Raw genomic sequence first — 288358 nt, 5'->3', positions numbered from 1 at the left:
GAAAAAGTTTGGAAAAAAAATAGATTATATTTAGACTTAGAAAATTAAGGAAAATATACATAAATATGTATATACATATATATATATATATATTATAATTGAATTCTAATATTTGTAAGCATTTTCTCAAAATATGCTGTTCTTTAAATACTGTGCTACAAAGATTTTTTGGAAGAAGAATTGGGGTGGTTTTTATAAACAAATGCAAGATCACCAGAAGCATATTTTTTCAAAATGTTGCATCAAATCTCTACAAAAGAGCAATGAATTGGTTATAAGAATTTTTTTAATTAAAATTGTCAAATTGTCCGTGAATTCATACAAGCTTTAGCAGTTAATATGCAGAATTTTTTTTTTTTTTTTTTTTTTTTTTTTTTTTGTGGGAGACTTGCTTATTTGCCAGGCTATAACATAAGCAGAAATAGAAGAGTAAATTAAATTAAAAATACTCTCCTGCTTTGGGGCAATGCACTCTCTTGGTACTTTGGTTTACAGGAAGCATTTTTGTGAGGGGTGGGGGATCATTTCCAGGATTTTTTTTACTATATTGCTTTACAAACTATGGTGCTTCTTCAAGCTTTTGATGCTTAAGGATCATTTCACATGTTCTGCAAAAATGAAAATGTAAATATTACTCTCAAACATTTCTGAAGATAAATAGGAATGCTTATTTGGAGTTCTATCCCCTTTCTAAATTATTCCTTCCAACACCATATTGAGGTGGTTAAATTTTGTGTTGTGAGACATTTGGCTTCAATATCCTAGGTAAAATGCAATTAAGGTTAAGTATGAAAGTAAAAGTTTGCAGTTTTGATGCTTTAAGCAATTTTATAAAAATAAATTTAGAAGATGATTCATTTATTTCTTACCTCTTTCTTTTTCCTTTGGATCTCAGGGGAACCATCCACATGAGGACTCCACTGAAACTGATATAATTTTATGAAATGTTTATTTCTTATTGTACTAAAACTAAAGAGCATTAAAGATGATACATTTCAATCTGGCTTTGCTCTCTTCATCAAATTATCAGCCAGGTTTTCTGCACCAATTCTTGTACATTCCTACCATTTCAGGTGGTGAAAAACATATATTACTTGACATTTTCATCCAAGGTCTTTGACTGCTGAGCCTGCAGATGCCTGGGGCTCGTAACCTGTAAATGTGGCTCACAGCATAAAAACAGATGAAGAATTGCCTGAAAATTAGGTGATGATGCAATTTTTCTTTCATTTAGATTTCAATAAAAAGGTGCCAATTCTAATGGTTCTAAAAACAAATAGAAAAAGTAACACCAAAGGCAAACTAGAGTTACTATTTCAGAAAAAGAAGCAAATAATACCTCACTTTTTATCCTATGAAATGTCTTTTCTTCAGTAATTGAACAAGAGTTCAATTACTACATTAGTACTGTTAGTACTAATTAGTACTACATTAGTATTGTTATTTGTTCTTTCCATGCCTTTAAAAGTCTGGATCTAATTAGAATAACCAGTTGAAAATTAGCTAATATTTGTGTTGGTGATTCATCAAATTATATGGTTATGTTATCTGTACTTTACTTTTTAAACTATTTACTGCCCTGCAAAACTGCTTTTTAAGTGTCATTGAATTACTTAGGGATTTATTAACGAATGTTTCTAATTTTGCTGGTGGAAGGAAAGTAAATTTAAATTTTGTGCTTTGCAAACCATTTCTATTTTAACAGGCAAATCCCCAAGAAGGAAAATATATGATCCATCCAGTTCACAGACAAAATATTTTTATGACAGTTCATACCCGTCACAAACGTCCCTAACATTCAGTGATTCTGTATGCTACAACAGAAATTCCATCCCTCTGACACACCATTTCACACATCCAAAGATAAGCCTTCAGCTTGTGCTTCAAATGAGAAACAGGTTCAAATTAAACAAACTATAACCTCTGTCATGAATTAAAGAAAAAGGAAGGAAAAAACCACCTGATTCCATAGGTGTCTGAAGTACACCTAGAACTTCTTACAAACAATAGTTTTCTTGCTGAAAGTTAAATCCAGAAGCTTACCTATTTTACATAGAGTAATCACAGGAATCTATCCCAATCTCATTTATGGCACAGAAATAAGACAGCACCTTTAAAACCACATTTCTTAAAAGTCCTTCTGAAATCACACTAAAGATGTGAATAACATCAGGAACACATGAGAAAACAGAGGTCATTGATTTAGTCCTGCTTCCATCATCATCCACACTGCATATCTACCAGTTCCCTTCAAAAGCCATTTCTGAATTTAAGAAGGACAAGAAGGTAGTAGTCAGCATGGGTCAATAAAGTCCTTTTAAACAAAAAACAAAAAACAAAAAACAAAAAAAAACAAAACAAAAAAAAAAAACTCATTTCAGTGTGAGGATGGTTGAACACTGGGGTAACTTGCCCACTGATGATGTGAAGTCGTCATACATAGAGATACTCAGAATCCAGCTGAAAAAGCCATGTGGTTAGCTATGACTAGTTTTGACTTAAGGAACGATTCTGTAAATTAAATTGCAGACTACTGCTTTCTCAGGGACAAAAAACAAAGCCAAAACTCCTGCATGAAATGAATCTTTTTGTGAATCTGGAACTTGCTTTTTTATGTTTAAATTATCAAGTTCAAAACAAAACCCAGTCTCTGATTTCAAAGAAAATGTCAAACTGCACAGCTAGAGACTTCACTAATGCATTTGTTTCCCTTATTGCATTGTTCTGCGACATCTATTCATATGCTGTCATGAAAATCTTTGAATCATTCAGGAATTTTGATATTCTTACAATTATAGGCTGTGTACTGGCAGATATAATTAGATGTGTGTGCTTTGGAAGTGGGAGAGAAATAAATTACAAAAACATAAAACTTTACCACATATTTCAAAGCAACTGAAAACTATAATTTTGGGTTGTGTGACATGAACAAGCTGGTATACAACATAACAAAGGCATCTCAGGCTACTGATTAGAATGGCAAAAAACAGTATTAAGTGTAATTAAGGTTTATTTATTTATTATTTATTTTTCAAAATGCACTTGCATGACATAAACTTTGTTAGTACCTACTGTAGCAAAAGTTATAATATAGAAAGAAAAGTATAATTATCAGGAGCTATCATCAAAATTTTAGTCATGACTGCCATGTTTTCAGGATTAATGAAATGCAGGACATTTTAATTACTCTTTCTTAATACACTGAGTTTTCGTCCTTGCATTAAATTATATTCAAATTGTCTGAATTTTCTTTGAATTTGACCTAAGTGATTCTTCTGTCATTATAGGAGGGTTTTTCTTCATCTCTCCTTGTATGCACAAATCCAAGTGATATATATAAGCCATGGTTTGTTTGGGTTTTTCTACATTGCATATAAATAGGAATCCACAATGAGGGAAATTGCTAAAAAACTGTTCACATTATTGCAATAGAAAAAAGAAGCAAAAGTTATCATTCATAATAAAAGAAAAAATTTAATCAACAGGCTTCCAAAGATTGATTTTTCCGGCAAGATTCTGGTTTGTAACAATGTGCTTGTATCTTTCCTCTCTATATTGGCATATTTTATCAGAACTTAGTAGAAGTATAATTTTGCTCTGTGTAATTTAACTCATGTTCCTATGGAATTTTTAAAAGAATTGCAAAACAGCACCTCTTTTCCATGTTTTTTGATGGTGGTTTCTTCATGGTTTTTTACAAAACACCTTATTATCACAATGTCTCAGGTAGCAGCCAGGTCAAGTATCATGAGGTCAACCCTTTGCCACAGCATGGGACCAGGTGGTTGACAAACTAAATGGCAGGCAGATTCTTCCATATGACAGGAATGTTACTGAGGACTGGAGTTCTTCAAACTATTTTCCTTTTCTGTCAACATTTTCAGGCTTGCCTTGAGTTTAAACACATTCAAGTCCTTACCTCATTGAGGCAGTGAGGGGATTGAATAGCAGTGCTCCTTTAGCCAACAGACAAATAATACACTTACAACAAACAAGTTTCTGCAGCAGAAGTGTCACTGGAGGGGACTTAATTAGCTCAGGATTAAAACAAACCTCTCATTCACCACTTAACATGTGTTAGGCTTAACATAACGCTCGAGGTAAAAGAGCGATGGAGCAATATGAGAAGCTGATTCATGAGCAGATGGCTTAGGGCTGGACCTTCAATTCCAGCACTACCTTCAGACAAAGGAATTTTCTTCTGGCAGAGCAACAGGTCTCATCAGCACACAGACAGTGTAGGCAAGCACTGAGAGGAAACAGCTCTGAAACATATGACCTCTCAAAGCACTGGACCCATAGGGTCACAGGCAATGGATTTTTTGCTATTTTTTCACAGAGTTGTACCTTTAGAACTTCCCCACAGAACAGCCAGTATAGGAATTCTAAATCATGGTATTAAGCTTAATCCAAACAGTTTGTTCTAGCTAGACTTGAGAAGTGGCATATCATTTCATCATCCTTACTAACTTCCTTCAGAAATAAAAAAAACCCCGAATCTGAGTACAAGGTTTGGTACTTGCTAACTTGAATTATCACAATATAATAACTGACTGATAGAAAATAGAATTTTTCAAGGATTGTAGAAAATATCTGGTTTGGCCCTATTTTTCAAGTAAGTTTATGAACTATGTTTTTCTCAGACATGCAGTTGTTTCAGTTACAATTTAAATAGAATATAATAGAAGATCAACATCACTTTGGGAGCAAACTTGTGCCAAAATAGCTCAAGAGTGTGCACTCTGAACAGCAAAGAGAGAAATGTAAAATCTTAGAAATGGCTTCAGTAGAACATCCTAGCCATAAGCACAAGACAAGAACAGTTCCAGAGAGAGGCATGTGCACACGATAGGACAGTGTGGCTGAAGGGCTATCCCATTTCCATCAGCCTTTCAGTCACGTGGGGAGGTAGGCATGTGTTACCTCTGCTCACGTTAGCACAAAACAAGATCAAAGATCTCTTTGCTCTTCTTCCCATAAACCTACCCCTCAATACGTGTAGGTCTTTTGCAAGTAAATTATCCTGGGGGAATCACAGAGACCAAAAAGCAAAGAGATCTGTGTTGAGATAAAAGAACAGTGTTTTGTTTCTTACCTCTCTGGCATGGCAGACTGGCATGTCACCTAGATCTGCCTTCTCTTTTTCAGGGTCTGATGAAAAGTGTTTCCAAGTGTTTGACTTTGTAAGACAAAGCGGGGTGTGACTTTTTTCTATGACCTAGTATTTGCTTAAACCTAGGGTCCTCAAACCCTGGAAAAAAAAAAAAAAGTAGAAAGTGCACAGATTAAAACATTCTCTCATGATTTCAGTAACTGACACACTAAAGTAAAAATAAAAGTTAACAATGTAAGAAAAAGTCCATGACACCAACAAATAACTTGCTACCACACATAACCTCAGTGTCACATCTACGCAGGCACCTATGCACTGTCCTTAACCATGAGCACACAAGGAGGTTAGTGAAGGAAAAAACCTTCCTGCTCCACAAGGGAAAATGTGTGGCAGAAACATCACCTCCTGAAACTACCATTTCAGTATGTGCAAATATAGAAATGTTACTTCTGGCTACACTCCCAAGGATGGAGTTGGAATCTTTTTCTTCTGGAGCAAGTTACTGTGGAGTAACACTGAGTATATCCAGTTTTCACTTTGTATATGGACACCTTCATCCTGTGTTCAAGGCTTTAGAAATACTAGACTAATAAAAGGTATTGCCTTTCCTCTCTAAAGCAGAATTCAGATTGATTTATTTAGCAAAATTAAGATGTCTTGCCTCATTATTCAGGCTTTCTCAGTAGTCAGTGGAATGATTCACCTCCTCTCATCTCTCTGAAATAGTTTACCCCAGAGGAAGTGTGTGCTTCTGCATTCACGAATAGACAAAACAATTAGTTTAGAGTAGCCTTTTTAACAGTTGGAAAAATGAAGGGAAATCAGACAAATTGCCTGGAGTGTTTCCCTAAACACAGATAGCTGTAGTAATAGAGGATGCAAACAGACCTTTCTAATTTAATTTTTATCAGTCTAGTCTGCACTGTCATAAGTGATGAATAGTAAAGGTAACTGCCTATACCTTCTGGTTACTCCTGAGAAAAGATGAAAAGACTCACTAAGCCATAAACCTTCAAATGCAGCAGCCTGGATGTAACTTAATAGTAAACTTGAAACCTGTAGAAAAGTTTGTGGCAAAGACTCTCTTGCTTCCATTCATTGCTGATGAAAGACTTTCTTGATTGTGAAAACATTAGCTATGATAATAAATAGGTGTAGTGCTGGAAAAATCACAGCCTAATCTGATTCCCATTAAAAATTATCTTTTAAACAAAATCATCATCTTTTCTGTGTCCTGGTTGGATTAATGCTTAAACTGGTGAAGTTATATTCATTCATCACTGGTTTTATAAATATTCGATTAAAAAACATCAAAGTACACCTACAAAATAAATCGGAAGACACGTACCATTGAAGCCAAGCTCTGTTTTCCTTGCAAATATGTGCATATGCTAATAACCATAACTAGTCACATATGTCAGAGTATACCTAGATAATGCATATTTTCCACATTGAATAGTTTCATTGAAGGTCTTTTTACATTAAATATAGAGCACAAGGACTTGGACTAAGCTCAATCTTTACATGTCTGTGAGATCACCACTGGGGAGATCTCTGTGGAAAGGGGAATATTCCGATTTTCTAGTCATCTGGTATTTCCATTCTAGAGCTAGATCCTCGTTCTAGTTACATGGAAACAAGTGAGGAACACTCGCTTCAAAGTAAGAAAAATACCTTGGTTTTTGTCAGGTCAGGAAGGAATGTTTTCAGTCTGATTGCATAGTTTCATTCTGTATCACAGAACAACGAAAACCCTTGAAATGTACTGATTACACTTGTAGAGCACAACCCAAAACCAGGCAGTGATCAGGCCAGTCATCAGATATTTGGGAAGACTAATTCAAAGTTATAGTGTCTCTAAATAATTATTCTAATCCAAGGAATATTCATAATATAAATAATATAGAGTAACTCCAAAAGGAAAGTGCCTTCCTTTAAAGTATGCAGTTCATTATTTAAACCTGAGGAGGTATTTACCATGAGAATATTGACTTTACCAATAGTATGCTTTGTTTCTCCTTAATGTCTCTATATTCTTGCTGAGAAAGCTTTCCTCTTTCATAGAAACCCACCCATTGATAACTCACACCTTATAGTATAAATGAAATTAATCAGATAAGTTAATCAGAAGATTAACTTTGCTGTAGATGAATAAGAATAAGAATAAGAATAAGAATAAGAATAAGAATAAGAATAAGAATAAGAATGAACAAGATCATCATCATATCACTGTCCACCCAACAGGGGTGACATCCTTGCCCATTCATCAGCAGAGCTCAGGTTCAAGTAGGCAGGGAGGGGTTGCACCACTACAATTGACTCTGTGCCTAAAGTCAGCTTCTCTGGGTCCTTACTGGTGCCTTTCACATAGAGTGTGTGGATCTGACATGCAAGCAGCCAAAGTGAGGTTGTGTCCTTACTGAAATTTAGAAAATATTGCAAATATACAATGAAATATTGTTCCTGCCAGCATGCTCTGGAGCTGGGCGAGCATCCAAGGGGAGTATCAACAAGGACAGAAGGCATGGTCTCCAAGACCATGTTTCCCTCCTGAGGGTAGGACTAGACTGTTTCCTAGGATTTCCAGACACACTTAAGCAGTATTCAACCTCCCGAAGGAAGCAGAATAGGACCCCTTCTCACAATACATTTGGAGACAGTAAATCCATTCTCAAAGTGTTTTATGCTTAAGGGTATTTACGCTTAAGGGAATTTAAGGATAAAATGAGACAGGAAAGCATTTAACTCCATGTAGTTTATTCAAGCAGTAGAAAGTTTCTTTTTTCTCATAATTTTACCCCTCTATAAAGCACAGTCCAACTGTATCCTCAGAAATGTCTACAAGTGTGTGGCCAGGGATTTATGAAACTAGGAACTTTCCCAGGTGAGCCACTGAATTTGTGTCCTTAGATAACCCAACTGGACAGGTGTAAATGTTATCCTTGATATAAATTGCAATCAGCACTGCTTATGTGAGAGACCAACTTATGAGTGAGATTTTGCTTTCCTAGTAAAAACTGTCTTTCTGAAAACACAGTTAATGTAATATTTCAGATTTAGAAAACATGACATTGATCAAGCCAAGTCTGAGGGGTTTTTTGTCCCAAAAGACTCATAATCTGAAAAGCCTCCTCTTTTATTTTCTTTCCTGACAGCAGTTACACTGAAGACATAAAAACATTCATTTTCAAAGTAAGCTAAGACATGAATACATTTCCTTTAAACTGCTTTTGTCTAAGTATCAATATTGCAACTCTATTTTTCATTATCAAAATTTGGTCCCTCATTTCTAGAAGAGGGTGTTTGTGTGAGATTTTTTTCATTATTTAATACTTCATAAAATCTCAACTTGCAGATGGTGGTGAGAATAGGAAATCAGTAGGAGGGTGTGTGTCTCTTCACATTGGAATAAAGTTACGGTTTCTTTTTCCTAACATTTTTCTTTTGTATTGTCACTCAGACTAGGAGCTCACAGTTCCAAACTCATTTTATGACCTCTTGGAAAATACAGAGGGATAAAAAATATTATTATATTGTGAAACTTCCCTCTTTCTCCTCCAAGAAGAGCTACAAGAGATACGAAACAATCCTGAGTTTCCCGCAGAGATGACTTGACATGTGCTGACCATACGGTGACATGAAGGTGTGGCAGAAATGAAGCATCTAGCCCAGTCTAACAGGTACATACAAATGGACAAAAAAATCTCATCTTGCCAAACTGGAAATTACTGGCAGCTCAGCACACTCTGTGTTTCCAGATGTCTGCAGGGATATAAATGCTAATTTAGAGAGAGGGGCTGTGAGTAAAGTCATCTCTTCCCTGTGTCTCTTAAAGATGAACCAATCTACAGAACGACACAAGACACTCAGTAAACAGAGTGGAATAAGTAGTTCAATATCTAGTTTTGCAGTCTGTGCATAGGAATATAAGAAAAAAGTGGTCTTGAGGTTTCTCTGTAGTATGATATTTGAAAGTTGTCTAGGGAGCCCACTGCAGTCAGGCTGGACATGTCTTTTTTTCACTCTACTTATTCATATTCCACCTTTTTTTGGTCTTTGATGTAGTGAGAATGAAGACATGAATTAGAAATCTCTTATGCCCTTTCCTTGAAACTGACATCTATTTTGGAAAGCTCCCTATGCTACAGCATTAGATAAAGAAGAACGTAGAAGATTAGGTTAAATGAGCAGGTGAAGCTTTTTATTCAAATATTTATCAAATAGAGAAATATCCATCTGGAACATCCCACCATGTTCATCTCTTGGTATCTTTGCCTGGCTTACAGGTTTTGAAGCCTGGCTGGAAAAGTAGTGGATGCCCCATCCCTGGAAAAGTCAAAGTTTCAGTAGAGATTTGAGCAACCTGATCTTGTGAAAGCTGTCTCTGCCCAAGGTAGGGCTTGGACTAAGTAATCTTTAACATTTCCTTTCAAACTACAGAAATTTTTGAAGATTCTATATTTCTACAGTTTGTTATAGTCTACTTAGAGCTTAATTCAGCCTTGAGACAGAAATCTGAGCTAGTCTGAGAAGAAGCAATTCTCTCCATATTGTCCTTCTCAATTTCAGGACAAGAGCTACAGAGATTTATCTGGTTACTTGTGAAACTTTCTGTAACTGCCACTACACAGTTTGGCTGAAAGGTCAAATAATCTATGAATTTAAAATCTATCTATACCTGCTTTTCCCATTCTGAAACACACATAGAGATTTTTAGTCTATATTCATTCATGGGAATTGAGCCAAAACATATTTCAAGCAGTAGAAGCTCCTAAGGAATACAGGCAGAAAATATGAAAGAATGTATTAAGTTAGAGATCTAACCTTGTGTTTGGATCTAACCAGGGACTCTGATGGAAGTGAGTGAGAAAAATATTTTAATTTTCTTTTCACTACAAAATATAGAACAAAGACATTTCTTTTGTTGTAATATATTGTTCAATAACATTATATTTCCTTCATTTAGATGTTTTTTTTTCTTTTAATTTTTTGGTCTTCTCGTGTAATATGAGATACCTGGCTGGATTTACCACCCCAACAATACTATAGCTTTTTAACAGCCCTGTGAATACCTCTTAGCAAGCTTTCCTTGTTTGTCCTGTAATCTGCTGCTTTGTTAAATCCTTTTTCTAGTTTTAACAGACACTGAATTTCAGTGCTTATGCAATTACTAGGTTAGAATAATTAACTAAGAATTATCTCAATATTAATTTCACTTAACTTTAGTTATCTTAAAGTAAATATGTGGACTAGCTAATAATTTAGGATCACTCTGCAAGCAACTGAGATAAATTTTTCAGAATATGACTTGTGTCACTCTGAAGCAAGTGTGCATAAGACTTGTTTTTCTTTTCATATGTAAAGAAAAATATCCTGGATCTACGGTTTTGTTTTTTTTTTTCCTACTGACTAATGTAAGAGCATAAATATTTACCTTAGATTGGAATTTAACATTTAGAGTAGATTTTAGAATACACTGAATAAGGTTATCTCTACATTGACTAGAGACAGAAAAAATGTTTTTCCTTAATTGCACAGTAAAAATACTCAGCATCTGAAATACCTTGACTTGGCCACTCCCTGGAGCAATTTAGAAGTCTAGTTGAACAGTTAGCCTGGTCAACTTAACAAACTTTATGTACATACTATCAAGAAAATTTTGTAGTATGACTTTTCTGTAGTTTCCTGTAGAATTGAGTGACTGTTACGTGGCATATGTGGAAATATAAAGTCTTAAATGCATAAGGAATCCACAATAGATAAAAGCATCCACCGCTGGCTGGGCTGAAGCTTAGGTCCACTTACCCTTCAGTCATAGTAAGTGAGGAAATGAGACAGAGCCATCGACTCTGATAAAGTGCAGACGGTGTCTGCCTTACGTAGAGATTCACTGGACAGAGCATCCTTCCAGCTGTGGAAGGAAAATGTACACTTGAGTGTGTGGTTACCTCTGCAAGCACAGCACCTGCCTCCTTTCTAATAATTAAGGAAAGGCATTAAGTTATTCATATTTTGGAGGATTAAAAAATAAGAGAGTAATAGTTAATTTCCATGGATGAAATGGGTGAAACTTCACATTCATGGTGTCTCCCAGAAGGCAAACCATTTGGCACAACTAGACATGGAGCAAAATTATTACCCTGTAGTGTGGTCCTGACTTTATTTGTTCAAAAAGAACAGTCTCCTTTGAAACAGAATGATATTTACCCCTTCTGGAGAATATTTCAAGCTAACATATTAGAAAACAAATTGTCTGACAAGCCCTATTCAGAAAATAGAATAGGACCAGTCTGGGAAATACGCCTTGCCAAGAATAACAGAACCACTGTAGTTACATATTGACTGAAAATTATTAAATGAATAATAAAATGAAAATTGTCCTTGTTAGCTAGAACAAACCAGAAAGCTTTCTCCAAGTTATAGAAGTTTAAATGATCAGAGTGGCACAATTTCAGTATTTCATTCTTAAATTTAGACCTCAGTACCCCATCAAACTTCAGTTTGAAAAGAAAAATTTAAAACCAAATGCACATGAAAGAGATACTGCTAACAAGAAACTTTTACATAGAAAGCATAAGATATTCACACTAAGAAAGAAAAGCTAATCTGAACCTTGAAGGACCACACAGATTATATTTTAAGACCGATATTTTAAGATAATTTTAGATATCAGAGTATGACACTAAGACCTAAAAGGTGTAAAACCTATGAACCACAGTTTATTCTGATAAGCAGTTGGAGTTGTACTTCAATAGGCACAATTATGTGACCCACAGCCATAAGAAGAACATCAGAATTTTGTGCTCTGAGCTTTGTCTTTTCATTTTTGAGCATTCAGCTACAGTTCTTGACACCTCCCCACAGAGCTGTAAGCAATATCTCACCTACCCCACATAAGATGAAGTGACCAAGCCCTCACAACTGCTTTATTTCATCAAAGAAGCCTCTAGAGAAATTTTATCTATCAGTAAATAATTTAGGAAATTTTATGCATGAGTGTTTGAATTTTTAGTATTTTTTACTTCCTGGAAAAATTCCAGAACATCTTTCAATCAGGCTAATGTTTAAATTGTTACCTGCTTATTTTCTCCCAAACATTTGAAATGCTGCCAACTCTTTCACAGGGGACTTTCAAGATTCAATAAACGTACCTAATTTAGACATGGCTGGAGCTTATCATCTTTATTTTTTCAGGCTTAAAAAATTAACGATTCTGGGCTATTGCTATTTGTTTGAGTTGTACACAACAATAACAAACTTCAAGCCTCTTCCAGTTCCTCCAGCAGATTGCACAAAAGACTGTGTTGTCTGTAGGTTTCTGTGCTTCATAGATTGTAAGCTTATGGTGACACAGACCCTGCAGACTTTATCACATAACGTTTAAAAAATTTTCATTGTGATGGAGGGATTAGAAAGATCAGTTGATGGAAAACAGCTTGTACATCTACAGTAATTGTTACACTTAGGTCAACAAAATCTATTCTTATTTCTGCTTCTCTACAAGCACATTGAGTGCAGAGGAATTCCAAGAAAATCAATAACGCAATTGTGAAAATTTATAAAGCTGAAATTTCTTTCTCTTTTTGACAAGCAAAATACTTTCTTTTAAGCTTATATGTTTATAGTCTGTCCAAATTTACAGTAGAAGAGAAAAAGAAAAGGAAAAGGAAGAAGGAAAAAAAAAGGAAAAGGTTAAAAGGTAAAAAAAGATAAATACTTAAGTGGAAACAGATTTATTTCTATCAATAGGAAGATTATATCTACTTGTAGAGTTAAATTTAAAGTGGCACTTGCACCAATGATAAAAACAAAGGTCTAATATGTAGTAATGAACAGAAGAAAGGTTGTGCTACAAGGTAAGCAATCAGTAAATGTCACAGTGTGTCACAGCATGGCTATGAGCTAGCTAAAACAAGCTATTTGATTAGTATAAATTATTTGTTATATTCTTTTTGCCACTGCAGGCAATTTGCATTAATTTGGCACAGAACAGTAAAGAAGATTTTTTTTGCCATCTTCCAGAAAAACTCAAACTCGAACCAAAAACCCAGTAACAAAACTTTCATATTTCCTGTCGAGCCTAAAGGCTCAATTTAAGCATTTCTTTTTTGCCGTACCTAAAGTAATTAATGAGTGATTGTTAAGAAAACCGTTACTGTAATACTAAGGTTTAAATCCTATACCTTCACCACAGCAGCCATAATAAGGAAAGCAGAAGACAAGCTATGAGTACATATAGTGTATAAATATTTGTAAGAAGGCAAATGAAAAAAAATATTTCCTTGACACCCATGAGGGTCATGAAGTGTTTCTAGTTTACTCTTCAGCATATGAAAGTCCTCATTGCTTCATTATCATACAAAGTATTATAATGTGTACAAATATAAATATTTTTTTTATTTCATTCACAGCTACAACTATCAGTCAGTGAAAAGATTGCTACAGATTAGCCTCTCTCAAAAAGATGTGAAAAGTAAATTACAACCCAACCATGAGTCTGCAAACCTTCCCACTGTGCAGACTTCCCCTTCATATTCCTGTTATTTCTTTCTCCAGTCCACGTGGTCATTATTTTGTGCTCAAGCTCTTCTTAATGCCTCCATTAAATTATTAAATAATTTTTTAAGTATGCTGAAATATTTTTTATTTCATTTTCAAAAGTCTCATTAGAAATAAATTTTAGATGATTGATGAAGGCATGATTAGAACTGTCTTAGCTAGAAAATGCCAAACTTCTATTCCTTAGAGACTTTAATGCTCTGTATTTGAGTCTGCCCTGAATGACATCAGTATAATAATTTGAACTGAAAAACAGTATTCTAAGAAATTCCATGTTTCCAAATTTCCATCTGCATTCAAGTCAATTTAGATAGGAGACATACGTCTAATAGACACAGCTTGCTAGGAAACCTGGAATTTAACTAAACAGTAATCTTACTGCATGTCTGGGTGGGTGCCAAGTGGCTGTCATACATATAAAGTTGTAATTCACAACAATTTGAAAGAAAATTTAGAGAGCCTAGGTGGCTTGTAATGCTGGATGTAGAATCTCATCCCTTCATAGATAGAATGTCAGAATGTGACACAAAACAACAGCCTTTCAAATGCATTGCACCAGCATTCAGAAACAAAATTATGAAGAAACTGGAGATGGGATAATCTTATTACATCAGCCTTATATAAGGAGGCATACATAAATTATGCAGATCTCCAACATCACCATCCATTCCTTCCAGGTGTACACTTATGTACTGTGATTATAGAGATGCCACAGTACCCTGTAGAAAGGAACACACCACAGGTTCATGCATTAAATACAGTTCACAAGCTAAAAAAGGAAGACCATTTCCACTTGTGGAAGGCATTTTTCCCTATTTTATATGGAGATTTCCCAAAGGTGCTTAAATCTGTTGGGTCATATTTCTGTATTTCTCATGATAAGCTGAGGACAGTAGGGAGTCCAGCTCCAGGCTAATAAGTGTTTGGCAGCTCACAAAGATGTGTCCTACTCCTCTTGGCCAGAAGGACCACAAGGGCCGCAAGGATGCAGGGGAGAAAACAGAGAAGACAATTCCTTTGGGGTTCCAAAGAAGTCTTCTCTCCTCAAACATAAATTAATCAAATAAACATGTGGCTTTGGCATCTGTGTTATGCTTTCCTGAAGTCTAAATTGCAGGTCCAGCTGATGACTCGGTGTTGAAATGAGTCACCACTGTTCACTCCAACACCATCCAAAGCACTTGGAATATGACTAGAAGCAAGGACCAGTACTTTTGGATGGTGTTACTTATGACAAGAATTTGGGAACAGTCTGCATCCAGATAGAATTTGAATCAAACAGTACATTATTTATTTTTACTGCTCCCTGACACTGTCTGTTTCTCAAAAATCAACTTTATTAGAATCAGCCTCTGTCGGAAAAATTCTGCAGAACAAAACTACCTCATAGCATAAAAATGTTTGCATTAGCACGAATTTTCTTCTGCTGTTAATAAGACCTGCAAAATATCTTTAGATACAACAGGCAAAGGAGATAATACCTACTTATTCTTTCTTCACCACTACTAAAAATTTTTCATTCCAGACATTTTGACTGAAAGGTGATTTAGTCAGAGACATCAGTCACAACTGTTAACAGAAACAAAACTCAACAAAATTGATATGGAATTTTGTGTAGTTGTGACAAGGTAATCATATACTCAAGACATAGTCTGTAGGAGAGATTTGTAAAAGCTCTGTTTTCATTAACCCAATTCATGTGTTATGGTTTTCTAATTCATTAGTTCTTCATGTAAAGGCCACAGATGGCAGCTTACACTAGATAATAACTAGTAATAACATGCAATAAAATTCACAACTGACTCATATTGAGCCTGCTATCCACCAGCACCTCCAGATCCCTGTCCACCAGGCTGCTCTCCAGCTATTCGTCTTCCAACTTATACTTGTGCCTGGCATCTCTCCATCCCAGGTGCAGAATCCGGCATTTGTTCTTGTTAAATTTTGTCCCATTAATGATTTCCCAGTGCTTCCAACTATCTTGAACCCTCTGTAAAGTCTCTTGTCTCTCTAGAGAGTCAACAGCACCTCCCAGTTTCATATCATCAGCAAACTTGTTAATGATGAATTCAACTTCTGCATCCAGATTGTTGCTGAAAAGTATTGAAAAAAACTTACCCTAGAACTGACCCTTGAAAAAATGCTGCTGGTGACCCATTACCAGACAGGCTCATTCACTACAGCCCTCTGAGCTCTTCCTGTCCTTCATCCATTTCTTCAGCCAGCACACTTTGAACATACCATAACACTAGAGAGAGGCTTTTTCCAATGGCATGTAGTGATAGGACCAGGAGGGAATGTCTTTAACCTGACAGAGGGTAGATTTGGATTAGATATTAGAAGAAATTCTTTAGTGTGAGGGTGGTGAGACAGTGGAACAGGTTGCCCGGAGAATTTGTGGATGCCTCATCCCTGGAAGTGTTCAAGGTCAGGCTGGATGGGGTGCTGAGAAACCTGGTCTTGTATAAGATGTCCCTGCTCAAGGCAGTGAGGCAGCGTGTTTGAAACTAGATGATCTTTAATGTTCCTTCCAGCCCAAGCCATTCTATGATTCTGTATTGCACCTTTAGTGGCATGAATCTTAAAACAGTATATTTCATGGTAAATATACTACGTGGCTTGATAAATAGAATATTTGATCTGGAACATGGGGGAATTTATGTTAAAAAACCCTGTTATTTGATATAGATGCCTTTTCAGATAATTTCATTAATACCTTAAGTTTCTTGGTTGTACAGATATCAAAAATGTGCTCCAGCATTACCCCTGGGTCATTCTTTCATTTTATTTATCTTATATTTGAAAGACATTTTTGGCACCCCTTTTAGCTTATGCTTAGATTATTTTGTAAATAAAATTTTATATTTGAGGGCTGGCTCATTATAGTGCTTTGCCTGCACAATCAAGTAGCTTGGGATGACGGCAACGGGATAATTCATACCAGCTTTCACCTGGAAACATTATTAAATTCATTAATAGCTCCTTTCATTTTGCTAGGATTAGTTGCATTCTTAACATCAAGCACATTGCTGGATTAAGGTCAAACAGTTTAAGAAGTTTTTGCTGGGCATACTATATACCATATAATTCAACAAATGAAATGAAAACTTGTAGAACAGACACTGCTGCAACATAAAACAGGGAGACAGAAAACAAAAAAATCAGACTGCATTGAATTATCAATCTGTTCCTCATAAAGGGAAGGAAGGGTTTCTAAGAAAGTTAAGCAGTTCTGAGAGTCTGCAAATTAGAAAATGGTCAAAATACTAGAAACAAAGTCTTCAGTTTTTAATCCCTTTTCTTTTTATAACATCATGATGAATTTGCAGTATAATGGAGAGACAGCAAATATATATGTGTGGTAAAAGACTTCTGCATGTGGTGGGGGAATGAGGAGGGAAAGAGAGACTCTGTAGGGTCCTTTCTGGATTTCAACAAGAAAGGCCCAACAGTTTTCATAAGATGACAAAAAATAGCACTATAGATAGTGAAAAATCTTGCATCCCTCCAATGTTGGGAACTCCTCATTTGCGCAGCATCAGACAGACTCCAGGGAGGTTTTTCCAACTGCATGCTGCAGATTGCCTCCAATGAGAGGTCCCACTTCCCTCCCATGCTACAGTGCTCTTGTTGCATAACAAGCAGAATCAGCTATCTTCCCCTGCCAGATCAGGCTGCTTCCCCTGGCACAGCGCCCACGGGTCCTCAGTGCACGCCTGCAATTTCACATGCAGTGGCTGCCCTGGCTCTGAGCACAGCGCCCAAACCAGCAAGCAGAAAAAGCCTGTTCAAGATCACTAGCTCCTTGAATACAAAGTCATCTCTGAGGCTGCCAATGTAAACAATTGAATCAGAAGTGCTGGTATGAAACTTCAATAAATATTTATATTCACCGCAATACCAGGAACAACTTCCTTGAAAGGAGATCTGAGGTACTGAAATACTCCAAAAGAAAAGTGGCAAAGAGTCCATACTTCAGCATGCTTGTTTGGACATGAAAATTCTGCAGAACACACCTATATTGACATGAAGACATGCTAGAATAAAGAGTTAAAGGTCTTTCCTTCATGCTATCCGTAAGTTTTGCAAAGCCTGTAATTAGCACTGACTGTGATCTGCACATTTTTTAAATAAACAAGGAGCTATGATGCTGTCAGCCTACATAAGACTCTTGGGGAGGTGAAAAAGGATTGAAGGCCTTACTTAATCATGCTAAGAAGGGTTACTGTAGTTTTTCAAAATATGCTGGTCATTGTCACTGTAAGCTCACTGTGGTATATGCATACCCTGAAGCTACCTGGATCAAGGATTTTTATCTAAACTTTGGATAAATTGGTGCACAATTCTTCACAATTAAGAAATTTGATAGCACAGTGTTTTATACTTAAGACTGGGCATTCTAGTTCCTAAAATAACTGTAAACTTTCCAAAATTTGGGTTTACCTCTGGCTCACATGTAAACACCTTGTAATTAATCTTTTGAAGCACCTTGTGGTAAAGACACAAGCCAATCAATCTGACATGATATTATTTAGAAAGAGAGGAGGGGGCAGTTTCAAGGCAAAATACTTGGGACTGTAGAAGAGCAGAAGCCCTTTTCATTAGCTGTCCTTCATTTGAATCCAATGAATAGGTTTGGAATTAAAATCTTTGCATAGTTTCCCTTTTGGTCATATTGTCTTTGAGGGACTAGCAGTAAAAGGTTTACCTCTCTAGTAGGACTCAGGCAACTTTTAGAAAGATGGCCCCACAGGGTCTTACACAGTCAGGAGAGAAAAATTATATCCCTAACATGGCCTCGAGGCTGAAAATATCATAGGTGGTGAAAATGAAAGAGATCTGAGAAAACATTTTGTTCCTGTGTGAGACAGAAGAACTAATAAAAGCCCTTTACGAAGAGAAATTAATTTCTGTATTCCAAAGGAAAAGGAAAGCTGCTGCTGCTGGATTTAGGAGTGATGACACTTCAAAGCAGGCATCATCATGAGTGGCAGCACCCTAGAAAATTACATAGAATGTCTCCCAAAGCTTACCATGGGGAAAAAAACCCACAGTACAAAACAGCTTTCCAGTCTGCTTAATCTAAACAAAAGCAGGACACATAAAAGCAACTGGTGAAGTTAAAAATCTGTTAGTTTCTTTCATGGTCCCCACATATATTTGTGTTCCCATGCTGTGAATGAAAAAGTATCCAAAGTAAAAGTGGTCTTGCTGTCCCAAACTGTTCACTTGCAGTTAATTCTCCCTCTGGACACAGCGGGGTTTTTGTTGATTTTAAAATACACACAATTTGGAGGAAAGAAAAACAGGCAGGAAACAAAAAATCCTCATAATGACATGTGGTGGTAATGTTTTGAATTTATTTTATCTGTCATAAACATCTACAAGATGACCTGTATGCATCTATGGTTTTCTACATGAAGAAAGAAATGCAAAATTTGCTATAACTCTATCAGAATCTTAACTCCCCTTTCTTCATGCTGAAAATGCTTAAAAAATAACTTCTTCTACCTGTTCTCCTTGGTAAAAAAAATCATCCCACCAATTAAACACCAAAGCTCCTGTACTGCAGCTGTGAACTCAATTCTGTCCTGCAAGGGACACCAAAATTGAGATCCCAAGCTTTCATAAGGGTTGCCAGCTGAAAGCTGTGCTTTAATGAGTGTAAGCAGAAATCTATTCCCCATCTTTTGTGGTCTCACTTCACATCCTGCAGACCAGCCATGCCAAACTTGCCCAGACTCCAACGCCAGCAATGCTGCCATGGATAATACGCTGGCAAAGTGCAGGAGTCCAAATCTCCCTTCACGGGGAAGTGCATCATCACAGGTCATCTGCTTCATCAGCAATGCAGGTCCTCTCTCACCAGCCACATGTCTTAAACACCTGTCAAGAAATATTTGCAGCACCCTTCCATCTGTGTGCAGTATAGTGTGGTATAGATATGGACTCCTGGAAAATTATTTTAAAATGTCACATGTGATGTGAAATAGTAAAAATACCTTTATGGTTAATAATCATTACACAAATGTAAGATATTCTGGGGCAAAATAAATCATTTATGTGTTTTTATAATGTCCTTAAACATTACCCTGTTAAACCCGGACTTGGTGTTACTGTCTTTATTCCATCCTACTCTTTTCCCATTCTTATTTTCATATTAGACAGTCTAAGGAAAAAGTTACCTAATATTGGGCTATTTTATGAGTCACAATAAGTATTGAAACCAGGCAGAATATCTTTTCTTTTTTTGTTGAAATTAAAAAGGGAAAAAATTAGTATCTTGAACTATGACAAAACTTCTTTAATGCGTGTTTTCTTTTTTTACTTCCTTCCCTTTTGCTTACATACACTCAAAATTTAATTAAGGCAAGATTGCTTTTAAAAAATTATTATTATTATTGTGCCAAAACTTTAGTCCTTTAATAAGTAAACTGATTTTTTCATGTTTATGAAAGATTCTACTGTAGTTAGTGTCTTTAAAAAGAAAGTCTGATTAGAACTGAGAGAAAGAATTCACCTTTAGCACATGCCTCCTTCAGAAAAACACTGAGTAAAATTACAAAAATGAAGGGAATATTCTCTACATTTGTTTTGCAATGTATTACAATGTCTAAGTTAAAAATGAGAGTGAAAGTAGCTATAAACCTAGAATAATACACTTTAAAAGCACAAAACATTTTTCACACTTCCACAGCATGAGGAAAGCCATACAGAGCCATACAGCGTTCTGAAAACATGTTTGATGAAACCAATAGCATCACTAGAGATAGACTGAAAATATTCAAAGGTGATTAGTAATTATCTTTCTCAGAGCTCCTGCTGTGTTCACATTTTTGTTAAACATGCATGTAACAAAGTCTGTAAAATTATCATTTAATTAAAACTCTCACCAGTCCAAATCCACTGTGTGTGTCAAAGTGCCATTGAGTCTGTAAAGTAAACATTACACCAGTGAAGATGTTGCTGTTATTAATCAAATTCCATACATTTAGGATTAGTACAGGTCCTAGATCACACTGAGTGCAAAAGCTACTCACATTTATAAAAATGAGAGCATCTATTATTAGACAGCAGTTCAGGAGTCTTTCTGGGTCCAGATGAGGCAGCCTTTTCTAAGCAGAATTTCCAAGACAAACTTATGATAAGTTTAAGCTGTCTGATTGCAGTTCCCTACTGCCTTTCTGGATCTGACCCAAAGCCCATTTAATTCAGCTGGAGCCTGTCCACTGACTCCAGCAGGCTCAAGTTCAACTCCCCTATAGTCTACATAGCAATGAGATATTACTCAAATTTGATACAGCTGAAAATACTTTCAGCTTTCCCACCATTCTTAAAGACATCTATTAATATGGGGTAATAAAACATCCGTACTCCAGGAAATACTGAATTTCTGTTCTGCTAAGATCAGTAAAGGTGGAGGGGCAGAGAGCCCAACAAAAATCTTAGCAGACAAACATCTAGGAACTATCCAGAACCTTAATTCCCATTGGCTTTCCTGGGAAATAAACACATTTAACCTTAAATATTTTGCTATAAATAATATATATAAAATATAGTCTTTATTATTTTGCTCAGACAGACCTTAACACAACCTTTAACTCCTGTTGACTTCAGTGGGTAAGTGAGACTTCGACAGCAGACAGGATCAGGCTGTCAGTGTCACCTGTGTGTAGTCAAAGCTAAAAGCCGATAAATTCCCTCCAGTAGTGATATAGTTCCCCCATTTTTTCACATCACAAACAAATATGTCCACATTTAAAAATACTGTTGCACATCTGCTCTGGATACCATATTTATACTTCAGTGCTTTCAAAGAACAGTCTTTTAGAAATATTCTGAAGTGTTTGTAAGAATGAAAGCCAGGTTTAATGATTAAATTGACTCTATTCAAGCAATAGCTCCACTTTAGAGAAGGGGAAAATTACTTGTGGTATCTGCTACTAATCCCCTCACAAACCCTTTTGTTGCTCTTGCTTCTTAGTCTCCTTCCAGAATTTTTGCTTGCTATCTTAATTTCACAGATGTTCTCAACAAGTGGTGGGTTGCAATTTTGCTTAGGTGAGCATTTTCTGATTCTGTGGCAAAGATATCAGATACTGCCGCTATTGGAACCAATGGGAATATATCACTGTGTACCCATCATGGTGAAATGAACAGGCTTTTCCTTCCTTTTGGAGAGGTCTCAAAGGAAAGGAGTGCAGCTGTGTGTTTCTTACTCTACAACAACGAGAACTTTATAAAATATGTGGTTACTATCTGCTTCCAGGCGTAAGGAGTATTTCATGTTGTAGCTGCGCAGGCTGCACTATCATGCAGAATTTTCCCTGGAGCATGCATCCAGCACAAAATGGTTCCACACTGTAATAGGACAAAATGTCAGACATACTTGATACCATCCTCCTGACCATTATGCTGTGTCTGGGAGGGACCTGAATGAAGACACAAAGACAAAGCAAATTTAAGCACCTCAGAATGCCTGTGGACCTCAGAACTGAAAAAAAAAAAAAAAAAAAAAAAAGGAAATTTTACCCCAAAATGATAGGCTAGTTCTTACTGCTCTAACTCAAAGGCATTCTATGAGAAGCAGAAAATATACAGTTGATAATGAAACTGTTTATTTGTTCCCATGGACATCTTCCAGTCCTTCAGCAGCTGCAGCATGCAGCAAAGGTTCCCAGGCCCTATAGGGTGGACAGAACTACTGGATTTTTTTGTCTCCATAATGCTTTGCTGTCAGCAGCCAACTGTCTACCTTTTCCATGCCTACTGCAATCTGTAAGAAGAAAGGGTTTCATGTTCTGCATTTTTAATCCATTGTTCTCACTTAGGAAGACAGTGAAACAAAAAGGAAATCATTAGGTGTGGGAATTTTTTATTAGGTAAGGCTTTTTATTTTGGCAGAAAAACAGTTTTCTCTAAAAGCACATGCACTTCCCTGAAAAATATTTCATTTTTACTGAGAAATATTTGGTTTTAAGTTCTTTTGTTTTTTGAATTTAAACAACATTCAGGTTAATAATGCAAATTTTAGAGACTACTATCTCCCCTTAGTGGACAGATCTTTCCTTGTTTTGAGAAGCAACACAAACAGAGGGGCTTTGGTTTTCCCATGCGAGCATTGCATAATTGCAAAGAGGTTTGTTTTCCTGTTTGGCCCTTCTGGAAAGGAACTTCTATTATCAGCCATCCTACATGAACAATGATATAAGAAAATTCTGAGGAAGTTCTGGTTCAACTCATCGGGTCTCAATGGGAGAAGAAAAATGACATTGACACTTCTCAGCCAACACACATGAATACAGAAGGCAGTGTACTCCATTCTGTTCCAGAGTGTGAAAAAAAGACTTAAATATGGGCAGGCAAATGCAAAGAGTAAAAAAAAAAAAAAAAATAGGATTCATTCTAAAATCTTTGAAGTAGAGACACAAAACAAATCCATGTATATAAATTTCATATTTCTGTATTTTTGGCAGAGAGTGATTTTCAACTGTCAGGAATTAGTATTTTTATAGACTGCTTTGTTAAAACCCACCGCACCAAGTTTTTCTCATTTTAGAGAATTACGATCTACAAATTCATATACAAAACTTAACCCACTTCCTAACTTCTAGTCCTTGGGTTTTATTTGGATACCTCTAAAACACATAATCTCCAGTGTATCCTGGCGTCTTGGTGAAATTAGCAGACCTCACTCTTAACTGTTTGTTGAACTATCCTGGCTGCCCACATTGTACTCAGAGCACTGAGTCACACACTACCATGGGTCTTGGAGAAAAGAGCAACAAGACAACTTGAATCCATGGCCACAGGAGTCCATGCAGCACCTCAGGGAGGGGACGTTCTCCTTTATCCCAGCATTTTACCTCAGCAGGTCAGAGTTCACAGAGCAGATACCAGATTTGCAGCTTTTGCCACTGTTTTTCTACACAGTTTAACACTTTTTTTCCCCCTGATTCTGATTTTTACTGAACAGTTATATATGTGATATTTTCACAGAATCTGCAAAAATTTCACTACATCTTTAAAAACACTTTGTATGTATAAAATACGCAATTACTGAGTTACCCATCCAGCATTTGAATTTCAATCTTTGTTGAGCTAGAAGATCTCATGTTGGATGCATAAGCAATGGTTTCCATGTTCTTGTCTATCTTAGCATCCTCCCATAATCTCCTTGTGTCAATGACTGGTGCAGGACAGCTGCTGTGATTCACGTCTTGCCACTATCCACATACACAACAGCCCTGAGCCAGCAGGACTTAGGACACATCACAGACTGAAAATGTAGACTTGTTTGCTTCTCATCACCCCGAAACACATGGTAAAAACACTGGAAAAAAATTTAAAAAGGGGAATGTCAATCCAAAGAGAACAGCATCTCTCCTCTAAGTGACATTTCTGCTTACCCTCAGATGGGTGCTGGCAACATTCAGGAAGCTGCTTTGCATCCACAGCAGCTCATTGCCACTGACAGTTATAACTAGAGAGCCACTTCAGATGTTCTGGGTCAGTTTTGTAGATAATACTGCTTTAGCCCCAAGGCTAAAGAAGAAAACCTCTGCTCTTTGTTTTAGGAAATATTTACTCATTTTGTTTTCTCATGCCTCCTTTTCCCACTACCATTACTCATGTAGATCTAGTTGCAGGTTGGGGGTGAGGGGAAGTTGATAAATATAGCACAAAGAAATAAGGCACCTCACAGGGCTTTCAGCAATAATCCCTCTTCTAATGGATGCTGACACCTGCTACAATGATCTGACCTCTTCTAACCCTCAGTCACCTCAGCAAACCAAAGTAAGCCTCACCTCTTCACACCTCTTCACTTTGTACTCTGCTAACATCTATGTTAGGATGTGAAGCAGAATCAGGGTCACAAGTTTTATTTTAATAAGTGAACCTTAATGTTAGGGTGCCCTTATTTAGTGCCCTAGCTTAGCAAAATACAGTTTATTCTCAATATCAGGAGCAGCATTCATGGTGTAAGAACAACACATGAAACAGACCTGAATAAAATACAGACAGCTAAAATAGTATATAATGTAACCTCTACTCCCACTAGCAAAAGAGGCAGTTGACAGGGCAAGGGATGTTTCAGTATGAAGTTTTAGTTAGGATCCAGTTTCATATAAGCATTAAATCTCTAAGATGGAGACAGCACAAAGGACACTCAAATACAATGTAGCTACTGAACACCATCAGAACAAAAAAGTCAATGAGCACAGCTTGGACCCAAGTATCAGAAGTTTTATTCCCTGAATATTCTTATAAAGGATAAAAAATAGCTTATTTGCTCTCTTTGTCTATGTGTATAGAAACAATATCTCTTCAGAGCAATCCTCATTTTTTAGCATGGGATCTTGTACGGAAAATCAATTAAATTGTCGGTCTTGCTTTATGGTTTTCATGTATAAAGTATTGTGTACATTTATTTGAGTTCCCTGTCTTCATTGTTTAAAAATAAATAAATATGAATATTTAAGTTATCCAAAATAAGTGTCACTTATTGGAAACTAACCAGGAAACTAAATGGGTGAAAAGAGAAATCCAAATATTAACAGAAGACTCCTTCAAAGTCTGCAATTATTCCTCAGCGTTCTTTTAAAATGAGTTAATATAATTTCTACAACTCCACTTCACCCATGAAAATCAAGGCCTTCTGGAGCACTGAATATATCCAAAAGGTGGAACAAGCTACCAGGCCTGTCAAAAAAAAAAAAAAAAAAAAAAAGTGGTTTTCTAAAGAAAAGTATTAAACATAATTACTGAGTTCATATTTCCAGTGAGAATTCCTGAAGAAAAAACAAATCTGTGGAGTGGGTATTAAGACAAAATTAGGAAAGAGAAGTTGTTTTGGTTCTCAGTTTGAAAATGTTTTTTTCAAGTTTAAAACAAAATAATGGAAGAAATTACAGTGATTTTTTATAACAGGCAGCACGTTTCTCCAGTTTTCATCCACTTTTTGTTTGTTTTCATTCATTCTGAAATTTGTCCTCCTTGCACAGAGACAGCACAAGGACCAGGGACATTCAGTGCACTGATGACACAAATGCTGGGAGTCCAATTGTGTCCAATTTGACACAGAGCTTCAAGCAAGCACCTCTTGTGCTAGATAAGAACTCCAAGGTATATTACTTCACAGACAAGTGCTAAAAACTCCTAAACTTCATATGGGAAGGGAAACTCTCTAAGTCTTGTAATGGCTGCTTCTGTGCTGATAGACTATGACTCCAGATTGAACTCCTGATGTAGACAAATGCAAATTACAGCGTTATTTTTTTATATGAATATGGAAGCCAGAAGGCCTATTGAATAATGTCTGCTGGATATGATTTTTCACTACATTTTTTTTCTTCTCTTACTGTCCATGAGAAGCTGGAACATATGTAGATGTTTGGTCCTCTATGGCAGAGGATTCAGGATTCAACTTTTGTTAATGAAAATGGGCCAACTGGATTGTAGAAATCAAGTTAGCTAGTAACCAAAAGCACATGGTTCATCCACATGCCTGTGACTCAGACAACCCTCTACCCCACATGAATATTACTTATATTTGTCAAGCTGCTATGTTTGGAGCACAGGGAAGCCTGACAGAAGCCTACCTATGATGGCCAGAATATTTGGTCTCTTGAAGTTCTGTATTATTTTTAAAGTGTTGCCATGTACTCACCAGAAGTTTCTAACATGGCCAAGTTTAGTTTTAATATCTTTGGGCCCAGTCATGAGCTACTGAGAGCCATTTCCCATTTGTACTGATGAGCAGGATACCAATCCATCTTTTCTCACCTGCTGTTCCTCCAAGACCGCACTAACAAATTTAGATGCTTCCCCTTAGCACTTCAGCTAAAGGCAGAAGAAGTTTTATGGGAACAAAAAGAGAGAAAAAACATTAGGGTAATTTTCTGTAACTGCAATGGAAGCAGACTGCTGAACTTGACAAAATATTTTCAGCAGTGCAGTGTGCAAGGACTCAGCACCAGGCTCTCATTGTTTATATAACAAAACAAGTATGCCTAAAAAGTCACAGAGTCCATGGGAGTTTTCCCCTGGCTTTGAGTCAGACAGCTTGAGATCACAAGTTTTGCTGCTGATACAAAGTAGTCTGTTCTCTGTTTCTCACTTCACTTAAACCTGGTAATTAGTAGGTCTTAAACACTACCCACCAGTCACCAGGTCCACTAAGTCCCCAGGCTCCTCTTGGCTTCCTCTGAATTACTCCACAGTCAAGCTCATGCCTTTCAGAACTTTTTGATTTATTTTAGGGTTGCAAGGACCCCATCCCCCATTACAAATATTCTGATACCTGCTGTTGTTTATTTTACTCCACAGTTTCCTCACAAGCACAACCATAAAGCTGCACTTAGTTCAGCCTTCACAGCATTCATTTCCCACTTCACACCAATGTCAAAAGGTATGGAACTGAACTTGCCAGTGATTTATGAGCATGAAATTCAAGGTTTCTCTTTAGTTGCAACCCTGGTCTGGCTGAGCATTAGGATTGTATCTGTGTATATATCCAGTGCATCTAATTCATTAACTCCTTGGGTGGTCCAGGAACTCTCCAGCCAGTTGTCTGCCTAGAAGAGATAAGGGCCTGGTCTCAGGCAACCTAAAAATAGGTGACTGATTGAACTGTGCACCACCTTCAGAAATGTTTGACTGACTGATACAGGAGTTCTCCAGGTAGAAACGTTGGGCAAATTACCCAGTAGGTACTGCTGTGTTACTCCAAGTTTTATGCTTTAATGTAGTGATAAACAACTTGGTTGTAGTCTAAGAAAGATTCCCAGGCCACTCCTGCTACATAATTGATCAAACAGTGCATAGATAGTTAATTATAAACAGTCAATAGAAGCATGACTGCTTCTTATAAGTTGGATATTTAGATGTTTTTATGTGGTTTAGATAATCGACAGGAAGTAATTATGTATGACCTGGACTGGTAATGTAGGACCATGACCATCTGAGTTCTGACAAATGAACAGAAAAATTATTTGTGAAACTCACCTCATCAAGATGAAGACATCATTGCAAGGATGCCTGCAACTGAGACTTGTTTTGACACCAAACAATGACAAATAATTTTGTCCAAGAGATCTAATTCACTGTGCAAGCGTTATTTTTTGATAGGAACTTTTCTGTACCAGCATGAGAGTCTTCAGGTGTCTGCAAGTGCATGGAAACTGGTCTGGTTTTGTCACCTATGTTGGAAAATATTCTGATCCTATGCCTAATAAGTAAAATTTTCTGGTTTAGGATTAAAAAAAAAAAAAATTTTGGTGATTCATTTTCAGCATAGCAACCCATCAGAGGCCATTTGTATTATTAATCATATAAGAACATTGCTTTAAATGGCCAGAGACCAATTTTTTGTGGCAAAAATTTATTTGTCCAATCCTTTGAGTTCAGTTCCACTTGCCAATATGCCCTATCAGTTTCCATTTAAAATTTATGCTCCTTTCATCACTTCTTTTTTTTTTTTTTCCAGAAAGAATATTTAAAAGTGACATCAGCTGGTTTCCTAAAATCTACAATTAATCAAGTAATCCATTGCTGCCATCTCTTTGCTTAAGCAGTATTACACAGGTCAAAGACCAGAATGTGTCCATGTCTCCAACATGTCTTCCTGATACATTTAATGGCCCCTGTGGGAAATGTATAACCATGGCATTAATAATGCTCAATAAAAAGATTTTTTTCCCAAAAAATGCAGCATTTCAGCAGAATCATGAATTAAATTCACAGTGAAACAGAGCAACAGTCAGGAAGCAGAATCTGGGAAAAGATAAGAAATGGTCATATATCCTACTGAAAAATTTCAGAGCACAAAGGCATCTCCGGAAACTAGTGCACATTACAGGATATTGTTACACCTCCTTCAGTACTATGTAGAATAATGAAAATGTAAAATCCAGAAAATTGCATGCACTGTGTTCTGTTCTCTGGCCTGCCTACACAAATTTGTTCTCCATAGTTTGCACGATCTTACTTCCATGATCAATACATGGCTTATTATAACTTTAACATTTATAGCACAGTAGAACATATTCCTAGGAAATTTCTTTAAAAGTGTACTGAGAAGAATTATGTGAGCAGAACAAGCCAAGTAATGTACCTGACTTTTCTTAACATTTTGGAAAGTTGGCAGTGTTCAGCACCCCAATTCACTTCCAGTTACAGAAAAGGTCTCTATGGTATATTTTAGTCTAAAAAGAAGAGTTGTTGCTGAAGTGAAAGTTTTCTAGAAATTGCTATAAAATAAGAAAGACCTTATAATTAATCCAAAGAAAGAAATCTGCATCTCGTCTATCTGTTATTCCTACACACACCACAGAGCAAAGAATGCTTCACACAAACAAGAGCCCAGAGAGAAAAAACAATGCAAATTACTTTATAAGGAGGAAAGGTAATGGAAATAGACTTTAAGTGATGGAGACTATTTTGTTTCTGGAAGCAAAGGGAAGCTACAAACCTCCAGAACTGTGACATGGAAAACTGATGTCGGTAGTAACCTTTGGAGAACTTTGATTTTAACAAAGCATTTCCATTACTTGATGAGTTCACCACAAGATAGGTCTAATCCAATCCTGATGTAATTCAGTTGAAGTTCATGGAATAATTTATTTGTACCTATCTCTCTTCTGTTCCTTTCTCACTTTGTCTGCATTTCCCTTTGTTCACATCTCCCTCTCTTCACCAAGCCTCAATTACCTCTGTAGGTACAGCTCTACACAGCACATATAGTGCTGCAAGAGCCATGCTTTGTCACTCCCTCCCAAGTGTGATTCACCTTCCCCTTTCAGATCCAGTTCTGTCTCTTAGTGTGACTTATTTCTAGATCAGAATTTTCTAACATTATCTTGGGATGAATGTTAAACACTTACACATGCTAATGGGTCCAAGAAACATGAATGTTTTGGAAAGGCATTTCAAGGTTTGAGATAAACATGTCCAGCTTCAACTAGCAGCCAAGAAAGTGATTCTGCTACCAGCTGTGGTCATTTTCATGCATATGTTTAGCAGTGTTATCCTTAAGGCTGGAGCTGTACAAAAGGAGGCTGGTGTTCAAAGCAGCCTGTGACCGAATTGTTTGTGGTTATGTCTCTTCAAGTAGCTGGCAAAACACAAAATGAAGCTTTAAGGATAGACAGAAGAGAATGAACAAGATCTAAATATTCCTGTAACTAAATGAACCTGAGCTCCTACTAACTCTGACTAAAGTGCAATAGTTCTTTAGTGGTATAAGCTTATAAAAACTACAAATTTTGACCTATTGAAAATCTCTTATGCTCGTCCTCTTGTCTTCTGTGTGCTACAGCAGACACGTCAAATTCCTTTGGTGTTTCCTCATGTTATAATGACTATTGCCCTTTGATTGATGGACCTACTCTCACTACCCTTTCTTGCCATATTGCTGAATGTGGGCACAATGTGCCAAATTCATTTCCCTCAACTAATGATGCTCTACACTTGCTTCCAGCTGTGATTGGGGGGGGGAGGGGATGACAACTTGATGAGACTAAAAATCTTGTTGAGCATATGACATTAAGAATAAAGGCCCAGAAACTACCAAATAGGTTTGTGATTTCAATGGCAAAAGTTTAAAGGCCTCACTTGCTCACAGAGAATGAACTGATAATAATTTCAAACTTTTACTACTTAATTAAATAGCAAACATGTTACTGAGTTGCTAAATGAATAGAGAAATAAAGTAAAAGAGACATAATAGCATATGATAAATACAGTAACTTTTTTTTTCTGTAGTCAAGCTCTATAGACTGGAAACTAACAATATAAAAATAGGAAATTAAATATAATTAATGAAAATTAACAAGCAGTCTTCTGCAGATATCAATGACTTTGTGGGATAAATTACTTTTGTAAAGGAAAAAAGTTATTTTGTAGGAATCAAAAATAGTAAGTTGTAAGACTTAGCAAATATTTTGTACTTTAATAAAGGTCTTCCTAAAGACTGCAAATTGACACCTTTGAAAGTGGATGCAGATGATTTAGGAATTCAAACGCTAATAAATTAGACCATCACACAGAGTATGTTTGTGTGTTAAGTAAATTAAAAATTTACTTAACATTTAACAGACTCACATAAATCTCTCTACTTTAATTGAGATGCTTGGCAAATAATATCGAGCCAAACAAACAAATCAAAAAATCTTCCCCTGTTTAACCAGGTTTTTTTAATGCCAAATCTATTTCCCAACTTTTCAAGAGCATGCCTTACTATAAAATATGCCAGTAATCTCTAACAAGCTCTACAGTAATTTTTGCTGATCAAAGATATGTATAATTTATAGTCTGGAAGTGCTCTGAGTAAGATTTTTTACTATAACACAGATACTGTCTCCAAGACAGTGAATTTGAAACATCTTTGTAATTTCTGTGTGGTACATAGAAATTCATTCTCATTCAGATAATTTATGTCAGGGTAAGAAGGAAAGGGGAAATGGTGAAAGTTCTAACAGGATGGGTGGCTGGTGCCACAAAATATTGGTGCAATGTAATAACTTGGACTTGGTCAAAAAGATAAGGCAAGAAAAGGGATGCAATCAACAAAGGACACGAAAGGTAATAATACCCTATGAAGTAAAAGAGCTGAAAAGAGTCAGTCTGCTACTCAATAGGAATATGAGGTGATACTGAGACTGGTCGTGCTTTATGCCTTCACCTGTCAGTCCTGACCAAGTCATTGTGTAGGGACCTGTCAGGCAGTAACACCGTTAGCAGCAGTGGCACACAGGTAACTAAACCAGGGAGAAGAAATGTCAGGGCATATTTAAGAAAGTTAGGAGCTGGCTGGGCCCAATGTAGTTCATAAAAGTAGACTTTAAAAAATGAGTTAAATAAACCCCAAGTTGTTAGCATTTATCTTTGAACCCAAATAGGATAACAAATATTTTCTTTTAAAAGTGATAAAGAAATAAAGGACTAACAGCTGCTTTAACACCAAATTTCAGAAAAATGGCAAAAGAGAACAAGGAATTAATTAGCCACCAAGGTCAGCTTGTCAAGAATAACTTAATTTTTTCTTACAAAAGTTTAACAAAATTTGTGGGTAGGTAATATGCAAAAGGAGATGACTGTCTTAGCTGACATCCCCAAAAGTGGGTAAGGGAAGAATACGTCTGTTCCAAACTTTGGTAGTACTAATATTTTCATCAATGATGCTGAGGTATACACTGTACATTTTTGTATTATCATAGCATGGTTTGGGTTGGAAGGGACTTTAGAGATCACCCAGTTTCCAGCTCCCTGACATGGGCAGGGGCATTTTCACTAGACCAGGTTGCTCAGAGCCCCGTCCAACCTGGCCTTGAACACTGCCAAGGATGAGACATCCACAACTTCTTTGGGCAACCTATTCCAGTGCCTTGCTACCTGCAGAGTCTTCCTAACATCTAATCCAAAATCTAAAATCTTTCAATCTATACCCATTCTCCCTTGTCCTGCCACTACATGCCTTTTGTAAAAAGTCTCTCTCCATCTTTCCTGTAGACTCCCTTCAGGTTATGGAAAGCTGCAATTAAGTCACACCAAAGCTTTCATACACATTGGAATTACATCTTCACATATTCAAGCACACTGAGAGACAGAATTAAAAATTACCTTGTCAAGTAAAAATGTGTTGTGAAAATGCTAATATTTAACTCCAAACAACCAAAAGCAAAGTCCTGCAATGGATAGAATAACCAGTTGCACTGGTTATGGACATAGACAACTCCTCATGAGACTGTGAATGGCTAAATGCTTCACATGTTTAAAATATGAAATCTTTCTACATAAGTCAGTGGTGCTTAGGTCTTAAATGGAGTACATTTCCTTCCTTGGAGCACAAAATCTCTTAAAAGAACTGACACAAATCATCAGCAATCTAGAAAATATAGTCTTTGAGATAAGATCTGAAAAAGCAGTGAGGATAAATTCAATTTTAAAAAATCAGAAGGGAGAGAAAAATGAGGCTTAAAATAAATAAATAAATCTAAAAATACAAGAGATCAGAAAAAATTAAACAAAGGAATTTGGAATGAACAGAAGTAGAAGTGATCTAGCAGTTAGAGAATGAATGAATGAATGAATGAATGAATGAATGAATGAATGAACGAACAAGAGCAGATTATTCAAGTGTCTGGGCATTTCCCAGACATCTGTCAGAAATAACAGAAAGGCTAATCTGGCCCCCTGGATATGTGTGGCAAAGTGGGGAACAGGTGAGAGAACAATTTAAATCCCCTTCCAATGCTTACTTTCCACAAGTAACTGAATCTATTGCTCAAAACCTTAGAAACCAGTCTTCAAAGGGTGAGGTGTAGAATAGTCTGAATTTGGTCCTTTTTCCTTGAAGGGAACAACTTCAGCAGAATAATCCAAAATCTGGAGACTGGAAATATCTGTCTGGGAACCTCAGAGCACTTATCATCACTGTTTGACAACTCAACTACTCTGATGCTGCCTGCAAGGAGAAAAGGAGATGAAATGTGGGAACATTTCTAGGCACTGTAATTTTGCTGCTCCCCTTTTGTCTGTAGGCAGAAGCTATTAATGCAAGAGAGATAAGATATACCAACAACTGTTCACAGAATGTAAGAAATAAACACACTTTACACCAAATCAAGTAAGCCAAATTCACTAGCTGCTTTATATCATTCTGATCATTAAAAGTAGCATTGAGACTTCAATGCTGAATTTTATTACTCATTCACTATCCAGATCAATGAAGTCTGCCAACTTTAAACATTTTTATTTACAGAAGGGAGGTAGAGTAAATAACTGACCTGCAGTCCTTCAATGTGATGAGCACCTGTTGAATGTTTTTGATTCCAGCTTGTGGTTGGCAAAGTGACACTGTTCACATTTTTAAGTTCTGGAGACTTCAAAGGAGACAAGTTTGCTGTTGTTGGGCTTTATGACTCTTCTGCATGTCATAAAATTATCCTGCCATGTTTTCCATCACTTTTGATCAGCCGCAGACAAAGCACTGAGGGATTATGCATAGGAAAGCAACAAACAACATATGCTATCGGCTTCTCCACAGCTGACATCTGTTGTCCAATTCCCAAAGAGAATTAAAACCCAAAGAAGGAGAAGGAAAAAAATTGAAAAAAAGTAGAGTGTGAGGAAAGTAGTGGATGAAATTATGAGCCTGGTTGCCTGCGTTACAAACTCAATATTCTGGAATACCAGCTGCTATTTTTTTGTTTGGAGTATAAACAGTATATTTGTTAGTAAAAGCTGTCATTCTGGTTAAGACACTATATTGTTGACACAACTAATGGAGCTCAAGAGTGTGTTAAGAATTAATGTAATTAATATAATTTCAAGAAGAAATTAAAAAGTGAATATTTGCTTCTGTCCATTAATTTCCTTTATGCTTTGCAATAATTTGCATGAATAAAATTATTCCTATGTTTGTTCTTTTGCCAAGGAATTTTTGGAGTTTCTAAGCACAGATTAGAGTTTTTAAGCATAGGCAGATGATCATGGTTTCACTGAAGACCAAATAATCACTAAGTATGTCTTTTAAATGGCAATTGTGCATGAAACATTTCTTCCTCACATGCCTTTGAATTTCAGTTTTTTGTGAGACTAAGATTTCTATCTGGGTGGAGACTATTTGGCACACCCAAATGAAAGTAAATCAAGTGAAAACAAATAAGTAGATGACCAACTCTGACTTGATCAGGCATGAATGCTGGAAAATATCTTCTGTGTCTGGGCATGTGAAATCTATAAACATACCTCAAAGAAAACTGAGTGTTATGCTGGGGATAATTTAATCTCTCAATCACACTCTAAGTATTTGTAGAAGTCACCTGTTTTTTCTGAGCAACTTCAGAGATGGAATAAAAAATATATCGCCAAATCTAGGTTTTGGGAGGGCATCCCAACTCCTTCAAGCAACAGCCTTTTTCTGTCAGTCGTTTGTGTGTGGCTCTAGGAGAACTTAAGCAAATGAAGCTATAACAGCATTGACCCTCCACATTTCCAGCGGTATAATAGATAACAATTTTCCCATTAAAATTTTTGCTATATTAGTTGGTTTTCAGGCAGGGGGAAGAAGAGAAAGGAAAAAATTCTTTGAACTTGAAAAATTTCTGATTGCTTGCCAAATTTCACTATCTCCTTTTTCTCACATAGTAATCTATCCATTGATTTGAAGTTTTCACACTTGATCTTTAGTACTGGAAATTCAAGACTGGTTCTTCACTAGGAAGTGAAAATTCTAGATGCCCATGGTGTAACTACCTTCCACAGATGCTCCAGTTTGAAAAAAACCCTATATTTGTTTTCTTCCCTCTATGCAAGAGAGGAGACTGGAACAATATAGTGCAGAGAGATATTTTAAAGTTACATAGAAAGAAATTGCATGCAATTTTAAATTATGCAAAAGGGATGTATGTATTTGTGAGGATGATGAGCCACTTCAAAACAAAGCAGTCAGAACTGTGATTTGTGCTAATTGTGTGCACAATGATTTTTTTCCTATATTTTCAACGCAATTCTAAAAGATACATGCTACTTACAGACCTATGGTTATTGTGCAAACATAATTTATACTTTTTCACAAGGAATCCTTCTATAAAGAAACATCTGTCTTTGTAATAGTGTGTGGTTACAGGTATAAATGACCTAGCCCAAGGCTTGTACAGGATACTGGAACGAATCTGAGTGGCTTTGGAAAGTTCCTCAGTAAACTGACTTTAACAGTCACTACAATGCTCTCCCTTGATGAACATATTTTCTCTCACAAATTCTAAAGAAAATTACTTAATCTGTTTGGAGTAATGCCTGGGAAGAAAGATAAATCCGGAATCTGATGGGTCATGAATGAGTCTTCTTGGGAAAAAGCTTGATCATGCCAATTGATTGGTAAGGAATTTAGCGGAACTTTGTACTACTTAGGTTTAACAACAGCTTGTTGTTTTCAGTTTTAGATTTTGTGAATGTCATTGTCATTTTCCAGAATATTTGTATGTGAACATAAGTTTCAAAATGTGTGTCTACCTAACCTGGAACTTGGGCTATGAAAACAGTCCTGAGTGTGAAGTCTCAAAAGTATTTCTAATTCTTCCAAAGCTACAGGAATAAAATGCAAAATGCATCAGTCCAATATTTTATTTTGCCAAAATTAAACAGATGCTGAGTCTCAACAGTCCAATTTCCATTTAAATTTAGAAGTCATGTTTTTCACAACTTCTATGTTTGGCAATGAGGTTTTTTCCCTGATGTTTACTGTTTGAAAAAATTAAATTCCTCATCAACAGACCAGAGAGACTACTTTAATTGTGGACTCATCTCTCTTTTAAAATCAGAAAAAGTTTATTTAATCTGGCGATATTTTTTCCTGATGTTCTTTGAATTTGACTGGGATGTGCAAGAGATTCTGTAACCTCTAATGGAGGTCCTTGCTGCTTTGAACAGTAGACCAAGCTGTGCTTTCAGACCAGTCATTAGACTCTGTTCAGGCAGAATTAATTCAAATCATAACAGAAGGAGAGAAGAACTTTGGGATGATCACTCAGACCTTGTTTCTTTCCTGGTTTATGCAAGGAGATGAAATGAGCTGGGCCTGCTTTGCTTAGATAACTGAGAAAAGGTTCTTGCTGCAGACTCACTGGGGAGTAAACACCATAATGGACAGCCAGTGTTGGAGCTACTGGACGATGTTAAAACACCATCACACGGGGATGAACTGGCCATCTATTTTGGCTGGAGATTAGGAAATTGAAAGTTTCATTTAAATGCCACTTCTTTCATAGAAGAACTGAGTAAGAGGTTTCCTAATGAACAGGTTCAGCAACATAAGGGACAAGAAATCTAACTTGTTTCAATATAAAACTAAATACATGCATGAGGGGATATTTTTTCCTCTGTCTACAGTTACAGGAGTGACTAGATTTGATCATCTTTCTCAATCCTTTCCAGTCTGATTTTCTACTTTATTTCTACAGTAGTAAAAATAAAGCTGTCAAAGAAAACCTGCGGTGTAATCCAGCACACTTCTTTGGGAAAAATTAATGCCATTCAGCTCACTTTGATGTTACTTAGTCAAAATCTTGCATTACAGAGAAACAAAATTTTATTTGTTTAGCCCCTTCTTTTCATCCCTTTTTAAAAAATTTACGGGTGGCTTTTTGAAGTGATATGGAATTTAGCAGTTTTATTTGAACCAGTGATACTGGTCCACAATTTTCTGAACCAATATTCCATGATGGAAGTCACAAAGTGTTGCCTTTTCCTTGATGTTATAGTTTCTATTTCATTAGACTCCTTTCAGTTTTAAGGGTAGATAATAACTATTTGGACACATGGACATAACTATTGGCTATGACATTGTATATGTTTTCTGGTTTCAGCAAACAAGAGGTCAAAGCCAACGTGAATATTTTAATTAACTTTGGAGCGACAGAATTGTCTTATTTTTAATTGGAGAAATTTTGAAAAAAGTCTTCTTTCTTTAAATGCTGTCTCTGAACTACAGCATAAGTGAATGTAAATCAAAACTCACTGATTGATACAAGAGTTTAATAGAAAGTTGACACTATAAGTAATAGAATTAGGTCCATCTAAGTACAATTTAAAGTTTCCTGTGGAGTATATAAACTTTGTGTATTTCTTGTGGCCATGAAAAAAGGAAAGGGTGTAAAGTAAATGATGTACTGTTCATCTTTCCCTTAGCAAAGTCTTAATGTTTTCATCAAAAGGCATATTTTAAGACATAATAAAATCCCAGAGCCACAATATATGTGAAAAAATGACTAGAAGGAGACATTAATCTGTACTATCAATTTAATTTACCAAGCTCACATATCAGCATCATTTTATTGTACTTAAAAAAAAACAGTAAATCAAATAGGAGAAACAGTTGCTTTTATATGTCACCATGTTTATTTTCTATGCTACACAAAATACTGGAAATCTCTGTGGAATGATTTGCCAAATGGAGGATACCATTGCTTGTCAGTAGAAGACAGGAATTGCTTTTACAATTTTCAAGAAAAAGCTGTTTAGCTTTGGGCTAATGGAAAACTGATCTTTTATATATGCATGAAATGGTTGTTGTGGTGTTTTTTTTTTAACTGGAATAAAAGTGAAATTAACAAACCTCAGTTCCCTATTAAACACTTTGTAACACATGGACACTGTTCAAGAGACACAGAAAAACTACTGGTGTATTTTCCAAGCTCTGATTCATATAAATTTGGACACAGCCAAATTTATTTCTGGCAGGAATAAAATGCTTTACACAAGGGGAAAAAGAGAAAGACCAGCATTTGAAGAGGGAGGTTTAAGGAGATTATCTCTTATAAGCAAAACAACCACCAGTCTCTGTGGATGTGTATAAGTGTATGTTTCTGCTTAACTAAGCAAGATTCCACTTTCATTATGACTAGACTTATACAGAAATGTGCCTATACAACTTGAAAATAGAACAATCTTTCTTCTAATGTTAGGTCTTGAATGTGAAAAAAGACCAAGTACATACTTCCTCCCATTTATTTTTCACCTTTTCAGATGCAAAGTTTTTTATTCATCCTGTTTCTTTCTCAGAAAGTGAAGAAAAGGCATTCTTATGGAAAAAAGATAATAGCATGGTTTCATTTGCTGCATGACTGTACTGATTTTTAACCTGCGGCAAACAGTACTGCAGACAGATCACTTCCTGGATTGGGTTAGTTTTACAAAAGACAAATCCATAACACCAAAGGAAAATAATTTCTAGAGGGAGAAGAAGGAGGAGGAGGAGGAGGAGGAGGAGGAGGAGGAGGAGGAGAAGGAGAAGGAGAAAGAAGGAGAAGGAGAAGGAGAAGGAGAAGGAGAAGGAGAAGGAGAAGGAGAAGGAGAAGGAGAAGGAGAAGGAATGGAAGAGGAAGAGGAAGAGGAAGAGGAAGAGGAAGAGGAAAATATTTTTTAAAAAGCACTTGATGTTAGGGAAACATTGCCCATGCTGTCCCAGAACAATGAAGAACACAATGAAGAAACCATTTAAAAGATCAACAACTTCTCAACAGCATCCTTATGGTCCAATGTGGCAGCAAACATAGTAACTTGGCTACTCTTTTAGGGTTTGGAGCTAATTTCTTAGGACAAGCTCAGGGAATGTTGTATCATGTCCAATTGTTTTCAATCCTGTCCCTCACTGTCATCAAAGGCTCTCAAGCAGAGAATGAAATGACTGTCCGGTGATTTTCTCCTCTCCATGATAATGTTTTACTCATTTTCTCAAGAAGAACAGGATCATTCAACCACAAATCAGCAGGTTTATCTTGCTTTTTCTCCAAAGAGATCTTGCTAAGTGTAAGGACAGAAACAAACCACTTAGCTTAGGTGAATCAGTGTTTCAGACACGAGCCTTCCGTCTGCAACAGTCTGTCTTGTGACTTGCAGGGCCAGAGCCAAGGCATCTCTTTTCTCTTTGTCTTGAAATGATAACAATGCAAACCAAACCAGAATGAAATTCCTGAAGAGCACTTTAGGGAGAGTCTGGGCACATAAACTCAGGAGGCCGGTCCAAAAGTCCCTGCCCAACTGGCAGAAACATGAGATTCTTCTGGCCCTGGTGCCTGAAGTTACTTCATGTCCAGAAGCAAGGTCAGCTGGAGTGACCAAGGAAATTTATTTATTATTAAGTTTTCCAGTAGCCATTGACTTTTATATTAATCAAACATATAAGTTCACACATGCCATTTCTGTGTGCTTCTCAGAAGCTGGTGTTTGCTTTGTGGCTAACCAGCACTGAAATTTTCTCAGACCCCAGTTTTGCACAGTATATAAGGAACTATATAATTTGCTTTGGCTTTTTCTTCCCCATCAGACATGCTGACTTCTATATTCCATCTGTTGGCCAAGAATCGTCATAAATCTAGAAACTACAAGAATCGTAGAATCATAGAATATCCCCACTTGGACGGGACCCACAGGAATCCTTAAGTCCAGTTCCCTGGTACTCACAGGACTACCTAGAACTAAACCAGGCGACTAAGTGCATCATCCAGATACACCCTGAACTCTGACAGGATTGGTATCATGGCCACTTGCCTGGGGAGGCTGTTTCAGTGACTGACCCCCTTCTCAGTAAAGAACTTTTTTCCTTACATTTAATCTGAACTTCCCCCAACACAGTTTCATTCCATTTTCTTGTGTCCTCTTCCTGGTAACCAGAGAGAGATCAGCACCTCCCCACATGTTTTCTTATAGCTCTGAAAAGAAGATAGAACAGTAGATTGAGTGACTTTATACGTTTATTTATCACTGTGGTAATTAGCTGTGGAAAAATCTCTCCTCATCTTACAAAGGTGGCTGAATGAGAACCTGAATGATGGCTTCAAGCAACAACAAAATGTCCCCAAATATGACAGAGAAAGTGTGACTAGAGAGAGTACAAAATAGGTCTAAATTTTAAGGCTGAATCTGAGAGCAAAGACAGGATGTGTTCTTACTATGAAATTCGTAACTAGATTTGAGCAGTAGTATATAGAAAAGAAGCTTCCTCTTTTTAGGCCATTTCATTGCCTATTAATTTTGTGGGGTTTTTTAAATAAATAAAAGGATAATTCGAAATGTACTGGAAAACTCACATTGTCATCTGTGGGTTATTTTTTCCATTTAATCTGAGCCCTTCCCAAACTGAGATCAATGAAGCAGGGAGATGTGGTTTGTGGTCCATCTCATTTTACAAGCAGCACTGAGTAGAAAAAGAACAGCCTGAGTGAAGGACAAAATAGCTTATTTAGGTGGGAAGACAGTTAGTGATATATATTGTCTGAAGAGATAGCATTGAAAGCTATTGGATGTATCCAGATGATTCTTTTCCAATAGGGAATCTGCTGCAGCCTCAGAGAATCACACGCTGGCATCTAGGGTGTCTGTCAGAGGACATATATATGCCCAGGCAGGCAAGGAAGCATTCTGGGAACAGGGTCTGCAAAGGTCCAGCAAAACTGCTCAGCTTCTTGATGAGCATTGTTGATCTGATCTAGACAATTTTTTCTATATAATGTTCTCAAGATGGAGTTCCATTAAAAGCTTTCTGCTATGATAAATCCCTTAGGCATTGCATGCAGATGGAGGGCTGCTTTTGTTTATTTTGCTAGCAAAAGAAATTCAAATAAAATTATTTCTAAAATATGTTCAGAATTAAATATATCCTTCAGCTATTTAGCTTGCTGGAAGTAGAAATCCAAACATTCATCTTTCTCATCAAAGAAAAAGATCTTGAAATAATTTTTCAATTTTACCTCAGATGCTATTCATATGAAACCCTGCCTCTCAGATTTTCCTGAAACTAAAAATTTAGTCATGATCAAGGATTGCTACAATAAAGCAAAAGACACAACCATTAAAATTTGATATTAAGACACCCAAAGTTCACACAGACACTAGCCATTTTTGTGGCTTGTGCAAAACAAAAATCTCTTTTACTTTCTACAGAAGCTTTGCAATCAGGTCAGTATTGTTTTGTGGAGCTAAAGCAGGGAATAGAATAAGTACGTCCAAGTAAGAGTACTATATAAGGGATATGTTGCACTGGGAAAAAGTTGATGTCTATTACCTTGTCTGTTCTGGCATTACAGACAACGAGTGACAACCACATAAGAAAGGCAGGTCCAAAGGCAAATGCTTCCCCCTGTATATATAAGATGAAAAAAAAATCCCATTATGCAATTAAGCCCTAAAATATAGAGAAGGAGAGAAGAGTGGCAGCCAGGCCCACCATGTTAGAGGTACTTGGCACTTTGAGTTAACATGCGTCTCTTCACGGAAGCTATAAAAAGTCACCTTTGTAATTTTGCTGTCTTCAGTATATTTTTCCTGTGGTAAGCACGGGGTCCTGCTTAGAGAAAGACTTTAATCCTTCATAGGAGATGCAGGAATTCAATATTTCAAGTTCTGGTTATTTAACCTCCTGTTTGTGTCCTAAAGTATGGCTTGTTCAGCCTTTCAGATAAAGATATAGTTCCTAGAAAGATTCCTTCTTGTGTCACCTCTACTATTTAATCTCTTTTTATAGCTGTCATTGCCAACTGTGACTCTGTGTTTCATTTTTTTTTCAGTCATTTCACTTTCCTGTTTTCTTTCTTCTTGTAAAATTCATTAGTTTTTGATCTCTTACAAAATGCTGTACACTTAGTTTTATTCCACCTCTGAGGGACATCTTTCTCTTTATTATAAGAGACTTTCCTGAAGTACTTTCCTTCTAAATGACAGCATAATTACATTATATTCTTTCATGTGCTATTTAGTTTGAAACGCTCTTTTTTGCTTCGTACAACAGAACATGTGCTAAGAATCTGATACCTTTAGAAGGAGCGCTACATTGTCCCTAACTATTGCTTTTTTTCCTGTTCCTCATTTGTAATAGTACCTGCTTTTAGTAAGTTCTTTTGCTCAAGTCTTGTCATTACCTCTTAATTTCACTCTTCTTATTTATAGATTTATCCTGGTTATGAAACATATATTAATAGCCTCTTAGAGGGAGTCAGATCAGCGTGCTTTATCCCTACCGTAGTGTCTGCCCAGCCTCTTGGCCTGTTTCAAAAACAAATTAACAGGATTGGGCTAATCCTCTTCCATCAGCAGTTAAATTTCTCTGATCACATTTGCTTGAGACTGTGAGCACTCTCAGGTAGTTTTTGGTCCTTAAAAGGTGATGAGGACTTGGCAAACAGCAGTAACCACATCACACCGAATTTTTTTCCAAACAACAATTTGTAAGCTTTTAGTAAATAAGTGACCTCTCTACACGTGATCTGAATAGAGCTGAGACAAGTAGATGAATAATCATCATTGTCTGAAAATGTTTTTTCTTCTCATGACACATAAAGCTTATGACATAAAAAGCATTCATAAGATCATGAAGTTGTTTTACAGTCCTGCAATTTATGGCGAATTGCTCGATTTACCAGTAAAGGAATATTATCCCATGAATGCTGCATTTAATCAACTGCTTAACTGAATTATTCTGCCAGAAATGTGCTTGTTAATGATGCTATTTTCTACTGATTCTAAGGCTGCTGGATTCACTTTAACAGCATGTAGAATCTGTGTCCTGTTAAAATACTTTCCTGCAGTTAAAATGTTTGTGTGACACAGTTGTCTGTGTTTGTATTTTAACTTTCCACAATTATACGGTTTCCATGCACACAAATGAAATACTAGTGATCCTGTATTAACCGTAGATGAACTACCCACAATGCACTCTATGAATTAAACCCTTTCTTCCTAACAAAACAAAACAGTTTGCAACAAGACAATGGGCAGAGTTAAAAAAAAAGTCAGAAATGGAAGATAATAGCAAAGGCAAATTTATACCTTCAATAAATGTTTTTGCAGCACCTCTTAAAAATCTATATAAATATATGTGTATATATACCTACACAAAGATGATTATTAAAGCTGTCTGCTAATGATGGGCTAAAATTCTAAGCTTTGATGCTGAACTTACCTTTGCAGATAGGAAATTGCCCCTCCTGTCCGTAAGCCTAACACCAGAACCCTCTTATCCCTGAACTGAAACCAGTTCAGATCCCAGCTGGGCAGTCTTGACTTTCTGTGGAGATCATTGCCTAGTTTGCACATGAGTAGTTTGTCAGGATCCATTCCACCTGATCCATTGCAGTGGTAATCCTAACCTTAAACTCACAACTCTGCAATGTGAACCATGCAATGATGCAAGAGTAGAGAGCATAAAAACTTGAAAGTGTATATATGCCTTTTGTGGAATAAAGACCAACTGATTGTTCATCAGCTTCAAATTATACTGGGATAATTCAAGCTACCTGTCCCTATGGAGAAGTATTTCTGTAAAGCCTGATTATTTTCAACTCTGCCCAGTCTGAATTCCCATGGACATGTCAGTCACTCACGACACTGAAGTACACAAACCTCATTTAGTTTTCTACTTCTCTGCTTCCCACTGACCCTAACAAAATGTCTATAGTTTGTGGTAACAAATAATGAGTAAAATAAAATTCTGTTTTCATTTGTGATTTAACCCTAAGTTTTGCAAAACCATACCAAAAATATGGGGGTTTTAATACATTAACATGTCTTCAGATTGAATTCAGTTCAGACTTTGTGGTCTCAGAATCCTGGTTCATGGATGTATTTTATAAAATTTAGTGAAGGTTGTAACAGTGTTCCATGAGGGTGCTTTTCCATTCAATCAGAGATATGAAAAATAAGTACATGAGGATTCATCCCAGTTCTTTATAGAACTGAAAGCCTCATTAGAAACTGAGATAAGATACTTTACTGCAGACTTTTACTAAGAGATTGCAAAGCTCCTTCAGCCACCTTCTGGCTAGTGATGATATACATGGGCTGAAGTAGAGACACTTCTTTCTCATACCATTCCACATATAGTTTACACCTCTGCTAGTTGTCCAGATGGAAAGGATGAGGCTATAATTTCTCTCAGGAAGAAAATAAATATTTCATACTGAAAATAGAATAATGCAAAAAATTGACAATAAAGTGTAGACTGGATTTCAAAGAAATCCAATAGGTAGAAATCAAATAGGTTGTTAAAGCTTCATTCTCAGACAAAAAAAACCTAGATATTTTTACAGTTTGACACAACAGCAGCAATTTATTTTATTTCAAAAAATAACTTATCATTAACAAATCATCTGTCCTTGACAGAAAACTGGCAAATTATGTATTACACAATGTACTTAAAAAAATCTGTGTACAAGGTTCCAGAGAATAAAAGCAATATTGCCTATAAAACCAAGTATTAAAAAACAGCATCTCTGCTATTAATTGTAGATTTCAGTGCAGGATGATTAAAAACAAATGGGTTTGGAGGAGCAGTTCCTTAAATGGAGACATCAAGTCTGTGTTTGAATTCTGTAATGTTTACCCCAAATTTCAGAAATTCACTACATCTTTAAAATGAGGTTGTGATGTTACTGAGTTTAATTTGGATTGAATATTTATTCTAAAATGTTTATCTAACTATTAAATATGAAAAGTAATGCAAAAGGTACAATAACTTCACCTCATATCTCTTTTCAGTGTCCCAGGGTGGGATACACGGTGGGACCCAGGGTCATTATGGCACACTGTTTTACAGATTTCATATTGTATGTTATCTTTACATGAAAATATGTATATACCTGCATTTTACACATATTTGTGTGTCATTTTCCTCTGTGCAAATTAACAAATACATACCATGGGATACTTTGAGAGTTGCAGAGACCATGCTGGTTTCTAGGACATCTCAGAGGACAAAGCCTTCATGGAGGTGCAGTGGAAAACAACAGAACTGCTTCCACTTCCATAGGACAGGCTGATGAGCAGACTGTCCTGAGAGGCACAAGATGCTGAAGATGTTTGATCCCTTTCCAGCACCACATCTGGGCATGAAGGTGTTAAATAAGTGCACATCCCTAATGCTATGACTAAAACCCACTCTGTCAGAATATTCCTTCATATTTTCACATGAAAAATCTTGACTGCTTCTATAGCTACCTGGGTGTCTAGAAGGCATCTTGTGGCTTGAGTACTGGAGGCCAGTGTTGAGATTTTGGTAGAGGAGGGCCTGGAGGGCTGCCCTTGGGAAAGAGACCAGGGGATGCCTCATGCTGTACTTAGGCAGCTCAAAGAGACCCACCACAGGACAAAACAGAGCCCATCAGAGAAGTTTGTTGTGCCCCAGGAAAAACACATTTTAGAATGGGCAAAATATGAGAAAAAGAGGACGATGGAAGGCAAAGAGAAGAAGGAAACAGGGAGAGGAGAACAGAATCAGAGAGATAGAACAGAGGCAACAGGAAGATGAGATGGTCCATGACAGAGTGGATGTCCCTGAAGGACGGCAGCCCATAAGAGTCCCAGAGGAAATGAGATAGAAGGAAGGAGTGTTGAACATAAACCTCCATATGCAGACCACAACTTGCATCCTGCATCGCTTTTTGTCTGGCTGAAGGCACTACTGAATGCAATCTGTGGTGGTAGCAAGGCAGGGAGGAGTGGTGTCTGAAGGGAAGATGAGCCTGGGAAAGGAGGAGTGTTTTGCCTAAGTGTTCTAAAGTTTCTGTCTTTTTTATTTGTTTCCCATACCCAAATCAGCAACTAAATCTTTATATTAATTGGCAATAAATTAAGTTCATTTCCCCATGCTGAGTCTCTCTTGCCCCTGACAGTAATTGGTAATTTATTTTCCTGTCTTCATCTCAATAAACAAGCTTGACAGCTCCTGTCTTTCCAATCCTCTCTCCTATCCAAATGCAAGAGCAAACTACTGGTTGGGTGCTGGGCTGGCAGTTGGTTGCAAGCCACCACAACTATTTAAACAGCCAGAGGATAGCTAAAGGCCAAGTAGGACAACAAAAAATGCCAGCTCAGAGGACTGGAAGGGATTTATGGGATTGCTCTCAAGCACTGGCAGACCTACAGCCCTAAAGAGGGAGTCAATTGAGAGAGCAATTTGGTACGCATTCCCAGGATTTGAAGAGGTCACATGAGCTGGAAGTATTCAAGCTCATAGATTCACAGGTTTAAAGCTAAAGTGTGTGAATACACAGGAGAGATGGTAAAGCTCCATGAGAGTAAAAATTCCAACGTATGTGTGGGAAACAAACTACTAATCCTCCTTTCTGTAATCAGATAGCCATAAGACAGATAAAAAGAGCTTGAAACTTGTCCTAAGAGCTAAGCTAATAGCTAAGGGCTGGAACAAAATGAACCATTAGGTTCTTTTCATCCCCTAACAGAGCCAGGAAAGTCAGCCAGCTGTGCAAAACATCACACTGCCTAATAAGGTAAGATTGCAACTACTTTCTCTCCTTAAAGAATCACAAAATAAGCTGAGTTGGAAGGGGTCCACGAGGATCACTGAGTCCAACTCCTGGCCCTGCACAGAACCATCCCCAAGTCACACCATGTGCCTGAAAATGTTGTCCAAATGTTTCTTGAACTCTGTCAGGCTTGGTGTTGTGAAGTTAATCCTAAGGCAGTTATGTTTGCAAAGGTAGATAGTACCAGGCACAGACAATAGAGTTATCTTCAAATGATCTCTTCATACACAAAGACAGAATGAATGTGTAATTTGGGACTAGAAAAGTCAGGATTCTCTGCTTATTATTTTATCTAATTCAGCAGCCAAAAGTCCAAGTCAAAGAGTCAATGAATATCCTAAAACAGTGTCTACAACTCATAGGCTGTGATTTCCACACATGTAGGCATTTGGTCTACTTTCCATATTTCTAACGGTCTATGCTCATAACCTGTGAACTTGCAGTGGGGCCCCAGATTAATTTTGCATGCTGCAAATTCATTTTATTATGTGTATGCATGGTATGATGCCTTGAACTTATTCTTCCTTCTTTGCAGCTGATTTATCCTCACATTGCACGTCTATCTTGCTCAGGACAAGTCAGAACTAAATAAACTAGCACAAATCATCAGTGTGCAGTAGGAAACAGAGATCTAGATGTCTCAGCCACTTGGCATGTGCTGCATGGCATACACAGACATATTTTAACCAAAATAGGTCAGACAGGGAAACTTTAGATATCTGAGGAGTAGATCAAATTATCAACTCTTCTGTTTCTGGGATAAACACTGTTATTTCTGTCTAGGACTGCATTGTGCCCTGTAAGCACACAGATCACACAACATTGCATCATGTAATAAACACTGTGAGATAATGACTTTGTAAGTTTTAAAACACAGACACCTGTGTTTGAATTGTGGAATCTTTCTTTTTTATGCTGTATGTGCTTCAGGATTCCTACTTGCAGCAACATTTTATGTAGCACTCAGTGTATCATTCTTGGTCTTATTAGGAAAATAAGAGGTGTCTGCTTTTGGACAATAGAGGCCTGAGTAATAGATGAGCGCTGTGGGTATATTTGAGGCCTCCTTTCATCACTTGATTGCAGTAATACTTTTTCCTTTACTAATATTTTTTCATCCAAACATATTTGTAATACAAGAGCTTCAAGTACCACAAAAAATCTGAGGGCATTAGTCTCCAGAGGAAATATGATGTTAGAACTGTAAAGCCATCATATAAGCAGTACATTTGTATGGTAGCTACTGATGATCTGAAAGCTAAAATAGAAAAAACTGTTGTGCAGAAAAGGCTGTTCAACAACTGAATTTATTGTGAGCACAGAATAAAATCAAAATTATGAAAAGCTGCATTTGGTGATGGAGAAAGCCTGCTGCTTATTAATCTATCCTCATATATATAATTACCAAAAATGCTGGTCAGAAGCTAATCCACTGTACTTATAACTTAATAATGAAATAAGTTATTTTATCTTACAAATATTCATATTCTCTTTCTAATATGAGATGCAGCAACCAGTATCCTGTGCTTTAATAAGCAGGTACTGATTTCTTTGTAGAGCATAATTTAATTTTTGACATGGGTGAAATGTGTCTTTAGTACAGCTTGAGATTAGCAGCATTGCTGCTCATGGATGCTCCTCACCTGCCTCACCTCCTCACCTCATTTTATTTGAGCATATAGGGAATGCCAAAAAGCCATCAAATGTTAGAGGCGTGTTTTGTCTGAGATTACTTCCTGTGCTAAATCCAGGAGCACCCTCTGGCTGGCAGACCAGATAACTGAAATACATAGGTGCCTGTTAATTACATTTAAAAGATTAGACATTTCAGACTTACAGTTCTCTCTATTTTGCCAGAACATATGCCATCCTCTGTTAAGCTCTTCCTCAGAAAGGAAAATCTGGCCAGTTACAGTTAATATGAGCCAAGCAATCAGCATGCCAGGTCTGCAGCTGAAAATCTGGAATTATCTTATAACAGCAGCAGGAATATTTAGGGGCGAGCGATTGTAAGAACTGACTCCTGGGACTTGCAGTGTTCAGCAGGCCTTTGGCCAAGCTAAACACCAAGTAGAAAATGCTCTTCAGTCATTGCAGCATATTCCCAGACCCACTCCTGTCTACACATATCTAACAAACTTAGCTTCAGACCTAAGGAAATAAATGTCCAGACAAACAGATCTTCACATCCAATTCACAGGGATTTCTTTTCTTCCAGGTGGAGTGCAAAAAGAGCAACAAGGAGCAGCTTCATGAATGGCTCCAAGAAAAGAGACACTGATCATCAGTAACGTGTAAAAGGGACTGGAGACCTCTGTCTGTGGGTCGTTAAGTGGCCTTGCAAGTTAAGGCAGCGTTTCTAAAACAGCAGCTTTCAATCTGTGCAGACACTGGTTCTCAGATGAGCCTACAATTTAGGTCTGTCAGAATTGCTGTCTTAGTAGTCTGTGAGAAACCACCATGGCATGAATTGCAGAAATTGTAAGATCTGCTCATTAAAGAAAATTCACTTAATCTTTATGATGTGTGAAAATGTGGTAAAAACCCATACATATAATGCCATAGCTATATTTTCCTTTCCAAATTGCATTTGTGGGTATAGTACAACCTCAAAGATCTGTTTCCATGCTTGCCTCCTATAGTGACCAATCAGGTTTTCCTATCTTTATCAGCTACTTTTCTTAGCAAATTGCATTCACTTACTTTTCTGGATGGAGTTCTATGTTTACTCTTCCAGCTAAGTTTTATGTTTACTCTTCTCTCTTTCTAACATTCTTGTGTCTACAGAAGATGGCTAGATCAGATACTGTAGAGCAGCTGTTTTATCGGGGTTTTTTTTGTTTGTCAGCAGAGTTTAAATCTTTTTCCAGTGAAGCTGTAGATGGCATATTCATACAACATATTTTGTTTCTAAGTGATTTTTATTAAAAAGCTGAATGACTGTAGAAGTCTCAACCAGTTGTAGTTTGGGAATGATTATACTTGGAATTTGAAAAGAAATTAGTAGAAGAGGGTACATTCATTTCCAAAACATGGCTTCCTAGGAAACCAGGGCTCTCAAAGGTACTAACCATTTGTAAACATATTAGCATTTAGCTTGGATCACTGGTATCTACATAATAAACTATTATGCCCAGGGAGGTTTCTTTTTTGCTTTGGGTTGTTTGTTTTTTGGGTTTTTTTCAAGAAATACCTGCACATCACCACACAAATCTACACAGAAGCATGCTCTGAGGGACCAAACCCTACCATTAGGCAAAATCAGCCCAAGGAAGCCAGTAATGAAATGTCTCTGCATGTCTTTGGAGCATAAATATACTGAGGCCTGAGAACTCTCCAAACTGCCGCTCCTCTCTGTGAACAGTATTGGGAGTGTCATCCACAGAAATAGATCCTCAGTGTGTGCAGATATCTCATCTCTAGAACATAAACTGGCCTAATGGCACCCAGTCTGAACTTCACCCTTCACCCCCATAGGTTTAAATTCCACATGCATTTGGCTGATGTGAACTCACAGCAATTAAACGATTTGTGTGTCCCCAGCTTGGCCTCCTTTTGAAACTCCAGTGTGTCAGAAGCTGAGTGAACCCACCATGAGGCTGGGAGACATGAAAGCATCAAAGTCAGGAGCCATCTGTCTCTTCACTGGCTGTGCGCTATCAGCCAAAGGCAGCAAGCAAAGGAGAGAGGCCTGAAGTTGCCAATTGATTGCACAGAAAAGCACCAATACGAAGAAAGGTGTGCAGTCATCCTCTGCTCAAATAAATTAGCTGACAACGCCAGAAATGGTGCTCTGCTACACCTCACACAGGGTGACCATGTGGTGACTCACAAAGTCCATTGTGTAGGTCCACAGGAGGAGGGAAACATCCCACACACCATACATTCATCTTACATAATGAGACAACGTCACAATAATTAATATCCTGGATTACTCCTAGAGTGAAAAGCAACAGAAAGTAAAAAATTCAATTTGCTTGAAATTATTTACTCAGTATTTTCTTTGTAGGTTCCACTTATAAAATAATTTGATTTAAGGGTAGGCCTACTTTGATTTGAGTGATGGTAACTGCTTTCAAAATGTTATTGGAATCTTTTATATGAAATATTCATGGACTAGAAATGTAGGTCCATCTCTTATCTTAGCTTATAGGGTCATTTTGTTTCACCTCATTTTCTCCATCCCTCAGAAGGAGAGGTCCAGAAGATTTTTATTTAATCACCCAAAATGGCCTGCCTTAAGTGGAACTTCTTTTCCTTCTGCCACACAGCTGTTGGTCTCCAGCACCCTTAGGAGAATGAGTTTTGTTTGTCTGAAAGAAGGATTTAATCCACATGGGTTCCAGCTCCCTGGTGTCTTTCCTGACCAGCAAGCTGCAGGTTGTGAAGTAGGTTAAGAGCTGCCACCACTTGTTTGAAATTAGGGCTCATGTCTAACTCTTTGAGTGCGACACAGGTTGAAGGGCGAAACTCACTTCTGCAATTGGGGAAATTAGTAAAGGCTCTCTTGGAAGAACTTAATGTCTCTGATAGCTCTACTTTGGCCGTGGGCTCAAAAGTTGCTAGATAAGGGTAGGAAAAGAAAAGGAGAAAGAGGAGTCTCTGTAAGTCCTGTTTCACTAAGAAAACAGAAATTTTTATGCTATGTCACACATACATAGATAGACCAAGTCCAGATTTAGATGGAAATTCTTTTTCTGTCTTCAAAGACATTTTTGTTCCCAAAAGTTCCACTCCTAGAGAGTATCATATTAAGCAGAAAATCTAATGGACAACTGAAGAACCCTTCTGTTGACAGTCTCATCAAATCTGGTATATTCATACAACATATTTTGCTTCTAAGTGATTTTATTAAAAAGCTGAATGATTGCAGAAATTCCAACCAGTTGTAGTTTGGGAATGATTATACTTGATTTTGAAAATAAATTAGTAGAAGAGGGTAGAACTAGACCTGTTTCAGCAATCTATGCAGTTTTGTGCATATATATAAATATAAAAGTATTTTCTAATAGTCAGTTGTGCATATGCAGCTGGAATTGGTGCTGGCTAAATAAAAATAACACTCTACACAGACTGATAAATTTTATCACCTTACAGAGGGATTTTTTTTTAAATTCTTGGGGACCATTCTTTGCAAATGCAAACAGCAGTGTATATTTCTTTCAAAGGCCCACTGCATGTATTCTATTCCTCCAATAATCTCCCCCTCACTAGTATTCACTCATTTTCTTTCCGTAGCATGCATGTAACAGGCCTCCTTCAGGTGGGATATAATCTCACATTTGAAAGCAGTATTAAAGAATGTATCTGCTTCAAAACACATACAAAAACCAGACAACTCTCTTAATCTCACAATTCAGTTTGCTATTCAGCACTTTCAGGTTTTGCACATAATTTTCATGAGTAAAACCAGACTGATTAGAAAACCAAATTATTTTCCACCCACATGATGTGGGGGAAAAAGAGATAAAATGGCAAACGGTTTTAGGAGCAGTACTGACTCAAATATATTTTTTTAAAATTCTCTTGTTCTTTTTTTTTCTTTTTTTTTCTTCTACTTTTGGAACAGTGTAGCATTTATTTATGACAGATATAAATATTAAGAAGATATATTGGTGGATCATATCTTTTCCACCCCATGGCAAGAATCATATATTCATAATACATTTTTCATGACTTACTGTGATCCTCCCAAATAACAGATGGAAAATAACATGACTGCAGTGTATTATGAAAATCTTTTCTATCCAAGGAACTTCTCAAAGAGGACTCTGAAAAGATAGGACACATAAATTTTAAGTCTCCTAGGACAACATGCTAATCCAAGCAGATAACATTCAGTGTAAGATAATCTCCAATAATATATAGCAATTTCGAAAATTGTTTGTTTCAAGTGAAACTTTTGAAGATAAGTGTCAGAAAGCTTTTGAAAAATTCCTATTTCATAAATCATTTTGATAGGTGCTGTCTTGTTTTCCTTACTTGTCTGTAAATACTAATATTGAAATATCATGATTTCTCAAAGGTGAACAATTCCATGTTCCAATAATTTCTTGAAACTACATAAAATTACTAATGATGTCCCATTTCCTGCCCAAAACTGTGGCTTCCTGATCTCACCTCTCAGAAGTACCTGTGTCATCAAGTACATAGGGCTGGCCCCGATAATGTGCAGATATGCCTAGTCTGCTGAAAACTCAGTAAGGGAAATCAAACATTTTAAATTATATATTCATGACTAATTGATCTGATCTGTCGGCATGAAGAGAGCTGAACCACATGTAAACTAGCACAAGTACTTCTCTTTGTATAGCAAAGCAATGCACCCTTTAGAGCAATACTAGAAGTAACAACCGTATGTACACACTTTACGAAAAAAATCAGGTTTTGACTTTGTATCTAACACAGAAAATTAAAAAAAAAAAAAAAGATAAGAGCTAATGGTTTTGTGGGATATTAGGAGAATCGACCTTTAAACCCTGTGGAAGAAAGCTTGGTAAATCAAATATTTTTGTGGTGAGTTTTCTGCTTTGTGTCTTTGTATTTTTCACATATGACTTTAGTATAAATATGTAATAGCTAACTAAACTTATTATGGATATGTTTTAATTCTGCTAAACCATTTAATAAACTTAGACAACTTCAGAACTATGTGGTACTAAAATTAAAACCGGGTGGTGTTTTTTTGTAATTGTTTTGCTGTAGTTTTATTTTTCGCTTGGTATAATTCTTACTGAGTGTAGTAAGATCATGACTAAGATCTAAGATGGTGTTTGGAAAATAAAATAAAATAAAGCAGTTTATATACACACACACAAACATATGTAATAGGAATGTATATGCACTTATGTAAGTATATAAACCAGCAAATTTTCACAATTATTACAAATTTCTTAGTTACTGATGCACTATGTCCACATGAAATATTTACAAAATTATAATTCTGAACACAGTTTGCAATGTGTGTTGAGTGTATTGTAGCCATCCATACATAATATCCACCCAAGTATTTGCAGATGTTACCTAACTTTGCCAAGGAGTTTCAACACTCTGGGTGAGGTCTTGAACTCAGATTTGGCTGATGCAATATAATCTACAATATTTCTTCCCCAATGTAGGAAGGGAAACTAAATGACCTATGGTTGCTCTGCTCAGCTGATTCCCTCACATTCATTTCTTGCCTTTTGGAATTTCCCGTGACCAAAAATTATCCTCTGAGCACCAAAGAAGGGCTCAGGAGAAGTTTTTCAAAAGCCACTGTAAGTAAACAGAGCAAGATATCAACACAGAATACCAGCTTGTTCTCACCCAGGATAAATACATTGAAAGGGTCAAGGTAAAAAGGAAGATAACACAATCTTTTTATCTTATTCATGTTACTAAAATCTATTCCTTGGTAATGATCTAATTTCAGTGCCTTCCAAACACAAATTTCTAAAGTCATTAATCCTTATAGTAATAGCACTTATTTACTTTCAGTTTTTCTTGTTATGCTTTGCAAACCAATATAATAAAGGAAAATAAATAGCTAAGTAAAAACATAGTCAAGTCAAAGAACAGTAAACAAAAAAAGAGACCATTTCATAAGTGTTTCCCAGTGCTGATTTTTAGACCATTGAAAAGATAAAAGTCAGCATTAGTCTGCTGCTAGTAATAGACATTTTCATTCCCTAGAGTTTTCCCTCACCCCCACTATTCCCGTTTCAGGGAAAAAAAAATCTCCATAGTGTGGTACTAGCAATGTTTTCTCCCTTTACATAATTTGAAACAGAAAATTCTATATGGCAAAAAAATTCCTTTTGTGCCACTAAGCTGCCAGAGAATACAGTTTTACAGATCATCAATTTCCACTCACCTATTTTCACATTTACTTTGGTATAGAAGTCCTTGGGAGAGGATCTTGTGACTTCTCTGAAAAGTCCACATCGCTTATCACCTTTTACAAGTAATTCTTCCAACCTTTGACAAAATCAGGATTTGGGAAAAGTCAGATGGTTATAAAGATACAACTGTAAAATAAATGCAAGTCTTTTGAGTTACATTTGTGAATGTATACCATATATATATATATATATATATATACATGCTAAGGAATCCCACACAGAAGTGTGCACCACTGATGGGAGTTTAATTTTCTAATAAGATTTATTTTTGTCTTCTAATTCCTAATATATAATAACTTTAAGACATTAAGTACTCTGCCTTCAATGGCACTGTAGCCTTTGTGTCCCCCCCAAAAGTGAATTGGTTCCTAAGATTTTAATTTAATTAATTGGCACTTGTTCTCCAAATGCTGTGAGTTACTGTATTATTTCAAAGCAGAAAATGTCATTTGCCCTTCAAAATTATGTTTGAGGGAGAGCAAAATGTGACAATTCAATAGATAATTGAATGTTAGATGTTCTCAGAGATCAGTTATTTCAAGAGCAGCAGCAATATGTCTTTTCTGAGGAATTTCTGCATTACTTCCATTGACCAATTTTCCACTTCCATGTTAGACAGCTGCAATTGCTAAACCATCAAAGCAAATAGTAAAAAACTGAATGAAGCCAAAAAAGACACACTAGGGAGGAGAGTTTACTTTTACACAGATTCTACTGAATTGCCTTTTTGAACTTGCTATCCATTAAAAACATCAGGGATTTAAAAACTTTTGTAATAGCTGCAGTTAAAAATGCTAGTGATTACTGTAAATTACCGCTTCATTTCTTATGCTGATTGTTGAACATGAATCAGCAAAGGCAAACCCTATCCTGGGCTGCATTAGGCACAGCACTGCCAGTAGGTCGAGGGAGGAGATCCTGGCCCTCTTTTTGACACTGGTGAGGCCACACTGCTGTGTCCAGTGCTGGGATTCTTAGAACAAGAGATATGGACACAGTGGAAAGAGCCCAATGAAGGGCCATGAAGATGATGCAGAGACTGGAGCACCTCTCCAATGAGGAAACGCTTAGAGAGATAGGACAGGGCAGGCATCTGAAAAGAAGACTGAGTGGGGATCATGTACGTATATCAAAGTACATCAATGTACACGTCCTTTTTAGGAGTTAAATTCAATAATAGCTTCACGCTCCTTATGCATCTTAAAGGGCCCAGACTTTGTATGCTCCGCCTAATCTCAATTTTTTGGTACGAGAAAAAAACAACCTGCAGAAAAGTGATTCAACATGACACATCTTGAAGAATGGGAAGAGTTGGGAGGTGCACATGGAGGGAGGATCAGAGTGCTTCTGAAGAGGATGATCTAAACAAACCACACACTTAATGATCCTCTACTCTATGGTGAGAGCCCACCAATAATGTGTCCAGGTCAGGATTCCTCAGTACAGGAAAGCTGCTTACAGTGGCTTACTCCATCCACCCTGTCAGCAGCGCAGGTAACCACAGAGCATGTTGGACAGCAAACTCTCTCTGCTCCTTGAACAGCTCATCAGGTTTGGCTCTCCTCCACTTGCAGATGAAGAATCTCCTCCATTAAGCTACAAAGGACAGAGAAATAAGAGGAAGTCCAGGTACCCTTATGTGTCCCAACAGCATGAGCTCATCTGAACAAATGTCTCCAGAGTGTAAAAAGTACCCGGTGTGAATATTAACACTGCCTGTGCAGAAGATAACAGTCAGAAATAGTGTTGACCACATGTTTGAAAGACACCATAAACCCTCCTGTGCTGGTGTCTCCAGGTCAACAGCTACTATGTCAATACAGGACTCTGGGCTGCAGGTCTGCCATGTTTTATATCAGAGCAGCAGCCACTCTTCTGTTCCATTGATAATACCATTCTTTTGATAAAAATTGCCAATCCTTTTCCTCAGAAAAAAACCCAAATCATATCATATTAAAGCAGTCAAACAAAATCAAAATTTTAACCCAAACAATTTTCTTTTGTTTTATCATAAAAGGGGGATTTTTATATGATTTCTTTGTGTTATGGTAATGGGAGGGGGGGGAGAGGTGCCCCTGTCAGGGTGTCATATTTCCAATTAATCTGAAATTAATTTCAATTTCCCCTCCAATTTTTTTTTGGTTAAGACATCCTTTAGGGAACAAAAAAAGATTCCTGGTGCTTTCTAGAACCACAAATCAAATTCTCTTAAATAATTTTTGAGTACATCACAGGTGTAAAAGGTTGTTGTAGCTAAAGCAAATATAGTAAAAAAAATTGCATTTTTACTGAGAAATACATCTATTATTTGGGCTAAGGAGAACAGTCAAAGTGGCTTATCAGTAAACCCTGAACATGACTGTCTTGAACACAGAAGCTTACAGGTTACAGGAAAATATTTTTTTTTACTTTTTCAGACTCACATGGGTGAACACAAGAGCAGAAAGAGACTTTAGTTCTGTCAAGTCTCATTTCTCAGGTAACAAGCAGATTAAATCTGCTCTATTTTTGTGGACTTTCCCATCACACCAATGACCCCAATTTCCTGTCATTTGTACCATGACTACTTTGACTCACACTGGTTGTATGTTCTTGCAACACCCATCCCCCGAGACATCTTTTGTGTAATTTTTAATGTCAGCATATTGACTGTTTGTTTGTTGGAAGTCTGTGTTGTTTCCTTTGTATTCTTTAAGATAATCTGAGGGTTGTTTCTGTTCCTTCTGTAATTACATACACCTTTGTGTGTTTATGTTAAAGAAGTTCAGGTCCAAAAAGGACTTGGCCAGGTTCAAATGTTTTTTCTTCCTAAAGGAGTTCATCTCACAATCTCTGCTAGGGGGAATAAGAAGGACAGAATTTTTGCAAATACCTGTTACATTATAGCAACAGATACTCCTAGGAAATATTTTCTACAAAGAATGACTCTCAGTAGCAAATGCCATATATATTTTCCAAGATACAGTCAGGGAAAAGACTATGAAAGCATAAGCCTAAGTAGGATTTAAATAACCTGCATCTATGATTTGTTATAAACATGGCTGGGTGTTTTATGATCAGGAATGTTGTCTCCTCTGACATTTCTGACCAGTCTCTGGACAACAAAAAGCACAACATCATCTGAAATTTCCTGACTATCTTGTTGAATAAAGTAGGTAATTAAATAATGAGAATGTATCATTAAATCCTTCCAAGAGCAGATCATTTTTACATTCTAATTAGCTCCAGGAAGTTTCCTTCTCATTGTGCTGAGCAAGGCTCATGTTTCAGGAGAGTAGTTCTAACCCAGAAATCTGTTTTGCAGTCACTAAAGCTATAAAATAAATGGCTATGATGTTTAGTAGTTCTCAGCATTTGGGATTCATCTCTCAGCCCTCATTGGCAAAGTGGCGCACTTGAGCCTTTTCTCTGTCTTGACTTCTTTCCTTATAAGCTTTCCTTTGTAGGAACTGCTTCTCACTTTGGATATGGCAAACTACCCGATTCAGTCCTAATGGAAAACCACGTGGCTCACACTGTGGTTCATCAGATGTTTCTCTTGGCAGCTCTTCTGATGTAAACAGTTTTCCCTGCCCTTGCCCAGAGACATTCCTGCTTGCTTCCATGCCACCCCCTTCAGTTTTACTGTACAATTGCTTGCAGGACCATGAGATGAACCAAACCAAGGAACAGATTCAATGACTCCAGGGTAAAAACAGTCTTGGGGAGCAGAGTTTATGATAGCTTTTGCTCAGAATGAGTTGACCAATACATGTGTGATCACTTAGAAAATCATGTTTGCCATGTGAGACCATAAATATCTCTGGTGGCACAAATGAGGAGATGATATAGAGACAGGAACAAGCTTGGGGGAAGGGGAGGTAGATAGAGACAGCTTAGACCAGCTTTGCTGCCAGGAGAAGAATCCCCCAAAAAACACACAAATATAACATTTTTCAAATCTTGCTTTTTAACACCCTCCATTTTGTGACTGCAAGAGTAAGGGCCTCTGGTTACAACACTACTTGCAGAGCGAGTGTTTAATACATCAGCAACTTGGCAGAATTCTTTGTGGTTCTCTTTCTTTGAGGGACCATCTGGCTCCATCAACTGCTACCCAGTATAATGAAATACTAGACTCATCCAAATCATGTGAGCTTCAGATATGTGTCAAGAAAAGAGTCCAACACTTGGGGCTGTTTGGTTGGATTATTTTCTCTTTTTCCCTCTGTGCATATTTATTTCATTAGATTTATCTCTGTTCTATTTTCTTTCTCTTCATAGCTGCAGGGTTTTTTTAACTTCCAGATGAAGTGTCACCAGATAATATTTAGAAAAGAGCCTTTTGATTTCTTAGCATTTGTTCTATATATAACTTGCTGTATATGTGGAATTTAAGTAGACACTAGCAAGAGCTCTAGCAGGCAAACATGTATTGCCAAGGAAATAGATACAGCATGACTGAATCCTCAGACTTCTGAATCTCTCATTTGTATTACTTTTTCATTTGAGCTGACAATTGTTGGAAGAAGCCTCTGAAACAGACATATTTCACCTCATAGCTCAATTTGTGCACACTTATAGTAGGCTGATCAGTGCCAGCCATCTTAACATCAAGAAATGCTGTCCATAAAACACTGATCTATTGTTGGCAAATTACTTCTATTTTTTAAATAGCTGAAAGTCACTCACAGTCTTCTCTACACTGAACTTTGTGATTCAGATTTATTCCTAGACTAAAGATAATGCAATAACCATAGAGCATTGTTTGCTCTACATCTTACACACCAAACCAGGATTTTTAAAATTTCACTTCAGTTTTCTGAAACCCATGCTGCTTTTGTATTTGCAAGGCTTGAACATAACGCAGGTTTCTCAACTTTGTCATTTAAAATAAAGTTTTCTCTTCTAAAAACTGTGTTTTCATAGCCCATAATGTTAAAAAAACTAATGTAATCAAAGGTGAGCCAGATGAGTTAATACACTTCAAGAAAGAAAGGGCAGCTACCAATTGACTGCACATTCCAAAGCAGAGAATCTTGAGCAAGCACAGCAAAAGTCCAGAATGGTTGAATGGACAATTCCTGATGGAGCTCATACACAAAAGGAAAGACCACAGAAGCTGGTCATACCCAAGAGAAATGTAGAAGCATTTCCCAAGTGCGCAAGAAGGGGATTAGGAAAGTCAAAATTCAGCTGGAGTTAAAACTAGACAGGGAGGTCTAGGAGCGCAAGGAAGTTCTTCTGTAGTTACATCAGCAGTAGAAGGAAGGTTAGGGAAAGTCTGGTCATTTGGGCACAGGACCTAGTGAGAAAAGCCATTGAGAAAGTCTGTTTTCACTGGCTGACTTGCCCTCTGGCATCCAGTTCTCCAAGGCTGCTAGCAGAATCTGTTAGAGAGAAGTAGTACCCACAGGAGAGGAAGACACTCAAGGGTGCTGCAGCCAATGTCCAATAGCCAATGTCACTACAAAGAATCACTCATAATTTCTGAAAGGTCGTGGTGATCAGGGAGTTTTCACATTACTGGAAAAAGGAAAGTGTGACACTACTGGTGATGAAGGGGAAGAAAATCTGGGAAATTACAGGCTTCACTATCTCAGGGTCATGGAAAAATTATGTTGCAAATCCTCCTCAAAGTCATTTTCAGATACATGATTAAGAAGAAAGTGACTGGGAACAGGCAGCAAGTCATACTTGACCACCTGATTGCTTACTGTGATTCAATGGCTAGCTCCACAGACAATGGGGACAGCAGGGGATGCTGTATTTCCTGATTTTAGCATGGCATTCAATGAGGTCCATGGTAATTTTAAAGGCAAAAAAGGTGTGACATAAACTGAATAAGTGGATGATGAGGACAGCTGTCATAATATGCAATGAACTGGAAATTCATCAAGTAGATAAGAGATTATTTTTAAATTAGTAATATCAAAGTAATAAAAATAATCTATATACAGTAAGAATTAAAGTACAAAGAAATCTGTGTTTCCAAATGAATCTACAGATACTCCCAAAGAAGATTAAGCATTTTTTTATGTTTAGATAAATCCTCTATAAATTAGAAGAGGCAGACAAACTTCCAAATATAAAAAAATCCAAAGAAGAATTTGAATGAAAAACATCCCCAAGAGGAGAGGGGAGGATCAAAAGAAATGTAGACTGCCCATTTTGCAAGCAGAGAAATTTGTGTTCCGATTTATTTAGGTAAAACCGGTTTTCCATATTATGTCTTCACATCCTGGACCCTTTTTTCAGCCCTTATTCTCATGTTATCAATTAGTTCAGTATTATTAGCATCAGCAGAATGTTTGTAGGCGCAGAGCTAAGACCTTTGTACAGCTGCATGTCACTTGCCATAGAGTGCAGATTTCCCTGCATCCACTTCTCAAGGCAGTTAAGTTTCTGTAAGCAATTGTATTACACCACCACATGTCATGGAAGCCATGACAGTGCTTTAATTCATTTATTTCAGCCTCTCTAAAACTTCATGATTATGACTTCACTTCTCCAGTAGTGAACACTTCTGGGGTTAATACTTGCTTTTATTTAAGTCACTGTCAGTGACTAAAGAAACTACAAATGGATGTATCAACACGAAGTATTTTATATTACATTGAATTGACATTACACTCTATTATTGATGCTTTTCATTAAATAAGTCCAATACAAGTCAACAGCTCATTGACTCTGGTTTCAGTGAAAAAAAATTCAAATAACTATAAATCCAACTTTAAAAAAAAACCCAAAAATCACTATTTCAATTAGACTTCTTCTTGGATAACTCTCTTGCTTCTCACTTAATTTCTTTTAGGTTTTTTTTTTCTTTTACAATTGACTGAGAAGAAGAGTAGGTGAGCAAGTGAAAGAGATCTAAACTGGAGGAAGTGAGCAAGTTAAAGTGGTCTACATTAAAGAGGAACACCTCTTTGAACCACTGATCTGCTCTGGATTTGCTTTTTTCAGATCAGAAAGGCTACACTGAAAGGTGGCAGAATGCAGAACAGCATTCATTTCACAATATTAACAAATACTGCTGAAGTAAACAGCTCACATTTTTTATTTAAGGCACACAATAATTTTCTCTATATATATTAATAAACATTTGTCTTTTCCAGCTACCACAGAACTAAGGTCCAAAATAGAATAGTCCAAAATTTCCAGAAGGATCATGAGTCTAAATAGCTTAAAAACATCCAGCTTTAGTTTACAGTCTGATATATATGGCTACAGTTCTGCCTTTCAAAACAGGATACCAGGAGTAAACCCTGAAAATCTATTCCAATTCCTAGAAATTATACTTGAGGGGACAGTTTCTCTTTGGCAAAGTTAGGGGCTAGATGACTTAAAGGTGTGTTTCCATTTCTGTTTAAGACTTTTAAAAATACATATATGTTTTATAAATTCTTACAACTTCTGCAAATGTCCCAAAGTATACCAGCACAGAATTTACATTTAACCAAAATAATCAGCTGGGCCTCACCTTACATCAGAAGATGTTATTTATATAAACAGAGCCCTGAACTTGGTGAACTGTATTCATAACTCCTGAATAAGGTCCTGGGGAGACACTGTGACAGACCAGCTAGCATCTCCTGTTCCGTCTTATCCTCATGGGAGATGTGGAACAAGAAGAAGAGAATGAATCCTGCTGACACATGAGGACCCTGGTACACAATCAAGTCACAAAGGAAAGGATTCAGAAAATGAGGGACAATCCTTCTATCCAGTCCCAGATATCCTCCACTGATTTCCTCACCATGGAGGAGTGCTTCTGACACAGAGACTAACACTAACAGGTAGTACAATAACAGAAAGACATAAAACTTCCCCATGGTGACCTGATTAGAGAAAAAGACATTAGGGTTTGATTTGTTCTGTTTTAATTCAGCTTTTCTCGTGGTTTCTGAGTAGGTGGCTACCTTTCCACATTCAGATGAAACATTTTGGTAAAGGACATTTTGAGTGAAGCTTCATAGCAAGTTGGAACTGAACAAAAACCTACTTTTTCCCTCTGTTACAGAATGACTGATACCAGATTTTTTATATTTTCCCAGTAACAAGCACTCCAGACAATAATAAAACTTTCATTTGACAAATTCAATGAATTCTAATCTTGTTCTAGAGTCTGGACATTAGAGTCCGAGAAGACAATATTTTTTGACTAGTCACTTCACAGAACTGGGTGTTTCCCACACTGCTGACTCATACATCCTTTTATTTTATTTTTTCACTTGATCTGTTTTCTGTAGACTGTCATATTTGTCTTGTGACTAAATCCCAGTAGCTCCAGTAGCCCAATGAGAGATATGACAACAAATCCCAGTTGTGGTTACTTATGTCTTACCCTCTTCTAAGCTTAACTTTTAAATTGTTTATTCATTTGAGAAGGATTTGTGTATCTGCATTAGCATTATCTGTCAATACTAATTAGAGTACTAATATCACATCTTAGTATTGCCTCTTTTCAAAGAAAATTATCCTTGACCACATCTGGTTTTAGCAATGGGATGTTTAGTCAGATTCAAGCCTTTGGTATCTACTTTAGGGAGAACCATATCCTGCTCTCAGTCCCTTTTAATTCTCCACGGATGAAGATTTTGTCAAAGATGGTATCAATATCAGGGATGATATTTGCCTCTTATTACTTGACCAAGGGGATTCTTCCCATATAGGCTTCTGCAGCACACCCCCTCCTTTATTCCCTAGTGATTATCTCTGCCTAGTGAGGGCTGCAATTGTAAAGACTGATTGGCAGACAGTTTGCAGCTAAGGTAGTAAAACTCATAAAACCGTGGCATAGAAGGAATGTTGGGAATTACAAAGTTATGGCAACATCAGTGCTAAGTGAGGAGACAAACACGGGGTTAATCAGCATGGACACAAACCCAGGTTTGCAGTTTCTGTAAGCTGGGATTTCAGTCACATAGCTTAGCTCCCAGGATTCCCAGAGGTTTTCCAACTTCAGCGCAATGTCCTTTGAAACAACTTGTACTTTGTGACCTGAAAACCTAGGTGCGTTTCTAGAAATTGCAGCTGGCAACACTTGTGATTGAACTATTGCTGAAAAACACTTCAAATTTGTACAACAGGATGCCTAAACACTCCTGAAAGATTTGCCTGGAACATGTTTTCCCAACTCACGAAACTTCATAAGCTTCAATAAATGTTCCTAGAAAAACTAACAGTTTTTTAAGATTTTCACCAGCAGAAAAAAACCCCCAAGCAAACAGAAAAGAAAGCAAGAAAACTATCAAGAGTTTTAACTCAGGGTCTAGCAGTTGAGACCACTGTGTTGTTTGTGAGACATCTTTGTCCTGTTCCCAAGCCCCATGCAAATTTATTCCTATAAACCAGGGTAATTGTAAGAACTGAAACTTGGAGAGAGAATAAGCAGCATTGGCTGTGTTGTGGAAGAAAGAAGTTAAGTTGCTGGTATAAGTCCAAGAGAGATAAAATCCTAAACGATAAACTGAAAAAGAAACAATTATTTAGTAATTAAATAGCCATTTTTATAAAAATCATATTTGAGATAATGAAGGACTTGCATGTCTTCTTATTTCTGGAATCAATCCCACACAAATTTCACTATACAAAGTAGGCTTAGCTGGACTTTGCCCTCATTAGTGCTTGAATGGACAATGGCATGCTATTCCTCCCCTCCAAGAGACCAAACTGTAGCTAGGGATAATGGCAACACCAAATCTATAATGCTGTTAAATAACTGGTAAATTGGTTCCAATATTTCAAATATAAGCTTTGTAATTTTTCTCAAATCTTATAGCCCAAAGCACATCGTATGCATTTCATTTTACTCTTAACGCAGAAACTGGAAACAGAGTAAAGCTATGGATACCTGGAAACAAGCATAAACATTTGCTTCAGGCTTTTTCACTTATAATGGCATTTTTCACCCTTTCATGCTTTACAGGCTTGTACTTGCCTGTAGAGCTCTTTTTGGCAATTTCATTTGGGTTTTTTGAGTCATACGGAGTAACTTATTTATGGAAAAAGTAAGGAAGGTATATATCTTTATGTAGTTGCTTGAATATAAATACAATCATATTTTCATATCTTTGACAGATATCAGCCCCTAATTCATGTGAGTCATACTCAAGTCTTCATTCCTACACTTCAAAACATTTTGTCTAAAATTATTTCGAGGTACAGCATAGCTATATCACTGATGTACCTGCTTTTTAGGTGAGCAAGAATCATTACAAACATTTCCCAGATATAACAGAAATTTAATATCATACATTTGCTATCATCCCATAATATATCACAACATGTATCACCTATGGGACCTAGAAATTGAATGCCAGGGCAAGGGCAAGGATAGGACAAGACCTTAGAGGATAGGAACCTGTTTCTTATTTCTTATTTCCTTAACTCTTCACATAGCAAAAAAAAATATCAGAAGTCTTTGGTTTAATTTTAAAACCCAAGGAAATTGCTAAGTTCTGGTATAATTCCATTTCTCTAAAAATCTACATGTATTTGATTCATTAAATTAAAGCAATCTCAAGTTTTCCAGAAAACACTCAGATTTCTTGGGTGAAAAATCACCATGTAATCCTGCAAAGTCACCTGATTTTCAGTTTGACTGCGTAGAAAACCACTAGTTTCTTATTAAACCATATGATCCTAATACGATATTAGGGCATACTTAATATGAATCCATGTGGGAGAGAAGAAAACAACCTTCTTTTTGAATAAATTTGCAGTTTAAAGAAGTGAGGGAAAGATCTGCTTGTGAAGCAACTCTGAGATATCAAATTACAAGGGAGGTTTTGATCTGCAGTTCAGTGTTTTTGGACCATTTGTGTCAGTTTTACAGCGTGTAGATGAAGATTAGTGAGTGCATGGACAAAAAAAACATTAAAAAAAGGAAAGATCGAGCAGGCAGAAATACAAACGTCTACATAACTGCAAAGTAATAGCAGATTAAATAAAGCAGATTAAATAATAGCAGTTCTTTAAAAACAGGAGCCAATAATAATTACAGAAAAAATGTGAAGAGTGTAATTGAATTGTGAAAGATGCAAAATAAACAGGATTCTATATTCACAGAAAATATGGAATAAAACAAAAGAGCATGCTTAAATTAATGTGAACCTCTGATTTCATCCAAAGTTTAAGTATTCTCCAAGTTCAAATCAGGCTAGTAATAACATGAGGTTTTTGAAAGCTACATCACACAAGGAAAAACACTGAATGAAGCTATGGAAACTGTCAAGCCATTGTACTGCTAAACAATGTCCAGAATTAATGAAGCAAGAAAATTCCATCCTAGGGTTAAGGATGCAGGTACAGGAAGAGCTAAATACTGACACTGTTTCAGTAGAAATGTTCTTCCACAGACATCGCAAAGCTGTATATGGCCATAAAAGACTTTTTCCTTGTCCTCAGCGCTCTTGTTCACCCAAGTAATTTATAAACAGTCTCAAAAGGATTCCCTAGAGCGAGGGTGTAAAATGTGGATGTGTGGTGAAACCAGAATGGAACATTCAAAGCTGAATAAATCATCCGGCCAAACAAAAACTATCTGGGTGCAGTCAATCCAACATTCTTCCTCATCAGTATAATTTGTTTCTTTTCATTGTGTGCTTTTCTCTACAAATCTATCTTCTGTCATCCCCAAATTGCTTTCTGAACTCCCTCTTTACAAAAATATTTGTCAAGAACTTCAGCTCCCCTACTCTGCACCAAGAATCTCTTTCCTTTGTTCTTGATTCCCCAGGACCTTTCAAGATCCAGGACAGAACTTGCCTCCCTGGCTTTAATGTGACTTGTGGACTTAATGAATTTTATCATATGAACATAGCCTCTAGCACATATTTTGAACACTTATGGATTCAGCATATATTCTGAATCCTTGATCCTGTATTCATGGTACATGGAAGATCCAGGAGCAAGCACTAGAGCAATCAGTGTGGTCTGACATCTGAACTGTTCATTTGATGCTGAAAAAAAAGTACTCTTCTCAATATGCAGGTTCTACTGCTGTAGAAAGAAAAGACATGGAAGTATGCTTTTGATGTCACAAGGATTTTTCTTTGTTCTCTTCATGTTTCTGTTTTTCCTTAATTAGTGAACAATTTTCTCTCATGAATATTCTGCTGTCTTTGTTTTGCTGAGCATATGAAACCTCATGTAATGTGTTGGAGACTTTAGAAATAAGTCATGGGTTCTTTACAGCTTATTAATTAATCATAATAAAAACATTCCTAGTTTCCTCAGAGGAGTATGTATTTTGATTCAGCTCAGCAGAAGAGGCAAAAGCTTCTGCACATCTGTGCCACACAATATCACTGCTGCTTAGAACAATATTATTTGAAATAGGCAATTGCAATCTAGTCCAGATTAAGACCCTCATGATGTGTCCCATCTGCTCCACATGAGTTTCATTAAGATTTGTTCCAACAAGCTTTTCAGTTACCTATCTGTATGCCACTCCCAGTGCAGTCTGTAAGCTGCCTTTCAGCTCTTACAGCGATTGTTTATTGCCAAATTATCAAGAAGGCCACCAAAATAGATTGGTGAGTTTTAACCATGAAAATGTGTGGAGAATCAATATTGTAGTCTCAGGATTAATGAGAACTAATTCTCCAAAGACCAAAGAAGCAAACACACTCTAAAACTTTGTTTTCTTTTTTATAGATAGCCCAACTCAGATGTAGAAAGACATTTCAATTATAGCAATACAGTATTGCTTCATCAACTATACAACTTCACCTCTTGAAAATGGAATAAATTCACTTCACATCCCTAAAATTATAGGAACTAATATTCAAGAATGAGAGAGGTCATCTGGCAATTTGAGGCAAACTTCTGTCTCTCCTGTCTTTTCCATTGTCTAATGACAAAAGCATGCCTTTCTATCTAGAGAAACTCATTAAAAGATTTATACTTTTCTTACACTTAGAATTATTTTATAGTTCTTAAAGGGATGGCAGCAGGAATTGAAGTAGGGTAGGGCTGAAGTGGAGGGAAGCACACACCTTCCCCCAGTGTTACACAGAACATGCTCTGTACTGAGCAATGACCTGACAGGCACACACTACAGCCACATGACCCCTTCCTCTGCTATTTTCCTTCTCACAGTCATTTCCACTCTGTAAATTAGGAGGCAGGAATGGAAGACCTGTGGCTGAATCACTTCCTGCTTCCCAAAGACTACAGATGGCTGAAGACTACACAGCAGGCTGAAGACTAGTCTAGGCTCTGCGACCAACATGTAGATGACATTTGTTATGTGACTTGCCCACCCATAAGAAGAAAGATTTCTTTTTGTTTCCATTTTTCTTTAGTAGAAAAATTGTAGGGTGATGAAGACTTCTTTTATAAAGGAAAGAAAGGTACAACCATAGCCTAAAGCTGAATGCTGAGGCCACACTACTGGTAATTCAACACAGATTTGCAGTGATGACAGCAACCAATCGTCTCAACAGATTAGGAAATAAAATAATAGATCCTGCATCTCTTGTGTCTTCAAATCAAGACTAGATGTGCTTTTGAAAGATAAGCTTCAGCCAAACACACTAGGAGAGTAGAATAAAAATTAATGCAGTTTGACCTGTTTCACACAGAAAATGAAAATAGATGATCTAACATTTCCTTGTTTCATTGTATGTTTCATTAGTTAATTCATTTCTATTTGTCTTTGTCAGAGAATCCTAGATTAATATTTTTTCGAAGACAAAGAAGCTGTTGGCTAGTTTAACCAGTGATTCCAATTATTTGGGAGTTGAGGAGTTTATTTGATACGACAGTTCTCTGGACGATTTAATCAAAGTCAGATGGTGGATGGAACAATCATTTTTGATAAGTCTTTCAAGATATTGTTGACTTTTCTCTGTTAGTTGCTTTTGAAATAAAATTATAATTTCTTAAAGGACTAACTGAATACTAAAAGAAATTATATTATTAAATTTGTGCTTTATTTGGTCAGTAGAGGTTTTAACATCTAAGTTTTAAAGCATAGAAGGGTGGGTTAAAATAATTATCTTCTATTTGTGACAGATTCCTTACTAGAGAGAGGCTGCCTCTTGCCACAACATTTGGTAAGTGGAGAACTGGAGTTAAAGCTCCAAGGATTTTATAGGAGAAATTTAAGAAATTTAGGGAAGAAATCAGTCTCAGTGTTTATTATAGGGATCACTGGTGTTGGATGATTTGATAAGGTTAATCTTGCTTTGCTTCATCCACTCCATATTGCAATTACATTCCAGATGGTATATTAATAGGAAATAATATAGTGGAACAGGGATGGATATTTTCTCCCAGGTGAAAAATGGAGCTGCAGTTCATATACGTACCAGGATATTTGGGCCAAGCCTGGCCTTCAGGAAATGAAAAAGTTTCCATTTCATTACCATAATGTTTTGCTCCTGGCAGCATACATATTTATCATGTGTGCATACATCTGGGTGTTTGTTTAGTCTTTTTTTTTAATGTATGGATACACGTACATCACACTTATGCACACTTAGACACATTTTTTTTTAAAGCCAAACCTATAATGTCCCAGACACCCAAGCTAGCAAGTGACAGAAAGTCTATGGCCTGATGCCATTTTTGTAGATGGGAGTCTGTCTGTTTTGAACTTTAGAAGACTTTCAATGCATATACTTCTGAAATCAGACCTTGGGCATCTTCCAGATTCTTGAAATGGTCTTAACCAAGAATCCCTCAGGATTTGGCCTCAAATAAATCAGCTGTGAAAGCATTATTTCCAGAAGTGAATCTCTTTCTGTTCTCCATATGATCTAGTTCCAGGGCTTCTCATATGTTTCTCAAAACTCCAATTTTGCTTCCAGATGTGAATTATATGTAATAGGTGCACATTTTTGCTGTTACTTGTTCCTCTATTGAAGGTATTTTTCTGGTACTTTCCCTGGAGTTCCAGAACACTGAAGCGATTGTAGAATGCCATTTGAGGATGACAATTTCAGATAAAAATAAAAGCTATCAATGAGATACGGAATGAAGAAATCCTATTGAAGAGGGAGAAGGCTGTTAGAGATTATATATACACATATATGAGAATATACCACAATACATTTGAGTACAAAAATTTTTGGAGAGGTCTTTTCAGATTATATACTTTTATTACATGTAAATATCTGAGAAAATCACTTTTTCCCAGTACACATGCAAGTTAGATCCCTCTTCCTCCAATGGGTGGCCAAGAAGAGACGTTCTAGGGACTGTGGTGTTAGGACCTGCAGAGCTGTGATCACCACACTCCCCCTTGGAACAAATAGTTACCAACAGTGCAACCATTACCTAGAAAAATATAAAAATGGCAGGTGAAGATGAATGTTAATTTTCAATTTCTTTTATAAAGCAGCTTTTTTCCATGTAGCATGCATGAATCCTGGAGCAGTCATGAATCAGACTCTGCTCTGAAAGGAATTGGCCAGTCTTGCAGTAGAATTAGGCAAGGTCAGCCAAAATGTGCACAGATTTTAATAATCCAAACCCAAAAGTTTGGAATTTCATATTTATCCACCAAAAGAGTAGGACACTATCTATAAGTTATAACTGGAGAATCCAAGCAGAACTGTGTATAAATTAATAGCTTTGCATGCACACAAATTACTTCAAAACCCATCAGTGTGAAAATAAGCAGTAAAAGAGGATTGTGAACATAATGTGATATTGTTAGTCTTTTAAATACTTGCTGTTGTAGAACTGACATACAATTAACAAATTATCTAATACACAACTCTATGTTACTGTGCTTTTTCCTCCCAGAAATGTTCTTACAAACAGATGTTAATGACTCTTATTTAGTTTTGAGTGAAAAAAATTGTTTTGGTTAATTCTTTGTTGACATCCTCTACTTGTAATACAAATTAGAGATACAGATGACTGGGCTGGTAGATTTGACTCAATGTTCTGTTATCTGGCACAGTTTTCAGTACAAAAGCTGATATTGTTATTACAGTATTTGTGATCAATTGTGTCTTTGGAAACAGAAAACTACTAAATGCATTTTGAAATTTTGTCAAATAGGACTATTTAAAGAGATTAGACTAACAGAAACTGGAATTATCTGGAGATTAAATAAGTTGGTGACAGATAAAGACTACTTGAAGACAGGCGTGAATGCCACAGACAGGATGAAAATTATTCTGTGCAGCTTTTAAAGGGTGATTTAGTCTACCTACAAATTTAGACCAAAACTAGAAAGGCGACTTGTTTTCTGTTTTATGACCTATATTTCTATAGTTCAGTTTTGATTTTTGGCTTAAAATGAATATGAAAATCTTCACAGACAGTGAAGATCAAGTTCCTAGGTCTCTGCTGATGCTGAGACCTGTACTGCTGTGAATACACACCGACTGCTGTGGATTTCTTTGGGGTTTTTTTTTCAATATAATTGAGTGAGTAAATAGTTGCTGCACTATGTTTTCAGTTAAAAAAACTTTGTGTGTATGAGTCCTGCACATATTTTAGCCTCTCTGAATAAACAGCTCTTTTTATTCAAACATTTGTGCTTACAGAAATAAGGATTTGGTTTTACTGTAATTAGTCATTGGTCTCTCACCAATTAACAAAAATATTTTGAGGGAAAAAAAAGGGGTGGGGGGTAGAAACAGGATTACACACCTTTATTTATACATTAGCCAAGTTTAATTGGATGAGGCACAAATATTTACAGGAATGTCATGTCATGTCATTCTAGTAACAAATTGCAACCAGACCCCACTGGGGAATTAAGTCAATTGCATGGGACTCAAAGGTAAAACACTTGGAAAAAGTGTAGATAGATGCCTGGCTACAGTATTACTTCATGGACTAATTTAACTTTTATATTCACAGAAGTTATATTTGTCTCCACTGAATTTTTACTTTTTTTTTTTTTTTTCTTAAGCAAGGGAGGGCTAATGTTATTTGCAGTTGCTGGGATTGTGTTACCTTACTCAGCTTTATGCACCTTACTCCCAGAGGTGGACAAGTAAGATTTAAACCTACAAGGATCATAGCTGTTATTAGTTTTGAAACAAGTTCTCATTGAAAAATGTTTGTTCCATATAAAACAGAACTTTCTGCTGGTCTGGCAGTTTTACAGGTAGTTAAAAAATTTAAATTCATTATGATAAGAAGAGCAATGATATAACAGAATGCCTGAAACTTTCATTTACATATTTTTTCCATCACAGTTATATTTTTTTTACATGCTGAAATAAATTGAATTAGTAGATAAATTTCACAATATTTTTTTTCTAATAGTTGGGACACGTTTATCAGAATTTTATTTTGCAGGCGAAATCAAAATGAGAATTTTCATAGAACTCAAACCTACACTTTGAACCATGGAGTTCCCATTTTAACTTGCCCACTCATATGATAGATATCGCTGAGTTAGTACATTCTCAGAGTAGGAAAAAATTGGCTTCTTTTGCTCTGATGATGGAGTATGAAACACTTTCCTGGTATTCTCCTGCATGGAAAGGTGATAGTGCAGCATGGGATGTTAATCCATGCCCATGATGGATACAAAGATGGATGCTGAGCTGAATAAGAGTGGGGATGGGGAGATACAGACTGTGCAGCTGCCACCACACCTCAGATTCTTGTGCCTCATCAGCTCATGAGGATGGTGAGAAAAAAAATCATCCTGGCTCTCCTTCTTTCCCAGTAAGTTCACATGATGCCATGACCATTCCCAGGGTTTATTTGGATTGGTAGCTAGATATTATTTTCCCACTCAGGGATGAAAGTCAGGATGCACTAAGATAGCAGCGGGATCAGAGGACACAGCAGCACGGCAGCTTAAATGTCTTTATTGAGCTCAACTACTGTAAAGAATGATACAGTATTAGGTAATAATGCAAAGAGCTCCCCAAAGCAGCAAGTACAGTGAGATCATGGGGCCCTTGGGATGGTAAATCTGTTACACACCATTCTTGTTTTCCCTGTCCAGATGCTGTAACAAAGTCTGACAGGACTGCAAGAGACATTTCAAGAGAAATCCAGTGTCTCTGCATTTCTCATTTTTGCTTTTTTAATTGTATTCTACAGTTTCTTCTGGCTTGTCTTCAGGAAAGTTTGTTTCAGGAAAGTCTGATACAGGAAGGCAAATAGGTGAATCTGTCCTTCCAGACACGCTGTATGGCAGAAGTGTCTAGAGGAATATTTTTAGAGCTACTCGTGAGGTAAAAATATATGAAAACCAAAAAGGTAGAGCCATCTGAAACACATTTTTTAGGAAATTAGAAGCATTAAGCTAACCAAAGTGAATCAGAAGGATCATATAAATTTTACTATTACAAATCCCTCACCTATTGTTAAGTCATGCTTTACATATATATGTATGTAAGCATATATATATATATGCTTACATATATAATATATATGAATATATGTTGAGTATACTTTTGATTGGTCCGAGAAGAAAGAGCCTGTATGCTCCCTGAAAGCCTCAAATAAAATGTTTACCAGTTCCCAAACTATTTAACTTCTTTGGTTTCAATGAAAAATGTGACCATTTTTGCTAATATATATATAAGCCCTAATGAAATTAGAGGTGATGAGGCCTTAAAAGTGGAGATGTCTGTGAAACAGCTCCTGTCTGTGTACTGTGTTCCACTGTCTTTCTCTGGTCAAATGCGTGTTCATGTAATCCAACCTTTTGAAGGCAGATTTTGCGCATCTCCTGGTTATTGGAATAAGTGCTGAGAACAAACTCAAAGCCTCCATGTGAAAGTCCTGGTCCAGGATTCAGCAGCAGTGGAACCAGAACAAAGACTTTGATGGTTTCTTGATTTGTCTAGAGAAAAAGAGAGGCACAGGAGGAGAAAGCAAGAGCCAAATGAAATCACAGTTTTTCTTTACACTTGGCTCCTGACTGTCCAGCAGTGATTATTCCAATTGTCTTTGTGGTTTTCCTTGGTGTGCTTTATCAAGTGATATAACTGTATGGTATGATAAACTTATATTAAAAAAAAAAAAGCTCTGTTTAAGCAGAGCTAATTAAAGCTCTAATTCTTATTCCCCTAATGAGATTAATTTTATTTATGTCAGTTTAATAGTCCTGGATATAAAGACTGCTGTACAAAGCAAACAAAGGCACTCCAAATACTCCTTCTGTTTGTCATTACCAGAAAATTATCTCAAATGGCATCCGTTAACATTTTTAATGGAATTGTAATCTGCAAGGAAATTTTCAACAAAAAAATTAATTAGTCTGTTTGTACTGTAAGTTCCTCAGAACTCCTGACTGTTTGGATTTGATATGCTTAAAAGAAAGCATTTTGTAAAAAGATTAGATACACCCAGTGAAGCCACATCACCCTGGGACATGGCGCATTTTTCCTTTTAAAACCCAAGCGGAGGTTGCAGAGACAGGAACGTGTTGCGTGTGAGCAGAGAGCTTGCACGTGTTGCTCCAGACAGGGCAGTCTCCAGATAAGCCTGGAGGCTGTGCACCACTGTTAGACTGCCAGCACACCAAGCACACACAGACCTCAAGGCTCAAGGCATCAGTAAGTGCAGCTGGATAGTCCTCTGCAGCTGCCTCTCCCCCGTGGCATGCCAGAGGGATTACATCTGGACAGACAATGCTCAGAGATCTACCTGTAGGTCCCAACTTCACAGCAATCAACCTCCTGCAACATCTTCCCAGTTCATCCAATTTGAAAGCATCTTTCTTTAGCATGGATGGCTGCCATACTCACCACTAAAATGAGGGTCATACCTCTGCCGTGCCACTTACAGTTGTTTTTCCCTGTAGGAACACAAACATCAAATTTCCAAGGATCACCAGTTTGTGTCTCACAATGACATGGTTCAACTCATCCTCTCGTTTCAGAATTTCACACTTTTTACCCATGCATTCTGACATCCAGGACAAATTTTTCTTTGATCATTTAGGATATGCACTCCTGCTATACTTTAGTTCTGCTGTTTATATCCTTCTCTGTGGCTGATCATCACCCCATGAAGTTATAACACCTTTTTCACTATTTATTTTCATTCACATAAATATAAATTCCATACAGTTCTTGCACCTATTTCTTAAAGAGATTTCAAGTTTTTCATTCCCAGAATTCAATGTGACATCATTACACTGCACCTTTAGTTTATCAATATTTTTCCATGGAAATCACAAATATGAGTTATAAATGTGTATTTTCGTGTTCACTACTGTAAAGTTCTACTGTCTCCAAGTGATTTTGGTAAGAAAAGTTGTTTGTTTGTTTTTTTTAACATATCTTATTACTTATGTGTTCATAATCCGTAGCCTATATAACTGATTTACCCTCACTTGTACCTTAATCTCTGTATTAACCTTGCTAATCTATGCTGAGGAGTACATTCAGCGCAGGTATCTCGGTGTGGAGCTGCAGCGTGAGCTGCAAGCTGAGCTCAGGGCTGGGGAGCCCCAGAAAAGAGGCTGTGAAGTGCCGATCCTTTGCATAACAAAGCACCTGTGGCCAGGTGAGGGGGGCTCAGATAACACCGGCATCCCGCCCCTCTAACACGTCTTAGAAACTGTCCCAGCAGCGGCTGGCACCGCAGGTGAGCAAGCACAGCAAGATCTGCATGAGAGGCTGCTGGGTCAGCACACACAAGGGCACAGTGCTGGAGGAGGATAACACTGCAGAAATGCAGCTGCTTTGCCGAGTTTCACTGCGATCAGCCAACAGCTGTGTGTGTGGCTAGTCAAATCATGTTGTACCTGAATTCTTGAAGGTTTTAAAGACACTTTGAAAACCACATTTAGGGTGCCTCGGTTTCACAGGGGCACTTGCCAAGAATTCACTATTCACCCAGATATTTCTGCAATGTTCCTCATGTATCCATGAGCGGTGAGAGTATTTCTACAAGGTTCTGCATTTTGCTGTGTGGATCCATCACTTGACTTTCATGAAAAAATACTGTTTATGAAAATTAAATATTAGCATAAATATTTTCTTCAAATGTAAAAACAGGGAGATTTTGTTTCACTGTGAATGTTCTCCTTAGTTTCATACTCCAAGCAGTAATGTTAACTCAAAATACTTATGCTCTTCAAGGCAATTTGTAAAAGAACTTGCTGGAAGATGCAGGGAAATTTAAAATCTCTAGATAGTTCCATTAACTGTGCTGTTTCTCAGTGAAGAATAGCAAGCTAAGAAGCATTAGATATTAAAAATTAGTTTCTGGTTAGTATAACTGTTCAATTTTATTTCAAATACAATCATAGATCCAGTTTTTTTTTTCAATCTAGCAGCAGACAATTTACAAAACTTGCATCAGATATTGACTGCATACATTGATTTTAATGCTGAGAAGTTTTCCTTGATGAAAATGTTGCACGCTTTGATTATTAGAGCACTTCCAGTGTGCTTTCTACTACATCATCTGAAGTGAAACTTTGCCTATGGCAGTTTTTAAATGTCAGCTGTTTCAAGTGTTTTGGCAGATCTTTAATTCTTTCCCTGTCATTACTTCATCTCCCAGTCTGTTCAAAATGTTGAAACTAAGCTGAAGCTGTTTTGCCCAGCACCAGATCATGTGTAGTCAGCTGTGATTCCAGACATCAAGAGCAGGCTGCTCTTGCTGCATTTTGGAGGGAAAAAAAGAAAACAGCTGCCCAAGAACAGCTGAAAATACAAAATTTTAGAAATTGCAGCATCTTCAGAACTGACCTCAGGTTACAGGAAGTTATGAGAAAGCTGTTGGGGCAACTTAAAAAACCTGTTACACTGTGGGGAATAATGTTCTAGAGTTAGCAAACCCTGCTGTTGGTACTATCTGCCACCAATGAATCACCATGGGCTTGACATGAGGACCATTTGTTGTGTTTAGGAATAAACACATTTCTGTGCCAATGGGGATAAGGCTGCTTTGTTACATATGTATAACACTGAAAGTGCAACTGATTTAATTATTTTTATCTCTGAAATCTCTATCATTGAACAATTAGTTTGAAATAAATTGTAGTTTTATATGGCTAAAATTACTGACTGACACCTTCCCATGGGACTTACAGCCCTGGGAGCAGAACAACAGTTTTCAACCCACACTAGGAGGGAATCTGATTCCTCAGAAACCTGGCATTTCTATGCATTTATATAAATTACAAAACATAGTGGCATAAAGCTTATGTGTTAAAAAGAACCAGTAAAACTTACAATTCCATGTCCTCTGTTTTCCCCAATGCTTTTCTTTCTGACCTTGAAGAAATGAATGATACAGTTACTGTGGATTTACAAACAGCTATGCAGGACTGTAGAGAGTTTTTTACCTAAGACCTATTTCTTCAGTGGATTATACTGTTTTTTATAACAGCCAATAAAAATAGAAACAGGCTACAACTCCCACCAGTTTATGATACTATATTGTTGCTCCAGAAGTATGTCAGCTGAGGTGACAGAAATAAGGCTAACTTTTTTTCAAACACATAATTTTCAAGACAAAAAGATACAAATTCAGCAGCTTGAAAACTTTTTGTATATTTGCTTTGCTATTAAAATTAAAATTTTCTTAAATATATATTGTTTAACAATTTCAAAATAAAGCATTTCAAATTTTCCATTCAATATTTCTCTTATTTTTTAAAAATCTTTTCAGTTTTGTTTGTAACTAAATCTTAGAACTTATTTCCAAAAATAGAATAAGTGTGGGAAAATTTCTTTCTTTGGCTGACCAAGAGTTTAGGAAAAATATTGAAAAATTAACAGAAAATATGCTTTTGTTTATATGACTATGTTTTAAAAAATATTAGTTAGGTGAACTCCCTGTTCAGAAGACCACATTTTTTTAAACCATTTTTCTCATTATTAAAATTGCCTTTATGCCTTCCTGATCTTCCTGTACTTAGTGAGGGGGGTATAAAAAAAGAGGGAGAGTGACTTCTTATGCAGGCAGATAGTGATAGCACAAGGGAGAATGGTTTTAAACTAAAGGAGGAAAGATTAAGATTGAGTGCTAAGAAGCTTTTTTTCTCAGAGGGTAGTGAAGTAATGACACAGAAAAGTGGATGTCCCACCCCTGGAAGTGTTCAAGGCAGCTCAGAAGTGCAGCCCCACGGTCTTCTGCTTGTGTCTGGTGTGCTGCAGCACAAAAGTGCCTTTGACACAATCAGGGCTTTTGGGGCTGCAGTGCACGGGGACTTTCAAGAGCAGACCACCTGGATGTTACACAGTAGGAGTATCTTAAGGAGGCTGACCCACTACAGTAGGGAGGTATCCATCATTATGTCTATTATTATGTGGAAATTGAGAGATTTGGAGTCATAACGTTTTTAAAGTAAGGCCAAAAATAATACATCTAGTCTGAGACACTGAAAAAGCAACCTGATTTTGAAAATAGTCATGTACTTCTTACTGCCATAAAAACATCAGGTATTTATAGATACTTCTTTCAGCTTTACAACTGAAACTTTACACAACTAGTCCAGAAGTTACTTTAAATTCAATTAATAAGTCTATATTGTTAAAAACGGGAGCACACTCCCAGTACTAAAAGTGATTTCAGCATTTATTATAAAAAAGAAAGGCCTAAAGCAAGGGGGCTCGCAGGCCAAGCAGGAGCATTCCCGTCGAGGCCACTGCAGCGCCAGTACTGGGTCTTCTTTCTTGAGCAGCGATGTCTCTGATGTTCCAGGTGGAGCAGCACATATTCACTGGGTCAGATGTCCCTTTTTATCCTATTTTTTGTCCCTTTGGATTGGTTTCTGTTTGGATCCTTCATGAAGGTTTAAGGGGTTTGATTGGCCCGTTACAGTTCTGTCCAGGCTGGCTCGTTTTGCCTGGGGGGTGGCGCACTTTATTAGGTGGATTATGGTACGTTGAGTACTGTACTTCTTATAACTACCCTTTTAACCCCTTTTACAATAACCAAACTAACAGCATATGCTTAACAATTATCAACTATTTTACCATAGTTTCTAACCTGTTTTTGACATATATGTTAATAAAGATTTTTTTCAAATGGGCAAACTTGCTTTAAATTCATTTACCAAATAAATTCAAAAGCAGGTGAGCAAGGGGTTATGTAAAAATCAGAAGAGAAAAGAAATCCCTTTCTAAATTTCTAAAACCTTTGCAGACCAAGTGTGACACAATGTTTTGTCTGTCTTTGTTGTGCTCTCCTGCCATGACTCCAAGTCAACACAATAGCACCTTGTTCCTGACAGCAATGAGCCAATAAAGAGACTCTCCAGCAGTTAAATCAATGTGTTTGGAAGTGCCCTTTTTCTCAGATCTCTTGGTAATTTTTAGGGGAAAAAAAGCCCAACTCTTCAGTTAAAAGATCTTTTATTAGTTTCCAAATGCTAGATGAAATAATACCTGAGGAATGTTATAAGCTACACTTTAAGCCAAATTCTATCTGTATTCCTTTTGAAAAACAAACTTTTAACCTCATTGAAAAAAAATTATGAAATTTTTCAAATGAATTTTAGGTTCCATAATTATTTCATTAAAAAGATACCTGAGGTGAAAAATAACTTCTTCCAAGAATTGCAGCTGAAGTTGTATCACATGTAGACCCTTAAACTCATGGAGTAGAAAAAAATCCAACAATGTGTCATCTTTTTCCAGAGGCCAGGTTCTTCTGCCATTCTGGCAGTGTAAGCAGCAGATCTGGGGGTGAGTGCAGATAAACAGAACCTGCCCTCTGGCACTCCCTCTGGCAACAGAAAGCTCACTCAGATCTCACTGTCTAAGTACCATTCTTGTACTCAACACTGAAGTAGAGGTTGGCCTCCAATACGTGCCTTGTGAAGGCACTGCTGTTCCCAGCTGGGTCTACTGATCCCTACAATGCCATGAGCCACCACGTTCAGAGATGGCTGCCCTCAGAGCCCTGAGCTGGCCAGTGCAAACATATGGCAAAGAATTCAGCTGAACCCAGCTTCCAGGAGTTATCAGTTTTGTTTTGCTTCCATATCCCTTCAGTTATCACATTTTCTAGAAGCAGGCAAAGGCACAAACACCATATTATATTATGTGGTTAGCCAAGTTTCAAGGTCTACCAAGTATTTTTCACCAAGAAAAACTGAAATTTGAGTCAAGGGTCTTTGTTACAGAGTTATTTCTTTGCAATAGAATTAAAGCATAGTGAAGCCCCAGTCATTAGATCCTGCAGACATCTAAAATAAATATTACTTCACAGCTTCAAACATCTTTCACATGAAATTTTGAACACTAAAATCCCCCTATAAAACTTTTATAAGTGTCACTCATGTGTGGTTATTACTTGCCCCGTTTCTCACTTTGTCCCTTATGCTCTGCCTTAGAAACTAAGTCAGCAAACATTTCTCCATTCTTAAGTAGGTTACACAGGTGTTTTGCTGATACATAAAGCAGTTCCACAATGTTTTTACAGCTGGCTAAAACAACAACTGTCTCATAGTAGCAGCTGCTCCTGATGCGCATTTACCACTTTCAGGTAGCCTATACGTTACCTGACTCCATTTTAAAAAAAAGCTCTACTCCAACAGAGAAAAAAGAAAATAAATTGTGTGAAAAACTGGTGAAATGAGATCAAATAAAAGAATGTGTGGTATAAGAGCATGCACTTAGAAAAATTTGAAATTTCTATTAACCATTAAATACATGTAGAATTTTAATTAACAGCACATTAAGACAAAAGGTATAAGATTGATAAGGGACAGCCTACCTCACAGCAGGAAAGGTACTTTTATCCAACCACGACAAAGGTAGGATGAATTATCTGTTATTATCTGTGACGCTTTACTGTGAGGGTTAGCATGGCTCAGGAGGGGCATATTTGGACTGGAAGATAATATTGACCTAGGAAGAAATGGATATGAAAAGGACAGTGATAAATTCAGCTTGCAAAATAAAAATGCTTTGACTCATTCTAGCAGGTCATGAAACAGCCATTCATAATGAGTAGGCTTGGGGGAAAAAATGAAATGGTTTTTACATTGGAGTTTATAATTTAATTACATAAAGTGGTGGAGCATTTTGCAGTAATTAGAATATGGACTTCATGACTCAGAAAGTCTTTGCCAGCACTACAGTCTGGTGTGAATCTCAGATCATGCATTCTTAGCTATTCTCATCATATTTTTCCTTTTGAGTAACTTTGGATAAATGATAACTTTCTGTCACATGGTAGTGCCATTTAAACAATCTGAAGACTTTTTCTTTCCATGCCAAATTTATATTCACTGAGGACCTGAGTAATACCTTGTGTTCCTGAGCAAATCTGCTCACTGGGGCAGATTCTATTTCTTTTGTTCTGTTGGAAAATTTCACTCTTCCAGAATTTTTTCACAGATAATGCTCTCAACTACGTGGGTGGAAAAAAAAAAAAACCAAAAAAAAAAACCCAAAAACAAAACCACTTTGGCCTCCAGTTTTTCCTCACTGGCTTTTATGACTAATTAGGTTTTCATCCAAGTATCCAAAAGTACTAATCTCCTATTTCAAGCATTTAGACCACACCAGAATAAGACAAACCTAAGTTTACCCTCAGCAAAACTCATTCCTTCTTATAAGGTGTGAAATTGGATTTAATGTTCTCCTGTTGTAATGTCTCTTTATGGCCATATATCAAAAAGCTCAAGGGTCCAAAGTCTAGGACTTTGAGGCCAAATAGTCCAACTCTGAAAATCTATTCAAGAAATCTTTATGGATCATGGTCTGAGAGCCAGACACAAATACCGCCCAGATGCACTTTACATTTCCACTCTTTGCTCCTTCCAGCCCTTGGTGGTAAAACCAGTCAAAGGTCAATATCCCCTGGCTTTCACACGTCTGCATTTCCTTGTATTTATTATTTTATCCCAAACCTTTGGATAACCCATTTTGATGAAATATAATGTAGAATCAATTAATTGGAACTTCTGCTGTCACTTCAGCTACTCGATTTCTCATAGTTCATATACCAGCTTCAAATAAGACCCAAATAGACTAAAATCTCTTTGGAGTTCTGAATTTCATAGGGCACCTTCTGGTTTTTGTCAGTGTCAATGCTGCTCTCTCCATCATTTTGGATTTTGTGTCAGTGGGATTCTCCCTGGGATGGGCTTCCCAACTTGCTTATGCCTTTCATTGACACTGTTTCAAGAAAAGCTTCCCTTTCACACCAGATTAACGCCCTTTTTACAGAAACACTTATATGTAAAGCAATAATTTTTCATTCAATCCAGATTTTCATGCTCCTGTGTGTAAATGCAAAATTCTGATTTTATTTAAATAGTTCAGTTGTACTTTATTATCTACATTTTTCTAATAATACATTTAAACTGGTTTCTCTGTCTCTCCTTTTCTTATTCCTTTTGCTTTCCTTTCCTCTAGTTTTTATGTCATACAACCAGATACTAGAAGTGAAAACTGGTAATAACATATCTATCTAAGACAATTGGTAGTTTCTACAGGAAACCGCATCTGTCATACAGTAAATTAAACCTAGATACCTCAAATCTGCTTTGGTGACTTTACAAGTAACTTCTTTGGATATCTAAATATTAAAGCGATTCTGTATATCTTTCTAAGGATGGTTGCAGGAACTATTAATTTCTAAGGCTGAATAAGTTGCTTGTTTGTTTGTTTTTTAATATCTCCCTTTAAGCTTTCAGGCTTTTTTATTTATTATATTGCATTATATATAAAAACTGCTGGATCTAGACAATATAATTTTAGGCTTTATTTGGGATGCACACAAGTTTTATGTATTCTAAACAGACTTGGAATTTCTATTGATGTGAGTCATTCAACTAGAAATAGCGTTAAAAATATTTTAAGCTCCACAAGTATTAAAAATCTTGCTAAATCGATTTTACTTTCTCTTGGATTATGTCAACTCAAAAGAAAATTCAAATCAAGTGGAAAAATTACTTGTTTGATTTGAAAGCTTTCAGAAAAACCTTGGTTACTAGAATTCATGGCTTACCCATAAAGTACGTGAGAATTGTTTTTTCCACGTACAAACATACAAGATGTTCCAACTGTGAAACTCTGAGCTGCGATGGAAAGAGGTTGGGGGAGAAGAATATTATTAGAATTAAATTAATAACTGGATAACTAAAGGGTCCAAGCTGAACATAAATTAATATGTAGAGAGGAAAGTAACTTTAATGGGCATTAAAGCAGAAGAGTTTAGATCTCTTGGAATTTAGAACTGATGAAGAGAAGCTGTTTATAAGCTGGGAACCTTTACCCTGTGTTGAGAGTCTTTCAGAGTGTGCTTATACCCACCACAGTATGAAACACATCTGGGAACACAGCTCATATCAATCCTCTCTGACATCTTTCTGGCTTGCAAACCTAATTGTATAGGCATGATAGAGCAGTCTTCCAAGTACGAGCCTAAATACAAAACTTGGTGGAGATGCAGGTGGTCTTGAAGAGCCCCAGAGAAATCTGGTGTTAGCTTAAGCATATCAAGTGCAGGAGGTCCTGCCCCTGGAGGTTTCAAATATCATAACTTTGTTTCACTGCAAACACACAAACTAAACTAAAGTATTTGCTGTAAGTGCTGTGCTTGAAATGTCACCAGCAAGTTCAAACTGCCTCTGATTTCCTGAGTTACTGTCTCAGATCTCTTCACCAAAACTCAGACCACCCTAAGGTGTTCATAAAAATAATATAAGCAATCTGTAGTGTTGGCAAAGGAGCTACAGTCACAGGACCATCATGCAAACAAGACAAAACACAAAAAGTACCCCCGTCGTACAGCAACAAGCTATAGCTGCTTGTAACACAGTTCCACAAAGGAAAACAATCCTTCTGCAGCTTTTCCAAATTCATGATTTCTTGGTGATTTTTTACTTTATATCTCTCTTGGGGAAAGTGTGAACTTCACCCCAAAAAGGAATGTTAGTTACATATTGCAGCTTAGAAATGAAAGCCACCAGCATAACAGCAACACCTAGAAGTAGAACACACGTGTCTCTGGGCAGAGGAAGGAATCACAACACAAGCAAGGACACCTGAGGAAAAAGCTGCATGGGCTAGGGGAAGATGGTCACAAGTACAATTACCTAAGAGTGTGTCAGGAGGACACAAAAAAAGATGCAAAAGGACATAAAAGAATGGGTGAAGAGAATAAAATTCAAATCAATGGCATTTTTATCATACAGTGAAACAATGAATAATACAGTGTTGATTTACAGCTTAATCTAAAAATGGTGTGAGCTGTACTTGTCATCAGAGGCATTGTATTTGGAAAGAGTAAGTTTCTCCAAGAGACAATGTACCTGTCAAAATGCAGCGTGCCTAATGAAAATGGATGAAACTCCCAGCCTAGAGATGAGACAGTACCTCATAAATTCTTTCTAGAAATTCAGTGCAAATTGGCAAAGAAAACTGGATAATCTAGAGAGCTGTTAACACAAGGTAATCAAAAACATATAGAAAGTTTCCGTTCAACAGTCTTAGATTATTTTTCTTTCATTTCTGGTCTATGTAACTACAGGGCCAAAATAACTTCATGTTTTGTTTCTCTTTAATTCAGTTTATTTCTTGCTGTATCTGACCAATGGCTTTGTGCTACACATGAAGAGGTATCTAAAAATCATCTGAACACACAAAGCCAAGTATCAATCTGTGTTTTCCAGTGCCAGAAACAAATGAATTCTTTTCCTCTTTCACCTTCTTTCTACTTCTCATCCACAGCCTTAGAAAAAAAAATGTTTATTTCATTTTTTTCATTTGAAAGCTGAGCCACCTCACATGGCTCACTTATCTGCAGAGGTAAGAGCTTGTTGGAGAAGACTGGTGCTGCAAAGCTCATGCCAGGCTGTAAACACTGGAAGAGGCCATTTGATCTGAAAGGCTTTTCATTTGGGCCAGCCTCATATCCTTACATGGGCACTCACCAAATGAGCTTTGTTGATTTTCTGAAAACAACCCTTCTAAATTATTGTGGAATGAGATGATTTATTACTATATGACTTATAGGATAAATATTTCCAAAATAAAACTAATGTTTCATAAATAAGTGGAGGGGGGGGAAAGTGTTGAAATTGTGGTTGTTTATTGCTAGAAGGAAAAACACCAAATAATAATTTCTGTAGATTTTTATGCTGACTACTGGGATAAACAAAAAAAATGCTTATCCATAGGTGACTACGTAAAGCAATAGATGAGGGTGCTTATAAATAATTTGTAGTAATGAGGGAAAGCTGTGTATATTTTTCTTCTCCACATGGGATATGACAAAAGGAGAGTATGCCAAAAAGACTTATGTCAAGATTTTTTAAAACCACAAACAATTTTGGCTCCTATGTCTACAGATGTCCTATGAGAGCTGGATTTACAGGTAAACAATGTGTGAAGCTGGAAGAAAATTAATGGTTTACAAAAACTATTCAACATTAATTTCTGGAGAAGTAGACACTGCACATGGCCTGCAGTGTCTGTAAAAGGCCATGAAGGCAAAAACCAATGCCATGGAAGAAAATCAGCATTTAGTCTTTAATCAGAGGGGGACCAATATATCACCCCTTTGAATGAGCCTCTTGTAACAGCCCAGGAAAGAAAGAGGGGACTGGAATTGTGATGTGAGAAGGACATGCAAGATTTCACTTACTCTGCAGTATGTATTTTGTGACAGCAGCAATTCTTTGAACATACCAAGAAGGATTAAAGTCAATATATTTCCACAGGCCTCTGATGCTAATCTTGTTTTGTTTCATTTTAATAATGTGATGCTTTATACAAAGTACATATAATATAGGCAGTCTTCCAGGACTTGTTCAAAAAATATATTAAAATATTCAGCTGATATATTTTGACAAGTAATCTTGGTAACAGGGCTGCAAATGTTTCTGTTTTGTGGACAGTTTAGATGTCTATTACACACTAAGACATCCAACATGCCATCAGAAAGGAGTGGAAGGCAGTCTGTAAGCCTTGCACTGAAGAGAACTGTTTAATCTCCCAGATAGTGTTATGATGGGATGCAGCCGAACTGAAAAAGGGGAAGAAAATTAGTTGTCTACCCAAGGAGAAGGATCAGAAATTAACTCTTTTCTTGAACAGAACTAAACTGTGTACTAAAGGAGAGGAAAGAAGCTGACCTCAGCCTGCCAGGATGTTTGGAAAGGGAGCAAGAACAGCACAGGCTCTGAGATGTCAGATTCTGCATTTTCAGGATCTCTCTACCCAAGGAAAAATGGCATTTGTTTTGACCTGACAATTTGTGTTCTAAAGATGACTGGCTGGAAATGGCTGCTGACACGTTCTATAAACTGAAAACTGCCCTAGACAGCAGAAAATAAAGGTATTTGTCCAGGATAATAGGCCTGAAAAGATCCTTTGAATCCTCATAAATGCCAAGCAAGCAGGACATCTGATCAAAGAGGTACAGGGCACATTTGCCCTAGACACCATGCAGGGTTCCAAAATTGTCTCCAACACCATGTAAGAAGTTTAATGTTGATGTTAAATGCCTTAAGAAGGCAGGGGAGGGGAAAAGATGAGCAGACCTTTGCATGACACCCAGTATAACCATGAAACTTAGCAAGGCCAAGAAAGTGTCTGTGCGGCACTTAGTTGCCAGCTGCAGTTCAAACACTACAGGAAGGAGAGCAGGTTACATATTTCAACTTGAATGTATTTATTTCTTTATTATCAGTATTATCAGATTCTATAACACATTTGAGAGCATTTTTAAGCCTCGTGCAAAGCCTGTCTTTCGTGTGTGTTTATCACAAGTCAGAAGGTTCTACTGAATCCCCAGAGGACCCGTGTGGAGAAGTGGACACAGAGGAACCATGAAGATTTCTGTGTTGGTTCAGGGTGCTGCAAAGACTCACAAGCATAAGAAACACATAAAGTGTGTCCAGAAAATACATTGATGGAAGCAGGAAAGGAAAGGGCCTGCAGGAGGGATGCAAACAGAGAAATCTTGAGTGAATGTGGAACGGGTGGTAAATCTTGCAATTTTATTCCCAAGAAAAATTTATTAATATGAATTCTTCATGACATTTAACAATTTTCATTGCATTAAAAAAGGAAGAATTCTTTATTTCACAGAAATATCATTTGCTGGTTTTAAATGGTGTGTGAATTCCCTCTGTTATTCACTGTACTTAAATATTGCCTCAGGAAAGCTATGACCACATAAACAGTCCATAAACCTCCAATCTTGTTCTTAAATAAACAAGACTTGAGAGCTAATTGTGACATTCCTTCTCACTAAAGTGTACTCTTCCTTTCTTAGGTAGGATAGCAATCACTCCCTGCAGACCTCTATTAAATCTGGGCCTTTTGCTCCACAGATAAAATCATAGGAATTACAGCATGTTGTCCTAGAACTGATAGTGGTAAATACTGATGATAGTAAAATAAATATACAGAAAAAAGAGTAGCAGTTTCTTAACAAACTAAGTTTCCTTTACCTAAACTGGCAAATACAGAAAACAGCCTGGGTCTAACATGTTATGGTAACACTGTGTGAGATCTAACTTAAGCCTTGTATTACAATAGCACCAAAAATGTCCTAGATGTTGCTAAGATAAAGAATTAAAAACTCTTCTCTGGTGTCAGCAGACAGATTATCTGGTTTGCAGTCTAGGCATATCACAGAGGCAGAGACTTTGGTGATGTCTCAGCGCATAATATTTTGGGATGACATAACTTTTTAGGTCCAGCCTTATTAGACCCCATGCTGTGCAAATAGCTGCAGTCTTCCCAAGGTCACCACATCTCTGCTTTTTGCCACCACTTGTTGACTACAAAATGCCCAATGGCTACTTCTGCTCCTCTGTGGGAGTTTGCAGTCTCCTAGAATTGCCATGATCTAATCAAAAGAGAGAAAATGTAAGTGAAGCACAGGACAAAATATTTATGTGGGAAAGAATGTATTTACCTTGACATATGAGGAGAGTTTTCCCTGATTACATTTAAGGAATAAATGTTTTGTTCTTCCATTGGTGAGAGCAGTAGAAGAGAGCCAGGGTAAGAATCTGGAGGGCTGAGGACAAAAGTTACAGGCTGAGAGTGCAGCCAAGTTGAGGGGACTGAGGAGCAGGGAAACACCAGGGCAATTCCTGATTGAATCAAGCCTTAGAAACAGCATCATAACACTCTGAAAGGCTGCACTAGGAACACAGGGAGGGAAGGTAACATTGGCAGCAGCTTTGTGAAGCCCCTGAGGTGAAACCTCCTCACATGAGGCAAGGGCATATCTCCAATATGCTGAGTGACATTTTCCTCCAAGCTGCCACTGCTGGCAGCTCTGTGGAGATGTGCTCTGGGAGACACCCCTCAACTCCCCTACCCACCCCACAGATGCCTTGGCAGGGCTCACAGCCAGAAGGTGCTCCTGGGCTGGGGAGGAGTTCCAAGCTTGATGGTGTTGGCAAGCTGCTGCATGCACTGGCAAGAGCTGCTCAGAGCACCTGCAGTGACCTCCATCCCAGATTTCCTTACAAGACTGGAGGCTCTTCCAGTTAGTGACTGTGAATAAAACACAAAGAGAAATATATTAGATTTATATATAGATTTTTTTTTTATTAGAATTATATTTCCAGATGTGCAGCTCTTGACTAGCAACACAGAAATATCCACTCTCCAATATGCACAAGTCTTATTCCAATGCTGTGGTGGCACTGACCTGGGGTGAGGTGTGTGGGGTGGGTGAGACACTCTCCTACACAGGGCACAGCAAGGAGGGAACAGCATGGCTGTCCAAGTAAACTCTGTCTTCACCTTCTGTCCTCCATGGCTCATTTTTTGTGTATTTCCCCCTAGACCAATCTTTCTTTTCTCATGTCTTGTGCAAAGATTGTGAACTCTTCATGGAAGTGTATCTTCACCCTCAGGTTTATCCACTGATTTCCTCCAGTGCACTTCTGTCTGCACCAGGACCTACACAGGACTGCTAGTGTCTCCTCAAGATTTCTAAATCAAACCAAATCCCAAAATTAGGGATGTAAATTCACAAGTGTAGGGCAGGATGGAGAGAAAGACAGACAGCAATCTTGCTCTGGTCTTTCCATCTTCCTCTACAGGACTACAGTGCTCACACTGAACCAGTGTGAGCTCACACAGCCCTCCTCAGTCACAGATGTGACTTTTTTTTTTTTTTAATTACTTCTTTATTCCAAGGCTACAAGTCACAGAGGATCTGCTAAAGCCATTTTTGTCCTGTTGTCTGGAGCCCAGTGGCTTGGTCAGGTAACCCATCCTAACTAAATTCTTCTAAGAACAGCAAAGGTAAGTCACGAAACCCAGAGATTCTGTTTCATGACAGATGAACATGGGAATGACAGAATTCAGAGCACTTCAGTCTGGCATCTCTTCCACAGGGCTGCTCCATCACTGCACCTTGTCCCCTCGAGCTGCCTCTAAAACCCACAGATCCAATTACCTAGCAACCAAACTCAGGGCTCAAACACTTGTAACACATTCAGGCTGGAACTGCAAAAGGAAGCAGGCTATTGACTTGGGTCCAAATAATTATTTTGCTTAACGAAACTAATATAATCCTGGTTATTGGGATAATGGAGACTTTTAAAATGGCTATGGATAAATATTATTAAATAATAATAATAAAAATAACTATCATAAATATAGTCACCATGAATCACAATACTGTACTTTCATATACTTCTGATTCAGTGTTCTGGACATATCAAAACCCAACCGATTTTCTTTGTCATTTCAGGTCCCTAAGTTGAGAAATTCTCTTGGAGAGCAAAAAGACAATGAAAAACCTTGGGTTTGTTGGCTCAAAGTTCCAAGCAATCCAGTTTTTAAGTTTTATGTTCCTATTTCTGTTTGTATATTATTTGGGGGATGAACCTACAGACAGAGCAGGAAAAATAGGGTACAATTATTAAAATCAGGGAGCTGATGTTCTTTATCACTTCAGCTTAGAGAAAAACAGCACTTCCTCTATCACTCCAGTCAAGAGAGGTTCTTAAGAAAAAAAGATAATTTATGAAAATGGTGTAGATTATCAATATCTATAATGGGCTGAGAAGCAACCAAGTCACTCAACCTTTTCATGTGTTCTGAAAGTAGACCTAGAAAATGTAGAGGAAGAAGTGAGGGAAGAATTCAAGGTTAGATAAATGTTGCTTTTGCTTTTAAGGAAAAAATAAAGTCTTCTGCAATTTTGTTTCTTCCTTAAAGAGATATTCTAAATTTTCCATGGTTCAAAAAAAAATCTGTTACAATTATAGTAATTCCAAAACTGCAGAACCAGGCAGATCCTTTTTCCATGTCCTTTGAAAGTTCAGCATTTGGACATAATAACTTATTTTGCCTAAATTGATCACATCTATCAGTTTCTGGAATGGCAACAAACACCTGTATCTATATGAAATCCAAGGCAGGACAAAAAGTTTCTGTTTGAGCTAGCATGTCTAAAATCAGTGAAATATTCCAGAACTTAAAAGTGTTGCTACATTTCGACCCTTTGAGCTATCTTCAGCTAAATCATGTTATGCAAAGCATAATAAACCACACATAATTGAGAATCCTAGCTTCTCTTCCATATTTCTGACATTATTCTTATCACAGTTGTATAGTTTCTACCCATTGCAATCAATTTCTCTACATTTTTTAAATGCTATTGTAAAAATAAAGTATTATCTTTTTTTTTTCCTGTTTACAAAACACCTGACATTTTTCTGGGACACCTCTTCCTGCAAGCTATGTGACTCATCTAATACAGGACCTTGCAAGAAGCTCAGGGAATGTCCCTCTGCTAAGAATACCAATAGAGAGTACAGATGACAATGACTTGCTATAACTTGTTGTGGAATTGCAGCTTGCCTAGGGATCAGGTTGGACTAGGATGTGCTTACAGGTCTTCTTGAGTTGTCTGCCATTCAATGCTGCCTCATCTGTCAGAGGTCACCAGGCCCAAAAGCCACTCATCCCCAACTGCACTGTAGTGAAACTCTCCCTAAGGTGGAACTGATACGCAAGAGAAGCTTCTTTTGGGTCAATATTGTGCTGACCAGATCAAAGCAGATACAGCTGGGTCAAATCAGTGAACTTATTTTCCCAAGGGACATATTTATATATCTGATATGATGGTATCAAAAATTATTTAGATACATCTGCGTAAATTGGGGGCATTAGCATGGAAGAATGTTTGATTCCCTTTCCTCAGAACTGCAATTTACTCCACACAAAATAAATATCCAGTTGTGCAATATGTGAAAACAACATAGCGGACTGGAGTGACCTGGTGCTCACTAATGCAAACCAGACTCCACAAGCTGATTAACTGCTCCTCACAACTGCTTCTCCTTAGTCCTCTACTATGAAGTGGCAAATATTTAACATTAGAGTTTCCTTTTTGGTTTTTTTTTTTTTTATTCCTGGCTCTCAACCATGGCATTCATATTGCTACTCTTAACATTTGTGAACAGCCACTATTTTCATCATCTCTTCTCTCACATTTAATCTATCAAAAAAACCCTGCACTTTTAAGTTCATATTTTCCATGTTCTCAGAAATCAGTGCTTTGGGTCAGTAATTTTATACTCTTTTTTATTATTGTTGTTATTATTATTATTAAGCTAAAGAGAAGAAAGAAGCAAGAGGTATAGGGAGCTATGTGCACCCAAAATCACATTCTCTTGCATATAGAATGGAAAAAAGACCAGACACAGAAGGGCTGGAGAGGTTGCCAAGGATATATGATGTTGCCATTATTGAACATGTCCTGTTTCCATTAAGGCAGCTTCAAAGTTCAAACTCACTGTCATGATTTATCATGGGCTACTATTTCCATCATTGTGACAAGCCAGGCTCTCAGTAAATCAGACTTGAAGGCCACATCCTGAGACTTTGAGACCACAGTTTCAAGATGCAGAAATGAAGCTAACCAGCAGGTTTACCTCATTTTTAATCCCCAAGCTGAGCGGTGTCCACTGTGACACCTCAAGGCCTGCGCACTTTTGAACCCTGAACAGTATTTTCTGTAAGGAACTACAGTGAAATCAATGATCACAACAGCTCTCTTCAGTTACCATGAGTGAACAGCAGGACATTGTGTTACCACGTTCCTGCATGTAGTTTCATGTCCTAATGACAGCTTTGCTTTGAAACTGCTTATGCTTTTTACAAAATTTTAAGGGGTTCCAGAAGTAGAAGGCACAGAGTGCCAGAAGGCCCCATGCATTTCAGATGGCTTCTACAGAGGCCATTAACTCCAACTTCCTGAACCCTGATGGCCCAGGAAAACACAGTGCATGCCTGGAAGGAACTCAAACAGCAACATGAACACTAAATGAAATCCAGACAGATGAACTGCAGATCCAAGATCTTTCACCCCCAGTCAGCAGTGACAGGCAAAGAAACTCACAGTGTTCAGTGCAACACAGGAGGATAGAGGTGCAATAAAAGAGGGAAGCTTTGAGGAACTGATGAAAAACTTTAAAGATAATATCTAGACGGTTTACTGTCTTTTTTAAATAGCTGCTTGGGATAAAAGTAAAGGAGAAGGGATGAATAAGATAGAAGTTTTTCAGAGGTCTGCATCTACAAAGTAAATTCTGTGAATATGAGATATGAAAAGGCTCTTTAGATGACAGACTGTGTGAGTCAACATATACCAGGTAGCCAGGGCGACCACCAATCCACAGCTGAAATGCAGAGAGTGGATTTCTTTCATTACCTTGCTAACAACACTGGGTATCAGAGACACACAGGGGGACAGGCTCCCTTAGGCTAAGCTCATCCTAGCAAAAACAGGGAGCCTGTTGCCTGCCCCAGTATATCAAAAGCTTTTATGCACACACAGTTTATCACAAGTCTGTGCTTTTATTATCTCTCTCTCCTCCAGCAGAAGGCTCAAGCATGTCTGTGGGAGTGTATTATCCCTGCATAGGAATATTATTCAAAAAGGCAGAGGATGAACAACAGTAGGCATAATAAAAGTTGTCTCAAACTTATATTCTTAGCATTCCCAGCTGAAAGGTCAGTTTGAGTGAAACTACTTCCCCCTCACCAAATCGTCTGGTTTTAACCCTCTTCTCCCACTCAGATTAACCAGGCTTTTAGTAAAATTATCCTCGTACAATTACCAAGAAAGGTCATTCAGTACTAAAAAATGGCCAGTTAAAAGAACAATGCATAGTAGACTCAAAGCCACATGAGATAAAACCTCTAGGCTGTCAATTCTGTCTTTTGGTTGAAGGTGTCATGCACATAGTGACAAATTTTTTCAGACCACGAAATGTAGTGAGAAAACTCTAAAAACCCGACATAGCACTGCTGACTTTTTTCACTAGATCAATTAGGGAAGACATTTATAATGCACAGATGAGCAAATGCTTGACTAGAAGAAGCAGGACACACAACATAGGATGTCTGAAAATATGGTATTGCAAGAAAATGACCGGAAATCCAAACTTCCACATGAAATAACAGAAATAAGGTGCCTTTCATCACTGTATGCCAAGAAATAATGGGGAAATTGGGTGATTGGCATTGGCCAGTCAGAACTGTCCTGAGTTAAAAATTATCCAGTTGCTTATGCCTGGGGATCCCAGAAGAAAGCGGAATCCTAGGAAGAAATATTGAACACCAGGTCATGATACCTGAAAATTTAGCAGGCAGAAGCTGAAAGAGATTCACAAGCTTTTCCTGCTCAGTGAGTAAAACCAAACTGGTTTTGAGAAGTAGCAATTTTCCTAATGATGTTTTCTTACTGTAGGACAATTGCTGAAGCAGCAAAGATACAGGTGAAGACAGAGGCAGAGACAAACTGTGCTTGAGCAGCATGAGGGGTTGCTATAATTTGGTATAATTTCTCAGTTCAATCGAGTCATGCATCAGTCCTTTCAGAGGCAAGGTCATGCAGCTTTCTCCATGTTTCCAGTGACACACTGGTGTCAAAACAAAACAAAAACATGTGGAGCAACGTAACTATGTGCAGGCTACAGCCTCTGAACAGTAAGAAGTTCTTGCTACCTTATTTCAGCATATAATTTTATTTCTTCTGGATTGAGACCAGCGTTAGCTAACAGTACTGTTCTCCTTCATTTCCTAAGAGCTTTGTAAAAACTGGACTTGCTGTGCCACTGTCCTAAAGCTGTGGGAGCCTACCTCCACCACTGCAAGCAGAGATAGAGAATGCACCTCTATCAGACAGAGCATGCGTGTGTGCATGCATCCCAGTGTGATGCATCCCTAGGGATATTAGAAATCACATTCGGCACTGTTAAGCTTTCCTGGTGATGACAGGATAAGCAATGGGAAAAGGAGGTGATGGACAAAATGGTTGGTTTCTGGCAGGAGCTGAAGGAGAGACAGATGTGGAAAAAGAAGATGGAAAATCCTCAAGACAGCATGGAGGACTGGGTTGCATTTATGCTTGGGATGGGGCAAAGATGAAGAAGAAAACCAAAGATAATGCAGAGAAGCTCACTAAGTGCTAAGGGAGGGGAAACACTTTTTATCCCCTATATGATACATAATTAAGAAAAGATACTGTAAATCACAATATGCAGCCATCTTCATACCATGTATGAAGTCAAATGACCTCACATTTAGTGATTTGACTATGGCTAATATTTTTTTCTTAAAAGCATGAGGAAAATGAGCTCTGGCCACTCTCTGAACAAAAAAAAATAAGGTATCACACAGAAAACTGAAAAAATATTAGTAATAAATACCGCAGTATCCCCATAGTCTTTGCGTTATATCTTGTTTGAAAGTCAGTTCTTCTCTGGAAAAAAACGGAGAATGCAATAGATGTTTCTTCCCTTATAGCAATCACAATAATATGACCATGCAAACTTTAGCCAACAGAGCTCTTTAGGATCTGAATTTTGCACATGTGAAGTTCTCCAGGGTGTGATGAAAAGACAAACAAAGCATTTTCCAGGGACAGATCCAGGCACACACTATCAGTGCTTTGGGACAGCAGCTATCATTTAGTCACACCAGGGCTCACCTCAGGCAGGATTGAGGCGGTTCCTGCTCCCTCTGCACCACCTGCCCTGCCTGTTCACATGCAGAACTGAGCGCTCATCTTCCCTCCCTCCAGGACCTGCTCACCCACCCAATGCTGGGTCAGCCATGTTTGTACAGCTCCTAGCACGATGACTCATGGCTGCGAGACAGCTCCAAATCGTTCATCACAGACGGATCAGGGCTTGTGCTGGCACCCTCTTACAGCTTAGCTGCCAGCAGTGGTTGTGTTCTCAGATTATGATACTATTATGATACTAACAGACTTCAACTGTTCATAGCATTATATGTTTCCCTTTTGCTTTGCAAGACTCAGTATAAGCTTCTAGAGCTTTCCTTTCCATTTTCAGTAATGACTGTGATTATTAAAAAATTTTGCAGTATATCTATATGCCCTTTATTCTTGTTTTTTCAATGTTGTAGTTGTTAGTAGATTGGAGGTCTTTGGACCTATTTACTATTAGGCTTTGATTATGGGAATTTTCTGACTTTTTGCAGATTTACAGATTTCTTCTCTAAGGTGTTTCTTTCAGGTTCTAACTCTCCACAACCCCTGGATTATTCAGAAATAAAGACAGGGTGGAGGCTGTGGGAAATATGTTGTTTAACTAGTTTAGGTGACTTGAAAACTCAAGTGCAAGGAGAAAAGTTAAGAGTTGATGTTCTCAGGATAATCCAGAAGAGAAGATTCTGGAAGTGCGAAGGGAATAAGGAGCTCATTGAAAGAGCTTTAAACTGGATTTGACAGGACAAAAGGGTAAGATGAGCCTTGCTAGAAATAAGCCTGTGGGCAGCACACTAATATTTAAGGGATGGTGTGTAGCCAGGTCCTTCAGTCTGTGGAGGTAGGGGATGGAGATCCTTCTGGCAGCAAAGACACAAGGGCTTTCAATGTGATAGAAACCACAGAAGCACCTGAGAATGGTCACACAGGAATCTGGGTTTCCCTGTCCAAAACTGTGGTAGGGGCAATAACCAAACTGAAGTACACCTACACCAATGCATGTAGGATGGGCAACAAACAGGAGAAGCTGTGAGCCATTGTGCAGCAGGAAAAGTACGACACAGCTGCCATCGTGGGATGACTTGAACAACTGGAGTACTGCAATGGATGGCAATAAACTCTTCAGAAAGAATAGGCAAGGAAGGATGGGCGGTGTGGTAGTCTCGTAGTTTAGGGAATGTCTTGATTGTCTGGAGCTTAATGACTAGGACAAAAGGGTGTAATATTTATGGGTAAGATTCCAGGGAAGGCCAACTAGGCAAATATCCTGGTGGGTGTCTGTTATAGACCCCCCAAGCAGGATGAAGAGGCAGAAGAAATATTCTGTAAGCAGCTGAGAAAAGTCTCACAATCATTAGCCCTTCTTCTAGGGGGACTTCTGCTTACCAGTCTGCAGGAAAGACAACAGAGCAGAGGGGAAACAGAACAGGAGGTTCCTAGAGAGAGTGTAAAGACAGCTTCTTGACACAGCTGGTCAGTGAGCCAACCAGGGGAGGTGCCCCACAGGACACGTTTTTAGTGAACAGAGAAGAACTAGTTGGAGATGTGATGATTAGAGGCTGTCTTGGAAACAGTAATCATTAAATGACAGAATTTTAACTTCTTGGAGAAGCGTGGAGGGAGACTGGCAGAACTGACAACTAGGACTTCCACAGGTCAGATTTTGGCCTGTTTAGGAGTCTGGTTGACAGCATTCTGAAGGGCAAAAATATCCAGGAAGTCTGGCTATTCTTCAATAAGTAAATCGTAAAGATTCAAGAGCAGGTTGGACAGACCTCTCAGGAAGACTACAAAAATTTTGTGATGTTATGCAGGGAGAAAATTAGAAGGGCCAAAGCCCAACTAGAACTTAATCTGGCTACTGCAGTAAAAGACAACAAAAAAATCTTTCTATAAATACAACAAAAAACAACAAAAGTAGAATTAAGGATAATCTCCATCCTTTATTGATACAAGGAAAAACATAGTGACAAATGATGATAAAAAGACTGAGGCTATTTGTATGTCTTTAAGAGTGAGACCAGCTGTCCACCAGCCCCCTGAGCTAAAAGACAGGACATAGAGAAAAATGAAATCCCCAGAATCCAAGGGAAAATGCTTAGACACACACACAAGTCTGTGGGGATGGATGGGATCCACAAAAGAGTACTGAGGGAGCTGATGAAAGTGCTCACAGAGTTACTTTCAATTGTTTACCAGCAGCCCTGGCTAACTGGGCATGTCCCAGTCAACTAGAATTCAGCACATTTCCTCCTCAGCATCTTCACTTAAGGATACAAAACTGGCACCTCAGAGGGCTGTGGAACTCTTCAGAGGGATCTTGACAGGTTGGAGAGACAGGCAGAGAGGAACCTTCTGAAATGCAGCAAGGGTTAATGCAGGGTCCTATACCTGGGGAGGAATAACCTCAAGCACTGGTAGAGGTTGGGGGCTGACCTGCTGGAAAGTGGCTCTGGGGAGAAGGACCTGAGGGTCTGGGGCACACGTTCTAGGAGGAGTGTCTGAGGGAACTAGGATTGTTTAGCCCAGGGGAAAGGAAGCTCAGGGAAAATCCTTATCACTCTCTGCAACTTCATGAAAGGAGGGTGTAGTGAGGTGGGTTCAGTCTCTTCTCCCAAGTAACAAGTGATAGAATGAGAGGAAGTGGCCTCAAGTTGTGCTCGAGAGGTTTAGATTGGATACAGAAGAATTTCTCTACTGAAAGGGTGGTCACTTCTCTAGGCTGCCCAGAGAAGTGGTTGAGTTTAAAAAATATGTGGATGTGGTACCTGGGGAAATGGTTCAGTGTTAATGTGTAACAGTGCTGGGTTAATGACTGGAACTGACAATGGTCTTAGAGATCTTTTCCAACCTAAATGATGCTAAGATTTGATGACCTGTCTGAGATACCTACATCAACCAAAAGATCTCCCTCTTCTGTGCATTTCTTTAACCTGCTTTCAGTCCTAGCTTTTTGATGGTGCCTGTCTTGAATTTCCATTTTTTTACACATCTGTTTATATAACTATCTATCTATCTATCTATATATATATATATGTATTTTTCATACAAATTCATTGATATCTGTCACATACAGTCACCTCTTTTTTATTAGTTATTTTGCTATCCTTGTCACCAGTAGTGCAATGAGAAGTATTTCTCTCACAAAGAAGTGCTGGCATTTCCCTACCTTGTTCAATATCCAAAAGACAGCATAGCATAACTGCACTTTATCAAAGAGATTGATCATAAGTAATGCTCATGGAACGTTGACCCCACAACCTGTACCAGTGAGTTCCCACAAAAGCCCTGACTGATTTAATTAGCAGTAAGCAGCTATATTCTTCAGGCAAATGAGAGGATTACACGAATACCTGCAACCATTTACTTGTTTTGGCAAAAGGAAACATCTTATGAGAACTGGGGCCTTATACAATCACACACTCTGGCTTTGCAAAGCATTTTCCATAGACTGTATCTCATAAATATCCTTTAACAACTTAATGTTCTCTATTCTTCAGCAAACTGAACTTATTGCTGATGATTGAGTGGGTCTGGATGGTTTGATGTAGTGTCACTAATGGGTGTTTCCCATTGGAAGGTTTCCAAGACATCTTTTATTGGAGTTTACTTGTTTATCGTGATCTGATGGAAACAGTCCCATTTCAGCAAGACCCGTCAGGTATGTCATGCTTGCTTTTCCCTGGCAGGTTTCTGCACTCCTGTATGGGCAGTCCCTCAGCAGGCAGCAACTAGGTGTACCACTGTACATCAATAATTTTCCCTGAAGGATTTTGAAAATGGGAAATCCCATTATGGGATTTCTGGAATTCAAGCAAAAAAACATTTGAAAATTTGAAGGTACACTTCACCTCTCTCTGCTATACCTTTCTATATGCCATCTCTGGGAGTTAGAGACTGCTCAGATGGGGAAGCCAGCAGGAGGCAGAGATATACCTGCCCTATTAAATGAGAGGAGGCTGAGAAGCCAGCTCAGCCACCCAACACAGTCTGCCCACTCTGCTGTCATTTTGGCTTGCTCTACGGTTCAGTCTTGATGTGTTCCACCTAGCTGTCTCCCAGACAATGCCCTAGTATGGCTCTGGGGGTGCTTTACTAAAGTGATCCCTCTGAAAGCCAATGTAGACTGCATTACATCAAATTTTGTACCTATTTTGTACCTGTGCTTCAATGTTCTCAGATTTTGCATTCTGAAACACACCACACGATTGCCAGCTCCCCCTCCCCAGAACTTTCAACACACAATCTAATTTTCAGGTTATAAAAACACAATTTTTCAGGCTAAAACACAACCCCTCCCTGCACTGTTTTAGATCTCATGAATGGAAGCCCAGCACATGCTCTTTAAATCTTAGGCTCACCAGACAGGGCCTAGGGAAACCCAGGACAAAGCACTACATGTGTAGTGTGGCTGTCATGTTGCCACTATCTTTCCAGGAGTTATGGTCATGACGCGGGGAGATTTCAGATGTCAGAGACAAATTTCCACCCATATTCTTTTCTAATCTTTACCGGATGTACTTTGATGTTGCTGTCCTCAGAGACAGGACACTTGTTCACAGCCCATCCTTTTGCTTTGCTTGTGTCTGCATCTACCCCCACCAATGAACCAAGCTACTGAACTGTTACAATTGCAGTTCCAGCAGTCTGGTCACCCCTCCTCACAGTTCATGTGCAAACCTCCTCTCCAGCAGCGTTAGAGCATGCCAGACCTGAGGTGTCTCATTAGTTCTTGTTCCCAGCTTCCAGCAGCAGTTGGCACACCCTGCTGTAGTTTAAGCCTCAGATGTCAGATGTCATTGTGCAAAGCTTCCAGACACAACCCTTAGGTCTCCTCCAGTGGCTCTGCTCCTTGTCAAACCTATACTCCACAATTCTTCACTTAGCAAGGACTCTGAGATACTGATTCTATTTCTTTTTCCAGTGAAATCTCAGTTCAGTAATTGGCCTGACTTCTTAAGTAGATATTTCCAAAGTATTTTTAAAAATAAATATTAAAAAAACTCCAACCTCTGGATATCTCTCTGAAATATGTTTTCTCAGCTTGATTGATGGAAGGGTTTTTCTTCCACTTCACCAATCATTTCAGATGTCTGCTCATTGATACATTCTCTGACTGAACTGTCTGCTTGAGTTCACTGAGTTTTTCCAACTTTCACCTGGGAGATGACTTATAGTTCCCTTTCTTTTTTTAGTGAAGATTATAAGCATTCACTGTGATGATGACTATACATTTTACCTTGAGCAGTGGTTCTTTGGCCAGCTTTTATCCTCGCAGCCATTGACTGTGAGCCACTTTGTGCCTCAGCTGGTAGATAGGTATCAACACCTACTGTGTCATTCTTCTCCATTAGAGACAGTTCAAAAAAATAACTTTGCATATGGTGATCAAAAATGCTCCTGCTCATGCTTTGTATCTTTGTATCTTTGTAACAGATTTGTACCTTTATATATCTTCAGATATATCTGTATATCTGTTTTTTCAATATAATGAGAAAATAAATTAATGTGTTCTATCAGTATGCCTTGCAAGTTTTTAGACTCAAGAATTATTTATTAGTCAATGTGCTTCAGGCACAAGCTAACCTAAAGAAATTCCTTTTTGGTTACAACTGTCAGCTTCAGTTCCTCATTCAGCTTTTATTCATCATTCTGGGCTGAAGTGCAGTAGCAATGCCACCCAGGTTTAGTGTTGGACGTGAAAAAGTAGAATTGGCCCTTTAAAGTAATTAAAACTCACTTGTGCCAGGCACAGGAAGTGTTCAGGGCTGGGTTGGATGGAAGTCTGAGCAACCTGATCTAGTTGAAGATGTCCTTGTTCATCGTAGGGGGGTTACACTAGGTGGCTTTCAAAGGTCCCTTCAAACTACTCTATGATTCTATAAACCAAAAGCACAGCAAAGCTCCCCTTCAGTCATTAAACTTTCAGCATATACAGGATGAATTTTGCATAGAAATATAAGGAAGAAAATAATTACTGGTACACTGCCTCTTTGAGACAAGGAAGACATTGTTATTCTTTCCTTGTCCTCTCAGATTGAAGCTGGACAGAAATCAGAATAACTTGAAAAAGGGTTAGTTAATCCTTGAGGTCTATTTAAATGGTCAGCTGAGACTGAGTCGTAGGCAACCAGGATTAATCAATCTAAAGAATTTTAAAATTATTTCTCTATTCTTAATGTCAGTTTTCCTTTTAATCCCCCAATCCTTATTTCTTAGCTTGGCTTCTATGCATTGCTACTCACAGTGAAAAAAAATTAATGTGGCAATGACGAGATGGAAATATCAGTCCCTGCAACTGAACTCTGCCAGTTGAGCCCCTGACTTCAGCACAATGTAGCTGCAGAGCAAAATACTGCTGGACTGTTCAGAAACACTTCAATTTTTTTTTTTTTAATTCATGTAGGTCAATTATGAGTGAGTTTACTCCAGCCATTGTGAGTATGACCCTAGAAAAAAAACTTCATGCAGTATATAAGTGAAACAAAAATCTGTCTTTCACATGCAGCTTTAAAAATAAAATGTTAGGTCTGGACAGTGAAAAACAAGCGTGTTTTTATAAAAGCAAAATATTTTGCCTTGCATTGAGCCTCTCCTCCCTTTGCTCATGAGAAGACCATTTCCCAAAAATTTTTTACTTCTTTCATCAGATTTTTTTCTAACTGAGGTGATTACTAAAATTCTTTTTCCAAAACAATAAGATAGCAAAAAATAAATCATAAAAGCCTAGAAGAAGTCACTGCTGCAGTAAAGCAGATGAAAACTCAGTTAGCACATACCTCCCCATGAAGCTGACAAGTTGATACCCACTTCAACAACAACTGAATAGCAAATGTACTGCAAAATTGTCTTTCCTTCCTCAATTTTATCTTTATTTCACTTAGGCAGGTCACAACTGCCTTTCCACTGTTACAAATTTTTTGAATGCTTCACAGAGACCACTGTTGAATGCATGACTTAAAAATCTACCTTTAAATTGAGACACTTAAAGATATGACAAATGGAAAATTCCTGCCCTAGGGAAAAAAAAAAAAAAAGGGCAATATTCTGATTTCTATCTACTAAGTCCCATTGAAAAATTACTGAATAAAATTGATTCTTACATCAGGGAGAACAAGAGCCATCAGTGAAATCAATCGTTTCTAAGGTATATGATAAACCACATTGCTTAAAATCTTTCTGTTTATTACAAGACTTGAGTTGTTGAGAAGGAGGTCAATAAATATCTCAACAGTGAGACCTGGGGTTTTCTTCTTCTGATATCACACACACACACACACCCAGACACCCACACACACCAAAAAAAAATAGTACATTTGCAAAATTTTAAGCATTGTTACTATGAATGGGGAGAATATTAATAACTAGGATGCTGGGCGAAAAGTAATGATCAGTGACCATTGAGCTATGCCTCCTTACTGGATTGAATGAGGCGTATGCACATCAAGTAACAAAGGGCTGGATAAAAATCTCTTCTCCCAGGCAACAACTGACAGAATGAGAGGACACAGTCTTAAGCTGAGCCATAGGAAGTTTATGTTAGACATTAGAAAAAATTCTTCAGAGAGTGACTGGGCAATGGAATCATCAGCCCAGGCAGGTGGTGGAGTCACTGTCCCTGGACATGTTTAAAAAAGGACTGGATGTGGCACTCAGTGTCATGGTTTAGTTGATGAGAAGGTGTTAAGTTAGGTCGTTGGTTGGACTAGATGATCTTAAAGGTCTTTTCCAACCTCTTTCCTCCTGTGATTCTGTGACTCTGTGAACTGCTTTAATATAACTCTTTGAGCCCAACCCATCAGAGAATTCCTCTCTCAATGTCTCTCAAAGACATTTTTTCATGTAGTTTTGTCCTGTATGAGTGTAGTGAACTCCACTAAATTAACCAGATATGATGCCTGATATGACCAGAGTAAGCTCTCATAATGAAAGCTGGTAGCTCTAAGATTGCCATAGAATTTCTCTGTGGTGCAGTGGAGTAGTGAGTTTTTTTATCCTAGAGGATAAAAAAAACCCTGATGGATGGTTTAAATGGTCAATGACTATACTGCTAATGATTTGAGGATAAACTTTCATGTCCTCAGACTTTGGACATAATTTTTCATACTGACAGTTGCTTCTGAAATGTACAGTAAAGTCCTTAGTCAAAAGTCAGAGACAGAATTTATAAACGTTTTGAAATTATTTGCAATTATGAAAAATATCTCAAAAATAGAATAATTTAGTAACCTGCTGCTCCCAGAGTTGGTTCTTCTCTCTTAATCCTATTGCACATCCTTTGGCAGCAGGTGTTAACTGATGCAAATGAGTCACTCCTTCATGACCACCGTTAGCCAGGAAAGCTCTCCATTCACATCGAAATGGTGGAGAATACTTGATGGATAGCAAGGAACTACTACTTAACTACTTGTACCTGTTGATCTTAGTAACCACAAGAAGTATAAAGTATCTGTTTGAAAATCAAGCTCTGACTGACTTGCCTAATGTCAGAAACAAGGAAAAAAGTCCTCCCAGTGCACAGCTCTCTTTCCTTGGGCTAATACATCTTACATGTAGAGAAGGATGTAAAACACATTCCCTTTTGTATGTGGTAAAGGTAACAGAAATACCTTCAGCAATGGAAAGTACAGACTGGGACATTTTTCATGTTATGCAAAAATGTATATGTACACTAGGAAACCACTGCTTGTTCATACGAACAGGGGATGCCAGGGGCAAAGAAATAAAAATTCCACAACCTTTCAGTGCAGTCTGGGACAGCAGCACAAGGCCTGTAGCTCAGAAATATCTGACACTGCTTGAAATAGTACAGATCTCAGAGCAGGTTCCTCTCCTCTTCTCTCAAGTGGTTCTTTCATCCCATCTGGAGCTTTGTGTTTTCTTGGCTACTCAGCCAGCCACATTATAGACAGTGAATTAAAAGCAGCTCAATGGCTGTAACCACAATGGAAATCTACTCCACAGCTGTGACTTTTAAACCAAATTACAAAAACACAAACATACCACTTCATGGTTTTAAGACATACTAATGTAAAACCAGCATATTCAGTAAATTCATAACTTCATCTACATCAAATTCTGTAGCACCGCATGTCCAAGAAAGGCACACCCATTTGTCTCAGCCAGAAATCCAGCCCAAGAAACTTTCTGTCACTGAAAGTGCAAGTCTGGATCACTGAAATCCAGAGAGTTATTCCAAGTTCACATCAGCAGAACAAAGATCAGAATCTGAACCAAATATTAACTGATTTTTGGAGTCTCTGTGTCTAGCCATCAAGAAATGCCTGCTGGATGCAAATTCTGCAGTCTTCAGGCAGAACACGAGGAGACTAGTGAGGAAACAGACATGGATGGTATTTTCTAATGCAGAATTGTTGAGCAAAGTGTGCCAAGTGTTGTACATGTTAGGCACAGGAAAATGGAACATTGCAAAATTAAACCACTCACTGTACCAGATTCTACATCTCAACACAGGAATGGTTTGCAATAATTAGCTTGCTGTTGTATTTTAATCTAGATGTTCTTTTCCCCTTAATGGATCAGCCTGTGGTATTACCCAGGCAGGTAGCAGAGGGGAGTCACCACTGTTGCCTTGCTTCCCAACTCCACTAGGCAGCCCTATGGTGTCTTGTACTCCCTTTGGAGCATCTCTTGTCTCAGTAGGTGCCTTCATATCGCACAAGATAGCATGCTGATGCTGAAACTAGAACTAAAAGAGTAGAAACATCCATGAAACACTACTAGGACATAATGGAGGTAATCTCCCAGATCCCAGAGCAGCACAGCAGCACTGGCACACAAGCTAATGAGGGCTTTCACAAACACTTTTCATGCTAGCTGCAACACTGCACTGGCCCAGCAGACCTGCCACTAGACAGGGAGAAAGCCCCAGCAATGTGAACTTAAGCATCTCTGTGCCTTTCTCTACTGCATGGTGTAGAGCGCCTGAAATATCACAGGGGCTGAGCTTGTGTCTCACCATGAGGAATTCTATTACAGATGAATAATGGCAAGTGAAATACTGTTAGTGAACTCAAGAAAAGCTTTTTCCCATAAGAAGCCAACAAGGTAATGTAGTCCAGCTATTTGGGTTATTTCTTCTGCTGCAAAGTGGCTAAGAGCTAAATTTTGTCCAGTTATCCATAACATGTCTCAGCACTCCTAAATAATTATATTGATTATTTTTACATACAAATTGGGTAAAAAATACCTGAAATAAAATATACAACTTCTTTCAAAACTCATTTGGACTAACACTGACAGACAATCTGGGAAATTTTACAGAAAAAAAAAAAACTTTATTCTTTATTTTTTGTAAAGTTATAGGAATAAAAATGATTATGAAGCCTATCAGTGGATCTAGACTTTTTTGTCTGCTATTTTACTGGTCAGAGGGAAAAAGAGAGTCCTGAACTTGCTCCCTTCTTCCCTAACTCTAAAGTGCATTTCACAGGAAGCAATTAAAAGATAACATTTATGGGCTTAACCTCCTTCCTAGTTCAGTGCTCCAACCAAGATGCCAAAAATCTGTGCACCTCTGTTTGCTTCTGCTCACCAAGGAGAGCCCAGAGATTCTGGTTTCAGTACAGCTATGGAAGGTGGAAAACACAGGTTTGAAGGCCATGAAGATGAAATCAGGTGAGGCTGCACTTTGTGAGACACTGATCTGGTGATGCTCAAGCACTGGGAAGAGCACAGAGACGTGACAATGTGACATGGCCTTGCCAGGCCACGAGCCTGTCAGACACATGAGGCAATGGCAATAGCATAACATCTTGCTCAGACTATGTGCAGGCTATGTCTGACGGGTCAGGTTTGTCACTTGGTCTCAGCAGAGAAAGGCCCAAGGCAGGACTTGTCTTGGATTAGAAGCCAAGATGAAGTCCATCAGGCATGGACACTGATCCCAAAGCCACAGGGACCAGATAAACAGATCTCTGATGAACATCAAGTTTACTAGGAAGTTTAAACATTCTCAGTGTTGGCTGGTATTCAGCAGAGACATAGGACATGCATTATTTTGTCAAAGCTTTTTGTTAAGACCTTGCATAAGCCCTGTGGACTGTGAAGGAGACCACTAAGTTTATTCTCTGACAGTATTTATTCTTAGTACAGTGGTGAGCAAAAGAAGAGTATTGGAGACTTGGGCAATACTCTAAAAGCAAATTGATGGTTTCTTCCCAGGTTTCACCTTTACTCACAGTGACAATTTGCACGTCTTCAGCCCAATTACCTCTGTGTTATCACATCTGCCAGCAAAGCTGGCAACAGTTCCTGCTGGCCACATACACAGCTATGTGAGCTTTTTGACCATGCAGGACTCTTCATAGGTCTCCTATATACTTTATTTCCAAGCTGCTCTATCCAATGCCAGCCTATGTATTCAATCAGTAGACTCAATCAATTTATTTTGGAGGGAAAATACTCAATAATATTAAGAAATTTCAGACTTCCAAAGCCAAAAGATGAATAGTGAAAGAGTTAGTAGAAGGATTAAAAGTGAGCTTGTTTCCTCAAAGAATGAAAATCTCAATGTTTCTAAAGCTGTTGTAAAGAAAAAAACCCTACAAATAGTGAAAATAAGGATGTACAGTAAGATGGTAACACAGACACTGATTTCCTCCACCCAGTCATGTGGCTAGTGGTAGTGTTGGACCAGAGGACCACATGACTTCCCTACAGCATGAAAATGAATGTGACAAGAAAAGTTATGTGCTTTAGCCTTTGGTCCCAGGGTCTAGTAGTTCTTGGAAAAAGCACCACGTACTTTTTTTGATCTCTCTGGAATAGCAACGATCCATCCTCCAGAAATTAGTAAAACAAGGTCATGCTAAGAACATCTCATTCCCTTCTCTATACCTTAGAGAATGTGGTTAGAGATGTTTCTTCCAGCATTCATGGATTATCACTTATTCTTCATATTTTCTCCTCCAAACTGGACAGCATAAAAACGTCTGTGTCCAAGTTCCTCCTTGGTCTATACTCCTTCATGATGAAATTATGCCTTCAGCATCATCTCATTATAGTGAGAGGGACCCTTAGGTGTCAGGGATCCAAACTGAGGAAGGTCAGCAGGTGTGGCAGAAGGAAGCACTTACATCAATAAGAAACACATCCAACTTCCCCAGTTCAAGCAACAAAAAGAACTGATACATCTGGGAAAAAGAAGCCCTCACAGGAATAAGAGTAATCTCACCATCAGAACAAGTAATTAGCACTTCTTATTCCTATTATTGTATGAATGCTATACATCCCAGATTTTAACATCCCACTCCCATGTGAAAAAACTTTTGAAAGGTTGGTATTTGTTGCATACCTGTCATTAAACAGCTACAGTACAGGGCCGCACCTGAGGTATCCAAGATCTTTTTAAATTTAAGGTTTACAGTAATGGACAGTTTATGTTTTGTTGGGAAAGGCCTGACCTACTCCATACCACAACCATGAATCAGCCTGTCTGTGAGCCAAAAGATATTACTTATGCTTTGTCATGATTTATCACCTTGAACCCCTGTAGCCACAAAACCCCCTGAAAACAAGAAAATTAATACAGTTCAAGCCAGCAGGAGAAACAAAGCCATGAAAACACCAAGCAATACACTTGAGATTTTTTTTCCCCATATTTTCCTATTTTGTTTCTTGGTGAAGATGTGGGGGAATAAATTTACGTTCCCTGCACAACCTCTACAATATAACCATTGGGAAGTGGAAAAAGACTAATCCTGTAAATCAATAGAAATCCTTCCCAAATGAAAAAAAAAAAAAAAAACACAAAAACAAAAAAAAAAAAAAAAACTTGTTTGTCTTACATTGGCCCTGACACCACTTGAAAATAGAGAGCTATCAAAACCCAAAATAAGAAAGAATCCTTTTCATCCTCAGAAAGATCACCAAGAGGCAATCCCCATCAAATAATTTCAAATCAACAACTGTCATGAGAAATTGCCTCCCTCAATGAAGCAATTATTTTATATTACTATTATTATATATAATATAATTTTCTATTATAAATATTAAAATATTATTGTGTATTAGTAATAATAATGACAATAATGATAATGATAATAATATCCCTTTTCCCAGGGATCTCCACACATGTCAGGAAGAGAGATACCAGAACCCTAACCACACTCATGCTGTGTCTCCAGGGCATCCAGCAGTAGGTGATTTACAGGACAAGTGGGTTATATCTGACATGTGCAGGTGAGCTGCAGCATGCACACAGTGTAGCAGCAGACTTTTAGGAGTGCTGGTGGCATTGTCTTCCCTTCCACAGGAGGCAGCTTTGCAGACGGAAATTTGGGCGCATTCTTAAAGGCTGGAAACTGTAGTCAGGTTATCCTTCATGTCCTCCATGCACACAAACTCAGTGAACCTTTGTATGGATTTTTCTGTAGCTATGATTCAATAGAACCATACACTGAAGGTGTAGTTCCTCACCAGTGTTCCTGAACACTGTTTCACACTGGGACCCAGAAGCCTGCCTTGTCACAGCCATGACCTGGCTGGCAGCTAGTGAGGCCACGGCATCTTATCTTCACTCCTCATCCCAGAACAGAATCCAGGAACAGAAAGCATTCTGCTCTGACAGCTCTTTCCTGGCTGACCCCTGGCACTGTGAACTTTCCCTTCAGCATCCTGTGGTTGCACAACTTGACCTTGAAATATCTGCTGGGCTTAGTCAGGAGGATAACCCTGCCCCACGCACCTCCAGACTACTTTCCCACAGCATGCTGAGACATCATTTGCTTTCTACATTTCATAGCTGAAAACAAGACGGCATAAACACCACTCTCAGAAATCTCTACTTAAAATAGCCCAACCTCTTGTAAGATGTTATGGGGCAAAATGCAGAGCAGTCTATGAAAAAGTGGGTTCACATGACTCAAGATAGGTAAGAGGTATCTCACAATTGATCCTCTCCACTATTGCTGACATTGCTAAATATTAAAATAGATTCTGTCACAACTGCTGCCTTTACTCATTGTGCATGGCAAATGCATTCTGTTTACTTGTGGGTTTATGCAGACAACCATTAAACAAGGAGCAGTAAGCAGATCTCTATTGCTTAGTGCTCTCTCTCATAAAACTTTGGAACAGACAAAAAAAGCTGTTTCCACAGAACTAATTATAATTGGCCAAAAGAAAACATCCTCTGAGCAACTGAAATTTCTAAGGAAATCTTTGTTAATCTGCGGAAGTGGAGATTACTCATAGCACTACAAATCTGGAAGAACTATCAAAGGTATCACTCCTACTTGTCACCAATACTTAAAACTGACTTCCAGCTTCCAAAAAATATTAATAATTTACCTAACATCTCCTTGGAAGTACATTTCCAAAAATGAGAAACTTATTTCCAGCCTTTAGGGTATGGTAAATATTAAGAATTCATCACAATTTTTCATTAGTACTCATTTGCCCTACCAAAGAAATTGTATTATTGCTACAAGGACCTAATAAAGCACTTACACACACAGGCAGCTTTGATGGGAATAGTCATGTGCTTAAAACAAATGTGTCCCTAAGTACTATTTACAAAGAAGAGCACATATTTTCAGGCCCATTTCCCTAGCTTATTGAAATACAACATAACACAGCCATACAGAGCAGCAATATACCAGTTGCAGATACTTCACAAGAGAAAAAGCACCCCACCTATTAGATGGGATCCGATTTATAAAGAAAAGTATCCAGTAGCTGCCCACAGAGGAATAGTCCTGACAAAGAGGAAATCTGAGAAATAAAATAAGCAGAGTAAAACTGAGACTTTCAAAAGAGTTATACAACTAGCATAACACAAGATGAAATCTCATACTGTTGGGAAAATTCACCAAGTGTTTCCCTCCATAGGTGTACAAATGGGAGAGGGACACAGATGACCTCTGACTAAAAAACCAATAAAACTAATGAGGTGATAGAAAGCAGACAGGATACGAAAAGAGTGCTGGTCTGCAGCAGCCTCATTCATTGGATATGAATGTCTTTGAGGTTTTGAATCACAGCTGTGGAAACAAGCTGCTGAATTTCCTCCCCTAAGTCTCCCAGTAATTTTGTTATTTAAGTATAAATGCTCTGGAAGTCAGCATTAACATAAAACTGCTGGATGTCCTTTGTGAGCAGAGGATGCCAGTGGGAGAGAAACTGTGACTTATAGCCATGTTTTCATGCAGCTAAGGAGCCACAGAAACGAGCCAGGCAAACAGTGCTCAGACTGGATTTTTTTCCATATCAGGAGCGGGTCTACATTTTCTGAACTTTATAGCAAAAGTGAGTCCATTGATCAAAACTTTTTAATCTTGCTGATTATAATAGATTAAGGACTCTGTGTTGCAGCTCTCTATCTGAATCAAACCAAAATGTTTTCTATGAAAGGGAAGACAAAATTTGGATTCATCTTTATTCCTCAGACACAGGCCATTGTTTAAAAAACTTGTCATTATTATGATCCTAAGGGGTACTGTTCTTACACCAGGAAGTGCTGGTCCACTATTATTCTGGTAAGAAAGTCACTCAGACTCCATAAAGTATAATTTTAAATAAGTTTTTTATTAAAGTTAATAAAGAAAATAAGTATACTATATAGGTTTTCAATATTATCTACCTCTCTGCATCAATACATACTCAGCGTAAGCACTTATGACTGCTTTGCTATGTGCTAAAAAGTGAGCACAAGATGGTAACTCAAATTAGGCAGAATGTATCATACAATCTTTTCTCACCACCCACAAATTCACATTCTCTTGGACTGCTTTCAAAACTTTAGGAAGAAGACTTTTTCCTAGTCCATTTCTCCGCATCCATGTGTGAAAAACTTCCACCTTTCATCATTTCAGCATCACTTCTGGCTCTCCCACTGTCCTATGGGAGAGGAGGAACAGGGAGAAGTAGGGTGAAGTTGAGATGTAACTACATCATGAACTGTGAATGCAGAGAAGAGAGAGGAGCCTAGAGACACAAGAAGCTCAGCTGAACAGGTTTAGGTTGTGGCAGCTCAAGAAAATGCCCCCTTTTTCTGCCCACCTCAGCATCATGCCAAAAGCTTTAGCAGGTGCAGATGGCAATAATCCCTGAATTCTGTTTTTCATTCAAAAATCTGGTGTTTAGCTGAAATAATAAAGATTTATTGGCTTTGACATTCTTTCAAGTGCTACTGAAGGTTGTACAGAGCACTCCACAACATCAGAAAGTCATCCTGGGAATAAAATAGGACAATTTAAAAATATTTTTCACTAATTTCTTCCTGGTTTTATAGCCATCTATCCCAGATGTTAAGTACCTCTAATAAAGGGTCAGGAAAATGATTACAAAACCTGCAAGGCTTTCTTTGGAGTCTCTGTCTCCTTCCCCTTTTGATGATGAGCACATGACCCAAAGAAACAATTTTTTTCTCTCTCTGTTTTTGGTAACCCTTTATTTCCATCAGATGAGGGAAAGCTCTGAGGACTTTTTAGCCCCACTTTGTAGCCAACAGGATATAATCACAACTTTATTTCTGGGTAGAGCTATTTTAGAGCATTAATCTTCTGAACCCTTTAAGAGGTGTGTAACAGACAGTTTACACACATCAGGACACAATAGCACAAAGCAATCTATTCTAGCTTTCTAAGAAAGTGGCTTATTTCTCTATAATTTATCATAATCTGTTGCCTGAATGCTGACAAGCAACAAAGCAAGCTCTGACATATGAGAGTCTTTTATGTTGTAATATTTGAACATAATTAAAGAAATGAAAAGGAGAGCAAGAAGGAAACTCCTAAAGGATGGTGTGTTTGGTTCTCCTTTTGAAAACATCCTCTGGCAGCAACACAAGAAAAGGCTGTGCCTGGATCACCCCCTTCAGACCCTGACTCATTTATCATAGCTGAAAAAAGTCAAAAGGAGGTCAGGAGGAAGGAAGAGTCAAGCTTCATCAAAGTCAGTTCCAGAAAGACTTCACATACCCTATTGCTAGCAAATACTGAAACAGTCAAAAAAGCCTAAATTGGACTATGGAAAAAATCTGCTTCTGGTCACACAACGAGAAACACATTGTGTTTGCTGTTCTCTTGGTGTATCTGGGGAAACTGTACCTGTAAGGTGGCCCAGCTAAAGCCAGTTGAACTGCACTGCTGTGGCACTTGGATGTTGCTGTGTCATGGGGTCAGAGAGACAGTCAGAAGGCAGACCTGACTTTATCCAGACTCTGCCAGGCTCCCAGGCATTTGGAACTGGCCTATGGCTCTAGAGGTAAAACAAAACAAAAAAAATTCTCTCACTAAAATTGAATACTGAACACATCTCACTACCCAGTCTAGACACTTGCCATCTGTGCAAATCGCTACCTGACAACCAGGCAGCAAATTAGAGATGTTAATCTAAGGAAGACATAGAACCACAGAATCACAGAATGTGTCAGGTTGGAAGTGACCACACTGGGGCATTTGGTGCAACCTCCCTTCTCAAGCAGGGCCATCCTAGCATGGCACAGGATTGAATCCAGACAGTTCTTTAAAATCTCCAGTGAAGAAGATTCCCTCTCTGGATGATCTGTTCCAGTGCATGGTCACCCACACAGTAAAGAAGTTCTTCCTCATGTTCAGGTGAAATTTCCTGTGCATCAGTTTCTGCCTGTTGCCTCTTGCTCGTCACCACCAAGAAGAGCCTGGCTCCATCCTCTTGCCTTCCTCCCTTCAAATACTTATAGACATTGATGAGGTCCCCTCTCAATCTCTTCCAGTGCCAATGAAAGGTGGTTTATGGTGGACTAGTGTATGGGTACGTGACAAACAACCCAGCATGCTAAAAGGAAAGAGACTTGAGACAGAAAAATACACTGAGCTCAGAATTAGAGTTCTGAGAAAAAACAACAAAGTAAAAAAAAACCCTGCATGCTATGACAAATAGCAGAAACCAGATTCTGTGAAAACAGAAGGAATAATAACAACTGATTACACTGCTTGCAAGAAATGGACAATGTCATCATGATGAGAATATCACAGACAAAGATGATAGCAGAAACACAAGAAAAAAGTGGAAAATCTGTCTTTCTTAGTGCTAAAAAAAGTCACAGCTGATAGATATATGGATAGATATAGAGAGATATAGGTATAGATATAGATGATATAGATAGATATATAGATAGTGATATAGCATAGTACCAGTCTATACCATAGACAAGAGAAAAAGCAAGTACTAAAAGAAGAGTTAAATAAGATAATTTTTCCAGAAATCACAGCCAAGCAAATGACACCATAGGGTTTGTATTCATCCACAGCCACTACAGGAAATAAATGTATAAAATCTATCAGATAGTAAAGACTATATATATATATATATATATATATATATATAGACACATATATAAAGACTTTTCTTTCAAAGTGTTTTTCAATTGAAGCAATAAATGTTTTAATACTTGATTGTTCTTTCTTTATAGGAATTTTTTTCATGCCTGATGAATCAAAGAGGTGACAGGAGGTACCCATAAAAATGCAGTGATTTTTTTGTGCAGAATGCCCTTTAAGGTATACTCTTTCTTTAGACTGTATCTGAGCAGTCAAAAAGTTTCTCTGGAAAATATAATCAATATCCCAGAGTAGATAGGAAAGTATATGTAAACTATGAGAGGTATATAAAAGTATGACTATGAGTGTCTGTGCTGCTTTCAGAGGACACGTGCCACTCTGATCTCACGCCATGTTAAAGAAATAAAAATCTAGAGGAACAAATGTACCATGAGTAATGTTGGGCCCATTGCCCACATTCTGTGGGTTGGAAACCATTGCCTGAGAGCAGCATTGCTCAGATGAGGATCTGAAGTGGCGTGTAAGATATGAGAGTGATGTGACTGCTCTGTGAAATAAATGCATCAAAATAATACATATTTTCACCGTACAAAACTGTAAAGTAGAAACTCATACATCAAAAAAGTCATCACCAAAAATACATTCTATTTTTCATCTGATTGTGAATTAAAGACAGTATATTGTACAAGGCAGTCGGCAGAATTCTTTTAAGAAAAGTTAGGCTGTGTCTCATTAGAAAAAGTGTCAATTAACACATCTCTATAATATTTGAATGCAGTGAAGTAGGAAAAAAAAAAGGCTGTGTGAGGAACACTTAAGATTTAAAATAAAATTTGTGTAGTTTTGAGATTCTTACTCTGTCATTCCACCTGAGTGTTTGACTAAAAAGGGAACAACTTGAGAGGACTCTAAAACTTGTAAAGAAAACTAATTTGAATATAAAAGTTGTTGAAAGCTCACAATAAGGAGCCAAGACAGGGCATGCCCTGTGCCAGAGAGCCGCACACTTAATGATTTAGGAGGGGTTAAAATAGTTCTCCTCAGTGTTCTGTAATTCTAAAATTGTTATAAAATTGGAGGCTGAATTAACCACTACACATGGTGATATTTGCACTTTCCACCTTCTTTCAAGGAAAGGAAACAGCAAAGATAGAGCTATTACTTCCCCAGATGAGGAGGCCTATGCTAACTGGTCTTGGATCAGTAAATGATGGTATGATCAGTAAATGATAGGAAGTAATAACTTTTCATCCCAAATATTACTAAGGCAATATTAAAGCTAGGAGTCAGTCTAATGACACATTAATTGGGATAACAAGTTTTCTCTAGGTACTTCTTTCCCCTCTTCCCATTTCCCAGATTATTGCAGAGCATTTATTCAAGCCTGTCTTTGTCCATAAGAAACAAAGGATGGGACGTGCATGGGCCATTAACTATAAGACTTGGAAATTAAACATTTGGAAGTGCTAATAAGCTCTCAAGCTCTCTAGCTGTGCCCCTAACCCTAGAGCCAGTGCTCTAACAGGAGAGAAACAAATGCTTCTCTTCCTGTTCTCCCTCCAGCTCTCCATGTGGTGATAAGAAACTTGGATACATTCCCCCACCAAGAGCTGCAAGGTCATCCAAGAGATGAGTGTGGGCGTGAGCTATGCTCTGTTCGCCTCTGCTCCGTGTCCAGCAATGACGTGTGCTGTTTGTGCTCTAACTGGAAGGATGCTACAGAGAAGCTGCATCTAGCTCTAGGTCTGATTTAAGCCTAAGGAAGCTGCAGAGACCACACTTTAATTACAGGTCTGAATTCAGTGGACAGCAGGAATATTCTTCAAGATAAGATGATGTGAATATACATGACAGAGAAAGAAACTAAACCAAACAAACAAAAAAAACTTGAAGTGAAGACTGGATAGACTTTTCATTACCAAATGTTTTATAATCCGTGCATCCATCATGCCTTCATTTAATAAAATCTGCAATGTAAAAAGAAAAAGTCAATTAAAAGTAAAGTCAAGTCTCCTCAAAAATGACCAAAATTCACCTTTGGCTATATCTTCATCTATTTTCACCAAATTTCAGAGCAACTAATGAAAAATGACTGCCCATGGTAGAAGGTCTGAGCAATGAATGTATCTCATAGTCTGGCAGGTCCTCAGCTATCTGGAGACATGATGTACCTAGTTAATGCAATGTACTGTTCATTGGAAACAGTGAACACACTTCAAAAATTGGAACCAGCTGTCATAACCAAGAAGCAAGACAGATCCTGCACTGCTCTGAAAGTATGTAAACACCTACAAGCCCATATTGTGTCCACATCAGAACTTTCAGTGACAGCAGCATTTGCAGTATGAATGTCCATAATGCATCCATAATCATAGAGTCAAAAACAAGGGAGGATTATCTTTTAACTGATCTGCAGTAGAGCATGAAAAGAAACTTTGATTCCTTTGAAACCACTTTTTTTAAATACGAGTAGGATTAAATACAAACACCTTCCTTTTTTGCCTTCCTACACTGTAATTCATCCAGAGTGAAACAGAACTGAGCACCAAACCTCAAAGGACATGGAAATTATTTCCCTTAGAATACAATGTATCCCAGAGATAATTTCAAAACATTGCTCTTTGAACTTTTAAGAAAGGTTTCTTTAGCCAATTCTTGGAAACTGATAAACCAGAGAACCCCAGAGCCTACATCTGCTGTCTGTACAAATTAGGAATTACTCAATCACTGAAACTGAGATCATCAGAGCAGCAGAGGTGAAAGAGGGCTTGTGTTGTCCATTCTCCCTCTCTTCTTCCCCTAAATCAAACCTATATTGAACACAAGGGCATACATATAAAGCCAAACATAACTTTTACATAATGCCTCTTCCAAGGAAAAATTATGAGTTTCCAATGAAATACATTTTTACTTGTTTCTTTTTTTGCCCTATGTGCATGATTATTTTGCTCATTTTTTGGTATGGCTTATTCACAATTCTGTATTTGCCTAATAGTATGCAAGTTTGATAAACAGCATGCTAAAACACAGCCAGATGTTTTCAGAAGCAGCCCATTTTTAAATAATACCAGGGGATAAAGGTGATGGAACCGCACTTCTTCCTGTGGTAGGTAAAAGGAGATAGTAATAGTTTTGACAAGAGCCAAAATCTAAAAGAGGGAGGGACATTCCAGGAAACATCGGGGAAAGATGATAATTGTAAGACCCATCTATTATCAATTAATTTTGAAATACCAAGAAAAAGATGTGGGACTAGGGGAAATATAGGAGGTCTTTCCCTGGTATTTTCATGGCTGATCAGGTGATCTGTGCCAGGAGGACTCGCACAATCAGTTTCAATTTACCAGCTCTTCCAGAAATCCCTTCATATACACATAATCACATGGCACAAATCACAGTTGTGTGTGTGGCCAAACTTAGAGAGCTCCCCTTCCTGCTGTTGACCAGGTCAATCCACACATTATTTCACATTAGGCTTATCAAGTTATTATGGAGGCTATTTCAGTTTTTCTTTTCAGCTACTTTCCTTTTTCTCCAAGATTTTCAGTACTTACAATAACTCCTGCATTTCTGTTTTGATACATTAACTAATGTTCCATGGCTTCATGCCACTATCCACTGCCTTCAGCTCTACAGAATTTAGGCAAAGCTGTCCATACAAGGCAGCCAGAAGACTAAATCATAAACCACATTACATTTCATATAGTGGAGTTAAATTATTTCACTGCTACCAGGAGTATTATTATTATTTTAAACAAGAAAAGAAGCAAGGATGTACAAATAAAGCCATTTAGTTTCTCTTAAAAATTTTTATATTTACATAAAACATTATTAGGCAACTCACTCATTCACAACTTAAATTCAATTGTCTACAGATTCTTTCCTTTTTAAATGCCTTTGGCTGCGGCATCCTTGAGACCCATTCAAGCAATTTTTGTGACTTCTTGGTTTTTATATTGAGTTTGTCATATCACACTAAAAAATGGGGGTTTTGTGCAATGCACAGAAAGGATGTTCCTTGCCCTTTCTAAATCAACAGACTACTGCAGTCCTATATTCAGCTCGTAGCACAAGCCCATCCCTTTCCTAGCAACTCCTTCTTCTATCCACATGGTATGGCAGCTTGCTGAACAGCTGAGGTGCAATAGTGGCATTCAGCAGTGAAGATCATACTATGAAGGAAAAGAATTTGGGAGGATATTATGGCAGGATTCAATGCTCACTGGAAGAGATGAAATGTACAGAAAGAAAATTGCAGAGTTAGGGCTCCTGAGGCATGGAAAGAGAAGGCTGTTGGAGGATAGAAAAGAAATATCCCACTACATACAGGGACCTGTCTGTATTTTCACGGTATTGGAGCAAGTATTAACACTCCAATATAGTGTAATACTGAGAGAAGAAATAATAGATTATATACTTCATGAGGACAAAATTTAAGTATTAGAATGATTTGAAATTGTGTGGCTTCAATTATGGTTCCATACAAATTCATAATGGTTTCCATTAGTAAAGCATGAGGAAGAAATGCACCATATTGCCAATCTGCCCTTCAAACCCTGTCAGCAGAAAACCCATCCAACCTTTAGCTTAAACTCAGTGAACTAAATTCACACTCATTCAATTGCTACAGAAACCTTCTCAGTTTTGACAGTATGGGTGTGCCTTTTTTTTTTCTCATTTCACAGTGTTCCAACAGAATTGTATCCTTCAGTCAATTACACTTGTGCAGACAGAAAACAGGTAAAAAATTATTCAAAGGCACTGGAAGCAGAAAAACCTCCAGTTTGCTTTTAAGTTCAACATAAATTCTTCACATTGTTTTTGGGTTTATAGGTGGTGAATATCATGCATTAAATACATAGTTATTAAATACACATAAAATAAATAAGTGCCATGGATGAAGGTAACTTGCTTACTTTCTTCATGCACAGACATTTGCTCACACTTGCAACAAGAATAACTTGAAAACTTTTGCCAAACGTCCTCAAATGTGTTACTGCTTCTCCCCAACAGCATACAGTAGACTCCATCCCCAGCTGGTCTAAATCAGATGAGTTTCCCTGAAGTATATTAATTCCATAATAAATTAACAAGAGATGTTCAAAATAGCACATACAATTTTGGAAGCAGTTTCCCAGTTTTCCATAGTATTTAATCTGCTAGGAACTGTATCTGTCAATATAACCCACTACTTCCATCTACTGTGTTAGGCTTGTGAGCCCTTCTGTGACCTTACCTCAGGGACATTTTCACTTTCTGATACACCCTGCTGCAAACTAAATTAGTCTTAATATAACATTTTAACAAACTCTTGAAAAACTTATTAATGGATTTTCTTCCATTCTGAAAAGTCTGACAGACAAGACTAATCATGTCCAGAATCTGCTATTGTAAATGAAGAAACTTTCTGTTGAGTTCAGGAAACTTGAGTAGGCTCCTTTGTGTGTACCAGCCTCTTTGCCAGCCAACAAAGCTGAAGATCCTGTGAAGATGACTGCTATCAGGCAGAAGCAGAGTCATTTGAAAGGATTTCTGAGGAATTTGAAGAATGCAATCTTCCTCAAAGAATGAGAGAAATATTTTGTATGGAATAAAAAAAAAAAACAGAGAAAAGCCACTTCTCTGATGAAAAAGAGAAACCACTGTCTTGCTCAACTGTTCTGGTGAGTTTTCCTGGTTAACACACTTTTCTTGTGACATTTCTTGTGAGTTTTCTTAGTTAACACCCTCACATACACCACCATGGAGCCAAACAGGAGAGAGGCAAGACCAGTTAACATGGAATACCTGAGCCCATGAGCAATGCCCAGTAGTTACTGAAAAAGGAGTGTCAGCTTCTCAGCTACTTTCAAAAACTCTGGCAGGTTCAAGCCTGCTACAGCTTTGTCTACATTACAAATGTTAAAAACCCCTTTCTCTTAGCATAAAACTCAGAAAAAATGAAAAAAAGATCAAAGATCTTCCCAAATCAACAGAACATGCATTATTTAAAGGGACTTGTTGCAACTCCCTGTATTTATTTCTCTTCTTCCTGCAGCTGTAACAGAAATCCACAATGCACGCTTTTGAAGACTGTGTGTCATTTCTCACGTAACGTCAGAGCTTCTGAACTGCATGGCTGTAGAATGAGAATCTGGACCTTCGTGTGAAACTGGTCTCTTTCTGAGAGATAAGTTTAGAAAGAAGTCTCATGCAAACAAGTCTTCCATAAACATAAGAAGAAAAGCCACAAGCAGTGAAAGAGAAAATAAATATGTTTTACCGAGTTGTCTTTTACATGACATACCATTACGCCATGTGAGTCATTGCTTTGTGATGCATTCAAGCACTGGCCAGCAATAAAAGTAGAATTAGACATTCATACAGATAATAAGAACATCCAAAGCTCTTTTTGAAAAGGTTAAAGATATATATTATTCTTACCTTAGCTCACAAACTAATGAAACAGCCAGGAGGAGGAAGAACTTTCTGAAAGGCAGGTTAGCTATCTGTCTGACCTTGCATATATCTTTCTCAGATGTTGGCTGTGCTAGGAGCGGATAGTGAACTGAATGAGCAATTCTTTCCAGCTCAGAGATAAATACAGAGTTCTTGCTGTTATCTCTGGTGTTCTCAGGTATTTTCCAGAGGCCACTTGCACATGCATTACATACCGTTACTCATTGCACCACACCCGTCCCCGTGGCTCCTGAAGACCTTGTGCTTCCAAGGGTTTCTCCTGCTGTCAGCTGACCCTGGAGACTCCAGTGAAGGGTCCACAACACAAAGCTGCACCAGTTGCTATGAGTTCAGTCTGCAAGAGATCAGCCCATTTCTCCTCTAAGATCTCAGAGGGGAGCACTCAGCAGAGCAGTGTCTGCAGCTCTGCTCAGACAGAACTGAACTGTGCAGCCACCCAGAAGAGCTTCTCAAGATCCGATGGACAGCAAAGCACACCGCAGAGCAGCAGTATGCCAGAACTGCCAGAATAAGCAAAGGACCATGCCCATCTTGAGAAAATGGACCCAAACCCAAGCCCATTTGCAAACCACATGTACAGATGATCCATCCCTTTACCCTAGACTGAACACAAGACTCAGTTGTAAGCACGTCTAATAGTGGAAGTTGTTCAAATCGGGATCTGAATCAAAGATTATGGGCACAATTTATGTTTAATATTTGGTCATGTTTTGCTCACTGTAGCAGGGTGAAGGCCAATGCTACTCTTTTTTCTAATTGCTTGGCGTCACACTGTTGGATGGAAAACAATGCTCCTATATAGTCAAGATCTCTGGTTTCCAAAATATATATTTTCTTTTCTTTTTTAAATATCAGAACAACTGAGCTATAGGTAAGAGAATGCTTTCATTAAACAAAAAATCAAAATGTCAAATTCTTATATCCTAGTGGAATAAGAGGCTGGAAGCCTGAAAGATGCAGTCACTTGTAACTTAAGCTACTAACACTCCAGAGAGTACTGACAGTTTTCCAGCAAGTGAAGCACTAGGCCTCTCTGTACATGAATAGGCTGTATCCTCCAGAGGAGCTCAAGCTACAAATGCCAGCATGATTTTCCCAGAAACAAACAGTGCTTCATAGCAGCATTCATTCCAGACTGCAGGAGGGACAACACCAGAAGGCCAAAGGAGAGTCAGCATAAGGACCAAGTGATTTATAGCATTCATCAAAGGCAGTGTTATTACAAAATGAGGAAAATGTCTCCTCTTTCAGCACTTTAATCACTTGGGGCAATGTAGATGCCAAAGACTCACACCTTTGTATGTGGACCTATAATTACAAGACATAAAGCAGAGGAAAGAGACCAATGACTCAGCTGTGCTAAATGAGAATAGTGACACCATCAAGCAAAATCTCTCACTAGTCAATTTGAAGGACCAGTTAGGGAACAAATTAAACTCATTCTCAATTTATACAGGGCACTTCTGAAGCTCTTCACCCTGCTGTGGTGTTCAGCAACACAAATTTCTCTCTCCCACTGGCACAAACAAGTAGCAGTGCAATAGGATCGACAGGAGCAACGAGATCAGTAGAAATCATTTTGATTTCTACTTCACCATCTGCTTTTTCTCTGTTGAGCCTCTCCTGATAGTTGGAGAATCATTATCTATAAAGCTGTTAGTTTTCTGAAGTTTGATTTGTTTTCTTTTTACTTGCTTTCAGTGCCAATTCAGTAACTGCAAAGCTGCTTTATGAAATAGCTCCTAGAAAAATGCCCTCTAACCAAGGAACTGGGGTGGTTCCTCACGTGTTCCCTCTTGCCTTCCTGAATGGAAATGTAACTACTTTCTACACCAAGTTAATTATTTGGTGCTGAATGGACTCAATGTAGGTCTTTGCCTACCTGAGACTTAGGTGAATAAGAAAGCAATTTACTGCTACTGGTAGAAAATGAGTGATAAATAAATTAAGGTAGGGGATGGAGGACAAATAAAAAGTAACCAGTCCAGGATTTGCAAAGCTACAGAATCCACAGACTCACATCTGAAAAACTGGACAGATCATAAGAAAAAGGAAGATTATTGGTATATGAATTCATACTATTCACAAGAAAAAAAAAATAAAAACAAAACAAAAACCAACAAGAGCAACAAAACAAACAAACAAACAAAAACTACCACCACCAGCACCACCATACCCCCAAAACCGACTATATTGTCTAATAGCGTCTGAGTTTCAGCCACTCAGACTCCTGGCTGAAACTAAAAACAGAGATGAGGAATATCAGATCTCACCCTTGGAAATGCCACTTTGTGTTTCCAGGTCTTTTCTGCACTTGATGCTTAAAACATATAAAGCAAGCATTGCCATATCAGAGCAGACTTCTGATCCATCTATCCAGTAAAAATTTGTGGGATAACCTATCTGAAGAAGGAATGTCTTGCTTACTCCAGACAGTCACTGAACTATATTCTGAAGTCCAGGTACTTATCCAAAACTAATTCAATGTTCCCACTATATAAACATGTCTAATCTCTTGATGCCTGCCAAATTTTGTTCCAACAGCTCATACCACAATCACCTAAGGAACGTCACCATAAATTTGGATGTTTCAGATCCTGATGAGGTGTCCAGACTTATCTTCCGATGAAAATGCCTATGAATAGCTATAAAACATGATTTAGAATGCTAACATACAACAGCATTGTCAAGCCTGGTAAAGAGTCAAAAAATAAAGCCTTAATTCTCAAATTAATATCTCAATGAAATGGAGTGTCAATGGCATGCAGGAAGAACAAGCCATGATCTGCACTTTGTTTCCAACAGAAAAGGTGTTACTGCAGTTACAAATGTGTTTTAGAGATCTGGTGCCACTGGTGGAAAATTAGGTTATAAGAACTAGGGAGCTACTTAGCCTGGATTTCAAACCTCAATTCTGGTAATATTATTATATTAATATATATTAACTAATATATGTCCATATAAGACAGAATAGAGCCAACCCCCTCTGACTCATTAGTTCAACTCCTGTCCAAACAAATTAAGAGAGAAAGTTAGCAATTCATTATATAGAATAGAATGGAATATTTCAGCTGGGAGGGACATACAACAATCATCTTCTCAAACTGCCTGACCACAAGTCAGAGCGTGTTGTTAAGGGCATTGTCCAAATTCCTCTCAAACACTGACAAGCTTAGGGCATCGACCACCTCTCTAGGAAGCCTAATAACTGTTCCCCTAGTTCCTTAGGAAGCTCTCTCTGACAATGGGATTTAAGTGACGGGAAAGAAATAGGACCCCTCTCAAACTTACGTTGCTTTGCAAAAGAAATAATGTTCCAGGCTTTCCTAGAGACCTTTCCTATCTATAATACATGTTTTAAAGGACAAAAGATGTGAAAGGAAGTCTCAGAGATACAATATCAAAGTGCTGCCAAATATCTGTGGAGTTGAGATTCTTCGAGAAACACGGCATCAGCAAGTGCAGTACTCTGGCTAATTGACTCCAGCTGATCTGATTTGTGTTTACTAACAAAAACACAATTTGTTTTTTGGGTTTTTTTTGAGAGGTTTTTCATTTTGCCTTCCCCTAAAATATAGAGTATTTAAAGATGTCTTTCACTTTCAGTGTGCATCTCAGGAGCATTTTCTTAGAAGAAGTGATTTGGTGCCAAGAAAACAAAATATCTAGTTAGTGCTTCTGCTTGCAGACAAAGCAAAGAGATCAGCAGCCCCGTCAAACACTGCATCTCTCCTCTCTTCTGGCCGAGCAGCAGCACACAGAACAGAGCAGCTCTTGGGTGAAGGGGCACCCATCTTCCCTGGAGCTACCAGTCGTGAATCTGCTCAGGCATTCAAGTTTTCTCCACCCATTTTGCATTTTCAACTTCTCCTTAGCAATTTGTCCAAATGAAATACAGAACCCTGTAACTTAAGCCCACAGCACACGATGTACAGGTTTTCTCAGAAACTACTCACAAAACCCAAAGATCTGTGGAACAGAGGTGTAAAATACCACCATCCACTTAAAAATAAGTATATAATGGCTACACTTTCCTGTAAGGAAAGCTTAAAATCACATTACTGCATTTATCCAAGACTGGATAAGTCCCACACCTCTCAGAGGAGACATCCTTGACAGCCAAAGTGGGCAGGCTTTACTGGGAAAAGTCTCCCGGTCATGACAGACAAGTAAATAAATTAACTAATAAAAAAAGAAAAAATCTTTTATCAGACAGTTAAAAAAAGATCTTTTAACTGCCTTTTCCCAAAGCTCCCTTCAGGGCTGTATATTACAAAAAAGATTAATGGTGTGCTATTTAGCACCACCTTGTGCTGACTTGTTCTTTTCGAAGGAATGCAGTCAAGGGAGAGAAACACATTCAGTCTTGACAAGCCAGTGCATAAGGTACTGGGTAAAACACTTGGGTGATTGGGTTGGGTTTGTTAGATTGGGATTTTTTATCACAACAGCAATTTCAGAATGTAATTAGCAAAAGCAATAATTGCTATATTATACCATTTAAAAATTAAACTAAACAAACAAAACCCCCAAACCTGTATGGGCAAAAGAGCACTTGATCATAAATAAGGGCAATTTCTTACAGTTTTTACTTAATTGTTACATATTGACAAAGTAGGTAGATTATTATATTTACTATACTACAGATAGTCTTGCAAAGCTGCCTCTAGAATAAATCTTTACCCCACGTAACTAATGAAATTAGATATCAGTGTAAAAAATATAAGTTTACTTAAACCAACTACTTTTGGAAAAACGTGAGAAGGAAAAATCTGATTTTGAAGTGTGTTTGCCACAAATTTAGTACCTCGGGGCTGATCTCCCTGTGTCCAGGGATGGGGTTATGGACTTCTGGTCCCTCTACCTCAACCTTTCAGTGTTGACAGTGATGCTCACAGCCCTGCTCACAGACAGACCTGTGCATCTGTTCATCCTCAGAGCACCTCTTTGAAGTAGGAAAGTGATCTATTGTGAAGGGGGTCATTTGCTTTATCCCCTGCCCAAAGCTGTGTAGCACAGGATTTTCAGACCCAGAACTGGGGTTAGATTTCATTTGTGTGACCCCTTCTGCATGTGCTGCCAGTACCAAACCCTGTTATTGATGTTGTGTATAAACACTCCCAGCTCAAGGTAAAGAGCCCAGTCAGAAGTCTGACAAAACTCTAGTAGCATTTTCCAATTGCTTTTTATGGTTCATGGATTAGATGCTATGAGAACAGGTGAGGTTCCACAAAGAAAAAGAAATTCAGTTTGCCAAAAACCCTTGCCTCCCTGACACACACAAACACACAAAAAAAAAACAAAAAAAAAAAAAAAACAAAAAAAAAAAAAAAAAACAGAAACAAAGTATTTCAGTGATTGATTTCCAAGAGTCAATTGATACTTCAGAGCTTGGATTTTTAAATATTTTTAATGTGCAACCTTTTCAAAGTCTGTGAGTAGTTGTGAAACACAGGAAAAAAGCAGCCTTTTCCCTCATTTTGCTGCAGAAAGTCTGAACATGGCAAGCCACACCTCTGCAGGGAGCTCCCACCCTGCATCAGCCCTGACACTGAACTCCCTGCTTCCAGTCCCAGCTGGGAAGGTCGAAGGATTGCTTTCCTGGATAAGCTGTCCACAACAAGTGTGTAAATAATATGTAGGTTAAACAAATGCTAATTATGGGCTGACAGATGAGGCCCTTGGCAGCTTCTCTGCTTGCTGCCTGGACAAAGTAGTCAAGGATTTTGCATCACAGTCTGCCTCAGAGGGAAAATTCACTCTTGGAACTGGCAAAGGTTTATGGAAGAAGGTAAAGTGCAATTAAAAATTCCCCTGAGAGAAGCTACATTAGGCCAGGTTGGATGGAGCAGGGACACCTTCCACTGGCCAGATTGCTCAAAGCCCCATCCAACCTGGCCTTGAACTCTTCCAAGGATGGGGCATCCACTACTTCTTTGGGCCATCTGTGTCTCATCACTCCCATAGCAGATGACTTCTTTTTAATATCTAATCAAAGCATACCCTCAGTTCAAAGCCATTACCCCTTATTCTACCATTATGTATGAAACATATACATGTAAAGCTGCAAAAATATTTCTGGAGTATTGTTCAGGATACTTTTTAAAGGGAAAAGTGAATACTCAGCTTCATTATGTTGAACAGTCCGCAGTGGATTGGAAGGATGAGAGGTTCACTGTCAATTCATTCACAAATTGAGCTGTAATCACAAGTCAGTGATAAAGATAGTACCACAGATCTATCAGTCATTATCACACCTTTGATGTCTTCAGACAAATAGCTGGCATTATCTAGAGGATTTGAACTTGATAAATTTCAAAGGGACACAGTGCTACTGCAAGTGATCTTGCTGACAATAAACCTAATTAAGTTTAGATAACAGCAAAGGAAGAAGTTTTGCGACCAAAAATTATTAAATTAAATACTGCCTTTGGGTCCACTACCAACTAAATCTGGTCTTGCAAAATCTACCATGATCTGAAATGAGCCTATACAAAACGATAGCCAAATAAAATAAAAGGAAACAGAAGAAAAGAAAGATAGATTAGCCTAATGCTTCTGCATTAGGTATCAGATTGTAAAATGGGTTCAATGTGCCATTGCAAAGAGACAAGTGAAGCTGAAATATGAGGAGCGTCTCAGTTCAAATGAAAGAGGGGAAATTGGGCAAATTTATTCATTCTGGCCTGCACGTATCCCATTAAAGACAACTATTTGGAAATAATTTCTTTTAAAGCCCAATATTTATCTTATATGTAATTCACAATGCACATCTTCATTGTCCATCTTGTGCATCCAGCTTTCTTACATTCAGTGGTTGCCTCAGGGATATAAGTTAGACCTCCTAAAATGAGCCCCCAGTTATGCTGGAACATCAGGGAGAGAAGCAACAGTGTCTGAAAACCTCTGAAGGAGATCCTGTTTCTTTGTTCTATAGTCACAGAAACTGACATCTAGAACCATTTTGGATCAGCTACCTCTCTTTCCCCTGCAGGTCTAGGGACTTCCTGGCCACATCTCCTACCTTCCACAAAGTTGCAAGAGCACTTTCAATGAAGTGGCTTCCTTCAGTCAGAAGAGGTTCAAATCCACATCTTCCACAAGACAGCCCTGGGATTCAGGATAGCAGGTCACTCAGGAGAGGTATTTTATGCGCTGTGTGATCAGGCATGCAAGAATCACCAGACCAGATGGAGAGCAGCTACAGGGAATTGTGATTAGAGGCTAGCAATAAGAACATTCAGCTGGGACATAGTAAGTATGGAAAACCTGCCTGAAAGTCAGCAACCTCTGGATCAGGTTTCCCCCCTTTTCTTTTTCTTTCCAATCACAGGTTTCTCTCTGTAGATTGGTGAACAAATCTCATGGTAACATCCTTTTCTTGGAAGTCATCAACTATCATGTTGATACAGAGTTATAAAACTATTCCTATCAACAAGAGATGTTCTGCTTGAATGTTTGATTGAAGATGCATCTACTTTCAGAGAAGAGATTCACAGCAGATTTAACTTACAGTGGTTTTCCCACAGCACATCTAGACCTATTTACCAGTGCTGCTCACTGAAGAGTCACCAAGGACATCACTGACTACAATACTTAATGACAAAGATAAGATAAGACATGCATGATAATCCTGCAGTATTCCAGTAAACTCTGGAACTTTTCCCCTGGTTTCCTGAAAAATAGTTATGTCTATCAATATATTCTTCAACAGTCCTGTGATTGATATTTATATAACTGAATGAAGAGCCTGATACTCTGTCTGTAGGAGTCCCAGGATCTAAAAAAGATTTGTTGAATTGAAAAAAGTTTTCTCTTTTTCAGCTCAACTTCTGTTCACAAAGAAGTTGAACATAAACAGGAATTGGTGGGTTGGGAAGTGTGAGGAGGAATACTTTATTTTTATTTTGAAAAATGTCTTTCTGAATAGAAATGTTTTTATATATGTATGAATATGCTATTTTGCTAAGTGTACAAATAACTTTTTTCCTACTATATTTTTAGAGCTATAGTTTTCTTACCAAATTCAGCAATTAAATATGACAAATAATGAGTTCATTTCATGTCCACAAATCTAGTTCAAAGCTACCCACCTCTAGTAGTGGAAACTGCCAGATTATCAGCAGAGCTGTGAAAACTACCATACTTGAGAATTTTCCATTATTAATTTGTCCTGAAGCAGCTGGATGAGGGAGTCAGCATCCCTCCTGCTCAACCTGGGAACTTTTCAAGCTCCCAGTAGCCAAAAATCTAGTACTTTTTGTTAGATCATGTCTAGACATAGTCTAGACCATATCCAGTCCCCCCAGATAGGTACAAATCCCAGTTCTCGGGCCCAGATGTCCATATCCCAGCTTCTTATGCTAGTGGGTGTGTTCCCTGCCTACACACCTCATCCTCCCACATGCCCTGTTTTTTCTCGCAAAGGAAATCCACACGCCTACCCTGGACAGGCTCCATGCAGCCTCCACCATCTGTTGAAGATGCAGGACTGAGAGGCCAGGACTTTGAGGACAGATGATGTGGCCAGGATCCAGGTTAAAAAATCCCACTTCTGAGATGCAGGGAAAAAGCAAGAGAAGCTGATTCAGTTTTCTGGACACTGGTACCTAGAGTCATTTTGCAATTACTTACAGTGTTGAAGACACAGAGCTGGCAGGTGTGACAAGAAGCTGTGGATGATCCATGTGCCTAAAGAAAGGCAGCTGGAGCCCAGAGAGCCTACATTAAGACCTCCAACACATTTCCAGAAACCCCACCTAAGTCCCTCAGAGTTATATAAATGAAGGAAGTGAAATGCCATCTTAGTTTTTTTTAAAGGCTAGCTAAAGTATTTGCAAAACAGCAAGTGCAGAAGTAGTTTATCGCCTCTAGCTTGATTTTCTTCCAAAACTACTTCTTGGTTCCACCAACAACCATACCTCAAACTCTACAGTAATAATTTTTTTCTGCATTTTACCACAACTAAAGTGCATGTAATGTGTAATACATACACTTCTTTTTGCTTTCATTCAGTAAGTCCATAAACACCTATTAATATCTCTGTAAAAAAGCAAAGTTAAGGCCCACCAGTTCTTCATATTCAGCTCCACATGCAAAAAGAGCATAGCATCCCGCATCACATTTACTCATGTCCAAAGTGACTGAGTGTCATTGACCAGCTTAAACATGGTGAGACATGGATAAAGTACAGCATCTACAATGAGTAAATTTCCAATTTTGCAGCAACACAGACTTACCATTTTTCCGAGTTGTGTGCATTGATGGAGCTAACTTCAAAAATCAACCCCATAGTAATTTTGCTACTCTTCTGACAAAAAGAGACCAATAATTGTCTTAGCTGTCAATTACCTGCACTAGGTCACTTCCATCAAATGTTAATAATTAGGCCATTCTGGAATCTGACACAATGTGTGCAGTGAGGTTGCAGACAGTTTCTCCTGCCTGATCTAGGCATCTGATCTTCTTTTATACTGTCAGAGCATGGGGTCTTCAGTCAGTCCTTGCTGTTGATTATTTATGCCTAATACATACAGAGAATTAGACAGCAAAATTTCTCAGGTAAAACCAATGTTTCAAAAGTGTATCTCATTGACACTCATTGCAATAAAAATTTTATTGACTACTTAAAGATTTGAAAATGAAAGACAAGGAGTAAACAGTATCAGTGAATTTTGATCTAACTATCAATATAGAGCATAGGGTTAACCCCAAATCCAATACCTCATAGCAAGAATGTTTAGTACTGGACTCAAATCAAAATAGGTTCACCAGCATCAGTAGATTCATAATTAAGCATTTGAAGACCCAAATCCTCAACATTATTTCATTAACCCACCCAGTGGTGAAAAGATGTGATGTGAATGTCCACATCTCATATCTGCAGATCGGGTCACATATAGGAAATGGGTTCATATTTGCTTCCCCAAACCAAGTCTGACACTATGCCTATGAGCTTAGGTTGAACCTAGAGACAAGTAAACATTTTCCATCTGCTCCTCAGACTTATTCCACCTTTCTAGTATAGAAGGAGCAGGAGAGACACTATGATGGCACACAGGTATTAGGAAACTGTGAGTTGCCAACACAGCAATATGATAGCTGGAGAAAACTCAGAGACAAAAGACATATTACACCTGCAGTGGATTCACATCTGAATTTAGATTCATAAGAAACTATGCGACAAACGATACTGTTAAGGATCACAGGACTTCAGTTGAAAGATGGCAATGGAGAAATGGGAGAAACACTGCCACAGTATTCCTCAGCATGAACTCTTCCCATTACAAAGTAAAATGAGCTCCAGCTGGCAATTTACTATGACTCTTCTGGGATAGTTATTGTAAAATAGAATCACATGGTTCATGTATATTGGGCCAAGCACACTGAGTGCATACTGAATGTATGTAAGTATTTTTTTCCTAGCATTAATGCAAACAACTGTGCCTGGCTGCATTAATTCAGGTTAATGTCGCATGGCTAGAAATTATGATGGTAGGTAGAACTTGAGAATTCTTTGGCTAATTCAGGAGTTTCTGAAGGCTCTAGTTCTTCTTCCAAGAGATGTCAGGTGTTTTGTGGTAGAAGGAGTCAAATCTAAGGAAAGTTTATCCTCAGAAGAAGATGAACTTATGTGGTTTGCTGCTTTTTTTTTTTTTTTTCATATACCAGCAGTGGACTATTTACTTTTATCTTCAGAGTAGCATCATTTGACAACATATCAAGTCATCTTCCTTGACTGTCTGGCCAGATATTATTAAAACCACTATTTCTACAAAGAGGACTAGAAGACTAAAATGAGGGGTTTCTGTATCCCAATACAAAATCTTGAGATCTATACTCATGAAAAACATAGTAAGAATGTAAAGACAGCTTAGGAGTAACTATATATAAAAATTAAATGGCATAAGTAAATACCCTATTTGCATTTCCGTCTACAGTGAACTACCAAATTTCTCTGCATAGTTTTGCATGTAAGGAAAGGAAAAAAAGCTATTGGTTTGTTTCACTGATTGAACATGGTGCAATGTGACTAGTTTGAGCATAAACTGGGACATTTGTCCTGTTTTATGTTTATTCCCCTCTGTGATTATTACAGTACAATCTGAGCTACTTTAATTTGGAAAGAAAAGGGAACAGAAGACTATGCAATGCTGTGTATTTTCCCCACCAGTCCCCAGGAGCAGGAGACCAAAAGAGACAGAAATAGGACAACTTTGTTCTGTTGCAGTTCAGGTTTTATTAGGTTTGAGGTTTGGGTTTTCTGAAAGAGTTGTTTATTTCCACACTGTATTAAAATACAGAGTCACATATATTTTTTATTAGAAAAAGCCAGATTGAAAGAAAAAAAATATGCTGTCATTTGTAATGATCCTTAGTTCTCCAGTGACTTCTTTCCAAATCCTCCAACTTTGCCAGGAAAACTTCATTAGTATTGCATTGTGCAGAGATGAAAATCATCAACCAAGAGATTTAGGATGGCTTTTAGATACCGTTGGCCTGAGACATTGAGTATTTTGATGAGCTCTTGAACTGAACTAAAAGTACCATAGAAACCCATAGTTTGTTTGAAGGACAAGTTTGATGTTAGCACCTGTAAAACTGAGAAGACATGCAATAGCAAACTGAATTATTTCTAACCTCCTGAGAGTTAAAGGACTCATGTCCAGCTAAGTTATATTATCATAGTGAATGCAAATAATATGAAGGCATGATTAACTGTCTCAGCATAATTACTTTATGTAACAAGCATGCCTGATGCAGAGACATTTTTTTTCCCTGGCACATCTTCCAAACTGCTCACAGCCAATGATTTAGGGTGTCCCTGAACCAAAAGTCACATTCTGAGTATGAAGTTTACTTGTCATCTGGGGATCTATATTCCACAAAGAAGATGGAAGTATTTTTGCCTACTTCTGAGTTAGACGTCCGCTTCCACAAGTTTTTCATGATATAGCAAATCACTATGTAGAAGAGACTTCCTTTTGTTTATTTTATCTTCAGTTTATCAGCAACTATCTCTTTAAAAGAAAAAAAAAGAGCTCATGATTGAAATTAACTGTCCCAAGTTTTTAAGAATCATATTTTGTTCACCTTCTCTTTAACAGTCTATCAAATTACCCCAGTTAGATTTATTTCTCCTCAGCTTCAATCTGCTGAGTGTATCAACAGATTCTGCAGCCTCTTCCCACTGCCAACACTTTCGGTTTGGGTGCTCATGGCCAGTTCTGGGACAGAGTGGCTGAACCTTGGGTGAAGCTGCTGGGAAAGAGCTGTGTGAGAAAGATCCAGGAGATGCCTCGTTGGGAACCTCTTCCCAGCTTGGGATCTGCTTTTGGCCTGAATCCTGGCCCACAGTCCTTGTCTGAACAACACTCAGGGATGCCTGTGCTTGGCCTTGTGCTGTGCCCACCTGCTGCCTTGCATTCCCAGCGTGGCTTCAGACCAAGTCTGTCACCACAACCTGGTTTAAAAATGAGGGTCATTTACAACCCTGATAACCCCCTAGACCTGCTGTGCTCCTCTTGTTTGGGTGCCATGGGACAGGGCTCCTGTCCAAGGGTCTCTACCCTTTAACACAGGCTCTGTGTTCCTTGCAGAGCAACCCAGCAACCACTGCACCCTGACAGGCCTGAAAATGTCAAAAGACACTATGTTGGAGATACAAGCCTCTTTCACTACTCAGAAGATACAGTCCTCAAGGAATTGTTTCCGTAAGCTGACCTGAATATTACTTCTCCTTAAGGCAAATATCTCATTATCAGTACTGTTGAAAGCTTCTAAGTGACCTGACAGATAAGCATGGGTAACTACACATTGCTCATTGTTAGGAAAATTTATCTTAATTTTAATGACAATAAGATGGAATCAATTCTGTGAGCCAAATGGATGATGGGGTAAAATATAAGCAAATATTACATGGACATATAAATGATATTTAGAGAGATAATCTTTAAATCTACTGAAGAACAAATGATGTTGCAAAGGTTGTCAGATGGCTAGAACTTACATAAATTAGATATGTTTCCATAGTGTTTTTAAGACAATATCCAGTCTTGTCACTCTTTAATCTTTCAGTAGGGGAACCTTACTAATTGAAGAGCTTTTAAAAAGGTTTTTATACAAAGTTAATGGAAAATCACTTGCAAGAGTAGCTAAATCACCATGAATTCAAGAACCTTCCTTCTTATTTAAAACTTTGTCTAAGTGAATAGCTCTACTAAAGTGTAAAAATCTACTGTATGACCAGGAGAATTGTCTTATCTGGTAACCCATCTATAATACAAGTGTACTACAGCAGATGCAAAACACCTAAATATTCTAAGCCGCTCAAGAATAAGTCTAGAGGTAAACAGTGCATCAACTAATCTAGGTAAGGAAGAAATGACCACATTCAAATTGAAACACATCATTGCAAGGCCCAAAGCTCCATACTCCACATTATATCATGAAAAGGTAAGGGAGGGTATGGGGGAGTGTGTGTCTCTCCGCAGCTTTTCACCCCCACAGCCTCAGGCAGCAGGAACGCCCGGCTAGAGCTGCCCCTGCAGAGACCGTGGCTGCCACATGGACGGGCGCTCCAGGGCTATGGCGTTCGCCTCCCTGCTAGTGCTGAGCGCTCCGGCGTGAGTTCACAGCTTTGGTAGCTTCACTCTGAGAGGAAACGAAGGGACGAGAGAGGCGCACTTTGCCGGCAAGGCTGAGAACTTTCATTCCTCACGTGGTCGCAACGGTGGTCGGAGCAGCCGTTCCCAGCATAAATGCAGGGCAAAATGGTGACGGGACGACGAAAGCATTGAGTTATATAGGGGGCGGGCGGACAGGGGTGGAAAACCCCCTCACCCAATAGGGACAGACAACAGGGGAGTGACACAGAACATAACAACCTATGGGAACATAACAGAGGTGGGTACAGTGTTCTGGGACAAATGGGAATGCAAAGGTGGGGTGACTGACATAGAACTTTCTGTGAAGAAGCAGGGAGTGGCTACAAGATTGACGTGTAAGAGCTCCCGTGGTAGACAGCTTGGAGCAGACCATTGTGAGGGGGAAATAGGGGTACAGAGAATCAACCTAACTAACATTTATTAAGATCCCTAACTAAACCAACCCAAACTACAACATCTCTCTGCCTGTCTTTTTTGACAGAAAATTTCCATTATTATTCTTAGCAGCACTGAAGCAGAAAAAGAGCACAGTTGTGGGGAGAAAACCACCAGAGGGAAAAACACATGAAAGTGTTCCTATTCACATTAGCTTGGATGTCTAGACATAAAATGTGATAAGTTATCAGTAGCACATTAACTTAACACATGGCCTTTAAAGATTCATATGCAAGCAATGAACTTGTTTTATATTTGTCCCTGGCACAACTCATGATCATTCTGAGCCAATAGCTTGTCAAGTGTGCAAATATCTTTAGCATTTTTATTTGACTTTTATTGCTTGTTCGCTTTTTACCCTGCTTCTCCCTTTACAAATTCTTTATGCTTGTGGAAACTGAAATCTTTTTCCATAAATTCTTGCCTTAATTCTGAACCAGGTATAATTTAAGAAGCTGCAGGCTATATTTTTCCAGTTAGACTTAGTGAAGAATGCACAGCTCCTGGATATTTGAAATAAAATTTTTCTGTTGGAAAACTGGCCATTAACAGAATTTAACTTGTAACTCTTATAAATTCAGAGTAAATAAACTAGGAAAAAAGTGCCCAGAAGGAATTTTGCATGTAAGTGAGGTAGAGTATGCTGAGCTGGAAGTAGCTGTCCTAGGGATATAAGGTGAATACAGCAATACAGGCTCTTCATCACATGAACACCCATACACAGAATGCACATAGATATGCAAAAAAAATTGAGAAGTTTTTTTATAATAAAGCTAAAACTTTACATAGAATACGCAGAATATAGCAGAGATAAAAGAGACAAATTACTTGCTACAAATTCCCTTCAATTTATATGAAACTATCACTTTCTTCTCTGTTGAGAAAATAAACATAAATCCTTCAAACAGAAGCACATACTGGTAGAAAAAGCAGATCACAGCATATTTACATCCTTTGCTCACACAATGAAAGCAAACTGGAAAAGGAAGCACAGAAATCAAAGTTCATAGTGATGCCTATGCCTGAAGTGTGGGACAGGACATCAAATCTTCTGCTTCTGACTATTTTTGACCTCAAGGCCTTTAAACCCATTCACTGAGACTCACATACATGCCTTCATTTCCAAGGAAGGTGAAATGTGGCCACCCACTTAAAGACTCATTCAAATTCTAGCACAAAACAGGTTCTAGCTTCCCCTTATTTTATTTGCTCTACACAATAAAATATTGAAAAAAAACTTACCTAAATGAGTTAGTAAAGGATTTTAAAGGAATATGAAATTTTACTATTGCAAATTCTCTCTGGGTATTTTCTAAGGATTTCTAATAGACTATCTTAATGGCATTTTACATTTCTTAAGCAGTGGTAGTCCAGATGCCTTAGTAAAAGGTTAACTATTTTGGATTCACTGCCATTGTCTGGGTAGGCCCCAAAGTTCCTGTAATACCAAAGGAGAAAGACAATAACTTCACAATTAGGAATCAAACTTCTTAGTCAGAGCTTCATGTTTTACTGGAAAATGTGGGCTTCTGTTCATAGGAATTGGAATCTGGATTGATTCTGACATCTAACAAACAATGACCAATTCTCATGTTCACTCCCACCTTCCCCACAGGACCTTCTTCATTGCCTGAATTAGTCATTTAGTCAGATCTCACCACCACAAATAAACAGTTTTTTAGCTGTAAAAAAGGACAATTGAAATGAGAGGCATTGATTATGTTTCCTCATGCAAGGAAACAAATACATAGTAAGGATGACTCACATTAATTTGTAAATGCCTAGGAAGTCATCAAACCTCACTGTTCCCACAGATAAATATTTTGTAGCATACTTCACTTGTCTGCAATAATAAAATCAAAGTACTATCTCTGTGAGCCACAAGTATTTCTTCGTTACAACACATTTAACCTGGAGATACTCAGAGACTAATTACTTGCTACAAATGTCTGTTAAATTTATACAAAACTAATATTTTCTTCTCTGCTGAGAAAATAAACATAAACACTTCAAACAGAAGCACATACCAGCAGACTGTCAGAAAAAAGCAGATCACAGCATGTATGCAACCTTTGCTCACATGCTGAAAGCAAGCTGGAAAGAAAGAGCGTAAATCAAAGCACCTGTTCATATCGATGATTACAGCTAGAAAGTAGTTCCCAATGCTCAATACACATATATGCAGCTGTACTCTCTGCCTCTTTAGCACCACTTTTCCCACAAAGGTAGATCAGCACCTCCCAGTGGGTCCTCTGGGAATGGCCAAAACCAGGTGACATTGTCTACAATGGACCATATCCAAAACCACATCCTTCCACCTCATCCACAAGTGGAAATTGAATAATTGGAAGACATCCCACCATTGGGGCATAAACCCAGCTCGCATTTTGACAGTGAAAGTACTCACATATGACTCAGCTTTACAGAGTAGGGACACTCCAAAGCCCTGCACTTCTACTTATTCTGAAAATAGGTTAATGAAATCTCTTTAAAAACTACTTAGCTACATATTGCCTTTTCATAATCTCTTTCAGATGCTTACCATTTTCTTATGATTTGTGTTGTCATAGTGACTGGAAGTCTCAGGTGACACAGAGGGACTCTTACAGTAAATGACACACTAAAATGTATTGAGTCAAAGTTCCTCTGAAGAGCTAATTTAGGATTAAAGTGCTCTGATTCCTGAATAGAGACAAAAAAAATGGGGCTGTTGATGAAACTTTAACCCCAGAAGTCTACCTTGTCTTCAGTGGAAGGAAATAAAATGCACTAAACCACTTACAAATCACCCTCCAAACTGCTCCAGTAAAGATTGTGGAATGTAAGGAGATGAAAGCTAGTGACGCCTTACTTTAAATCATGACACTGCAATTTGCTACTTCATTAGTTGATAAATAGCAAGTTCAGCTGCCCTCACATGAGAGGGGTGAAAGGAGTGGGAAAGCATTAACCTTACTTTCTCCTCTTTTTCACATGAGTTGAGGCTTAAGGCAGAATCTGCTGATGAGAATGTGAGGGAAAGTGGCTTGCTTGCAAACCCACAATGGTTGGAAACAATATTCTGAGCCCAGATTTTAAGAGCGACATCTCAGGGTTGACCACAATATACTTTAACTGCATTAACTCAATGCTTTATTGCTTTTTCCTCAAAAAACTGTACAAAAACCCCACAGACAAACTAAACAAGACCAGTAGGAGAAAACCTGACTGGGTAAAGAAAGCCCTGTACCTCAAGAGGGAATGTCCCTGTGATTACAACAGTTTAAGAGATTTTTTCCTTTCTAAATCATTTTAGTAATTTCTTTGTTCAACAAGATGAAGTGCAAAGTCCTACATGTGGGGATGACAACATCAGGCAGAGGTATATGTGAAAAGCAGCCACATATACCAGGTGAAAAGCAGCTTGACAGAAAATGACTTGGGGGTTCTGGTGAACCCCAAGTTGAACACGAGCCAAAAATATGCCTTTGTTGCAAAGAAGCCAAGGTTAACCTGGACTGCATTAGGCACAGCATTGCCAGCAGGTTAAGATGGGTGATCCTGCCTCTCTGACACTGGTGAGGCTGCCCCTGGAGAGTTGTGTCCATGTGGGGCTTGTGAATGCAACAAACACATGGACATACAGTAGAGAGTGCAATAAATGGCCACAAAGATAATACAGGAACTGGAGCATCTCCCCTATGAAGAGAGGTTGAGAGAACTGGGACTGTTCAGACTTCAGAAAAGAAGGCTCAGGCAGATCTTATCCATGTCTATAAACACCTGAAGGGAATGTTTAAAGAGGACACAGCTGGGGTCTTCAGTGGTGCCCAGTGAAAGGACATCAGAAAATGGGCACAAACTCAAACACAGAGATGTCATCTGAACATCAGGAAACATCTTTTCTTGCTGTGAGAGTGACCAAGCACTGACATGCATGGCCCAGGGAGCTCGTGAAGCCCCCATCCTTAGAGATGCTCAAAACCCAACTGGGCACAGTCCTGATCAACTGGCTTTGGGTAGCCCTGCTTAAGCAGGGATATTGGCCCAGACTACTTCCAGATGTCACTTCCAATCAATTATTTTGTATTTCTGTGACAATAAGCAGTTATATTAATATTTACAACTGCATGCTTATCTTTAATATATTTCGTTCTTTCTTTCTTTCTTTTCTTATTTCACATTTTATAAAGTAGCTGTAAAGAATGAAATGCAGAAAAGACTTATCGCACCACACCCTCACACAGCCTGTCATGTAAACACTTCGTTTTTTGTTGACTGTAAATGTTTAGTACACTAAGACCAGGATTTATCTTCCTTAATTCTGTTTATCTAAGTAACTAGGTAACTTATTTGTCTGGGCTCCTGCTGCAAGCAGTACAGCTCATTACAAGCATTGTTAACTGTGGTTAAATGGGCATTTTTATGTAACAGAAACCTGAACTGTCACCAAAAGGGAGGTTTCCACATTCCCCATGCTCCTGCATCCCTCCAGGGAAACAGAGAGTACACTGGAACCTGATTCTGCTTATTCCAGCAGCTGCTAAAAGAGACACAGAAGGAACAATGGCATGAATGAAGCCAGAGGCTTGCTGACTTAGAGCGGGCCTTTGGCCATGACCTCAGACTACTTTTCTTCACTCGATTAGGGGAGGTTTAAAAAAATAGCTCATACTAGGCTGTCTGCTAGACAGAAATTCATCTCTTCTGTTGTAATTAAATGCATTTCATATTAAATCTGATCAGTTCAGCTGTGTCCCAGCAAAACCATACAATCTCCAGTGGTTCAAAATCAAGTCTTGTGTGTCTGCACACAGTTCCCAGTGATGAAAATATATGCCAGAAAAGAAAGGCAGAATTTTATTTTTTTTACTTTGATCAGATAGATACCTTTACATCAATTGTTAGAATTTTAAATTTACTGAGAGTATGAATCAATACTCTGGTTACTATCTAGTGCTATGTGATAAAAGTGAATGTGAACGACAAATAATCAGAAAGTACCTACTGAAAAGTTCCACTTAGGCACAGAAAAGCACATTCTAACATAGCATGATACTAACAAAGAATGTGCCAGTTACCCAGAATAACACTGAAAGACAAACATGCTTTCTCTATGGTAATAATGTGATACACAAAAACTCTCCCAGAAGGAATGAGATCAGACTCCAGTCATTTTTTAATATGGTAATTTTTCATCTGTTCATTAATTTAATTTATCATTTATATTCAAGATTTGCATATTAAATCACTGGACTTCTGTCTGTTACTTTCAGTCTAGCTTGTCTGACACAATCCCATAAATGCTCCCATATGTAAATTACTTCATTCTAGTAAACACAGAAAAGGGATGAGGGTGCCAATGAATCTTGCTAAGCTTCTCCCATTACTGAATCACTGTAGCACAAAAAATAAAATACTATAAAAGAAGTACTAGGAAACAATCACAAGAAACAGCTGCCTAGATTCACAGACTGGATTAAAGCAACATAGCTGATGTTGGAACCTCTGGGGCTATGACTCAAAGGAGAAACAGACTGTGGCTATTCAGGCTACTTCTCAGGTTTTGCCTGAAGTGTTACACAACAATACCCTGCCATCCTTCTGCTCCAAGCAATCACCTACTGACTGTTGCATGTCCAGAAGTCCTTGAGAAGTGCCAGAGACACGTGTGCAAATCTGTTACACATACGCAGTCTAATCCAGGGGACACGGAAAACTAAGCATCTCCAAGTTTTGAAAACTTTCTATCCAAACTTCATTCTTGTTCACAGAGCAGGTAAAAACTGAACTTAAAACAATCCTACCAGAAATATCAACACTCATCTGCCAGAGATACAAATATTTGCATTCATATAAGTGAAGAAACTTCCAGAAGCTATGCAGTAACTTTATGAATACTGAAATCACCAATCTGTTACAATATTTGGTGGTGTTCTCAACCTTTGTAATCAATTATGGAGTTTGTTGTCTCCAGCTTAATGACAAAGCAAACATTGCTTCATCACCTCCATGCAGACTGCTTCCTTACCTCTCTGTTTTCTTCTGCCTCAAAGCCAAAGTAGTAACTATTTAAAACCCTTAAATTTCTGGGACCTGAAACAGTCAGACAGTTCAGAGCTACCCAGATAATCTGAAGTAGTGCATACAGAAAAAGGCCTGTAGGAAGAGTGCAGGACAGAGGATTTTCAGTAACAAGCTGAAATAGCCACACATTAAGCCACAATTTTTAAATGCTTTACTAAGAATACAAAAAATACAAAACCCTTTTATTTGCAAAAGTATTTCCTTGAATGAAAAAAACTGAAAAAAGAATAAAAGAATAAAAGAACGCAGGTAATGAAATGGAAAGCCTGGAAGGGACAGGAAGAGGGAATGATGCATTGTTCAGTAAGTCTGGAATGTTTTTCTTGCCACAGGAGACCAACTGAAAATTAGGCCCCAGTTTTAAACCTATTTAATCTTTTATTAATTATTAGCCTTTAACTATTATTCTAAAGGTGCAAATATAGGCTGAGTCATCCACATGAACATTAAGATGTCCTTATAAATTTATAACTGTTATATGTTACTTACAAGTTTAAAACTGTTCTTACAATTTTATCTGGACTGATTTCATTTCCCCATTTAATGTAGCTGAGTTGTACTAGCCGATTATTTTAGATGTGCAACTGTGGAAGGTGGAAGAAGAGGAAAACCACCAAGAGAAACATATTTTTCTAAGTATAATCCATTGTTTTCATATAAAGTTCTTCATCTCAACTACACCTGCTTCACTCTTCAGGTTTTCAGATTTCTGGGTTTTTAGATTTCAGGTAGTCTTGGTGATATAAGAGAAATAGAATTACAAGAACAGAACTAACAGCTCAGTTTCTTCTCTGTAAATCAGTGTGGTGAGCATGGAGATCCCCTCTGTCCAAAGGAAAATTTGCAGATTGACTTCCCTGGTCACTTGTTTCAGCTGCTACAAGATGTGGCTAGTCAATGGAAGGAAGACTAGCTTACAGTTTTCTCTTCATTTTTAAATGAATTACCTGTTTAATTTAAAAAAAAAACTTTATTATGATCACCCCATGGCTGTTTTCCCCAGCTTTTCATATCAAATTTCTTCATTTAAATAATACATAGAAATACAGAAAAGTATGACCTTCAGCCAAAATAATTTCCCACTCAAAAATGAAAACACTAAAACTCAGTGAGAAAGTCATACAGTGACTCAGCAGGAAACATTTAGGACATAGACAGGATCTGAGTCAGAGACACACAGTTTATTGACTGCTGTGCATCTTTCCAGGAGAGAGATGTCAAACAATGGGCTCTGAAACATCTGACTCTCAAAACAGAAAGTCTAAAACGAAGAACAACCCTTTGTTCATATGGCAATCTGTGTGGATTTGAAAAGTGTGTTAGCATGTAAAATTCTCAAAAAATAACGACAATACTGAAACTTAAGAACATAAGAACTGCCTTTCCAGCTACAAAAAGAGGTTCATTTGATTGAACAGTGCCCTCCAACATTTGATTTAAGGAAAAGAGAAGAAAAATATAAGTATGGAGAGATATTATTTAATAATATTTTCTTCATTTCCCACAATTTCCAATCCAGAGACCACCATTAATGAGTAAGCAGAACATCTTTCACCCCTTTGACTTACCAGAAACACCCTTTTTTCTCTATTCATTTAATGAGAGATTGTATAAATTGTTCTCTTACTCAATCTCTCTACTAAAAGAGAGATCTCTACCAAAAAGAGAGAAAAGGTATTCAGAAAGTATGAAAATTAATTTCTGGAAATGCCTTTTCCCTTTTATATCACTAAATAAAAATGAGTAAGTAAAGTTCGGAAGCTTCCACCATATTTTTCTTCCTTTTCTTTTTTACCATTTTATCTTTTATATTTTTTTAAATGAAGAGCCTATAAACTTACAAGAAGAGGGGAAAAATAAAGAATATAGAACAAATCTTAAATGTTATTCTAACTCATTCTAAGAGGAAAAGGAACAAAGAAAGAGTAGTTGTGAAAAATCCCCAAACCATTTAGTCCAACTCTTGCTGGGTTTGCAAGAAGACTCCAGCTGGAAACCTTAGCTAGACTATATTCCAAGCTATCTGGTTTTAACATTTATCTGTCCAAAGAATATCTACAATATCTGCTATGCAAGCCACGTGTTATTTGCACCATGCTGGGGGCATAGAGTGGCTGCAGAAAAGGAAAATCTATCAGTGACAAATCAGACACATAATGAGGGAATGACATAATCTGTTTTTTATTGAAACGTCTCACACCCTTTCCATTTGAGTGCTTCAGTAACTTTCTCCACATTTACAGAGGTTGCTCTGTTTCTCAAAGTGGGCCTGATTGAAGAGTGGGATTTTTTTCTAAAATCATAACAGGAAATATTAAATAATTATGTCTCACTGGATACATTTTCAGCTGTTTTGTTTTTTCTTTGGATAATTAGAACAACTCTGAAGCAATATAATTAATAGGTAAAGCTTACTGGTCAATTTAATTATGTATTCAGTGGTTACACAAGAGAAACATGGTGCCTAAGTAATGCTGGCTTGCTCGTATCTGGAGAGCAGACTTCTGCCTTCTGTGAGAAGGTGCCTCCCCATTGGACTGGACCAGTTTCCACCCAGCTTCATGATGAATACACCATTGGCCAAAGCCAAGCCCATCAAAGACACAGGTAATGTCTCTGTGATAACATATTTTAAAAAGGATGAAAAAAGCTGCACAGCAGCGTCGGGGAAAGAGGAGTGAGAAAATATGAGAGAAATAAGTTTGTAGACACCAAAGACCCTGGAGAAGCAGAGGAAGGAGGCGCTCCAGGTACCAGAGCAAAGATTCCCCTGCAGCCTGTGATGCAGACCATGGTGAGCCAGGTTGTTCCCCTGAAGCCCACCTGGAGCCCATGGCAAGCCCCACGTTGGAGCAGATGGGTGTGCCCCAAACAAAACTGCAGCCCATGGACATCCCACACAGGTGCATGCTCCTGGCAGGAGCTGCAGTCTGTGGAGAAGACACCACACTGATGCAAGTTTTCTGGTGGGATTTGGGAGCCCATGAGGGACCCACAATGAAGCAGACCATTTCTAAGGGACTCTTCCATCCTGTGGGAGGAGCACATGGAGGAGCCAGTTTGTGAAGAATTGCAGCCCATGGGAAGGACTCGCATTGGAGAAGGTAATGAAGGACTGTAGCCTGTGTTTAAGGATCCCACACTGGAACATGGGAAGAGACCAGGGAATAAGGAGTAGCAGAGACAACATATGATGAGCTGATCACAACCCCCATTCCTCGTCCCCCTGTGCTGATGTGGGTAGGAGGAGATGGAGAAATTGATAGTGAAGCTGAGCCCAGGAAGAAGGGAAGGGTGGGGGGAAGGTGTTCTAAGATTATTTCTTATTTCTCATTATTGGCAAATAATAAATTAATTTTTCCATGTTGAGTCTGTTTTGCCCGTGATGGCAGATGAAAAGTGATCGTCCTCTCCTTAGCCCACCTACAAGCTTTTCATTGCATTTTCTTCCACTGTCTTTTTGATGGAGAGAGAGTGATAGAGAAGCTTCCTGGGCACCTCATGGCCCAGCAGGACAGGAAAGCACTGGAACGTGAGGGGTGTGCAACATGTAAGCTTTCACAGCTAGTGAATAAACCTTCACTTCTTGTGACCATAGAGCAGTGTCTGCTCAGTCTTTCTGCCGTGTCAATAATCTTCCTAACTACATTCACAACATCTAAGACTGTGGCATTATTTGAGTGTTATCTGAGTCAATCCGTACTGAACAAAATCTTCAGCAAAATGTTAGAATAATATCTGAATCTAAAGTTGTCTTTGCTTTATAGAGAAACACAAACATAAGCCACACATACTCTGACCACTCTTTGTAATTCTCTGAAGTTCAGGAAGGCAACACTAATACCTGGAAAAACTCCATTTGAGGCATTTCTATTTATTCCTTACTATGAATTCTTACTCATTTATTGTCTTGAAATGTTATCTACTTTTTGATATATGGAAGGGTAAATGGTGCATTTGAAAGAGGTAGCTGTCTGAAATGATATACAAGGTAGTTATTGCAGAAGGCATTCGTTTCAGACAGAAATAGAAAAAGGCAATGCCAGAGACTTCTCCAGCTTACAGCTGGATCAACTTCAAAATCTGATTTTTTGTCTAGCCATTCAGAATAGAAGAGTAAGGTTTTTTAATTAAGCCTGTTCATAGCATCTGCAGAACTGGAGAGTTGCTGTCTACATAAGAATAATGCTTGAGCTGCTTAAAATACAAGGTTATGATGTCAAGAGAAAGAACATCCAGTTATTTATGACCCACATCGTTAAATTTGTGATAAAACTTGTAATGAAAGAAAATAACAATTACACCAAACATATTAATTCTGAAGGATCCCAAAATTGCAATTAAGAATTACTTCCCAAATAACTGAAATACAGCAATACTTGAAAAATTACATTATACTGTTCAGAAGGCCTTTCGTAAAGACAACACAGAGTTATATTATTTAGATTCAGATTTCTAATTAAAAAATATATCACTTTTTTAACTGTCTGAGTAATACTGTGAACTTAAAACCAGGATTGGATTACTTATATGATATAAAGTTTATAACATAAATGCAGAATCCAACACTTGGGCATGAAACAAAAATCTAAGGTAGATTAACAGAGACATGATTAGCAGAATAGTAAAGGACAAAGGCTTGAATCAGTGTCAGACTTTGAAGACAAAATTTTGATGTCATCAGAGCTAGAGTGGAATTCAGTGACCTTAGAGATTCCCAGCGTCATGGACAATCCAAAACACCTGCACAGAGCTGACAGCCATGTCACAGAATTCACAGGGAAAAATGTGGAGCAGATGAATTCCAGGAATGTCCCCCTACCAGTAAAAAGGGCATTAAACTCACATGCATAGGGAACAAAATCATCTTCCCACCTATATAATCAACTGATCCAGTTTATCCTAAAAGAGACACTTACAGGTGATCAGCTGAATAATCTTTTAAGAGTGTTGAGCTGAATTAAATGCAACTGAATCCCACTCTGTTCCCTGTACTGATCTCTTTATTATATCATCATCTGAGGCATCTCACGTGAATGTGGAAACTTCTTTTGAGATGCAGAACCTTAGGTGACTGTAATCTGGGCATAATTCCCATCTTGGGTTCTTGAAGATACACATTGTGGAATGATAGCTCCATATATATATCAGAATTTAAACCAGAAATAGCATAGCCTGTCTGGAGTTCTTTAGTGATTACAAATGTATAGAAACAAATAGAAACAAATAGTCAAGTACAAATAGTCAAGATACTTGGCAAGTATCAAATCCACTTTTCCACAGCTGTAGAATGACAAGTGCAAAGTAAGACACATCCTTTCCTTGCCTTCACACACACCAGAAGCCGTGACAGCTTCCCCATACCAAATGTGGTATTATTAATACAAAAAAAAACAGTAGCACTAAAAAATATCCCTTGACACAGCAAGAGTTTAGACAATAACTAAAAGTACCATTTACTTGAGAATATGCAAACATATGGGACCTGCAAAGTCAAAAAGTATGTTGCTTCCGAGGAAGCAGTTTGTCCTGGCCATAGTATTAACACTTTCAGCAAAACAAAGCAAAGACAAAACAAAAAAGACTGTGGAGGGACCCAGATTAGTTAAAATGCACCATGCTTCTTTGAAAGCCACAAGTTTTAGGATGGTCAGTCCCTTCAGCAGGCCTACCTTCCTACACCTTCTTCCAAGACTGAAATTAAATCCATAGACAAAAATCCCTTAAAATAATGAGGAGTAGCTGTTAGTTTTGATAAGACATTTATTTTTAACACATAAACAGATTTTACAAGCCAGCTTTTCAGTAACATATGGAATAAATTGTCTGTGCTCATGTAAGAAAAGACTAAAAACTTTGAATTTCAGCATCAGTTCAAAGTTTTGGATTTATTTGTCATTTACAGCATATATAAACACATAATAATACATGAAAGAAAGAAAATTAAAAGCCAAAAAAAAAAAAAAAAAAGAAAGCAAATTCTCATACAACAGCTTTCTGGATTCTCTAAACAAAAAGGAGATACAGTGATTCTATCTGGAAAGCAACTAAAAGAAAATGGCTTTGAGTTGATGTTCTCCTTAACAGACACACTTGAAGGTCATAAAGATGAAAAGCAGAAGCTGCCAACAGCTGGAAGCAAACATATATTCTCAAACAAAATTATGACCTGATATATAAGACAAAGTTACATCATAAGGATACTTGGCCTTCTCACCATGTGATTTTTTCCATGCTCTGTCAGTTGAGCAATATTTAATCTGACTTTTTTTCAGAACTACTTATTCATAAGAAAGGCTATTATTTATACTGAACACCATTTTAAATTGACTTAAAACAGAGGCATATTGAAAAATTTTAAATTTTCAGACTCACAAAGATAATTGCAACACAATAGCATTCTTTCCAGGCTTGAGGGGAAAAAATGAAGGGCCCTGCTGTCAGCTGTTGCATTATCAGTTATTAATTTTACTACAGTTAAAACTAGTATTAAATAGTTTAATCCAGACTTCTTTTAAAAGTCTCACTGCAGATGAGTCCCAACAGCCATTTCAGGCATGTTAGCTGGAAGTATAGCTCAGCACAATAGCCCTTTGGTATCTGCTCAGTCTGTAGAGAAACTCTGCAGCTGGCTACGTCTCTGATACCAGAGCTCACCTGACACCTGGAATTCCGCGCCTGGGACTTGTCAGGAGAAATGTGCTCCTGATAGCTCTGAAAACTCAGCACCAATTTCATGCATAATAAAGCAAGTAAAGTGCTCCTCCAGGCCCAGGCCTGTTACCTTAAGAGCTCAATTCTTGAGGCATGTCCAGAGTTCATGAAGTATACCAATGTCTCCATAAGGGAGACTGAAGTGTCCCTCTTTCCATCATTGCACAACGATTATTAGAGTGATTAGCAAAGATCTGTATGATGGCCATTTAAGTCCACTCCTTTCTTGGGTGATTAAAGATACTGTTCTTGCTTTCCCAGGGAATCCCATCCCCACAGCTCTGGGTTTATTCAGAAAAATGTATGTTTCTAGAATAAAACAATGTGAGGGAAAAATGGAGAAAATGGGAGGGTTTTTGTTAGCTCCATTCAAATTGGGCCACTTTTCATTATTAAGAAAAGGTTCTTCAAACTAGACAGGGAGAAAGAACATGGAAGAAAGAACAGAAGTGAGGAAAAACCCAAGAAAGGACTGATAAATGTGGGTCTAATCTTTGATCATCTTTTGAGAGCAAGGACTGATGTTGCCCTAATTTTGTTACTATGGCTTTACCTTCAAAGGAATTCCTGTGCAATGATCCTGATGCAGAGAAAGTTGGGAAATGTTATGATTAACAACACTGCTGTTTACAACAATTTCAACAGTGCAGTGTATATGATTTCCCAATCAGCGTGTTGGCACTCATGAAACATCCATAGGTACTTAGCTCTGCCTAACATAATTACAGTATCCACTGCAAAAATGAGCGTGCCAAAGCACTTACTTGCTCTGCCCCTTCAGCAAGCTGACATAGCATGGTGTGCAGGCAGGCTGGTAAACTCACCACCTTCCAAAACAGTGATCTTGGGCCAGATGGCAGTTAGATGGCAGAGACTTGTGCATGGGATCCATCTCCCAGAGCTTTGAAGTGGCCCACACACCTCTCTGCATGTCCAATAGGACACACGCACTGAATAACTTCAGACCCACACATGCTCTCACATGGGCAGTTGCTGAACCCTCTGTGTCTTAACATGCTGCCTCTGGATGCTCATACTCCCAAAGCTCCAACTGCTTTGATTTTTTTATTACTTTTCCATATCAGACAGCTTTGTATGCTTTCTCAGGCTTGCCTTCTTGGTTGGAGACAAAATTATTGGTCAGCAAAGGATCCACGACACACATAACCTAGGTCTTGTCTTGGGACTCAGCAATGGAACAAAGAAAAATGCTATTGAGGTCCACAATTCCTTGCCAAGGTCAATTGCAATAAGGAGAGTCCAAGTCTGCTGTGCATTACCTCTTAAGAGAGGAAAGGTCTAAGGCCTCAAAAACCAAAACCCATTGGCAAGACTACACTATGCTACAAGTGGGATGACCAACAATGGATGAAGAATTTTCCCATACAGAGGGCCTTTGGAGTTCTCTGTGGAGAACTGGTCCGGGATATTTCCCCTGAGACCATCACAAGTCACCAGCCCATCTCAGTGGAGAAAAAGATTGTCATTGGTTACTCTTCACGTCATTACCCCAACTTTTGCCAAATACTGGATAACCAAATTAGTTTCAGAAAGCTTCTGACATGCAGGAAGGTGTATGAGATTGCTGAGGCTACCAACTACACCATCTACACATGACTACTACATAGCAGCAATGCTTGGTTATTATTTTTGGTATAACTAGTAGGACAGAGATGCACTGAACAAGTAACTCTTCTTAAACTGTGTGTCCTGAAAGACAGTATCACAGGAAAAGTAAAATGTGAGAGTCAAAAGGCTTAAACAACTGGGGCTTCAACACCACAGATTGTTCATATTGCAACATGCAGTGGCTCATCCAGGCCTGGCAAAAAAAAAAAAAATTAAATTATCCTGGACTGTCTATGTGCTACAGCAAAAGTTCAATAAAGTTTACAGTAACAAAAAAATCACAACATGTATCACCCTTCCTAATGACAGAGATAGGTAAGTTTGTTGTGCACCATCTTACAATATTGTAAAAAATTTAGAAGAGTCCACATAGCTTTCCCTAATTTTGGTTCACTAAGACAAGTTGAAAACAAATCCCAGCACACAGCCAAAAGTATTTCCTTTGCTAGGGAGCATTAACAAATGTACAAACCCATCATATTGCATTCTCCTGCAAATACTGATATCAGACCTGCTCAGAAACATAACAACTTCCATTGTTCAAATTCAATCAAATTCTGTAAGTGTGAGATTTCAAAAAGAATGATTAAGCCAATTATCACAGAAAGAATCTTGGTTATTCTGGATAAAAACACAACTGCATATGTGAAATTTTATATTATTGACTTCTTAAAAAATTTAGGGAAGGAGGGAGGTATCACCCTCTGAAAAAATGATAAAAATAAACACTATCAGACCTTTCAAACATCTTTATCTCAGTTTAATGTTCAGTCTTCTGGCCACTACTCCAGAGCCACACATGGCAGATGTCACATGTCAACCTGATCTGGGATTTGTTGACTACTGGTTAGGCAACATGGCTACTGGGCTGGTAGAATGCCAGCAAAGCCAGGAACACAGTCCCACTGTACATGGCCCTATTGCAGGCACAGCCCTTCCCTGCAGCACCCCCAGCACTGGCTTGGAGCACACCTTCTCCATAGGCAGGCACAAATCCCTCCTGCAATGCCACAGGCACTGCAAGGAGCTGCTGCTGCTGTTCTCACCCCCACTTGCAGGCACACATCCATAGTACACATAGACATCAAAATGAGAAATGAGTGCTGTGTGTTTAAACACACACTGTCACTTGAGAGCAATGTCTCAGATATTTTAGATGCTGTTCCCATAAGAAACAATGGCAAAGAAATAAGCATCACTGCCAGTCTGGGTGAATACTAATTTCTCATCTCTTCAGGTTGCCTGTTCTTGTCACAAGGTGGACTTGGCCTTGTCAGGCATACAGTCAATACAAGAGAAAAAAGAATGTTTTCTTTCTTACACCAGAAGCAATATGAAGCTCCTCATCTGCCTTCCCTTAGCTTTGTCATACATTGATGAAGTAAGAGTAAGCCTTTGTATGGGTTTGCCATGAGCCTGGTGGCTCTCCTCGCTTTAGCATGCATGGATTTTACAAAAGGAACACTACAAAAGAGCAGCAAAATAAAGGATGAACAAATTATTGATCATGTGCTGCATTTCAGTTACTCATAACAAGATGAAATCAGTTCCTATTACCAGCAAGCAAAGTACAGAAGTCCCAGGACTGTGTGTGAAATGTGATGCTGAAGACCTTGCCCCTGCTTTGGATCACCAACCATTAGTATTGCAATCCTTTCCTTTAAAATGTTGCTGAGAAGGTAACAGGACTTGAATTAACCCTTGCTCTATGGAACTAAGAAAAATTCCTTATACCTGTCTCTGTTCTTCTTTAAGTAGATACTTAGATAACCAGTGTAGAAAATGCAATCACAAAGCTGGAACTAAAACTGCAATAGCAATTTAATAGAAAATTAGAGATATAATAATTAAAAAACAGATTAGATATTTTTGTCACTGCTCTATAATTTTATAATAACTGTGGATCTGCCAAACTTACCTATTTCAGGACTAGTAAATACAATGGATTACTTATTATTAGCTGCATTATGTAACATATTCTAAATTTCCATCATTTAGAAGTCTCTCACATAACTCTCACTTCTGGCAACCTTTTAAGAGATTTCTCTGTAGCTAATTTTTAACCATTTACCTTAGCAGTACAGCCCTGACCTCTAGTGGGTTCAGTGAAACAATATTGCAGACAGGATAACATGCTAACTTGGTTTCATAAACAATATCATTTAAACCTGGAAAATGTAGAAGTTCCAGCAAAGCCATGCAATCAGCCAAGGAATAGATGCTTTATTAAACAGATGAAAATTAATTGCAGGCTAACAACAGTACTGTGTTTGCACTATGCCAACATCCATCTGGTTGATGAGGTGTTTTGATTCTCAGCAGATGACTACTCATTCCCATTGGGAGCTCCGTATTAGGCAAACCCCATTATTAGGCTCTTAGTTATCTGCAAAGTTTGCTTGACTTATCTTTTTTTTTGCTAATTTACCTTCAGACCAAGAGATACCCTATGACTGGATTCAGAAAAACAAGTAAGACAGATACCCTACGACTGGATTCAGAAAATCAAGTAAGACTTAGGGATAAGTACATTCCAATTTTTCTACAATCTAAGAACTAAATTAAGACCTGATTGCTGCTAAGGCCTAAGAACCTCTATTACCTTCAGCAAAAATTTAACACTTGCATGATACACTCCAGTTACTCAAAGACTGAGGATCTTAGGCTTCCTGTTATTTTTATCCCACAGTGAAAATTAAATCCAGAGCTCAAAAAAGATTACTGAAATTATTTTCCAATTAAGTATGGGAGGCTTCCACATAAAGACTGCAGAAAATATGCAAGAGACAGCATTAAATTCAGCTGCCTTCATCTAGCAGGTCAAAGAAAGACATAAAGTGATGGGAATGAGGTCTGCCTCTCTCAAATTCCTGACACAGGATAAATGATGCATGGATAGCCTTAACAGGACAGCCACAGATACTCTGCCATACTTCTTCTTACATGTCCTACAGTCTCCAGCACAGAAGTCTCAAGAAAGCACTCATACACCTGATTCTCTTCATCACATTATGTACCTGCTTTAATGAATATAATGTTCTTCTGGTTTGCTGTGAACTAAGCAAATGGGAATCAGGCCAAACTAGACAGACAGAACATAATAAGGGTGACACTACTGAAATTAATAATAATACTACTAATAATAGTAATTTTAAAAATTAAACAACCTCTAAAATAAATTAAACAACCTTTAAAAATTAAAACCTCTTCAAAAGAGTAACAAATGCACTGCACTTTCACATCATCTGTAAAAGTTAAAAATGCAAATATGCACATATGCTTTCCAGATTCTGAGTTCTGCAAGAGAACGCCAACAAATCTGTTACTTATAAAGTCTGGACTACTCAGTCAGAACTGCCCATCCAAAAATTAATTATGTAGAAACAGTACATTTCTTAGCTTATTCATTACAGAAGATGCTCAATAAAATATGCGATTTTCAATCTTTAAAGGAGAAGAAAACATCCTATTTCTATCCTTACTACAGTTTTATTAATTCAATTTCTACATTAATTTTGTTCTTAATGCAAGCACATATATCATACTTGGCCAAATAAGAATAATTTGACTAAAATTTCTAGGGATCCTGAGGCTGCCCTTAACTTTGTTACACTGCAAGTCTTGCACTCAGACATCATTGCCTTAATTAGAGGGCCTTGTTTTATTGTTCCACTATGGTTTGCCATGGCAACCTCACTGTTTAGTTGACTGCTTTGATTGGTCATGTTGGACCAACTGGTACTGGACAAAATTCTCTTCCCAGAAATACTCTAAATATAATGGTTTCATTGTAAGCCTTCCTTTATGTGCTAGCAAGCTAGGTAAGTTTGGCATCATAGACTCAAATTTTTTGGCTGTATCTGTATTGCCCTAAATTCTCCTTAAAATGCCTTCAGTGCCAAACTCCTCCAACCATGGGTTCCTTGGCTCTTGGAAAGAATATGACACCTACCCCAAATCCAAATAACAGATGGACCTAGCATCATAAGACATTAATTACTATAAGCGTGCTTTGGCATTCTCATAAGGGTTTCTATGTAAGCCTCAAGAAAAGAACCTGTCAGAGCAGCCTTCCTATATAAAGTACAGCCTGGATCATCAGGGAGCCAATCTACTCTGACCACTGTCCATGTCCTCAGTTTTTACTTCCTTCTCCCTGTGTTTCTCAAGAAAACAGAAAAAAACTGCATCCAAAAATCAGTCCTAGTAACCTCAGCCTCTGACTTACTCCCTGTGGTTCACAAGGTTTCAGACTTATCACCTCTATGAAATTTCCTTGCTTTATTTGCTATCCTGAAAAGGATTGTTAACTCCTGAATTAGCTCTCTGATAGCCACATTTCTGTGTACAGAAATGCAAGCAAGGCTTTACCCACTTTATCTCCTACTGATCAGTTTATGCTGTACCTAATAGGGACGGTCAAGTTCAAACAAGTGGGGAGCAATGAAGAAGGAATGGAATTAAACATGCCTATGTCACTAAGTGTAAGTCAGAAAATTCAGAAAAACAAGACTGCTTTTAAGGTGTCTCTACCAAGGTGTCTCTACTAACCATCTCAAAACTGAGGTATGAACTTACATACATCGGTTTGAGATGGAGACAGATAATTCTAGGTGTCTCTATGTGTTACTGCTCCCATAGTCAGAGGAACACTTCAACACAGCCAGGAAGTCCCAAGGGAGTGACTTGGTTGACCAGCAGGAGGCTGACTAAAACAGAAATAATCTGTGTTTTTCCCACTGAAGAACACATATCCCTCAAGCTCTGTGCTACACTTGCCAGACCTCTAAAATTCTATTTAAACAGTCAAGTTAGAAATACCTGCCTAAAAAAGAATGGACGGTTATACCTGACAGGGTGTATCTGACTTTAAAAGTAAATGGAAGCTGTGGGGTTTCTTCATGTCTGCAAATAATTTAAGTCCTGAATACAGATTCAGGACTGTATAACCAGGCTAGGAAATGTTACCACAGGGATTTATAACTGCCCACACAGAAAGTCAATGACATAACTGATTCAGAATTCAGGAGTTCATGGTTGTTTGCCCTAAGTTTCATCCACATGCTTACAGTCTGTCTCACTTGAATCAAGCACTTTCTACTCACAGCATGCTGTCATTTTTTTAAATGTTTGTACTCAAGTGAGAAGGACCATACTTGAATCACTGTCTCAGTTTCAGCATATAAATCTGACTCAGATTCATAGGCCTGTAAGCCATTTAATTTTGAAAGAGCACAGGAAAATGAAAAACAGCTTTGCAATTTTGTACTGGGGCAGGTCTATCAGTACGGCTACAGAACACTGGTACTCCCTGGCATAATGCACAGAAATTTAGAAAAAAAAACTAGGTTAAAGGATGGCACAACTGCATCCTCAAAAAAGCTTCAAAATGGGATGAAATGCAGCCGCTGAACGGTTGGACCGTGCACCTATTTAGTGCCTAGATGAGTCAAGGAAGAATTGCCACCTGTTCCTGCTCCAGGACAGGATTCTGGTTATTTTTGCTCTGGTATTCAGGAACAACATGGGCTCCAGTAAACTAGCCTTCCTGTTGCTGAAATTAGGTGTCCAATTTATTTATGCCTACAGCTGAAGAACAGTGATCTCATCAGATGTTTTTATTCCATGCACTGAGAACCTCTGAGAGACTCTAGACACAACCAGCAATTGATTCCCAACATTTTGGCTATGCTGTGAGACATAGAAGGGAAAGTAAGAATCCAGTGCTGAAAGCAAAACAGCGTCAGCACCAAGACAGAGTACCTGGGTAGTCCTACAAGAAGCGCTCCACTCTATCCAGACCTACCTGGAGCTCTACATTTTCTTGAGTTTTCAAGTCATCCCTTGCTAGGACATGTCAGCACCATGAGTGTAACAAAGGCATCGAAGCATGGTGCTAGGTGTGGTTTTTCCTATAGGACGGGCTGCTGGATCTCAGGGTAGCACGTTTGCTCATTACTGTGAACAAATAAATTATGGCTCAGTCAGAAGTGCTAGAAAGGTCTGGGAAAAACGTGCTACAAGTCATAAAAGTGCTGTGCCCAGGGAGATATGTACAGTGTGTGGCGTAGACGTGCCTGTCAGAGCTTGAATATGGATGCACATAACCTCCATCGGGCCATGGGCTCCCCAGGGAAGTGGTTGAAGCACCAAGCTTGACAGAGCTTAAGTGTTTGGGCACTGTTCTCACGCACACGGTGTGACTCTTGGGGACAGTCCTGTGCAGGGCCAGGAGATGGACATACCAAACCCCTTCAAATATCCTTACAGCATCCCTGAGACGCACAGGATCCTATCCTGATCCTCACAAGGGCATTAAAGCTGTGACTTGCAGCGCAGTCCAGGCGCTTTGTAAACTAAACCACTAGAGCCCTCGAATTCCTCGGCGCCGACGCGTGACCCTCACCGACACACACCACCACCTCCACCGCGGCCCCGGCGGCCGCTCCCCGCCCTCCCCTGCCCCTCGCGGTCTCCACGGCGACCTGCCCGCCCCTTCCGGCCGCGGCTCGGAAGCGGCGGGGCGGAAGCGGCCGGGACGCCGCGGTAGGGGCGGATGCGCGGGCGGGCGGCGGGGCCGCTGCGCCGGGGGCTCCGCGGGAGAGGCCGCCAGGTACCGGCGCTCGGCGGGCACGGGGGTCCCACAGCCGGGGAGGGGGCGGCGGGACGGGACGGGACGGGACGGGGCCGGGCCGGGCCGGGCCGGGCGCGAAGGGAAAGGAAGGGAAGCGGGGGCCTGGCCTGCGCCGGCCCGGCCCTTCCCGGCCGGCTGCTGCCGTCGGGGGCTGCGCCGCTCGCTCTCAGCCCTTGCGGGTCCGCGGAGGCGGTGGCAGCAAATTTTTTAAATTTCTTGGTTGCCAGCTTGTTGTGAGTCAGTTTTAAACCAAACAATGCTAGAAGACACCGCTGGTGGAGGTGTTGGCTATGGAATAACACCTTCTCAAAAGCAAAACAAAAGAGCTGATGCAGTATGCTAAACATTCTGCTTTTCATTCAGTGTTTTAGCCTCCTGTGCATCTGAGGATTTGACATTTGGGATAGTCTAGGTAGTCTGCTGCAGTAGAGAAAAGTATATCTACATTTGCATGCTTACTGCTTTACTGTTCAATAAAACTAATGTAAAATGATTGTGAAAAGTAGTAGTAGTCATTGGAGTGAGAACCTCTGCACTAGCAGTGGATGGAACACTTGTTCCTACTCTTGGAGGAAACTGCAAATGAAATTAAAGTAGAATTAACCACCAGAAATGTTCTTTTTAAATAAAATACCCATTTCATTTCTCAATGGTATTTTTTTTCTCCTTGAATTTTTTGTTTCCAGTACCCCAGGTCTAACCATCAAATATGATTCTTTGCCTGCTACACGAAACTCCTTGAGTACTTCTTTTGCCGTTTGGCCACATGGCTTCAACTACTATGGTAGGTTAGGATTTAGATCATATATTTTCAGATCTTTTTGCTCTAGTCTGCTAGCTGTCTGCCTGATGAGGAGAATGCCATTAATATTTGACATTTTCTTTTAAAATATTGTTTTGCTTGTTATTGCTGAATTCTGATATTTTCCTTTTTAAGAGTGTCTTTCTTCATAGCCTGTGAATACTTCTAAACACTTACTCACTGGCCAGTGCAGCATAGGAATTGCCATATCAAGCTAGTGGTGTTTGCAGTCAGGAGTGGTGGCAGGAAGTTGGGTGTATATAAATCTTGCTTCTACATAGTAGTCTTTTATTCACAGATGCCAATATTGCCATGGATTTTTACCTAATGTTAAACAGTCGGTGAATTGAGTATTTGAAATCATACCTAGACATAGGCATTGTAGATGTATCTGCTAGATATATTCTCTTATACAGAAAGCATCAGTATTTGACATTTTCGTAAAAACACCTAGACACTTGAAAATTAAAGTGTTCTGTCGTGGCAGGTTCTACCGCACAGTAGCATGGTAAGTAGGTGGGGGGATTTTCATGAACAGGTAAGAAATTTTGTTTTAGGTATATTATATGAGTGTTTTTGTTGTATATTTCTTTGTTGTTCTTTTGTTGTTGTGTAGTATGGTTTTCTTCACTGGATTCTATTCTAGTAAAATATTATCTGTGTAGTAACTGGTGCTACCTTGGACTGGACATGGCTTGTGTGTCTTCTGTTTCTTGAGGCTCGAGTAGAGGTGTTTGCTTTTAGGAGCAGCTGAGAGGGATGGTTTAAACTGAGGGAATAGAACAAATGCATATTTGAGAAGAGGTACCTATTACAAATGTTCCTAAGCTTCATCGAATATTAAAGCTTGTCACGAGTACATTCCTAAGGACTTTCTCCAGCTGCCACTGAAGTGAATGCATTGCTTCTCTGGACTTACCTGGAGATGAATCAAGCTCCTGGCATTCTCCTACAACACTTTGGTTCTTAATAGTGTTCTCTTTTTTCCTCCCTACCCCAAATCAGTCTCATTGTCTGGTTCATTTAGCAGCTGTACATTATTCCTGCACAAAGGAGGTCAGAGCTTAAGTGGGTGCCAGAGAAGGAACATTAGGAGCCAAGGAAGACTTTCTTGGGTTTTTTTTTTTGACACTGGTGCTTTTTTATTCTGGTTTGAAATACTTGTCAAATTTTAGTCCAAGAACTCATAATTCTGATCTGTGAAGCTGTGGGCTCTTTTTGAAATAAAAGTATATCAACTGCAGGTGTACTGAAGTAAAAAACATTCCAAAGGAGCTAAATTCATTAAAATAAATGGTATTGAGTATACCATGCTATGGGATCTTGAGAAGCTTTTGCAGATTTTGCTGTGTTTTGTGGGGGTTGGGCAGACTTTTAGCTTGCTTTGGAAAAAGTCTGTAGTGGAAGCTGGTTTTGTTTCCTAGCCACCTAACAGTATATCATAAGGAACACTTCTTAAATTGTATTATGTGCAGAAGTAATGTTCTGACTACAAGATCTTTGTTTCTATTTTGTGAAAAATAACTGTACCAATACATGGGCACTGTTATCTAAAAGCTAAATGTTTTCTTCCTGGACACCTGTTTAGGGATATTTTGGCTTATCCTTTCTGTTGAGTTATTGATCAGTTTAACAAAGGAAATCGGGTTTTCTAGTTGTCATCTCTAATTGTTTTAGGTAGCATTTGTTATTGCTTTTATTAGGTGTAATTTCCCTTCTTAGTTTTAATTCTAATTGTTTCATTGTTCTAAGGCTTCATAATTTACCCAAGCCTTGTGATGCAGTTATATGAGGTTTTAGCTAAGTTTAGTATGTGCCAAAGAATTTTTGAGTCCATCTTCTAATTATAAATTCGTGTCAGTAGTGGTAGGGTTGTTGGGATGTTTTTAATGTATGAGGATGTTAAAAAATGTCATGTAATTTCTAAAAAAACTCTTTGTCATTCTTGCAGCAACAAGCTTTAGAACTAGCATTGGATCGTGCTGAGGTAAGAAGCAGCTAAATTACTTGTTTGTACATAATTTATTGGTCTCAGAGTTATAAAAATACAACAGCTATTTTTTATTTCTCCTGAAGAGTGGTAGAAAACCATGTTATGTAAATATATACATGTGTAATCACCTATACATGTAACACTGAGTTTGCCAAATTCTCACTGAAATTGCTGTCACGTATTTGTCTCTTACCCATTGTACTGAGAACACCATCAAGTGAGATGGTGATAGACTGTGCAAGACTTGAGCTTTCCCCTTCTAAACCAGCAGATTTGTGTGCTGTGAAATAAGCAGGGCTCTACAGAGACACCTGGCAGAAATACATGATAAAATCCTGTTCGTGTTTTTAGAGATAGCCTAGTGAGAATGAAGAGGCAAGTGCCTTCATGTTCATGTTCTTTAATGCTGTCATGTGATACAGCAGTTACCTTGAACCCTGTTATGGGAAATACACATTCCTGTGAGAGAACCTCCCTTCACATAAATTCTGAATAAAGCTGTTAATTGAAATACTTCAAACAATAGAGATTTGGAAAAACCATGTTAGAATATAAATTACATTTACTGGAAGATTCTATCGGTCTTATTCTTTTTTAATTCAAATGTATAATGTACATTAATTGTATTTATAATACACAGCTCTAGAGAGAAAAATAATGTAAATGCAAAAGGCAAAGGGAGAACTTCCTGAAATTATCATGTTGGAGAATATTTGATTTGTAAATGTTGTCAAGCCAGTATGCATAAATTTGGTTGTATTTTAGTGTGTTAACCACATGAATTTCAGTAGTGGTAACTAAATACAGTAGTGTTGTAGTGTTAGATACTACTGTAATTAAAAGATGTGAGTGTAGAATCAAGACCTTGCATGGAACTGGTGCCATAGCCATGAAATACTGTCTTTGACAGCTAAATTGAGCTACGTTCTTGTTGTTGACTGTAACATAAACCAGATTGTGTTTAGTATACTTGTGGAACAGTCATGTACCATAACTGTTAATTACTTTATGTATACATGGAACGCTGTCTGGTAATGATCTCTAGATTTGTGGTAACTAGAATTAAATTTCTTTGTAATGAATGCTCATTTCTTGTTTTCTTTTCTCTTTTAGTATATCATTGAAAGTGCCCGTCAGAGACCTCCCAAAAGAAAATATTTATCAAGTGGAAGGTACCAAGAGTTTCAGTATTTAGTTTTTTAATAGCATTTCTTTGATTTAATTTTGGTTACATGTTGAGTCTTTTTAATTTCAGAAAATCTGTATTTCAAAAACTTTATGATTTATATATTGAAGAATGTGAAAAAGAGCCTGAGATAAAGGTAAGTGGAAATTGCTGCAAAGCTTTTCATTTCTCTCTAAATAGGCAGGTTGAGAAAATACTTTGGTTTTAATTCCACTTAATTTCTTTGTTAAATGAAGTATAAACCCTTCTTACTGTAGTAGTCACCTAAAGATAAGACTACATAATGTGAATAGTAAGTCCTAGACTGACTTAGTGAACTGTCTGTCTTAGTGAACTATTCTGTCTTAATCCTGTGTCTCTGAAGGGTACTTGTGTTCAAGTTCATGGCCAGCATCAATGCCATGTGCATTGTTGTCATTATCCCTATTTCACAATCAATTGCTTAGCATGACTTCCATGGGAGAAATGTGGATCATTTTTCAGACCCTGTAATTTTGTTGTAAATTCATATTTATTTCTCCAATTGCTGGTAAACTAAGAAGTTTTGTGAAAAATTTTCATAAGTTAGCAAAGAGACTCAAACAGACTTATCAGTGCTAAATATAAGGTGTAAAAGGCACAAATTACTTTGCTAAGCTCTGAATGTCAAATTGAACAAGAAGAAAAAGCTGTGGAACCTGCTGTACTGCTGCTTTCAGGGAAGTAAAATGAATGAGAAGACAAATGAGCACTTGGGTTAACTCCCAGTTAAGGGTTGTACCCAGAGCTGGTATTCAGAGATGAAATATGGTCTCCAAACAGAGGCTGTAAAATTATCTGAAGTTCAGAATTCATTGTCTTAAGTTCTAAGGGGATTTCAAATGTTTCAATTGGTAGGATGTTTATCTGGTCTCTGAAACACACCAAGTAATTATAAAAATCTGTTATCATTTGAAAAGATAGTTTTACAGTTAAATAAGGGAAGAGTGTCTGTGGCTGCTGGATCAGATTTCAGCAAATAAAGACAATAAAATGCAATTAAGAAAGCTTCCAAATACTCAGATTCATTATTTTAATCCTGGAGAGAAATGCCTTCTTCTTTTAGGAATATCTGAAAGTACTAAATATTTTGTTGTTATCAAACAAGTTGTACTGGATCGATGATGTTGATAGAAATGGTGTAAATAATGGTGTGTTGTAGATTTACAACATTTTAGCATAAGGTTATTCGTATTAACTCTGTTGGCAGTGGACTTCCAGTTCTAGGGTTTGTAATTTAAATGAGTAGGAGTTTTTACAAAAATCTGTGTCTATAATCATGTGTGATAATACCTAATATGTTTACTCTGCTGAATATGGTAGAATTAAATTTAACTGGGCTTGTTTAGATGTATAATTTGTCATTAATCTAAGTCACATTCTAGCAATTGTTTTTATTTCTGCTAATTATTTCATAGTATTATGTTCATGAGAAATGTTTACTTTTAAAGCAGAAGCTGAGACGAAATGTGAACTTACTTGAGAAGCTGGTTATGCAGGAGACGTTGTCATGTCTGGTGGTAAACCTCTATCCAGGAAATGAGGGTTATTCACTGATGCTCAGGGGAAAAAATGGTTCAGGTAATATTTTTCTCTTGAATTTTTAAAAATACTCAGAATGCTATATAAATTTTTTAGAATGTGTTGTTGTTTACCTTTAACTGTTTCACTTCCAACATAGTTCCAGGGTGAGGGCTGGGAGAACAACCCTCCCCTGAACTTTTACTTGAACTAAAAATTTACATAAATCTCTGAGCTGTTTATCTACAGACAAAATCTGTAGATAGGAGTCTTTTTGATAGCCTTCCAGTCTCTAATTTCCCCTTAGTTTCTGGAGCTGCATATCCAAGTTTCTCTCACTTCAGGTTCCTTCTGTCAAATTGTTTCTTTCACTGCTTCCCATGTCCAGGTCTGCCTAGAGGCATTTGTGTTCCACTTTGGTGGCATTTTTATGCCATTTGTACTGCCATGGGCAATAAGATCATACATTATATCACCTGGGAGCAAAAGCTAGCACAGTAAGAGCAAACTAAAACTCTTAAGTACAGAAATGGATGTAAAATTAATAGTATGCAAAAAAATGGTATGTGTGGATAGGTTTCTGCCAACCCTGCTTTTTCCTTTGGCAAGTTTGTTTTAGATTGCTTCATGTGTGAACTTGAAACACAAAGATAATGAGTTTTGTTTAAATTCAGATTCTGAGACCATTCGTTTGCCTTACGAAGAAGGAGAGCTGCTTGAATATTTGGATGCAGAGGAACTACCACCTATTTTGGTTGATCTTTTGGAAAAATCTCAGGTTTGAAATTTTTGTTTTAAAAAAGAACTTATGTATTGTACCCAGATAGACCTTGATTTTTTTGAGTGGTTCACATAGATGATTGTAAGCATAAGACACTTGTGCATATGAAACTGTAGTATTTAATGCCCCAAATAAATATTTTTTTGATATGTAGGGAAAAATAAAAGTACTTACTACTGAGGAGAAGAAGAGAGATTGCTATGATTAGAGCTGTGAAACATCTTCAACTCTGCTCTAGCAAAATTTCCTTTGTTCTTTGTCATTATGGAATGTTTGGCATGGGGATTTCTTACAACTGTATTGCTGGCATATGAAAACATTGCATTTGAAGCTTGTATTTTAGGTATGTCTAGGACAAACATGTCTATGTACGTAGGAAAGACGGCTGGTCTGAAAAACTTAGTCGTGAGTTCTATTCCTAGTTTCACTGAATTTTATATGTTACATAACAAACTTCTTTGTCGAGGCGAGGGAAGATTGATAAATGTTTGTGTATTCAAAAGCTGGTGTTTTTCTTTCAACCAGGTTAATATTTTCCATTGTGGATGTGTCATAGCAGAGATACGTGACTATAGGCAGTCTGGTAACATGAAATCTCCAACGTACCAAAGCAAGCACATTCTTTTGCGTCCTACAATGCAGGTAAAGAAGAGCCTTAATAATTTCTCGGTGTCATGGTAGTTCCTAGACTGGATATGCACTGTTACTGAACATATATTATCAAATCCTCTTATTCATAATTACAATTATGTCTTTTTCCTCAGACTTTAATTTGTGATGTGCATTCTATAACAAATGACAACCACAAATGGACACAGGTAGGTTAGAGGTTATTTAAAAACTTTACAGTGATGTCATTAATACACAACAAAACAAAAATTTATTAAGATTTTTTATTTGTTTAATAATTTTTTTCAGTTTTTTCCAAGATAATGTCTACATGCATAGGTATATAGGAACTTGACTATTGTAAAAGTTTTCATATTTTTATATTTATTAATAACTATGTATATTACAGGAGGACAAACTCCTACTTGAGAGCCAACTAATTTTGGCTACAGCAGAGCCTTTGTGTCTTGATCCTTCAATAGCAGTGACCTGTACTACAAACAGACTCCTGTACAACAAGCAGAAGATGAACACTCGCCCCATGAAACGGTAGTTTTCAGTATGAAACATGTTTTCAAAGAAAAACATAAGTAATGCTCTATGTGAAAATTTAGCTCCTCATATGTAATACCTGTAACTTAAATAGAAAAGTGTGAGAAACAGTCAAGAAATTATATCGTATTTTTAAGTGCTCAATATTGTATTTTATTTCAGTTACTAGTAGATACTGTAGTATGCTTATATTTGTATATCAAAGGAAAATGTGTAAGTATTTTCTTAACATAATCAGTTATTGCAGTTTGGATTTGGGTTTTTTTTTTGCATAGGTTTTGTGTAAGCAGAGTCAGATGGTAGCTCAGTAATGTAAAATATATAAACAGATATGTTGCATATTGGTCTCTAATTTGTTAAAAGCTTCATATAAGTTTAATCCTGAATGAGCAAATGAAAATAATTATTTTTATGTTTGACATTCAGGCTAAACAGAAGTGTAAGTGTATTATAAGAATCTTGGAAAATTTTAAAATAATGTGGTATGCACTATGTACAAAATCTTGAAATTATTTCACTTTTTTACGTGGTTGGGCCCTTATTTATTTCCACAGAAGTTTGAAACATTTGTTCAACATGTTTGTTCTATCACAAGGGTTGCATTCACTCTGTAAATAGGAAATGTATTAGTGGTCTGTCACAGTTACTGAAGTATTTAAAACTAAATTTGCATTGAAATACTGTGCTAGTACCAAACCAGTGGTAATTTCTAAAAAAATATAAATCATTAATTTGATCAGGGTGTCCTTGAAATTAGAGCTTGGTAGTCAACAAATACTCCACTAGAAAACAGGAAAAGGGATTAAATGAATGTCCAGAACAGCATTACTGAACCCATGAGTTTGTCATGAAACAAAGACTAGAGGGTAATTACTGTCTTTATAACTTTATAGTTACATAAGTAGGACAAGGATCATTTGATGGAACTGAAATGATGATGATACACAAATATTTTAAGCTTGGCAACTTCTTAATTACTCATTTTGATGATGTACTTTAATTAGACATTTAAAAAATAACCCCATTCTTTGTGCTGGAACAGATGGACAGGATAGTGGTATATTTTATAAATATGGAATCATAATTTAGAGTTGTACATTGTAATCCAGAAAAGCAATTTAAATCAGTATTTAAAAACTTAATAGTCTCCATGTAAGTAGCAGTTCCCTGCATATTTCTGGTTTTGTACAAGGGCAGTAGAGAAGTTGATGTTGATGGTTTTACCATCTTAGGTGTCATTTTGCTATAGGTGCTTCAAAAGGTACTCAAGGTCCTCTCTGAACAGACAGCAAGAAGTAGCTCCCTACTCAACTCCACCTCAGCTCAGACTACTTGACTACTTACAGAAAAGGAAGGAGAGGAAAGCAGCCCAGCAGTATGACCTCAAAATTTCAAAAGCTGGAAATGTAAGTATTCTGAAAAGTAATGTAATATACTTCTAACTATTTAATGAAAGGATTTAATATATTAATCCTGTTTTTCATTTTCCAGTGCGTAGATATGTGGAAACAGAACCCATGCTACTTGACTGCTCCTTCTGAAGTAGATGTAAGACCACCAATTGTTATGTATAATTAGCAATTATTAGAAATTGTATTATATGAAGAAGTGTCTAAGAAGTAACCAGTATCAAAGAATGATCTTTTAAAAAATGGGAGTGACTTTAGCATTTACAATTACTTTTCTGTACCATAAGGTATAAACACAAGTTAAGCCACACTGTAATATATTACAGTTGTAATAGAATAGTTTGGGTGAAGTAATCAGTGAAAACAAATTGTTAGCATTGTTCTTCTGTTGGCCTGTGGGCTCAATGAGTACATGTTTATTTGAAGTTGTCTGATAGTATGAAAACCAGAAAAGCAAATGAGGTTTGTAGATTGTTTAAAAATGGGTCACTTTTCATCTTGGTAGGAATTCCTGTCTTTCGATATGTTATACTGTTGGACATTAATATTTTGAAGAGTTTTAAATTTTATGCAGAGAATTCTAGTTGAGAGTTTTTTGGTTTTTTTTTTCACTTTGTGTGCATTTTTCTCTAGGGGGAATTCATATTCTTAGTTTCTGGCACTGCCAAAACACATACTATTAGTGTACAGAAGGGACTCATTGAATATCCTGAGTTGGAAGGCACCTACAAGGACCATCAGGTCCATCTCCTAGACCTGCAGGACAGGACAAGCCCCAAAATCATATCATGTGTCTTATCCAAATGCTTCTTGAACTCTGTCAGGCTGGTGCTGTGACCACTACCCTGGGGAGCCTGTTCCAGTGCCCAGCCACCCTCTGGGTGATAAAACTTTTCCTAATATCCAACCTGAACCTCCCCTGACACAACTTCAGGTCACTCTCTGGGGTCCTGTCCCTGGTCACCACAGAGAAGTGATCAGTGCCTGCCCCTCTTCCGCTCACAAGGAAGTTGTAACTGCAGTGAGCTCAGTGTCCTCCAGGCTGAACAGACCAAGTGACCTCAGCCACTCCTCATACGGCTTCCCCTCAAGGACCTTCGCTATCTTCATGGCTCTCCTTTGAACACTCTCTAACAGCTTTGTATCCTTCTTATATTGTGGCACCCAGAAGTGCCCCCAGCACTCGAGGTGAGGCCACCCCAGCTCAGAGCAGAGCAGGACAATCCCCTCCCTTGCCCAGCGGCCGATGCTGTGCCTGATGCACTTCAAGGCACACCTGGACCTCCTGGCTGCCAGGGCATTGCTGACTCATATTTGACTTGCCACCAACCAGGACACCCAGGGCCCTTTCCACAAGTTTTCTCTACTATGCTGAGATTTTTTTTCAAAGACTGTAGACTAGACAAGACTGTAGCTCTGGACATCATAGGGCTGCCAAGAATGCAAATAACACATGAAATGACAGTGTAAGTTTCTACAAAGCAGACGTCTCTTTTCACTTCAACTGTGTTGTACCTGACTTAATCAGAGGCTTTAGGGACTACTGTTATTGTGAAATTGCTTAACCATTCCATATTGCAGGCAATGATTTCAGACTGTAGTCTGAAACCATGTTTCACTCTTCTGTTAAGTTTCACATAGCAAATGTGGTGTAACACTATAAATGTGAAGTTCTGAAGGTTCTTCAATTATATTTCCTTGAAGAAACATAGGAGATAACATGGGGGGGGTCTTTCTTTTCTTATCTCTCTATTTTCTTTAAGGTGGAAAAATATGCCAAAGTGGAAAAGTCTATCAAGTCTGATGACTCTCAACCAACTGTCTGGCCGGCACACGTGAGTAATTTAGACCTTTGGCCAAAGTTCACTGTCTCTAGTTAAAATGCCTCTTATTTCAACAAAATCAATGTAATGTGGAATAGTCTTCCCTCCCCCAGTTTAATTAATCTTCCATGTGTTACAGAGACATGGGAAGATTACCAGAGATACTTGTAATTTTATACAGTCAAGCAAGCAAGTGATTTCCTCAGATTTTCCAGAAATACAAGGATAAGCAGCTTGTACTAAAGTGATCATAATTTACATGGAGCAGAACTCTGAACAGCAAATTGCTTTCTTTACTCAGAAATTCAAAGGCTGATGAAAAAGAGCTTTATTGAAATAAAAATGTTAAATTTTGAAATAGATTAATATTAAATGCCTCTTACAAAAAAACTCTGCATTGTTTAAGTTGAACCTTAAGATTTTTGGCACAAGCTATGTGATTTGATTAGAAGTAGTAATTTCATATAATCATTGATTAATTCACATTAATAATAATTCATTGATTAGATATGTGATTAAATCACATAATTGATTTTTTTTTAATTTCAGAGGCAAGGTACTAGCTTTATTAACAGCATGTATCGTGATATTTTTGTAGTTGCCTGTTGGAAAAAAGTAATACTTCCCCATAGAACTTAATGTTCAGCTCCAACATTTCACTGTCAATGTTTTTTGCATTGTCATAATTCATATACAACTGTTTCTATATATATTTACCCAGTCTACATTTCCATGTCTAACATGATTGTTTGGGGTTTGCAATAACTTTGTATTTTTAAGAGGTGATAAATCCTTTTCCTCTCATCCTCTTAAAGTAACTTCTGGAATCACTTTCATTTTGAATAATGTACCCCTTCCTATAGAGTGTTACCTAAAGTTACTTGTAGAATGTTTCTTACTCTGTATTGTATACGGAGTTGGTCTGCTTTACTTGCTTTTTCAGCTAAGGCTTGTTCAAGACTTACTAGGTCATTCTATCTTTTTAGGAAATGAAGGATGATTATGTGTTTGAATGTGAAGTTGGTAATCAGGTTCAAAAAACAAAACTGACCATTTTTCAGTCTCTTGGCAATCCCTTGTACTATGGTAAAATTCAGACGCTCAAGGGTGATGAGGAAAATGACAACCTATTAACTCCATCACAGTAAGTTGCATGTTCTTTTTTTAAACTATGCTGTGATCAGTAGGTGGAGGAAAACAAGTATTACTTGTCATTTTCAGTGACAAAAATACTCTCGAGCTAGAAGTCTGACTTAAGATTTTTTTAACCAAAAAAAAACCCAAACCAAAATGTGTACAAGCAACCATCATAATTCAAATGTACTTCTACATTAAATTAGTACATTCTTTTACATTAAAGATACATTGGGGGAGAAATAAGACCACCAGCAAATCCAGTCATGAAAATTATGGAGACACTATAAGACTATGCACTCCTTTTTGGTAATACTCAGAATTCAGATTTTTGATTGTTCTCAAAATTTGCCTGATGCTATGAAAGCGTAAGATGTGACTATATTCTGTTTACTCTTAGATCCAGTTGAACTAAATAAATGAAAAACATGAGCTTCTAAAAGCTTCTTCATAATTTTGAATTGTTTGGAATATGCTGGTTTTGGCTGCGGCTCTACAAAGATTCTCTGTTCTCGGCTGGTTTTGTTATAGATACCAGGTTATTTGTGTGGAGGAACCCATGCAGCAAAGTAGAGCCTATAAATTTCACTAAGGCGAGGAGCAGTGAGACTGAGCAAACCTTTTAGTTCTGCTAATAAAAGTTATTTTTATCTTCTTGTATGTAATCATTCTCTTATTTTTTATTAAAATCTTAAAACATCCTGAGTATTAAGAATATTTTATCCCTAGACTTGAGCTGTTCACTGTTTGTTTCCATACTGTTGTGGTTTGACCCCAGCTGGCAAGTAAGCACCATGCAAGCACTCACTCCCTCCTCCCCTGACCTCCTTGGTGGGATGGGGGAAAAATAGCAAGGGTAAAAGTGAGGAACCATGTGGGCTGAGATGAGGTCAAGGAAAACCTACACATGCTAGCAAAGCAAAACAAGGAATTCATTCACCATGTCCCATGGGGAGGTGTTTGCCTGTTTCCAGGAGGGCAGGGCCCCATCACACCTGATGGTTACTGGGAAAGACAAATGTCTTCTCTCAAAATGCTTCCCCCACCCCTCTCTTACTTTTTGCCCTGGCTTTATATGCTGAGCATGTTGCCATATGGTATGTATGGAATATCCCTTCCCTTGATCACTTAGGGTCAGCTGTCCTTGCAGTGTCACTTCCCCACTTCTTGTACCCCCCCCAGCCCTTTTGCTTGTGAAAGACCTTTGTCAGTACTGCTTAGGAATAGCTAAACCATGTATTACCAACACTGTTTTTAGCACAAATCCAAAACAGCCCTATGTCAGCTACCATGAAGAAAATTAACTCTACCCTAGTCAAAACCAGCATGCATACTTAGTTCTGATCTTCCTTGAGCAACAGTGCTAGCTTAGAGTTGTGTAATAAGGCTGGGAATTAAATGAATTTAGAGGTATTAAATGTCTGGAGGGTTTTGGAAATCATTGCTAAGACACTAACAATTGAAGTTCATCAAAGCTTGGATAACTCATCCTAGGCAAGCTGTCATGAAATGAAAGGCGAAGTAAACATTTCTGTTGTTCAGTAAAATAAAATGTTTTCTTAATTTTTTTTTTTTTTTTTGCAGCTGGAGAAAGTTTTGTAAAATTAAAGAAACATAGCAATAAGTTTGCAAGCTATAATTGTTATGCAAAAGAGAGATACTTATTTAGGAGGTCTGGGATATCATGAGGTATTGGAATTGGCATAAGTGAAATCAAACAATGGAAATTAAATGTTTGTTAAAATATTATGCATAGGACTGTTTTTGATCTCACCTCAGCACGCTTGTATTTCGGTTTGAGTGTACTGGTATAATGTTGGTTTATACATAACTTTACCTTTGTACTTTTTACCTAAAGAATTCTGTAGCAGTTACTCCCATTTTTTAAAAAATATGAAATTCAAAACTTCTATATTCTGCCTTTTGCTTTGTAGGTAATTTACTGTTAAAGGAGACCGTATTAGATCATGTGTGTATATTGTATATATAGTTAGGAAGTCAAGTGTGTACTTCAAGTACTGAATGATATTCAGTCCATTGAATGGATACATTATCATTTGTATTTTGAGCAGATATGAAAAAAACACAGCACTGCCATTTGTTTGAAGCCTTCTGATTATAAAAATATGTTCTTTTAGTCCAATTAATGACTGAAAATGTACTTTACATTTTAGGTTCCTTATTGGTTCGAAGACTGATGCTGAAAGGTAAATTAATATGGTTTGTACAGCTAATTGGCTTGATGACAGATAATAAATTTTGTTCCTTTTTGGCAATTATGACTGCCAGTGATATGGTTATGGAAACAGATGCAGAACAAATGAAAGAAAAAGAGGAATTAGTCGTCATATCAAGAAGTAGAATAGTGTGTAGTTTCTGTATTTAACAAGCAAGGAGGAATAGAGGACAGCTAGTAAGTGAGTACACCTGAAATCTGAGAGCACTTAGCAGTAATTTCATCCTAACATTTGGCATGGTAAATTAGCAATCATGGAAATGGTTCATTTGAACTTGTCATTTGAAGTGTAATCTAGGATTTAAGATTTATACACCTTAGTTTTGTGTATTGTACATGTCTTGATTTGGCTTTCCTAGAGAAGCAAGTAATAAAACAGTTTTTCAGTATATTTTAGTTGTAGAATGAGTAGGAGTAGCAATTCAGGGATAACTGAGGCAGCAAGATAAGTAGCTTTTAAGTGCTTGTCAGCGTACGTCATGTTAGATTGCCTGTGCATATAAGCACAGAACCTTTAAAGAGCAACCTCTGTCAGAGCCAGTTGTGGTTTTGTGCCTCCATTGGATACCACTGGCTATGTACATACCATAGCTGTTATCCCCACACACCCTTATGTGCCTGGCAGGGAAATGAGTCTCTGATTTGATCAAAAATCAGTAATAATGTTCTTCTTTTAAATAGGTAATTTTGATCAAGAAACTCTTTGCTTATATTCTCTCCTGCCTCCTTTTTGCTGATACATTTGTTGCTTGTTCTGTAAGGTGAACTGGGGAGATTGGCTGGCTGAAAAGTAAAACAACAATATTACAAGAGCCTGGTTTTAACTGGGATTGATTTCTTGATCATGTTTGTCACTGGGTTGCACAAGTCCCTTCATCAGAATAAGTAATAGGGTTTCAGGGACAAGGACAAGAAGAAACAGTAGAGGAGTGCAGGACTACCTTTTTGAGTACATGGCATTTTACTACCCTGATTCCACCAATTTTTAAGTCAGTCTAAAACCTAATTGCTACAAAAAGTGCACTGCCCCCTTTCCTCTGTCATGTGTGTCAGGGCCCTTGCTTATGTCTGCATTAGTCAGGTAACAGCATATGACAGAAGCAGGCCTACATCAAAATAAAGAGTATTTCATCACATTTAGGTGTGAGGTAATGGAAATATTCCAGCAGGTTTTCACTGAGGTCCAGTCTGCCAGAGTGTAAGTGAGCACAGCACTTCAGCGTTACATTTCAAGGTCCTTTTGTATATTCCACTCATGTTTGTGAAACAGTATTCCCTCAGCTTGGTTGTCTTAGATTAATAGAGATGTAGTATCTGATTCAATTTGATGGAACAGTATTTTAAACTTGTTTCCCTGATGCATTATCAAATCTGTCATAATGCTGTCATAATGCTCACAAGAGAGTGATTGTTCAGCCCTTCCATTTAGACTCCTCACCTGACACAGACCTCAAGCTGAAGGAGGGTTGACTGTTTCACAGGCAGCATAACCAGAAGAGACACTTTTTATAGAAGATTCTGGACCTCTGTAAAAAAGGGAGAATGGGATCCCCATTGACTGACATCCCAAAGATCTGCAGTTGCTTTTGGGAATGGAACTGTTCTATTGTTTTCTGTATTCATCCAGTAGAGTGTTTCTTATGCTGTATTTTGTATTAGGAAAAAAAAAAGATATTAAATGTTAAAATGAAAGAAATCTAAGAGCCCAGGAATATAATGCAGAAAGCTACAAAGAGGTATAAGTATGTTTTATATTTGTGCATCTCTATGTTATATAGACATATGCTTACATAATATATAAAATATATGACTATAACATATACAATTATGTGTTTATCTATAAGTATCTACTTTGGAAGACCAAAGTTGTTAATCTTTTTATGTCCTCATTGTTTGTTTCAGGGTTGTGAACCAGTACCAGGAGTTAGTGCAAAATGAAGCTAAATGTACTGTGAAAATGTTTCATAATTCAAGTGGATCAGTCAGTCATCTTTCTCCAGGGAAGGAAATGGAAGTGAGTTTATCAAGCTACAGATTTCTTTTATTTGTGCTTAATTATTGAATTATTAGAATAATTTTTGCTATCCACATTTAACAGTGAAATAACCTATAAAAATGTTATCCTGAAAGAATTTCTAAATGCATCATGGTCATGATCATTCAGTATGAGTATTTTTGAAAAGTTGGTGGCAAGCATTTGTTTTTTCAATGTTCATATGTTGTCTTTTAGCTCTTCTGAGGCATGGGGGGTTGGCTGTGTGTCATGTAGGTAACTCCAAAGTTTTGTTTTAGCATTCTGCCCTGTTCAGGTGAACCTTTCATAGAGCAGTATAGTATATAGGTCAGTAAACACAGGAGCAGATGAAGTAGCTGAACATTTTACCTTTAGAAATTCAAATTATTTTCTCTTCAATTTGAAGAGGAAAACTTAAAAAAAAAACCCACCCAAACTAAAACCAATACAAACAAAAGAAACAAAAAGCCAAAGGCAAAAAAACCCCTCAAACATACAAAAAAACCTTTAAAACACAAACCCCAACAACTTTTAAGTGTGTATGATTACATGCACACACATTTCTACATTTCCAGTATAATCTCTTGCATTCCCAAATTTTCCTGCCTGCTGGCATTGCCTTACGTTTTACTTCTGTTTTTTTTTGGTCAGAGTTGGTACTTCAGCAGTGAGCTGTATGTTCTACTCCAGGTAGTAAATGAGATTTGTATCCCCAGGCGTATTTCCTTTGCGACATCTTTCCCCTAAATACCTACTTACGAACTCCAACAATGTTTTTGTGAAGGAGGTAGTTCCTGGTGTCAGGCAGACCAGCAGCATTCAGCAGTTGCAGAAAGGGATATAGATGTTTCTGTGTATATGTGCACACATATAGACATGTACATGCATGTGTGTATATATACAATAAAATCATAAAATAAGTCAGGTAGAAGGGTGCTTGCCTGGACCAGAGTTACTCATGTTACTGTATTTAATGATCTAATCACCATTGGAATCAGGCATTGGTCTTTATTTTCAAAATCAAGAAAGCAGATTTTAATACAAGAACAGAAAGGTAGTTCTCAGAATTTTCCTCAAATATTCTTTTTTATAAGAAAACAATTACAAATGTGGTGAGTGAGAACTACAAACTCAAGTAGGTGAAGTAGATATATGTTTAGACAACCTGATAATTAGGATATAAGAACAAACAAAAAGGCTGTATCTTCCCTCTAAGAATATGAAGTTCTGGTCCCACTGAAGCCAGTGGGGAAATGTGTCTTGATTTCTCTGCATTCAGGATTTTCCCAAATTTATTTGTAATCCTGCTCCTAGAATGAAGAATTCCGACCCTGTTCTTTAAGTCTGTCTTGGTTGAAAATGGCAGGTATATATAGAATGAATTAATGAAATGATGTCGTTTTTCAAGTAAAACCTAAATGTTTTATTAAGTATATTCATCACTTTTGTGTTTGTGAAAGTTACTACAAAAAATTCCAGAATTATGGAGAAAAGTGAAACTCTTTAATTATATTATTTATTTCTTTGCTCAGTTTAAATTTTTACTAGCACTTTCGTGCTGCTTCTTGATGGTAAAGATTATCTAAAGAGAGTTCATCATAGGTTTGTTTTTTTTTAATAAATACATAAGCATCTGAAACGGCTGAAAGGAATATTGTTGTAGTTCTGAGAAGCCTTCATACAAATCAACTGAGTTGTCTTTTCTGTCAGCTATGTGAAAGCTCTCATCATTGCTGTGGTAGTGTTAATTTCTCTTTCCTCCCAGCAGCCAGAAAGTGTATCAGGCTCTGTTCAGTCTTCAGTACTGGGGAAAGGTGTAAAACACCGACCTCCTCCTATCAAATTACCTTCAAGTTCAGGAAGTAGCTCTTCAGGTAATTATTTTTTTGACTCAAACATCTAATTTTAACATGTTCTGCCTGTTGTAAAATGAAAGGATATCCCATTAGTAAAGATTTAATAAAAAATACCAGAATCTTACCTGTGAGAAGAGTATAGGGTTGTTTTTTTTTTTTTTATTTCTGATTATATTGTTCACAAATTTGTATCCTAATATTCAAGTTAACATGTACTCACAGAATAGTGATGTATTTTAACTAAACTTTTTCAGGTAATATTTTTAGTTCACAACAGTCAAGTGGCCATCTAAAATCCCCAACTCCACCTCCTCCTTCTAAGCCTCCTGGTCTTTCTCGGAAACAATCTATGGATCTTAATCAAGTTAGCATGCTCTCTCCAGCTGCCATGTCTCCTGCGAGCTCTTCACAAAGTGAGTCACGACCTAAATTCTCCATTAAATCTTAGGCTTTTGCATAAATGCTTCCTGAGATAAACTTCTTAACCTGTGGAATGATGAAACTTAAGTGTACAGTGTACCCTAAATTGTATAAGTTGTGCAGCTTTAGGCAGGTCTCTTGTTCACTGTATGTATTTTATGTTTATTGTAACTGTGTTCGTTTTCTGTATATATATGTATGCACCCTCTGTGTATACGTTTTAATACATTTTATGCAATTAGCATGATCTCCTCATATATGAAAGGCTGGTAGATGATGTGATGAGATAAATTCCAAAGTGTAGATTTTTTCCTCCAGTGTAAAAACAGTGTGTTAGATCAATTTGCCTTTACATAATTTAAGCATCTGGTTTTTTAAATGTTATAGGAGCTGGTGCAGTTGTGTATCTATGTATGTATATAATCTGATCAGTCCCAAGGTGATGATACAATAAACAATAAGATGATTTTTTAAAAACACTCCTACACTGTTTTACAAATCATTGCTGATTGCAAGTGTGGTGGTGATGCTGCTGATGATAGCACCATATTCTCAGGTGTAAAAATGCAAATTCCAATCAGAAGCGACATCCTAGTTAAAGCATTTTCGTTAACGCTGACAGGATCATTGTAATCTTAGCCGTAGATCATAAACATTTCCTAAAACATGTATGTGTCTTGAGCCATTTCGTGAACAGATCTGTACAAAGAGGAAACCATAGCTGCAGCTTCTTATTTTTTATTTGAATAATTGTATACTGCACATTCCAGTATCCTGCATGGTATTATAATATGCTTTTTGCATTAAATAATTTAAAATCTGGGTAGCTCAAAGGGTGTAACTTTTCTGCCTTCTTGTTTTGCACAAGATAAAAAAGAAAACTTAAGTTTTCTTCCAAAATATTGAGTCTGGTTTTATGTTAGTGTTATGAATTGTGTAAATCTGCTGCACACAGTTACTTTAAGGCTCTGGTCACCATTCAAATTTATTTCCTTTCTTTCTGCAGGACATGAAAGCTAAAAAAAAAAAAATAGCTCAAGCGTTTTGGGGATTTTGTTTTGTTTTGTTTTTCTATTGATAGACTTTGCCTAGATAGACTTTGCCTACTGCATCCACAACAAATACAGCTGTATGTGTTACATTTAAAAAGAGAGAAGTACACAGTAGCTTTTAAAGATGCAGTATTATCCTCTGGTTCTTAAATATTAGAGAGTTGCTTTTTATTTGGTCGATACTTGGAAAATTACAGTTTGACTATCTGATGAAATTTAGATCAGCCCCATGATCATTGAAATTGTACATGATCTTGCTGACTCTTCTTTTCCATAAGTTTTTAACATGACCTATTGTGCAGGCAGTACATGGATACTATTTGTTTAACAGTTTAGGCCAAACATTAATTAGGTTAAAATGGTCACTAAGAAATTATTTTAAGTATTCCTGAATAGAATTATGACTTAATGTATAATAGATTATGGAAGCCTTAAAGGAAAATAGAAATTGGTGTATGCCACAAGGAATGAAGCATGGAGAATGGATTTTCTTTGTGATTATACTGCATCCTTAACAATGAGTGTGTGCTGCAACACTTGTCATGTAAAAATTAACACTTGCAGTCTGAAAAACAGAAGAAATTGTCAGTGCTAAGTAAGATTCCATTAACCTTATTATACAAAAAGGATTGGCCTTTTATAACAAACTAGCACTTTTTATTTTTCTCAATGAGCAGGGTCTGGAACTCCTAAACCATCTACTCCTACTCCAACCAACACCCCTTCATCGACCCCACACCCTCCTGATGCTCAGAGCTCAACTCCTATTTCCCTTTCTGCCACCCCTACTCCCCAAGATTCAGGCTTCACCCCTCAGCCCACTTTGTTAACCCCGTTTGCTCAGCAGCAAATGTCTCTGAGCCAGGCACTGCCTGTAATGACCATTCCTCTTTCCACCATGGTAACATCCATTACTACAGGAACAACCTCCACCCAGGTCATGGCAAACCCTGCAGGACTTAACTTCATCAATGTAGTGGGCTCTGTGTGGTAAGTCTTTTGTTATGATGGTTTCTTAATTTGCCATGGGGGTTGGTTGGTTGGTTGGTGGGAGGGGGTGTGGTCCAGGACTGTCCACCATCCATTAGGGTAAATATTTCTCACGATCTGCAGTACAAAAAAGATCACTCACTTTGTAATTACAAAGTGAAGAGCCACTAGAAACTATTTGTATTTCTCAAATAGAAGTCACCTACTATTAGATTATTGAAAAGATCTATTAAGAAAGGCCTTTATTGCTTTCATCTTTGTGGAGCCATATAGGTTCATTTCTTAAAGCTTTATCTCAGTTTAAGTGATTTCTGAGGTTTTGCTTTGTAAGTTTGAAAACTTTTTATTAATCAGAGAGGAGGTAGAATATCATATGCAGATCAATCTAAATGAGAAATGGGAATAGATTTGTTTCTATCAATTTGAAAAAGCATTGAGGTGAAACACTCTTTGATCCTTAAAACTCATTTTGTAGTTTGAAGAAAATAATAAATGCTGTCAAGAATAGACGGTATGGTATAACATTAACTGCTTTTTAGACTAAGGAAAATTCTACGATTACGATGGTCAGTGTAAGACACATAGTGTGCGTCAATACAGGTATCAGACATTCAAATTATCCAGCTGAGGTTTTCAGCAGCTGGTCACTGTTGATAAATTGGACTTTTTTTTTATAGGGCAAAAAGAAAATGCAGACCTGTTCCTTTTATGATACTACAACCATTTTGAAGACTGTTGACCTTTTAGTATTTCTAGAATGAAAGGACCACTTGTGGTTTATTTTTATCACTTGATATCAAAGAAGAAGAAAATCCGTATGGTCTCATAATATGAAATACATGTTATGCTCTAGGCAAAATGATTTTTTTAAGCTTTATCCATAGTCCCATAATTTACAGCAAGCTACTGATTTATTTGCCATGAGACAAAGGGCAACAATTTAGTTATTCAGATTTACTTGTGCCACTTGGGTTTGATGTGTTGTCTTTCCTCTTCTACAGTGGAGCACAGTCACTGATGAGTGGTTCAAACCCTATGTTGGGGTGCAACACTGGTGCCATAGCCCCTGCAGGTATAAATCTGAGTGGCATTTTACCCCCAGGAGGTCTGGTACCAAGTGCGCTGCCCGCTGCAATGCAATCTGCCTCCCAAGCAGGTCAGTGTGACTGAGTGGAAAAGCCACCCTTCAGACAGGGACAGTGTGAAAACATTTTGTGAGAAAAATGGACTGAAGTGGCCATCGTGTGAAGAGGTTGTGTATTTGATGGCTGGAGCTCAGGAACAACATACGTGTTTTTGCATTCAAGGTGTAGGCTGTGTTGGAGATTGTTTTAAGCTGGTTTTTGGTCAGCTAGGCTGGGGATACACAGTCAAAACCTGGATTGTTTGGTGTGCTCAGTAAGAAGTTTGAGAGAAACTCCAAATGCAATTTTGATAATAATGACTACCAGAAAAAAAGGCATGCTTGAACTTAGAAAGAGGCCTCACTTTTTAAATGTGTGGGGCATTTTATGCTGGCCCTGGTACTACTTTATTCTTGTACAACAATTACATAGTTCCTTATTGCCTTCAAATGCAACTGTATAAATCTTAAAACCACAATTTACATTATCAGTTTAATTTTTCTGAATATAATAAAAAAGAATCTAATATATGGTTATAGAATGAGAACAGTAGAAGACTTCAAGATATCCATCCCTTATGCTAAGAGTTAAATCTCTCTAAACCATACTGAACCAATGTTTATCTAAACTGTATTTAAATGCCTTCACTGAAGAAGATTCCAGTCCTTCTCAGTAGCTGTTTGGAATGGCTCATTATCCATGCAAAATGTTTCCTTCTAATTACAGTGCATCTCCTGAATTGCAATTTTTTTTTCCTCCTATACCTTTCAGATGTGAAAAATAGTTGTTCACGCTTTCTCTTTACCTTCTAAGTATCAAACATGCTGTCATGTCCCACATTTGTCTTCTCTTTCTGATAGGTCGTATTTTCAAACCTTTCATAATCCTGTCACTCTTTTCTAGACTGTCCAATTTGCTTACATCCTTCTTAAAATGTGATAACCAAAACGGGACACAAGCCTGAGCTTGGCTGATTTACCACTGTGGAGCACAGCAGAATAAATGCATCTCATCTCTTTCACAACATTCCTGTTAACATTTCCCCAAATGAGGTCTGCCTGTTTTTTATCTGTACTTTTTGCAACAGCATTACCTTAACATAAGAATGGCTTTACTGGTTTAGGCCAAAAATCCATCCAGTTTATATTCTGTCTCTGACAGTTGCCATTAGAGGATACGGGGGAGAGTGTTTGAGATGAGGCAAAAGTGTGAAATGAAACATCCCTTGTCTACAACTGTACCTCTTCTGGCAATCTACAGCTTTGAGACTTTCTCAGCTGAAGAATATCCACATGGATCTTTGTGCTTAATATCCTGTGCTAGATTTCTAGTATGTGGATTTATCAAATTGGTTTTTGAACCCATGTGTATTTTTGGAATCTCTACAGCATCTTGTGACAGTGAATTTTATAGATGTAAACTGTGTGAAGAGGTTCTTTGTGTGCTCTGTAGTTTGTGATATGGATGATTTGGATATGTTTGTGACCTCCTGTAACTTCTCATGTCCTTTCTTGCTGTATAGACACAAAGATAGTTACAACTTTGTACTTGGTCATTTGTCTTTTTTAAATTCAGTGTTACTGAGTTTTGGACTCATTTCTTCAGTTCATGAGGATCGCTTTTAGTCTATTCTGTCCTTTCAAGCACTATCAGCCTCTGCCAGTTAGGTGTCACAGATTTGTACATGCTGTGCTGTCACCCACACGACAGATGCAAGTAGTGAGCTGAGCTAGGTCTGTGCAAGACCTCCAGGGCTTCTGTTTGATAGCTGCTGTTTTACTGGAGTGTTGGCTCAGATTTAAGGTGGGATTGTTTTCTGTTAAAAGATTGGTGAGAGTGTATTATTTCATTGAGCCTTTGGACTTTTTTGGATTTACTGTACAAACAGTAAAGCTTTTTAAAGGCAGAAGAAGGATCTCTGAAAAATAACTGCTGTAGTGTTCTCCACAATCACCTTTATGTAAATGCACAAACAGGTTATAGATCGCAGGGTGTAATGTTATGTAGTGATATAGATTTCTTTCCATTTAGTCAGCTCTTGTGCACTTTTGAGTCTGAATAACTGTGAACTGCATTATGGAAAATGCAGCATTGTATTAAGTTTACGCTTAATTTACACTTGCCAGTATTACACTTTTATTATGCTTGTATTATTATACACTTAGTATTAAGTTTAAACTCAATTTGCATTTGCCAGTTTTCCAAATTCCAGATGTTCAGAAATAGTCCCAGTGGAAAGGTGTACTGCAAAACAAATACAACTGAGTAAAGACTCACTACTAATGAAAAGATGTTTTCTTTAACAGGCAGCCCATTTGGTTTGAAAAATACATCAAATCTTCGGCCCTTAAATCTTCTACAGGTAATTGATATACTTGGACACAATAATAATGATAAGTTCTTATCTTTCTGTAGAGACCTGCTTAGTGCTGCTTACTGCACTGCCCCACACAGATCTTTGGAGACAGTTGGTCAGACCATTTACTGCAAATCTTAATTGCTTATTTAAAAGGCTTAGAATAAGAGAAAAGACATCTACATAGAGATATCAGGTGGAAGTTATAGTCTTAGCTCAGGAAAAAGCAGATAATTCTCAGTAACAATATAAAGATGCTGACATTTGAATTCAAAATATTAATCCTAAAATACAGTCTTTCAGGATTTGCCTAAGGTTTCATTGCAGATCATAGACTAAAGTTAAAATTATACTGTACAAAACAATGTAGTAGAATCACTCAGAGGCTACACGTAGAATGCCTAAAAGCCAAGCTCAGCGTGCACAGGTCGGTGCAATAATTAGGTTTAAAGAGTTTTTGGAAATGGAAGTTCATGTAAGATAGGGAGTTTAGAAGGTCTGTAAATGCTTTATTTGCACTAAGCATACATACAAATACAAATGTGAGCAGATGTTTATTATGTCAGAGTTGCATTTAAAAGCAGAGCAGGGGTTGTTTGTGGAACTGGGTGGAGTTCCTGGACCTTGAAGTCAGCTGCCAGATGCAGATGCAGAATTGCAGCTTCAGTGTTCCACATAGGTTGCACCACACTTCAAAAAATTACTACCAGCTTTGCTACTTCCTCTTCCCACTCCTGTACACTCCAGAAACATGGAAAAGGGCAGGCACAGGAGGCAGTTATGCCAGAGTAGAGCTCTTCTATAGAATGAAATGCTTGTATTTGAGTGATTCCATGTTGAAGGACATTGTTTCAAGCTAGCTCTGCCACTCATATACACCAAGAACAATTCAGCTGCAATAAGTGTAATTAAAGCTGGGGTAAGGGAGAGGAATCAAGGCCATTTCACTATCTATTAAAATTCAGTGGAATATTCTGTAAGTGGAAATTATATATACAGTGCTGTTGAAGACTGGCATTTATCTTTCCAGTATTAGTACAGTATCTGCCATTTTAATTGAAATAATTAAAATATATTTTCCTATGGAAATATCTTTCTATAAGTTCATGCAAGTTTGTTTTCAGAGGATGAGCCTTTTTCAGAAACAGCAACAATTACAAATTGATTAATTTTTAAAGGCATTACAAAACAAAAATCAAGCCTCTGGGAAGTACACCACTATCAATACTATGTTCATCCTAGAACAGTAGGAAACTCAGCAGTTTGATTGAATTATGCCTTTTGTTTTTAATCTTCAACAGCTTCCAGGTGGTTCACTTATTTTTAACCCACTCCAGCAGCAGCTGTCACAGTTTTCTCCACAGCAACAATGTCAGCAGCCTACAACCTGTAGTCCTCAGCAACAGGGAGAACAGGTGTGTGCTAACAGCCCCTCAGTCTGGGGTGCTTGGATGAAACAGTTTCTCCTATTCTCCCCATCTCCACAAGTAAATGAGCCATTACCCATAGATCTGAAGCAGAGGGGGAGGAAAGTCTTCCTCCTAAACTTTCTCAAACAGCAAAGAATGCAGTGGCTCTGTTGCTATGGCTGGAGCTGGGTTATACTTCTTTATTTGTATCCTGTATAGAAAACCTGTAACAATGCTGAGCACTGTCTCACTGTCATGAAGAGAGCCAGCTCCACTGTATGAGTGGTGTAAAATCAGCTTAATGCTTTGTTTATCTTAACTAACACATATATCAGAAGAACAGAGAAAAAATGCAGTCAGGATTTTTACAGAGTAACAAAAACTTGTTACTGACACTGCTGTGAGTTGGCTTACAAACCTCACTGCTGTAGTTCAGAATTTTCTTTGCACCAAAGGAAAGACTGGTTGTCTTTAAAGCTGTATTCTTAAGACGTTTGCTCTGCTGCTGCCTGTAATTAGTGTTAAAGGCTTTAATCACTGAGGAAATCTAAAGTCTTGATAGACACTGCCTCGTCTTCAAGTGACAAATTTTGAATGGTCAGTTGCGCCTTAAAAATCCTAAGGTGGAAGAACCAGGTTAGTACTTAAAAATTCAAACCAACATTGATGCAGCAGTTTGAGAAAACTAGCTGCTCTGCTTTTGTGTTCTCAGACACACAGGCCTTCTGCTTACCAAATACTCTCTACTGGATACTCAAGTTTGTCATAATTTCACTTCTCATGCTGTAGACTGTTCATAAATAAGATGCCGCTCTGAAATTTTTATGGTATATAGCCTCCTGTGCCACAGGCCTTGTTCTGGACTGTGGGACAATCTAATGGGAAACTTTACAATTTGTTCACAGCATCTGAATCTCTGAATGTCAGTTAGTAGTTGAACTACTAAAAAAAAAGCAATGTGACCTTGTATTGTTGGGTTTTATTTTCTAGATATTGAACATCAAGGGCATTTATAAAAAGGCTGACATAAGCATAGTTCTTGTGGCAGGAAGTTTTGGAGAAAATCAGTCTCTGCATTGGTTAAACTGCCCTAAGGAACTTCTCACATTATAGAGGAGGGGGGTTGTTGGCTAAAATGAGATATGAACACTAGATTCCTTAGCTTTGATAAGGACAGGAATGTATGTGCTCACAGTGCTTAGTGAAAAAAACTTAGGCCCAAAAATTACAACAATTTTCTGTATTACCAATATAATATAAATATGCATTCTCTCTCATACTTAGGGATTTTCCCTACATGGTGGTTCTATGACTGTTAGTCATCATGGAGGTGATGATGTCTCGACGTGCAATCTTTTGGTCTGGTTTTCCTAGATCTTAGTAGCACTATAACGTAATGCTAAAGAAGCATTGCAACTCCCGAAATGAACCAGCTTTTTTCTGACTCATAAGCCATGCAGTTTTCTTGAATTGTGCATATAATGCTTTATTTCCCTGTGTTATAAATCAGTGAATAATTTAAGTTCTAAAAGAGGTCATAACTTAGCACCCTTTGACTTCAGGAGACACTAGGTCAGACTCCACTAATTCCTTTAAAGTGATTACTGTGAAAACTACTGTGTTCTGAAAATATAATTTTAAAACCAGGGTCTGTATTTTTATGAAATTAAGGAGTGTGTGGCACAATATGAACATGGGAATGTAAGTGTCAGCCTTTGCACATGGATAACTTAGGGTCCCCTGAAGATTTTGAGGCTGGGAGTGGGAGAAGAAACTGTCCTAAGATTACAACCATGAAGTGTAGTCTCTGCTAGACTGCAGAGAAATTGACAACTACGTGGACTTCTGCTGGGTAACAGAAGCAATACAATTTCTGCCAAAACAAAGCTGTTCTGGGGTATTCAGTATCTGTTTGTTCTACTGTTAGTGACTACACTATAGCCTGTATCTGCACACACTGGATGACGTAGCATTAAATGTTTTTAAATGGCACTTCAGAAGTTTGCCTTCACACTGGCTTTATTTACTTATTCATTGATACGGAAGTTTGGTAATAAGGATCAAGCTTTTCATTTTTGATAGGGGTCTGACCAAGGTCCATCCAATCAAGATCAGGCATTATCTGCCCAACAAGCTGCTGTAATTAACCTGACTGGAGTAGGGAATTTTATGCAACCTCAAGCCACAGGTATGTGCTTGCTGAGCCTCCTTTTGTAGCAAAGTGTTTATGTTGATAAATTCACACTGAAATGAAGTTTGGTCTTAAGGAAGTCTTACATTAGATCAGAATGATTTACTGTTTATTATCAGGACATGAATTCTAGGAGAAATACTCTACTTCTAAAGCATGCACTTCTCTGCTTTGTTTGGCAGTGAAGTGCCATCAATTGATAGTATCACCTGAAAATAAGTTACAGTTAAAATGAAAATGCAGGGAACTTCATGCCAGACTTCATTAAGAAATGTTTCTTTAACTCTGTGCTTAACATCCAGTGTGAGAAACCTTTGTGTCTCCACAAACACTTCATATTCTAATTATGTTCTAACAGAGTATATCATGTATACTTTATTCTGCACTGTTCCAAATTTGACTCTGAAACTAATTCTATTGATCCCCCTTTCCTGTTACTCTGTATTCCTATGTCTTCCTCCCCTGACCAACTCAACCTGACCTCTTTGACCTGCCTGCTTTCCCCTTCTACTTTCTCAGTGTTGTCTCAGCTTGGCTCTGCCGTGAACAGACCTGGGCAAAGCCTTCCTCAGCAGAGACTCCAGCTCTCTTCTGCCTTGCAACAGCAACAGCAAGCCTTGCAGCAGCAGCAGCAACAGATACAAGTAATCCAGCAACTTCACTCTGACTGTGTTTAAAAAAAATTAAATTAAAAATACAATTCTTGGCTCCAAAATCAAAAATATTGCCCTCTTGGGCTCTCTTTTTAACTAACGCAGTTATGGTCTCGCAAATTGAAGGAAAAGAGAACCAACAAAATCAACATGTATTTGGCAAACTATAATGCAATACCTGAAATCTCTGGTTCTCTCAGCTTGGAGCACTGAATTTATTTTTATTTGTTTAAGCCCTCCACCTTCCTGATTTGCAAACATTCAAGGGGTGCTTGTGGCACATATCTAAATACTATACCAGGTGCCGATAGATTTCAAAATGGCATGGATGTAAGCACCTGGTAGTTCAAATGTAGCAATGCTGCAGTAAGTACATGAAAGCAAGAGCTCTGCAAAGCATTCCTTTACCATTCAGATGCTTCATGAAAACCTTTTAGCATTTTTAGCACACAGTCTCATGTTTGTAATATATACAGAAAATTCATACAATGCATACACTGAGAAGGTATCACATTAAAAAGGTACTGTGTAACCCAAACACTCAGTGAAGTTGCTGAGTTACTGCAGTTACTGCAATGAAGAGAAAGGGCAAAGAAACAAAGCTGTGCACATTCATATGTAAAATGTTAGCTTGTGCCCTCAGCAGGCTTCTGTGCCACTGGTGCTGCTTGACTGTACCCATTGCCCCAGTATATGGTGTGTTCCTTTTGTCAACCTGGTGCTTCCTCATTTTTTCTTTCTCTCCCCCCCTTCATTCTTCCTGATGTGAAAGCTTTATAGTCAACACTAACAAGCTTTTTCTCCCTTCTCCTCCATGGCAGCAGTTGCGATTCTTGCAGCATCAAATGGTTATGGCAGCAGCAGCAGCACAAGCAGCTCACCTGCATCATCAACAGCATTCAGGCAGCCACTCAAAAAGTAAAAGGAAAAGAGGCACACCAGCCCCTCCCAAATCATGAGACTTGCCTCTCCCCCCCCCCCCCCCAAAAAATTGATTCGAAGGGGATTTTTTTTTTTTTCAGATTGTTAAAGAAAAGGCTTAAAATAAAATTAGTGTTTTATATTACTGGTGGGAAAATGAACTTTTAACATTACACTAAAAGAAATGAACTGATTTTGGAAGCCAACCTTACAGAACTTAGAAATTTCATCTATAAAGCGGCTAGGATCTGGTTTCCTCTAGTCACTTAATTTTTTAACAGAATGTTTTATCTTGTATTTTTTACCACTCAACAACATTGTACATAGAATAAGGGTGAAAAACATCATAGGAAAAATGAACTTTGTAAATGTAGTATTGGTATTTGTTTATTTAGTATAAAAGGTTTGTGAACACTGTAACAAATACAATTTTTACAAATCCATTTTTGAAAAGGGCTCTCTTTTTGTTCACTTGGGTGTTATACTTTTTATTACTTTGTCTATCAGCTTCTTTACTTCTTTGTGTCTTGTAACTGCTCTCGTGATACAGTCCTGAAGCTTGGCTCCTGTAAGAGGACTTCCACCTAAACATTGAAGGGAACAGTTTAATTTTCTACTTACACTTCAGTTATGTGTATCTAACTGTGATTTCCAAATGCAAGTATTAATACAGTAATTGTCATTACCAGCACCTTTCACTGGGGAGCATAGAGCTTTCCCAGCCCTAGCTTCAGGCAAAGATAATGGAAACAAACAAGAGCTGTAACAGGAGGCATGCCCAGAATTAGTCCTCTGCTGTGACTGCTTTTTGAACTTTAGTCATGCCATCCACCATCTTAAAACTCCTTTCAAGACCAGGTAATTTAATGACTATTCAAGCAGATATTCTGTTACCATAAAGCACCTGCATCTCACAAAGCAAAGCAGGTACAGAATCTTTTTTTGACCTAACATCATCATCTCCTATAGGTTTCTTTGTCGTAAATTTAGAAGTACCTGGTTTATGGACAGAACACAGTCTGCCTTCTTCATCAGTTACAATGGTTACTGTTCCAGTTGCTAAATCTTCTTCTTCAGCAGTTGGATCAACAATGAGTAGCGTGCTTGTGAAAGAAATGCAAGCAGATATGTTGGTATACATTGCTTCATTAACGTTATTGCAAAATACAGTTTTTACTGTAGTCTTACAAAATTCTTGTAAATGGATTTAGTGCTCAAGCTTATCTGTTTTACTACCAAAATGCACCAATTAAAAAAAACAAAAAATGTGGGAGATTCCACATAATCATGTGTTTGTGACTGTGGAAAATAGGCATATAAGTAATTTCATAAATTTTGTGACAGTGATGTGTTGCAGGAAAATGCCACTAAATTGCCATTTGCAGTATGCAATATGAAAGAATGCAGTCGTTATTTTGTAGTTACTCTGAAGACTGGCATTGGTTTTATGTGTAGGCTGCACTAATTTCTACCAGACACCTTAAAACAAAACTGATTTCCACTGGTAAGTTCACCAAAGTAGTTCTCAATTTGTTGTCAGTGAACTCAAACATCACTCAGACTGGGAATAGTTCAAAACCAGATTCACTGGGTTGCTTAAGACAGCTTATTCTGGCTGTCATACTGCCACATGAGCAGTTCAATGCATGGCTGTTGTTGATGTACAGGTCGCTGCCACAGGAGCAGCCCTGCACCAGTACTCCTCACCCATGGCCATGCTAACCAGCAATCTACCACTTCCATTTATTCAAGGAGGCCTTTTATGCAGAAGGAAAATGCCTCTGGGAAGCCAGAGTATGTAAAACATTTTATTGAAAGGGCTATTAACCAGATTTAAAAAAAGAAAAATAAAACCAAAAAAACCCCACGCAAACCACGCAACACAGGCAGGCATCCTCTCAATACTTAGTTTTAGGAGCTAAAAGGATACTTCAGTAACTTGTTTGATGCAACAGTTGGTTTCAGGGAAGGAAACAAAGCCCAACAGACACTCAAGGAAAGCCCTCTTCCCCAGGCAGCTTTTTGGTCTATGTGTAAGTATGGGTGATTTGTGTGTAAATAATTCCCTACTGACAGCTGTCTGCCTAGTATGTTACTCAAACGCTCAGTGTACATCAAACTTTAGACCCAGCAGAAATGGTATTAAAGCAATTAACAGAAGCATTCTAAAGTACCAATAATGTCCTGCTCTGATGCATTTTTGTAATCACTTGGTCAACATTTAAGATTATTGCTCTCCCCACCCTATTTGCTATTTGGATGAAAGGCCCTTATTAATCATTTCTGTGAATACACATTATGTGCCATAACCCCCCAAGATCTCCAAACAGGCCTAAATCTTGAATAGCACAGTGAGCACTATCCTGTCACTTTCTACTGTGCAAATGGATGTCACAAGAAATGACTACATTTCTTATAAATAGAAGCAGAATGCATTCTTAACATTCTTGACCTAAGGAAGAACCAGTAGACGATTTCAGATGAGGAGTCAAGTTAACAGATGTGATTACTTTGAATTCTCATAATCAGATACTCTTCCTACATGAACAATGATTTGGGTAATTATGTTTTCAGTTATCCAGGGGTTCTTTTGTTCTAAGTGGACTATTACTTCTTGCTTCCTTTGTTGACTACATCCTTGGAATAAGCTGTTCAAAAGCTACCATCTTTTCTATCAGTTACTTACACAGGCTTCTAAAACATTAACTGCACTGGTAACATTTTTATCCTAAGATACTTCTAAAACCTAAAACAGTACCCATCCCCTGTACTTTTAATCTTATCTTTTAGGTTGGGAACCACTTCTGCTTTAAGCCACAGGAAGAAGCTGCAGAGTACAGACTGCACTTTGTTCTGTGCACTCCTTACATCACAGAACTAGAAGCCCCTTCAATGGGAGAGGCTGTGGATTTAAGATGGGTGGAGCAGCATTGCCTGAGGCTCCACTCTCATCCCTGGCAGAAGTGCAGAAACATCACCGGTGGCATCCTCTGTCTTTCATTTGTTTTACAAACACTGTCGTTTCCATAAAGTACAAAACAATTTGGAACTTACTCATCAAATATAGCAAATGATGTGGCAACCGGATGCTTTCTGATAATCAAAGGATTCTTCTGTTTTAAATTAACTTCTGATAAACCAGTTTCTTCGTTTATCGTAACCAACGGCAATTGCACTGAAGAGATGAAAAAATTACAATGGTCTAAATCATGCTGGGTTTAGCAGGCCTAGAGATGTTGACAACTACTGAAATATTTAAGATGTTCTCTTAATCCACTGAAAATCAATCAGAATAGTTTTTCCTACATTAATGGTACTCTCTACCAAAAAAAAAAAAATTCTTGAATTCAAGGGAAGTATTTAGCTTAGAACTACCTGTTCAAGGAAGTATTTCATTTTTGTAGTCAGGGTAACAGAAGCTTTTCTCCTTACACAGAAATATTTTCTACTTCCAAAATGCCACACAAGTAAAATACTTTACAGTCATATGTAACCAAAGGTATTTTTCCCCAAGTCTACTGGACATATAAAAACTAGGAATATAGTCTCATGTCATGAGTTTTTATATATCTGTAGAAACAGCGCAACCTGACCTTCAGCCAACTCTTGCTGTGACAACCAATACATTGCTGGTGACAAGGAGGACAAGAGCAAAGTAGCTAGGGGCATTCCAAGGCTGGCAATTCAGAGTTAGAAAGAGGCCTTGCCATAAGCTTCCCTTTAAACTGCTGCCTTCATGCATTTATACGCCACACACCTGCAGTCAGGCCACACTTCTTTTTACAAACTATAATTCATTAAGCTAGGAAAGGAATATTCTGTTGTGACATAGTACTTGTGTAAGCAAAGCCTCCAATAGCTCATCCTGCTTACACAAAACACATTATCCAAGTAATATTCTGATATAGATGTTAAACTCTTTCATGGCCACTGCTGAAAGACTCAGGTGTCTGACACCAAGAACATGTGGCAGAATAGGTGTTAGTCTTTTAAGAAAGCAATAATAAGTATACAAAAAAGATCCTATTTTTCAGGTGTTAAACACCTATGGCATCCCACCATCATTTCCACCTTGTATTTGCACTCAAATGACAGGAAACAAACGGTCCCATGAATTAGTTACCCACTTATTAGGGTTCAAAATGAATGCATTTATCCAAGCAACACTAATCAGAATGTCTCTTGTTCTGAGGAAGCCTTACCATTTTTTAATGCTGCCAACAAAGCAAAGACACTGGCATCCAGAAGGTTTCCATCATAGTCCAGACATATGATATCACAGTATAACACCCATGCAAGCTATCAAAAAAGGTTTGCACATGTGAGATATTCCATCAGCTAACTAAATGGTGCAATATATAAGAAAATTCTGGCCACACTAAATACAGATACTTATTTCTATCATTTGATTTTTGCACTTAGGATGTAAATTAAACTATGAGGACTGAAAAGCAAAACCAACACTAAAACCCCCTATAACCTCAAATACCTTCTGTATTTGTACTTGTGTACAAGTCCTGTGATCTTGTTACTATCTCCCTCTTCATTCTGAGATAGAACTTACCTTGCCATTGGCAATACACAGGTCTTCTTTCACTATCATCTGTGAACTAAATAAAATGAGAGTAAGGAAGGCAATAGAAAACTCTTGCAGAATTGCTTGTATTTTAACAGCACTAAAATGGTTCTTACTTTTCAATCACATCTGCAATGAACTGGCTTGCTGCTTGAGCCTCTTCACCAGGTGGTCCAGAGCGAAACCTCTCTGCACAGAGGGATGGCAGCTCCACATTTGGAACTAGGTAGCAAGAATCATTAGTCATAAACCAAAGAAAACAGGCAATGGGTAATCAAAAATAAAAAAATAAGTAACCAATGCTCTTAATATGATTTTATGTACTTCAAATGAAAGGCAAGACCAAGAATTTTTCAATCAAGCCTTCCTAATTCTCCCCTCAAAAATAAAGTTATGCATGAGTTTGTATTAAAGAACTTGTAGTACTCTCTGTACTCAGAAACTATATATTCCATGGACAAGCACACACTCCTAGCTACCACTCTCTGTTTATAATCCTTCTCTATCATGACCCACACAAACAGTTCTTAAAGTTAAGCACTTTTCAGCAGATCAGGAAACAGCAGCATTTCCATCCCACTGCCTGACTTTACTGGTATGCTGTCTGCTTTCCATCAACCATTAAAACCTGAGGCTTTAGACTTGAAGCAAAAACATGCATAAACATTCATGAAAAAAACCTAAGAATAGTCAAGCTTACGGAAAACAACATACTTGGGAGATGCCTTAGAAAAAGGGGATTTTGTCTAAGCTCCCAATTCCACAGAATTATTTCCAAAGAAACTCTAAATGGGAGTGAGGAGGTACCACTGGGACAGGCAGTCCTCTGAGAAATAAACAGTTTTTATTTCACTGTTTTTTTTAACAGTTACATTTTTTGCCTACTGGGACTTTGAAACAGAAGTTAACATGCCTTTGCACAACCTTGCATGCCACTATCTTTTACAGAGTATCTTCTCCCTCAATATACACAATGATGCAGGTTTCCTTCCATGCCCAGCCTGGAAACAGCAACAAAAAGGTAGGTGTATAAGGAAAACTCACAAGCAAAGCAAAGGGAATTCTAGATGCCTAGATGTCAATTTTGAAATTAATTTGAAGGGTTGTAATAAAATTTGATCCAAATTAATTCTTTTAAGAAATCTACAGAACATAATTTCCACAACCTTTTAGCTGAAGTAATACAAAACCTCAGATCCATACTGAAACACTTACCAATATATCCCTTATTAGCAGAATCCACTGCAGGCGCAGCAAGTTCCTGGAGAAATAGAAAAGAGAAAAATGAAGAATTTTGTACAAAATATTTTCCAGTTGTTCTATATACAAATGGTTGTTTTCTTCCCAGTTATCATTTCAATGAGATTTACTGAAGTAATTTTTAATCAGTCCTTGTCTGTAAATTTCCTATGGAAGAACTCAGTACAGTGATGAGCAGTCATTTGTCTTGTAGGTCATGGCAGGCCAGCAGTAGAGTTGAGGCTACAAGGCATTCAGTAGTCCAGCTAGCTCATTCCCAATGCACTTACTGATCCATGTTCAGGAACTTTTCAATTATAGAGCTTTTATCTAGAAATAACAAGGACTTACTTTAGTTTTGTACACATCTTTCCCCACACAGGATGGGCATCACAAAAATACATATTCTCAGACTATACAGGTAGGATTATACCATTACATTATACATTAACTTTCAGGTCTGGAAGTAACTCAGGTGAAAGACTGTAATTGCATCTGACTGGCATGTTATTGTAACTCCAAGGGTGATTAATTCCAAACACAAATGCACAAAGTCAGCTAACAGATAAATAAAGATAAAAACCAACCATACCGCTTTTACTCCACAAATCACTGTGGTATTTCCTAGCTTCACCAGGGCAGAACCATCTGCAGTTGTAATTGAACCTGAAGAGAAAAAGTACTGTTCAGTAAAATCTATTTTCCCTTCAAAGGGTGCTAAATAACATCCAACCTTCACGAAGTGTTTACCTTCCATCATTTTATACTAAACACAGCCTAAGCAAAGTCTCAAATCCAGACTGGGACAGAATCTCTGTATTAAACAGTCAATCACACAGAATGACTGAGGTTCTCCAGCCTGCTGAGGCCCCTCTGCATGGCAGCACAACCCTCTGGCATATCAGCCACTCTCAGTTTGGTGTCATCTACAAATTTTTGAGGGCACCTAAATTGTGCTGCACATACAGGTGCAGAATTGACTAATTACACTGTGCACATTAGCCCAGGAACAGCACTGAAAACAATGCTCAAGGATATTATTGTACCACATAGTCTTTTTCATCCTTGTTGAAACTGTAAAGAAAAATCCTTCCTCTTCCTGGTTTCCAAATGCAAGAGCCAAGAAAACCAATTAGCAAGTCATTAAGATCACCACTATAACCTGATATTAATAATACCTCCCCCATTACTTTTATTCCACATAAGCACTTGCCTATGTTGACAGTGGTTGTCCGAAATTCACCTAACTCTCTTCCATCAGGCCGACAGTTCTCCTTCTAAAGAAAAATTATAAACTTCAAATTAGAAAGCAAACTTTATCAAATAACACAATAATATTTCTGCTATGGAACTTCATAAAAAATGAAGTTTTCTTCTCAAAAATGCTAGGGAAAGCTAAGTCATACTCTAGCTGGCTTTTCATCAACTGATACATAGTTTGTGGTTGTAGGCCTCCAAAAGAAAACCCCTGATTTTTAAAACTCATTTAAATTTATTTAGAAAACATAACAATAGACTGATTGTCTCAAGGGTAGGTACTACAGAAGGCTAGATTCAGAATATCATCAAGAATGAACACACACTGGTAAACTTAAAATGAAAATTTCTACCTGCCCGCATTGTTTAGTGGAGCTCTTAAAATTAGAATGAACTAAGGAAAACAAAAGAAAAACCCTGCACTCAAAGAAAACACAGCATTCAAACACCATCAGTCAGAAGCTGTACAACACATAACCCTTATGTTAGAAACTGAAACAATATTCCATCATTTTAGATCTGAATTGTCACTCGCCACAGTTTTAAGCTTTTCAAAGGCAAACACTTTTGGCTCAACTATGAGAACCAAAATTTGCAATAACACTAGATCCATTTCTAAGTCAATACAACTTCAGTAATAGCTGAACTAATTTAAGGTAACAAAAGTCAGTGGTTTTCCTCTGCAGTTACAGTGTGTATGGTTAGCAGCAATAGTCTCTTACTAATTTTTGTAGCATCCAAAAGCCTGGTTTGACATAATTTTGTACTAGGCAAAAATCTGCATCACCATCTTGGTCAAATTTAACCTGAACTCCTTTCAAGACCGAAAGAAGCACTTACCCATCAAGATGAACAGCATCAACACCACAGATGGAAAGAAAAACATGTTCTGAAGAGCACAAATAGTTTTTACCTGCTCAGACAGTTTTTTGGTTTTTATTTCAATTTCTATTTCCATAGCTTCACATTTCCATACAGACAAGGTAGAAGAGCAGAAGCAAGCAAGAAAAAATTCATTACAAGGAATTTATAAAGGCATCTCATGTTTCACTCACCAAAAACCTCCTGTAATATTCCAGTGGTTCCACAGTTCTAGAACAAATAGAAAGAGAAGTTCAAATGCAAGCTCCAGAGTAGGCAAGACACAGAAAAAAAAAATCTGGAAATCAAGATGCCTGACAAAGCTGTTTACCAACACAGTTAAAGAACAGTGAGGAAATTTTAAACTAATCTAAAAAAAAAGACGTTTTCCTAAGTTCAGTTCCAAAATGCTCCTTCCATACCAGGAAACTGCCTGTACATACACTTAACAAAAACTACTAGCTTTCACTTCAATAATACTATTAGCTTTAATCAAAAGAAGTGTTTAGTGACAAAAGGGTCGCTAAACACTTTGCCTTTCAAGGGATGCAAAAAGGAAAATTTTACTACAATATGTGAAATATCTGTTAGTCCAAGGACTGCATTCAGATGCAGAAAATCGTATAAAAAAATTTAAATTATTCAGTTTTTCTTAGAATCTTTGACAAAATATAAAATTACAAAATATGCTCCATGCAGTGCTTCAGATGAGAAATAATTGATGCTTATTATTAATCATACACTAGTAACAGTATTTGTGTATTAGTTTTTTATGCAGGGATCATTAAGGCAAAAAAAACTTTTATAAAAAATGTTGCCAATATTTAAACAAAGCATTCAGTTTTGTTAAAACAGTGCTTCTGGGGCAGGGGTGGAAAAAAGGTAAGTGCAATAGGCAAGTTTTCCAAATGCAAACTAACACACACAGGCATCACCAACAGAATGACCAGCATGAACTGGCTCCTGTTGGCTCCACATGTGTTGGTCCTGTACTGCTGGATCATAAGCTCAACACAAGGTCTGTTGTCTTACAGTTCATGTAATAGCACTTGCTAAACTTGGTTTGATGCTTTTAAGCCATACAACAGAATCAAGGATGCTGGGACAGACTGCCCAGAGAAGCTGTGGATGCCCTGTGCCTGGAAGTGTTCAAGGCCAGGCTGGATGGGGCTCTGAGCAACCTGGTCTAGCAAAAGGTGTCCCTGCCCACGGCAGAGAGACTGGAACTGGATGATCTGGGAAAATCCCTCTGACCCAAACCATTTTACTATTCTAAAACGAGTAGTTATAAATGGGTAGTCATTGAATTCCCTACAGTTTAAACTTCCTTATAATTCTATCAGCTGTGTAAGGGGAGGTTTAGGTCGGACAGTGGGAACACGTTTGCCACCTAGAGAGTGACTGGGCACTGGATCTTCCCCAGGACAGAGGTCACAGCACCAAAACTGACAGAGTCCAAGAAGTGCTTGGGCCGCTGATCTCTAAGGATCCACCTCGGTGGATACTCTGCAATTCTGTTACCAGGTAGCTACAGGCCTCTCCGCTCAGGTTTTTTGCCGGGCCTTTTCCCGGCTGGCCGAACCCCGCTCGCTCAGCCTTTCCCGCACGGGTCGGGGCTCCACAGCCCCCTCAGCACCGACCCCATCCCGACCAGACGCGCCGAGCCCGTTCCCCGCGCCGGTGACCGGATAAAGCCCACAAGGGTCCCCACGCGGGCGGGACCCGCGGGCGGCTGCGGCGGGACCGCGGCCGCCGGGCCCAGCACTTACTTGAACGCTGCCGCCATGGCGCTGCCGTCTCCGCCCCGGATGTGGCGCCCCCTGGCGGCCCGCTCTCCCGGCAGCCTCCGCGGGCGGACCGGGGGCAGCGGCGGCCATAGGGGCGGCGGTCGGGGCGGCGGTGCTGCTAGGCCCTGACCGCCGGGGGGCGCCGGCGGCTCCCAGCGCACCCGGCGGGCGGCGCGGCCGCTTCCGCGTCCCTGTCGCGGCGCGCTGGGGCCCCGCGGCTGCCGCGGGCGATGGCGCTGCCGCCGCTCCCGCCCCTGCCCCTGTCCCTGCCCGCAGCCGCGCTGGTGCTGGCGGCCCTCGCCGCCTTCCTCCTCGTCCTGGTGAGAGCCGCGCACGGCGGGCCCGGGGGGGCTCCGTGGCGGGGGCGGTGCGCGAGGCCGCCCTGTGCCCGCCCCCCGGTGCGGGGCAGGGGCGCTGCCGGGGTCCCGGCCCTGCCCGGGGGTCCCGCGGTCCCGCCGCGCCCCGCAGGCGGTAGGGCCGGCCCGGGCTGGGCGGCTGAAGCCGCCAGGACTGCGCTGGTGCGGGGGCTTGTGCGGGGAATGTGTTTCGGCAAGGCGTGGGGTACCGTGCCTGGCAAAGGGGACCAAGACGGGGCATTTCAGCCTTACAGTACATGTTGGGAAATGTCCTGGTAACGCCTTCGCGTTAGCCATTTGGGAAGTGGCTGCGTTTCTGCGTATCCGAAATGCCCTGCGAGATTAAGAAGGTCGAAGCCCTGGAAAGCGAAATTCTGCTGCCTGTCCACAGTGCCACGTATGCATCCTGCCCAGGGAGGTGGCGGAGGCACCGTCCTTGGAGGTGTTTAAGGAAAGCCTAGACGTGGCATTGGCCTAATTGATACGGTGATGTTGGGGCATCGGTGATCTCAGGGGTCTTTTTCAACCTAAGTTATTCTGTGTGTGGTATCACCAAGTAAAAGTGCTACAGAACCCAAGTTCTACCACTTTTTTTAGCCTTGCATAAAGCAATCAGAGCCTTAGTGTTGCAAGCATACATGGCTGGCTGGTCATGAGCCTTGCCATTGATTTCAGTGGCTTGGTGGGAGGTCAGAGGTGGCAACCTCCTTTTGTGCTCAAGGTTACTTGGGGAAGGACCTCGGACCACATCTTGGAGGCACCTGCATGCTTTGCAGTTAAAAACAGCAGCAAGCCAATGATGCTGACAGTGGTCAGAGTGGGAGTAACCAAACGGCGAGAGAGGGTTTTGGTCCTGTGTGAAATTCCACAACAGTGACCCATCTCATTACTATGATATACTGGGTTGCCCCTGGTAGCACATTTAACAGCTAGATAAACTTCTAACAATGCTTGACAACTTTTTTCATTTCTTCTTCATCACAGGTTTGTGTAATTGCTCATGTAACTGCCAAAACAATGCCGCAAGAAGGTGCTGAGTGCAGGAAAGGATCTGCACCAAATATACATGATCCTGCTACAAGAGAACTCTCTGTCGTTGTGCCTTCATACAATGAGGAAAACCGGTGTAAGATTTTTCTAGTTTTGAGGAAAAGAAGAAAATCTATCTGTTGTTACTGTAATAATGCAGAGGTCAGTTGGGTTAGCAGTAGATTCTGGCAGGCCAGATTATATATCAGATTTTGGACACAGTTTCCAGAAAACAGTCCAAGTACATTGAATTTCAAAATTAAGGCATAGTGTAACTTGATTTCTACTGCTAAAAATAGCATGGGGCACTTGTAAGAATCCTCTTAATTTTAATGAACCCCAGAAGAATGGCTGTTCATTGCCCCTGCACATGCTGCAAGGCAAGAAGTAGTAAAATACTTTTTAAATTGATTTGAGAGCTTCCCACTCTTTAAACAGCAACAGCAGCTTCAGACAAGCAGAAAAAGGGATGATCTCACGGGTTTGTGTTTGACTTGGCCATAGATACTGAGTGAAGGCTTTTAGATGTGAAAGAAATAATCAAGCTCTAAAGCTGATGTGGCAGTACACAAGCTGACAGCTTGCTTAAATAATGTCAGTGGTGCTTTGCAGGGTCAGTCATAAAGAATGATTTTTTTTTCCTTTAATGTTGTGTAGAGAATTGCATACTTTAAAATGAAAAGTTGGTTCCTCAGAATAAAAGTTTTTATCCTGTCTTTTTATCACGTGTGTGATTTTCTTCCACATTCCTTCTGTATTCAGAAAGGACAGCACTTAGAGTTGCAGCTGCTAAGCTTGTTTACTAAAGGTAGTGTTGTATGAAAGAGTTGATTTGTTCAGCCTTGCTTTGTGGCTGTTTTCAGCTTGCTTGTGTAGGTGCTTTTGGTGTTACCATCTACTAACCTGACCTCCACCTTTTCTCTAGTACCACTTATGATGGATGAAGCTTTGGAATATCTAGAAAAAAGACAGGTATTTTCTTTTTGCATTCAAAATTCATTATTTTTCTGTGTATTATGTATAACAAGTCAGTGATCTAGTCACTTTGTTATGTTAGTGTACATTAAAATAGTACTACTTGGCTACCTACGAATAATGCTTCTGTCTCTTATCAGTTATTTTTAGATCAAGTGCCAGAAAGGATTTTTAAATTAAGTAAAAATTTAATATGCTACTATAGGATGAAATAATCTTCATATGCATGAAATCTGCCCAAGACAGAGCTAAGGATTAACCATGCATTTAACTTGCTAAACTAAGTCCTGGTTTGTTCCAACAAGTTTCTTAAGCATCTGTTCTTCATTAGGATTTGTTCCCTGGGTAAGAAGATCATTGTGAAAGTTTGTGGATTTTGTTTTGTTTGGGTTTTCTTAAAAGTGATGTTTTTCTAAACTTCCATCTTCTACTGCTAAATTGATTTTTCAGTTCTAGATGGTAGTATGACAAGCCAATGTAACATTACCTGCATCAAATATGGCAAAATTCTGTAATTATGCCATCTTAACAAATTTACTGCATCATATTAGTATTTGTTGGCAACTATGAATTTCTGGTAGGGAGAAAAGAATAATGATGTTTGAAAGACCTACTGCCTACTTAAGAAATTGGATGAAATGCATTATTTCTGCTTTTATTTTCAAGAAACAAGATCCTTCATTCAGTTATGAAGTGATAGTGGTTAATGATGGTAGTAAAGATCAAACTGCAAAGGTAAGAAAAAGTAATGTCTTCCCAAGCAGAGACCTGGAATTTTCTTTGGATTTTTGTATATTTGTGGAATATAACAGAGGTTTATATTTATGTTTTGGTACTTGAAGCAGTTGACAGTTGAAGTTCACATATCTGAATTATCTCTGTCATTGCATCATGGATGGCGCATATGCACATGAATACACGTACAATTCTTCTGCAAATTCTAGTTTTCTTGATTGGCAGCTCTGACAGCCATTTTCCTGCAGCTGAGGTTCTAAGAATTCTAATCCTAACTTCAAGAAGTTTCACTTGAAATACTCTACATGTGCATAGTGATGATGTGAATATGAATTTGAAGAAGCTGAGAAGTCTTTTAAAATATCTCATTCATACTGTAATTGACAGAAGAGCTGACACAGTTCTTTCCCACACCCTTTTTGGGATTGTTCATGTAAAAATCCACATGCTAATATTAGTATTTTCTGTAAAAAAAAAATAGTTCTGTATTCTTCTGCTTCAACTTTTATCTATGTCACTGGCAAGGAAGGCTAGTCAGCTTGTGGGGTTTTTTCCTACTGCTTGGAAGATGTTTGAGGTAGACACTAAAATGTATATTGCTTTAAGAATTGCTGGTATATAATTTTGACTGCTTTGCATTCTTTCTGCCATCTCTTTCAACTGAGCATATGATGGCTGCAAGCCTCTGGACTTAAAAGGACTCAAGACAACCTTTAGAAAAAACTAGGAGAAAACTCGAGCTTTATCTTCCCCACAAAATGTACCAAAATGTTTAGATCCTTGCAGTGTGAATGGGGTTTTAGATCAATATGAATTTTTCTTCAAAACCACAAATAGCAGCAAGACAAGTGGGAAATAGATGGCTGTCATAGAAAATTGTATTTCTTTTATGAACTATTGGTGTTAATAGAAAAGGTCTGTAATAGTATGATATAAATTAAATTAGGATTGAGTTTTTTGGAGGTGGGAGGATGGGGGTTGAAATTGCTTAGGGAAATATCCTGCTCGTATTGAACATTACTTCATTTCTTCAGTCTTCTTGTTTTGACTGTGAACTGTTTTTTATTTTCCCAGACTCCAGCGAACACTGGCAATGTGTTTGTGCCGACTGAAGTGGTTATAGCTCTGTGCTATTAATTTATTTTCTTTTGAAGGGTGAGCAAATGTACACTTCTCCCTTGGTTCCTGGTTTTGTTTTATGCTGGCTTTTTGTGTATCTGTCAGGTTGCAAAGGAGTACTGCAAGAAATATGGAAGTGACAAAGTGCGAGTGATATCTTTGGAAAAAAATCGAGGGAAAGGGGGAGCAGTCAGGACGGTAATTAATACTTTCATCTCCTTCTCTGTTTGAACTACCTGTGCCCAAATATGCAGAAGATAGAGCTGTGCTGACTGACATTTTAATTCAATGCATTATCAAAGGGATTAGGAGAAAACTGAGTACAGATTCTATAAATTAAAGCAAATTTTTTTTTCAAAATAAGTTTATTTTAGATCTTGGTAGCAGTGTTGTCTTTCCAGAAAGATCAACAGCAAAGATTTTTTTTAATATGAGAATTCAAAGTGGAAAAAACTGCTTGAATCTCATATTCATGTTAGTTCTCATGTTAGAATCATGTTAGTTCATGTTAGAATCTCATATTCATGTTAGAAATAGGCTTGCATTTATAAAAGCCAACCAAAAAAAATAACCCAAAACGGTTACAGATTAAAGTTAAGCTTTTGTAGACAAAATAGAGCCAAATTTGCATTATAAAAGCCAACAAAAAAAAAATAACCCAAAACTGTTACAGATTAAAGTTAAGCTTTTGTAGACAAAATAGAGCCAAATTGGCAAACTTCACTCTTCAGGTCATGGCTGTGGTTTTTAACATGGCTGATAAACAAGAACTCATCCAGCAAAGTTTATGTTTACTGAAGCTCACTGCTATCACCCACACTAGATAGTCAAAACAGCACAATTCATGCTTTCACATAGATATTATCATAAAATGAACATGTTCTAAATGTGAAATGGCTGTTACACATTTAGAAGGAACATGGTATTCCTACGATGCATGACACCTTGCTTTTCTGAAAAAGGTTGGTATCATCTATGGACTTTCAGTGACGTCTTTATTTGCATTTTCAGCTCTATCTTTAGTATGTCAATTTGTTTTTTATGAAAAATGAGTAAATATCAGAAATGGAGAGAACATAGTATTAGAACATATGTAACTGTTGTAAGAGATACAATTTTGAAGTTATTCTAAGAGAAGTAGAACAATTTTCTGTGTGATATACTTTTGCAATGCATCATGTAGAGTGGATGTGTGTACAGCTGCTTCCTTGACAGTCTTTTCCAGATCTACACATGCCTGGTTGCAGCAGTACTTTTGTCACACCCACTGCTAATTGTTTTCCTGTCTGGAGCCCTTCAAAAATTATGAAAATTTCTGGCCAAGCATGTGGCAAAATAAGCTGAGAAACCTGTGCATCACAAATGTTTTGCAGTGATACTCTGACTTGAGACAGTAATCTTAAATTGGTTTTGAGAAATAGCCCTTGAATTTTCATGGAACGGTGTTAGGAAAAAGTCGCACTGCATCTTCCTTTCCATAGCACACATGACAAAGAAAAGCCATCCAGTGCAGTGGCAACTGCTAACCACTGCTTCTTCGTGCTCCCCTCTAGAGCTGACTGTAGCACTTGTTGCCTTCTAGATTTAGGTTTTCCTGAGGATTGTTAGCCTTCATGTTCATGCACTTCATGTCACTGTGGACACTCAGAGTGTGAAGTCTCTAGATGTTATTACCATATAAATAGGTAAATAATTGTTAGTAGCAAAATATTAAGACTCACCTGTTGTGTGGAATCTGTGAGATATCACTGTCTTGTTACTGCAGAGTTTTTTGAGTGTCTTGCACCTAGATTATGACAAATAATCAATTTCAAAGGTGTTGATTTTTTTATTGACTATTTTCATTGCAGGGTGTCTTTAGTTCTCGAGGGAAAACGATTCTTATGGCTGATGCAGATGGAGCTACAAAATTTGCAGATATTGAAAAAGTAGAAGAAGGTCTAAAGAATCTCCGACCATGGCCTGTGAGTATAAATTCTCATGCTTTTACTGCAATACACATTCATACTTTAATATACAAGATAGACTTTTGTAGTTCTCTTCAAATTTTTTCTGATCCAGTTGAAGATCTAGGTGTAAGTCTGAAGACCTAAGTGTAAGGTTAGAAGCCTCAAGAATGGGCTGTCAGAAGGAGCTTTCACTGAGTTCTTACCTCCTTTGCATCCATTGTGCCTACTCCAAGGCAGTACAGAATGTTCTATTTGCTGTTTATCCTTCCTGCAAATTGTTGGAAGTTGTTCTGTTCTGTATAAATACCATGTGATGCCTACTTAGTTTTCTTTGTGAACTGTTTTGTTCTTTCATTTTATCTGATGTCATACCTTTAAGGGTGCATCTTAATTCCACCCTCTTTTATATAGGTTTTCTTTTCTCAGGGTCCTTAGTTTAATGACAGTATTTGGAAGAACTTTTATTGTAAACAAAAATTCAAGAACCTGTAGAACAAGAACACCTCCCTGCACAGTCATTCTCTTTTGGGAGCTTGACTTGAAAGAGCTGAGGTTTATTTTCTGCTTAAATGCAGATGGGTGAGGTGCTTGTAGCTGGTTTCCCAGAGTGCCAGAAGAGATGTGCAGCCTTCCAGACAGAGCTGTGGGGGCTGTGCCTGTGGAAGGGGTCACATCCTGTGAGTGCCAGAGCCACAAGTGCAGGACCCAGCGGGCAGTGTGTGACCCTGACACTCTTCCCTACCAGGGCTGCAGCAGCTGCTAGTTCTCCAACATTGGCCTCAAATAGAGTAGATTTGAGAGATTTTCTGTGGGAAGTAGTGTGAGAATAGTGTTAAACTTTTGTTTTGATCATGTTGATTTAAATTGAGATTATATTTTTGGCTGATATCATGGCACTTTATTCGTTTGAAGATACATCAATGCAACAAGTGCTTTATTCTGTTATTGCTTCCATCGAGCAATATTTAAGGAAAATATACATTGTAACATTTAGTTCCTAGGAATGCTGCATAATTATCTGTACTGCTAACATTTGCCATATGCATAAAGTAAGCAATGTAAAGCTAAGAAAGACCTGAATAAATTGAGGCAATTTGCATGCACCTTATGCAAATTGTAATAAACTTTAGATTGCTCTTAATTGTAGAAGACTGATTTAGACTCAAAACCTTGCAGTAGAAGAAGTGCGGCTACAGGAAGCAGAAAAGTGTGCTGCTTTGAAGTTTTTTTTTTATTTTATGATTCTTAACACAAGATTCCACCAATTCAAATAATATTCATTTAAGAAATAACTCTTTAATTTATATTCCTGTACAGGAAGGGATGGCTATTTCCTGTGGATCTAGAGCTCATCTGGAGAAGGACTCAATAGCAAAGGTTTGTTTCCATTTCCTGCTGTGTACTTATAACCAAATATTTCCATTATTTGATTCTGCTGTACAGGTTTTGCAATTAGATAATCAATATTTTTAAAAGAATGGAAGCTAAAAATAAGGAAAAGCTTGTCATACATGTCCTCCATCACATACAAAGGATGTGTTCTAGATTTGAGGCACTTCAAACTCATTTCAGTTAGTGTTCCAGTTTATGAATTTCATTTTTATAGTTGAGAATATCTCACAAGCAGAGCTTCTAAACCCTGACAGAATTGGTTGCCGGTAACGAGTATTGGGGCTGGAAGGGAAAGCAGTTGATGAGTTCATTATTGATTTCCTTCCAGTGCAAGAACTTGGCCTGCAGATCTTGAAACCTTTTTAAAATGAGTTAGGGATAATTAGCAGCCATCTGTTTGAAGAGTACCTCTATTCATGGGAAAGTGGTTTAAGTCTTCTGTATTATTCATAGTAAAATTTTTGAGTTTTGAACACACAGACAATACTGTTCTATGTGTGAGTCTTATGTAATAAACAGTGATGCACAGGCACATGGCTTTATCTTGCATCTGATTTTCTGATGTCTTGGCAGACAGTAATTGACAAAGCACAGGCATGGAACTTGTATTGCAACAGACACATTGCTGGGCTCATTTTTTAGTGTCATTGGATGTGCTCATCATAGTGAATGTTCTCAGAGTTCTCTTTGTTTATCCTGATGTTTAGTACTTGAAATTATTCTAAAATATATACACAACTACTAAAATAGTTACAGAAGTTCAATAGAAGTTACACTGATAATGTTCAGCCTATGGTAGATCTGTACTTTTTTCTTCTGGTTTATGAGATAATATTGGAGTGGTTCACTCTTCCTGAGTTCTTGCAAAGATTGCTGTGTGTATATTAGCATCCTCGGTACATCCTCAACGCATCCTCATCCTCAAAAAGAAAAAGAAGCCAAAACCAAAAAAAGAACTCAACAAGAAAAAAGCCGTCATTATTATCAGAAACTAGGAATTACTACAGGGAGATTATGTAGCTGATAAAGTGGAGCCCATAAAAAGTGTTTCATTGCATGGTCAAGTACTGGATGTAGACAGACTTTTCTCAATGCAGTCTTATTTCTTTAAGGTCTTGCTAGATTAGGGAGAGGTATTGGAACAGGACTTTCATCTTTTAATACAAAAGTATAATTTTTAGACATGTCCATCCTTTGCTTCCTGCTTCTCCCCATATTTCTGAATTTTTAATAGAGGAGTCACAAATTGATTAGGTATTACTGATTTGCTTGAAATGTGTAGCCCATTTCATTTCATCACCCAGTTGTCCCTAGACTGGAATAGAAAGACTGCCTTTAGTGTAGTGGGACAAGACTGTTGTATAGTGCAATAGGTATAAAAAAAGTTGCAGAGCAATCTTTTAGATGTTGGGATTTCTCTCTGGACTTATTGGCATCTAAAACAGTAGAATGAAGCTGTGATAAGTAGCTGTATTGAATTTATTAAGACCAAAATTTCACCCTTATGTTCAATCTCAATACAACAAGAATTCTGGTCTGCCCCCAGAAATGTTAATGTCCTTTAATGAATCTGAATGCAAGACTATGACTTGCATAAATAGTCTTAGGAGTGATAAGTATAGCCTAAGAACTCCTCTTTGTGAAGTAAGTGCACAGTTTCACTGACAATCATGCAGCCTCCTAGCTCTTCCCTTCTGGCCCTGGTGGGAACCCGGTGTTCTTGGTCACAGAGCCAGAAGAGCCAAAGAATCCACACCAGATCCACCATTAACCTGGGACAGGAGCACTTTTCAAAAGACACAAGCTATGGATTTGGTTTTCCTTAAGCCAAAAGCTATTACATAATAAGCCAAGCATCATCTCTGTTTTTCAAGTGAGATTCTAAATTGTTGGTTTTAAAGGCATCTCTTATCACCCAGAGATACGTAACACTTGAATCATTGGCTCCTAAAGATTTTACATGATATATGGCTTGCAGTCATAGATACAATCACTTAAATTTAGCTTGAGAACAGCAGTGAGTTCAGAAGCAATTTTTAGATCACAATTTTAGATGTTTAGGAGCTGTCTGGAATAAAAGACTAAGAGGGACCTCTGCAAATCCAGACTCCAGTCTCTGGAGTTCATGGACAGACTTATCTGTATGATTATCGTGTCAGGAACGCAAGTGTAACCAACTAATAGGTTGGGTACATTTATCAGGAATATAAAATATATCTGTGAAAGCAAAAGAACAAAAGAGATGAATGTAACATTGCTGGAAATACAAAATGAAATATCTTACACAGCAGCCTTTACTTTAGACCTGTTTTTCACTTGGTCCATTATATACTTCCAAAGAGTCATGCAGAAGATACTATGACTGTTCCACTAATTATTTGAAATCCAGGTGCAGGTTCCTACTTTACTTAATAAGGCACAATCCAGAGTGAAAAACTGCTCTGAACTGGGGAGAGGAGAAAAAGGAACTTGGATTTCTCCTATCCTAGACTATACACATGACTAGCAAGTCTTTCCATAGATCAAAATATTTCCCTTTCACCCAAAATTTTGTTTGTACTGTAACAATTGGTAAATTCTGTTTTCATTCCAGTGCAAAATACAACCAGTTTATGAACTTTGAAAGCTATCACAAAACAGGGTTACTGTCCTGTAAGACAGCTCTCTTCAAGCACTTCACTCATCACTCAAATAAAACCGCCTAACTTCTTGCCTTTTGTCCACAGCGCTCTTACTTTAGAACTCTCCTCATGTATGGGTTCCACTTCCTGGTGTGGTTTCTCTGTGTCAAAGAGATCCGGGACACACAGTGTGGATTTAAACTTCTAACCAGGGAAGCTGCCTTGCAGACTTTCTCAAACCTTCACATAGAACGCTGGTAAATTGTTCCTTTTTTTGTTGGTGGTGTTTTTTTATAATTGAACATGGGTTTGGAAAAGTAATTTTAGTGTTGCAGCTATGATGAAGCATGTGATGTCTGTGTATACATACCAGCTACTCAATTACAGTATTGCCAATTACAGTATTGCCTGCGTGGCAGCTTCGATTTCTTGTTATGTTAAAGTATCCTGGTGACTGCTAGAAATTCTGTGTTCTTATACATTGTAGGAAAGGAGTTGGGTATTTAATTTTATTCTTTATTTAATTTTATTCTCTTTTCTCAAAAGATGTATGTAATCCTAGGTAGGCTATTTTGGTTTTGCCTTGTCGTAAGAAATGATAATTGATTAGGAAAGAGCAGAGGGGAAAAGAGAGGAAAAAGGCCTCAAACAACTGAAAATCCCAATAACTCTTCTTTCTTCACCTCTGGAAGAAATTTCAAACAAACAGTTTTTCCTGGTGCTGTAATTCACTCCCAGTTTCTGAGAGTCCTCTCTCCTTTTACAGATACAAGCCATGCAAGCAGAGTAAGAAATTGAGAGAAGCTGTTATTATGATAAGGAAAGTTAAGAGTTATTAATCATATTCAAAACTCCTATCAGTGTTATTTTTAATACAATTCAGTAATGTTTAACCAAAGTGTGTTATGTAAAATCAATATCTGATAAGGTGTTTGTAATTGCTGACGACTCTAAAGTGAAAGCAAATGCTTATTCTTTACTTACTTTCTTGCTAAAGTGTTTTATGTGAGGAACATTGACAGATTTCTTTAATTTAAGATGATTGAAATTTGTGTGGTCTTTAAATAACTTTAGAGCTCCTTTAGCTATAATTTAGCTACAGCAGTTCCCTTATGTGAATGACACTGCCATGACTACTGTTATGGGACTGAAACACTGTTTTCACACAAATACCATAATTTCTGTAGATATTCTATGCTACAATTTTTGCTAAAAAGGATAGTTTAAGTAGGTGTAATCAAGCATCTTAAAACTATTGTCTTCATTCAAGAAAATCTGTAATGGGCTTCTGCTTGCTTGGCAGGGAACAGAACTGCTGTACAATGTTCCCGAACACAAACGTGTGCCATCCTATAGCCCTAGTCAATTCCAGCGTGTATAGTTTTAGGCTGAGCTTTGACAGCTATACTGCCTCTCCAGACTGCAGTAGCAAAGGTCATGTTTGGGCACACGAATCTCATGTGGAATGTAGAGCTATTGTTGCATTGAATCTATAACTGAGCAGTCAACAAGTCAGAAAATCACTTTCCCACCTGAGTGGTTTACTTATTGCCCTAAAGGAGACTACAGCTGAGCCAGAAGTATGATTTGTGCTGCTACCTCCAAACTCAGTCTTGATTTATAAAGCTCTGTAATTTTCACATACACGGATTTTCTGAATACTAATAATAAATGGTTAAACTCATATGCAAGGCCCAGAAGTGCACATCTCAAAATTGCCTTATTTAACTTCATTTTATAAATTAAGCACTTCAAAAAGAAAACTGAAATAAGTAAATGAGGATAATCAGTTTCAGCTGTAAAAATTCAATCTTAAATTTTATTTTTTTTTTAACTGAAGGATTTTTTTGTAATTTGATTTATTGGTTATATAAAGTGTTTTCTAGATAAAAACAAGCTTTCTTCTGCCACTTCAATTATCTAGCACCAAAGGAATGAAAGAGTAAAAACAATTATACTGTACCACATTATCCAGGAACAGAAGCAATGAAAAAGGGATATTGTTAATATTTTATAGCAATTATATCATTGGTGTGGAATATACCAGATCTTCATGTCTTACTTCATTGTGCCTTTTATTCTTGCTCTTTTATCTACAGTAATCCATAAACTAACCCCTTGTGTTTTCTTATTTATCTGAAATGTACTGGTTAGTGATGAAGAATGCTTGTTTTGTGTGTCAAGAAAAGAGCAACTCAAGTTCTTCCAAGAAAGAAGCTCTTCAGATAGTTCCAAGTCAAAAATTTGCCTAAAACAGCTATAGGTTTTTTAAATTTGGTTTACTTCTTGTGCAAACTGGCAATGTATTGTCTGGTTTCATGCTTATCTCTCAATCAAGTCTCTGTGTTTACCCACCTTCTTTTTTATATTTATTTGCTAATTTAAACCAAATCTGACAGAACAGCAGAGATTTCAAGATCAAAAGCTTTGGCAAGGTTTGTGGAAAATTAAACCCTCTTATAGGAGAGAAACTCAGATAATTGCCACTGCTGAAGAGAAAACCCTATAGTAAGGTCTCAGAAGTTACTTTTCTGTTCCACAGCTAGTCATTTAGCATTTGTAACTGGAAGATAGCATGTCAGTGCACAAATCAAGTATTGTTCCTTTCCCAGTTAATATTCATAAGATCTGGAAATTACCTGGGAGATGGGAAGTGTAAATATGTGGGGAGAGTGCATATGTTCAGGGAAATGATAGTCCTATGTGAAATGTCAGTGTTGTACAAACAGTTGGGTTAATTGCAATTGGAAATTAAATAGGGACATCAAGCATTCATCCCATAGCATTAGATTTCTTTGTATATAATTGTGTAAGAATCTGAAACAGCTCAATGCTGGAAATTCTTATTTTAAGCAAATCTGACCCCTGATACTTTTCCATTGCATAACGTGTAAAAAGGAAAATACAAACTGGTTAGACATTGTGCCATAGAGGTTCTATACATATCATGAGTATGGAGACAGAAGAGTAAGAAATAGTAGTTGGAATTGTACTTCAGCTGACCTGGAACAATGTGGAGTCCCCAGCTGGGTCCCAGAGCAACTTGCTCATACTGAAACCATCAGCAAGGGGTAGCAGAGGAGCCACTATCTTGGTACTGGATAAGTGGCTCTGAAATCTGGATTTATTTCCACTTCTGCGTCACTGCGCTGGGGCTACTTGACATCTAAGGAAATTACTTGATTCTCTTTGAATCTTAAAATCCCACAAGTGGGGTGCAGGTCTGTTAGGTATTTGAAGGAGTGTTCAGTTCCGTGTGGTCAGTGCTCACGTGTTCTGGGAATAATGCAGGAGGGTGCTGGAATTTAATAGGATAAAAGCCATCTGAGTTAAGCACCCCGATCCTTGAGCTGGCCGAGGGCTCCCCAGCTGCTGCACTGGAGCGTGTGGTGAGCTGCTGAAAGGAATGAACACCAGGCTTCTGCACAAATCAAATTGTCTGTCCTGTCTGCTCAAGCTTAGTCAAGCTTGGATTTGTGGGGGTACTAGAGTGCTAGGTGAATGCTTATAAAAAAATACGTAGACTAAAATTGATGTATAACATGTTTACTCATTAATTTTATACAAAAGTACTATAAAATCAGCTATCTAATAATTCCCACCTGCTTAGATCCTCACTTCTTTATGCTTTCACCATGCTTTTTCCATTCCAGTGGACATTGATGTGAATATCACCTCTTTAATATTAAAAATACTAGAAAACAGACCAGATTTTTCTTCTTGCTGTGATTAATTTGATTTATAGATGCTTACACTTAGGAAATCTTGAAACTGAAGCATACAAGGAAAAATACAATTTTATCATTATGGCAATAAGGATCACGTAACACTTCTTAAAGAGAGACCAAAATATTTCCTAGAATATTGTTTTAATCTAACCCTACATTTTAGAAGGCTTTTGAAAATTAATAGATTCTACAAACTGTTTATATATTCAATACTTACATCCTAAACTAGCTTTTTTTGGTGAGTGTTCTCATTGTCTTTTTTGTTTAACTACCCTTTGACTGTGTATATATGAATATAAATGAAACATTCTTGAAATTTACTTTTTAAATAGCAAAGTTTTGACATTAGTTTGAAATGAAAGCAACCTTTTGAACAGAGAGCATATGCTTTGTGTTTTAGATTCTGAATTTGATTACACAGCTAATCTATTTTTCAGAAATGGATGGAGCAGATTTTTAAATCTAAAACTTAAAATTAAAAGAGATATTACAAAAACATATCAGAGACGGTTGGAATTACTCACTTCAGGCTATAAAAGAAGATCTAGTTCTGCATCTATAGTCTTGACCTGAAAAATGTAACTGTTCGTGTTAAATTTTGATGCACAGGAGAAATACTGGAAAATTAAATGGTCTCGCTGGCTGAGTTTTCCTGTCCTAAATATGATCATTGATTTCTTCTGACAACAAAAAACAAAAGATAAATTTTCTTCCTGCCAGAAAATGTCTATCCTTAGAAGAACTAGACATAGCAATTACAGTCCTACCTTTATGATAAAAGGAGGAGAAATTCAAAATGTAGTTCTAGTCCTGGTTTGATTGGCATATTTTTGTGAAGTGGCAATTTATGATGGCATTGTACAAGTCAGCAGATCAATGAAGAGACCAAATTGTTGCTATTACTTTTATCTATACAAATTGCCTTGTGCACTGAACAAGGCATGCTGTTGCGCATTTAAAACTGGGAAAGATAAATGTAAAAAAAATGTTTGTATCTCCAGTTTGTCACTAATCTCTAAATATGAGTTGCTATATAAAAGTTACAGAAAAATAACCATTTTTGTTGCTGCAGGGATTTTTTTCCCACTTTTGTGCCGTTGTAGACCAGCACAAGCAGTGGAATGAATTGTTTTTTTTCCTGGTTTTGTGCATGGCAAGTAAAATTGTTTATGAGCGTCTAGTCAACACAAAAATGTTTTTCTGTTTTAACTCTGTCTGTTTTGTCTTTTAAAAAGTTCTGCTCTTGGCTGACACATGGACTTTCAAAAGCCCAAGTTCAGCTAGGGCAGTTCTGGCATTCTAGCCTACTTGGCATCCTACTTGGTTTCATTGTTAGACCTCTTTGACCATTCGCTGTTTTCTTTGCCTTTAAGAGTTTCTTGGAAAAACATATCTTGGATGTACAAAAATTGTACATCGTATAAATGTACATCGTACAAAATGTACTCGTAAATTGCAGTTAAAACATTATAGCTGAAGGCCTGATTTTGTTTTTTGAAACACTTAGTATTGGACCAGAAAGAGTCCTAGTGCAATTTTAAAATACAGAATAATTTTTAAGGATAGATATTTTATAAGCTCAAGCATCTTAAGGATTCAGTTTAAAAAGACTGAATTGAATTAAACACCTACCAACTTGGTTTTCAAATTAATTTTAGCCAGCATTGTCTTAAATTGTAACTTAACCAAAACACAATCACATGGAGAATTTTTTCTTTACTTTACAATACATGTTTGTGGTAATTAGCACATCATGGAGCCACTATTAGAAATAGATGGGGAAATTTTTCACACCGTAGATTTTTGGCTATCTAACTCTGGGTACTTAGATTGGAACCTGAATTCTTTCAGGCTGGAGCCACCTTTGGGTGTTCTGAGCTGTGTGTCCCCTTCCCAAGAGACTGCAGAATGAAGTACATGGTGTGAATTACATCTTGCCGTTTCTGAGAGCGGTTCTGTCACAGGTTAACTGCTCACAAATGGCTTTGTAGCAAATCATATGAATTGCACTTACAGCTCATCCACTGGTGTGGCTTTGATCTCCTCTAGGGTAGGCTCCATTTAACACACCCAAGTTGAATCCTGGCTGTGGAAGCTTCTGTGTGGTTCTCCTGTACCATCTGGATCTGGTGGTCTGCAGCGTGGCTGTACTGCTGTCAGCGTATTGAGCACACTGCAGTCTGTATTCCCTGACTAACCATTCTGGCATACTGAGAGGTGGTGGGAAAAAGAGATGAAAAACGATAACGCAGTGGTGTTCTACTGAAGTCATTCTCCTTTCAACTTTGAATAGTTTTGGTTTTGGGTTTTTTTTTTTTTGGGGGGGGTGGTTTGGGTGGGTTTTTTTTTTTGTTTTGTTTTTTTGGTTTTTTTTTGGTTTTTTTTCAGGATATGTTCACTGTTACCCAAATGGCAACCACATGTAACAATATTAGTGTTCAACCTGATTTATTCCTGTGCTTTTAATCTCTTAGTTTGAGCCCTGTAGTTCACAGAACTATTTAATGTTCTGTGATGTATGTGCTGACATTCCAGTAATCAGTTGTCCACAGGAATTACTGCAAATAACTATTAGTTCACTAGGCTAATAGTTTGTGTAATACTTTTAGAGCAGCTCATGCAGTCTAATTCATCAGACAATTATTTTGCGTCTCTTAAGATTTTTAGTCATTTAAGTAAGTATTACAAAATTAGATTTAGTCTTAATACACATGATTCATAAACATTCAAAGTTGAATACATTGGATTTTTGGCTTACAAATGTAAAATGTCAGCAAAAAATTAAATACTTCCTCTTCAGTAGAAGAGACCATGGAGTGATTAATAAAATAATATTCAACCCTCATGTAAAGACAGCAGTGAAATGACAGGGCTGCTTGGAGCAGATTTAGTTCACTGAGGTAAAAAAATAATTTATTCTTGTAACTTTTTTAGTGACAATGAGAAGGCCTGTGTCCTAATGAAAATCAGATTTACAATGCAGCTCTAAATTCCCTGTACACAATAGCTGTAGCCTCTGTAGATAACATCTGTCTGTGCTGCCTTTGCTTGTTTTAGTGCTGTCCCGTGTGGAATCAGTGGCTCTCCTGTCACGTACACGGAGAGCGCAAGTCCAGGTCTATGCGTGTGTGCCTGTGATTCCACCAGCAAGCCATCCTGCTGTGGGCTGTACTTAAGTGGGAACCTACCTGTGTGTGTCAGACCTACATGCACATTTCAGAGTGGACTGCTGCTGTTGCATTTATTAATAGCTTTACAGAAATGCAGTGCTTAAAAGGAAAAGGTGGCTTGAAGTAGAAGGAAATAACATCTGAACTTGGCAAGCAACCTGCTAAAGTGTGTCTTCTGCCTGTTCTTGATCACTTTGTCCCTTTCCATCTTTTCTCTAGTGTTAAAGACATGAATTCATGCAACCCTTTAAGCATAAATTAATAATTTTCTGGTTTTCTTATTGCATACATTCCCTCCAGTGGCAAAATATTTTCTTCCATTTCAAAAGAAAACTGTCTTAGACTTAGCAATGAGAATTTAAGGCAAATTATCACAATCTTCATAATTGTGATTTGTGTTCAACCCTGTCAATAGTAGGTACTGGCAGTTTCATATGCTGATTTCTAAACAAGCATTAAAAGCTGCCAAACTACTTGTTGCATATAAAAAGTCCAGTGTTTCAGAGCCAGAAGGCCTACTTGAGAATGCATTTACAGGAATGAAACACACAGACAATTCTCTGTGCAGAGAACTGAGAAGATTAAGGTGCATTCTGGACAAAGTGAATAGGAAAGCACCTGACAGAGCAGGATCACTGCCCCAATTCATTTTGCCATACAGCCTTCAAAAAATTGAGCCAACAAAAAAGACAAGTCTCTCAAGAGGGTTCTTGTGCATTAAGTGGTCACTAGACTGTTGTTTGGATTCTGTTGTGCACGGTAAAATAAATAATTTCTCACTTCTGTGCTGCCACCTTCAGTTCCTTGACTGAGAAAGTAAAAGGAGCACCCATCAGATCAGCATAAAAGCCACAGCGGGTAGATAACCTCTTTGATGAAGCTACTAGAGATGTGGAGTGACACTGTACATTTGACTGCTTGGCCTTCATGGTCTTCAAAAATGTTTAAATTGTGTTTGTAACAGAAGGAAAAGCAAGTAGTGGGCTGAACACAGAGTGATCTATGTCTTCAAATACAGATTACAGAGAAGTATTGTTATTGTTGTCTGTATTTTGGCTGTGTTCTGAGATGTTTAGTCAGGAAAATGGATTTCCCATCCCTGTGTATCTGACCCATAGAGCATTGGTATTAACTACATAACTATACAGTCATTTAATTAACATTTCCACTGTCTTTCATCTGGGAGTATGTTGATTATATTTGGTATTTCATGTTCTTCTTCAGGGCATTTGACGTGGAACTTCTTTATATAGCCCAGCACTTGAAAATACCTATAGCAGAAGTTGCTGTCAACTGGACTGAAATAGAAGGTAGGGAGATAGTTCATGTTCTTACAAGATTCCTGACATGTCAATCCAGAATAACTGATGCAAGGTTATTGCCCTATTTACCTGGTTTTGATAGCACACAGCTTTCCTTCCATACAAATTCTGAATTTCATGTCCTTGCCAGCCTACTGCCATGGCTTGGTACAGAAAGTGTAGGTGAAGGGGTAGCATGGCAGAGAAACTGTGCAGTCCCACTGGAGACAAAAGTAAGGAATTACAGTGCTAGGACAAAATGCTACTTTGGCATGTCTTCTTGCTGTAATGTGTTAATAAATTAGTGCAATTGTAAACCACTGTGCAGGGAGCCTGACCATCATCACTTACTGATTCAATTCCATTTCACTGTATCTTGCCTTCCAAAATCGTCAGCTATTAAGGGTTCCTTTAGAGCACCATCTCTTCTTGAGATGTGATAATTGTTTCAGACCTGTAAGGAGGTCTCTGCCACTGAGTTACTGGGAAGTATAGCTCCATGCATATTTCTTCAGTGCAGAACCAGCTTAAGAGGTACTGCTTGCTTTGGCTCACTTCCCCCACATCAAATGCAGTTCCTCTATTTTTTTGTCCTTTTCATTTTTTTATCTTTTTTTAATCTCCTCAGTACAACTTCCTGACAACAGAAATTATAATGAACTGTTGTAATTATGAAAGGTGCAAGTACAAAATGTCCTGAGCCAGCTTTTCTAGAAATGTTTCCTTTCAGTGCAGTTCCATGTGTTCATTGCACCTAACACAAATATTAGCAGAGATGGTAGAAGGTGTGGTTTTGTAGTGTGGGTTCCTTGCTTTGCCTGAAGATTGGCACCTTCATATTATTGTTGTAAGACAAGCTGGTGGTCCTCTTCTCCAAAGTTGCTAGATAAATCATTTGCTTAGTCATTGATGTTCAGGTTCCTATTTACTTGAACAAAGCCTTGTCACAGAGAGCACTGCGCATCTTGTCACATACATGGAATTACTGTGCTGCTTGCAAACTTGAGTATCCCACCTATGGCATAATGTAATACTACAAAGCAATTGCTTTCAAAATATATATATTTTTATTAACATTAAGATCTAGGTTGTGGGGCTGAGTGTGCTGAGAATGCAGAGGTTCATGACTGCTTAAATGTTACTCTTGCTGGTGCTCATTTTTTTCCTAACAATGTCGTTCTGATTTTCTTCCTCATTAATCACAGGTTCTAAGTTAGTTCCCTTTTGGAGCTGGCTGCAGATGGGCAGGGATCTTCTTTTTATACGACTGCGATATATGACTGGTGCCTGGAAGCTTGAAGCAAAAAAATGTAATTAGGTTATTTACATTTTCCAAATATATTATTATGCTTAATGGAACACAAGAACGGTTTCAATCAAGTGAAGTGGTGGTGAAAGCTGAGGTAATTCTTCATTGCTCCTCTGTAAGTTTCATTTTTGCAGCATGTATTTGTTTTATAAGATTGTCAGCAGAGAATTTCTACATTTTGTAAAAAGAAAGCATTTCCAAAAAGGTTTTCTTATGTGGTAATCAGGTTTTTATTTTATTAAATAGTAGCTTTAACATTTCTTATAAATTCATTCAAAGAAATATATCTGCTTTTGTCTCATCATCCATCTGGAATCTCCTTACACATATTAAAAAGAGGCACTCTTGTTCGATGTTGTGCAATGTTCTGTTGCAAATGACCACAGCCATTTGTTTCTGTTATATCTGGAAATGTTAGGACATATTGCAACTTGGAATTATCATTCATGGTTCATGCTGATGCATGTTTGGATTCAGTGTTATGGGAAACATTAATGGATTTTACTGAGTTATAACAGTAATGTTCATAAAGTTGTTCTCAGGACTTCCAGTAGTCCCTTGACATTCCAAATGTTTTTGTCTGAAGCTGAAATAGTTTTCCTGAGATCAAACTGCAGATCTTTTCAAGACTGTAGAAGGTCCGAGAGAAAGCACATTTAATTTTAAAATGTCTTTTATAAATGTGTTTTGCTCATACAGACTTAGTAGTGCATGCTCAAGGCTAGGAGTCCTTGACATCTACAGATCTGTAGTGGAAAGGGTATGGAAAGCTCAGAGCATGCAAAAGTGAGACCCAGTGTACACTGGGGACCTGTGCATTAGTAATGCCAGTCTGATGTTGTCATGCTTCAAATGAGATCAGAGACAGACGGAGGGTCTTGACTTTTTCATACTAATGTCACACTGCATTAAAGTACAGTAACAGTTTCATTTGTACTTTCAAGGTAGCTGTGAATTGCCAACAAACTAAGCCAATCTGTCTTTCTGAAACTTGTACAAATTTGAAAAGCTTTAAAGAATGAACAATGTATGGTTGTACTTTCACATGTGAATTCACTGGTGATTTTTCTTATTCTTTCTGTAATACTGACTTGAGTTTTGCTTCTGTTAGGGTTACCTCAGTTTTCTATAAAGTGCTGGAATAAATTCTCAAAAAATATATTCAGTTTGACTGTACAGGCTTTATTCTCTTACTTTGTCCAGATACATGTCTGTCACTTCTACAGAATCAATCAAGACTCCTCATTGCCATTTCTAGAATAAAATACCAGCTCCTCCTCCTTGCTACAGTGTGGATTCACAGAATCAGAGAATATTCTGAGTTGGAAGGGACCTATAATGTAATAGTTGCTTCTGTAGGTGCAGCCTGATGTATTCCCTTTCAATGGGGCTAAGAGCTGAACTGGAATAAAAGAAGGAGCTAACTGGGATGAAAGGAGAATGGGAAAAAATAGAAAAGGAGAATGATCTGGGGCTGAGGTTGAAAGCCATAGTGAAATGGAAGATTTACTTTAGCTGAGAAAGATGGTTGGCTTGGCTTTCTGTCACTCATGCAGCAGTCAGAAGTCTTCTGGGTAGTATACTCATCTCCTACGCAGTTACTTGCAGATTAGGAAATACAAGACACACAGGCAATACCAGGAGACCGGGACTCACCACACACACACTCTAAAAAAGCATATTTTAGACTCACACTTGCATTTAGATTTTTGCTCTGCTCTCCTGTGTGTTCTTTCAGGCCCAGCACACCTCAATTGTTGCACAGCAGTCCCAGAATCAGGGAAAGATTCTCCTGGGTTCCATTTCAGAAGCAGATGTACTGGTTTAATGGCACAGAACCATAAAGAAGAGTATTCCTGCTCCCTCTCTACACCTGTTGTGGGGCTGCTTAGAGTCTCCCTCAAGCCGGTTCAGCTCACCAGAATGGCAGGATGCCATCTTCTACATGTCTGCTTTTTTTTTTTTTTTCCCTTTCTTCTGAGATAGTTTTCTACCATTTCAGTGATCTAAAATGACTTCCTGCATGGTCTAGCAGGCAGAGGATGCAGCAGTAAAAGGAGAGCTTCCCCCTTTGGTAGCTGTGAACTTACCACAAGTTTGTAGACTTACTTGTCACCTGGAGGCTAGTACACTGTCCAAGGGCAGGAAAAGTAAATTAAAATTCCACCTTTTTAAAGCCTGTACAAGACCTGAGGTCTTGTTGCCCTCTCAAAATGAGACCTTGAATTACTGATCTCCATCAGAAAGATTTGACTCTGGCTCTTGACGTGTTCCAGAGATCTCACTTGGTTTTACAAAGTGATACAACGTGAAATGGGAGGTTTGAGTAAAATGTTTCAGCCATTTCTAGTAGGAAAAAAGCTGATTGATTCACATTTGATGCAGGCCTGCTTAATTGCAGAGACTGTAGAGAACTAAGTGCCTCGGATATAAACAAAGGACCTCCCTGATCACCAAGGCTGTCATTCAAACCAGTGCTCTGCCTAACTTGTCCTCATGCTTCTCTGTAGAGTTGCAGAGATACATTTATTTGTATTCCAGTGGAGTCTTAACTTATACTATTTCTTCCTAGCCTTGCATTTGCAGGGGTGACCTGCAGGAGGTGAAAGTCTTCTATATTACTCATGTCCTGACCCAGCTCTCCAAAGACTCAAAGTATTCTCACAGACTGTGAAAAGAAAATAAATAGAGAAAATCTACATGGTAATTCTGCAGCATTCTTACCAACATCAATGGCTGTGTAGGCAGTGCTTTTATAAATATAGATTTCAGTTTTTTAAAAAATTATATCTCTGCATAAAAACCTTACTTTTCTGCACCACTTTACTAATACTTCACAAGATATTTTTTTTCAAAAGGCGACAATATTAAAGAGTCCTCTTTGAAAAACACATGCAAAGAAAAAGTTACTAGAAGATGTTCAGTTGTTTACACAAGTTTTCTTTGCTGTTACTATTGTTCATCACAACCCAAAGCACTAGCCATGCAATATCCCTTGATACACACTTAGCTTTTATCCTTACAAGCTATTTTTTTGGACTCAGGTTTTAAATATCAATTGGAAAAACAGCAAAAATTTTCTTTTTACTCTGAGGTATGTCTGTGGATGTGCAGTATGTTTTCTGTGACAGCTCAAAGTTCACTGCTGAGAAGTATAAGCAGATAAACATAGAAGATGGCACCAGTTTGTTCTGCAGAATTGTGTTCAGTAATACATCAATTTGCAATTCTCAAAGCTGCTGTGCAGACCCTTCCACCACCACCAATGTCCAGGTTAGGTTTTTACCACGGGAAATAAAATTATAGCAATATGTGTAAGTAGAGCTTGTATTTCCAAGCTATGGAATAATACCAGCCAGTATTTAACTTGAATTCTCTGCTAATGTTTAAGGCTCTAGAGACCTATCCATAATTATTTATGTACCTATTGTCCAAGTGTTCCTTGAGTTCACAGTCATAATGCTAACTGCAAACTAAAAATAGTCAAAACGAAGAGACAGACAAAGACAGAAGGCTGCAATGAAGTTTCTGTATCTTAGTGTTTATTACTTAAAATAACATCTAACCTTATTTATGATCCATGTGTGTTTCTTAGGGATGCAGTGGCATGTCTGTAATAACTCAAGGGGCATGAATTAAAGTAGTATTCCAGCACTGCTGGAGGCTGCACCCTTGCCAGCTGGACCATAAGTTATCTACCTCTTTGGGATAGAGATTCAGAGGTTAAGAGTGGGATGGTACCAAGTCGTGCCTATTGCTTTATCCAACAGCGCATAAGGGAGTCTTAAGTACACAAGCCCAGGGGGTCATCAAGGCTCAGGGGAGAAGCTACAGACAAACCTTTGTTTCTTACTGGGAAAGGAATTATATTTTCATATGACCAAGCATTAGTAATAGTTGTGAGATCATAGCTGAGAGGGGTGTGCTAGAATATGATTTCATTTAAGAGATCCATCAGAAAAGAAAGGGCTAACTAGCCTCCATTTCCCTCAGTTTTTTAATCTTCTTAACTTTTCGTTCATGGATCTGTCTGTTCAACTGCCCTGGCTGCGTAATTGGATATTTCCCTGGTGTAAAAAAGGAACAAACAAAACCTTTCCAGTTCCGCTTACTGGGCTTAGTCTTCCAAGTACCAGAACACTCTTGGGTGTTCAAGAAACAGTTGCAAACCAAGCAAACATCCTTCCAAAATGGCTTAGCCACAGGTGATCCTTCTTACCTACATGACCTTAACTCCCCCTCAGGTACATCACTTGGCATTAGTCAGGCTCTGCCTTCCTTTATTCTTCATGCTCTGCTCTCAAGATCACTGTCCTCCATTGGATTTTCATCAATTTGTTGTTTTAGCAGAATGAACTTCAATATCTAGACTGAATCCAAGCCTTTGTTGCTGGCACATTCTATGCAATATTCTTGAAGAATGAGGTGACATGAACTCTGGCATTCCCATCAGGTTTTTGCCATGTTTTGGTGTTTCATCTGGGGTTATTCTGGAGCTGTGTAAAGATCCCATTACAAAACAAAGAGAAATATTGAGTGTCAGCTTTTGAACTGGAGATCAGAAGAGGTACTTGAACCACAGGATGATGAGGAATCATGGAGTTCTGCAAACAGTTTTGGCAAATTCCCTTTGCCTTGTCTCTGGAAAGCAGCCTTCCACATGTAGGACTAATCCTTATCTTCCTGTCTTTGTAGAGTAGAGAAAGGTTCAGCTAATTATGTCAAGGACAGGCTTCACCCTGTAGCCACACTACAACCTTAGCTGCACAGGCTGTCATAAACTACCCACTGCATACTCTCAATCATCTGCTGTCAAACTAGGAAAAAGGTCAAAACCACAAGGAATTTCTAACTCTTTTTGGCTGACTAGGTCTGCCATTTAAGGTCTCAACAACAGAACTTCTGATAACTTCAATATCTTGCTGCCAAAAAAACAAAACCATATCCATGGCCATCTTCCAGTTTTTAAGCTAAGTCATACATTTTGGAAGTGGTAATCAACTGCGTCAGCTCTCCCTTTGGTTGTTTTACAAGTCTGGCTAGGTTCTGCCCTGGTAAAGGTTTCGTGATAATGAAAGATGAAACACAGATGAAGTTACAACAACCTTTACTGGTTTTCAATCAAACAGTAAAATTCTGATCTCACAAAAATGTTTTCTGATGTTATGTTTAATTTTACCATTCTTGACAATTTATTTTCTCAATGAAATGCTTCATAAGAACAGGAACAGAATGAAAAATCACCCATTTTCTGCAGGAGTACTGTAAGGGGACTACAAAAAGGACAAATACAAAAATTATTCTCATAAAGGAGACAGCAAGCAATTTCATTCCAGTATTTGCTAGAAAGCTAGAAAAAAAGAATGATTGCACAAGATTATATTTAAGCAACTTCTGCATGCACTACTCATGTTTTCATGTATTTCCTCAATTTCCATGATACCTCTGAAATTCTTGCATCCACACTCATATCTGCATATAGTAATCCCATGGCAGAAGAAATCTGGACTTTTTCAGTTCACTTATCAAACTAATTAATTACTGAAAAAGTCTGTTTACCAAAATGAATAAATAGAGCTAGACAACTTAATAGAACCATTCATCTTTAAGTATTAAACAAAGAATAAGGAATGCTGTAATTTGTCAGATCCTACAGAAATACTGCAGAGTGGAGATGTTACTCACCATTTTGTCTACATGTGTAATGTTTGTCTTTCACATACTTGCCAGTGCCTTCCTAAGCCTCATGAGAACCAGGGAAGAGCTAACTTCATATCCTGGACATTCCCTTTTCCAGAAAATAGAAGAGGATCATGACAATGTCCCAAATGCAGGGTCACTGCTCAAGTACCCCTGAACAATCATTCAGAGGAAAGAGAATGGGGTTTTATGTTACACTGAGAAGACTGAAGATAGGAAAAGTCAGTGTAAGGCCCACTCCATTCCCTGAAACCATGGATGCTCTGCCTCCAATACTGAAAGGTTTCGGAGAAAATAGTGAGGGAAGAGTGATCTTCCTTGTGCACTCTTGCCCATCACAAAGGAATTTCAGGAGTGCCTTGAACAGACCTGCATGATTACAGGAACCTAATTTCACATGTAATGATTTCTCTGGGTTGTAAAATAATAAAGCATTCTTTCTATTCCTGGCTACTCCTTATTTACTCAAGATTATAGAGTAAATCAGTCTAGCCCTAATCTGGAAGATGGGCATGATAATTTAATTACCCTCAAAAAACCTCTGCTGAATTTTCCAGTGGTAGGACAAAAGATTTTAATATGTTGGAATAGAAGCTCCTCACTATGAACAGCAAACATTCACAGGGAATATGAAGTCATTTTGTCAACTACCTGGGACCCCAATTACCCTGCCTGCAGGCTGCACTAAAAATCCTGGGGTTTTGGCTCCTCTCCTCCTGACATGTTCTCTATCAATGCAAGCATTAGGCTTATAGTTCTATAGGTGTGCAGTCAACAGCAGGCAATTATACTCCTCACTTTAAAGAAGCTTTATTATGCACTGTGATTACTTTGGAGAATACTGTCTTTGCTACTAAGTGCAAATCTAATGGATAATATCAATGCACAAGTTTGAGCAATGTGCAAGAGCTTTTATTTTTCCATCAAGCAAGATGTTTGATGTTTGGGGAAAAAATTTGCAGAATGGTCATTCATAAAGCCACTGATGCATTCAGTCAGATATTTAAGAGTTAGGAAAATTCAGCAGGAATGTAGACTGATTTTCTCAGCTGTGCCTAGATAATAATTTACGAGGACCTTAAAAGTTTCTTAGGAAATTCTTAGCTTTACAAATAAAGTTTGTTCGTTCCGTATTGCTGCTGCAGACTTGTCAACATTTTCCCCCCTATTTAATCTGCATTTATATTCACTCAGGGTTGAATCCCATACTAAAAGGGACTGTGTCCTGTAGCGATTAGTTCTTCATTCTCAAAGAGGAGGACAGATGAAAGTATGCAATGCTCCTAAGATGGCTGTTGTCTTTGTAGTTAGTATCACTGTAAAGAACTTAAAAATAAATTGATTCAGGTTTCACAGGTCTTTGCTTAACACAGCAAAAAAACTTACAGGAAACACTGGATGTAAAGTCAGTGGCAAACATTATCTTTCATATCTGAGAGATAATGTAATTAAAACAAACAAAAAAAGATGTGGTTGTCATTTTGCTAGGATGCAAACCTTACATCAAAATGCTATGTGGCCAACACACCATTTGGTGTTTGATAAGCACCATCAAGTCTGAGGGAACAGACCTTCAAGAAGAAGCGTTTGCAGCATGGAAGTAGTTTCACACAAGGAACTCCCCAAATTGCTGGTGTGGAGCCACAACACAGCAGTGCTACCAGTATTTTGCTTTCCATTGTGAGGCATTATACATGCACACTGTATTTCAAATATAGCTGTCATTTGGTAGATTGATTACATTAGTGCAGGACTTCTCAAGTTTTATGATGCCATGGCTTTCTCAACAGCAGGGAACAGTCACTCTTACAGATCTACTACATTTTTGCCAGAAAATAAAAGGCTAATGACTTGAAATATGAATGCCACAGTAAGGCCCATGATTAATAGCCTCTGAGTAATAAAACCATTGCTGACAAAATATGTCGAATGACAAGTTTAAATCTTTTCCAATGAAAAGTTTAAATATCCTCTTGGGAAAGGAGTCCTCTGTCTTGTTTCCAGTACTGCAGAGGCATTTTTTTATTCAATTGCTTCTTGGGCAAGTTTTGTGAAGGAGTTTCCAGCACATGGATAAGAACCAAGACTTCCCATTCTCAAACACATTTTTTCTGTTAAAAAGGCAGGGTGTGTACCTCTCCACTTTGTCTGTGTCCTCAGGAGTCCTGCACTCCTTGCTGAACAGTGGCCCAATAGATTTCAGTGACCTCATGCAGGACCTTTCCATAGCTCCATGACTGTTTCAGAAAGGAGGTATCACAGGTTAAATTCCTTTAAGCTAAGCAGGATCCAAAACCTGTCTGCTCCATTTTGTTGTAGCCATTATATTGCTGTAGTGACACAGCCCCTACTTCCTACCTTCCTCAGATTATGGTCTGGTTCTCACTCTCCTACAAGTACCAAGCACCACCTCTTATGCCTAACAGCTTTCAACTGAGAGGCTAAGGCAGGCAAGGAGAACTGCTCTAATTTATCAAAGTTGTAAAAAAAAAAAAAAAAAAAATATATATATATATATATATACACTCATGTTGTGGAAATGAGATCTATTCCCCAACTCTTTACAAAGAGGGAAAATTAACTAGGAAACTGATGTTTTGCAGCATAAGACTAAATGCCACAGAATGGTTGGTTACTGCTGCTAGAGAAAACTAGATTGGGAGTATCATGGGAAAATACTGAACAAGAAGATTTCTCTAAAACATGCTCATTTCTTCATCCCCTGAACTGTGTGGTAGTTGTTTGTAGTGGTCAGTCCTAAGTCTTGCCCTCACAAGACAAGATACACAGTACAATACCCCAGTAAACAGCACCAACCCACTGGAAATACCAAATTACATTACAGAAACCTGAAGGGAGATGATGCTTCAGCTAAGAAGAACGTGGGCCAAGTGACAGGCTCCAGCTTTTGGAGTGGCTGCCCCCACCAGAAGAGTACTGACACTGTCCATCACATAGTCAGCCAGAACACAGCCCCCTAAGCCAAGGAAAAGATCTGACCTCACATCCAGAGACCAGGGGGTAACACCACCACACCCCAGCCCCTACCCTCCCTCTCTTCACGTTATCATCCTTGACCTAAAACCATCCCACCTGTAGGCCCAGCTGGGCTATAAAGGGAAAATAGCAACCACCTTTTCTTCTAAAACTTTTGATCATTCAACTTACATCGCTTGTCTCCAGGGCATGATGCAAGAGGGTACAACAAGCACTAAGTGTCTGCCCCTCATCTTCCCTGTCAATGTCTCTTCCCAGCAAAGCCCCACAAGGCTGCACCTGCAGTCCTGTCAGTCCCAGTGCAAGCAGCCCACACAAGCATTACTGCTGGCTCCTCCTTGCTTTTTCAGGACACTCCTGCAATGACTGTCACTTTTATTACTGGCCCAAAGCCCACAGCTGCTGCTCTTTCCATCATGGAGACTGCTGAGTCCTTATTTCCCTAAACTGCTGCCTCTCCACCTGCATTTTCCATCACCTGGAGGCTGCCAGGCCAGAGAGCAAATACCTCACATATGCTGATGAAGCCTTCATCGATGTTATCTAAAGCCACAGAGGAAAAGAGCAGCCCTATCCAAATGGCAACAGTGGCACAGCAGGCCCATTCTCATCACAAGTGCCATTCTCCTAGGCAGATCTCTGCTTCCCAGGACTTCCCCACAGAACCTTCAAAAAGCAAGTAAACCAAAAAACCTTTAAAAATACGCCAGCTAGGATATAAATTCCTGCTGACTCCTTAAGACCTGCAACCTAGTTTTCCAGCACTGCTGGTTTGCTGGTGGACCCAGGCAGGCTCATGTCGATACAGGCTGATGTACAAACTGAATTAGAGACAGGGCCCTTCATACAGCAAAGTGTAACAGAGCAGTGGTGCTGCTGCAGTATGTATTGAAAATCAGGCATCTTTGCCTGGGACCTGCTATTTTACACAGTATTATGATTTGTTATGCACACCAAGGCAGAGATGCCCAGACCACATCATATTTTCTTGCTCATAAGAGCTTAAGAACTCTGCTTCCCTAAATGTAAATGGAGAGTTTGAGGAAACACAAGTCTTTGATGTGTGTGGGCAGATGTAATGCATTTAGGCAGAATATTTTAATTATGTGAATTACAACAGGACAGCCTGCTCTTTTTCTTTTTAGCATGCTGAGTCATTTCCACTTGGACTCTGCAAACATGGACCCTTGCACTGAGTGTTTAAGTATTTGGAATAAACAATTAATGTTGTGCTCCAGCTTTTGCAAGCCTTGTGCAGAATAAAGAAATCACTCCTTTTCTTCTCTCTTTCCTTGTGCTTGTTAGGACCTCCTTTGGAAGAGACTGGAGCTAGTTGGGCACCCCAGTTTGAGATACACAGTGCCAAGGGCCAGTTTGCTGAAACCATCTCACCCAGTTCCCAGGGATTGACTTCTGAGCCTTCTCTGAGGCTTTCAGTTGCCATCCAGTCTCATTTGTGTACAAAATATGGAGAGATGAGTCAGAGTAATTTCTCTCCCTTTATGAAGAAAATCTGATACCTTGTGCATAGTTGTGGTATTTCTATACAGAGTTTACATACTAGCCACCAACCCAGTTGTATTTTTCTTTTGAATCTTTTGATTTTTTTCATACAGTAATTGTTCTGAACTCTGTAGCTAAATGAGGTGTTTATTCAACATCTGTGCCTTCTAAATATTTACTAATGAAGATCTTTTCAAAAACTTTTTCCCTCAGCTTGTTGACTAGGCAGCGTAACTTTTTCCATTTCTTTGATCCTGAAGCCCCCTTTATTTTAATTATCCTCCCTTTGGCAGCCAAAGGAAAATGTGGCAAAATATACTGAGCCCTTCCTCACCCCTCCAGTTAACAGAAATACCGGTTGTAGATCAAAGATCCCATCAGAACAAACTGCTTCCTATGCAATAAGCCCTCTGTCTCTGGAATAAGCAAGTTTATCTTCATTGTGCATTCCGATAAGATGTTATTATAGCAGTGACTTTAATTACATTTCTCATTATTATATTAGTGTGCAGTAACATAGAGTTTCACTGAATCTAAATGTGTTAGATTGTAAAATATGGTGCCTTTAAGTCTTGTGATGGAAGCCACAAAACAACAAAAAAAAACCAGGGTCGGTTCTACAGTTGGATAGATGTTTCTGTGAAAGGAATGATGAAATTTTTATGGAATATGGTCTGGAGCATGGAAAAAGATGAAGAGATATCATGAAATGGCAACAGCATATGCATCATGTACTGTACATCATCTCTGTAATTCAAATGCAGTAGGACTTTAGAAAATAAGCAGCTGCTTTATGATTTAAGGAATAAATACTTTTCTGTCTGAAGTTCATACGGTGATATGCCTACCGGTATGCTTTAGTGGCAAATCTTTAAATGTTGATTTGCTTTCCTCCGTAAGAAATAACTTCTTCTCCCCTTATTTCTCTTTTAGTTTGTTTGGGTTTTTTTATGGTAAGACAAGAAAATATAAGACTAATAAACTATCTTAAAGTATTTAATCCTAGGCATTGAGTGGGTTAAAAATGTTTGTAGGTATAAAAACATTCTTCAAGGTTTGGACATTTCAGATATCTAATAGTCACTGAACAGATGCTGAGTAAAACAGATCTTTATGTATCTCAGCTTCTCTGATAATTTGATTAAATATGAGGCTTGGTATTTGGTGCCAGGTGTTTCCCAGGGGAGTGAATTTATCACATGCTTAGTCTTGCAATCCTTTTTTAATAACTACTTGATCTATAACTTAATGAAAATGGTGGTGGTAGTTCCTATGAACTGCAGTCAACTTTAAATCAGGACATAAATTACCAAATGCATCTCCCTTTGAAAGGCACAGACCTCCAAGCAGACTGTTCCTACTTGTCCTATGGAGTGGCAATAACTTCATGATCTCCAAGACAACAACATATTTGCAAGGAGTGGATTGGAGTGCAGTGGTCTCCTTCTTGGAAATCCTAAGCAAAATATTCAGTCAGTACCCAACTTGTTTCAAAGCAAAGAGGGTAAAATGATGCACTGCGTGACCCCTACTGCTTGAAGCAACTGTAATTTGTGAGGTTCTTTTTCCTTCTGCCAGATAATAAAAATACAGATAAAACTGATGCATATAAATCAAGTTTTTAATTAAAATACTTTGAGTTTTCTAGTACAGATGGCATTTTCCCTTCTAATCACTGCATCCTGCTATAATGCCAACACTGAACAAATAAGATGTCTTTATCAGTACAATGTTCTTGTCTGTCATGTATCACTGAGGGTTTTTTCCTTTTTATATTTTGAGTTTTAAATAGTCTAGTTTATAAAGAAATCTTTTTTTCTCCCCTGGCAGGCACATATACTGTCTTTCTTTAAACCATGGGAGTGTTTTAAAATAAAATATTATTAAGGAGATGTTTGCAATCAACATTAATTTTTAACATCTTTACATGTTTTCATCTGGAGAGGGAAGGCCGAGGACACCATTTAGTGATAAGAGTTCCAAGTGACCTTCCAAGAGGGGCTTTCTCCAAAAGCGAAACACATCTTTGCAGTCTCTGTTTTGGGAAATTTGTTAATGAGCTTTTAAGTCCATAAAAAAGAAAAAGGCTGGGGGAGGGAGAGGGGGGATTACTGGCTTGTTGCTGTTGTGACCATTCTTTTCCCTTCCTAGAACAAGAAAATGAAGAAACCATATAAGCATGTGAAAATCCAAGCAACCATACCTTCTAAGTAAACAGAACACACAAGGGCATTTTAGGGAGAACTGCTGCAGTATGACAGGTAAAGATAAAACAAAGTTTCCAGTAAGATTGGAAAAGACCTCCAAGACCACCAAATTCAACCTCCAATGGAACAGCACCATGCCCACTAGGTCATATCACAAAGTCTCACATTTTCTCAAGTTTGGAACACTTCCAGGGATGCTGACTCCACCGTTGCCCGGGGAGCCTGTTCCAATGCATAACCACTCTATCACTAGTTTTGCCTGGGAGAAGAGGCCAATCCCCACCTTGCTACAGCCTCCTTTCAGGCACTTATAGAGAGCGATGGAACTGTTCAAGCTGAGTTTCAAACAGAAGGAGACACATCAGAACTGAAATTTACACATCAAGATGATCCCACTCAGTATTTCCAAAACCTTCTCCATACCTCTTCTTCACTGACAGTGTGGCCAAGAGAAAAAAATCTCTCTATGGACTGACTTTAAATCTGCTTCCAGAAAGGGTCAGGAATGATACCCTGTCAGGTCAATAGTTTCTTCTGAAAAAATCTGTTCACTAAGGATAGCTTCCCTGGGCTCAAAAATTTAGCATCTAATATGGAAGGAATAAGTGTTGGGCTAAGTCATGACTGGTAGAGAATCCTATCACTGAAATACAGAGGTTGCTTTGCAGAGGTTGCTTGATTGCAAGGTATCATGACTTAATTGCATTTGTGATGTGTGATCAGGAGACAATTCAGACAGCTCTACAAGTTCTTGGAAAAAAATAATAAAATAAAATAAAATAAAATAAAATAAAATAAAAACAACAAACAAAACCAGAAATTCAGTCTTACAAAGCTGAAAGCATTTTGAAGCTAAATCAGCTGAAAAGAAAGAAAATAAATAGAAAAATAATAATAATTAGGAACTGCTTAAAACATTCTAGGAGATACTTTCAAAACCACAGTCCAACTGAGAACGGAGGCTGTTCTGGTTAACAGAGAACAGACAGACCCCAAACGAGTATGAATGCAAATATGTTCTATAAAACACACAAAACAAAAAAGAAACAGAGATTTTAAAAAAATCATAAAGGAAAAAACGGAGGATAAATCCATGGATAGCAAAAGTAACAGTAAGAAAGGGGTTAAGTATTCCAGAAGTTAAATTTTTTGTTCAGTACTAGGTACAAATGATAGAAATTAGAATAATAAATTAAAGATTTCAAAAACTATCTGGAAAAAAAGAGAGTTAAATTACTTATACTGCAAGGTAATAACATATTTTTTATTTTAACAATAACTGAAGATGATATTAAAAAGCAAACCCTGACTTAAGACATTTTGAAATCATCAGGTCAATAGCTTCTTGTGAAAAGTTGTGCTTAATGGATTGCCTGGTCTTAAAAATTCAGCATCTAATACCTTGTTCTCAAGGATTTTAAATGTGAGCACTAATGAGCAGCTCTATGACCAACACATGCTACTTCAACAGATTTGGAAAGGTTAGGAACATTAAAGCAGAAGACAGCTAATATTATGTTAGCATTTTGAGATATATGGAATCTGTGGGGTGATTAGAGGTCTTTCAGAGTTAAAAACAGTTCCAGGTAAAACAATGAAACAGTTAAAACAGGTCATGGTCATTAAAGGGTTAAGGGGGGACAACAGGAGGACAACATATGTACCACCACTCAATAAATACATCTGATGAAATTTAAACTGAATTAAAAGATTAGCTGGTAAAGGAAATGAGTTTGATATTACAGACTTTTCAGAGGTATTCAGCTTCACGCTACCTGACATTTTAATTAAGAAATTAATGTAAGCTGTATTGAATTTGTATTATTTTAAGTTGATTAAAAACTGACTAGTTCCTTGGTCTGAAAACATCACCATAAATGGGGAAAATTTTATCAGCTTGATGGATTTTTAATGAGGGCTCAAAGAGATAATTTCTTGACCTAACAGTATTTAACTATGTTTTTAATAATGACACAGAAGAATCTATGAAGTTCTTATTGAGAACTTTGCCAATGACACAAACTATGGCATTGTTGAAAAAGGAAGAGAAAAAAAAATTGAAGAGAATATATAATTAGACTGTCAGTAGGGCAGGTGGGGACCTCAAATTCATTCTATCCCTCCCCATTTCCATGAAAGAACCAGCTGTTCTGACAGATTTTTTACCTAATCTGTTCTTCAGAGGTATAATTTCTCCCTCAGCAATGGGGAAGTTATTCCAGTACTTGCTTGTAAGCCTGGCTCAAGAAAACAGCATGTTTCTGCACATGCTGTTCCTGTCTGTGAGGTGACATGCTGGAGTGAAGAATGCAGGTCAAGGTGTGAGAGGATGGGGAGTCTGACCTAGACCTTAAATAAATCTTGGGCTTCATCTGAGCAAGAGACAAAATTATTAAATATTGGTGTGATCTCCACAGGTTGAAATAGAGACATACAAGGTCAACTGTTCTCTGTGTATATCCCCTGATGTCTAGTAGAGCTGGAGAAGCCTGGGTTCTTGATGTCCGCCATTCAAAAATGTTGAAAATTTGGAATGGAATCAAAGGGGAGCCCAGCAACTCTTAAGATTATTTAATCACCTGATATTTAAGGGCCATTGCCAGGTGTATGAAGGAAAAGGTAGAGCATAAGCACAGGTTGTAAAAGAACAGACATGCAGAAATAATGAACTTTTAGTCCCATGTGTAAAGACACAAGATCAAACTGCTAGTAGCTGAAGATAGAAAAATTCAGAGCAGAGAAAGCTATTTTTCTTTACAGCCCCTGCTTATGCTACCTTTTCAGCCAAGGATAAGCCTGACCACGGAACAACTTAGCAAGACTTGTATTTTCCATCACTAATGATTTCAAAATCTCTTTTTCCAGAAGATTTGCTCTAACTCAACCACAGCTGTTGGCTCTGATGCCAAAGTTTGGGGAAATCCTGGGACCTCTGCATATATGTGAAGTTAAAGGACAGTGGCTCAATCTTACGGCCAATGAATCTTTGCATATTGTTTCTTTTCCATACTCTTTCTTTTCATCCAAGCAAGTCCTCAGCAACAAGAAAACTGCTCAAGTTAGTAAGATAAAGAATGGACTTAGATAAAATGGCTGAGAGTTCATCTGATTCTTCTCAACATTAGGTGTGAAGTTCAGAAGGCAAAGTGAAGACAGGGGATTACAGCAGTTCTTGAATCAATGCCAGCTGAGCCAGAGGCACATAAATATTTCATCCAGGTCAAGCAAACCAGGGAGGTAATTTATTACAGGTTTCAGCCAGTGATGGCTAAAAAGGGTGGAAAGAATCCTTCCAGAGTTTACCTTCCAAGGTTTACTAAGTCATCAACGTTGCTATGCTAAAGGAACAAGAAATGCAAGTATGTTTTCTCTGTCCTCTTCCTCCACATGGTCTCATAGTTTTGAGGACAAAGTAACAGACTCTGTCAACTGGAAGATCTTCTTCCAACTAATCTCAGCTAGTCTGGCATCAATCCACATATCTTGGAATAAAAAGACATCTCAAGAATCATATTGTTCTGAGCATCTCAAGTCTTATTCTCTGCAGCAGAGAACAAACTCAGCATGAATAACAAGACAGGTAGTTGGATCTCAGTGCACTAAAAGCTTTGGAGAATTAAAGCCAAGTCATTGTATGTGGATCAAAGAAAAGGAAAAAAATCAAGGGACCCCGTGGAGCTTTGGTATAGTAAGATGAAGACAAATTTCCCTGGAATACCTTAGAGTTTATGGGGTTTTAGCTCGGAGCAGAAATTACCCCCAAAATCTTTAATCGCAAATATGATTCCGTTCTTTTAGCCAGTACTTACATACACCCACTAACAAAAATCTTGTTATGGTACTGGATAGGAAATTATCCTTTCCGCTTATGAAAACTGTAGTAACCTGGCCAGTCCAAATATTTTGCAGAGTCTTTTTCAGCTAGTAATTGAAAGGTACCAAGAATAAATTCATTTGTCCATACCACAGTATGCTCATTCACTTCTTGACACCTCTTTCAACCCTGGATGAAAAGAAGCTAAATGACAAATTTCAGATCTCACTAGTCATCTGACCCAAAAGGGACAGAATCCCCATCCTGGTGGCAGTACCTGAAGCCACTCGGCCCGCTTACCTCTTTGTCTCCCAATATTTCTGAACTATTGTTTTTCAGTTTTCTCTGGTGGTCCTTGTTACTTCCACTCAACTGCTGATTCCCTTTTTTTCTTCTCTCCCTTTAGGCGTGTACCTCCAAACCTGCCTGCCTACGTCCTTCTTCTGCCTCTCTGGATTTATAGCTTCACTTGCAGAATCTGAAGCAAAGAGCAGTGAAATGAGCAATTGCAATACCTTTTCTGTGACAGAACAGACCACCCAGCTGCCCAGCACAGTCTCTGCAATGCTGTATTCACCAACATGTTGCACAGGATTGCAGCTGCTTTTTCCACCTGTTTTTCTTCTGAGAATTAGCATCTTAAACCATAAACATGCAGGAAATCGATCTAAGTAGCACAAAACATGTTTGTAAAATCAAATGTTTCAACCTGCTTGTGCTGGAAAAGATGTGTGAAGGAAGACTCCCTGATGGTTCAAGTGCTTATTTTTAAACCTGATACAGATGTGTCCAAACTGTTGGGACCTTAGTAGCATACTGAGATACCCAAACTGCCTATGAATAAGAAGCAGGGTAAGCTCCAAGCTTCCAGACAGCACAAGAAATATCAAACAGTTAGACCCGAGGGTAAGGAGTTGGGGCTGGTCCAGCCCTATCCTGGGAAGGGGAGTAAAATGTGTGGAGTTAGGCATCCTGGCAGGGTTTGGGCTTGTAGTTCAGGCACCCACCGAGAGAGTGAGATGGTGGCTGCTGCTGCTTGAATAATCAGCTTCTTCTTGGCAATGCTGTCCCACATCTGACTCCACCCTGCAATACAGGAACAGCCCTCACTTTCCAGGGCTCTGGCACAGGCAAAGCGGGCAACAGAACCACAACTATGTTGCTGTTCCGAAATACCCGCTGCCAGAGGCAAGTGCATGCTGTGTCTTTGCCTGGAGAAAGCCCTTGAGGAAAATGTAACTCATGCAGTAAATCCAAGATACTGTGGGTAGGAGTCTTCTAGCGCCCACAGCAGCACACTTGGAGCTGTTTGAGGGATCTCCATCGCCCAGCACACGACACTGCTGTTGTAACAGCTGTTCCTTGTTCAGTGGTGGACACTGCCAGTACTTCACTGGAGCCCTGGAGCAGTACCTACAGAGTCAGTATATTTACAGTTCTTAGGAACTTGCAGTTCCGTCCAAGGGGAAAAATCATGTTAGACTATGTTTTATACAGTAGCAGTGCTAAAAGACATTAGTACCTTTCCATCTATTTTACAGCTACATCCAATCTTTACTATTTTCTATATAACCTTACGCTAATGATTTTCTTTACAGAGTTATCCAGTACAAAAAGACAAAATACAGACCAAAATAAGAAGAATACTCCGATAAGGTTTTGTTTTATGAGTAAAGAAGGTTGGTCCATGTTTTACAGGAGGGGATTTGAGGAAGAAAGTTACATCATGTGCAGGCTAAGGGAGGGCTTTTACAAAGGGCAGGATTGGATTTGAGGCACTGGAGAGAGATAACGGCAAATGAGAAATGGAATTAGCAGAGCCCAGGTGGTGCAGAGGAGTGACAGGTGATGAATCACCCTGGCAGGAGGAGCAGAGCCTTACAAAGAGGACACTGGCTTTGAAAGCCATGCAGAAGATTTGGGCTCAGGGATTTGGGCTCTGAAAGTGTGTGTGGAGAGAGTGAAAAGGACAGGTGGAATATATGAGCACTGCTCCTGAGGAGATCCATTATTCCAAAGGTTCCAAGAAGATCGCAGGTAACACCAGCAGCTCTGCAAAAAATTGTTGCCTGCTATATAATCTATAATGTATCAAACTCTAGTTTTATATACATATATATATATGTATAAACACACACATGTGACCTCTGTTAGCTAGAGTTTTTTTCTGATATGGGACAGTTAAAACCGCCACCACACAAATAGGAATGCAATTAAATCATTTCACAAATAATTTATGCCTATTTAACTGGAAGCGTCAATCAAAGTAAAGTTTTAGGAACTGGCTGCTCAATCTAGGCAGCAGCTCTGCTGGCTGGGATCACTCCAGTAGCAGTACTGGTATTTTAATGTACTCTGCCAATGAAGATACATTGGAGATAGCACAGCAGGCTGTGCACCAGAGTGGCAAGAGTAAAGACCTGCCTTGTCCTGCCACCCTTTTTGGTAGCAGAAACTCTGAGCAGAGGCATGAGAAACCAGAGGTTTCAACACCCGAAAGAGATGCAGTGAGACCCAGCAGAATTTGGTTGTGCCTCAGTAAGTTACACACCACACCTCTGCCGACCCACCCCCCCCTACCCCCCACAACTGCCCATGTATACATTTGCAGTGTGATGTCTTCAGTTAAAAATAAACAGCATTGTGGACATAAAATCTGAAAGCATGCCGAGTTAGGATATGTGATTGGCACTTTATGAATATTTACAGTGATTTCTAATTAACAGCATCTCTTCTGCTACTCCTCTGTCAAGAAGTCTCCTGTAGGAGAAGCCCGACAAGTAGTGGGGAAGCCACCGGTATTTGAAGACGATTGACTCCGAAGCAGGAAATAGAGATATTTTGGGGCATTACATTGTATCTCCCTATTGCACCACAGCCCTAACGCAGGCATGCTTGGACAAAACTGTGCTGCGGAGCCGTAATTGCATTGTGGCTTTTTGATGTCTACTCAAACAACATTAGCTTTGCTGTCATGTTTTACAATGCAAAAAATTTTGGTGAAAATGTCAGCAGGATGGTATCTTTAATCATATTTATTGATTGACCTCAAAAGGCACAGTGCAATTTAACTGGAGCCCCTCAATGCAGCCAGGGTCAGGTTCAGACAGTACCTGTTCCTAGCACTGCCTGGAGCCCCAATTTCATGAGTAGCTCTTATGTCTAGTGTCCTTGAAGCCACTTGACTTCCCTTCTTTCAGCCCTTCCTTATTGCGGCTAATGCAATACGCTACACAGCTAGAGATTCTTACTTCTAGGGAATATGAGGGCTTAATAGGTAATCTCTGGAGCAGGAAATGCATCTGCTCATCAGTGCCAGCTGCAGTTTGGTGTTCTCTGACCAGTCCGACATATGATGGGACCTCCGTACAGCCCGGCGTGGGAAGGCACAGTCTGATCCCCAAACCCGTTGCAGCTGTGCTGTCCAGCCGTCCCAGAGGGACGACGTTAATTCCAAGTCTTTGCCCGCAGCCGGCGTTTATCTCCCGTGCCCAAAAACCGGGTCAGCAGCACTCGTAGCAGCGCAGGACGGGGCTGAACTTGGCCCACGCCCCGCTTGGCCACTGTATCGGTCCTCGGGGACTGGCGAGAAGGACCCCGGGGAAGGGCCGGCTGGGGGGGCCATGGGCGAAGGACCTGTCCCGGGGCGGCCCGGCGGTCACACACAAACGCCTCGCCGGCCCCGCACGGCTCCGGGCAGGGCAGGGATGGGGGCACCCCTCCGCCGGCAGCCCGGGCCGGCGGAACGGCATCCCGCGAGGCGGCTGCGCTCCCGCGGGGCGCGGGGCTGGGGGCGAGCGGCAGCGGGGGGTGTGTGAAGGGCGGGTTCCGCGGGGGTGGTTCGTGTGTGCCTGTGGGTGAGCTCTGTCACGGGGAGCCCGTGTGCCGGAGGGGCAGAACTCGGCGGGTGCGGAGCGGTGAGCGCGGCGAGGGGCGGCGTGCGGTGGGTGCGGGTGCCGGGAGGTGCATGGTGTGAGTGTGCGTGTAAGTGTGTGCGTGTAACTCACCGTGGGCGTGTGCTCGTCCGTGTGTGGATCTGTATCTGTGTGGATGTGCGTGTGTGTGCGCGGTGCCAAGCGTGCTTGCGCCTGCGAGTGTGTGGATGTGTGCTTGTGTGTGTGCGACTGTGTGTGAGCGATCTCGTGTGTGTGAGATCGTGTGTGTGTGTGTGTGTGTGTGTGTGTGTGTGAGCGTGTGTGAGCGCGGCCGGGGGGGCGCGGGGGCGGAGGGGCGAGGGGCGGGCCAGCGGCCGCGGCGCTGCTGGCCGCGGTCCAGCCCGGCGCACTAATACAGCCTGGCGGCTCCCGCCTGACTGACGCCGGCCGGGGCTGCTGCTGCCGCTGCCGCTGCGCCCTGGCCCCGCCGCCGCGCAGCTGCAGCCCCGCTCCCGCCCGCGGCGCGCCGAGACCCCAACCCGCGCCCGTGGCAGGTAAGAGCCGGGGCTCCCGGCCGCGTCCCGGGAAGGGCGGAGGGGGAAGCAGAGGGGACGGGGAACAGTGCCGTCGCTCCAAACTTCGCGCCGGGGCTGTCCCGCATCCTTCCCCGAGCGGTGCCGGGTCGCGGGGCGGCGTCGGCCGCAGCATCCCCCAGTGCGCCCGGCGCAGCAGCCGCGGCGGCGCCCCGGGCCGGTGTCCCCCCGGCTGGCGGCCCCGGCCCCGCTGCGCTGGGGCGGTGTGCGGGCGGGGGCTGGGGCCGCAGAGCAGCGAGATGAGACAGACCGACGCCAGGACGGCGAGCGAAAGGAGGAGCGCGGGGAAAAACATTTTTATGGATGGCTAAACGCTGACAAGTCTTCCCGCTGTCAGGATTTCTTTCTTTCTCGTTTAAGTAGCAGAGGGGAGGGAAAAAAAAAAAAAAAAAAAAAAAGAAAAGAAAAGAAACAACAGAGCCCCACATGACATGTTTGGAAATACTTTTCCTTTCAGAGGTTATTTTCTCTTCAAGAAATCCCGCTCCTGGACACGCTCCCAGGCAAAACGGAGCAGAATTGCTGGGATTCGGGATTTTTATTCCAGCTATGAACGGAGACTCTGATTGGCTTCTTGTCTTTTGGCTCCGAAGTTAAAAAGTTACACGTTTGTTGGTTAGCAAGTAACCAACATTTCCAAAAACAATAGCCCTCGATATGGCAAATTATAAATCACTGTAATTTTATCTCCGTGCTCTAAGTGGGGGAAAAATTCGGAGTTCGGCTCATTGGTAACAATTCGGATATTGTTTGCTAACTTTGTGTTTGCCTAGTTTGATTTTATGGGTAAATTTATTTCATGCTAGCCAGGTCTGCTTTAAAAGAGGCATTAGTGGGAATAAAAATAAATGACACACACATGGACACGTGCACATGGACAGACATGCAAGCCCACTGTTAATTACTTGCATCTTATAAATTAGTGAAAGAAATATTTCAGCCCAGAATGGTCAACTATTTAGTGAAGGAGCTCTCCCTTGGAAGAAGTGGGAAATGATGTGCACGGCTTCAGGAATGTATTCAAGTTCGCAGTGGTTTGGGAAGGGCACTGCAGATAATGCAAGTTTCAGTACTCTTCAGCATCTCCGATGTGTGGAAATGTGCCCCTTTATATGTGCAAGTATTTGTGCAGTAGGACAAATCTTCCCATTTTCAGGAGCATAAGATGAAGAAAGTGCTGCAAAATTTTTCTCCTCAGCAATGGTAGGACAAATGTCATCACTCAAACAAACCTCATCTGTTTTAATCCAGCCAGACAACTCCCTTCTTTCAGATTTGATAAGTACCAGTGTCTGGCTGGTTCATCTTTGCTTCCTGTTAGATTTTAAAGCAGACGCTGGGGATGTTTGTGGTTTGTTTTTTTTTTGTTGTTGTTTGTGGTTTTTTTTTTGTTTTTGTTTTTGTTTTTTAAATATTGAGATAATTTGACTCAGTAGCTAAAATAAGCATGCCCAAAAGTACATTTAAAGTCAGTTGTATCAAGAAGGATATCTTGTATTTACTGGGTTTAGCAGTAGTTCCCATTCCCATCTGTCCTTTGTGATGGAATTAGAAACATTTTCTTCTTTACTTTATTACCTCGCACATAAGCTGATAAACAGTAATTCTGCAAAAGTGCCTGGAATAAGAGTCAAGTGTATTTTATCACAAATGCTTATCATAGCCATATTATATGTGCAAACCGGGAGATTTCCTAATGGATGCATTGAATCTGTGTCAGTATTAGTAAATTGATACAAGGTGGAGAGAGCTTTTATTTACCTGCAGCAACTGAAACAAATATGCAGAAAGCTGTCAACTGCACAACTTTGTGAAGAAGCTGAGAATTAGAATTTCACTAAAGAGTTATGCACACACATGCCAAATATCTGCAGAAGGTGGGGATGTGGTGTAGAGGAACTCGGTAGCACCTCGGGTTTGAAAGCTACTCTCATGAAAACAGACAGTAGTGCCCCATCTGCACTTCAGTGGGTACAAGACAAGGCCCAGCTCACTAGAAGAGGAGTGTAGAAGCGTCAGTATAATGTAACATGTAACATCTGCACAGTTAATTCTCCTTTCTCTCCTTTTATTCTTTTACAGGCTTTCTGCATCTTGCATTTGAATTCTTAGCTATGTGCTGTTATCAGACGGGGAGATAATGTGTCATGCAATCCTCTCTCCTGAGTGCTAAAGTGCTGTAATTTGGATGGCCAGGCTAATCTGTCGCTATAAAGTTTTATTTTTCCATTGTTAAATTCAAAGGACAATGACTACTAATTACAAGTGACCTTTAACCAAAACACTAGCTGGAGTTTATCACCAGTGCTGATACTGACTAACAGTAATTCCAGCATCAGCAGTACTGGGCACCCTGTTTCAAAGAAACTTAGAAGAATAAGGGGACATACATACATATGTATGTATGGGGACATACATACATATGTATGTATATATGTATACATACATATATATGTATATATGTATACATATATATGTATATATAGATATGCTCTATAATTTGTCTTCTGCAAAAAATACAGTGATAGCGTAGAGAAATTCCATTTTCTGTGCAATATATACACGAGGAAGCTTTTACAAATAATAATTACAGGGTTGGGGAAGAAAAAAAAACCCAAACAATGCATCATAAATATTTTAAATGAAAACAACACAGCAGAAATATACATAGTAAAGGTTGTTCTGTCTAACTGCCTGATTTCCTGGTACAGGTGGGTATAAAGAACCATTAGTGTTACTGTACATGAGCAGCAAGGGATAGTAATAACAACAACAGTTTGAAATAATCATCACCATCCTATTACTGTCTTTGAAAACAGGTGTAAAGAAGCACTAGACTTTGATTACAGTGCAACAAAATCAATTTTTCAAAAATATCCCAAATTATTTCCCATCTTATATTTTGTCTGCAGTGTTTGAATGGTTAATACTGTGGGAATTTTACAAGTGGAAAAGGTACTTAAAGAGACTTGGGCCCTGTGTATTTCTTATAGCAGCTAAAAATCTGGCTGTGCTTTTGCAGATGAGTGGATTTAAAAGATTGCAGGATCAGAGCCCATATTGGGATCCTGACTAATACATGTTTACATTTTAATTAAAGCAGGTGAAACGTCAGGTGGATTGTTCTACAGAACCATTCACAGGTTTCTGCATCTTAGACAGACGTATGGTTGAGCAGTTCTCTTTGAGATTCAGTTCCTCTGGACAAGGGCACAGCAAGAACATGGTGGAGGTGGACATGGAGTGAAGGAGACTTCCCAATTTATGCAGCCACCCCTACTTTAAAAACCAAGAAAAAACAGAAGAAGAAAATCTGATAATTGATCTCTGTTTTTCTGAGACAGTGTTAAGAGGGAAGTGTGTTTCTGTTTGGGAGAAGCAAAGCCTTAGCTTTCACATCTTTCTATCCAAACTTGTTTCCTTCCCACTCTTTTTTTCCTTGTCAGTAGCATCACCATTCTCCCTCTGCCAACCTTAGCATCATCTTTGCCTCTTCTGTTTCCTCACAGGTCGTGATACTTCCAGATATCTCTTGACAGTTTTTCTTCATGTTACTTCTTACATTCCTCCTTCCTTTTGTTTGCAGCTGCCAAAGCATTAGTCCACACTGTGGCAGCCTTCCAGCTTGATACTGCAACCTCCCATTTCCCAACAAGCTCTCTTCTCCCACCTACGTTCTGCTCCCAGTTATGCTCCCATATGCAAAATTCTGCATCTTTTGCTATTCTTCCTGAAACATCTCCCATTCTGGAATCTCTCTATATGCCTGGCCTTTGTATAGGTTTTGAAAATATTCCTCACATCCTGAGTTCCCCACAACTGTTGGCCTCAAACTCACTGTCCATTAAAAGAGAGAAATGAGGAGGAAAAAAAATTAACAGACCCGTGGGTCATTAGAGTTTGTTCTGCTTCAGGCTTCCTTTCACCCTCATTACCTGGCTACAATGGGAGCCAGATTGGCCACTTCTTGATAATGGTGGTTCTGTGTTTGCTTGGCCTGGTGGTGTGCGTGCTGCGCAGAGCAGCAGGCAGGAACTGGCAATGGAGGTGCCCTTTCCAGAAGGCCTTGTCTGCAAGCAGCAAAGCTCCACCTAATGAAGAATCCTTTATAATGTGAATAACCCTGCAGCTGAGGTCAATACATTTCAACAATGCCTAATCTTTTTTTATGTGTGTTTTCTTGCTTGCCTTCCCTTAACAAAAAAACCCACCAAAAAAACCCAAACCGCCCCACCTTGCAAAAAACCCTACCTTTTTTTTTTTTTTTTTTCTTTTAAGCATTCCTTTGCAGAATTCCTCATCAGATCATACATCACAAAGCCATCCCTGTCAGAGTACCTGTGGGACAGATGCAGAAATCGAGGCACCTGAGGGAAAGCTGTTTATCCTGAGGCTTGTGGCAGGAAGCGATCCCACACGCTGCCCAGTAGGCACAAAACTGACTGGAGGCACAAGCAGTTCAAGTGGCTTTTCAAAACTCTCTTAGGGTTACTTGCTGGTCTTGCCTATCCAAACCTACTTGTCTCTGTCAAATTACTCTGGCCCAATTGCCAAGTTGCAGTTTCTCACCCTGCAGCGTATGTGAGGTAGCTGATTTATCTCTCTCTCATCAACAGATCTTGGAGTACTTCACACATGGCATGAAACCTTCACAGAGACATCTAGAGCAGAGAAACCAAAATACATTCCCATGGGAGGCTGCAGCTCCCATTCCTGTCCTGCTGCATGGTCCTACAAGAACGACCTCAGGCTTCTTGGTGGTGGCCTCCTTGGGAGCCTTGGGCTGTAGGGGCTGCATGGGCTGGAGCTGAGTGTTAGGAGAGGAAGGGCAGAAACAGCTATGAAGATATGGGGTATTCCTTGGAATCCTGAGATGGATTTGAAGAAGAGTGAAATATTTCTTTTAAAGATTCAGGGCCTGATTTGTGCCTTCTGCTCAGTGTTTTCTGAAGTTGGTAGTTAACATGACATGTCATCTTACATGCTAAAGAGAATTTTGCCTTTTGTTTTTTACTCCCAGGCTCAAATGTAGGCATATGAAGCATGTTTAATCTCATTAGCAAGTGTTCTGGTTTACAGAGAATCAGAGCACCCACATCTTCAGCTGAAGTCAGTGGGAATGGCCAGCTATTTCCTTCTTTCCCCCACAGGAGGGAACTAGATAGGCAAGTTCTTGCTCCTTTTGTTCTTAGCCGTTTTGTTGGGAAATAACTTCCACGGACACTCCAAGCATATCCAGATATTTTTCATAGAAAATATCCTGGTCCCTTGACCAAGGCAATCCCTGCCACTGAATCAGATCTTTACATGGATGAAGCACACTAATACTAGTGCTTACCTCTTCTCCACAGAGTTATTTGCTGCAGTTCTCCAAGATGTAGGCTATGTGGATACTCCACCCTTCCTCCCCCCAGCAGGGTTTCACAAGCTACTGAGGGCTCAATTAGCACAGATTACTGCGGATGTTCATGCAGGAGAACCTATATGTTAATCTTATTGCATTAGCAATTTCCCACAGTGATGCACAAATGGAAGCCTTTTAGGAAAAACAGATTTGAATGTGATATGGTTTGAACACAATGAAATGCTAATGCGATTCCATGGACAACTGCTAGTGTGATGTATACAGAAAATGTCTTGTGTGTGAAATCTATCCCTCCTATGCAGTTGGCCAGGCTGTCTTACCTGTAGAGTAGGAGAGGTGGCCAGCAGTACTGTTGCTTCCTCCCCAGGCCTGCTGCCAGTCAGAGGGGAAGCACTTCTGGAAGTTCTTCCTTTTGAGTTTTTTATCCAGGATCCATATGATCTATTGATCTGTATTTCACTTTCTAAGCTGTGAGATGCTAAATCATCTGCAAAATACATCAGCTGTGTTAACACCAGAACTGAGTAATGCTTCAGATAGACCTCCCTGAGGCGGGATGTGCTACCATACAATGTGAGAACGTTTGCTGTATCCTTTTTCCCTGTGTGCACTGTAAAGGCACAACCAGGTATGCAAAAGCGTATTCTCTTCTGGCAATTTAAGACACTAAACTTCCAGAATAGATTCCTATCAGACTAGAGTGCCACATCCTTGGTGAAGTCATTGTTCTTTAGATGTATCCTTATTCACAACGTTCTTAACATCTAAATCTAAGCAAATCCTTCTCCTAAAATGAGTATTTGGGAATGACTCCAAGAATGCCAGTGGTTGATAACAAGGTTTACAGGATAAACTTTAGACCAGCATGGAAGCTGAAATTCTTCTCAAGTCCCCGTCTTCCTTTGTGGAGTGTTTGTTCTGGAAGCACTTGGCTGCATGCTTTGTATTAGAGACAAATCAGCTTTTATTTTAAAAGCAGGAATTCTATTTTTTGTGTATTTCTAACCGTTCCATTTTTAGAAACACCAATGGGCTTTGCTGCAGTTTCTCTGGGAATGGTGGGTATGTGAGGAATGCAGGACCGACTGGCTATAAAATGGGGATAGCCAGAGCCATGAGAAGACATTTTGGCTTCCTAGGCAGGTTGATGCACCTCCTCATCACCCAAATGCCTCCTGCCTTCTCCCAGAGATACATCCTCAGAGCTCCTCCACGGCATGAGTGCTCCTTAGCCCTCAGCTCTGCTGGAGGAAAGCAGCTGAGAGAGGGGCTTTTCCTTGGAAGTGCTGGTCTGAGTCTGAGCAAGGCAGCCTCAGGAAGGGGGAAGGCAGGGACTGGGTGGATGGGTCTTCTTCCTGCCTGCAGGGAGCAGGGTGTGAGGCAGAGAAGAGGATGTGTCCCTGTGGGATTGCATCTTAGAAACTTCGGTGTGGCCCAGACAGGGAATATTGTGCAGTTCACTGCTTATAAACATCACAGTCACTGGTTTCCTTTAAAAATTAATACCGAGGAAGGAAGTGCAGTCGGAGAGAGATCGTAGTGATAGATCCAGTTTAGTATTTTTACATAGACTTTTGTTGTGGTAATTTTGTGGGGTGCCCTCAGATATTGTGGGAGATTTTCAAAGGCAAAAATTGGTGGGAATATACAGCCCTCTGGTTTGGGTTGCTGTCCTCAGCAGCTGGATGCAAGTAGCCCAGGGGTCAAAGGCAGTGTAGCCATGCTAGCCCAGTGTTGCACCAGAAGAGAGGGGCCCTTTCACTTGGTTGTAGTAGGGGATGTAGGGTCATCTCAAGGGGTTTTCCAGTCCCTTCTTCCTCCCCAAGGCCAGCACAGTTATTCTTGAAGCCAGCTGTGTAAAATGCACTCACAGACAGCAGCAACTGTCCCAACACTTATCTATCCTACTCATATGCTGTCCCTGATTTTTCAAGTGGACATGAAAGATGGATTGCCCCTATCCTATCTGCAGCAGATTTTGCACATAGGGGTACTGTTACCATGCCCATGTAACAGAACATAAGAGGGGAGAACACCTCTGTTCTCCGCATCTTATGTCACACTGACAGAATTTTGTTGAACCGTCTGCCAATGTGCTCATCCACAGTCCCACAGCAGGAGTTGGTACATACCTTCCTAATCAGGCATCATGGGCATACCAAACATGGCCTGTGTACTTAATTTTCTTTTGTGACAGAATTTATGCTTCTGAAACACTTCTGCAGGTGTTTGGCCTGTGGAAGAGCACATAGCTGTTTTAAGGTGTGCAGCTTATATACTTGAATCTTTCCTCCTTTGTATCAAGTTAGAAGATGTTATTCCTGTCAAGAGAGGCTAAAAGATGCTGAGTAGACAAGGTAATACTTGAGTGGTTACATGGGCTCAGAAAAATTATGTGGATGTCAGAGATTTATAGTTACTAGCATCAAATTTTGTTCTTAATTTATTTGGGAGGCAGTGAGTTCAGGTGAAGGCTCCATAGGGTGAACAAGTGGCTGGAGAAGCATGAGATTTGCTTTGTGATTCTGATGCCTGCACATAAAGTTCAATGAAGAAGGGTTTTCTGAACAAACTTGAAAAAGACTCAAGAAAATAGGTTTCAGAAGCTTGCAGTATTCATTTAAGCTTATATGAATAAACAAGATGTTGCCGGGGCTGTGCGAAACATGGGTAAATTTGAGCCTCAGACACTCTACCTCCTATCATTGCATCTGGTTTTAGTTGGAGCAGTCCAAGGTCAAACCAGGAAGAAATTTAATTTCTTAATTAAAAAAAACCCAACATTCTTTTCATCCTATTAAATTAAAACCCTAGGTGTTAGGTTCTGTGGTTGTGGAAGAAGTTGTTAACATTGTAATGAATAATTCATGTACTTTATTTTCTTGTGTGTGAAAGACAGTGGTTTCCAATAGATTCATAACAGCACCCTTGTCTCAAGGGTGGGTCCCAAGGACAACAAGAAGCCTCAGGGGATCCCAACTGATGTTGAGGGTGCCGTGAGTGGAACAAGTGATTTACATGCTTCAAAAATAACATGTGGCCACTGTTGCTGAGCCATGAGCTGGTTACTGGACTGTGCTGCTCAGGCTGTGCCTTCACGCTGCTCTCCTGGAATGAGCGTACATGTGAAACCTCTGCTGCCCAGCCCCAAGTTGCTGTTTGGACAAAAAAAAAAAAAAAAAGGTTGGTGCATGAGGCCCAAGGCAAGGTTGGTGGGGTTTGCCACTCATTTGAGACCCACATATTTGTACACACTTTTGTTTGTTTGTTTGTTTTAAAACCCTTTTCCCTGCTGATGTATAGAAGATCCCTGTAGTGAGTAGCAGTGAGGATTTGACTCGGAAGGTTCTTTGCCAGCCCTGGGTATGTGCAGACTGCTGCCAGCTGGGCACATTTGAAAACATACCAAGAATCATTTAATTTAAGAAAACTCGCGTGCTTCTCTCTTTCATAGTAGGTAGAAGTAACTGAATCAGTGCTAGGTAAAAATAACTAACCAAGAGCATGTTGCCTGCATTCCTCTTCACGTTGATCGACTGAAACAATTTTCTGCCTTCCAGTTCTGTTGTGATTTAGTTGCTGAGTGTCAAACTTCCAGCTATAATTGTCTCACTGCTCTGTTTTCCAGCCACACGCATCTCCAAGAACTGCACAGCTTATGTCTAGACGACCCTCTGAGAAATTTCCCTCTGTGGCCTTACTTAGCTGTTGCAGTGACACCGAGACTGATGATGTCAGGCATTCTCGAGACAGATAGCCATGCCTCTCACCAGGCAAGTGCTGGAGTAGAGGCAGCACCTTGAATCTTTATGCTGAGCCCAGAAGTACATACACATCTGCCCACACTTGTGCTTACATGCATATACACAGATCTGTTTTTGAGGGACGTTGGACACTTTTACACAGTGGTGTCTTAAGTCTGTTGTTGTTAGCATCCGTGAAAGTTTTCCTTTTTGACTTCTGCAGAAACCTTAGAGTGAAATTTAACAAGGACTGGTGCAGTTTCCCTGCTGTGCCTGTGGGAACAAAATTCCCCCAGCCTGAGGGAATGGTACGAAGCTGTGTCAGGGGAGCTTTAGGCTGGATATCAGGAAAAGTTTCTTCGCCCAGCAGGTGGCTAGGCGCTGGAACAGGCTCCCCAGGGAAGCAGTCACAGCACCAAGCCTGACAGAGTTCAAGACGTGTTTGGACAATGCTCTGAGGCACATGGTGTGGCTCTCGGGGTGGCCTGTGCAGGGCCAGGAGTTGGCTTTGATGACCCTAGTGTGTCTCTTTCAACTCAAGATAGTCTATGATTCTGTGATTCTGTGACAGCTAAATTAGAGGAAACTTCATCAGCATGTCGGACTGCACAGGCATTCTACTGAGGTGGAATGTGAATCTTTCCTGACACAATGGATCCTTTTTGCATTAGATAAAATCTAAACAAAATCTTTCCATAGTGGAGATATCAGCATGTTTTCACTAGACAGAGAGGAGGGCAAGTTTAATTTCCACGAGCTCTGGAACCCCTATTATTGATTTCATCAGTTAGGAAACCTCAGTTATGGTGGGCTTTCTTCTGCTCGTGACATGTCAGGCTATTTATTACCACAGTAGAAGTTACTGAGGTGAAGCTCCTGGAGCAACACATTTTTCCTGTCGACCTGAGGACCTACAGGTTATTTCTACACCAGAAGGTGAAAAATGGGCATAGGAGGAGGAGAAAATATCCTAGTCCCATCCACTTCATGTCCATTTTGCTGGCTCTTAGCCTTGCAGTCATTCAGACTTGAGGTGCCTCATCTGGCACAGCATTAGCTGTATGCAGTGCCTGATTTTGCTATTTTTTTTTCTAGGTATTTACCTTTATGTGGAATGGTCCATGCTATATACACACATATTTTTCTTAAATAGAGATTTAGGGACTTGGGGATGAGTAGGTCAGATATGGGTGTCAAGAATTTGGACGTGTTTATGTAGCCAAGTAAATTCTACGGAAAGACTGCTTCTATACTAATAACTTAAACATGCCTTATACTGTTCTTGGCCTTGAGGCTTACTTTTGTGCAATGGCTGTCTCACCCTCCAAAACATGGTGGCTCTATGCTGACTTATTATTAGGAGTGACCCCTGTTCCCTCCTAACTCTTGACCTACGCACAAAAGTGGTTTGGGGGTGTGCTGCGGGCACAGACCAAAGCCATTCCAGATGCTGTGGTAATAACATGCAACAGGTAATAAAGTTCCTGTGCCCAGAGATGTTTCCCACTGCTATTGTGCCACAGCAATAGTAGGCAACCCTGTGTCTAGGGAGAATGGAGCCAGCGAACTGGGCTGACATGTTTTCAGTCCCACCTTCTCCTGCAGGCACAGAAGAAAAAAGGGTGGGTCCATGCTCACGTCCCAGATGTCTTCTACCTCTTCCCTAAATCAAGCTCCAGATCTTAGGCTATACTCAGTGATGGAATAAAGATTTACAGCATGGAAGACTGACCGTGTTTAGTGTTGACCAGTCACTTAGCTGACAGATAGACAAAGCCTTCCCTGTAGTCCCCGAGGAGGGAATTGTATTAGGAATATATCCTGAACGATGCCTGACTCATCCTCATGATATCACATCATATCTGAGGGAGATAGAGCTGGCCAGACCAGAACTTCTGACACTGTATAATGGACATGTGTGGGGAATATGGATCAAAACTGTAACACTTCCCTCCCCACTGCTACTCTAAACTGCACCAAGCATCGAGAAACACAATGGATCATCAGCGCAGAAAATAGATCAAGTGTGGGTTTGAAACATTCCAGTTGGGTAGGCAAGTTGCCAGTTACCAAAGGCACATGGCTTAAGCAACTGCTGTCCTGAAAGACTGTTAAAATTAAATTGTAAATTGACATCTCTGTTGTTGCAGCCCTGGAGCAGAGTGGCTGCCACCCTATTTCACAATGGAGAATCTAAGCGTAGCAACACAGGGCTTACTTAGTCTGCTGAATAGTGTGCAGTATTATGTAATTTAATAACATTAAACTAGGATGTTCTGATAATACTGTTTGAAAGCTGTTTAGTTTGTTTAATACCATTTATATTTTATATGTCAGTTGAATTTGGGGAAAAAATATTTTAGAAGAAACTGGGGGGAGCGCGGTAGGAAATTGTGCAATGTACTTATCTGAGACTACATCACATGGTCTGCAAAGCATGGCTTTTGCTTTTATACACATAGTCTTGGCGACTCTCCCACCAGCAACAATAGTGCTCAGACTCAGACTGATGTCACTGTTGAGTTATTTAATTTGACTGAACGAGATTAATGTGTTTATTTAAAACCTTGGTCAAAATGGAAAAGAAAATCTCAGGACAATACTTTTATGTGAATATGTATGTTTTCACATCTGATGATTGTAATGTTGCATTAACTTATCAGAAGCAGTTGTTTACACATGCCAATGCCCAGGAGACCCCCTCAGATAAGAAGTGTGAGCCATTTTCCCTCTCAGCATAGAGCAGAGACTTCTACACTGCTACTGGTCCGGTGGGCTTTCATCCCAGGCTTTCCTTGCTTCCTGTTGCTGCTGTCAGGGTTGATCCACAGTGATCCCAGCATTGTTTTATTTTCTCATATGAAGATGGGGTTTGGTGCCACCAGGCAGTGACAGCAGTATGATGGTGGATCCTCCACAGGTTCTCACGAGGGCAGCAAGGGACAGACACCTCCACTGCACAGGATGTCTGGATGGGGCTGGTGCTGGGCTCTGTAGCCTGAGCTTTATTGACAGTTGAGGACAAATGGACACACACATATGTTGAGAATGTAGAAATTGCATAAATCAGAGCTCAGTGCTCTGGTGGGTGCCTGAAGCAAGGTGTGCCAGTTCCACTTTCCAGTTTTGTAGTTCTTCTGTGCATATTTTCATGGTGCTTGCCATATGAAAGTCTTAGGGAAGAGCAGCTGCTGCTGCCAAAGAGTTACTTTCATGATTTCTCCTCTGTGCAGCCAAGTCCTTCCATCCTCCTAGTGCAGTGGAAGGTTTTTGGGAATTTGAGCCCCTTCCCCCACCATTGCTGCTGTTGTGGAGGAAGGGGAAAAGCTTGTTATGTTTCCATGTATCTGCATTTCTCAGGGTGCTGGGCATCTCCCAAAGGGAAAAGCAGTGGGGCATAGGAATGGGCATGAGAACAAAACGGAAGAGCTGGGAGAAAAACAGCTCTAGGCAGTCCTTGGTCCTCAGTAAACATCACAGCCTGTCCAAGAGGCTGTGCTGCCCTGGGCCATGTGTGCTCACGGTGCAGCATGCTCCGAGCTGCGTGGCGCCGAGGTATCTGAGTATGCCAAGGAACCAGTCTTTGGGATTGGCCTCCTGTCTCACTGTGTTGTACCTGCACCTGCACACGGTGTTCCCCAGGTGCCCTTTGAACTCTTGCAATACCTGTACATTTAAGGAATTGCACAAAAATATGGTTTGTGAAGCTCTGCCACTCCATGTGCTGGGCAACACCTGGCTCCTCAGTGGCTGCATCTAAGCGGTGCTGAGGACTGTGAGCAGGCCTTTATTGGTGGGGCAAAAAGGTCCACAAGGGTGGACTAGGGCAGTCATGGAGCTGCTTTTCTAGAGGCATCCATTTGGAAGCTGCTCCCATCTCCTGTTTTAAGTGCCCTCTGTGTAGTTCAGACCTTTGGACTTGCTGTGCACAGGGGGTCCATGAAATATATTTAAAGCACTAAATAGCTTGACATACAAGGACATTTTTTCCTCAGAGTTCCAGTCAGTGGAAATATGTAATTTTCAGCTAAAATTAGACTGGCTCCAGCTATATGAAGAAAAAAAAAAAAAAGCCCTCAAGAACTAAACTCTTTCTGTTGGACTTTGTCAGATGTAGCAACTCCTAGCAAAAATAACTCAGGATCCATCCAGCACAAACTGTGTCCAAAAGTCTGTGACTTGGATCCAGAAAGCTGTGAACTGTTGAAGAGAGAGAAACAGACTTTATAGGCAAAAAAGTTTTTTCTCTTCCATGTAAAAAAATATAAAAAGTTTAGAGAATACTAGTAAATCTTTCAAGAGCCTTAAATGAAATCTAGGAGTAGTTTAAATTAATTTTGCAGTTAATATTTTACAGCTCTTGACAGTACAGTGAGATTGGAGTGGCAGAGAGGGAGTTGAAATCAGAACAGTATTCACTCATTGCTTCCATAAAATTTGGTATTACAGATTTATTTTCATAGAAGATGATTGGGCTGAACCTACAGCTACCAGCATATAAAAAAGAGGGTAAATTCTCTTTTGTACTAGAAATAATCTTAGTCCTGCAATCATTTGCCTGGCTGCATTAAACTCTAAACACAAGTTGAAGTGACTGGATACTTTACAATTTCCATGGTCCAACTCTAAAATGAGTGGGGTGCACAGTGCGGAGGATAGGCTTGGGCCCAAAATAAACATTAAAAACCAAACAGAAAACCACTGAAAATTAACTACACATTTTGAGTGATTTCTCTTTCACAACATTTTATTGAAGGAACAATGGAAATAGTGTGTGAAACCTAACCATGTATTGTGTTGCTGTTCCAGGCTTCATCAGCAGTTTCTTGATGTTTGGAAAGTTCTGAGACCCACCCTGTTGGACTACTTGTAACCAGTGCCTAAGACTACAAAAACGTACGTGTGAAAGAACCTCTCTTCCTTCTTCCACTGAAGGAAGTGTCCATCACAATACTGTGGAAACTCCGTGCAGGCCTTGCAAGGCAGGAGAACAGTTTGTGCTTCTGTTGACGCTAGTGCGTAATCTCTGCTTCTTATGCACTCCAGCACCCCTATCAGTTCCTTGTTCTCCTTCACCAGCCCCGCAGTGAAAAGGCTGCTGGGCTGGAAACAAGGAGATGAAGAAGAAAAGTGGGCAGAAAAAGCTGTTGATTCCTTGGTGAAGAAGTTAAAGAAGAAAAAAGGAGCCATGGAAGAGCTGGAGAGGGCTCTGAGCTGCCCAGGTCAGCCCAGTAAATGCGTCACGATCCCACGTTCCTTGGATGGGCGGCTGCAGGTGTCTCACCGCAAGGGGCTTCCCCATGTCATATATTGCAGAGTGTGGCGCTGGCCTGACTTACAATCTCATCATGAGTTGAAACCACTGGAATGTTGTGAGTTCCCTTTTGGCTCAAAACAGAAGGAAGTGTGCATCAACCCCTACCATTACCGGCGGGTGGAAACCCCAGGTAATTATGTCATCTGCAAATGATTTGCATCTCTGTTAGCTCTTGCTCTGACAGGCCTAATCTTGGTGCATCCTACAGCAGTGCTCTGAAATGTGAAAAGGCAGGCTCCATCTGATGGAAGGATCTTGGGTCTTACCCTGCCTGCTGCTGTCATAGCTCTGGCAGCCAGGACTAGGGAGAGAGTAAGGAGCCCCTCGCCCGTTGGGGTCTGCGTCCCATCAGACCCCTGAGGGCACCCGGATCTTGTCCAAGGTGCTGAAAGCAGCTTCCTCTCCATGAGCGCAGGTGCTGAATCCTCCCCGTCTGAACTGGTGGCCATCTGCATGAAGTCTGGGCACCAGCCTGGCCTCACCACCGTGGTGAGATTTTGTCTCACTGAAAAGCAACAGTTGACCAGGAAAGACTAGCTTTCTCTTTAAAGATAAGAGTTGCAGTAAAATGGCATATTTTGCAGTGAATATGAAACCAGGTCAGTTGATTTTTCCTAAATACCTCCTGGCCTGCCTTAGGTGGGATTTACTTACCTAAATGGAGAGTTTATGTCAAGTAAATCCACCAGGTTCCCATAAAAATTTGAAATTTTCTACTGATAATCCTCTTTGGACTGCACTAAAATCTTACGACCTCACTGAAAGGTCTTTATGTCAATGAAACAGCTGTCAAAAAAATACAGTGTTCAGTGTTGACTTCTATAGGGATCTTAGAAAGCAGGGCTGGCAAAAGTCTTGAGCAATTATCCTGTTTTCCTCTGTCCAGACTCCCAAACCAAACCAAATTACCAGGTACGTTCCTGACAGATATTTTTCTAATGAGGTCTAAAAATCTCATGTGATAAAGGCTCTACAACCTCCCCAGGCAAGTGAAGTTATTGCTTTGCTATCCTTACAGTTCAAAATTATTTCTAATGTCTAACCTAGCTCTTCCTTACTGCCAAAAATCATGATAATTTAATTTACTAATGGATACAGTTGGTAAGTGTATACTTTTTATTCTGAGATTACTCCTTGTCTGGCATGAACTTTACTCTGAGGTGACATTAGGATCAGATAAGTGAACTGTGGGATGTTTCTTTTCACACAGATGAAATAAGGGAAAGACATTTGTTAATATTTGTTAAACAGGGGCTGCTTCCTCTTCTGATAATTCTTCCAGTGCAGCAGAGCTGTCACTGTGAAGCTGTATCCGATCTGCTGTAAACATTGTCAAAACTTTTATATTTTACAGCTACACTGAGTGGTGCTTGTTGTCAACAGTTTTCAATGGAAATAGCTGATCTCACACATTGCTAAAGTAAACTCCTCAATAATTTAAGAAAAGATGCTCATAAATATCCCATTTTTTGTTTATTGCACTTCTTTATGTGTAGGCTGCAGTCTTTAGTGTCTTCTCATTTCTTCTGGTGTAACTTCGGTGCAGTTAATGGAGTCTCCTCAGTGCAAAGGCTGACAGCACTGAACAGTGCTGATTTCAACCTTGGTTTTCTCATCTGTTCAGTGCCAGTTAACAAACACTGCTAATGGAATAGTCCAGCAGCTGCTAAATGGCTGTCAAAGTTTGTTGTTCTGATCCTGAAACTCAGAGGCTTTCAGCTGTGAAGATGTCTCTATTGTTTGTCTATGCAGCAGACTGGCAGTATATCTGCTAGTAAAATAGAAGAGGGGACAAGGTGCAGGTCAGGGTACTGCTGAATTGGTAACATGATCCCAGGAACAGCTTTCACCCACGTGGACTTGTGTGGACTAGCAGCTCTCTGAGTGCAGGGGTTAGCCCACAGGAGGGACTTCGGGCACTTTGGACTTGGCCACCTTGTTTTGGAGGTGAAAGTGATTGCAGCTGTGAGGATACAAGCTGTGCTGTGCCGTGCCAGTTCTCCACAGGACCCAGGAATTGTTCTCAGGCTGTTGTATTCATTCCTACAACTCTGCTTACAGGGACAACTCAGAAGCTGAAGCTCACAGGTACAGGATATATTTGTATCGTAGAGCAAAGAGTGCAACCCACTCATGTGCACATGTTCTCTCTCTAGCAGGAGAGAGAACTTGCACCACTGCAAGTGGTGCAATGCAGCTCCAGTTAGAAAGCAGTGCTGCAAGGAGGTGTTGGCAAAGCAAGAGAACAAATGAGCTTCATGAGAAAGTGGTAGCAGTGAGATCACCACAGAAAAGGCTGGGAGTGGTTGATTTAGGTGCTGGTCTGTTTAAACAACAGTCTTCTTTTAATTGCAGGAAATCTGCCTCTTGGCTGTTGGTGATCTTAGGCTTATATGAGATTCTCTGAGTCTCATCCTCTAGAGCTACAGAATCCCCCACTGAATAAGTAAACACTGTATTTTTTATAATCCACATACCAGTATTATTTTCATATGAATGTCCACCCTTTCAGGGATCATTTTCCATCACTGCAGTCTTTCTTGCTGAGTCAACCACTCCATGACCAGATCCATTTACTTCAATCCAGAACAAATGAGTTGTATCAAAGATGGGAGGGCCTCATCCTTTCCTTGACAGCCTAGCAAATCCCTAGACCTCTGTTACTAGAGTGCAGCTCTGAAATCTGGTCAGAGATTCAAGGGTTTCATTACCTCTGCTGTGTCCTCAGGCTGCTCAGTCCCACTTTAGGCTCTGCTACTGATACTGCACTGATTACACATGGCTTTTATTGCTGCTACAACTACTCCTGGAAGGTTTCTTCTCAGGTCTGCTGAATAGCAAGTGCCACTCAGAAAAAAGCAGAAAATATTTCCTATATGTGTGCAACATCCCACTGCAGAAAGGAGCTAGGCCACCTAATCTGAAGGAGGTAGGTATGTTGGTTATGCTCTGCTTCTCCATTCACTGTTGCTTTCTAAGAGCTTCTCAGAAGTCTGGTTTGTTGTCAGCAGAAGCTGCTTAAACATGTACCCTATTGTTTTTATAAGAGATAATTCATATGTAAGTATTGCAGATTTGAGGGTGCACCATTGCACCCTCAAATGGACAGGAGAAATTTTGACTTAGAATGACTGCTTTCATGAAGCCTGAGTGGGACTAAGATACGATAGCCTCCCAGGTGGAAGACCACCTGATAGCTTCACTGTTGGCCATATGCTTGGGAGTAGTCATGGGCACAGGGAAGAGATGTATCTCACTGGAGAGTGGTCTCCAAAAGTAGTAAACTATCAGAGACGGATTAATGTGTGAGAAATTGCAGTGTATCTGAAATTAAAATGAGGCAGTAAGTTTGCTTGCTAGCATCTGAAGTCACAGGCACAGCCAGGTTCCCAGCAAGAGCTGTTGAAGCTAAAGGGAATGGGAGAAAGGTATGAAAAGCAGTGGCAGGATTTAGGACATGACCATATTTGTCTTCAGTTGAACAAAGATCATCAACACTTCAGCATGCATAGAAGGAAGGATCCACCTCTGGCTCTTGGTGGACAGTAGCACATAGAAGAAAAGGACCCCAATGAGTGGAGAAAATATGGGTAATTTATGAGGATAGACAGGTCCCAACACACTCAGTTACTCAGTTTTATGCCTGTGGTCACACTTCCTTCGGAGTGGTTGAGCCCTGCAGAGTGGCATGCTACCAAAAGGACAAAGAGAACGAGGCCCTGGGGGTACTCTCAGTCACAAACAAGAACATCTCTGAGAACCTCCCCACCACAGAGGCTTTAGCCCTCTAGGCAGTCATAGAACAGTCAGTGGAAGGAGTGAGTGAGGTGGCAAACAAACTGTTCAGCAGAGCAGAAATTAAAAGTGCCATGGTCAGAGCCGGGAAGGAGTCCAAGGCTTGAAGATTCTTCCTGCTGACTCGCTCAAGGCAAATGAAAGGCTTTCCCTGGCAAGCACTGTTCACACATCCAGATTCTCAGCTTTCATTTAGAGAAGGAGTTGAGTTCTCACAGGGCTGAAGGAAGCAGCTCCCTCAGCTGTGGTACCCACAGTCAGGCATCAGTCTCTCAACACTGCACAATGTTGCTGCACACAGCTGCCCCTTGCTCAGCACCTCTGTTGGGTGCAAAGGGATCACCAGCTCCTCATTTTTGAAGGCTGCTGGCCAGAGCTGGCTGCTCAGCAGCTGACCTGACAAGCATCATACCAGTTTCATGGAGCAGCTGACCTGACAAGCATCATACCAGTTTCGTGGAGCAGCTGAGGAAAACTCCAGAAGCAGCAATAGCTCACAGCATGGAGCTGTTCGCAGGAGCATGGGATAGGAGGAATACAGCTCACCAAAACCATATCTGCAATGACGGTACTGGTCTTGTCCCAATATGTAGCAGTTAAAGAGTTTATTCTTCTCCACTGCCTGTGAAGAGATCCACAGGGGACTGGGCAGTGCATGCCACACGTGAATACTTGTATTGCCTGTATGAGTCCTACCTGGGTGTTTAAAGCTAAAAGAACAGTAAAGAAGCAGAAATACCTTTCTCTACCAAACAACTTAAGAAAGTGGCAGCAGACTCTTCATGCCACAAATAGGGGCATATGAGAGGCAGAAGGAAAGAAAGTAGTCTCCAGAGCACCAATTCTTGTCCTGGCCAGAGGCTAATTAGCAATGCATTGGGCCAGAGAACCATGTATGTCTGGTGTCTGGTGTCTTAACAGGTATGCCAGTGCCTGTGTTTCCAGGCAGGTGAGAAGGTAACTTCTGCAGTGAACTCCCTGCCATCAGTCCAATTTTTTGCATAGTGTTAGGGCTCAGTTCTTCAGGTCATGGAGGACTAGCAAATTCCCAGTGGTATATTCCAGTGGGTGGGAAGACAAGTTGTTTAACCCTGCCTCTGCTGCAGCATGGTGCTACATTGAGCAAGAAGTTGTAAACCCTTTGTTAGTACTGTAAATGTCCCATCTCTCTGAGCAACTGATGTGCTTTCCAAGCAGAGTTCCTGCACCTCTTCTCATGCATATGTTTTGCATTATCTATACATGATTTGCTTTATTCAATAGCAATTATTCCACTCTTTCATTAAGCTGGATAAATGAGAGTTTGCTGTAATTAAAAGTTGTTTGCTAACCTACCTAAAAATAATTTGCCTTACCTACACAGCTTTTTGGCCCAAGCAATATGTTAAAACATGTTCAAACTGTATATTCCCATCAACATTTAAAAACCAGAGTGTACACTGCTATTTGTTTCCATAAACTAGTAAGGATAGACTGAAAGATGATGTGCTGCTGGGTTTTAGGCCAGAGGAACTCTGGATACTAGGTCAGTCAATACAAGCCTGCTGAATTGTCCCTGATGCTGGGACAATTCATCCTTCTCACAATAACTCAAATTGCCTCCTTTTCTTCTTTGGTGGCTTTTAGATCTGCATGATCCCAACTGGGAATTCATTCCCCTTACCTATGTTGAAAGCCTTAACTAAGATATTTAGGCACTATGTGAGCTAGTAACCAATAGAGAAATCTTGGGGTACAGGAATCACCCATTGTAGGGCTGCTCTCCCCACCAAGGACTATGGAAGACACAGTTAAAGCCTCGGGTTGAACTCTCATATTCAAAATTATTCAGCAAGCCTCCTTGTGTTCCAGCCCAGGGACTGCATCTTCATAGGTATCTCACTAGTCAGGATTTTCAAAGTGTTTTGATTCTTAATTCTATTCTTGCTTCTCATATGTCAGAATCCAAAGTAATTTGGATCAGCTTTGGCTTTCTCAAAGGGGCAATGCTGTTAACAGCACTGACAGTGTGGGATGAAAGTGAAGAGAGTTTGTGGATAGGCAGTATCTTCTACTAGATTAATTTTTAAATGGATTAATTTGGGTTTCAGTTTTCTGGCCTGCATTTTTCATGTCTTAAATACCAACCACTGACATATGCCTTCTTATGCTAGATCTTTTCTAACTATATTGCAAGACCTAAATTGATACTGCTGCAATGTTTGAATTGCCATTTACATTTCCTTTCAAAGATCCCACTGTCTGTCTGGCAGCATTTTCAAGTACTTGACAACATTTTAGATCTGCTGTCTGGGTTCAGGTCTGTACTTCCTTTTTCTCAACTGTAACAAGCTGGTAGTAAAATATGCAGTGTATTGTAGAGCATTATTAATTGTTATTAAACTTGGCTGTGAATTTGGCACATCCTGGTGATAATATTTAGAAAACTGCTGATGTGTTCAGTTTTTGAAGAAGGGAGAAATAGGTAATTTTGAAAGGGAGAGATGTGCCATACTTGTGAATTTTATGGTACCTTCCTCAAGTCAAGATTCCTTATTTTGCATGTGGAACTGCTGTAACTGGCTGCAGATCTGGAGAAAAGTGTCCAAGAATTCAGCTTCTGATTCTTGGGTTTGGACAGGTTTGTTACTCTTCAATGACTTGTATACAGAGAGCAATATTTGAGCAGCATGGAATATGCCTCTTTTTAACTTACAACAAGATATACTTTCAAGAACACAGCTTTAACCATTTTTACTGTTGTTTTTGTTTTCAGTCCTACCTCCTGTACTTGTTCCAAGACACAGCGAGTTTAACCCTCACCTCAGCCTCCTTGCCAAGTTTCGAAACACTTCTCTGCACAGCGAGCCACTGATGCCCCACAATGCCACTTATCCAGATTCTTTCCAACATCCTCCATGCACCCCTTTTCCATCCTCCCCCAGCCACATGTTCTCTCAGTCACCTAACAGCATCAGCTACCCCAACTCACCAGAAAGCTCTTCTGGACCAGGAAGTCCTTATCAGATCACAGGTAAGAATGAGCTTTGGGACACTCTGACTGAGGCATTTGAGGTCAGGTGACAATTCTGTGCTCCCCCCACAGACTGTAGCTACAGATTGAATTGTTGGATAGAATGGACTTGGAATGTGATTTCTTGTGACTGTCTCCTGTATATTGTTTCTCAGTCCTTCTGACTGATGCTCAAGAGATTGAGAACTATAGTCATCCTGCTCCTAGAAGTGCCTGGGTGAGATGTCTTGATTACTCTGGGGAAAAAACTGAGGAGAGAAGCAGGTATGGCAGAAAAGAGCACTTGCAAGACCTAAATTAGGGATCTAGGATGGTCAGGGTAGGAACCTTTAGAAACTCCATCAAGGAGACAGGATAAAATGAGGAAACTGGTGTGCAGAAAGTTTTTTACATTTTTGGCAGTCCTACTGACTGTATAAATTTCAGAAAGTTAAGGTGTTTAACAACCTGGCCCAACACTTGGAGAAGTCACCAGGCAAGTTCCTTTGACTTTGGAACATGTTCCATAGTTCTGAGATTAGCAGACTTATGTCAGTCAGACTGTTTGTGTTGTGAACTCCTGACTTAGTACAGCTCTAATTACCTGAAAATTTAGCTGTGCTTTTGCTCTTAATGCAACACAGGTAAGAGCTAGTTTTCATATCAAAATGTGGTTCTGATTCACTTCAGAACTTTAACTTTCAAATAGTTTCAGTTATGTCAGCTTTTTCACAAAGATGAATTCAGGTCAGAATCTTGTAATTTAAGATTTTAGCGTCTCAACTATGAAGCATTTAAATGCAGGTCCTTAGTGATATGCCTATTTCATTTTAAGTGCAAGAAAGAGAAAGGTGTTTATTTTACAAGGTGTTTGTAGCATTTGAATTTCCTTTTAAGCTGAATGCTTTAAACACAGTGTGATGTTTTTCCTTCCCTCTTCATTCATTGAATGTGCCTTCATTCATTTCTTCTCTAGATCTGTATTTCTGATTAAATCATATTTAGCAACACTGAAACATTTCATCAAGTAGCAAGACTTGTTTGTCTTCTCCAATATTTTTCTTTCACCTGTGTGTAACTAAGCTGGATTCAGTGGAGCTGGTCCTGACAGGTAGATCAGGCCCATTCCAGCTGTGTAATGACTCTGACTTGTGCATTTAACTGAACCTGGGACCTCACAAAGCTACTTAATAATGGAAGTGGCTCAACCTGAGCATCAGTATATCACAGCACACGGCATACTGATAAGCATAATTTGCTTGTGTAACAAGCAGGGATGGAAGGCTATCTAAAGCAAACTGGAGTTACATCAAGAACCTTGAGAGGGATTGCTGTGACCAAATATAGATGTCAATAATGCAAGTTTCTGCATCTCACGGAATTGTCTATGCTCTCCCTGTAACCAGTGGAGGAAAAGAGACACTCCTAGAATAAGATTCATTGCATCTTCTTGTATGCATCCAATACATTGTGTCTGCAGGTTCCTATTTTTCTTTAGTGGATATAAGGAGATCTAAATGTGACTAGTTTAGGGGTAGACATCAAAAATATCCATATGACTATGTGATTCCTTTCTGTAACCTATTTTCTCTTCCACTATTTCTTGATTTTGTTTTACTGTTTTTTGTTGGAAGGTTATATCATTTAAGTGCTAGAAATATCATATAGTGTATGAAATTCCTAGGTATTGAACAGTGCTTAACTAGAATAGAATAGCATGGCTTACTTGTAAGATTCAGTTGTTGTCTCATGATACAGTTGACAGCTATCCACTCTGGGTCAAGTTGCTCCATTTTGAGGGCCAGCCAACAGACTCCAAACACAAGAAGGAATTTCAGTCTGGAACCAAGTTAAATCCTTCTTAAAGAGGCCTTTGGTCCTGCAACCTTGTATATGGCTATAATTTTCATATAAGCCCATTGAGTTTCTGTTCAAATGAGGCAAAACTATACACTTTTAGTGCTTATGCACTGAATGTTGTCATTTTATAATATGAAAATGAAATTCCTTTTAATTTGGCTTTCTAAGGCCTCTAGCCTTTCTGGATAATCCCCACTGTAGAGTCACCTTGTGTTTTCTAGCTCATGTTGCTGTAAATGAAACAAATCAGGAGCTGAGCAATTGTGACTTGATACTTTTCCTCCCAATGTTTCATGACATCTATTGCTCTTTGATGGGAGACTGAACAAACCAGGAGAGGGACAGACTTCCCTTGTAGGGCAGAGGAAAAAAGAGCAAATCAAGAGGGAGTTTTGTTAAGTCTGATTTCTATAGCTTTCCAAAGGCTTTTTTTACAGATTATGGAGAGCTTTCTCCCAGAGAATGAAATAAAGTTAGTTTCTGCTCTTAAATCGTCTTCCTCAAGTTTTAAATTAAAGACAGAATTCTGGAAATAACAGATGAAACTGCATTACTTTCTTAGGGTAACAACTGGTGTTAACAGAGAACTTGATTTTACATGGGTCTAAGCCTGAGGCACTGTTGTGACCATCCCTTTCTCTTTCAAGAACTGCATGTCCAACATAACAGCTTTTCCTTCCCATTTTTGCTGAACATGCAATGGTCTTAATCTGGAGACTGAAGGGAGGTCAGATTCAGATTTGTGCTTTTTCCAGTCTTCTCAAGCCAAACAGTACTGAAGTAGTAAAATACCAGGAAAAAAACAGGAGGAATTTACCAATATACTGACTTAGGTGTCTTTCTTCCTTTCTTTCTTCTATCTTTCTGTAGTGGAAACTCCACCTCCACCCTACCATGCAAGAGAACCTCCAGGAATCCACAATGGACGGTCAGTGGATGCAATAGCTGAAAGTCAGCTAGTGCTGTCTTTGCCCAGTGGAGGTAAATCTGCCGATGGAGAAGCTGAAAGTAAATAAACATTTGTACTATTCTTTAAATAAAAACTGTTAAGAAAAAAATTGTTTAGAAAATTGATATTTGCACAAGAAGGGTTAGTGATCTGTAATAATAAGTTTCAGGCAGTTTTGCAGTAAGGCTGTGTGCTAGACCCATCCATTAGCTAGCAGCATAGCTTGATGTAGTATTTCCATGAATGATGTGCAGAGTTACAGAGTTTAGACCTTACATCCATGGACTATTACAGTTAAAAAGCTGTTAATGCAAGCAAACACTGTTATCTACATTGTAAAGATAAATATATCAAATCAGGGATGGTGGGGCAATATAACACACAAAAGCATTATCAATATCAGAACTCTTTTGTTTATTACCTTCAGCTCTAGGTTTCAAGTACTTTAAAGCCTGATGGTAGGGACCTTTTTACTGCCATCTTTGTATTAATGTTATGGTACTGAAAAGAAAAGGACATGTTCTAGTGGAGTACAAAGATATTTTGACAGAAGACCAAAGTCTTTGTCATCTTATAAGAATTCTTTAATGGGAGAGGCATTAGTGGTCAAAGAAGGGCCTGGGGTCCTGCTTGCACTCCTCAAAGCAACTTGATGACCTCTCCAGCATGGCCTCTTCTACCTTTGGGCAAGTACTGGCTAGTACTGATGCCCCTACCATCCAGAGCCCATTGCTGCAGAGTTGGAAGGGGAAATGGAGTTCCTCTGCTGGCTTTTGCATTGGCTTCCCTCTACTGCAATGAAAAATCACCATTGTTCTTTTAGTCCATCATATTGTGTTCCTAAAGAAATATAATTTCTAGAATGAGGACTGAACACTGCACACACGTGCACATTAAAAAAATATTGCCAGCCTTCTGGAACAGTGAGGAGTGTGTATGTAGCATGGAGCTGGAGCAGAAGGAATGTGAGGGGGTAGTGCTAATTACGGATGGGGACACAGAAGGGCCAGATAATAACAAGTTATCAGACACCAATACTTATAAATAAATTGTCAAGCTAGTTTAATCTCTTTATCACAGCTTACCATCCCTGATCACTATCATAGTGAATACTAGTTGGAAGTTTATTAGAGGTTATGCACAGAGGTGCACTGGGGGCAGGTGGGCTCACATGCCTGTGGTGAGCAGACAGTATAAAGTTTCCTACTAATTCCTGTAGGACAAATGAGGCTCAGAGATTCTGTTACATTTTTGAGTCTTTCTCTGTCTCTGACTTAGAAAACCTGGGCAGGGATAGATCCAAAAGAAATGACCTTGCTGACATTTCTGCTTACAGTCCCACATGGAAGCAGAAAGCCTGAAAGCTTGCAAAAAATTTGAGTGATTTATTACTTCTGAACTACAGAGTTTGGTATTAGGCTGAAGGCCTAATACCAAAAACTTGGCTCAGTTTTGACTTGCTTTGAGCCCATCTGTCATCTCTATCTCCTGCTGGTGTGCAGAGCAGATGTATCCCTTACTATTTTCAGTGTATAGTTCAGGCCCCAGTTCAGCGAGGAATGTCAGTGTGGTTGATTTAATGCCGTGGAGTTTCCACTTTTAAAAAGAAGTGGAGCTCCTCGAGGCTTAGAGTTAAGCTGGTACACCAACCTTTTGCATGTTTGGGACTTCAGTTATAAAATCAAGAAGCAATGGAAACTGCTGTTGGGATAAAGTATAACAAAAGTGACTGTTTAGATGAAGATACGGGAGGCTGAGAGTGGGAGGGAATGAAAGAAAACAGAGAAACATTGTTTTAAAAATATTGCTGAAACCTGAGTAGCTGCTTAACTTTATTTCCCACAGACTTTCGGCCTGTTTGTTATGAGGAACCCCAACATTGGTGCTCAGTTGCCTACTATGAACTCAACAATCGGGTAGGGGAGACTTTCCAGGCCTCCTCTCGAAGTATCCTTATAGATGGATTTACAGATCCTTCAAATAACAAAAACAGGTTCTGCCTGGGTCTGCTCTCAAATGTAAACCGCAATTCTACTATAGAAAACACCCGGAGACACATAGGAAAAGGTAAGAGGAAATCCCCTCTTGTCAGGAATAATATTCAGAGCTCAGAAGATCCATGCATTGCATTAACAAACGTAGCTGATTCATCAGATGTGCTTGCCTTAAAATCAAACCTCTGACATTACTTCTGAAATAGAAGAAAAGCAGAGGATTCTTTTCTGACTGGATAACAATCAGCAGAGTAACTCCTTACAAAGGCTGTTTACTTGGCCAGCAAAGAGAAAAATGTTGTTTATAGTTGTGTGTTCTAATTTAGCATTATGTATTTTGATTTTATTTATTAGAGCTTCTGGCAACTGGGAATATTGCCATTGAAATGCCACTAAAAGGATAATTGCTGGTGCCTCAGGGCTGCTTCTCCTCCCACCAAATAACAAAGGGAGATGGATGAAACACTTAGTAGTTGAGTTACTTAGCTGAAGAACTCTGGTAGATTTGTGTTTGTAGCTTCCTGCCCCCTGCCAGTCTGATTCCGTGCTTTGTCAGCTTTTCACTGGTAAAACTAAGATTCGTATTCTCCCACCAGTGGCTGCTGGTGCAGCTCTGTGTGCTCCAGCTCTGGTGTACATATACCCTCAGCATGCAGTGTGACAATGCTGCTGGTGCCAAGCACAAGGAGACCACACCTGGACACGCATGGCCACACACACTCCGTCCCAGCTCCCCAGGGCCGTGTAGGGTTTGATATTCTCCCAGAACTTACTGTTGTTTGTGGTGGTGAGTCAGAAGCCCTGTGCCAGCCACATCTCCATGCAGATGAAGCTTTGCCTGTTCTGGTATATCCAGTCTAGACTCATTATCTTGCCAACCCAGCCTCTCACCCTTAGCTGCCTGGGAATGCATTTCCCACTGGGCTAATTAACTCTAATTGTTCCACTCCTATTATCTTGTCAACCTCACCTCATTTCCCAGGCCTAGAGCAATATTTTAATTGGCTCTTGATAGTCTAGTGCTGAATGACTGAATATGAGGAAGCTCTGAGACAAATGTGATACATTTTTTGCAAACAGCAGTGAACCTGAGGGCAGGCAATGTTGTGCTAAGCACTTGCACTTTTCCCTGGAATGAAAAACATTTATGTTGCAGATGCTACAAGTGTGTGCCACAGTGGTTTGTTGTGCACAGTGCAAATGTGTTGTACATCTAGTTCTAACTTAGAAAATAAAGCAAAGCTTTACATCCTATCAGTGTAAGCTGTCAGAGGGATGTAGATCAAAGCTGAGCCTGGCCGTAAAAGAAGGACAAAAAATCCTAGCTGTCATTTGGCGATGTTACAGCCTGTGACTTTCTGCCCCAAAAGATGAAGAGACAGAACAGAAATAAAGTTAGGTAAATGCTAATGGTCTTCATCCATTTAAATGTGGAGATCTGTCTTAATTGATTAAAAGTCCTTTAAAGTCCTACAGTAGGAATGTGCCCAAGAGAACCTGGTAGCAGGTCTCCCAGAGAAGAGCTTAATACATCAGAGATCCTTAATTTTACTGTTCTTCCCTGTTTATGCAAATCCTAAAAAAACTATATACAAGTGGAATACACATGGCACCAGTACAGGCCTGCAGAAGAGCACAGAGTAGCTCCAGAGCGTATAGTTCAAAGGCATGGTGGACAGATGAAAGCTGCTGAAATGGATACAATTGTCACATGTTAACACGGGAGAAAAAAGAGTGAGTAAACAAGATTAGCTCAGTAGGATAAGGATATGTGATTGAATTGTCATCTAGAGTATCAGCGTGAAACCATTTCCTGGAAATACCACATCAAAGCTAAAAACAATCCAGAACACAATGCAACATCTACGAGCAATTGGACCTGTTTCAGCAGTCAGACTTCAAGGACAAAAAAGGAACTTTTGATCAGTGTCAAAAAGATGTGGATGCTTGGAGACTGCTGCATTTTTAGTTTATGCAGAGACAACGAAATACCACTAAAACATATAGACCTTTGATTTGGTCTTCTACAAATACGTATTTAGCTGCTTGGTTTCCTATGCAGTGCTTTCCTCTGGTGAATGAATACTAGAATAATAGAATACACACTGATTAGTGTTGTATTTATTGCTCTCAAAATGTTCATGAGAAAAAAACAATTTGTAACCTCTGCTTTCAAAAGTGACATTGATATTTTTGTTATTGTAGCACAATGTTTGGGCAATGCCTTTGAAAGCATTCTTTTTTTTTCAGAAAATGGGTTACTTATTATACTTTGAAAACTCAGCCTTTAAAATTTTTCTCCTTAGCATCCCCTGTGGTGACCCTAAGTCAGTAGCTACACCTGAAGATTTGAAATGTGCACATTTATGTCCTTATTCTTCTCTCCCTACCCTCTGTTCTCACTTCATCTGATAGTTTCAGAAAGCTATATGGACTCCATCAAGATCCTTTCTGTCCTTCCCTTTTATCCATTTCTATGGGAAGGAAGGTTAAGTGGTAACAGTCACGGTGTGCAGCCCCCCACAGTGCCTGGTTCAGCTGGAGCTGATGCTTTCCTGTCGCTTCTGTTCCCAGTGCAGTACCAGAGTGTGCTCCGAGCCACAGCCCTGCCACTTGCAGTCATTTTAGATCTTGTGGGTGCTCAGAAGTCAAGTGATGGCTTGAAGACAAGACTTTAAGGTTCCCATCTGAGTCACCTTGGAAGACTGTGGGAGAGTGTTTTTTTTCCCAGATTCTTTTCTCACTCAACCTGCTTTCCCCCATGCCGTTCCCACTTCTGTTTAGAGGCTGGTTTTGTCCTAAGGATGTGCTGCTGCCCCTTGTTGTTATGACTGCAGAATGATGAACAGACTGGGAATACGTAACCAGTCTTTGTTTGCATGAAAGACACCAGGAATAAAACTAATTACAGCTGCATTATTAGAGCGCAGTTACCGTAGCTTTGCAGGCAGGCTACTGAGGCTCTGTGAACATTTGTGTGTTTGAAGGGCATACCTAGTATTAGAGAGGAGGATTTTATTTTTATTTAGAGGTGGCTTTTACAAGAACAAAGAACTGAATTCTTCCACCTCTCTTGGCCATGGGAAGGGTTCATCTCCCCTAATCTAGCCATGGGAAGGGTGACTGGACATTTTCACAGGATGACTTGTCCCCCTTCAGGTTGTGGCTTCATGCTCACTTTTCAAGGAGTCAGGGTCCCCATTGTCACACTTGTATTGATGAAGAGCTCACAAAATCTCACTGAAAATAAATTTTGGGTTATTTTTTTTTTCAAGTTTATTAGCTGGTTCAGTTCCTCAGCCTGGACAGCACCCCCATCCTCAGCTGTTGCTGCCAGCATGAAAGCAGGTGTGTCAGCAGGGGCAGGGAATGGGAGAGCCTTTTCAGCATCTGCACAGACTTCCATGGCTTTAAGCTGGCTCTGAGCCTGCACTCTGTAGCAGATGGAGTGAATCACAGTGCCTCTCTCTATCAGCTACAGAAGCATCTACACAGTTATCATCTTACAGATGGTCCCCAAATTCAAGGTTGCTGAATTAAGCTAAGATAAATTCTCCCACCAATTCAGGTATGTTTTCATGCAAGCAGATATCCTTGGTGGATCAGAGTCTTTCAAGGGATAGAAGTGCTTCCACCTTAATTTCCCCAAGTCACAGTCAAAATTTGAGTTACTATTGGTAAGACACTTGGGCACTGAAAAAAATCAGTCATTTTCTTGCTAAAGATCACTTGAAACAGGATCTGATGAGTAAGTCACATCATGTAAATGCAAATACAAGGTTCTGATGTGGCAGAGAAAGCAAAATACAGAAAAGTATTTTAAGTACACACCATGCTGTGTTTTAAATGTGTGACAGTAGGATCCTGTAGTAAAACAACAGTGTGAAGTGGGTCTTGGCCAGTGTGCATTTCCTGAACAGCGAAAATACATTTAGCTGTGTAATGCAATAGTGATTTTTCAGGTCTTGGATAGTTTTGATTGATGTTTAGGATATTGTTGACATGTGTTTGATGTTTATGCATGTGTATTTTGTCATTAAGTACTATGCTGTTAGGTAAAAGAACCTGCACTGAGAAACAGATCCTGGAAGGATCCTGGGCTTGTATGCCCAAACCAGTAAAATAATTAATTACTGGCATAAAGTGTGTTGTGAACAATGGAGAAATAATACATGTTTGTTTTTTTTTTCAAGGTGTTCATCTTTACTACGTTGGTGGGGAGGTTTATGCCGAATGTGTCAGTGACAGCAGTATTTTTGTGCAAAGCCGCAACTGTAACTACCAGCATGGTTTCCACCCAGCCACAGTCTGCAAGATCCCCAGTGGCTGCAGCCTCAAGATCTTCAACAACCAGCTCTTTGCCCAGCTTCTTGCCCAGTCAGTCAATCATGGTTTCGAAGTGGTGTATGAGCTGACCAAGATGTGTACGATTCGAATGAGCTTTGTTAAAGTAAGGATTATTTGCTTTCTCTTACATCCTTGCTTTAGCTTTCTCTTGCATCCTTTGGTGCAAAACTACATCCCATCTGTTCCAAGGGAGGATACAGATACCCAACTTTCAAATAGCAATTCATACTGCTTGTTTTCCAGTATTGCCTTAAACATATAGGTGCTCAAAATCAATAGCTTTTGTGGTCAACCTGAAAATCTCTTAGATTACAAAATTTAGGTGCTCCACAGACTCTCTGTGGAAAATAGGCAGAGAATACATGGTGGTGTTGCCCCGCTGATTGTCAAAAAAGCTCCACTCAGAAGGGCTTAACAGCATATAAATATTGTAGCATACATCTTAGGCAGTAGTGATCTCTCCTATTGTTACTGGTTTGCAATAGAGCTTGACAGGGCCATTGATGTAAAAAGAATGTCCTAATTTACAGTCTCACCAGTACCATAGACTGGTATATATTGTCTCAATCAAGAAACCCTGAGTCCTTTGTCATCCCTCACTGAGCTTGCAGAGAATTGTTGTTTGCTGTCTGCCCGGTTCCTGACAAATATTGTCTTACTTTCTGATGGCATTCACTCTGGCCAGCCACACAACCAGAAGGGCTTCTTGCAAGCAGAACAGAAAACCCAAAAGAACATTTGACCTTCCCCCTGTTATTTGGAAGAGACAGGAGGCTACCAAATCCATTAGTGTTCTGATGTCCTTCATATTTGAATTTCACAGTCTGACTGCTCTGTGGGAAATCTATTAGTCTTTGTGGTAATTTCTCAAATCTTCTGAATGGCCTTCTCACCAGAACAAAATCTCTCAACTCGTTTTAGCACTTAGGATTTATTTACATGCCTGTTGTAGCATCTAACCCCCAAAAAATGGCAAGTGTTTCGATATAGTTTCCAGATGATGCTAGACCAACTTGCTATAGTGCTGCTGGGGAGAGCTGGCAGCAATGTTCAGCCTGCAAACTAGAGCAGTTGCACCATTAGAAGCTCGTGGTCCTGCTAGGTGCCATAAAAATGGCTTGAGTATGTTCCTTTGTTGTGCAGATTTGTTTTTATACAAATGACTGAATTGAGATGATTGAATTCTCATCTAAGATATCAAAAAGTTCTTGAGGCTCGAGTCCAGTTTCTTTAAGTTCTACAGACCTGATGAGTTGAGTCCTACATATCTTTCTGGTCTAACTTTTTCTAGCCATCCTTGGGGACCCATCTTAAGTCTTCAAGAGCATTAAGAGTGCCCTGTAATCTCTCCCAAGAGTCCAAGCGAAAATCTCCATGCCTATGACCATGCTGTTGCTTTGTTCTTCAGAGTGAACTAATATCTCATTCACATACAAGCATTAGGGCAAAAAAAAAAGAAAGCAAGAAACCCAACAAACAGCATTTTCTTTAATGGAAGACATGAATGGGCATGTTGTTTGTATAGGCAGTGTAGCCAGTTATGCAATATTTTCATTATCTCAGCGATTCAGGGGCAGGCTCTTTGATGTGTTATCTACCTCCATGCCCAGCACGGCAGCTGAACTGGTGGTGTTGATGCAATATATAATGCTGCTGCCATATTATCACCTTGCTTTGTTGAAATAATAGCAGCTATTATCGTGCCTCAGGCACCAGAAGACCAGTACAAGGAGTTATTTTGAACTCTTTCCCATGACGTCTGGAAAATTGCTATGCAAATCTCATCTAGGCTCTTTCTTCCTGGCCTGCAAATACGCTTTCCTGTATTCAATCTTCCCAAAATATTTTCCTCCCAAGGAGTGAGCCCTCCTGTGTTCAGTCTGGGGTCAGGAGTGACCCTGGGTGTTGGGGATGCAGTGCCCAGAGGGACCTGTTGTCTGTCAGAGCCATAGGCCAAGAGAGCCCTCGTGTGCAGGGCAGTGCTGTGGCTTCTCTGCTGACTCATGTCCAGATACTGCTGGTCACCTACAGCCCAAAGGGCTGGAGACCCTGCCTCTGACCCCATCAATGCTTGAGCTATCAGCTGGGAGGCAGGGATAGGCAGGGACCAAGACATGAGAAACTTGACAGGACTATGCCATCTTTTGCATGCAGGGCATGGGACAGGCGGAGGTGAAGGTCTTGATGCCGTTTGTGTGCCCACAGAGCAGAGGAGCTCAAATGTAGGTGTATCATCAGTGAGAGCAGCTTCCATCCACTGAGCACTGCTGATAACCAAAGCAGGATGCCTCTTGTCACTTCTCCACAGCTGAGGCAGCCGAAGCACAAAGGGAAGAGATGGAGAGTTTCTCCAAACCGAGGTCTGAACCCAGCTCAATCTCTCCCACATCTCCCTGGGTCTTGGGGCTAAGGGGAACACCCAGCAGACTTGAAAGCTCAGCACTCTGGGACATGGAGCCTAGGCTGGAGAGACCTGTTGCCCACTGGAGGTGGGAAGTGTTGGCAGGAGCAGCAGGACCCATGGGGGTACCAGTATCCCCTTCCCACCATCTGTGGAAAACACCAGTGCAGCTTTGAAAGTTGTACTCACTTCATTCCCTCGTTAAGAAAACTCCAGCTCTGGGCTCATCTCAGTCCTGGGGTGAAGGAGGCTACCTGCAACCCAAGAGTGATATACAGGGAGCACAAGGGTCCTTGCCCTCCTGGCATTTCCCCTGGGGGTGCTCCAGGCAGAGACAGCATGGCTGGGAGTGTTTGGGAGTTGCCAGCAGAGGGAGATGGCCAGCTGCCTGCCAGGCTCCCCCAAATTCGGCACACTGTGCTTGAATCCTGCAATTGCTGTTCCTCTGGATTTTCTGTCCTGCCTGTCAGCAAGGTGTGCCAGCTCCTCTGACACTTGCTCTCCTGGCTGTGTATCTTCACTGCAGTTGAGTACTTGTGACTTCACCATCTCAGAAGTCTGACCGTGCTGGCATTTTATGCAAACATTTACAGAACGTCAATCTGAGGTTTTGTGAACACAGGCTCTTTCTAGTCTGATAAATGCTCTGCAGTTCAGAAAAATGCTGTCTGTTTGGAAGTACTCTTTGGGCTTTGGTGGGTCCATATCTTACTCTTCTGCTTTCTTTCCCCTTTTCTTCATTAATTAGCATGGATTTTATCCAGACCACTTATGGTGACATCTCGTTTTAGTGTTGATCCTAGTTTTCCAGCTATCATCTAAAGAAGTGGCTGTGCTGGCAGCCACAGTTGTCTGAGCTGCTCAGCACTCTCAAATTTTGGTGACTCTGACAGCCATCAGTCTTAATATACTTCCATGACCTTTTTTCATGACAAGAATACCTGTCATAATGACAGGTATGACTCAGTGTCTGATCAGCATCCCACAAATGAAGATCCTCATCCTGTAGTGGGGCCATGTTTTGCACATTGCCCTATGGAAATCTGAGTTCAGTTCTGCCAGTGAGACATCTGGTGAGCTGCAAGACTCTGGGCTGTGACTCACATGCCTTGTATTGCTGTGACGTCAGGCTGCCTGCTTAGCACTGCTTAGACACTGTGCCTGCTTGAATCATAGAATACACTGAGTTGGAAGGGATTCATCAGGATCATCAAGTCCAGCTCCTGGCCCTGCACAGCACTATCCCCAAGAATCACACCCACGAGCATTATCTGAATGCTTCTTGAACTCTGTCAGGCTGGGTGCTGTGACCACTTCCCTGGGATGCCTGTTCCAGTGCCCAACCACCCTCTGGGAGAAAAGCCTTTTCCTAACTTAAACCTGCTCCTTGAAGCATGGGTACTTCAGGTTTTCTCTTCTCCCTGCCAGCACCCCATTCCCACCTTGTCTCAGATGCTTCATATCCCTTATCTTCCCCAAGAGAGCTGGAGAAATTACTGCAGGACTTCCCACAGCAGACAGCAGGGAACTCTTGTTTGCAAAGAGGACATGTTCAAGGATAGAAAACCTGTAGAAAATATTTATACATAGGCTAAGTATGGTACATAGGAACTGCTGGAAGTGTCCAGAGGTTTAGACAAATACTTAGAAATTCTAAGGTCTTAGAGTAACAGGATGAATCTCTACCAATACACGAAGCAGTGCCCAGGACCATTCCTAGTTCCTGTTAATGAAAGAGGCCTGTTAATGAAAGACAGCAGTCTGCCAGACTTTCCTGGGCATGTCCCTGGGGTGCAAACAGGGACTATTCCCCACAGGCTGTTTGCAGGCAGCCAAGCTTGGAAACAGGCCTTTCCATGCCAGTTGTTCTTTGCACCTGGAAGTGTGACTGAGATTTTTAATTTAATAACATTGCGTCCCTGGTAATTATGATAACAATGACCTTAAAAAGGAGCAAAGTTTCTAGAGAAAATTATCCCTAGGATAAAGCATTAAATCTTGGGAACTTGGGTGGTGGACTATCTGTAGTTGTGTTAGACTATCAGCACTGGAGTTATGATTTAATGTTTTGGGTGTTTTCTTTTTTAAAAAAACCACCTCACTTTTTGGTCCTTTTATAGGGCTGGGGAGCAGAGTATCATCGCCAAGATGTTACAAGCACGCCCTGCTGGATTGAGATCCACCTGCATGGACCATTGCAATGGCTGGATAAGGTGCTGACACAGATGGGCTCGCCTCACAACCCCATCTCCTCAGTCTCTTAAGAATGATCTCTAGAATTCCCTTAGGATGGATGCTATTGCAGGCAGTGGCTTATAGAATACCCATGAACAGAAGCTTCTATATGTAGATGTATGTAGATGTAAATATATCTATACATAGTCTACTCTCTTTTTAAATTTTTTTTTTCATTTTGTGGTTTCTAGTTACTCTGATGCCAGTACAGTAAGTTTAGAAATTCAGGTATAGCATATCTGTTCTCTAGTACAAAATAAGCCAAATTCCTGCAAAAGTGTCAAACATTTCCTGTGAGCATCTTCATTCCCCAGCCAAGCCAGTAAATGGTGCAAATTCCCAGCACTTTCACATGGGTTCAGAAACCTGGCTGTAGCTGTTCCTAGTAGGTGAAATTCACCCCTCTGCAGGCCACCAAAGTCAGATCTCTGTGCCATTTATATTCATCTTACATCCTGATTTCAAGTCCAGAAGAGGACTTGAGGTGGTGCACAGGACTTATGCATAGAGATGACTTTTATCTAGTGAACTGAAGGACTAAACTGCCATTCCAGTCTGTCTCCCTACTGCAAACCATGATTGGACAACAAATCCTCAGAAGAGCTGATGCACACTGTCTCTCCTGGGATTTGGCAAGAGGAGGGAGCATGTTCAGCACAGGAACCTTATATCTCTCAGAGCATTCTGGACAATCTGAGTGGTCTGATACTGCTAACATAGTAGGGTACGGTACTGCTGCACTGAAAAGCAACAAGCTCCTAAGTAAAAAAAAAAAAAATCAATATATGCCCATGAGTTTAAAAAGAATAATTAACTTCCAGCGCTTTTTTGCAAAGTACATACATACTTGCATATGTGTCCAGCATGTAAACTAAATCCTATCCATTTTACAGTATTGATATAATTTGTTTTAAAGTTAAGACTGTCTGTATTTAGACTGCTGTGCTGATATCAAGGGTACACCTAATAGGGACTTGAACTGTGATGCAGAAAAAGGAAATTACATGTGCATTGAAGAAGCAAATAATTACTTTATCATTCATCTTGGGAACAGAAAGCCCCACACTCAAAGGATGTAATGGGAGTCAGCCGTGTCCATCCCCTGCACTGGGCCAGTCCTTGGGATCTGATGGCATTGCTCAGGTCTGACTGAGAGGGCTCCCCTGCCAGTTACTCCATACATCCCCATGGATGGTTTCTCATTTTAGGTACAGGCTTCTTCATTTGCTGAGCTTTTGTCTTGCCTGCAGAGGATGGTGAGGCAATGTAAGCCATGAACAAGTAAAGAGTGAATCCATGTGCAGAACCTCGTCTGTGTTCCTTCTGTAAGCAGGGAAATCGATTTCCCATACCCCATTCCCATCCTCACAAAATGCTGTCCACTTGGAAACCTTTGCTGAGAAGACAAGTGAAAATCTTACTACAATTTGATGGTCTTTCCTTTTGCTGAAAGAGTTGAGTATTATTTCTTTCCAGGCATAACAGTCCACTGAAAATTGTTTTTATTTAAGGGTCAGAAAAAGTGATAACATCTAACATCTCCAACATCATTCCTCCATAGCACAGGTAGAAATATTAGTGGAAAAAATGTTTTTCAGAATATTTATTTTCTTCTCACACAATACCTGGTGCTACACATTTTGCTGCATAATTAGAAGAGGACACCTGAAATCTTCAGCTGTATCACACATGCAAAAGGAAATAACATTCACTGGAAAGACAGTGAGTAAACTAACAGTGTTACTTCATTTGAATGCATCTTAAGCTGCCTGCAGCATTAGGAGGGCATAGAAGGATAAATTGTTGTTAAGTTTGAGCAGTAATAGCAAGTTGTATAGGAAATTTGTAAGTGTGAAGAACTCTATTCTGTCACCATTTGACGTCAGCAGTGTCATTGTGAGATAGGAAAAACATTACAATCTCTTGTAGTAATGAAATCCAATAACAATAATAATAATAATAATAATATAAAGAAATTCCAGGTGGGCCATTTGCTGTTTAGCAGACTTTAGAGACATCAGTTTGGAAAAATGCATTTCCTCAGCTCTCTCTGTCCTAAGTGATCAGATACTAGTAACATTTTTTACCATATTTATTGCCCCTCTTCTCCAGTTGCACCTTTGTTCAAGGATGAGCACCTTTTGATTTTGCTCATTCCTTTTTTTTTTTAGCAGCTAAGGACAGAGGAAATCACCTCTACTGTCCAGGATCTAGCTCTGTCCCTTATCCTAGATTCTTCCTTGCCTTTTAGGCTGAAGCCTCCTTCCCTTTTAATATAGAGGGAAGCCTAGGAGTTCCTTGTAGACATTTCCAGCATTGTCATCTTCCTCACAGAGAGCAAAGGGAAATGTTCTGAGGTGCATCTGCTCTTGGGCAGCTCCTGAACTCAGTTTTCTGTCAATGCTGCAGAGAAAAAATTGGATGGCCAGTGAAGAGAAGCAGCTTCTTCAGAGGCATTATTTGTTTAATCACAAGGTATTTCAAGCAGGTGAAATACACTGCACTCTGAGCATGCTTGTGTTTTCCTGAGTATAAGGGGAATTCAGAGTCATTAGCTCAAATGCAGACTGCTACACTGGATGTATCCAAAAATAGCTGAGGGGAACCCCAATGAAGGTGTGGTGACTTTCCCAGCCTAGTAATGATGCTTACTCAGCAAGTGTTTCTTTGGTTTAAATGGAAGATGGTAAATTCAGAGCAGTTTTTCCTTTCCTTTATGTATACCTTTATAGTAATTGTTTTACAAATAGGATTTGGCTACCATGTAGTCCATATATGCATCTCATTTAAGGTGGTCACTTTAATACTGCCTTACTAGTAAGAAAAGAGGCATTTCTGAAGCCTGATTCTTCTGATCCATTTAAAACACCTGTATTAGGATGAGATGAATTTCAGCAAATTTAATAATTTGCTGAAAACTGGATCAAAACACTCGATTCTGGGCAATTCTGGCAACAGCCATCTGTTTTTAGCCTTTGGAAAGGCTGATACCACTGTGTCAGTTGTTTCCTATTTTGGTGGTTTCTGGGGGCTTAGCCCACTGTGCTGTGCAAACATGCAGAAGCTGACAGCTCCTTCTCAAAGCCAACAGTACATGGGAGGAGCGGTAACAGTGGATGAAACAAAAAAAGTAAATAAGATGACCCCTGCTCAGATGCAGAGATAAAAAGTAAGGCTAATAAACCATTTATTTCCCTTTCTTTTTGAACAAAGTTTCTTTCACAGGCTTCTCTAATATATGTGAATTGAAATCGGTTAAAATTCAGGTTTCTTACAATTTGCAGCAATATAACTTTGTATCTCTAATGTCTTCCCCACTTTGGAAGGTGACAATTTCTGCTCAAAGGTCTTCATGAACCTTTAAACCTGTAGTCAGTTTAAGGTAAGGTCTTTATAAATGTTCTACTCATTAATGCTTAGACTTTGGAGACAGTCTTCCTGAGAGATTTAAAACCACTTACAGCAAGACTACTTAGTTGAAGGCAGATTTTCAAAATGGGTTTTTTTGAGTCATCAACAGTTCATAGCCTCTTAAAAGTTTCTGTGGAGGAGTACCATGCATCAGCAGGCAGCAGTGGGAGCCTAATGAGGCAGAGGCATAAAGCACATTCAGCATGGTATGTACACCACTTGTTTTCCTATTAAATAGTCGAGAGAAGATGACTTTATTGCTGCCAGTTCTTCAGCAGCACCAGTATCAATGTGCTGTTTGCATCCAAAGGTGACAGGAGCAAATCTCCCACTGTAACTGCCTGGAGCCATTCCATGGCGCTGCTGCTTGGGTGGCTCAGTCCCATCCCCTTGCCTAGGGAAAGCTGCCCAGGTACAGCCCAGCAGTGGTTGTAGCATTGCAAGGTGCAGCACATGCTTACCCTCCCCATCAGTAGCTCTTCCACCAACGTGTTTACTCCTCATCAGAATGCTTCACTGAGCTCAGTCTGAAGGGTAATGGATCAGAAGCATAAAGGGTAACTGTGGCCCAAAGTAGCATCAGCTGGAGTTGAGGAAATCCCTTCCATGTCTCCAGCAGGTACTGTGTCAAGACTTTCATTGCCCTGAGCAGCCTTCTCTAAGCATTCCATGTCTGGAACAGGGTCTCAGACTTGATGCCATGGTGAGATCCCTTCCAATATACATTATCCTCTGGGTCTCTGTGGAGATTCAGTGATAACTGGTTACCGCAGGAAGGAGCTCTCTGTTAGCACTTTCAGGATGAAACATGTTTCTCCTTAGCTATTTCGTATTAGTGTTCTCTCAGCATAACATCAGCACTCCAAACATCTCTTGCTGTAAACATCATCCTCAGCACACCCCTCTTAAAATGCAGAAAACACGGCATTTGTGACTGCAACCTTATCTAATCTGCCCTTGTTCTTCCTGGCTTACAACACCCACCTTTGTCTATCAGCTCTACAAATGAATCTCACCAGTGACTAAGGAGTTGCACAAACAGCTGGATTTACAGAGGCAGCTCAGGCAGAGACTTTGCTTCTTGACTACATGAAAACAATTAGTAAAAAAGCCTGATCAATTTAGGAGCTTTAAAGGGGTATCATGTATAAGACTAATGTTCTTGGATCAAGGCTGATCTGGTACAACTATAACTTTTAGGAGTACTGTAGCACTACATGGTGCTCAGCAAAGGAAAGAAACATTACCTCCTCTGTACTATTCACCTCTTCCCCTGGCTCCCCATAAACTAACTTAGTACAAGCAAAATCAAACACAACAAAAAAAGATCAATGAGTCATAAGGTAGGGTAATTAAATACCATTTCTCAAAGTTGAGAAGTGCTGCCTAAAATGTAGATTTATATGATGAGAAGGCCATGTAGTTATAGGACATGTGGGTAATGGCTTTACTGAAAGAGGGTAGTTTTAGTTAAGACATTAGGCAGAAATTCTTTATTGTAAGGGTGGGAAGACACTGGCACAGAAAAAGCTGTCCCAGAGAAGTTGTGGATGCCACATCCCCAGAATTGTTCAAGGCCAGGTTGGATGGAGCTTTGAGTAACCTGGTCTACAGGAGGGTGTCCCTGCACATAGCAAGAAGTTGGGACTTGATCATCTTTAAAGGTCACTTCCAACCCAAACTATTTGATGACAATGATGTCCCAGATGCCCACCAAGCCAGCAACAAGACTTCCTCGCTCTGGAGAAACCTGGAGAACAGACTGTTGCTCGAACATCTGAACCCAAACCCTTTTGAGTGGAGACCCCACTGAAGGGGCTGAGAAAATTTTTATAGAGGATTTACAGTTCATGGGTGTTCCAGTAGCCAGAAATGCACTGAGATGTGAAGAGACTGAGGAGGAGGAGGAAGCATACAAGCAGATAAGCCCAGTGGTCATTGCTGGAGGTATCAAGGCAGTACATGCTCAGGCAGCCACTCAAGGCCTGTTTTAGGAGCAACTTGAAGTACCACAATCCTTGCTTGGATTTTTCCTATACACCCGGCCTGGGAGATTGTGCCAGCTTCCTGATTAAGCCATTTGATATAGTGGGGCAAATAGTGTCCCATGCACTCTAGACAGTGAGCTCTGGTTGCATTTGGGAACCACACTTGGAAGATTACCCTCTGCCTCGCCACAAGACTAATGAGGAGCTCAGCTTTGGGGCACTGTTCAAGGACACTATAAACACATCCAGTACATGCTCCTCAAAGAAAGATGCAGTCTGAACAGAAACTGCACAACTGAAAGATGTGGACGACATATAGAGAGAGCATCTAACCTGGGAATTGTGACAAACCAGCTCATTTCAAGATCAGGTGGGAAACTGCAGTGCCCAAAGGAAAACAGCAGGAACCTTCATGAGAACTCCTGACTATGAAATCAGATTTTTAACAGTACATAAGGATGGACAAGTGTGCTTCCCTAAGAGCAACTAAGAGGTCAAGTTACCATGGAAAAAGAGCTTGACAGAATTAGTCCCATCTTGCAGCGAGGAGAGAGATTCTGTGAGACTTTAGATCTGTGAATTAAAAAGCTCTCAACCTGGAGGCTTCATTGCAGCCACTGAAACAGGGCTTGTTCCTCATGGCAGCTCCATGCACCTTTCTGCAAGATACAGGAAGCCCGAGTGAGCATTTAGTCTTTGTTCAGTTGAGAGAAATCACTTTGTGTCTCTAGGACAGACATACACTTCTGCATGTTGGGGACCAGCACAGAACACAGCCTTTGGTTTGTACCCAATATCTACCCATAGGAAGCTCCAGAACAGCCAGGAGCAGCCAGAATCCTCTTACATGTTCACCCCAGGGCTTTCCAGACACCCTGCCCAGGCGTGCCTTACACTACATTGCCATACTGATGCCACATTTCTCTGCCAGGGAGGTGAGGCACATGAGAATCCTAGCTAGAGGACACCTCCACTTGCACCTGGACCATGCTTGCAAATTTGGTGGCTGTATAGATAACAAATCTAATTTGCAGGCCATGTCTCTCACGCCAGGTAGACATAACCACTATGTCCTCCAGAATCAACTACTCTTCCATTGCAGTCAATGTGAACATTTGCAGCTAATTGTGAACACATTTTAGATCTTCAGTCATAGTGTTTTAATTATCCTTGGATGCTGCTATTTTATATTCTGTGTTAGTATTCAAATAATATTGCATATGAATAGCATAGGGTGAAATAGACCAACCAGTTAATAATTTTAAATACAGACCTCATCAGCAAAGAAAAGCTAGAGAAAACTTGGTAAAATCTGACCCCTTGCACTGTCATAGTAGTGAGCGAGCACATCATATTTCAAAGTGGTTTATTTGATGCTAAAGTGTGTGTTGTCTTATTAATTCACAGTTATATCTATGAGAAGCTTTGCAAACAAGAGCAAGGGAACAAATATAACGATGAGCAGAGATAATGCACATTCAGATAAATTTTCTTCACTTACTCAAGCAATTGGAGTTTTAAATTATTTGTAATACTTTTAAAGTACAAGTTAAATGTACCACAGCCTGCTTTCTGCAGATAAGTCAGTGTTAGCAATTTAAACCTTCATTTCATATCACCTCTGTGATATAAATGGGTTGAGAAGTGAGACAAGAAAGGGAAGAAACAGGCCTTTTTGTGTGGATCAATGAAGCCATGAAGTTGCAAAGCTCTATGCAAGGGGCTAAAATGGTGGATTTGAGCAAGGAGTGTTAACTATGGGGTTGTGTCAACTATGACCTATCAGCCTGGTGAGAAAAGCACTGTGAGTCATCCATAGATTAACAAGAGTTGCATATGTCTATGAATAATTCTGCCTTCTGTTTTTCATCAGAAGCAAAGCAAAACAGCTGCACTATCCACAAGTATTACTCACGGTTTGTGACATTCTGTAAACCAGCGTAGGTCGCTGTATATGCAAGTACTGTATTGCGTATACTTGCGCTTTTGCCTCTGGAGAATAAAAAATCACAGACATAGCTTCAGGAGCACGAGGGATCCGGGCAGCTTGGAGTCCTCCAACCAGCCCTAGAGTACTCTATTCCACACCGTGTTGTACCAAGAAAGATGGAACAACTGCTAACCAAGGGGACACTTTCACAAGCATTCCTCCTGCTACATTTGATTTGAGGCATTCTAAAGACAACACATTTCGTCTAAACAATAAACTTTTTAACACACTCCACTTTCTTTGTCCAGAATTATTCTATTGTAAAAGGGATTATTCACGTCTTGTGTTTTACAGTTAATAAAGATATTTCTGTTTTAAGAGCTCCTTCGCTTGTTGTCTCCCATTCTTCTCTTTTAAAGAGATTGGCTGTAGGTCCCAGTATGACCACAAGTGACTATTTGGGAACTGGAGCATTTAGAAAGCCTTTATTCATCCAAATCAGTCTTAGGCAAGAGGAATCAGTAATTGCACGAAGTGAGTAATAGGACGCTTGACACAAGAAAATGTATTGAAAATTAATTCAGCTTAAAATCTTCATGTATAGTATATGAATCTCTCACTATTCTGTGATAGATTTGATGATTCAAGAGGATGGTTCAGCTTTCTTTTGATGGGGACACTCTGATCTGACAGGCTGTCAATGAACAGTGATGCTGCCCCAGGAAAGAAGCTTTCTCTCTGGACCAGACTGACCTTAGTGGAAAGAGAGACTAGCAGCTGCACAGTTCTTGAACTGCTCAAGGACAAAGAGCGATATAGTAAGAATGTACTCTTACATGTCATGTTTCCATCTTCCTGAAATTCAGATTTTGCTCTGCAATAACAGAAGGGAGTAGACAACATAATGGGCCTCAGAGCTACACAGAGAGTGCTGGCTTGGGAATCCCATCCGATCTTCTGCCCTAACAGGAGAGCACTGCTACCAGCACATCTCCCAGTGTCTGCACCAGCCTGATGGTGCTGCTATCACAGACTACAAAAATACAGGATACGTGAGCTGCACTCTACTGAACATCTCTATGCACAGCTTCAGCAACTGCCATTTGTTTTGACATAGACAACATGTTCAGCACTGTCTTAACAAACATTCCCTGTGCCAATTTTCTGCCCCAAGAGTTTAGGTTTTAAAAAAGTTTAATCAGATTTGTCCACCCAAATGAGCTGTTCGCCTTTTAAAAGTTGACCATTTAAAACAAAATCAAATACATTATTCTACAATTTTTGCCAATTATGTTTTCACATATATTCTTATACACTGAAAAGTAACCTGATTTTGCTTAAATCTAAAATAACTTCCTATAACAAGACCTTGAAACACAAAATGCCATCTAGTCAGAATTGGCTGTTTTAGCACAGAAAGAAAAACTCATACAAATTTAATAAAACAAAAAAGAACAGACTTGTTTTTAAAGAAAAACCAAATACTTTACTCATTTATTGGCCCAGAACTGTTTATACAAAGTTTTTCAAGTTCTTTTTTAAAGAACAACTTGCACAATGCTACAAACAATAAATCCCTACAAAACAAGTTGTGTACATACAAAAAGCAGAGCTTGTAAAAATCCATAAAACTAACAAATACTGCTGAAGAAATATTATTTAGTGGATCAAACTGCTGCAATATAAAAGTAGTACTTGATAATAAGCACCTAACCCATTTGGATAACCTCTATTCAGAAATGTGGCTTAATACAAAACTATTTTTATAAATAAAAAATGGGATTAAACACATAATATAGTGCTTGGATTCTTAACACAGTCAATTGCAAATTCATTTTAATTGGCTGAAAACCTGTGAAGTCTGGCATTGCAGCTGATGAGAGATCTGTTGTCTTAATAAAAGAATTTTAACTATACCTTATTGAGAAGAAAAAGACTAGATTTTGAATTATTTACTATTATGAGTTAAAAGCTTTAAAATTTAATTTAGTCACTTAAAAATTAGTGGTATTCTTATCTGTAATTAAGTCATATTTCACATATAAGATATTAGTAACTTCAAATAACACCATGCAACAAGGTCCAGCTCTCAGTTTCATACTTTTCACCTGAAACTTTTTAAAGCTTTTTGCCATTTATCACTTTAGGAACTTTTAAATGCAAAATTTTTTTACATGCTATGCACAATGAAGCATTTCAAAACTACTTAACTTCTAGGTAATAAATGTATCATCTTCTTGCACTTTTCTGAACTACTGGATTGAGTTTCTGATGGCATGTTGTCTTTGTCTTCAGTGCAAGATTCTACAGGACATAAGTTTCTCATATCCCTGAGCAATTGCTGTTAGGTAATGCCACTGGACTGGCTCAACTTCAGAACGTTGTTTCACAATGTGCACAGAAAGTAACTGACTTCCATCAATGATTGTCATCAAAGACTGACTTAACTGTAAATGTTTATATAGAAAAATGTTAATTTATTATAATTTTGGTAGAAAAGGACGTACAGCTAAACACTATTACCATAAACAAATTTTTATTGACAAATTAAATATTAAAATGAAGGTTTACAAATAATTGGAAAAGACTTCTGCAGATTTCAAAGGAAACATCCCCGTAACAGATCATGCAGCCAGTGCTACATGGAGTAAGAGGGTAGCATTGATTACATGGGCTCAATTGGAAATTCTGGCAAAAATCATGGACTGGCCAGAAGACAAAGATTTTGGAGCATTGCCAGAGAAGGAGACTTGTGTACAAGAAGCACCCTCACATAATGAGTTACCAGAAGATGAAAGAGGCTGTGCCCTATTTAGTGACGGATCCTGCTGTGTGGCAGGAAACCATTACAGGTGGACAAGTCACTGAGGCTGCTGAAGGAGAGGGTGAGTCAAGCCAGTTTGCAGAGGTGAAAGCTACCTGAACTAGCCCTAGAGATTGCTGAATGAGAAAAGTGACCTGTCTCTATCCTGACTCCTGGAGGTGGCTTCAAAAATGGAAGAAGACCAATTGGCAACGCAGGGATAAACTCATCTGGGCTGGACTGTACCTGCAATGGAGCAGGACACCAGTCAAAAACATGACTGGAAAAGTACATCAGGGAGATGTTCACATGCCAAAAAACCACGCCACTGAAGAACAGGTAGATAAGGCTGCCATAACTGAATTAACTTAGGTACACTTGGACTGGGAGTGGAAGGGTGAGCTATTTATAACCTGATGGGGCCATGAAACATCAGCTGCAACAGACAGATGGGCTCATCACTGAGGGATGGACCTCACCATGAAGGCCATTGCACAGACCATTCATGAATGAAAAGCATGTGCTGCAATCAACCAAGCCACTGAAGTAAACTTTCCCTGGAATAGAGGGCAGCAGATGGGTTCCCAGTATGGTGAGGCCTGGCAAACTGGACCACTGCCATGAACATGCCAAATACATGGCACATACTCACCATGGTAGAGGTAACAACTGGCTGGCTGGCAACAAACCCTGTAAACCATTGCCACTGCTCAAGACACAATCTCAGGTCTTGAGAGACGCATTTTGTGGCAACACGGTACCCCAGAGAGAATCGAATCAGACAATGGGACTACTTTTCAAAACAACTTCATAAACTTCTGGGCAAAGAAGCATGGTATTGAGTGGACATCACATCCCTTATCCCCCATAAGCCTCTGGAAAGACTGAGTGGTATAATGGACTGCTGAAGACTGTGTTAAGTGTTAGGTAATGGGGCATGGAAGGATTGGGATGTAAATTTAACAGAAGCCACTTGACTGGTTAACACCAGATCTGCAAACCTCCCTGGTCCTGCCCAAACAAAACCCCTACACACTGGGAGAGGAGATAAGGTCCCCATACTATACATGGGAAGTGGCTGGGAAAATCAGGGTCAATTTCTCTCCCTATAGGAAAAGGCAAACCTGTTTATAAGATTGCTCAAATACCTGGGTGTACTTAGTGGGTAATGCAGGATGGGGAGACCCGGTGTGTGCTCCAAGGAGATTTAACCTTGTTGGGAAAATAATTTGTGGTGTAAATTGTATGTTGCAAAAGTAAAGCAGCAAAAATGACATGAACTGATGAAGCATGAATATGGTGATAAATAAGGAGAGTGGGAGGCACAGGGCCAACACTGGTGTCCAATAATTAAGTGTGCTGCTTCTCCAGTCCTGAGCACCCATCTTGATGGAATCTAAGCCAAGTCATAGCCCGATTTTGGACATCTGAATGGGTGGAGGATGCTCTTGAGATGGGAAAATAATACCTATCTGTGAAAGCACAGAGGGTAGCAGGTAATGAAATTTATAAATCTGTATGTGCAGCCAAAGTCAACTCATCACAGCCCCTCTGCTCTGGTGAAAATCCCATCTGGTAGACTGCATTCCAGCTCTGGAAACCACGACATAGGAAGGACATCAACCTGTTACAGCAAATGCAGAGACAGGTCACAAGCTGATTAGAGGGATGGAAGACCTCTCCTATGAGGAAAGGCTGAGAGAATTGTAATTGTTCAGCCTGGAAAAGAGGTGGCTTCATGGTGACCTAATTGCAGCCTTCCATTACCTGAAGGGAGCCTACAGGAAAGATGGGAAAGGGACTTTTTACAAGGGCATGTAGGGACAGGATAAGGGGGAATGGGTTCACACTGAGAGTACATTTATATTAGATATTGGGAAGAAATTCTTTACTGTGAGTGTTGTCAGGCACTGTAAAAGGTTGCTCAGAAAAGTTGTGTATGTATACTCCCTCCCTGAGAAGTGTTCCAGGGTGGACAGAGCTCTGAGTAACCTGGTCTTATGAAAGGCATCCCTGTTCACAGCAGGGGAGTTGGAACTTCATGATCTTTCAAGGTCCCTTCCATCTGCTGAGGAATACATCTGGTGCAGGTAGCTGATTTGTAAGCTGCAGTTAGAGATGCAGACTGAGATGCAAATTGAGCTCTGGGTGGGAGCTAAGAAAGGAGGCAGTGAACTGCCAACTCTTTGCATAACAAAAGGCATGAAGGTGAGTTGCTAGCCAGGTGAATGGACACAGGGACATGGCAGGAATGGAAGACTCAGAAGGGAAGACTCAGGAGGAAGAGTGAGGCTTGCCTTCGACTGTGATGGTATAAAAGCCCAGGAGTTACTTTGTCTGAGAGCCCTCCTCAGAGGCACCAGCCCAAGCTGTTTCTCTGTTATCACACTGTTAATAAATTGCTTTATGGAACAAGGTGTCTGAGACCTGGGGTCAAACCAGTAAGGAAACCTGGTCTGACTGCAAGCCAGGTGTGCAGGGAGTCAAGTGGGGCACCTGTCTGATCACTGGAGCTACCTGCAGTGAAGGAGCTTTGGTCCCAGAAGCTGAAGTCTCTGGCACTGGGAGAGTGACTGTCAGAGAGTCCTGTGAATGGCCAGACTGGGAAGTTTCCATAACACAACCCAGGCCATTCTATGATTTGCTCACAAGTCTGCAGACACCCAAGCAGCTCAAAATCTCAAAAGTGCAAACAAGAAACAAATAGGTAACAACAGCAACTTCCATTTTTGTTTAAACATTGAGATTCTTTGTATTTATACAAAATACAGATCCTGTCCCTCCTTCAGCACAAGACTCATCCACAGATCACTGATTTTTCCTCATTACCCAGGTGCTCCTTGAAACTGTTGCTGCCTTTGTGCCAAAGCTTGTTGACTTAACAGTTGCTGTTGTTTCTGTAGAAACTGTACTACTTCTGGGCTTCTGAGGAGGGACTGAAAGAGAGAGAAAGTGAACTTTACTTTACAAAACTCACATATGTTAAATAGCTACTATAGTAATATTTTTCCATTACATTAATTTGCACATTACCCACTGCTGTTGCTTAACATCACAAAACCCTGTAACTATAGCAAACAGGAGTAATCCATTGACATAATAGAACCAAAACATCCTTCAGTTGTGCTTCAGTTCTACAGCTGTGTTTCAACTGAGCTAATTTGTACATCTCCCACTACAGATAGCTCAAAAGCAGTTTAATAAATGAATAAAATATTATAATCCTGCAGCAAAGCTCATGTGCCTGTCAGAGTTCAAGCATGAAGACTATGCCCATAGCACATATTTTAGTTTTAGGCAGTCCTGTGAGGAGCAGGGAGTCAGACCAATGATCCTTTTCGGTCTCTTCCAACTCAAGATGGTTTTCATTGACTGTCCAGAATTTCCCAGTATCTCAAAACAGCAGTCCATCTAGAGGGAATGAGTTAAAAAACTCCTCTGCATTCAATCAAAAGACAAAAGTATCTAAAAGTATTTGCATCTGGCTCCTGTCCTAAATAGTTGCAGTCTGTAATCCAACCCTGGCTGTTTACTCTCATGCCTGAATGATGGCAGCACAAGTGATTGTAAGGTAAAATGGCAAATCAGGTTGGGAATTGATCCTTCCAAAAATTAATACAGGAAAAGGTTGAGATTTTTTTTTTTTCAGCTGAATGAATTCCCTAGATGCTTGCTCATTATCCATGGTCACTTCAGTGATACAACCAAAGAGGTATTGCAACTGCAAGTCAGAGGAGAAGGAGAGAAGCAAGAACCCGATCAAGGAGAATCTGAATTTCACGAATACTGAAAGGAATTCTGAGTTCTTAAACAGCCTTGACATAATTAGTGCAAAAACTCTGAACATCTATTGAAAAAGTTCTGGTTACTGTACGTCTATAAAAAAATAAAAAATGTTTCATTCATAAGATACCTTTCAAATTTAATTAAATCCACGACAATAGAAACAGCCAGGAAAGGGGGCAGCAAGCCCGTAAGTGGGGCATGAAGAACAAGAGATAATATGAAAACTACTCCATAGTTCATTACTTGTTTTCCTCATAAAAACTGAAAAGCTATGAATACTCCTCTGAGATTTAGACACAATCACTAAAAAAAGTGCTATCACTGAGAAAGTATTACCAAGAAATACATGGAGGTAGTTGTATACCTAAGACTGACATAATGTTTCTTTTAAGGCTTTCCAAATTTCTGAACTAGCACTACAATGAGGATTGTTAAATTGCCTTAATTGCACAGGTAACAGAGAGAAGACAAACAGTCCCAATAGCTTCTACAGCCCCAAGAGTTTCTGAAGAATAGGGACTGCAAAAACGTGCAACAAAGAAAGTTGTAGTGAAGAAGCCGAACAAATTGTAGGTACTGAATGATTTCCCTGCACTGGGCTTAACTTGTTAAAGGAGAAACCAGTGTTTAAAAAAACTTATGACACATGCCATTCATGCAGTCTGCAAATATTATAAATCGCACTGTTTACCTAGTTTGCTTTATCAACGCACGTAAACTTTAACTTTGATATGATACATCTACAGCTTCTAAAACACACCACAGTAAAGCTTACATCAGACCTAAAGTCCATTCATTGTTCTACCTAAGGCTTTGGTTTAACAAGCTAAAACCATCTCAGTTATACTGTAAGTATTATTTACCCTAAAGAAACCATCACATCTGTTACTACCAAAACTTCAGATCATTAAATTCAGTCATCTTAGTATTCTTCACAGAGACACCAAAGCACACATCTCTGAAGCATGTTTCAAATTTGAAAATATGCACTTGCAGTGCATGCTCATTAAACTGATTTTCTTTTTTCACTATGGTGACAGGTAAACACTGTTACATTGCCTTTATTTATTTGAATTCAAAACATCTCAAATACAAGACTTACCAGTCTCTTTTTATTCAATACTTGTTCTAAAAGAGTAGGTCTTGCTGGGCGATCTCCAATGGATCCTGTTCTCTGCTTTGTGACAGACACTGAACCTTCAACACTATCCTGCACATGACAGAAAACAAAACAAAACAAAACAACAAAAAAAAAAAAAAAAAAAAAAAAAAAGAGGCCAGACTATGAATTCTGATACAGTCATACACTGAAAATCCCAACAGTAAAGAACATTTGTCTCCTTAATCTGCAGAGAAAAGTAAGAGCACAGGAATTGAAATCTCTCTATTCAAGACCTGGCCTCTTCTTTCCACCTTCTTTCACTATTTCACCGGCAAGAGTGAAGCAATGCAGCTGACTTAGTCTTCTATACTGCAAAACTGAACAGGTTACTAAGGCTAGTTAATGGCTTCAATTTATTTGATTGGACTTCTTAAAAATGAAGTAATTCACAACAGGTCAGCCTCCAGCTTGTGAAAATGGATGTTATTTACCATTTGTAATTGGGCAGGAATGACAATAATCCTTGTAGTACCAAAACCAAAACATACTTCAGAACACTATACTAAACTTGCCAAAGCCACAGGCTTTTTTTTTTTTTTCCCAAGTTTATTCTGTTGTCTGTACAATCACCAGTCATCTGAATGAGACATACTAGTACAATGTGGCTCTACAATCTGCTGTAAGGAAAATAAGAAAGGTTTTGAAAATTTCAATCAATGTTGAATCCTATGTGTATTACATTCAAAACTTACTGATACTTCCATCTACCTGAAAGGGTTAAAAAGCAGGAACAACAAAAAACTATCTCAGTATCTTCCACTTCTATCCTGTCCACAGAAGTGAAAAATTAAACTTCTCCTAGGAACTTCTACTGAAAATGGTCTCAATAAACACCACTGCAAAAAAGTAAATTTAGCAGTAAATACCCTGCTTTCTTCTGCAAGTTCAGGCCCTAATTTCCTTACATTCAAAGCAACCTGCACTCACACAAACTGGTAAAAGAAAACCCATGCAATAATCACTATTTCATGCTACAGATCAAAAAGTTTGAATCCATCACTACATGAAATGCAGCATTTTTACCCTTCTCCCATACTGTCCCCTTTTTTAAACTAGGACAAGTATTTGTGTAGACGCACCATGAATCGAGCAAGATGAACTATTAGGGAGGGAAGGGAGGGAAAGTCATGCTGCAATATAAATTTAGAATTCATTCTCCTCTTGAATAATGTGTACAGCTTCTCTGACCTCACTGAATAGAGAAGTAGCTATTAGAATTAGACAAGACTCAAAAAACAGCAAGGATTATAAAAGTGCATAACTTTTTCCTTGGAAACAAGCATGCTAGGCCTTTTCAATGTGAGAAGGAAAAAACTTAAGACGCAAGCCTTCCAAGTAAGTATTAGGAACACAAGGAACCAATGTAAACACTAACACTAATGTAAACACTACCTGGCAAATTAGGTTGACACCAAAGATTCAAAAACGAAGAGAGTATTCACACCAGGTAGCAGACCTGAACAAACTACCAGAATATAACTACCAGAGGCTCAGAGGGCTCAACAAAAATCCAAAATACTGTATGGAACACGTATCACTTATAGTTACAGAATACATCAGGAAAACTGAAAGCGAAAGATGAGAGAATATTCCTTAGCATATTCCCTAGCAGAATTACGTAGCAGCATTCCCTTTTTTAAAGCACCTGCCTCATGGCTTTTACAGACTTACAAAAGAAGATTGTATTGTGTGATACCCAGTATGGTTACTATTATATTTACATGAAAAAATCCAGAAACAGGAAAATATCTGGGTGGTCAGTTTGCAGTTAGATCAGTTCCCAGCAACACGACTCCAGACACAGCTGTGATGACAGAAAAAGGTTGCTTTTAGCAGGAGTGCCAGGTGAGATTTTTTTTCTTCTGACAATCACTATTTTACACCTAACCCTCTGAGCACAAACCACTCAGCACCTTCAAGTGTAAAACTATTTCCCTTTTTCTGTTTCATCTAAATACAAGATCTGAAACACTAACTCTGTACAAGCGACCATCACAGAAGTGTATGGTCCTAGCTGAGTCACAAACTGTAGGAAAAGGAGTATTTAAAAAATTGAACGTTACCATCAGTTTTCCCACTGATAGTATTTCCCCATCTAAACAATATACATTAGCTTATACAAGTTAAGTATGAACTAGCAGTGGTCGAAATATTTACCTGCCATTTAATATACAAGTAACAACTAATAAGCATCCCGAAGTGATACACAACTGATTTTTATACACCTGATACCCAACGGCCTTTGTGACTTTAAAACCCTACACTTCAGCACCAGCTGTCTGACATCTCTCTTAGATCTATCTATACTTTCCCACCACGGGGAAAAAAACCACGCTGCAAGCGAAGCATCTTCCAGCGATATTTCTCTTCTTGGTATCTGGTATAGCTGTAAGCCTCTACAATTTACGTCAGAGCGGAAAACAAACGCAGTTTGCTCTGGCAACCAGGAAGAAGAGCGAGCCGTAGGACGGCCCTAAACTTCTTCCCTTTCCTCTGGCCGTCTGACAGACCCCGGTTTTCCAGGAAAGCCCCTACCCCGAGGGACCACGCGGCACCTGAGGGTGGCCTGACCGAGGCCCCGCCGCCCCCCGCCTCACCTCGGCCCGCGGGCCGCCGCCCGCGGCCGCCGCCCCGCCGCCCCCCAGGGCCTGGTCGCTCTTCTTGCGCTTGTACTTGTCCTTGTAGATCTTGTTGCGGTGCCGCTTGCACATCCAGGGCTTGCGCTGCTTCACCACCTGCGTGGTGGTCTCGCTGCAGCCCTCGTACGTGCAGCTCTTGCACTCGCCGCCCGCCGCCGCTTCGCCGCTCGCAGCCCCCGGCACCGCCACCTCCTCCTCCTCCAGCTCCTCCAGGCTGGCCGTGCTCTCACCGCCCGCCGCCTCGACCTCCTCCTCCCCCACCTCGACCTCGCCGGCGGCCCCCAGCTCGTAGAACACCATGAGGCCGCCGCTAGCGGAGGGCGGCAGCTGCGGGTCGGCGCTCGGCTGCAACACCACCCCCGCCGCCCCGGCCGCCTCCTCCTCGCCGCCGCCCGGCTGCATGACGAGCAGCGTCAGCTGCTGCTGCTGCTGCTGCGGCGGCGAGGAGGAGGCGGAGGAGGCGGGAGCGGCGGCGGGGCTGCCCTGCAGGGCGGCGGTGCCCGGGCCGGCCCGGCCGGTGCCGGAGCGCCCCGCTCCCGCGCAGGCGCGGCGCGCACCGCGCAGGCGCCCCAGCCGCGCTGAGGGGCGGGACCCCGGTAATGGCGGCGCCGCCCCCTGGGGCGCTGCGGCGGAGTTTGCGTCGGGGCTGTCGCGGCACCGGCGGCGTGAAGCGCTTGTGGCCGTGTTAGAGCCGCCGGTGTGGTTTGGCCCCGGGTGGTAGATGCTCGTGATCGAAAGGAGTGGTGGAAGTCAGAGGGTCTGCAAGCAATCAGAAAGTTTTATTAGCGTATTGCACGCTTGGCGTGGGAATTGGTGTGTTAGTCCCTGACCTGCCGTGTAAGCGCACGGCAGTGGGTTTTGGATATAGGGGCAGGGTGAAAGGAAAGAGAGAAAAGATGAATTAGAGGGGGTGAGGGGTCAGAGAGAGAAAAAGAAATTAAGAAAGGAGAGAAAAGAGAAAACAAGAGGTGCTGCCCAAGCTTGGAGGGGGGTACTTTTTCAAGCGAGACAGGTTTCTCGCTTTCTGTGCAAATTAATTATTGTGCACAGTGTGTTCTTTCAGATCTTTTGGGAAATAGCTCAGAGAACTTCAAGGAACTTCGATGGTCTTGATCTCCTCCCACAGTCCATGACACATCTTGCCCTCATTCCTGGGCTTGTGTGATGCTGTGTTGAGCTCATCTCCAGTAACTCTAACAAGGCTGTTTGTCCTGGAAAAGTGCTGCCCTCCCTCCACATGGCCTCAGTCTCCAGCCACATCTTGCTCTTTCTCACAGAGTGTTAACACCAGCAATCCTCGTCTGTTAGTGCAAACAGTCCTTGGTTGGCTCCATTGCTATCCAGCTATCGTTTTTAGAGACATACATATTACCCTGTCATCTTCTGGGATTCAACACTTTGTCAGCCTCTTGTCCTGGTGTGGTGATGTGATGGCTGTCCAGACTCGAGCTTTCCTGCCACTGATCTTCATAAATGCTGGCTCTAGGCTGTACTTGTGTTATGAATGGAGGCCCATATGTCTAATTTCATAAATCACAAGATTGAAATTTAGCAGCAATTTTTAATTGGGGTATAAAATAATAATAATACAATCAAATATAATGAAGTGGTTACAAAGAGTTATTTGGCAATGGTTCGGATAAAGCATAAGCGAAACCGTTCGGGGTGCAGGGAGCGCTTCTCACCCTGCCACCAGTACAAAAGACAAAGGATCCAAACACAACTTATCTACTGTATGCTAGTACATATTCATCAATAGTTCCTCCTATTTTTGATTCTTGAAATGTACTTCACTACTGCACAGCGCATGCTCCCATTGTTGCTATGGGGTCTTCTTGTCTCTTCGGGGGTCTTTTTGGAGGAAGGCTGAAGGTCTTCCTCGCTGTCCTCTGAACGACCTGGCAGGTTGCGCATGCAAATTGAGCTTGATGCATTATGTTCCAATTGAGCCTTATTACTTTATAGATAAGACCACAATTTTAGGTTCCCTATCTGGAGTGGTCCCAATTTTATTCATATTCAAGGTCGATCCTGCTCTGGGAGTTGTCTTCTAACTTCAGTTGATGCCAGTTTTGGTTTGGGAGTCAGTTCCTGACTTCCTCCATTCCCAAGGCCGAATCCAACTCCTGCATCCTGCTTTCCGCATGTATTCTTGAAGAAACCCATCTGCTTCATAACACTAATCACATATACTTTTCCAATTATTTTTGCAAATTGTTGATATAAATACAACTTATTCATGAATCACATCCATTTATCATACTTGTATCCTTGCTCTTCATCCACTGTCACTTGAGAGTGCAGATACAGGGATGCTGTTTGGCTTCTCCCATTTAGTCTTTTTGTTGCCTCTGGTGACAGCCTATGTGGCTGTCAGCATGCTGCTC

At 39.1% G+C, this 288358-nt stretch overlaps 5 protein-coding genes and 3 long non-coding RNA genes across 27 annotated transcripts; 3 read left to right on the top strand and 5 right to left on the bottom strand.

The window, feature by feature from the left end:
- Positions 1–87453: 87453 nt before the first annotated feature.
- Positions 87454–119083, bottom strand: LOC137466837 (uncharacterized). Its single transcript, XR_010995300.1, has 3 exons — positions 118931–119083; positions 88996–89083; positions 87454–87736 (listed from the first exon to the last, which is right to left on the bottom strand). It is a non-coding gene; the product is annotated as an uncharacterized lncRNA (long non-coding RNA).
- A 34882-nt stretch (positions 119084–153965) lies between these two features.
- SUPT20H (SPT20 homolog, SAGA complex component) lies at positions 153966–183604 on the top strand. 18 transcript variants are annotated; one of them, XM_068182032.1, is made up of 25 exons: positions 153966–154090; positions 154798–154895; positions 156865–156900; positions 158020–158078; positions 158162–158228; positions 159565–159691; positions 160306–160409; positions 160938–161054; positions 161177–161230; positions 161431–161570; positions 162823–162979; positions 163065–163121; positions 164746–164817; positions 165792–165949; positions 168114–168146; positions 169317–169373; positions 170078–170189; positions 171955–172063; positions 172300–172458; positions 174195–174507; positions 175509–175663; positions 177938–177993; positions 181479–181584; positions 182107–182231; positions 183062–183604. In XM_068182032.1, the coding sequence occupies exons 2-25, from the start codon at positions 154878–154880 to the stop codon at positions 183197–183199; spliced, it is 2529 nt and encodes an 842-aa protein (XP_068038133.1). In that variant the 5' UTR covers positions 153966–154090; positions 154798–154877; the 3' UTR covers positions 183200–183604. The 18 variants fall into 18 exon arrangements, 15 of the variants coding, with proteins under 15 accessions (XP_068038133.1, XP_068038135.1, XP_068038141.1 ...); XM_068182034.1 differs by having other exon boundaries at positions 159562–159691; positions 171958–172063; XM_068182040.1 differs by having other exon boundaries at positions 159562–159691; positions 174438–174507.
- Positions 183531–192895, bottom strand: EXOSC8 (exosome component 8). The gene is made up of 11 exons (XM_068182048.1): positions 192864–192895; positions 191289–191325; positions 190190–190253; positions 189569–189642; positions 188953–188998; positions 187854–187959; positions 187726–187771; positions 187364–187460; positions 186216–186336; positions 184158–184264; positions 183531–183745 (listed from the first exon to the last, which is right to left on the bottom strand). The coding sequence occupies exons 1-11, from the start codon at positions 192878–192880 to the stop codon at positions 183630–183632; spliced, it is 831 nt and encodes a 276-aa protein (XP_068038149.1). The 5' UTR covers positions 192881–192895; the 3' UTR covers positions 183531–183629.
- Positions 192896–193037: 142 nt separating this feature from the next.
- ALG5 (ALG5 dolichyl-phosphate beta-glucosyltransferase) lies at positions 193038–213726 on the top strand. 2 transcript variants are annotated; one of them, XM_068182046.1, is made up of 10 exons: positions 193038–193201; positions 194222–194363; positions 195192–195238; positions 195908–195976; positions 197201–197293; positions 198946–199059; positions 200362–200421; positions 203163–203314; positions 211180–211265; positions 212462–213726. In XM_068182046.1, the coding sequence occupies exons 1-10, from the start codon at positions 193112–193114 to the stop codon at positions 212572–212574; spliced, it is 966 nt and encodes a 321-aa protein (XP_068038147.1). In that variant the 5' UTR covers positions 193038–193111; the 3' UTR covers positions 212575–213726. The 2 variants fall into 2 exon arrangements, with proteins under 2 accessions (XP_068038147.1, XP_068038148.1); XM_068182047.1 differs by lacking the exon at positions 193038–193201 and adding an exon at positions 193552–193587.
- Positions 211947–217366, bottom strand: LOC137469373 (uncharacterized). Its single transcript, XR_010996467.1, has 4 exons — positions 216785–217366; positions 214076–215233; positions 213760–213819; positions 211947–212550 (listed from the first exon to the last, which is right to left on the bottom strand). It is a non-coding gene; the product is annotated as an uncharacterized lncRNA (long non-coding RNA).
- A 2641-nt stretch (positions 217367–220007) lies between these two features.
- Positions 220008–220754, bottom strand: LOC137469367 (uncharacterized). The gene is made up of 2 exons (XR_010996461.1): positions 220624–220754; positions 220008–220502 (listed from the first exon to the last, which is right to left on the bottom strand). It is a non-coding gene; the product is annotated as an uncharacterized lncRNA (long non-coding RNA).
- Positions 220755–233040: 12286 nt separating this feature from the next.
- SMAD9 (SMAD family member 9) lies at positions 233041–279211 on the top strand. Of its 2 annotated transcripts, none has more exons than XM_068182030.1 (7): positions 233041–233215; positions 247172–247809; positions 254230–254487; positions 257197–257307; positions 259121–259342; positions 263463–263719; positions 268138–279211. In XM_068182030.1, exons 2-7 carry the CDS (start codon positions 247398–247400, stop codon positions 268279–268281), a joined length of 1404 nt encoding a protein of 467 aa, XP_068038131.1. In that variant the 5' UTR covers positions 233041–233215; positions 247172–247397; the 3' UTR covers positions 268282–279211. The 2 variants fall into 2 exon arrangements, with proteins under 2 accessions (XP_068038131.1, XP_068038130.1); XM_068182029.1 differs by having other exon boundaries at positions 233043–233215; positions 257197–257334.
- Positions 279212–281110: 1899 nt separating this feature from the next.
- RFXAP (regulatory factor X associated protein) lies at positions 281111–287885 on the bottom strand. The gene is made up of 4 exons (XM_068180388.1): positions 287761–287885; positions 285930–286695; positions 283273–283380; positions 281111–281320 (listed from the first exon to the last, which is right to left on the bottom strand). The coding sequence occupies exons 1-4, from the start codon at positions 287883–287885 to the stop codon at positions 281210–281212; spliced, it is 1110 nt and encodes a 369-aa protein (XP_068036489.1). The 3' UTR covers positions 281111–281209.
- Positions 287886–288358: the final 473 nt, after the last annotated feature.

Source organism: Anomalospiza imberbis, chromosome 2 (assembly GCF_031753505.1).
Source record: "Anomalospiza imberbis isolate Cuckoo-Finch-1a 21T00152 chromosome 2, ASM3175350v1, whole genome shotgun sequence".
In the NCBI taxonomy this organism is placed as follows: domain Eukaryota; kingdom Metazoa; phylum Chordata; class Aves; order Passeriformes; family Viduidae; genus Anomalospiza; species Anomalospiza imberbis.
The sequence above is the reverse complement of the archived record's forward strand: the minus strand, read 5'-3'. Positions and strand labels throughout refer to the sequence as shown.

Coding starts and splice junctions, on each gene's coding strand:
- SMAD9 (XM_068182029.1), top strand. CDS start 247,398: ATGCACTCCAGCACCCCTATCAGTTCCTTGTTCTCCTTCACCAGCCCC. Junction 257,335..259,120: donor TGCCGATGGAGAAGCTGAAA/GTAAATAAACAT, acceptor TATTTCCCACAG/ACTTTCGGCCTGTTTGTTAT. Junction 259,343..263,462: donor CCGGAGACACATAGGAAAAG/GTAAGAGGAAAT, acceptor TTTTTTTTCAAG/GTGTTCATCTTTACTACGTT.
- RFXAP (XM_068180388.1), bottom strand. CDS start 287,885: ATGCGCAACCTGCCAGGTCGTTCAGAGGACAGCGAGGAAGACCTTCAG. Junction 286,696..287,760: donor ATGCGCTGTGCAGTAGTGAA/GTACATTTCAAG, acceptor TTCGATCACGAG/CATCTACCACCCGGGGCCAA. Junction 281,321..283,272: donor TATTGAATAAAAAGAGACTG/GTAAGTCTTGTA, acceptor TCTCTCTTTCAG/TCCCTCCTCAGAAGCCCAGA.
- ALG5 (XM_068182046.1), top strand. CDS start 193,112: ATGGCGCTGCCGCCGCTCCCGCCCCTGCCCCTGTCCCTGCCCGCAGCC. Junction 193,202..194,221: donor CCGCCTTCCTCCTCGTCCTG/GTGAGAGCCGCG, acceptor TCTTCATCACAG/GTTTGTGTAATTGCTCATGT. Junction 211,266..212,461: donor CAACTGGACTGAAATAGAAG/GTAGGGAGATAG, acceptor CATTAATCACAG/GTTCTAAGTTAGTTCCCTTT.
- SUPT20H (XM_068182031.1), top strand. Junction 165,950..168,113: donor AACCTATTAACTCCATCACA/GTAAGTTGCATG, acceptor TTTACATTTTAG/GTTCCTTATTGGTTCGAAGA. Junction 177,994..181,478: donor GGCCCTTAAATCTTCTACAG/GTAATTGATATA, acceptor CATTTTTGATAG/GGGTCTGACCAAGGTCCATC.
- EXOSC8 (XM_068182048.1), bottom strand. Junction 187,772..187,853: donor ATTGCAGATGTGATTGAAAA/GTAAGAACCATT, acceptor CATTTTATTTAG/TTCACAGATGATAGTGAAAG. Junction 187,461..187,725: donor TGTGTATTGCCAATGGCAAG/GTAAGTTCTATC, acceptor CTTTTTTGATAG/CTTGCATGGGTGTTATACTG.